This window comes from Mytilus edulis, chromosome 9 (assembly GCF_963676685.1).
Source record: "Mytilus edulis chromosome 9, xbMytEdul2.2, whole genome shotgun sequence".
NCBI classification, from domain to species: domain Eukaryota; kingdom Metazoa; phylum Mollusca; class Bivalvia; order Mytilida; family Mytilidae; genus Mytilus; species Mytilus edulis.
In genome coordinates, this window is record NC_092352.1 from 13,418,027 (window position 1) to 13,706,384 (window position 288,358).

Below are 288,358 nucleotides of genomic sequence, written 5' to 3' on the forward strand. Positions count from 1 at the left end.
ATTAAGATTGGGTGCGAACATGTAGAATGTGAAAGTGAAAGGGGGTGAACATGAGTGGGCGCAAACGTGAATGGAAGCGAACTGACCCGGATTCAGACTGTACCAGTGAGAAATATACAAGCCTTTCTACGGTATTTATTTGTACAATTCAGGTAGTCTTGACCTATTCATTTGTCTTAAAAAACCAGCCAGTTGTCAGCTTCACTTCACACACACACATATACGAATATCAATTATATGCTTACGATACATTTTGCATTGTTAAACTAATTCCGGTATGTGAAAATCAAGACTTGCATAAAACCTATCCCAATATTAGAGACAGTGGCGTCATTTTTCTTCAGAGCTTTCAGCTCTTTGATTAATATAAGTGTGTGTGGGTAGGATTTCACTGTATATATAGAGCAGTGCAACATATTAATTGGTGGAGGCATCACTGTACATAAAAATTGCTGATCACAAGTTCTACATACTAGTGTATGGTTCCCCTACAAAGGGAGTTACAGATACAGAGGTTAGGTAAGGTAAGTCCCCTACTGCTTAAAAAATGCATTGAAACAAAATTCTTACTTGATCTATTTCTTGTCATGCTGTAAACTATATAACAAACATTAAGTCAGTATCTTCAAGCATGACGAAAAAAGTGTTGAAAACTGAGAATACTAGTCCGTAACTCTGCACAAAATCCGAAACAAAATTCGAACTTGATCTGTAACCTGTCATGATAAAACAATACACCAATTGGAGCAAATTTCAAATCAATATCTTAAAGCATGAAGAAAAAGTGTAGAAAACTGATTTGCCGGACAGACAGACGGAGTGCAAACCTATATTCCCCTTAGACTTCGCCAGTAGGGGACTAATAATGAGAATGGGTCTTCATTTACTAGTACTATTGTAAGACTCAAATTAAACCAAACTTGGCCTCAATCATTATTTATTATGATTTTAACCTTATTTTACATGATTTCCAAAAACACCACTTAGATACAGGTGAGCGACATATAGGATCTTGAGAGCCTGTAGTTTTTGTATTCCCAAACTTGTTCTCGTTCATTGAAATCTATAATACGTTGGTTTTTAGGCAGTTAAGCTGCCTTATGCGAGCCACCTTCTGCTTTAGAACTTGGAAACAGTCGTGATCCCCACTCCTCAACCATATTTATTCATGTATGGGACAAAATAACCAATCAAATGCAATACAGGGGGAGTCCCTGGGGGTCACCCCACCCCTCCTGTTGGGGAACTTTGAAACAGTCGAGATCCCCACCCCTAAACCATATATATTCATGTATGGGACAATATAATAAATCGAATGAAATATAGGGGGAGTACCTGTGGGTCATCCCACCCCTCCTATTTGAGAACTTGGAAACGGTCGAGATCCCCACCCCTAAACCATATATATTCATGTATTGAACAGTACAACAAATCATATGAAATATAGGTGGAGTTCGTGGGGCCACTGCACCCTCCTGTTTGAGAACTTGGAAACAGTCGAGATCCTCACCCCTTAACCATATATATTCATGTATTGGACAATATAACAAATCAAATGAATTATAGGGGGAGTCCCTAGGGTCACTGCACCCTCCTGTTTGAGAACTTGGAAACTGTCGAGATCCTCACCCCTTAACCATATATACTCATGTATGGGACTAAATAACAAATCAAATAATCTTGTGTGTGTTTTGAGAACTTGTAAAAGATTGAGATACCAACTCCTAAACCATATTCATTTCATTCCTGTTTGTCATTTCAAAAAGATTGAATGAGATACAAGGTCAATCTCATAGGCGTCACATATGCATATCACTTTGCTAGACCTAACACCTGTCATTTTATTCCAAACTTAGACATCATGGACTTGGAGTGAAGGTGGGAGTCATTTACATTTACTATGGACAGGTCAGTCAGACCTCACCATTGATCCCTGTAGTAGTAAACATTTGTCTGATTTGTGTCTCACAACTTTTGTACTGTAGAACGCAAACTCAGTTTTCTTTCCAGGGAAGCAAGTCCATTCATACTTTTACAAGCTCGTACTAAAGTCAACTTGAACTACAAACAGTCAACTAATACGAACAATTACGATCAACTAGAAGAACTGCAATCATTGCGAATTTGTACCACTGCTGACTCGAGACTCATGACCACGAAAAAAAATATACTTGATAAATGCGTTGCTTTTGAAAACCTTGATAAAATATGAATTATTTGCCTTAATAATTAATTCATTTATATGAACATAAATGTACAATTATATATGAATGTTTAATGTTTGTTCTTTTAAATCTTTAAAAAAAATTGAAGCAACATTGCCACAGTTTTCATAATTATGTTTGCCTTGGTTTTTGGTTAACTGCCTACAGTGCTTACAGCGCTTTGATTTTCTTTTTTTATCAGGTAATTCTAGAACTTTGCAGAACAATATAAACTGGCCATGCCTATAATGGAACAAACATGCAAATAACATCACAGCAGCTACAGCTACACAAAACGGCTCAACTTCATTAATGTGGCTGAGGTGTCTTCATCCATCTTGGATTTTACCCTACAATGGGTGGTCCATTTGGAGTCTTGACTTACTCATCACTCTAACGCCTGTCACGTTTTCTCTAATTGCTATAGTTTTTGAGATAAAAGCCAAAACTGCATTTGACCGCGATGTCAGCCTATTTAAGTAATGGCGGACATGTTTGAAATGTTGATGGATCAAAACTTCGGATACAACTAATTAACACGATACAACAAGCTCAAGGATCATTCAGGTATATGGCCCAGCAGTTTCAGAGCTCCTTAGGGGACAATTGCCAACTTTTTGTAGATCTTATTTTGCTGAACATTTTTTCTGTTTACAGTTTATCTTCATTTTCAATAATATTCAATACAATAACCAACAACTGAAACATGTCCTAAAAGTTTCCAATTTCGTGGCAGCAAATCATTAATGGGTTGTTCGATTCGTCTGAAAATTTCAGGGCCGGCTGATAGATGTTCTATTTTAGCCCTTGTAGCCATGTTTGTTGATGGATCAAAACTTCGGATACAATTTAAAAAAAAAGATACCCACTGGCCAGCGAATATTCAATTAAAGTTTTATTGTATTTGATCCAGTATTGTCATTTTTTTCTACAATTTTTTTTACTATTTCGAAAATTATATAAAAATAATTGACAATCTTTTGTAGCACAAATGGTCAGCAAGACTAGATCTACAACAAATATCTTTGGTCGACACCTTACTAAACGTTTATTGCCCATTAGGATCCTTTAAAGACGTTTTTTCCGATGTTTTTCTCTTTTGCATATCTTGAAAAATATACCGTATATATGAATTAATAACAAAAGTGATAAGCATGACAACATCTACAAATAAATGTGCATTACGGTACCGAAATTGTAAGTCGACTCCTTATTGGGTTATTACTCTTTAAAATAATGACAATTTCCCTATTTTTGGCATTTTTGACTAATATCTTGAAAAATAGATAGATGACATAGCTAGAATCTTTGAATAACAAGAGATAGCAGCCATACAATAGCTACAAAGAAGTCAAGACTAACCGAAATAGTAAGTCAATATCTTAGTCGACTTCCAAGTTTTTGCCCATAAATGCTTTAATGGCATTTTTTTCATTTTATTTCAATTCTGTCTAACTCAGTTCTGTATAAACTTGAAAAATTATGAAAGATAGATCATGGTAGCTTGAAGTAGAAAAGGTGATCATCAAGACAAAATATACAATGAAGTTGACAACATGCACTATCATGGACCACTTTGACCGTAACTCGGGGGTCTCCATATTGTGCGACGAACAAAATGGGTTCAGAACCAAACGCTCATGCGAGTTCCAGCTACTAATAACCATACATGAAATAGCCAAGAACATGGAGGATGGCGATCAGACATATCATCCTGTTAGACGTCGACAAGGCCTTTGATAGGTACCACATAACAGACTGCTCCACAAAATGGACTACTACGGAGTAAGAGGTATCCAACTCGAATGGATAAGACAGTTTCTGTCCAATAGAACCCATTCCATCTAATTTCATGTTTTCTTCTTTAAAATGGCTATCTTTTACCAAAAGAATAAAATACCAACAATCAATTCTAATGTATAAAATTGTAAATGGGCTAACACCTGATTACTTAGCAATACTAAATATTGATGATGTGCAACGCCACAACTTACGATCTGTCTCTAATAATGATCTTTTTGTTCCAAGACCAAATACAAATTTTTATAAAAAATCTTTTCATTATTCTGCAACCAAAGTATGGAATAATTTACCGCTCGAAATAAAAAAATGTCCTAATGTGGAATTATTCAAGAAACATAGTTATAATCATTTTCTTGAAAATTATATGCAAGTCAAATAATTTGTTTTCCTCTAACAAAACTATATCAAATGTTGTCATTTATTACCCTTTGTATATTTCAATGATCGAATTGTGTATATACTAGTAATATATATTGTAATTTAATGTATGAATGTATGAATGTATGAATGTTAACTGTATGCATGTATTTTGTTTGAGGGCCTCAATGAAAATTAGACTATTTCTAATTGAGTTACCCTCTTTAGATAAAGAATTTATTATTATTATTATTATTATTATTATTATTATTAAAAACAGTGGCAAATGTGTTTCCACCCAGAAAAATGTACAGTCATCCGTGTCTCTTAACGACGTCAACAACATCAGTCGTCCTACTCACTCCATGGACACAGATTAGAAAGAATAGACAGTGGGAAATACCTTGGGCTCACCATCAGCAAAGATCTCACCTGGTCAAATCAAATCAACCAGACCATAGGGAAAGCCTCCAAGACACTAGGATTCTTACGGAGAAATCTGGGTAGGTGTACTCCATCAACAAAAGCTACAGCTTACTCCACGTTAGTAAGACCAACCCTGGAATATGCTTCCCCTGTATGGGATCCCCACCAAATTATCATCATACGTGACATAGAGCAGGTACAGAGATGAGCAGCTCGCTTTGTCTACAGTTGCTACCAGGACAACTCTCCAGGATGTGTTACAAAGCTTCTGGACCAACTTCAATGGGAATCACTGCAGCATCATGGAAACAGAGTCTGGTGCTGTGTTACAAGACTCTACACCAGATGATTGCCATTGATCCAGCCAAATACAATGCATCAGATGACAGTAGGACCAGAGGCAACCACAAATTTAGACCAGACAAGAGTGAAGAGGGCTTTCTTCTTTCACTCATTCTTCCCGAGAACAACTAGAGAGTGGAACAAACTCCCAGAATCGGTAGTGGAGTCCGGATCACTAGAGGACTTCAGGGCCAGAGTGAACACCATCCCCTGGACCCAACCAGTCCACATCTTAAATAGACAGCAGGAGAACCAGTTATATAGTTATATATAGTTGTAATTTAGCATATTTATTATTGTAAGTACCATCCAGTTTTTCCTGTACTTTTACTTTTGTCCATAGAGGAGTGGCCTCCTGTCTGTTTGAGATGCACCGAGTCAATTACACTTTAATAGAGTTCTACTCGTAACCGAGAAGAAGAATATGACTAAAATCATGGGAAGGACTATTTTTAGCTCACCTGGCCCACAGGGCCAAGTGAGCTTTTCCCATCACTTTGCGTCCGTCGTCCGTCGTCGTTAAGTTATTGCCCATTTTAGTCAATTTTTAACCATTTTTTGTAAAAAAAATGTTGGGTTGCTTCCCCTGAATCGGTAATTTTAAGGAAATTTTGCTGTTTTTGTTTATTATCTTGAATGTATTATAGATAGAGATTAACTGTAAACAGCAATAATGTTCAGCAAAGTAAGATTTACAAATAAGTCAACGTGACCAAATGGTCAGTTGACCCCTTTAGCAGTTATTGTCATTTTTTGTCAATTTTTAACCATTTTTCGTAAATCTTAGTTATCTTTTACAAAAATCTTCTCTTCTGAAACTACTGGGCCAAATTAATCCAAACTTGGCCGCAATCATCTTTGGGGTATCTAATTTAAAAATGTGTCCGGTGACCCGGCCATCAAATCAAGATGGCCACCACAGCTAAAAATAGAACATAGGGGTAAAATGCAGTTTTTGGCTTATAACTCAAAAACCAAAGCATTTAGAGCAAATCTGACACCTATTTTATCATTCTAAATTGCCTCTTTTGTCCGACTTGAAGGGATTACTATGAAAGGTGATACATTTTAGCTCACCTGACCCGTCGTTAACTTTTACAAACATCTTCTCCTCTGAAACTACTGGGCCAAATTAATCCAAACTTGGCCACAATCATCATTGGGGTATCCAGTTTGAAAAATGTGTCCGGTGACCCCGCTTACCAACCAAGATGGCCACCATGGCTAAAAATAGAACATAGGGGTAAAATGCAGTTTTTGGCTTATAACTCAATAACCAAAGCATTTAGAGCAAATCTGACAGCGGTAAAATTGTTTATCAGGTCAACATCTATCTGCCCTGAAATTTTCAGATGAATCGGACAACCCGTTGTTGGGTTGCTGCCCCTGAATTGGTATTTTAAGGAAATTTTGCTGTTTTTGGTTATCTTGAATATTATTATAGATAGAAATAAACTGTAAACAGCAATAATGTTCAGCAAAGTAAGATTTACAAATAAGTCAATTGACCCCCTAAGGAGTTATTGTCCTTTATAGTCAATTTTTAACAATTTTCATTAAATTTTTAAATTTTTATTAACATTTTCCACTGAAACTACTGGGCCAAGTTCATTATAGATAGAGATAATTGTAAGCAGCAAGACTGTTTAGTAAAGTTAGATGTACAAACACATCACCATCACCAAAACACAATTTTGTCATGAATCCATCTGCTTCCTTTGTTAAATATTCACATAGACCAAGGTGAGCGCCACAGGCTCTTTAGAGCCTCTAGTTAAAGTTTTTTTTAACCATGATCAAGTTGTTTTTTTTATTTTTGCCTATAAATATCTTTAAAATTATGATATCTGGATAGAAACTTTATCTATCGTTATTTTATTAGTGTCTGTACAAAGCGTGTTAGTTTATAGATACAGTTGCAAAGGGGGCCTCGGGCCTTTATCTGGTTTTAAGAAATAAGGGAGCTACCATTTGATGTTTATGGGGGGGCTAGGATGAAAAATTTTGTCGTGCATTTTTTTTTAGCTGTAATCTCTGTCCTGCCTTTTTATTTTTCACTCTGTTCGGTCCTGCCTTTTTTTTTTTAGTTTATCCTGACCTTTTTTTACCTAAATTGTCGTCCTGACTTTTTTTTTTTGCAAGTGTCTCATCCTGCCTTTTTTTTACTCAAAACTCCTGTCCTGCCTATTTTTTTCAAATTTCATCCTAGCCCCCCCCCCCATAAAAATCAAATGGTAGCTCCCTAAACGAAATTAAAAAGCCACTCCCCCTTTTTCATGTAGACCCTTACATAAAGATTTAATAGTGCATGGCGGATTACGTATTTGGTTAACTAATTGAGTTAATTTCTGAAAAATAAACAATCAATTATTATTATCCGACATTGTAAACAAACAAACAAACTTTTTGAAAAACGCGCCTTTTACAGATTTCAGTGGAAACACCCAAAGGTTTCCGAGCAATAAACAACTTCCGGAGAATCGTACGATGGATTGTAGGAGCACGTTGCTTTGTTTTCTCTAGATTAACATCTTATAATATAAGCAAAAAAATGACTTGTTGTGGGGAAACTTTTTCCAATTATGGATGGGACTTTTTCATGTGGTTTTGTAGATTTTGGGGTATTATTACAGCGTTAAGTGAGTATAAAACAGTTGAAACATGCCTGTCGCTAGACAAACTAGATCACGCCACTGTGTTCTATTTTTAGAACACCATGATAATATTTGTTAATTTTTGAGCAAATAATTAATTTTGGCGACAATTTTTTCAGAAGATATATCAGAAATTAAAACTGATTTTTAAATTGTTCCCGTTACTGGTCAAACTCGAAGGTGTGTTCAATGTTGACAACCCATTGGTCCATGAATGACAACATGTGTTTTTTATTTTATTTTAACATTGAATCAAAGTCATGTCAATGACCTATTTTAGGCTATTTACATGGGGTTTTGATTCTTTTCCAAGTATGTCAGTAGATCTATATAATAATAGTGTTTCTGATGCCATCACAGAAAATGTTTTGGCTACAAAAAAAATAGACATTTAGTACCACATTTGGCAGTTACTCAAAACAAGGATTTGTATACATACAAATTACAAATCCTTGCTCAAAATAACGAAGGTCAGATTTTATTTTAATAAATAAAGTTTGATGTAGTGTAATTAGGATCAAAATAAATAATAGTATTCATATTTGTTTTAATGCATCTATCTAGCTTGTCCCCTTGTGGTTTTTTTTATCCAAACTATTTATAGAATGAACAAGTTAACATGACAAGCTACTCACAATTTCATAAACTCAATAGATCATCCAATGGTTATAAAATTCATTTCAACAGACTTTCAAAATATAATGTATAAAAAGGTACATTTTTCCCCCTTAGATGTGAATTCTTAAATCAGGTGATTGTAAATCCATGAAATGGACCATGATTAGACATGTGCAGATCCAATTTACATTGTATGGTTTATTCAAGTTAAAATTATACAACTTTACATGTATATGTATTTAGAAAAACTTTACATACATGCAGCAGTTTCATCTTATGGTACCATCTACATTTGATTAAATTGTGTAATTGCATGATCCTAAATGCTTGTGTGTTATTGTCTCTCACTCCATTTCAAATTGTTAAAAAGCAATTATAATTTATAACCTCACTGATCTCTAGAGCATCAAGTTTTTTTTTTAATCTTATAAGTCTTGTGCCATTTTTATGAAGTTTCAGATGATAAGTTCTTGAATTTTATACAATTTTCATATAGAATAAATCTTAAAATAAACATACCCTGAAGAATGCTAGAAAAAATCTATGAAAATATTTTTGTTGTTGATCATTCTACATGTATAAATGCCTTTAAAATGTTGTTTGTTTGTCTTTCCTTGACCTTGGTTTTTAATGTCCATATTCATCTTCTTACCCGTTATAAATGTTAACATTTTCCATTGAGAAAAAAAAAAAAAAATAACTAGAGGCTTGATCGATCATGCAGTACAAGTATGGTCACCTTAAGTTCTCAAGGCTCTGACCTTTTTAACTGTTAGAATGGTACATTGTGCATGTAATTCTTTGGAAATTTTGGCTGAAAGTTCTTGTTATGCTTTTAAATTTAATGTCTTGTATGGAAGTTGGACCTTAGAGGTTAAATAACAAAAGATTTATCATTTAAGTCATGGATTTGAACCACACAGGTCCACACTATTAAGAGTTTTAATGTATCCTCCTTAATAATAGATGATCATTTGCTTTTCAGGTTTATGGGGAACTGGTGTAGAAGCTATTTATTATGGTCATATCCTTGGATATTATATAACGTAAGTTTATTAGTGTGAATAAATCATATTTCACCCCATTTAACATGTTTAAGACCTTGTCACTTTTTAAAACAATACTTGGATTTAGGTAAGTGAAAATAGTTCATGTGCACAGAATTTACCCCTAAAAAACTTAGGTCCCTGGCCTTGTCAAACCACAGACTTCAGAATGTAAATGTTCTGCTTCTACATTATTGAAGCCTGTCACATACAGAACATTGTACCATTAAGCCAGACACTGGTAAAGTGGTTAACTTGAGAGTTATTTGCCAAGGTGCTACATGTTTTCATCTGGACCTTTAACCTGTTGAGTGTAAGGTAGCACGTCTGTCTAATGTAAAGCAGGTGTCATGTTCATATGATATTTTTTGTCTTGAATATGCAAAGAATATTTACCACTACCTAGACATTAAGAAGATTTTATTTGATATTATTAGAATAAACAAAAATTTAAGCTTTTATATATAGTTTTACAATTCATTTTGGTAGTTTTAAAATTATGCATTGCTATAGGGTTACATGTTCAGATGCACAAAATTTATATCAATCTTTTTTCTGTTTAACTGTTTTATTTATTTGTAGTCTTGCTGGTCTTGCTGTGACTTTCTTTGAGCTGGTATTTGCTATGAACTATATTGTAGCTGTTTGTCGAGGGTTAGTATATATATGATACCATATTCAATTATTGCTTAATCAGGAGATCTACCATGCAGTCTGTTATCTGACAAGTACTATTACATTATTTGGCTTCTGATAGAAATTTTAGTACATCATATAATATTTTAAAAAAATATTAATATCATTATAAAGGCAAAGCACACACATGTTAAATTAAAGTATTACTTAATATTAAATAGGAAAGAACATGTACATATATTATATAATCAGGACTAACAGTAAGCCAGAATCATAGGTAAAGTAATATTCTCCTTTTGAATCTCGCAGAGATAAGGGTCTAGACTTAAGAGAGAAGTGCTACACAAACTTATAATTTACTACATTATTGCTGATTCAGTGCATTTTCCTTCAGTCTTTTCTTAGTAACACATTATTATAAGGTAAACTCTGTCTGTCACTTCATTGTCATGCATTTGTACCATTTAAAAATACATATAAATAGAACATGGTATCAGATTTAAGTGTTATATAATATAAAAAAGAAAAAAATACTGTCCAGAAACTAGATTATATGAAACAATAAGGATAATTCCTATGATTAGACCCAAGGACAAGGGTATAAACAACTATAGTTAATATGATTAGACCCAAGGACAAGGCTATAAACAACTTGGATTGATTGTCATCACTGTAAACATGGTAAAATGACTAATCCAAAATCAAATATATATATAAAAATAATTTACAAATTACCTAACAACACATCAATTCATGAACGCACTACATCTATGTACAGTGTAATCCCCAGAAATTTTGTATAGCATCACATTTGGGGTAAACAAAATAATTGTATTTTTATGTAATTTGTTGCATCGTGGCAATGCTGTATTTCCTTTATGTTATTTACGTTATTGTTTATTACAAAATGTATTATACATGTATTGTTAGTATGCTATAGGCCCTTATTTGGTGAATAAAATATTCTATTCCACCCTATTCTTTGTGTCTATATTGTTGAATTCATAACTGAGAATACAATTAAACTATAACCATGATAACAGTGTTTTCAGTTTATGTTTTTCTTTATTCATTTATAGGTTCAGAATTATTATTTTCCTCTTGGGCCAAATACAAATATATGTGTGGTTCAAGTTACCCTACCTACCCAGCTAAATGAATGAATGGTTTATTATAGTGCAACCTGTATTCTTTGTTTCTTTTTATCAAATGATACATATTTTTAACAAAGTTAACAAATAGTCTGGTCTGTTAATGCTTAGTTTTCTCTTTAGATATCATTGTCTACTGTGCCATTTGTGCATATGTAGTGAGAACACTATGTGTGTATGTAGCTTTAATCGTTTTCATTTATATTTTTCAGTGACGAAGAAAGTTGCTGTAAGAATATATGGAATGCTATAGTTATGGTTGATAATTGGAAGAAAGGAATTTTATATATATTATTTTCTGTGCCATGTTTTATACAGCCTTCTACAGTATGGCTTGGTATAATATCAGGTAAAATTTTGCTTGTCGTCTTCTTAATACTTATAATATGTTAATAATCTGTCTTGGTATTACAGTGACAGAGACACATTAAATTATGACATATCTTGATTCTTTGTTTACACAATACTAACTCATGTAGCTTTCAGTGTTTCTGATGAAAGTACTACCTGAATAACTCTATAAACACCTAAAATTACTAAGGATTTTCTTATCCCAGGCAAAGATAACCTTAGCCGTATTTGGCACAACTTTATGGAATTTTGGATCCTCAATGCTCTTCAACTTTGTACTTGTTTTCTTTATGAATATTTTGATATGAGCGTCACTGATGAGTCTTATGTAGACGAAACACATGTGGGCATACTAAATTATAATCCTGGTACCTTTGATAATTAATTATAATGTCATCTACCCTTTTAATTTATTTTAATATGCTTATATGTAATATCAATATCTTAAGAAAATTTGTGGTACAATGTATAAGGCAGCTATTCATCATCACATGTAAACTTCACTACAGCCAATTAATCTTGTTTGTCATTGATATATTCATCAAGATAGTCTTGATAAGTCAATTAAGAAATTATCACATCTTCTGAGCTTCATACCAGGAAATAGCACTCAGAATATGGGATAGGTTGTTAATAGAGAGACCTTATGGCATAGGAGTTAGCAACTGATAGTAACTCCAAAAAAAATATGGCAAAGCAAGCTATAAAAGGCCCAGAATAGTCAAATGTTAAACAATTCAAATGAGAAAACTAGTGACCCGAATAGTGAACAAAAGAATAAAGGATTAACAAATATGATTTTAATACAGCAAGAATGGACATCCACTGAATTACAGGCACCAGATTTTGAATAGAAAAATACAGAATGATACACGACTCCAGCTCCATTTATGTCTAATTTTAATGATATTAAAAAAAGGGTTCTTTTGAAACATTTCATAATCCATATTTCTTTTTGTTGACAATTGTTGAATAGAAAATGATAAATTTTATTTTCTTTTCAGGTGTTATGTTAATTATAAGTGCCATTTTATATATGATAAAAACCAAAGGTAGTACAGAAGAAAATGAATTAGATAAAATTACACAGAATGCTTCTTATGATCGGTAAGATAGAAATCGTACAATACTGTTAACCAACTTCTTTTTGTGCTAAGCTCTTCATAGCTGGCTTGATGCCATTTATTTTCACTGTGGTTTTTTTTTTTTATGTGGATTTATTTATATAAGGATAATCTGTGTTTTAAACTAAATCAGGATGATATATGTTGTGTTTTTTTTCTGCTAGCGAAAATTAGTTGGTTTAAAGTAATTAGCAATTTTGGTAGCGTCACTTTTACTGTTTGGGCCTGTTTACAAATGGGAAAATATTTTTTGTTTCAGTTCTTTAACTTAAGTTGGCCCCAACCAAATGTTATGAGACTTATACACAATACTTATCACAACCAAACTCAGATCAAGTACAAATTTTGGTAGCGTCACTTTTACTGTTCTCCAGTTATGTCCCTTTAAAACTTTGTATGATATACAGGCAGGAACTTCATCTGTGTCCCATGGACACATTCTCCATTTATAACAAATTGGATTGTAAATTTAATAATCAATAAATTGTTATGTAAATTTGATAATTGACAAATTATGTTGCAAATTTGATAATTGATAAATTCTGTTGTAAATTTAATAATAAATAAATTATGTTTTAGATTTGACGAGTTACAAGAGGACGATATAGAAGATTGTATATTAAATCCAACAGATCAATCGACAGGCATATCATTAGCTGAACAGCAAGAAATTTTAGAATTATGATGTTAAGAATAATTTTGTTTTATAATAATGTTTTACATAGTCAGATCTGTCAGTGCTAAATAGTGCTAAATAGTCATATTCTATATGACAGCTTATGTATCAAGATCGGAAAGAAAAAAATTAGTTTATGCTAATGGACAGCAACCCTTGAACTCAATAAAACAAAGGAGAGATAATTACTTTTCTTTAAACTATTTCATTTGATGATATTTAACATTATCAGCACAATTGTTTTGATTTTAAAACAGATAGTAATTAATTCAAATTGTTTTAGTCATACTTGTATCAAGTCAACTTTGGGGAATTTTTAATGATGAAGGGAGATAATTATTTTGGAAACTTGTGTGATTTACAAATCATAAGAATGGCTGTATAAATTTTATTTTTGTAGACAATATAATGAATTCTTTTTTTAAACTCTGTTGAAAGAGGAAAATCAAAAGAAAATACTTAAATTGAATTGTAAATAGTTGAGTTATCTCCCTTTGTTTGAATTTTTGTAAATTTATAAGTTTGCTAAATTACAGCTGAAGTTTTTCTTTCAAGTTTTAAATATTTCTTATTTAAATCAAATACTTAAGGAATTTTCACTATGTTACACATACTACCTTGTTATACAGGCCATTTATTAGGAGGCGGTACCTGGTACTTTTACCCTTGTATGTTATTGACAAGTACCGCCTAAATATAGAAATTTTTATATAAGATATTCATGGAATAAATTGAAAAGTACCACCTAGACATGTGGAAAGTACCAGTCAACATAAAAGATAATGAAACCCCTGGTTATAGATTGAAGTGGTACTTAATATACCTGTATAGGTCTTGATATTTGCATATATGTGTAATGTTGCTTACAAAAATGATAATCTTCTATTAGTATCTGTTTTATGATGCAGCTGAGTCTGTCAATACAAAACTGATAATTGGATGATGTAATAGGTTTTGTAATGTACATTTAACTGAAGGAAATTAGGATTTGCCGCAGTGGTTATGATATATTGAATTCTTAATGTTATTTAAAAAAATGATAAGGCCAAAAGAAATATAATGTCTGTTTACAGTTACCCGACCAACCCTTTTTTGAGCGCGACCCTAAGCCATTTTTATTTCCGTTGTAAAGTGAAAAAAAAACTGAACTTGTGTTAAAAGTGAAGATAGTGTTGCCTGATACATCCCAATGTTCATAATCATGAATATGATAATCATGATAGCTGTTTTAAGAAAATTCCCAACTTGTGTGATGAAATAAACATTTTGCCGCCATTTTTTGTCTGTCAATAACAAAGGGAAATAATCAAATCATTAAAAATACAGGTTAACTCGGCCCATGGACAACTCGGACCACGGCAAGACAGACCCCACAACTCAAAATCATGGCACAAAAAATAAAATAGAAATACCGACCTACCTACCCTATTTATTTTAATTATATAACCTTAAACAGACATTTTTTTTGGGGGGCCTAATACAAGCATCTCTATAATGAATGATTTCATACACACATATTTAATTATAAAGTAATAATTTACTGTCAATTGTACCTTAAATAAAATACCCAGTTAATTATTGCACACCAACATCTAAAAAAGAAATAAGTTACATTGGGAATTTTGATTGTTTTGTTACGCTTTTATTTTGAAAATAAAATAATGGTGACCTATAACCCACATGGAGATGAGAATCCAGTGATTAAAATCGCATTTCAGTCTAAAATGACAAAATCACAATAATAAATGCACACAATAATTTCTGAATCTACAGTAAGTCATTAATGAATATAATGAAAGTACGCCATATATTACCAAAATTCAATCAGATTTGACTCTGTAAAACACAACCATTTTAAGTGTTCACCTTAAATTGTTTATAATTTATTTTTATATTAAATGTTGTAAGTGAGTGTTTTATTCTTGTGAAGATATCTATAGAGAGTAGGAGGGTATGGGAGAATTTTATAATGAATCTTGGTAAGTGTTTGTATATGTTACTTGTGTTTAACACTTGTTATGTGAATAAATGTATATTGATAACTTGAAAGGCATGTTAAAAGCTGAATGTATCTTCTTTACTTTAGTTTATTTATTGGTTAGTTTTAGGTTGTGATTTTTGATAACTTATTTAGGTCATATGACATTGCCAAGAAAACTAGTAATTGAATCAATTTCTTTTTTTTTTCTATTTTAAATGTTAGAAAATATGATATTGGGATTACCTGCCACTGATCAAACATACCATATATTCTCCCTCCTTTGTAGGGAATTAATAAAGCTTGTTTGCATATATATACATATTTTGATAACTGAATTTAACCCATCTTAAAATTATTCTGTTGTTTCCTTATTTAAGTTGTGTTATAAAAAAGACTGGGTTATCAGTTTGTCACGACGATTATAAGAAGTGAAATAAAGAAACAAATTACCTGCAGATTTCATGCCCATGATTTAAAAATATGACTATGATTAAACAGTATGTGGAATGAGCTCATTAAGAGATCTTTAACTGCTGTTTATTTTGCCTGAAGTTGAGATTATTATAACATATTTTATTAAATGACACCAAATAGTCATTCACAAATAAAAATATATATGTCTTCCTAAGAGATTAAAATACAATAGATCTGAAAAACTAATTTCTTTTTAAACTCCACTATTTTTTGCATAATATTTATTTTTGATTGAAAAACAAAAAATATGATATTCAATGTTATATATCTTTAAGTAAGAAAGTTAATGAATCTCATATGGGATTATAATCAATTTGAACTGATTTATACATAAAATAAGAGACTGTCTTGCAATGTCTTAAAATATCTATTTGATAAAAGATTGTTATACTTCTATGTTCTTGTACATCTTAGTCTGTCTTTTTGACTAATTTGTTAATTTTTTTCATTATACAAATTATACAAATGAATACTTAATATATTGATTAAATTCTTTGTACTTTTGTTTATATCATTTAATTTTTCAGTTTTTTCTTTCAATTCCAATATATGCTGTATCAACTGTTTAATTGAAATTTTACAATAAGCTAAGATTGTGTTTTTTTTCTTTTTTCTTTCATGTTTAATTAGTTGTGATCCATATTAATTTTATATTGTATGCAATTTTTATTAACATATTTGATTTCATTGCTTTACAGTTTTACAACAGTTTTGTTGAATTATTTATTATTATATTTATATAGCTTGTACATTATTGATCAAATTTTCAGAACAATAAATATAACTAAGGTTTATATCCCTTTTGCATGTAAATCCATGTGATTTGTACTATTGTATTCTGACTGATCTCAAGTTAAAATCTTAATGGTACTTTTAGTTTGATACAAACCTGATTTGAATGAAACATCACAGTATTATTATTATTCATCATTATGACATTAGCAACTCTGTGAAAAGTTCCGCAAAAGAAATAGACCACTTTCGAGGTTGTTTCATTTTCGTAAAAAATATTTGGTTTAATTGAAGATTATTTGTCTGTTAGGGGGCATGGTTAATTCCTTTCCATGTTGAGCGATGGGTTGAAAAATATGAAGCTATGTTGCATAAATTATTTGGCAAATTAAATTCTAATAATTGATAATCAGCACTGCTGTCATTGGGGAATTGTGATTAAGTACCTAAACAAGAAATAGTATTTCTAGTTTGTCCTGCATAATGACGATCACGAAGACGCTTGATGAACTTTCCTAGAGAAGGACCTAACTTGAAAGTGGTCTATATAAGTTCATAGAAATCCAATACTGATGCATGACATCAGATATTTCAACTTTTGATAAACTAGAAAACTATTCTGGATACATGTTCATAACACCTACACTAACATATAGTTACCCTCATATTTGACAGTCAATCTGTTATCCTGCTCTGAAGGAGGGGATATACTTGTTAACCTGTGTCCAGCCGTCCGAAGCAACATTCATTTCATTTTCTCAGAAACTACATATCACAATTTCCCTAAATTTAGTAGAAATATTTATATGATCATACCATACTGGCTGATGTGGTTACACATTCATCATTACAAATTCAGTGGCTTTTGTTAAAAGAATACTTTATGGCCATGTGTGAAATTTCATCACATTTTAGTATAGGAACTATGAATCCCAGCCGAAACCATGCTGTATTGTCAGACATGTTGCTTATTAAATTCCTTTCCACTTAAAGTGGGGCATCATTAGTCGGCAATAGCTAATAGTTCAGCTTGTTTTATTGTCTTGATTAGACCTAGAAGATCCACGTATGAATAATTGCAATTAAGAATTTAAAACTTAAGTTGGGCTCATCAGATCATGAATAAATCCTAAATTGGGCCCATTAGATCGTAAATCAATGCATCACTTTACCAAGTAACCTTTTTACATGGTATCCATGTACTTTTATAAAGTAAGATAATGATAAGTACCTTGATTATTATTTAAATTTCTTGAATTATTGTATATCGACAAACATTTTGTCTCTTGTGCTCCTTCCTAGTCTGTTATAAATTTTTATTGTTACAATGTAATTTATGTATATATTTATTAGTGTTTGAAATGATATGTGTGTACAGTTTTGATTTTTTTCTGATTGTATGAATTTTGAAATATCTGAAGAAATAGATTTAACTGTAACTAAGGATATTGTCTCTAATGAGAGAAATTCTATCTCCTTGTATTAACAATTCAAAGTTTCTATTTGAATGTTGTGTGTTAAAATAGCATGTACATTTTAGTACCATTATTTTTACCATAACATTTACCTAAATTAAGATTATGAATTTCATAGTTTTTTTAACATGTGAAATGAGAAAATTCAGAATCTCACCCTTTTTCAGAACTCATTTCCTTGAGATTATCAAACATGTTCTTAAATTATCTGCCCTTTACTTTTTTTTTGCATCAACAAATATGATCTAAAATAGTGGATCATTAATTTCTAAACAAAAGTATGTTGTTCTTTCACAAATTGAGACAATACCAACCATAGAGATAGATGGGTATATGAATAATTTGCATTATTGCATATCAAAGCATCCCCATTTAGATATGTAGAGAAATCTTTAGGTAGACATAATCAACAATCTTAAAATAGAATCTGAAATAGTCACCATGCAAAAACCAATTAAACTAGCATCAAATGGGTTTGGTTTCCTATCATAGTTCTGATTAATTGGGTTAATGAAAATATACAAGCAAGTCTTGGAAATATATTTTTAAGGTTATGCGAGTGTTTTGCCTTTAAATTTTTATAAGAATTTTGGCCTACCATTGAAAAAAAAATATTTGAAGAATTTAATACTGATAAATGACATTCATCTTTCAAATATTGGTAAAAAAAGTATATTTAATTATTGTATACTAGCATTTTTTCCCAGTAGAATGTTACCAAAATTAAGTGTGCAATATCCCTACAAACCAATGTAGGAAAATATGATGTACTTTCAAAAAGTTTTCAATCAAATAAAAGGGTAATTGCATAAATATTATTGAACATTGTTGCTTGTAGAAAATGAATTTCATTTACTTGCAAGGTAGTGCAATGTTATATACTACTCTTGGTGATATTTATTGATTTGAGAGTAATAATATAGATTGAGAAATTATTGGGATGGTTTTATTAATGTGAAGATCAAGTTCACAATTACAAAAACCTCCAGCCATAGTTTCAATACTGAATTTCTTAAACAAATTATTTCAATAGCATTAAGATCTCACATGTTATCAGTATTTTGCAATAATAATTGCTGAATCATTTTCTGAGTTTGCAGTAAAATAAGTATACAATGTTATACATATCCAAGGTATTGAAGTTGAAATTATGTCTTATAATCTTGCATGTGAAAGCATTATAAAAAAAAATTTCAATCATGTTTTTACAATGGCAAAAATTGCAAATGGATAGGCATCTCAAAAAAAATTAAATCTTGCTTTGATTTTTTAAAGCATTCTTTGTTTTATTTTTTTGCATTTCCTGAAATTGTCAATGTTCAACAGTCACAATAATAAATACATTTGTGTACATTCTTTACATATGTCATTAGTGGAGAATCAATTCTATAAATAACTTTTATTTCTATAGGATCGTTTTACTCTTGTTTTTTTACCATAATTAAAGCATCATCATTGTTTTCTACTTCCATCACACAAAATGTTTTTGAGATTGAGTTTTCTAGTTAGATTGTCTTGTGAGTTAAACAATCCTATTTTAGATTTGTAGTTTCAATACAGCCATTCCTGTTTCACATTTCCATGAGTGAAATCATTCTTGTCTTAGACAACTGTACAACTTGATTATAGATCTAGTTGTAAGGTAAAGAAGTTTTTATCCGTAGATTAGTTGAGAAATATTACATTAGAAAGTAAGTCTCAAAAATGAATAAATGGACGTAAATAAATTGTATATATGTAAGTTAGACCATCATACTATTATGGTTATACAGACATTTCAAGTGCTCAAAATAAAATCATATGTCTTAGATATACCAAATTCTTGGTTGTTAATAGAAATTCGAGTATTGTTGCTGAATTTTTATATTGGCAGTTTATATTTACATTATGGTTACTTCCCCTTACTGCATTACTGTTTTGTATATCAATGATATGTTAGCATAATTATATAAGGAAGAGTGCTTGATTGGTTTTGTGTTAGTTATTTTATATGAACTTTGTTTATGCCACTGTATCCTATGTTGATAATGATTAAAGTGCTTCTTTTGAGATTTTATGCTTGATTTATCAACCAAGATTTATAATAAAAAAATGTGTTTATGATAGCAATTAGTAAGGTTTTTTCTGGCCTATGTAGATATTGCCATACTATCTTTATTGTAATTTTGTAATTTATATCTTTACTGATTTCAATGAAACTTGAGCATCATGATTATGTTATAAAGACTTTCTAACCGGATTTCCAAAGGAACATATTAATGGGCAGCTGTCAAACAGTGTCTGTGCATTAACTTGAAAACACTCTAACAAAATCTTGTCAAATTTAGATATGTTGTTTCCTGTGACTGGAGGAAGTTCAAGATCGATTTTCACCATTTGAGCTTTTTTTAACTCTAAAAACTTCTGAAGAATTTTTTTCAAATTTAGAAAGGTTGTTTCCTGTGACAAAATGAAGGTCATGTTCGATTTTCATGATTTTAGATTTTATCGTTGTTGTAGACATTTTAAGCAACAAAAATAGATTATTAGATTGATTTTATGCCTTTCTATTTCTGAATCTAACAAACATTGATTTATGTTTTTTACTTGATCCTAGGTGCTGTTTTCTGTAGCATCAGGGATTTGTTGAAGTTTGTGTGATTGAGTCAGTTTATGAGGGAATAAATAGTGGGAAGTGAATGGTTTTTGTTATGCAGATTTAATAGCATAAGCAAAACTCGTATCTATGTAGATCATTTGGACCTCTGTTATGGTCTATTGATTAAATCTTTTTGAGTGTACATGGTAAAGTTCGATCATGCAATTTTACAGGGAAACACTACTAATAAGTCAGTGGTATTAGGTATGCAGTTATCAAATTATAAATAGAAAATGATTATTTGGCCCCAACACCTTAGTCATGGTCTGTTGAAATTGAAACTTTTGCATGGTTGAGGTATTTGAATAAAAAGAAAAATCACAAAAATACTGAACTGAGGAAAATTCAAAATGGAAACTCCCTAATCAAATGGCAAAATCAAAAGTTCAAACGAGTGGATAACAACTGTCATATTCTGGACTTGGTACAGGCATTTTCTTATGTAGAAAATGGTGGATTGAACCTGGTCTTATAACTAGCTGAACCTCTCACTTGTATGACAGTCTCATCAATTCCATTATATTGACAACGATGTATGAACAAAACAAACAGACATAATAGGTAAAAATGTTAAATTACAGCAGTCAACATTGTGTTATAATCTTAATCACTTTAAAACATACAAATATGTAACAAAGAAGCACAAAATAGCATATAGACCAATCTTATCAAAAATTAAAGTCAAGATTACAAAAATTAGCCTAGTACAATAACACAATGACGGGATGTATAAGTACAGAGCCAGGTCATATATGTCAAAAAGAAACGAAAAGACATATAGGCAAAGCACTTAGCAAAACTGAAAGACAAGAATACGAAAATATGAAAAATAATGACAGGATTTACAGGTACAACAAGTATCTTAATAACAATAAAAATATTTAACAAAAAAGCATATTTCAAATACTCATTCATTGCTTTCTTATTTTTGAATTTTATGTACGTATGTTAAATTCAACACTAACGATTGAAAGATTTTAAGCATTGGGACCGAATGGCCAGATCAACATGGCTCTAACGTAGAATCCCGTGTTTGACGTCAGAATGTAAACGTCACACATGTCATTGATTTCAATTCTCTAAAAAAGTTCATTAACAGTCTTTTATAAGACGTTTTGAATATCTTGTTGTTTTGAAATTTTAATTGATGCTTAATTTGCTCATTGTTGAAGGCCGTACAGTGACCTATAGTTGTTAATGTCTGTGTCATTTGGTCTCTTGTCTCATTGGCAATTATACCAAAACTTCTTTTTTTATATTTGATACTCTGAAAGCCCTTGTTTTCTATTATAGCTTATTGCCTGTTTTTAGGCATAAACATGTGTGATTTTTTCCCCTATTTGTAAAGGCTATCATAGCTGCTCTATATCTCCATTTCTTTATCAATTATGAAGGGTTAGTCTATCGACATTTTCAAGGTCTATATTTTTTTTCAGATTTACCATTCAGTGGTGGGGATTTTTTTTGCAAGCTTAAGTTGAATGTTCATCAAGTGATATTTATGTCTGTGGTCTAAGTGTTTATCTAATGAACATGGAGACAATTGCATGCATTGTCAAATATCTTAACAAAACTTAATAGATATGGTAATCTTACAACGAAAAACGGTTCAGAATGTTAAGATAATAAGATAGATCTGCTTTCTTTCTGCTTCTATCAAAATGATCAGATGACTCCTATAGTCCTCTTATATGAGTTGTTGAGTAAAAAAAAGCCGGTAGATACTAAAGGCCATCCATTAGTCTAAATCAACTTGCAGCGCCATGGGATAAAACAAAAACAGTATACTAAACAGAGCATAGAAAAACAAAAACTTATCAACAAAAACCTGGGTATTATCGTATGTGCTTCGGAAGGGTGAACATATTCTGTTTCTCAAGAGGGGCCTGATGTATTACTCAACCCGGTGATCAGGAATTCGATAGGTCACATTCGAGGGGAAAAGGATGGTAGTGGGTGAATGACAATTAGAACATATAAAAGCTACACTGGTATACCGCTGTTCAATAGTCATAAAACTAATAAGAGAAGATGAATCCGGGTCACAAACCAAAACCGAGGGAAACACATCACATATAAGAGGATAACAACGGAACAACAGAAAAACTGAACTGCTACAAAAACAAACGCCACTATACATAGAGACGAACTATTTCATGTTTCTAACTTGGTACATATCATTGTGAATGGTGGGTCGAACCTGGTTTTATGGCTAGTCAAACTTCCTGCTTATATGGCAATGTTAAAAACACAGTTTATAGGACAACAATACGTGATAGGAATACAGTACAAATAAACGTAAGAACACACAGGACAGATACATACATCAATAAATGATATAATAGTACATTACAACATGTTTACCACAGAATAACAACGGATAGCTCCTATTAATTTACGACTGTACACAAGATCTTTCACTTGAACATGAGAAATAGTAGTGTACATCGTAGAACGATCAAAAGTTTAATGTTGCTGCAAAATTGCAGAGATTGTGATATAAGATTTAACTGTAGGTCTTTAGATTTAAAATGACCTCATCTGATTAACACCACTGGTTGAATATATATCATCACAACAATTTTGAAGGTCATCTTTTACTATAGAAAGAATAGTAGTCAGCAATTTTAAAAGATTGAATATAGCAGAAAGTGAAATTAAAGAACAACGCCATCTTTTTTTATTCACCATAGAGGCTCTTATTTGAGGTCAGACTCATGCGATTAAAAGAAGCAAATCGACAAAAAGAGGAGCACAGTAAATTCGCATAGGAATACATGAATCCCGATTGTTTTTTTAAGACACACGTCCTCCAAACGTTACATATATATGTTGTCAATCAAGAAATCAAGTATTATATGAAGAACTTTTTACAAAAAATTTAGAGTTTGCTTATTGTCTTGAAAAGTATAATATATAATTTAAAACTCAAAAGCAGTACATGCGGTCGCATCAATAAATCAATCACATGGTATCTTACGCGATTGACCACTTGACATACAGCAAAAATATCAAACGTTAGACTGTACTTTAGGGGAAAAAAGATTTCTTCATGAAACCAAACCGAGCTTCATCTCAAACAGCTTAAATAGATGTGACTATAATCTTCAGAGAGCCTGCAAGAGCAAGGACAATCAGTTCGAATATTGATGAAATAAATCTTAATTATCCAACGGTTACAAAGGATGTACTTTTAGTACAAGATACAATTGCTAAACAGTTTTTTATTTACAGTTTGCTAGACTCGGAAATGAGAATCTGCATAAAACATGCCATGTTAATGCAATTATAGAAGCAGTTGAACTCGAAATATTTAACGTGGAAGAAAAACAATTTAGAGAATGGCTGCCCTTACAAACAAATCACAGATCATTGAAAGGAAATCTATATTGACAAATATGAAAACTCTTAACATTGATGAACCGGCAACTACAGGAACTACAGTATGACATGAATAATCATAGGAAAGAGAGAGGAAAGTAGTCGGCAGACCAGAACGCCGAAGCAGTTTACACATAGGTCAAGGCAATTTTTCTTCTTTTGACGATAGAAATGGGTAGAGGAACAGTACACATGATAGGAGGTAAACCGAAGCATGAATATGTGTAAATGGTAACATAATGTCTTGATAGCAACCGATGAAACTGGTTTGTATACTAGTATACAGTATTAGCTAGTTTGTAGATAGACACATGAGAAACGGTAACAAATGTTTCAGAGACCAATGTTTACATTTGAAATATGATACATTTGGCAAAATAGAGTAAGTTCGAAAAAGGAAGTCCTCGCTGCGAATAGGGACAAACTCATGATCGTATGTAAAATTAAGTCATTTTCATATTGTTGTCGATGCTATTGTTAATCATAACTCAATCACAAAGAAGTTGCTAAAAAGAAAAATTAACACAGCTTGATTATCATTAAGGGATATGTGAGCATTCCGAAGTATCAATCTTATAAATGTATTTTTTTTATTTAACTAAATGGCTAATGCTGCCTTTGAGTTTTTGCAAAGTGGAAGAGGTTTAGTTGAATGTTCCTAAGCTAAATCAGATAGAGAGGTTTAAGGTGGATCGGGACTATTCGACTGTGCATAATTTCACGCATGAATTACAATGCACACGAAAAGTATGTGTCGTAAATTCGATATTATTTTTCTAAAATATTTTGATTTATTAGAAATGTTAAATCATTGTAGTTATGTCACTTAAACATATTATCGTTATTATATGTGTATCTATGAATGACAATAACAATCAAAACCAAGGAGTAATTTACAGTTATATCTAGAATTACACTAAGATATATTACAGTGTTGTTCGTTGTCATTGAAATGTAAAACGTCTGATAATTTAACAGTGCATGGTTTTATATTGAATTGACTGTAGTTTTTGTTCGACATATCAAGACCTGAATACTGTGTATGTGTCTCTGTAGAGGTAATAACATTGGTTTGGACACCTACCTGATCTGACGTAAACGTGTCCGGAGCAACGCCAGTTCCTGAGCTTTTTATAGTGGACGACCTCAGAGCCACTGTAGAATTCCTTTTTTGTTTTGATTTCATGTTTGGTAACAAACTACTGGGCGATCGGTATCCTCGGGGACAAATTGTCCACCAGCAGAGATACCAACCCAGTGGGAAAAAGACAATAACAATCAAAACCAAGAAGTAAACAAAGACTCACAAAACCAAAAGACATTTACATCAACAGTTATGAATAATGATTAAGAAACAAAAAGAACTCCACTAAAACCGGGAGTGAAATCAGGTGCTCCGGAAGGGTAAACATTTCCTGCACCGTATACGGCACCCGTCGTGTTATTTCTTTGTTCAGTTCGGTAATGATGGAAGGTAATTATGACTGAGGAAGAATATCAGATATGATTTCTGACACACTTTTGTCATAATGGCCAATCAGCTCATGATGGCGACCGTAAAGTTTCTTGAGTGATGACCTTAATTTGATTGATTCATAGTCCTGTCTTAGCAACTTTTGAGAAAGCAGTATTCCTCGTTCAACAAAATCAACGCACTTTGAGCTAGTTATAGAGTAACGTATCAATTGAGACACATATACTCCATATGCCGGTGCCACTGGGATATATGTTGCTACACAGAAATGGAAAGTTGACTATAGGAAAATTATGAAAGGCTTAAAATGACATTTCACCCAATTTCACCATTTTCCCGCCAAATTTGGGTTTTAAGGCAAAATAAAACAAAATTCTTACCTATGTCCTATGCTTTTTATCTGCCCATCCTTTGAAGGTACATTTCAGCTTTTTATATTAAAGTTTTGAACCAAGTGTCATAGAACGTTTTTTTGATATTCTGATAAAAATATGTCAACACCTCTATTTTCCCTATCATTTCATTGAAAAAATGTCTCTTTTAGATACCTATTTAAAAGTAAAATTTTGAGCTTAAATGGTCCGTGACCCCCTATTTTTTTCCGACCAATTTGATTCACTTTCTGTAAAGAATAAAATAACAAAAAATAAGGCACTTCTGATATGACTTCGAATAGGCCCGAACCACCTTAAGTGCGTTTCACCAATGAATCTGAAGAATAGCAGATCGTATATTGAAGTCATAAGAGGTGAAAATGAGCAAGCAGATCAAATGTGGGAAGATCTTAGATAAGATTTGCAGGATTTCAAAAGGATGAATCAATCAAACATGAATCCCCAAGAATATACTTATATGGGGGTCTTGATACAAAAACTGAAACAGCGTTGTCTAGACTCCTATAGTCTTAGATTTGGATAACACAAATGGCGTAAAACATAGATTAAATTCAGGTATGGCTTTACCGACCTAACAATCACCGTGCAACTCCAAGATATTCTAGCAAAACAAGCTTGTAAAAAGTTCTTTGAATATTGAACAATTGCTTGACCAAATCGTTACAGAGTCACAGTTTTAGTTTTTGTTAGAAAGAAGGACGGAACACTGCACTTTTGTCTAGATTATCGTACATGAAATTGATCAAGTTAATAACGCATGTCCTTTGGCGTACTAAATTAGAATCCTGGTACCTTTGATAACTCTACCATGGAATGCATCTTTTTATTATCATTTGTCTGGATTCACCTGTTTTTCAATATTTGATCTTTCATTTGGATACTGACAGTTAGGATGTGAGCCTAATAATCAGCCTAAACTGCTTTCGCAAAACGTACTGTTTAAGTTTTTGAAAGTAATGACTTTTGGATTGAAGGGTTCTGTGGTAACGTTTTAGATGTTGATGGAGACGGTTATTATTGGTTTACAAAGGAACATGTGTCTCGTACTTATTGACGATATAATAGTGCATGTGCCAACCTTAAACAGTATTTGATCGACTGTTAAGTGTATGATTAAAGCCTAAAAGTGTGAACTGTTCTCAAAACAAGTTATCTATTTGGAACACGCTATCTCTTCGTCAGGGATAGCTTCTAATCTGAAGACATAATAAAAAACAATCGAGACATTACCTACACTAATACATGTTACATATCTTCAATATGCATTGCTCATGTCTTGTCTTGCGATACTTTTTTGATAAATTGACAGAAAGGATAAACACAATTTGAAATTTTGGGTCATCAATGCTCTTTAATTCTATACTTGTTTGGTTTACTGACTATTTTGATCTTAGCGTCACTGATGAGTCTTATATAGATGAAGCGCGCTGATGTGTTTTCCTCGGTTTTAGTTTGTAATCCCCAATCAATTTATGACTTTATAAAAGCGGTATACTATTGTTGCCTTTATTTAACGAAATAAGCAATGTCAGGAGGGAGGCATTTGAATGCTTTATATAAACTACGATTCGTCCTCAAAATAGTATTTTTTCCAGGCTTAACCTGACTTTTCTAAAATCTTCATACTTGATACAGATGCGAGTATTGAAGCTCTGTGAGTAATGATGTTACAAGATAATGATTATAAAGAAAGACCAATAGGTTTTGAGAGTAGGGATTTGACAAAACAAGGACCCAGATAATGTTGGAAACGATCGGAGCAAGATGGCTTCAAATGCATGAGAAAACCCCTCAACGCTTACGGCCTACATGTAAACAATGCTAATTTCAACCAAAAATTAAACAGGATGAAAAGGTACCTCTGATGATAAGAACAACCACTACTTTAGAGAAGTCAAGCGTTTTTGGTTTTGTGGTAAGGAAAAGAAAGGATGAATTAAGAGGCTCCGGAAATGAATAGAGTTGAACAAAAAACCATAATTAAGGAAAATTCTGTTAAGTCGACGATTTGGTAAAGCAATTGTTTAATGTTCAATGAACTTCTTCTAAGCTTGTTTTGCCAGAGTATCTTGGAGTTTGCACGGTGATTGTTCGGTCGGTACAGCTATACCTAAATTTAATCTATGTTTTACACCATTTGTTTTTATCCAAATTTAAGATTCAATTTTAAGTAATATAATTAATATACTAGAAAAGAGCCGAAATTTATTCAACAAGCAAGTGGACCAAAACTAAGAGAAGAACTGTTTTTGTCAGTTTATTTTTCGATTTATGAGTTTGACTGTTCCTCTGGTATCTTTCGCCCCTCTGTTTCTGAGCCTGCAGGATAACGGTACTTTAATCAGTTAATTTAAGTAACAGAAACACTCTAACAAAACCCAGAGATTAATATTACTGGCCAGACGTTATGCTGATATAAAGCAATACATGTCGTCTCTAATTGTCGGTTCCGAATCCGAGCTCTTTAACAGATGTTAGAGTAATGTTTTTTCGATTAACGTTTTGCAACGGGCATTCTTAATTCGTTTCCTATAAGCAGGAGGGAAAACAAACATTATTTCAGAAGGTACATATTTCAAAGTATTTTGCAAATTGGACCGAAGCGTTTCTAATGCGAAAATGGATGAACAACTGTGACTTTTGTTGATGAAGCCTTTGAGGACATACTAGTACATGTATATGTTTGTATCTGCTACTCGTAAAACGATGGGCTAATTAGAGAGTCCACAAGCTTGTCCATTGTTTCACATAAGAAAAGGCCTTATATATACCAGGCAATTCAAGGTCAAAAGAGGCCGAATGATTTTTCCTGTTAACAAAACTTTGAATTTTTCGAAAACTAAGGATTTTCTTATCCCAGGCATAGATTACCTTAGCCGTATTTGGCACAACTTTTTGAAATTTTGGATCCTCCATGCTCTTCAACTTTTTACTTGTTTGGCTTAATAAATATTTTGATATGAGCGTCACTGATGAGTCTTATGTAGACGAAACGCGCGTCTTGCGTACTAAATTATAATCCTGGTACCTTTGATAACTATTGAGACCTATAATTCGACGAGTTACCATTCAATCAATGTCGAAAGATATGACAATTGGAGTAAGGAATGTACATATAGAACACAGACATCTGCATCGACAATTGTCTGTAAGCAATGTTTTACGCACAAAAAAAAAACAACCCACCGCACATTGATAGAAAGGAAAGCGATTGGAACGAAGTAATGCAGACAATCTGGATTATATGTTTCGTTAGTGTCCAAGTTGTTGAAGCAAAGAGTGTTCATTTCACATTTTTGTTCAAATCTCAATGAATGGGATAACAGTGGCTTTAAATATGTATGGTGAACAACGGCAGTCTGTAAATACTCATTATGGCATGGTTTAGGGGCATATATGAAATTGTGTCAAATTGATTATTAAGGCAACAGTAGTATACCGCTGTTCGAAAGTCATAAATCAATTGAGAGAAAACAAATCCGGTTTACAAACTTAAACCAAGGGAAACACATCAACTACAAGAGAAAAACAACGAAACAACAGAAACATTGAAGTGCAACATATACCAGACAATGGACTTAACGTGAAAAGAAGACAACATTTGTTCTTTCCATATGAGATAAGGTAAAGAAAAGGTGTATGGGTCAATGAACACTCATGTCACATCTATTTTCAAACGGACTCAACCCTGAACAATCATATGACTGTTCTATGATACAATAAAGTTTCAATCAAAGATATTTCACTATATTGGATGTCTGATGTCCTTACACACACATTTCAATTGTTTGGTCTAACAAATTTCTACAAACAAAAGAGTTTCAACAAAAAATAGATTGTTGTAATTTGACAATGTTTTTCTATACCTGAAGACCAGTACGTGGCTCATTATATAAAACACATATTTTTTTGTCTGACCAGAACGGAATTTTATTAACTGATTCAGTTCTATTTAATTCCATGAAAGAAATAAATGTGTTTTTGGTTAAATAACATTTATTCGACCATCCGGTTTTTTCACCTGCACTACTTGAAAAGTCCATACTTAGATAACGAACGAGCTGGAATGCTATTCCTGACTTATCTCCCTTAGTATAAATTTTCATCCTATCTGTTAAAAACAAAATTATCAAATAATGAAATAGATTGCATCCCTCGGAAAACTTATGAACAATGAAACATGGTAATCCCAATCCATAATGCTACAGGCCAATTCTTGTTGGCCATACTGAAGGGAAAAAAAAGTCCCCTACATTGATCTATAACAAGTGATATAATAAAAATACCGAACTCAAAGGAAATTTCAAAAGCTCAAACGCATTATATGACTGAAAAACAACTCTCATATTCCTGACTTGGTACATGCATGCATAAAATGATGGTTAAAACATGGTTTTATAGCTAGCTTAGCCTCTCACTTGTATGACAATCGAATACAATTCCAATTACATTGACAACAATGTTTGAACAAAACTAACAGATATCATAGGTATAAATGTCAAAAATAGAGTAACAGCAGTTAATATTGTGTTACAATATTGATCACCATAAAACATTTATGTCAACAAAGAAAAAAAAATGGCATATAGGCAAGACAAAATACAAAAGCAAAATTGATAGACAAGATTACAAAAAGTGAACATAGCACAATAACACAATGGCAAGATGCATAAGTACCGATCCACGCCAAAAGGTCATTACCAAAACGGACTAAACAGTAAAGGCGAATGATTTACAAAGACAAATGATAGAACACTATACACGTAAGCAAGTTGATAAACAACGTCAGTTTCTAGAATCTATACTTCATGACCATTATGTATTATTTGTTAAGTTGAGAATATTTATCAACAAGGAATTGATATCACCCGATGAACTTATTTGGAAAAATATCGAGACGTGCTTTGACATTACCCTATCCATCAACTTTCTACTCAGATACTTGTGACGATTCATAACGCCCAAGTATAGCTTTGAACTTGTTTGGCTTTATAACTATTTTGATATGAGCGTCACTGATAAGTCTTATGTAGACGAAACGCGTCTGGCGTAATAAATAAATAATCCTGGTACATTTGATAACTGTTTATACCACTGGGTCGATGCCACTGCTGGCGGACGTTTCGTCCCCGAGTGTATCACCAGCCCAGTAGTCAGCACTTCGACGTTGACATGAATATCAATTATGTGGTAATTTTTATAAATTTCCTGTTTACAAAACTTTTAACTTTTCGAAAAATTAAGGATTTTCTTATTCCATGCATAGATTACCTTAGTCGTTTTTGGAATTTTGGATCCTCAAACTTTGAACTTGTTTGGATTGGGCGTCACTGATAGAGTCTTATGTAGACGAAACCCGTCTGGCGTACTGAATTATAATCCTGTTACCTTTGATAACTTGGATACAGAATGAGTTGGATAATGTATATCCCATATGCAGATGATAGTGTTGTATTGCTACAAAGGTGAAATTGGAAATTTCAAAATTGAAATCGTTTCGTTTGTCATAGATTCTTGTACTGAGAAGACCGCCTATGTCAAATTCGAGGTATGCATCTAAACATGAGGCGGAGGAAGCAGTTTTTTTGTTGTTTCTTAAATTTCTAAGTCTGGAGGATTTATGGAGGTCTTTGGAACTCCGACACATATAAAAATAAGTAGAGGTCAGCAAGGAGTGTAGTACAGTTCGTTCCCATGGGAAAGTCGACAGTTTATTGAAAAAGTCTACTTCCAAATTCAACAAATATGTTATCAATAAATACTCTAGCATACTGTTCACTTTTTACAAAATATGGAGTATGGTATCCTGAAGTAATACATGTATAGCGTATGCTACTATTTTCATATTGAAAAGCATTGTGGATTATTTCTTTTAGACATTTGTTTTCCAATTTAACATGGAGAATGGTGGTATACGAGGTTGAAAAATAAAGTTTTGAGAGAACTAATTTAAGAGAACGATCGAAATTTAAAATTATCCAGAACTTATAAAGATTGTTTTAGAATCCACATTTGGTTAACGCCACTACGCGAGTAAACAGTTTCACAGTTTTTCTGAAGACCCTCTTTCACTGCGGACAGAATTTTTGTCAATCTAATGGACAATCAATTTGTAGAACATGCAAATGAGCCGGCAATGTACCTTTATTTGTACGGAATTTTGTGAAGCTTAGGTCTTCAATACAAATAAGGTAAGTCTTCAGATTTGCTGTTCAATGTCATGTTCATTGAAGACATGAAGGACTTGTGATTCGCAAAAATCTTAACCTTGTCAAATGATATGTTTTTGTATGTGGGATCACCTGAGGGCCAATTAATTCCTAAGTCTTGTACAAAACACTCGAAGTAGTTCGATTTTCATACAAAGACAATATAATTTGAAGCTTTGTCCGCAGGAACAATAACATATGTATCGTGAAGAGATGATGAGACATTTCAAAGCTTCTTTGACTCTGAAAACAGACTTTTCAATTAAAATTGATGGTCAATATCAGAAAGAAATATACACTGTACAATGACTATACAGTATGTTTCAGATAACCATTGAGATTTTCATTTAATTTTGGAACTGTTGATCGAAGGAACATACAAATGAGGTCGAACCCCATCTTAAAATTATTGTAAACGGACTTATGCTATATCTGACTTATCTCTCCTGATTTACAAAAGATCAAGCCGAACTACAAACATATTTAAAATAAACATTCAACAATGATTGATTGATCGATGGTTGCTTAACTTGCAGCAGCAAATATTTCATGGATGTTTAAAACTATCACATTGAACGACGATAGATAAAGTCAATGTCAGGTTTCAAGGACCAGAAACCAGAACAGTGGTATACTACTGTTGCCTTTATTACAATCATTACTTTATTTCTGGTCAATTAAGTAATTCATACAAATAGCATGTTTTAAGATTGTTAATTAAGCAACTTTCAATGAGTTCAAAGTAGTATCAAAGACCAAATGACGTAGAGGTAAGGAACTATATGTAATTTGACATATACCATAAGGTATCTTTAGAAAGCCTTATCACCAAATCTTAGCATTGTTTTTTTCAAAAAGTTTTTGGCTAGAGAATAATGACGTCAGGATAATCTTGTTATTTTTACGTTTTCTGACATCTGGCATGCAGGAGAAACAGAATAAAATAGAGAAAGGAAATGGGGAATGTGTCAAAGTGACAACAACCCGACCATAGAGCAGGCAACAGCCAACAAGAACTCTTTTTTCAGACTGTCTACCTTTAGAAAGACAAAGTTTTGTACAATTGTTAATATAACAGGTGCAATTTGTTTTGTTGAAAGTCTGTAATATCACGGTTTTACTTCAAGTATCACATAAAGTTTACATTATCAATTATGCATGTAAATCAGAGAAAGGTCAGATGAGACACTGTTAGACAGACTTGAAAACCCTACATTCATACAATAAACAAAACAATGTTAGCCTATTGCCTATAGTATCTAAGAAATAGACATAACATCGACTAAAGAACCATGTAAGTGAGACCAAGTTCAGACGAACCTTGCCAAACAGACATGTTCATCTTACAAACATTCCATAGACCAAATATAGTTGGCCCATTGCAGATAGTATCTGAGAAAGACCAAACCACATAAACTTGACTTTTGACCAATGAACCATGAAAATGAGGTGAGGGCCAGATAAAACATCCCACTTATACATGTACTTACACAAAATCCATTTACCAAATATAGTTGACCTATTGATTATAGCATCTGAGATACAAATTTGACCACAAAACAAATCTTTAAACACTGCTAAATCATATGAGGTCCATGTCTGGGGAACCCTGGTCGATTTATTTGTAGATTTGTTTTCTTCCAAGTATCCCATATACCAAATATAGTTTTCCAGTAACTCAAAATGAATGAGTATTTCACATAATAAACTTAACATTTTTTCAAGCAGCTAATAGGTATAAGAAGAGGTGGTATGAGTGCCAATGAGACAACTCTCCATCCAAGTCACAATTTGTAAAAGTAAACCTTTACAGGTCAAGGTCAATAGAAATTAGGCAGACAGAAACTGTAGCAAATTGCATCTGCATACAAGGTATGAAGCATTTAGGACTTCTTAGTTTTAAAATATAAAGCTTCATACAAAGTTTACACTGCCTGTAAATCATCTCAGTGTCTCGGATTCTACAATTTTTGTGACCAGAAGATAACAACCACCTCAAATTAAATCAATTGAAATCTTTTATACTGTTATCTATTTAGAGTTAATTGTTCACAGTTTTTGGAATGTTTTTCTTTGTATGTCACAGAAGCTATCATCCTAACATTCAACAATGACAATTGCATCATGTACAAATATCAAGAGCTTATTTATACCAAAAATGTCTATCTGGAAGGGTTGAGAATGGCAATCTCGTAAAAGCAGTAAAACTTATTCCATTCGATATCATCACAATGCTAAAACAGGGAGTGCACAATTTCCTGCTGTATTGATAGTTTTTTTTCCTTGTTTAATGTCCAGTGTCAATTATTTCATGCATATTCACAAAGAGAAACAACCAACACAATATAATTGGTAAGTCCAGCAAGGTTGGAAATTTGGACTGCCACTTGTAGCAATGGAATATTTGATAGGGATAGGGATCACGATTTTGCCCGACAACAGGCCACTCAATACCCTTTCATACTGTAGGTTCATGGACCAAAAAAATCGACACATATTAAAATATTTATTACAAAGATTTTATTTCCTTGAGATTTTAACACAATATACAAAAGACATATTTAATCCTAAATGCAACAGGAGTATTACCAAATGTGTTTCCTTTAGGAATGTAATAATGACAACATATAAAGTGGTGACGTACCATCATCAACCTTCTCAAGTGTTATTGCTACACAAATTCTGGTTCGTCGTTTAAATTCTTTATAAAAGAAATAAGGCAAGGCAAGTAAGTTATAATCTATCTTTAACTTCAATTTAGCATAGAAAAGATAATTTTAGTCAAAATATTCAAATTAACAAATATTCACTTTGCAGGAATTTTTTTTTAATGAAATCTCATATGTTCTTATAAAATAGCCGAGATATCCATTGATTGAATAAAAATATCCTTCAGTAACAAAATGTGAGTAGCAATAAAATATTGTCTGCATGAAACTAAGCATCAACTAAATACTGACCAACAGTTCAATGCCATTTATAGTAAGATTGTGAAAAGTACAAATATATAGTTTTAAGTTGTGTGGTAGTAGTGACCTCATAATCTGTACTAGAAAATTTGGAATTTGATTTTATTTATTTCTTTCCTGATATGTGGTAGATATAAATTTTTCATTTTATTGTTTTTTCAGTCTTTTTTCTTCTTCTGATATGTGAAAAACACAAATATCAATAATACACTTTCAATATACTTTCTTTTTTTTTATTATTAAGAAAACAGGTATATGAGGTCACTTGGTGATGTATAATGGAATCAAATGGGTAATACTGCAAAATTAAAAGCACTTCCACACACCAAACATAAAAAGCATGCACAACTCAGATCATAATAAATATGTGTTTAACACAAAACATACAACAATGTACAATAATTCCCTGCTTTGGTTCATTATTTATGAGCTTTGATTCATGATCCATTTTTCTCATAAAATTTTCTTTAATGATGTTTTTCATATGATTCTTTGTTGTTAAAAAAACATACCTCACATATTCACAGAGCATGATTTAATGAAGACTCTCCATATAAACTTAGTGCTAATTATCAATTTTTTCTTTCAAAGAACTTATATTTTATCAGAAGTTGGCCCCGTACATAATAAAACTGAAAAAATTTACCAATCAAGCGAAGCAACAATAATATACACACTATATGATACAAGCTATTGGCCAAACTTCTAAAAAAGGCTTAATTCTCAAAAAAATATTGAATATTTACTAAAACAGGTCAATATATACACAATTATTTTATGATTACCCTTTTCATAAATTTTCATGTCAATTTTGTGTTTTTTTTCCTATTTGGTAATATATAAAAACTCTAAAATATTTAGTTTATGTAAAAATTATCAGCAAGGTTATTTCATGGGTCCAAAATGCCAATCATCTGAAAGTGAAGCTTATACATGATTTCACTTTGACAAAATATATCTTCCAACTGTATAGGACTCACTTTCCTGTATTGCTGTATTTTCGACATACTTTGCTAGTGCCAAAAAATAGTACTTTGTTGTAAACAGAATTAAGCCTTTTAAAAAAATATTTACACCAATACAAACACATGGTTATACATGTACTGAAATTACTTGACAACCAAATTTTAATCACTTCAAACCAACATAATTTAAGTTCACTTTTTCTTTAACTTCAAATTTTATATATATATAGGAACACCCTAAATATGTTGATATATAGATATTACAAACAAATCCTAATCAGTTGGATAAGTTAATATATCTCCTACTGTGAATTCATTTATATTCGTGGATTGAGAAAAACTTGCATTTCCGTGGATAATTGATTTCATGGTTATTGCCAATCTCGACATTCAAAGCTTTTAAAAAAATTGCAATTCGTTGAACATTTTTGAATTCATGGTTTGCCTGTACCCATGAAACCCACGAAAATTGGTATCCAACGAGTAAAAATGAATCCACAGTATTCAGTTTTTGTACAAACCTATTGCTCAAACTAATATGCTTTTCATAGTGACAAATAAAGACATAGTCAAAGCTAAACATATTTCATATCAATACATGCATATTTAATTATTTTCTTTATTGTAATTATTCACATTTGTTAACCATACAACACATTCTAAATCACATAAATCTAACCAGTTTCTTATGCATGTATTAATCAGTAAATATAACTCAGATTTAAAACACCTCAATAAGTTGACATTGATATTTACCCAACAGGTTCAATTTGGTAACAGAAATTTATTAAAACTTATTTTTGTCAAAAGTCGTGAGATAGCACAAGAATGAAAACAGATTAACATGATATCCTTGTGACGAGGGATAGCTGCCCATAATGTGATAACGTTATATGATTAAATGAAGAAACATCTATGTACAATCTTTAGATGGTCAAAAACAACAAATGTGGACCTGCCACCCAGAATAATCTATTTTAAGTTTTTTGGTAATTTTATCTGGTGGTCCTCATGCCTTAAATCAATGGCCCTATCGTAATGTTTTATATTATTCAATATTTATCGTATTTTAAGTTGTTCTAGTTTAAAAATTCCTGTCAATGAATTATGTAATTTACATGATTTCTTTCAAATGTTGAAACAGGATAACAAGGAAATATATGCAAATAATATTAGTGTAAGAATTATCCAACAAACAGAATCTATAATACATCTAATTAAGGCAAATAAGTTTATGTAACAAAATTGAACTCTAATTTCAAGATTTAAAGCAAAAAAATATTCCATAATGGGAAAAATGCTCTCTCTCTCTCTTAAAAATATAACCCCAAGGAAACAAAATTAGGAAAACTTTCCCATAACCCCTAATGCTTCCAAAAATATCACGATCAATCATTTGAGAGAGTAAGAATTATGTTAATACAAAATTAATACATCAATTTACATAGTAAAATTCATTATTACATAACAAAATCCTGTAGTGGCTGGCAGTGATCAAACTGAATTTCAATTTTACAAAGCTGCATTTTTCCTTTTGAAGTTGTAAGAAATGTCATCTCTTGTACTTGATTTTTTTATGAAAATCACCTTGATCTAAATTGTACGGGAAAAGTTGATATAAAAATACCTTTTCTCCTTGTATCTTAACATGATCTCATATAGTACTGTTATGTGAATAACCTGAAGGCTTTATTGGCTCGTAGACTTAAAATTTCTGATCAACTTGATCAACATATCACATTTGTTATAATAATTTCACAAATATGTGATGAAATTTATAAAAAAATTGAGACCAAATAAATTACATAAATAGATTCTTAAAAATTTCTGTACAATTGATTCAGTATGATACAAAAATGTGAAAAAACGTGACTGTTATGAATCAAATTTGGCTAATGATATTGTCAAGTGTTGTTATCTATAGGCACTATCTATGGCTAACTGGACCATTGGCAGTCCTTCCACTTGGAAACGGTAACGACATTTCAATATCCACAAGCAATGAGAAATGATCCGATGGAATATGTGGATGTGGACAGCCTACAACTTTGTTCTGACGAAACCATCCCTCATCTAGTGGACCAAGCATTCCCAATAGATTGAAGTGTTCCCGTGAATAGAAAATATAGTCAATGACACCCTTGAAGTCGTACCTGCAAAACAAATTACCTATTTTAAATAATATCATCATGTTATATCTACTGAGATCAATAATATATCTACAGAAAACTACATTTAGGTGTTAATGTTTCACAAAAAATATTACACATGTAACAATATGTTAACAGTGTTTTCATGTTTCATAATAATAATAAATAATTATTCAACTTTTTTTCAGTTTCAGTTTAGACCCTTAAATGACACAAATTCAGTTCTAAATGCAACATTGACTAGCAATCCTATTTCTAAATGTTTCTCTACAGTTTTTTAATATATGTTTAATTAATTTTTCAACTATCTAAAACGAGGTCTGATATATTTACAAAAGATTCCAATACGTTTGTAATACATTAGAGAAATGAAATAAGCAGAGAGAGGAGGAAAAATATCAAAACAATAGTATCCTATAACTTTAAAACAAACAGCAATATTTATGTGTTTTATCAACAATCATTCTTATAAAAAATAAATGTCAGAGTTATTTGACGTGTCTATAATTTCACAATAATATAAATAAGGAAGTGGTTGGTGTTTGTATTTGTATAAATAAAGGCATTTGACGAATAAACTTAATGATTTATAGTGCTTAGGATATCTTATATTTTATTAAAATTTGATCGTGAATTGTTGACATTCAATGCCACAACCTTATTTCCCAGTTCTCCCATTGGAGAGTACAGAAATCTATATCCTATGTTTATATAACATGAAAAACAATTATCGAATTGGATAAAAAAAAATTATGAATTTTTACAAAGTTGATTTCATAGATTTCCATCTATCTTGTCTTCTGAATGAAGGTTATTAACCTGTATTGCTATCCTACGGAAATAAGTGTTTATTTCAAATAAAGGGTTTAATCAATTTCTGTTTATAAGTTTTGGTATGTTTTTTTTTCTTTTAATGTTTACATTTGAGAATGACTATACTTACGTGTAGTTTGTAAAAGGCATGATATCGTCATAAGCTTTGTTAAGGCGGAAATCATGAGAAAGAATATCTTTTTCATTTTTTACACATATTCTGTGCAGAATTTCCTCATAGCTGATTTCTTTAAAATCGATATGATTGTTTGCCACTTTTCCAGAAACAAGATATTCCACTACCCCTGTAAAATATAATGAATGTATAATGTTAATGTCATAATTAAATACTTAATTCCACATAATATGTTTTCGTCATTTGGTAAATGTACAAAAATTTTGCAACACATTCTGCATTAAAAAAAAATCATATTCACAAATATATATAAGTTTATCATAGAAAGGTGAAGTAAGTGAAATTTAGATTTTTTTTAAATGGTATGTTGTTTTTAAGACGAACTATGAAAATTAAAATGACTTTACTCTCACCAAGTCTAAGCCTGTATCAAAATTATGGGAAAAAGGATTACAACAAAGTTGAGTTTTGTACTGCATTTAAGAAAATGTAAAATTTTCCACAAATCAAAAAAATCATGTAAAAGACTTTCTTCTATCAATTTCTTGTGAATTGCAAAAACTAGAGGCTCTCAAGTGCCTGTGTTGCTCACCTTGGTCTATGTGCATATTAAACAATGGACACAGATAATTTCATGACAAATTGTGTTTTGGTGATGTGTTTGTTTTACTGAACATTTTTGTTGCTACAATTATCTATATCTATAATGAACTTGGTCCAGTAATTACAGTGGAAAATATTTTCTAAAAATTTACAAAAATTTATGAAAATTGTTAAAAATTGACTATAAAGGGCAATAACTCCTTAAGGGGTCATTTGAAAATTTTGTTCATGTTTGACTTTATTGTAGATCTTTCTTGCTTAACATTATTGCTGTTTAAAGTTTATCTCTATCTACAATAATATTCAAGATAATAACCAAAAACTGCAAAATTTTCCTTAAAATTACTAATTTGGTGGCAGCAACCCAACAACGGGTTGTCTGATTTGTCTGAAAATTTCAGGGCAGATAGATCTTCATCTAATACACAATTTTAACCCGTCAGATTTGCTCTAAATGCTTTGGTTTCAGATTTATAAGCCAAAATCTACATTTTACCTCTATGTTCTATTTTTAGCCATGGCGGCAATCTTGATTGGTTGGCCGGGTCACGCCACACATTTTTTAAACCAGATACCCCAATGATGATTGTGGCCAAGTTTAGTTAAATTTGGCCTAGTAGTTTAAGAGGAGAAGATTTTTGTAAAAGTTAACGACGCTGGATGCAAAGTGATGAGAAAAGCTCACCTGGCCCTTTGGGCCAGGTGAGCTAATAATTTTGAGTCATACGAAGTGTGGCCATACAGTTGGAATGACAGATTGACTAATGTGTACCATCATATGTCTTGTCTTAAGACAGGCTTATAACCAGATGCTCCGCAGGGCGTAGCTTTATACGACCGCAGAGGTTGAACCCTGAACAGTTGGGGCAAGTATGGACACAACATTCAAGCTGGATTCAGCTCTAAATTTGGATTGTGATTAAATAGTTGACACAGCATAGGTTTCTGACACAGAATGAATGTGTTCTAATGAACTTAAAATTTTTGTTTTCTCTTAGAGCAATTCACTATGCTGTTGAATATTAATCCTCTCAAAAAAATGTTTGAAGAAATTTTCTTTTTTATTTATGAAATTTCAAATGAGAAAAATTGAACCCAATTTTTTTAATCACATCCCCCTTTCCCTTATTCCAAAACTAATCTCAATTAAAATTTCTAATGGAGTTTGCAACAATAACTACTCATTTAAATACATCATAAAATATTAAGATGTAAAAAAACTGCTTGTTATCACTGAATGGTAAAGATTATTTTAATTTATCAGTTGGTAGTAAAAAGTGAATATACATTGTATATTGTATATAACAAAGATTTAAGTTGATTCTGGACAAAGAAAGATAACTCCAATTAAAAAAAAATCTTGCTATTGCACAATATTTTGCAATTAGATATTTCTTGCTTACTATTCTGGACAAAGAAAGATAACTCTAATTAAAAAAAAAATTGCTATTTCACAATATTGTGCAATTAGATATTTCTTGCCATTGCGCAATACTGTGCAATTGAAAAGACTTGCTATTGCACAATACTTAATATAATAATTTTAGATCCTGATTTGGACCAACTTGAAAACTGGGCCCATAATAAACCAGGTGCTCCGCAGGGCGCAGCTTTATACGACCGCAGAAGTCGAACCCTGAACAGTTGGGGCAAGTATGGACAAAACATTCTAGCGTGATACAGCTCTGAATTTGGATTGTGATCAAATTTTTGACATTACATGGTTTTTTTTTACACAAAACAAATGTCAAGATTTTACAAATTTTACAATTAAAGATTTCTTCTTCAAACTTTTTAAATCTAAAATTAAATAGTTGGCACAGCATAGGTTTCTGACACAGAATGAATGTGGTCTAATGAACTTAAAAGTTTGTTTTTGCCTTTTAGCAATTCACTATGCTGTTGAATATTAATCCTCTCAAAAAAATGTTTGAAGAAATTTTCTTTTTATTTATGAAATCTGAAATGAGAAAAATTTAACCCCCCCCCCCTTTTTTCACATCCCCGTTTCCTTTTTTCCAAAACTGATATCAATTCAAATTTCTAATAGAGTTTGCAACAATAACTACTCTTTTAAATACATCATAAAATATTAAAATGTAAAATAAAGTGCTTGTTATCACTGAATGGTAAAGATTGGTTGGTAGTAAAAGTGAATATACATTGTTTATTGTATAAAACAATAAAAAAAACTTCATCAGCAACATTTTATATTGGCAAATTTCCAATGAAGTTATTTACATAAAGTAATGGGCAAACAAAAATAGAAAATGATATCATAGTCATGTCTGGCAAATGTCCAACATACATTATCTAAAAACATTTTAGATAAGATAAGGAAATAAGATGTAAAAAAACTGCTTGTTATCACTGAATGGTAAAGATTATTTTAATTTATCAGTTGGTAGTAAAAAGTGAATATACATTGCATATTGTATATAACAAAGATTTAAGTTGATTCTGGACAAAGAAAGATAACTCCAATTAAAAAAAAATCTTGCTATTGCACAATATTTTGCAATTAGATATTTCTTGCTTACTATTCTGGACAAAGAAAGATAACTCTAATTAAAAAAAAATTTGCTATTTCACAATATTGTGCAATTAGATATTTCTTGCCATTGCGCAATACTGTGCAATTGAAAAGACTTGCTATTGCACAATACTTAATATAATAATTTTAGATCCTGATTTGGACCAACTTGAAAACTGGGCCCATAATAAAAAATCTAAGTACATTTTTGGATTCAGCATATCAAAGAACCCCAAGATTTCAATTTTTGTTAAAATCAGACTAAGTTTAATTTTGGACCCTTTGGACTTTAGTGTAGACCAATTTGAAAACAGTACCAAAAATGAAGAATCTACATACACAGTTAGATTTGGTATATCAAAGAACCCCATTTATTCAATTTTTGATGAAATCAAACAAAGTTTAATTTTGGACCCCGATTTGGACCAACTTGAAAACTGGGCCAATAATCAAGAATCTAAGTACATTTTTAGATTCAGCATATCAAAGAACCTAACTGATTCATTTTTTGTCAAAATCAAACTAAGTTTAATTTTGGACCCTTTGGACCTTAATGTAGACCAATTTGAAAACAGACCAAAAGTTAAGAATCTACATACACAGTCATGACAGTTAGATTCGGCATATCAAAGAACCCCAATTATTCAATTTTGATGAAATCAAACAAAGTTTAATTTTGGACCCTTTGGGCCCCTTATTCTGTTGGGACCAAAACTCCCAAAATCAAACCCAACCTTCCTTTTATGGTCATAAACCTTGTGTTTAAATTTCATAGATTTCTATTTACTTATACTAACGTTATGGTGCAAAAACCAAGAAAAATGCTTATTTGGGTCCCTTTTTGGCCCCTAATTCCTAAACTGTTGGGACCTAAACTCCCAAAATCAATACCAACCTTCCTTTTGTAGTCATTAACATTGTGTTTAAATTTCATTGATTTCTATTTACTTAAACTAATGTTATTGTGCGAAAACCAAGAATAATGCTTATTTGGGTCCTTTTTTGGCCCCTAATTCCTAAACTGTTGAGACCAAAACTCCCAAAATCAATCCCAACCGTTCTTTTGTGGTCATAAACCTTGTGTCAAAATTTCATAGATTTCTATTAACTTAAACTAAAGTTATAGTGCGAAAACCAAGAAAATGCTTATTTGGGCCCTTTTTGGCCCCTAATTCCTAAAATGTTGGGACCAAAACTCCCAAAATCAATACCAACCTTCCTTTTGTGGTCATAAACCTTGTGTTAAAATTTCATAGATTTCCATTCACTTTTACTAAAGTTAGAGTGCGAAAACTAAAAGTATTCGGACGCCGGACGACGACGCCGACGCCAACGTGATAGCAATATACGACGAAAATTTTTTCAAAATTTGCGGTCGTATAAAAATCTAAGTACATTTTTGGATTCAGCATATCAAAGAACCCCAAGATTTTAATTTTTGTTAAAATCAGACTAAGTTTAATTTTGGACCCTTTGGACTTTAGTGTAGACCAATTTGAAAACAGGACCAAAAATGAAGAATCTACTACACAGTTAGATTTGGTATATCAAAGAACCCCATTTATTCAATTTTTGATGAAATCAAACAAAGTTTAATTTTGGACCCCGATTTGGACCAACTTGAAAACTGGGCCAATAATCAAGAATCTAAGTACATTTTTAGATTCAGCATATCAAAGAACCTAACTGATTCATTTTTTGTCAAAATCAAACTAAGTTTAATTTTGGACCCTTTGGACCTTAATGTAGACCAATTTGGAAACGGGACCAAAAGTTAAGAATCTACATACACAGTCATGACAGTTAGATTCGGCATATCAAAGAACCCCAATTATTCAATTTTGATGAAATCAAACAAAGTTTAATTTTGGACCCTTTGGGCCCCTTATTCTGTTGGGACCAAAACTCCCAAAATCAATACCAACCTTCCTTTTATGGTCATAAACCTTGTGTTTAAATTTCATTGATTTCTATTTACTTACACTAAAGTTATTGTGCGAAAACCAAGAATAATGCTTATTTGGGCCCTTTTTTGGCCCCTAATTCCTAAACTGTTGAAACCAAAACTCCCAAATCAATCCAAACCGTTCTTTTGTGGTCATAAACCTTGTGTCAAAATTTCATAGATTTCTATTAACTTAAACTAAAGTTATAGTGCGAAAACCAAGAAAATGCTTATTTGGGCCCTTTTTGGCCCCTTATTCCTAAAATGTTGGGACCAAAACTCCCAAAATCAATACCAACCTTCCTTTCGTGGTCATAAACCTTGTGTTAAAATTTCATAGATTTCCATTCACTTTTACTAAAGTTAGAGTGCGAAAACTAAAAGTATTCGGACGACGACGACGACGCCAACGACGACGCCAACGTGATAGCAATATACGACGAAAAATTTTCAAATTTTGCGGTCGTATAAAAATAATTCAATTCTTAAATATATTTTGTATAATGTGTACCATCATATGTCTTGTCTTAAGACAGGCTTATAAAAATAATTCAATTCTTAAATATATTTTGTATAGACTATTTAAAAATCAGATAAAAATGTGTCAGTTTTGTTACCAAGTTCAATGTATTATTATGTAAAGGTTGATATCAATACTATTTAAGTACATGTACATGTATTTGTAGTGTCAATAACCTATAAAAAATCTGTTACAAGTACTAGTGGTTTTATAATGCATATAATTTGAAGTTTAAATATTTGTGGTAAAATGACAATGGCTAAGAAATTATATACAAATGACCTACAAACCTGTTTTGTATAATTCAAAATAAAATCTGTTTAACTAAAAAAACTTGACATGATTCAGAATCCTATTTCAAGTGATTTTAAAAATTGTAAAAAAATCAATAACTTTTGAACTCAACCGATAATATCTATGTGAAGCAGTTGGTTTGGATTAAAATAATGAAGCTATCCCGAAGAAGTGGCTTTACCAAAGCAAACATTTTATGGCATCAAAGGAGTTGATAACATAATGTGGGGAGCAATTTAGCATCATCAAACTGTAACTTTGCATATTTTAAGAATGTGATTTATTTCACTTTCACTTTAAAAAACAGGGATCTTTCTCTCTTTTTATGTAGCCATATGCTAATGGTTGAATCCAATCTCTAACATTGTCATAAAGAACTTGAAAATTGACAGACAGATCGACAAGTCCAAAACTGTATATTTAATAGTGTGTGGTATAATCAACAAGTTTTTTTTTAACGACCTTGACTACCCATGAGGGTCTTGCACAGTTGGTTTGTGGTATAATTTGTCTTATGTATACCTGAGTCAGGCAGAGAGTTGAGATCACCACACATGATGAGTGGTATAGAATTGACATCTGTAGTTCCCAGTTTGTAGCTTTGGATTGTTTCTTCTGTAATCTTCTTCAGTTCATTAACTAACATCATTGTCTGTATAAGTTTGACATCGGAGAATTCTGGATCCCAGTGAATATGAGCAGTAGATACCATTACAGACTGACGTATCTGATTCTCTTGAGGGTGTACTGCAATGAAAACAGTTAAAGTTAATATGACAGATCAGATAAATTTTAAAACAAACAATAAGAACATCAATGAAGCGAATCCAGTTTTTAATGAAACAGTTGCAATGTAAGTTGTAAGAGAAACAGATTTACTGTCAAACAATAGGCTAAATTAGTCAACTATGTATATAAGAATAAGTTAATATCTGCTACAATGCAATGCAATGCAACCTTCAAAATTGATGAAGCCAGCCTACTTTAAACATTATTTTCATGTTGACGATGTTGAATACTCAGTAAATGTTTTAATGTAGAAGGAAGTCTAATATTTAGTCAACTATGAAAATCCATTCTATTCAATGTATTGTATAGAGACTAGTAATTTACTCAAACAAGCTCATTTTATAACAAAACGAAGATATTAGCCTTTATTTATACAATAGATCAAAACCTAATTGATCTGAGAGAAACAAACTTTAAAGAGTTTTCTACATAGATGGTTTGTGAAGCGTATGGACTGATTTATAATGTTGTCAGAGATACATTGTTATACTTGAATTGAATTAGACAAAGGCTGTATAGCAATGAGAACTTTTAAGAACATTAGCAGTGGCATAAATATGAAATAGTCATTAGTGCTCATCCCATTGGTATAATTAATTCTCAATGACAATATTCTTTTACAATGACAGTGTTTCTTTCAATAACTTCTTCAGATATTTAAACCATGATGAGGACCTCATCAATATTTATTTTCTTCATAACAAACAGCTGAAGGCAAACAATAGTTTTCTGAATCAATATACCTCGTAGTGAGCCCATGAATATGTTGATTCTCGTTTCATCAATATTTAATCATTGAAAATGCTTAATGATCATAGAAATTGTGTGCCACATGACCTAGTTTCACAACCATTGGTTTTTCCCGTATTCTCTGGAGTAAAACAGATAATTTGCCTTCTCAATTTATTATTTTTAAATGATATATTTGGTTCGCCTTATGCCTTTTAATGGACTAGTATAAATATTTAAAGTTTACAATTAAAAGGTAATTCAATAGAGATATGGGTTTTGTATTACACAAGGGTAAACTATCATAACAACAGTTGTTTATCTATCTCTGACAATAGTGTCAATACGACAGGAAACATTTTTGGAATCCCTTGAAGGAAATGTAAAACTGTTATCAGAGACAATTATATTTAGATTTTTTTTTCATTTTAAGAGTTGAATACTAGGAAATGAATAATTTATGGTCCTTATCAGTGTTTAAACAATTATTTATGAGATAGACCATCAGAGACACTAACTGGTAAAACATAGTCTGCCAAGATTCATTCTATTCCCATTGCAACTAAAAATTTTTTTGCAATTTGTAGAAATAAAATCAAATAGTCACAACCTCATGAAGCAAGTAGGTCTTCAATAGTATTAAATTTTTCAAATGAAAGACCCTACAAAGATCATCATGTTTATGATTGATTCGTTGATTGTTGATAGGTACTTTACACCCCTTTCAGCACTTTTGGCTATATTACAAAAGTCAGTTTTGATTGGTGGAGAAAGCTGAAGTATCGGTCTGAGAAGAGAACTAAGACTATATGCAGGAAAACTGACATTCCTTGTTAATTAAGATCTCAGTAGAAAGCACCTTGCCACAAGCTGGGTTCAAACCCACAACCTCAGTGTTGACAGGCTGGAGATCACTGCAGATGAACTATTTAGAACTATCTGTGACAATGACCCCCAGGTTATGTTCTAACAGTATGCTTCTGACAATAATGTGTTTTCCCCCTCCCCCCTTTCTATAGCATTCAGTCTTATGTTTAGTCAAGTAATAATTGAATTACTGTTGATCTGTTGTCCAATACTACAGAGGCAGTGGTATTTATATATTAATAATACACATGATATTGAAATAGGAGTTATATATAAAATGATACAAGTTTTCTTAACCTATTTGTTCCTGTCCTAAATGTAATATGCATTCCTAATGTCATTTTAATAAAGCACGATGTATGACTGAATATTGTCTTACAGTCTCAATAGAAACTTATAATTTTAGAATCGTGACACGACATATATAGTTTATGGCATAATCCTATACTTTCATTTGGATTTAATATTAGGATGATGACATCTTCTCAAATATCATACAGGCTGGCGTAACATCCAAAGAAAATAGTTGTTTTAATGTCACACAGGGGCAAGAGAGGTTGACAGGTATTTGTGTTCTGTCTGCCTGCTTTGTACCATAATATAATGGGGTTATTTGTAACATTATCATATTACTTAATACATAGGGGAGCCAATATTGACCTTTATGTACTTTTCTCTAAATTCTAGCTGATTTACACTATCCCTAAGCAGTTGATTATTTTTTGTGATCAAGATGTGGTTTGCTTGATCTCAGTTTTTCGTTGGTCAATTTCAATAAGAATGTTTAATTTTCTTGCTTTCCCCAATTTTACTACATGTATTGCGAAATCGGGAAAAAAGGGTGATCATGGCAAAAGCTGCATAAAATATGGTTAAAAATCTTTGTTTAATTTTCTTCTCCAGAAGAATTTAATATGGATTGATACATTGACAGCATGAAATCTCATTTGATTAATAACAAACTGGTGAGTGTTACAACATGTCAAAATGTCAATAAGTAAACCCTACTTTAACGCCCCAGTGTTATAGACTATGTGGGTTTTTAATCAGAGATGCAAACTGTCACACTGAGAAGAACTTGAGGATATTAGCTGCTGTAATAATATGAGGTTTAAAATTACCATTCTCATAAGCTCCTTCCTTGGTTTCTAACAGTGCTGCCAGGCCAATGTTATCCTTTGTCATTACACGATTCAACATGTCATCGGAACCTTCAGCGTTTGCCATTGCTAACTTGTTAAATTCTATCAAATGTTCTTTCACCAGTGTAAATCTGCAAAGAAATGCCAAAACAGTTAATGTGGTGCCTATCTAATTTTTTTATTAAAGGACTATGTATGTTGAAAAAAACCCAAAAAACCCAAGGAAATCCTAGTACATGTATTAGTATAAATTTTAATGAACAAAGTTCTAGTACATTTTCAGATGACTTTTGTGATAAGAGTAATGTTAAGTATGACATTTCATACCTAAATAAGTTAACGCCTTTTTAAACTTTGCTAAATCCTGTTTTAACATTAACATAAATTACAAATATTCTTACTTCTGAAACAAATTGTTTTCCTGAATAACAATATTTCATTTCGTAAAAGTTAGTCTTATCATCTAATTAATGAATTCAGCATGTAATGGATTAAAATAAGAAGTGCTATGTTAGGAAATACAATTTGCCATGCTTATAAAATTCACATGCCAAGTTATCTTGCTTTTCTTCAATCTCATTTCAAAACCTCATTAACTTGCATAATATCATTTGGAATCAGATAGACCAACATACCAATTCATAATAGGTTTCTGACAATTCCTTAAAAAACACTTGGCTACAATTTAATTTGGATTATATTTCAATTACGTGAAATATTGGATGGGTACATGTATTACTAGATCCAATTCTTTTCTATAATTGTTATATCCATTTGTATAATGGTGATTACAGAGAAAATGCAGTTTTCCAATTTCTCCGATTCTATAAAAACAATACTAGACACACTTGACTGATAGTATGTAACAGGTTTAAATTAAAAGATGTAAAAATCCTATTTGTCTTGTCAAAATCAGTAATGAAAATTGTAATTACTTTTGCAATTTTTGATTTCAATTAAATACCATACAAGCACTGATGGCATGGCATTTATTTTACATGTACAGGTAAATTTGTGTTTGTGTTTGTTATTTCAAAGCTTATTTTCATATAATGTGACCCTTATCATGACTTTCCCTTCTACTGGGTTGTTGCTACTTAATGTAAACACTTTTTTGATGTCCTTTCTTATAAGGAGTCAATTTCTTCTGAGGGGAGTACTTATTTCTGTGACCTGTATAAAAGTATTGGCTAAAAATCCATAATTTTTTGTGGATGTCCATGTTAACATCAGACACACATCAGGGGTACTTATCTAAAACCTACTTGTTAGTTCTATAGAATATGGCACATCCATCAACATGTTTTCTCTCTGATTCTGTCATGGTTCTGGCTCTAGATTTAGCTGAGAATATTCCATCATATCCAATGGCTTTGAGATCTGGTAGGAAGAAGTTGTAGAACTGGTCTGTCTCTACTTCCTGGAAAAGAAAGCATAATATTGCTAGACTTTATAACTTTGTGTGCAGCAGTTTTTACTGAAACACACAATCGTAAGACCAAACCTTATAAAACTTTGGAATATGAATGTTATAGCCAACCCAGACAGATGACATAATCTGCACTCTGATAATGCCGGTACATTTCATTATCACCAAAAAACACAGATTTTCTAGACTGAGGGTGATTTAAAGCTAGACTTATAGAAAGGACAACTGTCTATCATTGAAAACCATACATAACCTCAACATGTCTTCTGGTTTTTGAATTGTTAGGTTACTGTCTCATTCTACTCCATATATCCTTTAATTTATATTAAACTATTTAAAGAATGACTGTAATATTTTTTCTGTCTATGAAGAAATAACATAAAAAATTTGGTGCACACTGAATAACACGCGTTATTTCGAATAGACAGAAAAAATATTACAGTCATTTCTTATAATTTAATTCTAAATTCCATTTTAAACCGTAGAAAACCATGAAAAAACGTTGATAACGTCACTGTCACATGACTAAATTATGTCTATGGGCTCATAACAAAATACCGTCAGCCAATCAGAAGACGCGTTACATCCAAAATTAAATTATTTCAATATAAGGATTGGAAAGAGACACAGTATCCACCATATTTGTTGTCCATATATAAAGTGTTACTTTAGAATTCACACCCTTTCTTCTACATTAATAAAGCTAAATTCACAAATTTATGGAATCAACCTTTTTCTGACCTTTCTGAAACATCTGCTTTAAACATATACATGTAATTGTAATATTGTCGTCCAAAATAAAAAAAATCACATCTGCCCAAATGCAGAACAGGTCTAGTGTCAAATCATTGTAAATGAAATGGGTTGACATGTGCTACTGACATATTTATTCTATAATTAGCTATTTTCTATCTGCTACCCTATTCATTTATCTGTTATAGTTTATTTTTTAGCAATCTACCATGGTACGGAATTCAAATTTTTGGTTATAAAATTCAATTCAGACAATTTTAACCATTTATTCCATGAAAAAACTTCCCTTTATTGGAAGGGAGTAAATGGGATCTATAAGGCTTATTTTCCTTTTCTCCCCTGATTGTAAGGCTAGTTTAAGATTAGTGAATCAATTTCCTACCCTAACACCACCCTATATATCTTTATTTTAATACCTGTATGTGTATTCTATCTGAAGGTTATGGGAAAACAACTAATTCTCTTATAGCGTGCATATACCTGGAAGTGACATGTACGTTAACGACCATTTGTCTCACGATATTGCATGTATATTGCATGTACGTTAACAACTAAATACGTTAATGATCTATTACAACAGAAGTTAAATATACATCTAATACAATGTGTGATTCTTTGTCATGAGAATGGAGTAGGAAAAGTCATGCCATGCCACATGTAATCATATTTCTAATTATGTCAAAAATAACACTGCATTAAAAATTTACATGTTCAGTATTAAGGTCCTAGTAAAGTCATTTATTCCCTCAATGAAAAAAAAATATTGATATGAATATTCATCCAAACTCTAAACTAAAAGAACATGAAGAAGATTTGGGCCTTGAAATTATTGAATGTTTGTAAAATGTCTTATTTGTTTATATAAATCTAGACTTGCCATGACCTTTCATAAGAATACTACAAAGGATAGGACTTTGTTGAAGACTTTTGTCTCAGTTGTATAATTTTCCTTTAATGAAACAGTTGTGTACGTTTTACTATAATAATCTAATTTTTACAATTTTTTCGTGATATTTTGATTTTCAGTGAGATTGAATCTACAATGATGGAACATGTGTGACATATCACAACTTATATACAGTAACAGCTTGCCATTCCATGTTTCACAAGAAAAACATTATATGTTATTTCTTAAAATAGGAGAAAATAGTAGGAAGTTTATGTATATGTATGACTTATAACTAAGAAAAAGGTTTCTAGCAATTCTTTAATTATGTAGTCACTTTTAGTTGTAACCAGATACATTAACCATAAAAGACAACTCTAATCGTAATAGAAATAGGTTGAACATCTTGTGAGAATAGTTATTGCTTGATATACTCTAAATATAACAACAAATATTATAAACTGACCTCAGACTTGTTATTATATATAAACTGGGTTGATAATTAGCAAATCCAAATCTCAGTCATTCTGAAGCCTATAAATCTCAATTTTGTGGATATTTCTCACTTCATTCATAATATTTCAATTTATTCATAATATTAAATATTAAAACAGTATGCTCGTCATTTTTATAAGTAATTCTGATCTTTTGACTGTTTGAGTAACAACTAATACTAAAATAGACCCAAACTTCAAAAACAGCACACCATATCTGAGGACAATTAACCATAAATGGTACACATAATCACTGAGAAGTTAGTATTACTTTGCCTTTTACGGTAAATTACCAGAGGTCACCACTTTTTTAGAGAACATGTTATAATATATTCATTACTAAGGAATAATCTACTAGAGGTCACCATTGTCATAAAAGCGAACTTTTAAATAATACTTCTATTAACATAGTAATCCATTGTGTCTGTACTTATCTATATATGTTATCATTATTCAAGGTTTTTTTGCAGACATTTGAACAAAACTTCTTATTTGATATCCTTTGTGACAGTTATGTTTAATTAATCATTAAATATAAAAAGATATAAATTTAAAATAAAGTGGGTTAACGAAGATGTCATCTGGCAAAAGCTTTCTCATCAATATTCCTTTGTCTTTAAACCATTAATTAATGGTCTATTAAATTTATAATGTAAATCAACATGATTTTTCCTATTCTAATGTCATTTTGTCTGGTAAATCAATATTTGTTGGTTAAATTTCTTGAACTGAATAATTTGTCATATCATTTTAGCCATTATTAACAAAGAAGTGATTGTATCATTAAAGCCTACATATAGAGTATTTTATACCATTCAATTTCTTATAAAGTTAGTGACCACTAGGTCAACGAACCCCATAACCAAACCAGGTTACAATATGTTTCTTAAAGACCTGTCTAAGTTAAAAGTGATAACAAACTTCAAATATGGATTGTTTTTAGAATAAACATGATTTGTCATAGCTGAAATTTTTGCTGCACTAGGTCAAAAGTCTGGACTATCAGTCACTAAATAGAATATGTATCAGTTTTACATTCTCTGAATTCTTTAATAAATATATGACAGCTAACAAAGGTACACTACAGACATAGTTTTTGCTTGTCTTTTCCATTTTAGTCCTACTTTCCTTAATTACGACTAAATGTGATTTACCAGTTACCACCTTCAGTCACTAGCAATACAACAGATGCCACACTGAAAAAAACTTCAACTTTCCATAGAACCTTAGCTCACCCAAAGTTTTGATGAAGTTGTACTTTTTAATAATCTATAGTGTAGTGTTTTGTGGTCTGATGTTTGTCTTTTCGTTTTTGTTATGTTGCAATGGTGGTATTAGATTGACAACTTGGTATCTCCAGTTTTTTTTTTAAATATTTATATTGTCTAAGACCAAATAGTGTATATCTAGTAAGCCTATCTGTCTATTTTTTTTAGTCAACCTTTGTTGTTGGGTTGCTCTGACACTGAAAAATTACCTATTTTTAGCATAAGATTTATAGTTACCAAAATAAACGTAATCTTATTTAATATTATGTAATTATCTTCAAAGTTAAATAAATATTCTGCTCATTTTTTTGTGGTTTCCTGTATCTTTCAAGTTTAATTTATTATAAATTAGACATGATTTTCGGCATGCAAATATCTTCTTTTTTTTGTATAATCTGTCTTTCATTTCCTGACTTTCTAATTTTCTAAATGACAAAATAATCATGCTGTCTTTTACTCAATCAATGTGACACTTTTTTGAGGTTGGTCTACAAAAATAGCATTTTACTTGTATCTTAATTTCATTTTACATATCTTTAATATGTCTTTTTAAGCATATCTAAGTTACGAGTTTCATTTTGCTTCCCCCGTCTTTTTTTAGAAGACTACTAAATCAATTTATCTCATTGTTCTTTTATATGAAAAATACAAATTTTCATTAAACAAAGGAAACATGTTGTTCCCCCATCTTTTAAATAAAATTGAGAATGTAAATTAGGAACATGTCAAAGAGACAACAACCTGACTAAAGAGCAGATAACATAAAGAATACATCTAAATCAATTTATCTCTTTCTTCTTTATAAGAAAAATACATTTTTTTTTAATTAAACAATGGAAATGAAAAATACAAATTTTCATTAAACAATGAAAACCTGTTGTATAAATTCATGTCAACTATCCAAACAAAGAAATTTCGTTAAAAGATTTGCATGAACAACTGTTGATCATAAATATCTGTAACAGGTTGTTTTTTTCCTTTGTTTCTTTGTTCTCTCTATTTCTTCCTGATATAGATAATTATTATCCAACTCCAATTGACTTGATAATAAACAAGATCAGGATGTTTTAAGTCCTACTTATATTAATAACTATTTATCCAGGAAGTCAGATCATTTACAGGCTTCACCAAAATACTTTAAAGTGAATACATACATACATACATACACTCAAACAAAAAACTAGAGTTTACATTTCAATAACTTTTGAAGGTCAACTGAGTAACCGAGAAAAATTAAAACCCCCTAAAACTTGTTATATAATGGCTGCAAATATTCAAATATAAGGAGACCTAATAATGTACAATTTCATTATAATATGTTTATTATTTATTGCAGAATAATATTACGTAAAGTATTTATAAGCCTGATAAAGTTGACAGAAAATTTCATCTTGCATATTTAACTGAATGATGAAAGACTTTCAAAAACAGTCTTTACCAGAAGTTCTTCAACCCTGGCCAGTACAAATCTTGAGGGGCCAAGAAAACTTTTCCAGTAAATCATTCCTTAAAGATGTTAAATATGAAATACATGTATATAAAGAGTCTTTATAAGCCTTCAAAATAAAACTGGTGCAAAAAGTGCAGATTTTTAATATCAAGCTCTTATAAACATTAATTTTAACACTATTCACGTTTATTTTAAGATGAAAGTTGACAAGAAAAATGAAAACACATAAAATCCATTATTTCTTTAAAAAAAATATAATTAGAACAATTTAACATTGTACGGTCATCAAAATCAAAGTTATTTTTTACAATCAAACAAGTCTGAATCATGGATAAGTAAAATCACTTATAAAATAAAGCCAGATTATTTTGATCACTTCTGTTAATATGTCAATTCGAACATAGCCATGCTTGAAAACAATGTTTCAACATGTGCTAACTAAAAGTAGAAGCTCTGTGCTTCCATGAAGTCATGTATAAAACCACAGGTTTTAAATCTTCTTATCAATCTAATAAGGATTTATTTACAATTGTAATGCAAATGCACCTGGGTTTCCCCATTTTTTTATATATATTTTTTTCTTTTTTATAATAAAAAATCAATTCTACCTTATTTATCTTTCTTGAAGAAAACTTTATAGAAATCTGATTAGAGAAAATTACAAGGATGATATAACGAGCACAAATCAATAATGATTAGTAGTATTGTTTTTATCATATCATTTTTTCCTTAAGATTCTGAAGTTGTTATGGAAACATCTATATAGTATATAATTTCCAGGAACATTATTGAATCCCATTACCATGTAATGTGAAATCTTAGTGGGACCATCACTACTTGTAACAGCTATCAAATTTAAAAATATAATATCAAAGATTTAAATAGGAAAATGAAAAACTTAATCTTATAGGTTACAATAACATATCTTTTGAAAGATATCTGAAATTCTATATATAATTGGGTTATTTTTCTTATTGATCTTTATAATAGAAGGTCTAATTGTGGAAATACTTTGTTTTGGGTAATACCAATTTTGTAGGCGTATCTTTGTTAAATGTTTTCACAATTTGATTAGAATGTTGATTTTAGAGGTTGGCATATAGACACCTGTTTATGGTTGTAGACTGCAAGTTGGCCATAAAACCTACTTTGGCTATTTATGTTATTGGGTTGCTGTCTAATTGACACACACCCAATATCTTTATTTTATTCATGAAATCTAGGTAAAGACGATATATTTTTTTGTATTGACTTTCATTTACATCCACTATCTAACATAAAGAATATATCATAAGTTAAAATTCATTTGGACAAAGCTTAGTCATTCATGTGTAAAATGTGAGTTAAAGAGACCTATATAGTTATTTTTGTACGAGCCTTTTGGTATTATCAATCACGTGTCTAGTACATTGTACTATGATTTGTAGTAACTTATATCTCATCTTTTCAAGTCTCATTCAGATATAAAACATCACTTAAGGTGACAGGAATCCTAAAAGGCCAAAAAAATAAGTTTTGATTTCTGCCTCCTTGCCTACCCTAAATTTTCAAGCCTTACAAATACATTTTACAGACATTTCTGGTTAAGCACTGTTAAAAATTCAGATATTTTTAGTTAAGCTCTGTTTAAGTCAAGATTATTTCCTTGTTAGCCTTTGTAAAATATTAAAAACATTTTTTTACATCTACCTACTCACGACAAGAATTTTTATTTTTTTATTTTTTGGGCCTTACTTACAATCTACGGGTACTTATTTGTTAACCCTTTGATCTGAACCTCAACAAAAAATTTAACCAGAGTATTATATGGAGGTTAAGTTTTACTATCAAAAATATGTACGCTGGCATAATTATTCTTCAATTTTACTTGGCCTCTACCCAAAACCTGAGTAGTCATACAAGCATCACCCCAGACAATCAAGAATGTGTTCACTGGCAGAATTATTCTAAAATAACTTGCAGTTTCATTTTACTTGGCCTCTACCCATGTAGGTTTTAAGGGTAATTAAAACTTCAGTCAATTGTCAATTTATCTATCCTCTTCTCAACAAATCAAACTGAACCCCTCCTTCATGCATGAAAAGTTAACAGCATTTTTGCTGGAAACTTGTTACTTCTCTAAATGTTTTGGACAAACCAAACATCAGTCCTATATGATTTATAATTACTTTGTTGGAGTAAAAAAATATTAATTTCCCACTTATTCAAAATATACTAAAATCTAAAACCACGCATAAAAACCCTATAAATAATATTTACACAAACTATAAAAATTAAAGACCATGAAAAAAATTGACTTTTCTACCCCAAAAGTAGTACATATAATCAAGTGCAAGCTGCAGGCCTATGAATATGATGTCCCATTAGAATAATATCAACTATAGATACACTATATACAGTGCAAAATATATTTCTTGTATCAACTTATTGACCGGTCTTACTTGTAAATGTATTAATGTTTACCGCCTTCAACTTTGCACTTTTGTTTATCCATATTTAATCTTTAATACCACTTAGAACATCAGTCCTAAAGGGATTACCACAAGATGTGAAGAGCCTTACTGTGGATTCATTTATTTTCGTGGGTACCAATTTTCGTGGATTAAGGAAAACCTGCATGTTCGTGGATATTTAATTTCGTGGTTTTGCAGATGTCTGATTACAAGCCTATATAAAATATGTCATTCGTTGAACATTTAATTTCGTGGTACACTTGTACCCACGAAATCCACGAAAATTAGTATCCAACGAATAATAATGAATCCACAGTATAATCCTTGTTAATCCTGTGTATTATAATCACAGTTAATGTGATTTCATTTCATGCTACTTTACATTTGTCATTATGTAGCTAATTTTTATCAGGGATTTATGTTATTTGATAAGTAGTTACAAGAAAATAATTTCTTTGGACCAGTTTTTCTCTCTCGTTTTAACTGATGGTGGAAAAATATGAATATTATCTATTACTCTCCATTTACCCTCAATAACCATTTGCATTGTCTAACAAGTTCAATTTTCATATTTTCAATTGGTGGCAGAATTTGTAGCCACAAACTTCATCTTATGAACAAATGCTAAAGTCTTGCAATTAAAAAATACGTCAAAAAACAAATGATAGAAAATTTAAATATGTCTTGCAAACTATATATAGTGGTTGTAAGCTATTCCATCATTGTTTGATCCTTTAGATGAAAAATAATAAAATTTGAAGATTTTACAAACTACATGTATGTTCCAACTCCTTAAAAATCTTGCATTGCATTATTTTTGTTTACAACTAATGAACTGCAACCATTAATTCCATATTTTTGTCTCTTATTAAAAAAAATCACAATAATAAATGCACTAACAAAAATTCTGAATTTAGAGTCGACTATTTTGAGATTGTTTGAACCCTCATGGTGCATTTTAAATCTCAGGTATGTTGTGTATGTTTTTTTGTCTTTATTTACCTGTAGACATATGATGTCAGCCCCATAGTGTTTGATCTCATCCATGATGCCTTTCTTACGGAAATCCCAGTTGAGGGCCCATGATGGACAATACCCGTACAGTTGTCTGGTACAATATTTATCACACAAGACATTATAGCACATCACAGTGAATGTAGCTGAAAAAATAAAAACTTATAGTAAATAACATAACTAAAAGCTGATTTCCTAACTTCTTGTTTTAAAAAAAAGTTCCTATTTTGCTTAGTTATTATTTTGAAGGTGACCGTATGGTTTTTTTGGCTGTTATGTTACACCCGTTTTGTTGTTCTGCTCCTTACCATAATACAAACTTTTTGTCTGATGAACTTTATCCCATATGTTTATATGTCTTGCATGCACAGTAACATTTATATTCCACTTATTATTTTATTGTTGATAGTTCTAAATGGGAATATTTTAACTAATTATAACCAAGAACAAATTCAGTATGCATTTCTGATGGTCATCATGTGCAATACTGTGTTTTGACTATGGCTAGAAGTCAGTACAAACATTGACCGATATTTCATTAATAACATGCTACTTAAGAGGGAAAGTACAGTAAAATGTTAAAATTTGTACAAATGACCTAAATAAGCTGAATTCTAATAAATGTTACAAAAAAATCAAATATCAATACATTTGTTAATGACAATTACAAATTATCATCTTGTATGTTCCATGTTTTTGTTTTGGATTTACCTACATGACAATATTCTAACATCATGTTTTACAAGGATGTGGTTGTGGGAAAGAAAAAAATGTTCTCGGACGTCAATTTCTAAGACATAAAACACCTGAAGATCAACAACAAATAAATTCAAGGTCTTTTGCTCTAATTTTCACTTAACATGTGTCCTTATCTTGTTTTCCTCAAAACAACAATTTATACATAATGTTGGATAAAGCATGTAACAAGGATTTCCATGGAAAAAATTATCACATGCTTCTATCCTTTTTCCTTCTTTAAAAGAATTATAGACTTTATTAGTTCTATCCTGGTAATATATTTCTTTTCTTCCCAGTAGCCCCTATATGGTGAGCCTATGGTTATCTATTTTATTATATTCGCTCATGTAAAAAGAGTGTAATCCATGCAATCAATAATGCTGTGGGGTACTATCATAGACCATGTCTGACTGCGGAAACATTCCTCTTAAGACATTGTAGTTCTTTAAATTTTGTATTTTTTTTTAGATTATAATTTTTCTAGTTTTTACTATTAACATATGTGATTAAACACTTGCAGCCAGCAGTCATAAAAGTACAGAGTTTTGTGGGAAAGAGGATGTGTATGTTTTTTACCTTGTATATTCCAAAGCCTAATGTTAAACACAGCAAGTCAATGTTTTATTGTGACCTTTTTATTTCCTCAAAATGTCCATGACAATGTAATTCACAGTTAAAATATAATCAAACATTTTAAATTAATGTCTTTATAGTCGAAACGTGAGAAAAACGCATAATATTTTGTAATTTTGTAATAGTAATGTTTTTGTTTTTTAAGCCTTGTTTTATGATATATTACGTTCAATGATAAATGAAGAAATTATTCATGTAATAACAAGTACCGTAATGACATATAATTATATTAAATTCATACAATTGTATCAATTTACAGTTATGTAACCAATTTTAATTTATGGTCATGTGAAGGCATTTTAGATTGCATTCCAGTCATATGATTAATTTAGGTTAAAAAAATGTTTATGGTACATCTATAGTAGGTCAAAAATATTAAATCTGGTCCATTAAGCTTCTACACAAATAAACAATCCCACATTATTATTTTACAATTGTTAAATGTCCATTGCACAAAATGTTATATAAACCTATGAAAGCAGACTGTTTATGATTATAAGAATATACCCTGCTTTCTGCTAGAAGGAGACAATGCTCACAAGGCAAAAGTTTAAAGAACGATTGGTCAACCTACATTTACTCTGCAACATAATTCTCACTGAGTAAACAGTCTTTGCTCTTGTTCTTGAACACTATAGACTTAACAGAAAATACCAGTCCTTAGCTAGTCTTTGTATTTAACCATGTTTCATATTACTATTTAAACATGAACACAAAAGAAGGAATAAAAATGCATTAATAATAACATGTAAATTTTATAAGGGGATGTCACTTAACATGGCTAACCACATTAATAACCTTTAACACTTCATTACCATGCAGTAAGTCTTCAAGGACACATAAGGTACCCCTACACAACCACATTAAAAGAAAATTGATAAGATATTAACACCCTATTATTGTTACAAAAGATGTTATATGCATTTAATAACCACTCCTACATACATGTACTACTCCCCCATTTACACCACATATGTATATAATTTCTTCACACATATCTCTACATTTCCACCAGTGTATAGTAACACTGTATTTTATAGTCTAATTACATATATACCATGCTTTACACTAAAAACAATTGTTTACAAGTAATAAAACTAATTCTCTTTGTTTACCACTACTTCAAAGTACTTGACAGACTTTCATTGAGGAAAAAACATGAGAAAATTATCTAAACAACAAAAATGTTTTAACTGTGGACAAGATATATGCACATGTATAAAAAAAGCCTGAATTAATATTGCTGACAAAAATAGGACCAAAATTTCTTATATATTTGTGTGCATCAATGTGAAGAGTATTCTGCATGTTTGCTGCAAACAGGATTCAGATATGCCACTGATCCGAGAATGTCAGTAAAAATGACCAATATGATAGACCAGATTAGTACCAAATATCAAGAAGCTTTGAAAGTAAAGCAATAGAAAATGTGTCAACTGGACGGAGGCAAACCTGTGTAACCCCTCATTTGGAACAAGGGTTTAATCAATGTTTATAGACAAAGAGAGTTTGGTGATGTTTGCTAAAACAACTGGATGCAAAGAGGCAACACCTTGAAGCACACCTTAATATTTTATTTTGTCACAGGATATTTTAAGGACACTCCACTTCACGCTAGTTTACACACCCACTTTTTCTATTTCTAGGTATCTACTTTTTGGCAATTAAAAAGCAATCATAACTATATTTGTATCTGCACATTTAACTTTGTAAGTAAACTTGAATAAAAAAAGTAAGGCGTCATCAGACATGGTATACGGTACTTGTATGGTAAAGAGTCATTAAATAAAAGCCACTTTAAGAAAATTGTTGATCAAATTAGTTAAAACCATGAGGCAGAACTTACTAAGTTAAGCAACAATGACTAAATATATATATTTTTTTATCAACACCTGATAATATCTAGCCTTAAAATTTAAGTCTGCCAGTAATTTATGTATTAATAGTAAATTCCTTTTAAAGTACAAAAATGTAAATTTGAGACTAACGAAGATAGTCATGCATCCTTCATTTTGCTATTACTGTAAATAAGGAAAACTTTTCAAATAGTTGCTGAACAGGATAACAAATGATATAACTAATTCTTCCCTCAACAATTAGCCAGATTAAAACATGCATAATACTAAAATGAACTTTGATTATACCCCTGTAACAGAGATGGTAAAAGTACACGGAACTATTCTCGCCTAATGTCTAAATGGAAATAATATGGCGTGTATTTTCTTATCACATGGAATACTGGAACTCTGGTGAAGAGTTGTCTCAATAGCAATCATACCTCATCATCATATTTCTAAAACACATCCTTAAAATACAAAACAACAGATCATCTCCAAATTAAATTCTGAATCTTATTTCTCTACTCTCAATGAAGTCGCAGAATCCACTTGTCTACTTCCTACCATTGCTTTCTAGTGCATTGAACCAATAACACTTTCAGGGACGGGAAAGAACTCCTATAAAAAATAACGAGCCCTGCTTTCAGAAGGGGACATAACCTGTACACTTACCTGTTGCTTTGGTCTTGTCGGGAGGTGACAGGAACATCCATTGCCTTTCTGGTGGGGCTGTGCTATTGACTAAAATAGAAAAACACCAAATAAATTGGTTTATAATTTTATTTTATTACAATTAAGGTAAATATCATTATGCACCTTAAAATCATTAGAAGAAGCAACAAAGAGATGGATTCTGAAGTATAAACTTGAAAGCATATTTAAAGTGTTATCAGAAGTCTTTTTTACCCTCTAAAAACTAGGTGAATGATATTGTCATTCTGACATTTGATCTCTTTGCACTAGGAAACCATGTGACAATGAATTAAATTATAATTTTTTAATAAATGAATGATTCTTTACAAGTGATGTATTTGCTTTTGATCAGCCAACTGGATAAAGGAGGGAGAGTTGAAATACACAAGACTCACTTAAACCTCATATTTCTGATTTTTACAATCTAAAATTTGGAAAACCATTTAAGAATTTAATCTTTTGGCTACACTGTGACTTGAAGATGACAGATGACAGAATAAAGGAGCCATTTCTTTGCTTTGGGTTTTGTTAATTTGTGCAAAATTTAAAGCACTATTAAACCGGCCTGGATGTCACTATTTAAGTTTTCTTTGACGAGGCAAACTTGATTCAAGACTGCAGTTGTCACAATCATTTTTTTTATAAACTTGGTCAAAGAAAAAACTGCAAAATGTGATAAACTCTGCCAAATTTTAAGAAAAATAGAATGTGATTCTATTCCATTCAAGTCCTCAAAGTTTTCTGGAAGTTGTAACTGTAAAAAAATCCATCCCAAACTTTGACCAAGAAAACTTTGATAGTGACAATTGGGATTAGAACTTTTACATTACACATCATTTCTTTTCAAAGTTGATTCAGTTAACTGTATGTTTCTAAACAGTTTACTGAAAGTAAATATAAGTATTGTACTTATTGTAACAGCCTGTTGTAACCGGAACAACAAGACGTTTTTTTCTTTCTCTTTTGGGGACAACAAAGTTGCATATGACAAGCGAAAACCCATTAAAAAAATAAACACAGATTACAACCACAGAAAGACATGCTGGTATTAGCCTATCAATTCCATAGACAGTTCCCGTATTTTTATAGATGCTTTGTCCAAATCAAATCATACCAGTAAAATAAAGCATTGATTTTTGGGTAAAACATATGAAAATTGAAATGTCTCAAGGCTGAGTGACCTAATTCTGTAGTCAACCAATCAATACATCCCATCTTAATGTGAATACTTAAGGTGTACTAACCACAGCAGTTAATACTGTATTGTTCTGTAACAAATCATTAGAATTTAATTACCATTATTGTTCAGTATCAGATCGACCTATTTCATATATATATTATACATGGCATGTGATGTATGATAAAAGATTTAAATTAAGTAAGGTTTTATGTCCTGAAATGTCTTTGATGGTTTATAAGATATATAATTTTGTTTTAATTTGCATTTAACAATTATTTTCACTATCATCTTCAGGGAGATCATAGGAACAATATATACAATCAAGTTTATTAATTCTAATCATTCAACATTTTACAACGCAGCTGTACAAGACAATGTTCCTCCAGGCAGACATCAAATTCAAAGTAACAGAAAAATACGGTTAAGCTTTCATCTTTGATTAAACAATAACACATCCAAGCAAAATTTTACCTAAGCTTATATCATAACTGTAGTAATCCATAACCAGTTAATGAAAATGCATTGTTAATGTTTCTCAGTAACCACATTAGCTTGAAGGTCGTAACATGTTTAGTATTGACACAAAATAGTAACAATGTCCTAAGAATTCAATGAAACATAGTACAATAACAGGAACAATATTTGACAGTGACATTTGTACAACCAACCAGACCTAAACCACCATCATCAGGCATAAATGAGGTCATATAAGTTTTGGAGCACTGTTTTCGTACTCACTCAGAATTACACTAATCAAAATACCAGATTTTTAGGACTAAGCGCCAAGACTCCAAATAAAGTTCATGGAAAACAAACTAAATGCATATCAAAAACACCCAATAGTCAACAAACTATCCAGAGGACTTGAACTGAACTAATTGCCTGTTTGCATATGCATAAAATATTGTGGGGTTTAGTATGAACAGTCCCCCTTTCCAATCCTTATGTATTTAGACCATATGAAAAAGTCATCAAGCATTAAAACAAAATCGAAAATGTTATGATAAAGGCTATAAGTGATTTAGCCCATAACTATACAACTGCCCCAAATATGAACCCAGGCCTTATATACGGCCTCTGAAGATATAACACTATTTTGTTTGTAAACACTTGTATTTAACTCAGTTATAATCCTTCAAGGTAAACTACTACTGTTTATACATTATGGATTTTTGCATAATAATTTTTACTTCAACTTAACTGTCACAAAGAAAAGTAATTACATATATAAAATTATGCAATTTTTCTAAAATGAATAGAATGTTAAAAATCAATAATCCATTAAAACAATTAAAGCTTTGCCTAATAATTCATATCTTCTTATTATTAAAAACTTTTCAGTTAAGTTATATTTGATTTTTGTAGCAATGAGTTATATAATAATTGATAATGCAGATTCAATTTTTTTTCTATTATTATGCCATAAGGAACTTTCAGAAATTTGATTCTAAAGTATCTACAGATTTTCATGGTCCCTTGCATTTGACCCACTTGGTTGACCTATTAATGGACCAAAACTTTGAAAATTGGTGTATTGAAAATGTTAGACAGGAGTTGGTCTCTCCAAAAAAATCACGACTAAGATTGATCGTAAGTAAACTAAATTGTTCATGACTTCAGATCAATCTTAGTCATAAGTTTTTTTTGTGAATTCGACACAAGATCTTCAGAATAACTGGTTCTTACTTTTATGTCATCACTGACTTACAAAATTTCAATCAGTTGACTTCCCATGTTAGATCAGAAATAGTATAGCATAAAATGTTCATTTGAGAGGAACAATTTATGCATTTTACCAGTTGAGACTCAAGGACTTTCTCGTAAAGTCAATATTTTGTTAGTTCAGAAGACAATGACCTGAGAAATATCAGATCAGATGAGTACATTTTACACAAGATACATTGCATGCACTGCTGTTGAGGAATTGCCTACAGAACCCTTTAATTATTATATTCAGAACAGAGTTTTGGAAAGTATTTGTGATATTTTTCCTGAAAAATTAATAAGTCTTTCTGCTGTTCGCTCCTTAACCTTCAGCTGAGTGTTTTTAGTTTGACAAACATAGAAAAATTTCTTCAACTTAGCCATTTTGTTCTCCAGTTGCCAAAAGTTTACAGACAGACTGTTACAAATAAATGCATCATTTTCTCTAGTGTATTTTAAAATATCTCTTTAGGATTTTTGGCAACTTTATATGGAGAAATGACAAAACTGAGTGATACCTATGACATTACGTACTTATCCAAATTGTACCATATGACACAGTCTGCAAAGGTTTCCTATCTATTACACACACTTTTTGTTGGGTAAAGACATGAGAACCCTGACACCCATCTAAACTTAATCTCAAATTGATCTATAATATTACATCTTTGGCCTATTGCTATCTTCAAATTTAAATCATCTGTATTACCTAGGTATACCTATATAAACATTATCCTTCAACCTTTGTCTGACATCTTATATCAATAAATCTACATTCTATCCACATTCATATCACCAAACAATCCCTCCTTGTTATTCAATGGTTCAATGATAACTGTTCACAAAGAAAGCACTTATTTCTTCATCATTAAATTCATTTTGGCCTTATAAAAACAGAATAGTTTTATTTAACATTCTAATGTTTATTTGGACTCAGTTGACCAACGTTTCTCCCTTGGGACATTTGACTATTTCCTGTCTGATGGCCAACAACCATATATAAAAGAAATAGTTGAAATTGTTCATTGTTATCATGAACACACCTTGGTACACAAGTTCAATGATATCATTTAAAAGATATTTAATTGTATAAAAGCACACTTTTCTTTGACAACATCCCCACAAAAAATATGGGTGATCTATCTTTATAAAGTTTGCCTAATTCCCATTCAATGATCAATTTAATGTCACTAAGAATGGGCCAAAAGGTGGCCATTTTCAAATTACAGGACTACTAAGTTTCATTATGGACCATTCCTTACAACATCACAGGTTTACAGTCAAATACTCAGGCGATGGTACACTATATTTGTATATCATGATGATGAAGACAAAATATCATTATATTTATAATTGTTTGCCCTTTGTGGATATACTACAAGTTGAGGAACTAACTTAAAGGACCTCTGAGTGGCAGATCCAGGGAGGAGGGTGTCCAGGGGTTATTTGGATGATCAACGCTTTTGAATAGAGACATGGTTGGAACCCCCTTTCAAAAATGTCTGGATCCGGCCCTGGTTCTTTAGATATTTATTTTGTTGTTGAGTGTGGACCAGTAAGTAATGACCACATCAGCGCAGAGTTGCAGTTTCCTGCAGCTAGATAATACTCCTACATCATAACACAGCCCACATAATACTTCCTTCCATTATAGCTTTCTTACCATCGTACTTCCTTTCACAATAAGGAAATCTTAAAGCATTTTATAACCATAAGTGGCTCTTAAGTATGTCCTTTTTAAACGATTCATTTTAAATACTGAGGTTGCCTTTGAATTGATTTATAAGGATAAAAACTTCCTTAATTCTATGAAGAATACTGTTTTACAAAATACATCATTCAACCATTTTCCAACTGATATAATGCACAGCATTTTCAAACTTTTATCCTACAGGTTGGAACCTGCATGTTTTTTTGTTCATATCTTATAAAATTCAATAAATCCATTTCTGAAGATCTTTTCAAAAATCTATAATTCATAAGGTTTCAATGCATGATAGAAATTTCATCCTTTGAGAAATTATCAATTATGCAAAGCAAGAGACATAAAACATTTTATCATGTCTGGACACACATTATTTATGTTCTTTGACACAGCCTATATTTTACTTCTACCTTCACAGTTTAAACCTGAATTGTCATTTTCTGTATGGAGTTAATATAGGTGTTGTGAGGTCTGCAACCTTGGCAATTGAGGAGGACCTTTTAAATGTATTATAAGTTTGTTGACATTAATCTATCATGGAACCTATTAATGCAAGGTTACTTTGGAAGACTTTTACCAAAAAAAAATTAAACTGACACCTTGCTATACAAAAAGCAGAAAGTTACTAGTGTTACAATTCAATGGCACTTGGCAAATAAGAACGAAAATTGGGATAATTAAATGCAACATGAAAAATTCCATTTCATGACAATGACATTAACCTTTATCCAGCAACTTAACATAGAGCATGACAACATTAGTTTTACATGTTATTTTAGGACCAAACATTCAAATATAAAAGAAAAATGTTTACTTGGAAAGCAGAGGACCCCTAGTAAATGTGGGAGTCAATGTAAAACATGGAAAGCAGAGGACCCCTAGTAAATGTGGGAGTCAATGTAAAACTAATGATGTTACATGGAAAGCAGAGGACCCCTAGTAAATGTGGGAGTCAATGTAAAACTAATGGTCTACCTGGAAAGCAGAGGACCCCTAGTAAATGTGGGAGTCAATGTAAAACATGGAAAGCAGAGGACCCCTAGTAAATGTGGGAGTCAATGTAAAACTAATGGTCTACCTGGAAAGCAGAGGACCCCTAGTAAATGTGGGAGTCAATGTTAAACTAATGGTCTACCTGGAAAGCAGAGGACCCCTAGTAAATGTGGGAGTCAATGCAAAACTAATGGTCTACCTGGAAAGCAGAGGACCCCTAGTAAATGTGGGAGTCAATGTAAAACAAATGGTGTTACATGGAAAGCAGAGAGGACCCCTAGTAAATGTGGGAGTCAATGTAAAACTAATGATGTTATGCTTTCTTTGTTTCTATTTTTTGGCATTTATAAAATTGCTCCCAAGGTTTGATTGCTCTTATTAAAACAACAATTTTGTAAATTTATCATTTATAAAGGGCATAACACAAAAAACAGCCACCCATTTTCAAACTTGATCTGTGTTTGGTGGCACATGTTTTAAAAAGCATTTTCCATAAGTTTTAAAAGATTAGGTAAAGGCTAAGTAAAGGTGCAAAAACAGAAAAATCAGCAATTTCTCCATTAAAAAAGAGACATAACTTGAGAATGCTAAATTGATGCCATCAAAATTTGAACTTGATTTGTGTTTAGTGATAACTAAGCATTGTGTATAAAAATTCATAAAATATGGTTTAGGCAAACTATCGTTGGAGAACAGATATTGGTCTGTACCTACATAGACCAACATGGGTAAACCTTAGGTACCCTACACCTAGTAACAGGGGCATAAAACAAACTACCCTATCCTTTTAAATATGTTTTTTCAATACACATAAACAAGGCACAAGTTTATTTGGTTTCAATGACCTTGACTAATTTTTCAAATAATTTCTACTTCAAAAGATTTTGAACTATAACCATATATTTATTGAACTCAATTATAAATGTTGACACCAAATTTAATGTTTGTTTAAAAGAAATTAACTTTAAAAGTTAAATAAAAGACCAATGAGCCATGCACAGAACATTTCTATCACATGATAATGGTTCACATACATCTAGGTTACCTTACTTGTGATCAAATTATTTCCTGTTAATGCAAACTATGATTACTTAGAATTATCTATTTCCTCCAAGTTCAAACAAAGATTTTATCATGTTTTTTCAGAGAAAGATTTCAACAACCTAGTTACTAAAAATTCCAGTTTTGTCTTCACTCATGTAAAAACTTGTTTTTTAACTTACATTTTCTTGCACGTAATGTGATTAAATAAATTATTGGATACATTCTAACGAACCCTCATTAGTAGGATTAATCAACAGTGTAATGGTAACTGCCCCAAAACAAACTACCCATATCATTAAAGTGATGAAAACCTTTATGTTTAGGAAAGACAATTAAACCTGACAACAGCTTTACTAATTGATCATGGCAGAATCATGTAGGCATGAACCAAACTAAAAGTATACAACTATTATCTGTCTGCTTATTGACAGAAGTAATCATCACAGCACATGCTAGTGATATTGTTTTCTATTTATAGGATTTATGAATACTTCAAGATATTTCAGACCTAAGAACACCAGTTAACACATTTGAAAATTAGTTTTTCCTCCCCCACAGAAAATGCAATTTGTTCTGCAATACATAATAATCTTTTTATTCTCAATTTTCTTTATCCCAAAGTTGACTTAGAAATATTCTGCCAACTGTGTAGTAAAAACCCTTGCCAAAGGGACAGGTCTGTTTGGTTGTGCAGAATCTATAGATTTGCAGCTACGTCAAGTCAGAACGGGGATGTAAAATCTGATGCCTTGTGCAGGAGTCTCGATAGTGCCAGGCTCTCTGCATTTAAGAACCCTTGAAACAACTCTTTGAGGGGGTTCGTGGGTGTCTTGTTGCAAGGCTAAATTTATGTCCCTAACCAATTCACCCTTATTTTCCAGTGTCAGTGGCCTTCATCCTGGTCGAACCCTTGTTGTAAGATATACATATTGTATGATTGTCAATTGTTGTTGTCCTGAATATGTATGAAATATTTGCCAATGGACATGGTGCAACCAACAACCAATCAAATCAATGTTCTATACCTCAAAAATTCATACTAAAAGTATTTACTACTTCAAGAACTCGCGACAGATCTTTGCCAACTCCTTCAGTCTAGATAGACATGATAGATATAGGTATCTATTTATAATACAAACCAAAAATAAAGCTAATGACAAAGTCGATATACTACTATTTCCATATTAATACATTGATCTATAATAAGATAGATACATTAATGTGTAGTTTATCACACCTGTTGCTTAACTGAAACTGAGAATAAACTGAAAAACATGGTGCCATTAAATCACGTGAGAGAACAGTTTGTCAATAATGATGTGGCATTTAACTCGTGAATATTACTTAATTATGATTCATACATGTCACAAAAAAACTTGTATTTTTAGTTTTAACTATAAATACAAATCTTTCTTCTATTTTTTAGGCCAAAGTTTGGTGACCTCTTTCCTTAAACAACTAAGAAATCACGTCAATTTTTTTTAATTTGTGAATTTTTTCAACCGAAAAAACATGTCAAGCAGCATAATAAATATTTACAGACATTCAGGCCCAAAACTGTTCAAAAAAACATTTGAGTATGTTTAATGTACCATCAGTTACTAACAGGCCTTTTTTACTACATATTTCCAACAATGATACCAATGACTAGTATTACTTGAATTAATCAAAGACGATCATTTCCTTCTATTCTTTCTTTTTTTTTTTATGAAAGACTTCCTCACTATAACATTAATTTGTTCTTATCAATACCTTATTATATTATGTAGGTCAAAAATAGGTGGAATATTATTATACAGAAAAAAATTTACAGGATAAAAGTCAATATAATCTCTAAATCATTTGTTATGAGTCTAAACATAACCACATATCAGATGACCGTTTTCAAGCGTTTTCAAGCGTTATAAATATTCATAGTTTTATGAATTATTCATTTATATTTAAAAACTCAGACAAGTTCAGACCTCTGTATGTAGACTTTTGAAGTACTTAAAATTTTAATAATTCAAAAGTTTCTCTACACAACCTTTATTTTTTTAATTAATACTTCCTAATCATGCTAAGAACAGGATTGTATATACTTAATACTGAAGGCCAGTCAGTGCACGAATGCACATGCAAGTTCATTTTTATATGGTATGTAAATTAGTGAAGTGGAAGTGGTTTCAACCCTCAAAAATCAAGTACATCATTTCAATTAAGTATTGCAAAAAATGGCACCTATCCCTTCCTTTGGTGATTAAATTAAAAAGGTGACATCATATTGAATGAAACATTGAACCTACTGACATATGATAGTAAATCCATCACTTTGTATCATGGCATAACAGAAAACAGTAAACAAGAAAACAAATTTTTCCATCAATTATAAACAGATAGTCCCTCGTGATTTGTTTATAAAGTACAGCTGTATATAATGTACATCTTATATAAACTCATTTGTAACAACTTTTGAATAAATGTGTTTTTCAATAAAAACAAGCCTACATATATCCCCTAAAGTACTAATATCATACCCGTAGCCAGGGGGGGTTCGTTCGAACCCCCCCTTGAAATCAAATAAGCACTGTTAAAGTCATTGTTTTGTTCAAATTGTGACTGTTAAAGTTGAGTTCATGAGTCCAACGAACCCCCCCTTGGAAATTTCTGGCTACGGGGCTGAATATTCATTGTAACCTAACATATATTTCATATCCTTCCTCCATTTTTATCGTAAAAATTTAAGGACTTTTAGCTGCTTGTTTTAACCATGCTATTTTAAGATTAGCAGACATGTAGTGTAAATAGTTTAGTCTACATGGTCTAAGGTACATTTCTATAAAATGAACAGTTGTTTAGTGTAACTGGGCCAAGATCTTAAGTTAACTGTAAATTCTTCAAGGTAAAGACAATCTTATCAATTTTGGAAACCAAAACCACGGAAGGTATTGTTGACTTTTGGACCCTAGAATGGAATGATTCAATGCCCAAAAACAGCTCAAGGTGACAAATACCAAGTGACCCAGTCAAAATGAAAAGCCATCATTAGCGTCATTTCAAAATTAGTAACATTTAATCAGCATGCCAAATTACATGAAAAACAAACGTACAAATTTGTCCACATGTCAACATATTTGATTAAGGTATCATTGGTAACCTAAAGGCATAGTCCAATAAGATGACGTAATCCAAGATATCAGGGACAACCTAAGGTCACATTACACAGTTCATAGTACTATATATACACGTGTAATTTATAAATGTTTATGTATGACACATAATTACAACTATGATGTTTTTTGATGTTTAACTTTTGTGAAATTCATAAATACAAAATTTTAAAGATCAACCCCTTTTTTTAAACAAATTTGTCAATTTTTCAATTGAATTTCAAAAAAAGAGAAAGACAATTTAAAAAGAACAAAATTTTCTGTACTTGACAATTGATCCTAATTTTCTTCTACATATAATGTTATACATTAAGTCATATCATAGGTTATCAAGGTTGAAAATGGCATTTTAATATACTCTTGAGACAACTGTCAAAGTTGTTGGATTTTTTATGTTAGGTATATTGACAAAGTAGTAAATTCATAAAATTCATACCATTAAAAATTTGGATCTATACTTTAAAATAGCACCATTAAACATGTTAAACCGTAAAAATTTCATACAGAAAATTATTTACTTTCCATTAATTGTGTATTTCTACTTAAAAACGTTTCAGCTAAAATCCATGAGTTCTCCAATGATCTATTAGAAATCTTTGTTTCCAAGACAAAGAACATTTTCAAAACAAATGGACTGATGTTTTTACAAATTGCTGATTAATTTCAAAGTTTGCATAAAGCTGAATCAAACAATAGGTTCCATATATGCCACGACCGGGTTTAGAAGATAATCAATACTACATACTCCAAATCCATCTCAGTTGAACAATGCAATAATACCATATACAACCAGAACCAATCACCCAAACTAAGATCAATGCTTAATTACAGTAAAAGGCAAGAGAAAATATTTACTCTCATATGAAGTAGTATTAATTAAAGTATAAATATTTGTTTAACCAACAAATACTGCAATAAGCCTATAATTTATGATATTTGTTCAATTTATATTGGATTCATAAGTGCTCAATTTCTGGTACAAAGCTGTGAAAGTGTACATAGTGATATTGTCTATTATTTCAGTCTAATTTTTAATCTATGAATAATTCAGTCAATAAAAGATAAATGGTAAGAATTGGATAATGGGTATTTACTATTATAGGTAATTTCTTCCTTTCTCAGGAGCACTCACTATACATGTAAGAAAAGGTAGACTAAAAAGTCCAAAATAAATAAAACCTTTGCAAAGCCCTGAACATGTGTACAGCAATTGGTTTTTCAACCCCTCTGTTTTCTGTTATTATTCCTGTAGTTAACAAAGGAAAAACAGATATACAGATACTTACATGAACTAAGTTCTTCTGGTGGAATCATCAAAGTTTTAGGAATGGTGCTGGTATCAGTAGCCATGTAGAGCGGTGATGATAGGTTGTACATGGGTGGGTACATGTATGGCCAGTACCAGTATGGCGACATGGCCATGTAGGACATCGTTGTGCTTGAATACGACATTAATGGATATGTAGATTGAGAATTTGCATAGGAAAAATCGTTGGTTTGGTTACCAAATGGATAGTTATGATTGTAATAGACAGTAAAAGTAACATCAGTGTCTGTGAGATCTATGAAAACACTGTCTGGATACAAGTAGGTACCAGACTTGTTTTCTTTCTTAGCAATGTCAATATCAAGAAGTTGTTTCTTGGTTTGTGCATTCTTGTCTTTTGATAAAATGTTATCATTTGGTGGATTTCGCTTGCGAGAGAGGGCACTATAGGTGGAGTTGCCTTGGAATTCCGGAGTACTAGTATTTGAAGAAGTGATTTCGGCACTGCATTCAGCCTGTTCCTGTACATCTTGTGAAATCTCTGATGTCTCAACTTGATGAATCTCCTTAGACTTTGGGTCTTCCTCTAATGTATTACAATAGTACTGTAGCTGGTAGAGATCAGACTGACATTGTGGACAGTCTGCAGGGGGACAATCGTAACGTATCAACGGACAACCTGTTGTATATCTAGCCAGCTGTTCAAGCTCATCTTTTGTAAATTCTGATTCTGTAGTTTCCTGATGAGTACTTGACAAATCAGAGTCAGACTGGATTTCAGAACTAGATACAACAGAGCCATTGTCACTCTCCGATTCCTCAGTAATTGAACTTTTCTCACTTGAATTCAAATCATTGCATATCACGTCAACATTGTCACATTCACCAATACTACGAGGCTTATCATTACTCTCTGGCAATATATACGAATTATTCAACACATAATTCGCAACAAATTTTGAATAGGATTTTTTGGAATTTTTACTTAAATTCGTAGTAGCACTATAAGTGTCTTTCTGATGAGATTTTTCTAAGACTGAGATCAAGGCACTAAGATTTTTAACGTCTTTCTTTGTTTTAATTTCTTTGGGACTAATTATTTCTTCTTGAGCATCACTCTCTGAACTTTTACTGTCAGTATCAGTTGTGTCTTTCTTAGCCCTGAGCAAAGTGTCAGCAAGAGATCGCTGTTTTCTGTTCAGAGCAGCTTTCAAAGTGTCTTTCAAAGGAATAACAATTGGTGTATTTGATTTGTTAAATTTTTCTCTCTTCTTTGGCTTTTGTCTCCATCTATTGTTCCCTTTAGAACGTTCTTTTAAACATCTCTTACAGGAAGAAACTGTTGTAGTATATGAAGGATAAAAATGTTTTAAATCAAAACTTACAGCGTTAGATATGCTAACTACTTCTCTTTTTGCTCCGATGGATTGAACGACTACTTCTTCCTCCATTGTTCACTAAATTAAATTATGCGTCTTTGATATTAACGAGAAAACAAAATGTGTCACGAGCACACCTGAAACAATAGGAAGTGTGGTATTACATAAAAACCACCAATGTGTCCTTCATACGATAAATATAATCCTTCATAAGAAAACAATCTTATTGTTGTAAGTGTGTATAAACAACAACTTATCACGTCAATAATATTAAAATGTCCACCACACCTAATAGACTACTATCTGTGATGCTCCCACATTGGTGTATGATCATGAATGAAATGATTTGATTCTACCTTTTGATTCAAGAGGTATTCACACAGTGATCTGTTCACCTGGTCTTCCTTGAGCACATGTTGTAAGTGTGCAAGCTTGACTTCCTGTCCTTTGTCCTGTGTCCAAACAAAGAATCTTAGATGTAGTCCATTGAATTGACCTCACACTTCTAATCATCTATTTTACTACCTGCAGGTAAAATAGTTGTTCAATAATAAAATTAACTTCACTCCTTTCCCTCTAGGCAAAAATTAACAAGTGAACCATGCTGTGTCTAATGACAAGTCTGTAGGATTGTGTAAAGTAATCTAGACTTTAAAACATATTGATGACAAAGACTGCTTGGGACTTAACTTTATACATAAAGCTAAACCAAACCTATTCAAAGTTAGTCAAGGATAAAAATATAAAGTTCATAGTGTGTATTTAATATTAAGGTTAAATATTAATACAAGAATAGACATGTGATTAAAATCACCGCTTCTTTATAAAAGGATTTTTTTTAAATAGTATAAAATAAGCTAAAATGTCTGAGAGCTTACCGGTACAGTAGTAAAAGAGTTGTAGTAAAATTTATCTTATCTCAATAGGTCAAAATAGTACTGACAAGTTTTGTGAATGAACTTAGAAGTGAAATCTCACTGTTTAAACAAGCCCACCTTATTTTCTTATCTAGGAAATATGCTAAGTATTAACACCTCCTCAAAATACTCACTCAGTAACGATCTTGCATCCAAGAATTTACTATAGTGATAATTCTCCTTCGTTTTGACGATTTATTCCTGATTTGAGGTGTTAACAATAAAATGGTCATCAGTAAACAATTACACAGTAATGAAACATGTCCTGACAATAATTGACAATTTCCTTGACATTTAGGACAGCCTTTATGGACTCTTGTCTTTCTTAAAAAATATCTTCTCTACGAAACAATCAATAACAACGGAAGAAATCCACGAAATATTTACATCTTTTCTTTTTGCCGAGCTGAAGTATATTGAAGAAATCTATGATGACATTCTCCCACCGATTTATTTATGTTGATACACTCATTAAGATATGTTGTTGTATATATATACCTGAGCTATAGATCAATATTCTCTCTCTAACCCTCAGGTAGGATTTGAATGCACACTAATATCCTCATGTTTTTATAGATGGCACTGGACTCTAATCCTAGAAGCTGTCAAACAAGGAATCCACCTGAACTTCTTGACATCATCGATGTTAATAAGGCATCAGTAGTCATGTGACTTCTCAATGAATATTATTGAACTGTAATACTGTTTGATAGACAGGCAGTGAGCCTACTACACACACACAGAGTATCAAGGCTAATTATCTTATCTATACTGCACAATTTATCAATCATTATGTAACAAACAAGTTATGGATTCACAGGTCATAAATGGACATATCAAATAGGATTGTTTTCCACAACAAATGTTGTTCTCATGCTCTACTATGTTACATTGTGTATCTCACTATATCCGTAATATTATGCAAACGTATGTAATATTGCAAAAAAATTAATGAATACTGTCTTTACCAGAATATAAGATAACCTTCAGAAGGACAATACTCCTGATTATGTGACCATAAACCTTATCTTAAATATAGTACCAAATAACTAAATACAATATCATACTATTTCAATACTAATTTTAAGGTTCAATATTTAATTGTTTTTCTAAATGTTAGACATCAAGTAAAAATAATTACAGCTCTGAGGAAATATTTGATACTAATGGATTTTCCCCCCTAAAAAAGTCAAAGGAGGAAATAGGGTTAGGGCAATATTGGTTTTTTAGTATCACATAATTTTTTAGGAATATATCATAGTTGTCAATGTGTGTATTATAGAAATATTATTTGAGTTCTCATGTACTTTTTTTTTCTGTTTTGACCCATATCATATTCTTTATCATTTAGACCCATAAATGACACATATATATGTTATCATCCTCAAAAGAAATTTACATAAAATGGCCAATTAAATGATGAATAATAATAACACATATTATAATTCTTTCAGAATCTACTTTATATATATTTTATAATCATTAACGTTTCTTTTTCCATGTGTTTCAATAAATAATCTGGCTTTGTATACAGGTTCTGTCTGTAGTATATAATGTTCACCTGAAATGACCTCCTAAATGACATGTATGATTAATGTGAACATTTCCAAGATACACATGCTATTTATATTAATAGCTAGACATTTTATCTTGGCAAAGATTTACTTCAATATCTATGAAATATTGACCTCTACAAGATTAACAGACTTAGTGTCTTATAGTCAGGAAGTCAATGGCTCAAGTTATAATGGCCCAATGAAAAGTTTGGATTAAAAAAAACTCCTATATATTGCAATTACAGAAATATGATAATTATAGATTATCGTTGGTTATCTCAACGAGATTGATTTTCTCGCTTGAGCCGGTCACGACAAAAGCGAGAAAAGTAATTGAGTTGAGATGACCAATGATAATCTGTTTATCGCTATTTTACCTATGACGACGTTGTCAATTTCATGTCAATTTCATCAGCAACGCCACATGGCTCCTTAGTTTCTAGCGATAATTGCCCATCTCAAGCCAGTAGCATGATATGAAAAATTATCACAAAAAAAGATCAAAGGAAAAATGCACAAAATAGCGATAATGTATCAAATCACATTCAACGAGACTTAAAGTTCCGGCAGTCCTGGGACTATCTGTTCTCAAACACAACCTTACAAGACAAAGGGGAATAACCCAATTTTGAATATAAACTTATATTTTCTTTACCTTATATGACTCTAATGAACCCAAAATTAACAAGCTTTAGCCATATCATAACTCTAATATAATTTCAAAGTTATTATGAATGAACTTGTCAAATCACAGACAAATATACATTAATGTATGCATGTTTAACATATCTTTTATTACAATTTTGTCAGCATAAGTATTAGATTATAGTATATAGCTCTTGTAAATTTGTATTTAAAAATCAAAAAATCAAAATTAAACAGTTTGCACCTCATGCTTTTCTTGATCTGATCAAAGTGTTTGTAAAAATAGACAAGTAGGTGTAAGAATAACGTGAGATCATTACATCCACTTAAAAAAGTTACATTATATCTTTTATGCCTTCAGGAAATGAATAGTTTAAAATTTGGATTACCATGTAAATTTGTGATCTCTTGTTAGATAGAGTTATATAGAAATTACTGCAGGGATCGAATACTAATGATAAAGAATTTGTGATAAATGTAATTTTTAGATAAGACAAAATCAGCAAGTTGTTACATCACTCTTATACACCCACAACATTCTTTTATTTAATCAACAACACACCAAAAAATCATCATCAAATATCTTTGATGCATTTTTACGTCATCAGTTGGCACGTGCCTTTTAACATACGCAACTCCCAATCATGAAAATGCTAAATATACCGCATGAATGAAAAAGTGCACTGATTTTCTCACACGTTTTTTGGGGTATTTTAATCTCTTAGAAAATATGATTTGTTTGAACTCTTGATTACGCTGCAAAATCTTAAAAAACATTTCCGTCTGGAATGATAGCTATAGGATTGTTTGCCATGCCTTTAAAGTGTGTGCTTTTTATCAGGGCCCCTGCTTGGCAAACATACAAATATACAAATGTAGTAAATGATTAACATTCTTTATAAACCACAAATATGCAATGGTTAATTACTTTGGTTTATACATTTTTACCAAAAAGATTTTTTCATCAACATGAAACCACAAGTGTATCAGTTTACTACAAGTATTCTCATTATTGTAAAGTCAAGAATAATTGAAGCATTGTGATAAATATCATGATATGCAGAAACATTTGAGGTATCCCTCCTTTTTCTTTTCTAGAAGCAATTGAATTTCAATATAAGATAAGATAAGATAAGATAAGATAAGAATTTTATTAATCTACTCAAGAACCCATAAAGGGCATCATTTTACAATGTTTTACAACACAATGATTGGAAAAAGCAAAACAGAAAACTAATACCAATATATATATATATAGAAATAGATACATGATTTAGATGTAGTGTGAGAAACACTCTTAAATGACCCCCAATTTATCCCAAGATACAAATTATTTTAGAAATATACTGTTGTGTTTGTGCTTGACATTCAAATCTAATGAACTATCACTTGCAGACAGGCAATGTAACACACTCTCTGGTGGGTGCTTATAATAATACGTATCATCATTATGCAACAGTTCTGTCAAAAGTCCTGAACAAAGAAAAATTTTCCAGGACAGATGGACACAAAATGATTCTCATATACACCCTATAACTTTATAGTTTACGGTTCATAAAATAAATTAAATATAAGACTGACAGAAGTTCTAATATCAGTAGTATTAAAATTAGGGGTTTAGTGACTAACTGATAAACTACAGTAATTCTTTGTGCATATGTTTCATTTTTTCTTCATGCTTAGGACCACATATAATACATAGAAATTATGACCATTACTAATTTACACATGTGATCAATGATAATACTCCAATTGTTACATATCTACTCAATTTTACAATGAATAACTTGTTTCATAGCTGGTGTCTAAACCACAATATTATTGATAATTAGCAAAATTTCTCAATTAAAATGCACCGAAGAGTGAAAGTCATCAAGTATGGAGATTGAAATTGATTAAAATGTGTAGTACTAATAAAATATGACATTCTGAGGTATCAGAGTACATTTATATTGGCCCACATTTCTTTAGAACAAAGAAATGACAGTTTACCACTGTCATCAATTTTTAATTTTTTTTAAATATTATACAATTACATATATATTACATTTCATATTTTTCTACAGGCAGTCTGAAGAACTTTTTATATTGATTTACTTTAAACTAAAGACAAGCAGGCTGTTCCACATAAAAGTTCATTGCAATGGCACACATTTAACTCATTTCCATATTATTCTACTTTCAAATTTCAAACATATCAATGCTGTAATATTTCTGGATTTACCAATCTTTCATTTTAAAAGTAACAAGATTGCACACACTCTCGCCTTCTTTACTAATCATTGATATTATGTTGATAGTCCTAAGTATAAAGCTTAATTACAACTGTCACATAAACTTAACATTAACCAAGATAGCTAAACAAAGACCAATGAACCATGAAAATGAGGTCAAGGTCAGATGAACCATGCAAGGCAGACATGTACAGCTAACAAAGCTTCCATACAACAAATATAGTTGACCTACTATTTATAGTTTAAGAAAAATAGACCAAACACAAAAACTTAACACTGTGCAATGAACCCTGCAATTGAGGTCGTGGTCAAATAAAACCTGCAGGACTGACATATAGATCATAATATATATCCATACACCAAATATAGTTGACCTTTGGCAATGTTTGGCATATAATATTAGATAAAAAGACCAAAACTTAAAAACTTAACTATGACCACTGAACCATGCAAATGAGGTCAAGGTCAGATGACATCTGTCCGCTAGACATGTACACCTTACAATCATTCCATACAACAAATTTAGTAGACCTTTTGCATAAAGTATGAGAAAAACAGACCAAAACACAAAAACTTAACTATAACCACTGAACCATGAAATTGAGGTCAAGGTCAGATGACACCTGCCAGTTGGACATGTACACCTTCCAGTCCTTCCATACACCAAATATACTAGCCCTATTGCTTATAGTATCTGAGATATGGACTTGACCACCAAAACTTAACCTTGTTCACTGATCCATGAAATGAGGTCGAGGTCAAGTGAAAACTGTCTGACGGGCATGAGGATCTTGCAAGGTTTTTTTTCAAGTGGTCACTGAACCATGAAAATGAGGTCAAGGACATTGGACATGTGACTGACGGAAACTTCGTAACATGAGGCATCTATATACAAAGTATGAAGCATCCAGGTCTTTCACCTTCTAAAATATTAACCTAACGCCACCGCCGCCGGATCACTATCCCTATGTCGAGCTTTCTGCAACAAAAGTTGCAGGCTCTACAAAAACCTTGGACTATTCAAATCTGTAATGCTTACAGCAGCCCTTGACCTGACAAATTTTTATAAATTTAACTCAATTTTTCTTGTTTTCTTGGAGGCTTCTTAGTATAAATGTATGGTAAATACCACAAACTGTTTCTAACACACAGATCTTTTAAAAGTTAAACAGACAAAGTTCTCACATTACTATAAATGCATGTATTTTTGTGGGAACCAATTTTTCGTGGATTATGGAAAAAAGCATTTTCATGGATATCTGATTTCTTGGGTTGGAAAAGTCTCCATTCAAGCCTTCAGAAAAAAATTATTATGGTGAATACAAGCAAAATACACGAAGATTGGTATAAAATTAATAATAATGAATTCAAACTTTTAGTATGGATTTTTTTCGAAATAATTTGTACAAATTTTTTTCAAGGCACTAATAAAAAAGACACAGCATAGTGTCACCAACATTACAATTATTTATTTGTACTGTAAGTACTCATTTCTCCCTTACTGTTTTTCAATTGAAATTTTCTTTTGTGTTTTTAATGTTTGGCTAAAAATTGTTGTTAATTAAGAACCATTTCCGTTAATACACTTTTTCATATTTCCGACTTTTGACTACAGGAGTCAATATTTTTTTCGACAGGTTATCTTCACTATTGTTGGAACGTCCTGGTACTAATGGCCTCAGCCCTATATATTTCACTAACCCTCGATGGATCTGCAGGCCCGTAGCTAGGAATTTCCTAGGGGGGGTTCGTTGGACTCACAAACTCGACTTTAACAGTCAGAATTCGAACAGAACATTGACTTTAACAGTGCTTATTTGTTTTCAAGGAGGGTTCGTCCGAACCCCCCCAAACCCTCCCTGGCTACGGGTATGATCTGTAAGGGGTCAGTAGCAAACCATATAACTTATACATGTAGTATATAAGTTTTGCCCTCTTCTGATAAAGTACTGATTTTAGTGCATATATAAAAAGTGTTGTGTCATTAGTTTTTGGTGCAGTTAGTTTATAAAGCTGTATCTTATTATCATATACAACTCTTAGTAACAGACATATATCCTTTATGATCACTGGAGATATTTCATTTGTAATACATACTAAGTATATGGTATGCAAATAATCTAATGTATTGCATCATTTCCATTTTTTATCCTGTTGATCTAGGCAAAATATATTGTTCTGTGATCCTTCCAATTTTTTGTTACATTAGATTATTCAGTACTGTGGGGAGCTAAACTGTGGTGCAATCTATGCAGAGAAACATGTTACTGGTTGAAAAGGTGCAGAAATTTTTTTTCTCATAAAAAATACGACAAAAAAAATAAAGGTAAAACTAAAAGACCATCATGTTTTGTATCAGCCATTTATTGTGAAGTCTCTGAAACAGAGCGCAGGCCTTGACATTAAACATGAGATGTTTTATTATGACGGATTCCAAGGTTTCAGCATACAGACTTTAATAAAAGACAGAGAGTGTACGGGTCAGGTCAGCATACAGCCTTTATATTTAGCTATGGAAAACTCCCTATAAGCCAAAATTTACAGAATTGAATAATGGAAAAAATGCTGAACCAGTAGTATAATGCCTTTTGTCTAGACAACATGTGAGAACTCAATTTTCCATAAAAAATATTGTTTTTCTTGTACCATAAACCAAATATTTAGAATGGCTTGTAGACAGATGATTTAGATATAAACACATGGTATTATTAGGGTTTATTAATGCCTTATTGGGAACTTTGTATGTGAAAATCAGGGCTTTTGTTATGTTACATGTAAGTAATTATTAGTTAAACTGAACCTTGAGAAATGCTAAACCAGATGCTCCACAGGGCGCAGCTTTATACGACTGCAAAGGTTGAACCCTGAACGATTGGGGCAAGTATGGACACAACATTCAAGCTGAATTCAGCTCTAAATTTGGATTGTGATTAAATAGTTGACACAGCATAGGTTTCTGACACAGAATAAATGTGGTCTAATGAACATAAAATATTTTTTTTGCCTTTGAGCAATTCACTATGCTGTTGAATATTAATCCTCTCAAAAAAATGTTTGAATAAATTTTCTTTTTATTTATGAAATCTGAAATGAGAAAAATTTAACACCCCCCCCCCCCCCCCCATTTTTTTTCACATCCCCCTTTCCCTTTTTCCAAAACTGATCTCAATTTAAATTTCTAATGGAGTTTGCAACAATAACTACTCATTAAAATACATCATAAAATATTAAAATGTAAAATAAAGTGCTTGTTATCACTGAATGGTAAAGATTGTTTTAATTATCAGTTGGTAGTAAAAGTTAATATACATTGTATATTGTATAAAACAATGATTTAAGTTGATTCAACTACTATTCTGGACAAAGAAAGATAACTCCAATTGAGAAAATTTCTTGCTATTGTACAATATTGTGCAATTAGATATTTGTTGCTATTGCGCAATACTGTGCAATTGAAAATATTTGCTATTGCACAATACTGTGCAATTGAAGATTTCTTCCTATTGCTAAATACTGTGCAATTGAAAATTTCTTGCTATTGCACAATACTTAATATAATAATTTTGGATCCTGATTTGAACCAACTTGAAAACTGGGCCCATAATCAAAAATCTAAGTACATGTTTAGATTCAGCATATCAAAAAAGCCCAAGAATTCAATTTTTGTTAAAATCAAACGTAGATTAATTTTGGACCCTTTGGACTTTAATGTAGACCAATTTGAAAACGGGACCAAAAATTAAGAATCTACATACACAGTTAGATTTGGCATATCAAAGAACCCCAATTATTCAATTTTTGATGAAATTTTGGACCCCGATTTGGACCAATTTGAAAACTTGGCCAATAATCAAAAATCTAAGTACATTTTTAGATTCAGCATATCAAAGAACCCCAAGGATTCAATTTTTGTTAAAATCAAACTAAGTTTAATTTTGGACCCTTTGGACCTTAATGTAGACCAATTTGAAAACGGGACCAAAAAATAAGAATCTACATACACAGTTAGATTCGGCATATCAAAGAACCCCTATTATTCAATTTTTGATTCCTAAACTGTTGGGACCAAAACTCCAAAAAATCAAACCCAACCTTCCTTTTGTGGTCATAAACCTTGTGTTTAAATTTCATAGATTTCTATTTTCTTTTACTAAAGTTATAGTGCGAAAACCAAGAATAATGCGTATTTGGGCCCTTTTTTGGCCCCTTATTCCTAAACTGTCGGAACCAAAACTCCCAAAATCAATCCAAACCTTCCTTTGGTGGTCATAAACCTTGTGTCAAAATTTCATAAATTTCTATTTACTTCAACTAAAGTTATAGTGTGAAAACCAAGAAAATGCTTATTTGGGCCCTTTTTGGCCCCCAATTCCTAAAATGTTGGGACCAAAACTCCCAAAATCAATCCCAATCTTCCTTTAGTGGTCATAAACCTTGTGTTAAAATTTCATAGATTCCTTTTCACTTTTACTAAAGTTAGAGTGCGAAAACTAAAAGTATTCCGACGACGACGACGCCAACGTGATACCAATATATGACCAAAATTTTTTTAATTTTTGCGGTAGTAAAAAAACTTCAATGGGACATATTTTACCTTATTCAACATTTTAACCCCAGCTTTTACTTACAATATTTATAATATTTGTGCTGAAATATTTGTACATATATATATTGGTAACCTAGTGAAAAAAAAAACCAACTGAAATGAATTGCTAGCTTATTCATAAGCTGATCAAGTTATTTCCTAGCGAGCCAGTAAGTACAGTCAGCTGATCAAATTAACCTAATTCACAGAAAACGAAATTTAATTCTGATACATTATCTGCTATGAAAGAATCAATTTACTCACAAATATTTAAATTATCATTGAATGTCATAGTATATAAACTTGGTCAATGCCCTTATTTGTTATTTTTCAATTATTTTTTGGAGTCCAGTTTAGGTTATACAAACAACTGTTGTATATGAATACATATCAACATCAAGATTTAGGGGATTTTCAACTGCTGTTCTCATAAGTCAATTTGATTTTAACAATTTTGGTAATTTCAGCATACTACTCCTTTGAACTATCATAGAGGTCTTTTTACTTGGTTGACCTTCAGACTGTTGAGGTCATTTTACTTGGTTGATCTTTTAACTTGGAAGTAATTTTACTCTGTTGAATCTCAACTTCATTAATGAAAAAAATTAATGTTGTATAATGACATGCTAAAAATTACCGTAGGATACATAACATGTATTGCTGGCAACTTTGGAGTTCACAAGAACTTATTTACCATGTAGTCACCGTAGCTAATTATGAAAACATTGACCTAGTAGTAATATATCATAAAAAAAAACAATTTTTGCCTTCATCAAACAAGATGGTGTATTTTACCGTTAGACATATATAAACATGTTAGTACACTGTACTTGAAACAACTCGTAATTCAGATTAGTAGTCAACAGAAAGGACAACAACACTAATACATCTGTTAGCTCACCAAAACTCCAATTTCTGCTTCTCATTTTCATATTCTGTTCCGTTTCTACTTGTCTTTGAAAGGATATAAGCAATAAATGTACTGTGTTTTCAAATACAAATGCTACAAATTATTTCCTAAATTGATTTTGAATTTGTTCTCCCCTCTTTGTGAAATAATGTTTTATTCTGTGCATATTCAAAAGGCTTGTCCTTTCACAGCATCAATCACTAAAATGTTTTTCCCAATTGTACTTTTTATTCATCTCTACAAATTGCTCAACTGGTAAAGTATTTTAGCTCATTGCCTAAGTGAAAGGTTGTTAGTATGAAGCAAGTGCAAAGTAACAAAATATATTCTTACCATCCAATTCTTGAGATTGTGTGTCTGTGTCTTGAGATATGAAAATAGTATGTAAAAGTTCAAAAATTCAATAGACCATAGCTGAGGGGGATGGGCCATATAATCTCCATGGAAAGAGAAGTTAATGATAATGCATAGCATACCCCATATTATTGACTTACCAACAGGACTTCATCTTAAAATTACATAATCAAATAATGTATTATGTAAACTGTGCAAAGCATCCAAAGTCAATCAACCTTGACTGAAAGTGCAGGGCAAAAGTTTTCTTTGTAGCAATGAGAAATGCCAATACTATTTAAATACAATATTAGATGTGCAAATGCTAAAACAACTGCATCCCAAATATCATTGACAAAACCCTTAATTGTTTTTCTTAAACTGATCTTATCACAAACTTGATCATATAAACTGAGCAAAAGTTTTAGTCAATAGAATGGAAATAAGATGTGCCAATGTTGCTATAACTGCATGCCAAAAATCTTGACCAACCATGAGTGGTTCACCTTTAAAATGACTTCAACACAAAGTATACACATTTTTGACACTGCCACCGCTGAAAACAGCATGCATTAGTCTCATCTCTGCATACTCTGAGGTGAGACCATACGGAGCACTGGTTAATAACAGTTTGACTATGTTAACTTTTCATCAAAATGACATTTTATAAATGAATAGTTCTAAACATTGTTTAATTGGCTATTACATTATGGCTTTGTCTGAAGTAACTCTGTCTGATAAGTATAGTCCCATTTCTATGTAAAGTAATTATGTAATGTATAGTCCCATGTCTCTGTAAAGAAATTCTGTCAAGTAGAGTCCCGTGTCTCTTTAAAGTAGTTCTGTCAAGCATAGTCCCATGTCTCTGTAAAGTAATTCTGTTAAGTATAGTCCCATGTCTCTGTAAAGTAATTCTGTTAAGTAGAGTTCCATGTCTCTGTAAAGAAATTCTGTCAAGTAGAGTCCCATGTCTCTGTAAAGTAATTCTGTTAAGTAGAGTTCCATGTCTCTGTAAAGAAATTCTGTCAAGTAGAGTCCCGTGTCTCTGTAAAGTAATTCTGTCAAGTAGAGTCCCATGTCTCTGTAAAGTAATTCTGTTAAGTAGAGTTCCATGTCTCTGTAAAGAAATTCTGTCAAGTATAGTCCCATGTCTCTGTAAAGTAATTCTGTTAAGTATAGTCCCATGTCTCTGTAAAGTAATTCTGTTAAGTAGAGTTCCATGTCTCTGTAAAGAAATTCTGTCAAGTAGAGTCCCGTGTCTCTTTAAAGTAGTTCTGTCAAGCATAGTCCCATGTCTCTGTAAAGTAATTCTGTTAAGTAGAGTCCCGTGTCTCTGTAAAGTAATTCTGTCAAGTAGAGTCCCATGTCTCTGTAAAGTAATTCTGTTAAGTATAGTCCCATGTCTCTGTAAAGTAATTCTGTTAAGTAGAGTTCCATGTCTCTGTAAAGTAATTCTGTCAAGTAGAGTCCCGTGTCTCTTTAAAGTACAGTTAACTCTCGTTGTCTCGAACTCAGTTGACTCGAAATTTCGGATGAGTCGAAGTTTTCACGTGGTCCCGAACTTTATTTTATACAAAAGTATGTAATTCGACTCCTGATGAGTCGAAATTGGATGAGTCGAACTAAATTTACGGTCCCAAGGATAACAAAAGCATTCAAAATTCATTTTTTATCTCGAACTAATACACATATTATGTCAAAACATGACCTCCGGGATTTAACTGGATTGAAGAGTTAATCTGACAATACACGTGTAATTAAATTTCCGGTCACTGACCACTGTATTGATTTATGACATGCTATTTCCATGAGTGTTTACCTAAGATTATCTTTTATAGAATTTTTATAAATAATTAGTGATACATTGTTAATGTTCTTTCTTTCTTTCTTTCTTGTGTATTAGCTTCCTATCTAAGGAACACCCCGCAATGGGTAATCAGGAGTATTTTGTTCATGAAAAAGTATTTCAAATGTTTACAAAACAATTTAGTTTTGATTTACACTAATGAGCTTGGGTGTGTATAAAGTGAGGATTATGGCTTCTGTTGGTGATCACCTAAAAACTTCTCAAACGGCGTCTTTAATCTTGTTATATTTTCTTTTGAAAAAAAAGAGTGAGCCAAAATAAAATGAATAGAAATCAAATTTTTTTTAAATCTCTTGTATCCAAGAATAAACAATTTTGTCAGCTATAATTAACCGACCTGAATAACGAAACTATCGATTGGAAATTACTCTCTTGGAAAAGCCATAGGATTTTTTTTATTTATTGATACAATTGAATAAGTAAAAATAATGTCATTATAATAATAAAAGACTGTGACATACAAATACATCGATCTGATACTAGAATATCGATCCCCTTGCCATATTCAACCGGATTTATTTTAGCTTTACCAAGCTAAGCAAGAGTTGTGTCCCTTAGATTGTCGAACTTCCGGTGTTCGTTTGAGTCGAACTACGTGTATCTCGAAATATTTCTCTGGTCCGGCTGACTTCGACATAACGAGAGTCGACTGTAGTTCTGTCAAGCATAGTCCCATGTCTCTGTAAAGTAATTCTGTTAAGTAGAGTCCCATGTCTCTGTAAAGTAATTCTGTCAAGTAGAGTCCCGTGTCTCCTTAAAGTAGTTCTGTCAAGCATAGTCCCATGTCTCTGTAAAGTAATTCTGTTAAGTAGAGTCCCATGTCTCTGTAAAGAAATTCTGTCAAGTATAGTCCCGTGTCTCTTTAAAGTAGTTCTGTCAAGCATAGTCCCATGTCTCTGTAAAGTAATTCTGTTAAGTAGAGTCCCATGTCTCTGTAAAGAAATTCTGTCAAGTAGAGTCCCGTGTCTCTTTAAAGTAATTCTGTCAAGTATAGTCCCATGTCTCTGTAAAGTAATTCTGTAAAGTATAGCCCCATGTCTCTGTAAAGTAATTATGTCAAGTATAGTCCCATGTCTCTGTAAAGTAATTATGTCAAGTATAGTCCCATGTCTCTGTAAAGTAATTCTGTCAAGCATAGTCCCACTCCTATGTGAAGTAATTCTGTCAAGTATAGTCCCATGTCTTTGTAAAGTAATTCTGTCAAGTATAGTCCCGTGTCTCTTTAAAGTAGTTCTGTCAAGCATAGTCCCATGTCTCTGTAAAGTAATTCTGTTAAGTAGAGTCCCATGTCTCTGTAAAGAAATTCTGTTAAGTAGAGTCCCATGTCTCTGTAAAGAAATTCTGTCAAGCATAGTCCCACTCCTATGTGAAGTAATTCTGTCAAGTATAGTCCCATGTCTCTGTAAAGTAATTCTGTCAAGTATAGTCTCATGTCTCTGTAAAGTAATTATGTCAAGCATAGTCCCACTCCTATGTGAAGTAATTCTGTCAAGTATAGTCCCATGTCTCTGTAAAGTAATTATGTAATGTATAGTCCCATGTCTCTGTAAAGTAATTCTGTCAAGTATAGTTCCATTCCTATGTAAAGTAATTCTGTCAAGCATAGTCCCACTCCTATGTGAAGTAATTCTGTCAAGTATAGTCCCATGTCTCTGTAAAGTAATTCTGTCAAGTATAGTCTCATGTCTCTGTAAAGTAATTATGTCAAGCATAGTCCCACTCCTATGTGAAGTAATTCTGTCAAGTATAGTCCCATGTCTCTGTAAAGCAATTCTATCAAGTATAGTCCCATGTCTCTGTAAAGTAATTATGTCAAGCATAGTCACATGTCTCTGTAAAGTAATTATGTCAAGTATAGTCCCATGTCTCTGTAAAGTAATTATGTCAAGCATAGTCCAGTGTTTCTGTAAAGTAATTATGTCAAGTATAGTCCCATGTCTCTGTAAAGTAATTATGTCAAGCATAGTCCAGTGTTTCTGTAAAGTAATTATGTCAAGTATAGTCCCATGTCTCTGTAAAGTCATTCTGTCAAGTATAGTCCCATGTCTCTGTAAAGTAATTCTGTCAAGTATAGTCCCATGTCTCTGTAAAGTAATTCTGTAAAGTATAGTCTCACTCCTATGTGAAGTTATTCTGTAAAGTATAGTCCTAGTCCTATGTGAAGTAATAATTCTGTAAAGTATAGACCCATTCCTGTGTGAAGTAATTCAGTAAAGTATAGTTCAGGACTATGTGAAGCGATTTTGTAAAGTTATTCCCATTCCTGTGTGAAGTAATTCTGTAAAGTCTAGTCCAAGACTTTGTGAAGTAATTCTGTCAAGAATAGTCCTGTCCCTGTGTAAAGTAATTCTGATAATAGTTCAATTTCTATTAGAAGAAATTATCTCAAATGTAGTCCCTTTTCTATGAAGTAATCCTGTTAAGTATAGACCAATTCCTATGAAAGGTAATTATGTCAGGTTTAGTCCAGTTTCTATGTGAAGTCATTCTGTCAAGTAAAATTACATTCCTATGTGAATTACAGAAGATTTTGCATACAATTTACAAATACAAAGGTTTTATTTTGATTCAATTTAAAAAAAAAATATTATATCAGTACAAACATAAGCTCATGAGAGGTTTTTACAGAATATAATTGGTTGCTATTGGACATTTGACAAAAATAAAAGATGTAATTATCTTTTGGTGATATTTTTAACCCATACAATAATCTACCAATTATACTGAGAAAGGGCATCAACCTTAATGCTAATGTCCTCAAAATGGACTTTCAAAGTTATAACAAGAGAATCTCCTAAAGGGCAACTGAATTAACACTTTATGGAATGAAGCATTTATGTTTTGAGTGCATCTTTATTGATTACATGGATTAAGATGGTCATTAACCCTGCTTAAAGTTTGCCCAACTGATCATGTGTGTTTACACCACTGCTTAATATAGACAATTTTCTTATTACATTTCTCTTACAGCTTGATTCTAAGATGATAGCTAATCAAATGTTCTAATCAAATGTTTTAATCAAATGTTCTAATCTTTTTCTTTTTGTTTTCCACTGTAGGCATAGGACTTAGATACATTGACCTAATATATAATGTCATTGATGACGTCTGCTTTTAATGGTAAGTAGCTGACAGCAATGTCACACGAACTATAGTATAAGCAAAAAAAGAGTATTTCGGCCACTGACATTTCTATGTATACCCAATTCATTTTTTATTGCAACATTATCATTTTACAGTCAATATTGGTTAAAAAAAACAAGTGTTCACAGAAAATAACTAGAGGCTCTAAAGAGCCTGTGTCGCTCACCTTGGTCTATATGAATATTAAACAAAGGACGCAGATGGATTCATGATAAAATTGTGTTTTGGTGATGGTGATATGTTTTTACATCTTACTTTACTGAACATTCTTGCTGCTAACAATTATTTCTATCTATAATGAACTTGGCCCATTAGTTTCAGTGGAAAATGATAGTAAAAATTTACAAATTTTATGAAAATTGTTAAAAAATAAACTATAAAGGACAATAACTACTTAGGGGGTCAATTGACCATTTTGGTCATGTTGACTTATTTGTAGATCTTACTTTGCTGAATATTATTGCTGTTTACAGTTTATCTCTATCTATAATAATATTCAAGATAAGCAAAAACTGCAAAATTTCCTTAAAATTACTAATTCAGGGGCAGTAACCCAACAACGGGTTGACCGATTCATCTGAAAATTTCAGGGCAGATAGATCTTGACCTGATAAACATTTTTACCCCATGTCAGATTTGCTCTAAATGCTTTGGTTTTTGAGTTATAAGCCAAAAACTGCATTTTACCCCTATGTTCTATTTTTAGCCGTGGCGGCCATCTTGGTTGGTTGACCGGGTCACGCCACACATTTTTTAAACTAGATACCCCAATGATGATTGTGGCCAAGTTTGGTTTGATTTGGCCCAGTAGTTTCAGAGGAGAAGATTTTTGTAAAAGTTAACGACGACGGACGACGACGACGGACGACGGACGACGGACGCCAAGTGATGAGAAAAGCTCACTTGGCCCTTCGGGCCAGGTGAGCTAAAAAGTGGACACAGGTTATAATTTCATCAATTAAAGGTCAACCATAATGATATATTACCTAATAATAGTGTCGGTAGATTGATATTTCAAAGGAATGACAAATCATTCAAAGGATTAGTATACAAATTGAAAATATTTTCTTGAAAACTTCAAAAAGAACAAGGTGCTTTGGCATTTACAAAGCATTTGAAATATATAAACACCACAAATATGGCACTTGGAATAGTTTCAAAACAAAAGAATCTAAAAATGAAGTGGATTCCATTTCTGAACTGTTAAAGAACAAGAATATGAGTCCATAGGACTGCTCACACTTACATTTCTATGTTCAGTGAACTGTAAAATCTAGGTCAAGGTCAAAGCCACAATTTAGCATAAAAAATATTTTTAAATTCAGGTCATGAAGAACATATTCACTTAGTTTAAGCTAAGACCAAAACTTTAACTGATATGGGACCAACTGGAAATCAGAATACAATATTCACCTTCTATTGTATGCTTCCCATTAAAAATATTTTACAAATGATCCCTTAAAAAATTTATTGTGGATGGTAAGCATGACATTTCAAATATGATATCAAAGAAATACAGGCAGATAGCATAAAATGTACAAATGCATTTATCATTTGCAAATATTTGATCCTATGAAAAAATAATCTCTATTTGAAACATAAGAAACTAAATTTATCATGACATTTTGCAATTTGAACATCTGTAATTAGATTAACACTAGGTTAAAACTAGGACAGCCCGAATTATGTGAATTCATTAGTATTCAAGACATAATTATACACAAAACATCTTCAGGTTAAAGTGCTGCCAAAGATGCAAGTTGATACGGATGTGTAGTCTGGAATATTTGTGAAACAGTTGTTTGCTAAAAACCAGCTGAATAGTCATATAAATATTTCAAACAGCCATAAAAATTACAATTTGCATGTTATGGGTAAAATTTTGTATCTATTTCAGTAGCAGTCTACGTCATGTTTGAGGAATTTCAGAATATCAACAATGATTCTGAAATAAGATCATAAATGTATCCTTTGTTTGAATTTGATAGAAATTAGCAACAACTACAGTATATTCAACTTCCTAAGGATGATTCAAGTCAAACAATTATATTTTAGAGGAAAAGATTTTTATGTTGATAAATGTTTGCTTCATGTCCAGTGTGAATTATTTCCCATATATATTCAGGATTAGAACAAATAAATAATAAATCTAATAGATAAACGTAGGTCCTGTAAAGTGGGTTGACTATGTGGTAGAATTTTGATTGTGTCTGTGACAGAAGTTAGATGCCATGTGGACTCTTTACTAGGTTCCAACTAGCTTTGGGTAAGGTATGCTAAAATAACCAGATGCTCCGCAGGGCGCAGCTTTATACAACTGCAGAGGTTGAACCCTGAACGGTTGGGGCAAGTATGGACACAACATTCAAGCTGGATTCAGCTCTAAATTTGGATTGTGATTAAATAGTTGACACAGCATAGGTTTCTGACACAGAATGAATGTGGTCTAATGAACTTAAAAAAAAATGTTTGCCTTTGAACAATTCACTATGCTGTTGAATATTAATCCTCTCAAAAAAATGTTTGAAGAAATTTTCTTTTTATTTATGAAATCTGAAATGAAAAAAATTGACCCTCCAATTTTTTTTTCACATCCCCCTTTCCCTTATTTCAAAACTGATCTCAATTCAAATTTCTAATGAAGTTTGCAACAATAACTACTCATTTAAATACATCATAAAATATTAAAATGTAAAAAAAGTGCTTGTTATCACTGAATGGTAAAGATTGTTTTAATCTATCAGTTGGTAGTAAAAGTGAAGATACATTGTATATTGTATAAAACAATGATTTAAGTTGATTCAACTACTATTCTGGACAAAGAAAGATAACTCCAATTGAAATCCAATTGGAATTTCTTGCTATTGCACAATATTGTGCAATTAGATATTTCTTGCTATTGTGCAATACTGTGCAATTGAAAATATTTGCTATTGCACAATACTGTGCAATTGAAGATTTCTTGCTATTGCACAATACTGTGCAATTGAAGATTTCTTGCTATTGCTGAATACTGTGCAATTGAAAATTTCTTGCTATTGCACAATACTTATTATAATAATTTTGGATCCTGATTTGGACCAACTTGAAAACTGGGCCCATAATCAAAAATCTAAGTACATGTTTAGATTCAGCATATCAAAGAGGCCCAAGAATTCAATTTTTGTTAAAATCAAACTTAGTTTAATTTTGGACCCTTTGGACGTTAATGTAAACCAATTTTAAAACGGGACCAAAAATTAAGAATCTACATACACAGTTAGATTTGGCATATCAAAGAACCCCAATTATTCAATTTTTGATGAAATCAAACATTGGACCCCGATTTGGACCAACTTGAAAACTGGGCCAATAATAAAAAATCTAAGTACATTTTTAGATTCAGCATATCAAAGAACCCCAAGGATTCAATTTTTGTTAAAATCAAACTAAGTTTAATTTTGGACCCTTTGGACCTTAATGTAGACCAATTTGAAAATGGGACCAAAAATTAAGAATTTACATACACAGTTAGATTCGGCATATCAAAGAACCCCAATTATTCAATTTTTGATAAAATCAAACAAAGTTTAAATCTGGACCCTTTGGGCCCTTTATTCCTAAACTGTTGGGACCAAAACTCCCAAAATCAATACCAACCTTCCTTTTATGGTCATAAACCTTGTGTTTAAATTTCATAGATTTCTATTTACTAATACTAAAGTTATGGTGCGAAAACCAAGAATAATGCTTATTTGGGTCCCTTTTTGGCCCCTAATTCCTAAACTGTTGGGACCTAAACTCCCAAAATCAATACCAACCTTCCTTTTGTGGTCATAAACATTGTGTTTAAATTTCATTGATTTCTAATAACTTTAACTAAATTATTGTGCGAAAACCAAGAATAATGCTTATTTGGGCCCTTTTTTTGGCCCCTAATTCATAAACTGTTGGAACCAAAACTCCCAAAATCAATCCCAACCTTTCTTTTGTGGTCATAAACCTTATGTCAAAATTTCATAGATTTCTATTTACTTAAACTAAAGTTATTGTGCGAAAACCAAGAAAATGCTTATTTGGGCCCTTTTTGGCCCCTAATTCCTAAAATGTTGGGACTAAAACTCCCAAAATCAATCCCAACCTTCCTTTTGTGGTCATAAACCTTGTGTTAAAATTTCATAGATTTCTATTCACTTTTACTAAAGTTAGAGTGCGAAAACTAAAAGTATTCGGACGACGACGACGACGCCAACGTGATAGCAATATACGACGAAAATTTTTTCAAATTTTGAAGTCGTATAAAAAGTGCTGACAAGTACAATTTTCATTGTTCAAGAATCAAGAGACTAAATTCTGTTTCAAAGTACAAGTTTGATTTGTAACTTGTCAACATGCAAATACAAGAAATTCAGGTAAAAACCTGCAGGTATAACAAACAAGTTTGTGGACAACTGTTTTATTATGTAATATCTGAAAAAAGATATATAAGACCTGTGAAAAGGATGAAACTATATGAAATACGGTCATTGACATTAGTCTAGTATCAAATGCTTAAAATAAAATTTCATACCACTAGACATTTAGTTCCAAGAGTAGGAAAATAACATGAACATGTTAAACATGGGGCCCCTTATATAAATACATCAATAAAACGTATAAACAGTGAAAAAGAAGTTTCCCTTGAATTGGGTTGAAAAGGGCTAAACTTGAATGAAAGAATCAGCAAAAAAAGGGAGTTAGTTTAAACATATTTATTTAAAGTGGATTGGGAAACAAGTTTTGCTACTTATATTAATCCCTTTCCACTTTGCGGGTGCGAGTGCTGCCTTGTAGGGGCATTAGTCTGCTCTTTTTCGAAATCTGAAATTCGAAAAAAGTTACAGTACTTTAAGGATATCAAAAGCATACTGGTACATAGTTGTAACATACTCCCTTAACATGATTTTTTTTAATTGTGTGACCTTGAAATATAACAGAAGTATTGTCCTTAAATCTGGGACAGAAAAAAAATTAAGTTGTTTAAAGATATGATAAAGATTCAAAAAATATCATCTGTAAAATTTTCTTTATATCTTCGTCTTTTCAAGGTGGCCGGTGCCATAACCTAGGACTCTGATGAAATTTCCTAAAAATCAAATGGGGTCTTCCTCTTAACAAGGACAAAGCACATCAAATGAAGAAACTATTTGGAAAGAAGCTCCATCTTACGTGATTTATGACCACAAATAGATGACTTTGACAAAAGGTTGACCTTGACCTAAACAATATTTTTGTAAAGTGAATTGAGGATTTTATATAACTTATCTGTTTTCTGAAGACACTTTTTTCATAAGCTTTTTATGTTTCTTTTGTACAAAGGTATGGTAATGTATATTGAAATAAAATACTCCTTTGCTACACATAAGATCAGGTTCTATTTTACAGTATAATCTGCAAAGGATGTACACGTAAGTTTACAAGGACAAATATAAGGGTTTTACGTTATAGTATAATCTTCCACTGATGTACATGTACATTTACAAGGACAAATATTAGGGTTTTACGTTACAACAAATAACAAAAAACCAAGTACTTACAAAAACCTGTAGACACTGAAATAATATCAAGAACATTATTACCTTTAGAAAAATTTCTGGCACTCTTTTCACAAAGTATAATATCTAAGATTATATAATCTTCAGCAAGATTTCTGGGGCGCTTTAACACAAGTATAATATCAAGGATGATGTTGCCTTAAGCAAGATTTCTGGGGCGCTTTAACACAAGAATAATATTGCCTTTAACAAAATTTCTAAGGCTTTTCAACTCAAGTATAGTATCAAGGATATTCACCATCAGCAAGATTTCTGGGGCTCTATTCACAATACTTATTCCAATAATTTGTTAATAACTGCGATGACATATTAATTGAAATCTATTTGTAAAAAAAAACCTAGCAGACAGTTGATAAATTTTCCTCATGTATCTAATTGAAAACCTTGTTTAATAGATGACATATTTGCAGGTTTTCATGCACAACTAGGAAAACACAAATCAAACCTGGCTTATTCAAAACAAATTCTATGTTTTGATAACAATATGAACGAAGAGATATTGTTTGCCTGCAGTTAGATAAACTTCCATAGTACATGTAGTCTGCATGAATACGGAATTAAATATCCCTTTTTAAGTACTTCAAACACTGAACTAACAAGAAAATTACATTAAACCTCTTTACTGCTTCAAGTTAAGCAGAATTATGACTTAATCAAAGTGCTGGATAGTACCTGTGGAAAGATTGGAAGAGTAGTTTGAATAATTTCATATTTTGTGGGGACAAAAGAACATTAATAAAACAGTATTGCTGAAAATTGCATAAACAGCAGGGTTCTAGATGGAATAAAAGTGCTTTTCCAGTATGAAGATAAAATGAGCTCAAATTAAATGTTTCTACTCCAATATTAGTAAAGAGCTAGACTTTCGTTTAAAGACAAATTTTCACAAAACAATAGTATAAAACCAGCAGCTCTTTTCACAGAAAATCTTCTGAAGAGTGAATTTCCAGTCATCACATATTTCAGTATAACTTAGTCAAATTGATCTTAAGATTTTTTGTGAAAAGAGTCCCTGGTTATTGTCTCCATAACTTTGAAGGGGTTTCTATTGGAGTATTTGATAATTTAATAGCAATTAACCTATTAGTCTTACATGTATGTCTTACTGGATAGGAAAATACTTTTTACATAGTTATGAAATTCTTTTAGAATGTATTAGTGGTTAAACCACAGAAAAGCACTATAAATGTTTGATTTAGTAGATATTTGTTGATTTCACATTCCAGAAAATGGACAGCATGATTGATCATTTAATTTCAACAAATAAATTTAATTACAATTTTGTCTTAATTTAAGACACACTTTCATAATATATATAGTTGATAGGGATTTTTTGTATATACAATACTGTCTAAATCAAAGAAATGACATTTCTTGTAACATATTGCTAACTAATATAAAATGTCTGGGAAAGTCAAGGGCCTGAACTCTGGAAAGGTAAGTCAATCAGACCAAAATTGAACTTCATTGAAGTTAAAAAAAAGTCCATATTATCATAGTCAATTGTTGCTTGTATGTTATTTTGATAGTTAAATGCAACTATTGTAATTAAAATGGCAATACATTTACATGAGTACTATGCAAAACATTCAATCAATGAACAATGAGAAAAGGTGCTGGGCCAAATAGTAAAAAAACACACCATGGAAATGAGATATGCAGATTTTAATACAATGCATACCAAATATCATTAACTCATGAGCTTCCCATAGGTTATATCACCATGCTCAGTAGCTCTGTAATTCTATCGTGGCTCTGACCTTAAGCAGAACTAAGCTATGTCATATGGTCCTAAGGAGACATTAATTAGATGCAACAGGATTCTGAGGGTATATACATGGCATTAATTTAGTAAATACAAGATACCTTTATCAAAAAAGTTTGTGGTTATTGGTCAAGCAAATACCTGACAGGGAGTCAGTCATTTTTTACTAAGGTTACCACTGGTCATAAATTTTATATCTAAAAGGCTAAAGTTGTCTGGTGGCAGATTCTGACATCTAATTTCCTATAAAGGCTAATGGCCAGAGATGTTTTTCTATAACACATCCTACCAAGTTCAATGAAAATAGGTTGTTGGTCACTTAAATGATGTAGCAAAAAGTAATAACTAATCAACCAATGTCTTAAGATATCTACTGGTCATACATTTATATCTTAAAGGTTTAAGTTTTATGGTGATTAACCCTGACGTCTTACTTTCCTAAGGATATGTCCAGAAATGTTTTTACCAAAAAAATCCAGCAAGTTCATTGGGATAAAAATTCAGTTGGTCACTAACATTAAGTTGGAAAATTTATAATCAATCAATCGACCAATGTCTTGTCAGTCAGTCATCTCATACTTGGGTTACTTCTGGTCAAAGGTTTAAGTTGTATGGTGGAGGACCTTGACATCTTAATTCCCTAAGGATAATGTCCAGAACTGTTTTTGCCAAGTTCATCAGGAAAAAAATCAGTTGGTCACTAACATTAAGAAGGGAAAAATGTAACCATCAACCATTGCCTTGACAGTCAGTCATCTTGTACTATGATACCTACTGGTCATACATTTATATTTCAAAAATTACAAGTTTTCTGGTGAATGATCCTGACATCTAATTCCCTAAAGACTTGTGTCAAAAAATGTTGATTGTAAAAATTCACCAAGTTCATTGGAAAATAGGTTTCAGTTGGTCACTAACATTTAGTAGGAATAAAATGTAATCAATCAATCAATGAAATCTTTTGCAGTCAGACATCTTGTACTTAGGTAAACACGGGTCATAAATTTATACTTTAAAGGTTGAGAGTTGTATAATTAAAGATTCTGGTATCTAATTTCCTAAAGGCTAATGTCAAGAAATGTTTTTCTGAAGAAAAAAATAATTCAAAAGTTCATTGGAAAATGGTTTCAGTTGGCCCCAAGCATTATTAGGAAAAATTGTAATCAAGGGTTAAAGTTGTATGGCTGATGATCCTGATTACTTATTTGTTATAAGCTAATTATAACAGAAAAAAAAAAAAGTTGAAAAAAATATTGAAAAAAAAATAGTACTTTGTTTTAATCGCTTTCATGAAGTAGCAAAATGTAAGTGAAAACAGACAAGAAAAACCGTAGATAAAAATGTGAGACAGTAAAAACAGCTGTTATGTTCTATAAAAAAATTTGTCAAACGAATTACACAAGTCCCTTCCAGACATCTAATTACACTCATTTAAATGTTGACAATGAAATGAAACACCCATCATGTGACATTTGCCAGAACTGGCTCATCCAAACTACATATCAATTATACTAAGCAATTGTATAAATGCATCCTTGGTTATCATCAACCATAGCATCCCAATTGACCTTAAGTCTAATGACCAGCGACACATCGTCTGACAGGTAAACAGTATTATACCGCTGGACATTTATATGTACTTATAACTTCAGCCTCAGGAGATAACATAGTCAAGTTCCTACAGTTCAATGTCACATTTTTCATCAATTACAACATCATATTTACAAATCTCTCTGTAATAAACACATAAAAAACAATGTTTCAACTCAATGTGTAAACAACCTTATTTTCTCCATTACTATTTTAACAGATATGCATCATTTTTCTTATTTTTTTCTTGTCCATCTCCAATGACCTTTGCGTCTATCACAGCAAAGCAATTCGGTCAGGTATATGTACATTATAAAAGAAAGTGCCTAGAAAGGGAGCACCATAAATGTTGGATCACCAATTTACCTAATCACAGATAAAGACCAAGGCCATGTCTTAGAGAAAAAAATATAAAGGGAATGTTTCCATGGGGCACAGATGATGCCCCCACCTTGTAATCATGTAAAGTTATAAAGGGACATAACTGAGAAATGGTAGAAGTCATGCTACCAAAATTTGTACTTGATCTGAGTTTGATGGTAAAAAGTATTATGTACAAGTTATTAACATTTGGTTGAAGCAAACTTAAGTTAGAGATTGGAAACCAAAAAATTCCGCAATTTTTCAATTTGTAAAGGAACAGTAAAAGTGACACCACCAAAATACTAACTTGATCTGTATATTATGGTCATAAGCGTTTTGTATGAGTTTCATATCATTTGGTTGAGGCAAACTAAAGTTAGAGAACGGAAACGAAAAAATTATGCAATTTTTTCATTTGTAAAGGGGCATAATTCGAGAAGAGTAAAAGTGACACTACCAAAATTCAAACTTGATCTGTGGTAATTAGCATTGTGTACAAGTTTCATAATATTTGGTTGAGGCAAACTAAAGTAAGAGAACAGAAACCCACTTTAAATCAAGAAGATCCTTTTGATATCCCATAAACTTTGGAAAAGAAATAGGTCATAAAAATCAAATAGTATGTCATATTTGTATTCATAAGTCAATATTTAAAAGGAAATTTATTCTAAAATTATTATAATTGAAAGTTGTTCTTAAGCTACTTATGATTTTATCTTATTTGTAAACAAGCAACATTATGTTTCATCATTTACAAACCTTTTATATAAATAACAAAAAATTAGAAAACGTAAACATCAATATTTAATTTACCGTAGGTAATTTAGTTTTGATTTACAAACTACTGTCACTTTTTAAACTATTAAAGTATCTTAACATCATTATTCTGTGTAATCCTTTTTCAACCAACTATTGTAAAATATAACTAAAGCTAATCTTCTATACCTCTTCAAGGCAACATGAATTATGTCCCTTGCTTGAACTGATTGGAGATCTTCCCATGTACAAAATGTATAATACTACAACATTTGTGTATCCTAATCGATAAATAACCAATGGGACTACAAGCCAAAGGCTCTCATGTCTGTCTGTCTGTTATACATTCTTCAATTATTATATTTAATATGCAATATTTTTTACCAGTTCATAATTAGCATTATAATCAAAAGAACCTTGATACCCAGAGACAGAATGATTTGCAGTAAGAAGTAATATGCATGCAATGGCCCAATGAAGCCTGAAGATATTAATTTAAGGTCTCATTTGAATCTGCAGTCCATTTCTTGAGTTATATACTAGCAAAATGACTAAATGATTTTTGAAATGAAAAGAGATTAATTAATGAAATAACTGTATTATCATGAGCATGTGTATACACTGTACACCATTACACTGGGTTAAAACAAAAGTCTAAAGGAAAATTATGAATGATATGTAACAAACTAATGAAGTTATGAGACTCAGAATATATCTTGAGAGAACTATTATTTGTACTCTCCAGAGATATAATCAGATACAGTTAAACCTGTAGTGAGTGCTATAAAGGTTGTCTCTATTAGGCCAAAAACCTGTCTTATTAGGTCACCCTCATTTTGTCCCACTGAAGTAATTCTTATGCATTTTGAACCTGAATTCAAAAGTCACCTCTCTGACATATCTGATCAGTTTTCTGTTCAAGAGGGTGACCTATATAAATGTTTGACGGAATTTTGTTTTCTTCAACAAAAACCTGTCAATTTCAGTAACAATATTTGGAAGTCAACAATCAACAACATAAAGTATAAATAATTCTAAACTCCTTTGAAACATCTAGTATACAGCTATAATATTCGCTTGGTTTTATAATTTAAATGTGAATTAAAAGACTGCAAACTACAATTCGCCTTTTTAGATTCTAAAGGACTATGGGTAATTTCATTGTTCGTACACCAAAATGAAAATACTGTTATGCCATTGGATGAATTTCCATTGTTTAGAACATTCTAAACCAATCATAACATATTGGTGTACGCTTTTACAAACCAGATGCTCCGCAGGGCGTAGCTTTATACGACCGCAGAGGTTGAACCCTGAACAGTTGGGGCAAGTATGGACACAACATTCAAGCTGGATTCAGCTCTAAATTTGGATTGTGATTAAATAGTTGACACAGCATAGGTTTCTGACACAGAATGAATGTGTTCTAATGAACTTAAAATTTTTGTTTTCTCTTAGAGCAATTCACTATGCTGTTGAATATTAATCCTCTCAAAAAAATGTTTGAAGAAATTTTCTTTTTTATTTATGAAATTTCAAATGAGAAAAATTGAACCCAATTTTTTTAATCACATTCCCCTTTCCCTTATTCCAAAACTAATCTCAATTAAAATTTCTAATGGAGTTTGCAACAATAACTACTCATTTAAATACATCATAAAATATTAAGATGTAAAAAAACTGCTTGTTATCACTGAATGGTAAAGATTATTTTAATTTATCAGTTGGTAGTAAAAAGTGAATATACATTGTATATTGTATATAACAAAGATTTAAGTTGATTCTGGACAAAGAAAGATAACTCCAATTAAAAAAAATCTTGCTATTGCACAATATTTTGCAATTAGATATTTCTTGCTTACTATTCTGGACAAAGAAAGATAACTCTAATTAAAAAAAAATTTGCCATTTCACAATATTGTGCAATTAGATATTTCTTGCCATTGCGCAATACTGTGTAATTGAAAAGACTTGCTATTGCACAATACTTAATATAATAATTTTGGATCCTGATTTGGACCAACTTGAAAACTGGGCCCATAATTAAAAATCTAAGTACATTTTTGGATTCAGCATATCAAAGAACCCCAAGATTTCAATTTTTGTTAAAATCAGACTAAGTTTAATTTTGGACCCTTTGGACTTTAGTGTAGACCAATTTGAAAACAGGACCAAAAAAGAAGAATCTACATACACAGTTAGATTTGGTATATCAAAGAACCCCATTTATTCAATTTTTGATGAAATCAAACAAAGTTTAATTTTGGACCCCGATTTGGACCAACTTGAAAACTGGGCCAATAATCAAGAATCTAAGTACATTTTTAGATTCAGCATATCAAAGAACCTAACTGATTCATTTTTTGTCAAAATCAAAGTTTAATTTTGGACCCTTTGGACCTTAATGTAGACCAATTTGAAAACGGGACCAAAGGTTAAGAATCTACATACACAGTCATGACAGTTAGATTCGGCATATCAAAGAACCCCAATTATTCAATTTTGATGAAATCAAACAAAGTTTAATTTTGGACCCTTTGGGCCCCTTATTCTGTTGGGACCAAAACTCCCAAAATCATTACCAACCTTCCTTTTATGGTCATAAACCTTGTGTTTAAATTTCATAGATTTCTATTTACTTATACTAACGTTATGGTGCGAAAACCAAGAAAAATGCTTATTTGAGTCCCTTTTTGGCCCCTAATTCCTAAACTGTTGGGACCTAAACTCCCAAAATCAATACCAACCTTCCTTTTGTAGTCATTAACATTGTGTTTAAATTTCATTGATTTCTATTTACTTAAACTAAAGTTATTGTGCGAAAACCAAGAATAATGCTTATTTGGGCCCTTTTTTGGCCCCTAATTCCTAAACTGTTGAAACCAAAACTCCCAAAATCAATCCCAACCGTTCTTTTGCGGTCATAAACCTTGTGTCAAAATTTCATAGATTTCTATTAACTTAAACTAAAGTTATAGTGCGAAAACCAAGAAAATGCTTATTTGGGCCCTTTTTGGCCCCTAATTCCTAAAATGTTGGGACCAAAACTCCCAAAATCAATACCAACCTTCCTTTTGTGGTCATAAACCTTGTGTTAAAATTTCATAGATTTCCATTCACTTTTACTAAAGTTAGAGTGCGAAAACTAAAAGTATTCGGACGCAGGACGACGACGACGACGACGACGACGCCGACGCCAACGTGATAGCAATATACGACGAAAAATTTTTCAAATTTTGCGGTCGTATAAAAATATGACCCAGAATGCATTAGATTCTGAAACGGCGAATTGTTTTAATAAATTACTTTTGAAGTGAAACATGTGTGACTACACTAGCAATACCCTGACCCCACATTTCATATTAAACAACATAGATTGGATGTTTGTGAAGTATAAAATAAAATGTATACTCGCTTGCTAATCTGTGACAATGGTTGTACTTACATGATGTGTTGGATACTGTAAGGAAAATGGAAGGAAAATATTGGTATAATGAACATGAAAAATACAAACACTACTCTACAAAACTCTACTAATAGTGTACATACTCACAACCCATAAGAGTTAACTACAACCCAAGACGTTTGCATGTACTATATAGACCACTAATTTCAGCAAAAATCTTCTAAAACAGTATGTCACCACTGTAGTACTGTTTTGTTCTACAGAACGAATAATGATTTTTTTTTTAATATTTAAGAGATACAATATTTTATGTAAGATTTGAACAGATAGATTAACTTTTAATTTGGGTAACAGTATTAGCTGCTGACTATCCTGTTCATAAGGAAAATGAAACATTTACTTGGGAGAAAAGTTTGAAAATTTTATTAGTCCATACAAACATCAAAGGTAAAAGCATACAAATATGAGCTGTGATAGTTATATAATTTCTATTCTTCGCGAATTCTAAAAGACTTCTTTCGTAATTGGTAAACCATTTATTTCTAAAAATTTCAATTTAGTTGGTAAACCATCAATTAAACCGACGAAATGCCTCTTGGCAACACTTAAGTGTTTAAAAGTTTGTTTAAAAAAAATAATGATCGCCCGACATGTAACATGTGTAAGTAAGGGTGTTGTGTAGAGTAGTGTTTAATGAATGAGTAACATTTGTAACATATATCTTTTTACTTTTATGCCTTTCCAGAACAATACTCAGGGGGTAAAATAAAGTAGAAAAATATCCTCAGGAATTGCCACCTTCAATTTGGATGTTAGAGGCACTTTAAAAGAGGCAGATTTATTCAGAAAAAAATGTCAGAATACATGTGCATTCAACAAAACTTCTCCCAAACACAATCAGTGTTCTCCCCAAGGTTTTTTTTTAATACTCTGTGGTAAATATGGGATATAAGACTGATTCACCTTTCACAGTTACGACGTGATGAAAGATTTGTACTGCCTTTTTGGTTATATTAAAATAAATTCAAGGAGAACGGTATCTTATACATATGAATTAACATATTAAAATTGAAATAATTGACATTTTCGTTAAATTTAGAATTGAAAATTAAAATGCATATACATTTCTATTTGTGTAAAAAATGTTATTATGCATTTAATTTACAAATTTATAATTAACTGACACATAGGAGACTTAAATGACAAATTATAATATTTTTTCTTTATTTTTCAATTTTAAATAGATTATTATACATCTTTCAAATTGCAATTTACATGAACAATGAATATTAATTATTTTATGTCAAAGGAAAAATAATTACCCTTTCCATCAAAAATATATGTATGCTATTAGAGACACATTCATATCAATGGTAACAAATAGTCCATGTTTCATCTTAAATAAGTCTATCTTTTTTTTACAGAATAAGGATTCTCCTATTTCATTTCAAGTCATGAAAGTAGGTTATAAATAAAGACTTTTTGTTGCAAATTGAAAATTTAAAAGATAATCATGATTATGTGAGATAACTTGCAATATTATTGAATAATTGCAACCAAAAATATTACATAGATACATGTATGTAAGATTTAACATTATTGGTTTTAGTATATAGATTCCTGTGAAAATTATCTCCCTTCAACTACCTGTATGTATATTTTGACACTATTGCTGTTTCTAAAAATCATTAAATACTATTTAAAATTTGTGCAATCCTATTTTTTTTAGACTTTAAATAATATTTAATTACTGCCTATTGATGTTTGAGACTCATATGTTAGAAAAAATGAAAACCTGCCCAAAAATCTTTCAAAATAATTTCTTGATAAATTTATGTGTTTGGATACATGAAGCCCTGCAGATGTCTGCCCAATAGCACTACAATTAAATGCTATAGCACTGAATAACACTGTGATAAACCAGGATGGGAGAACACTGACATTACTACATCCAATGAAACTTCCTAATAGCTAATTTGAAGATTATAGTTTCAAGAAAGTCTCAGAAAGGCATAAAAATAAATGACCAATACAAAGTACTTTTCAATGGAAATGTTCCTAAAAACTTAATGTGTTAGGATTTTTTTTCTGCATCCTTAGTAATGCATTCATCTGAATTTTGTCAATTTTTCTTTTATTTGAAACTTGAAAAAAAAATTTTTGGAGCATGCCTGAAAATTTAGTCCTACTTTTGAGCTGTTCATGTCAGCATCATTTTTCATGAAAGTGAAGCCTTTGTTAATATTGGAACATAAATGAGCAAATAATAAAAAACATAAAATAAAAGTAAGCCAAAAATTCAATAAACAATTTTGAACACTGAACAAAGAAACCATAAATTCATTACATCTAGCTTGACATTTACAATGGAGACAATCAAATAAAATGTATTCTATTTTATGACTTAAATTGCATGCTTATAAATAAACCATCAAAGCATAATTATTTCTATGGTAATATACTGTATATTTGACTACTCTTAAATCTGCAATACATATCTGTCTTTAAGATAACATTTAGAAATATACATATGGAGAATATGCCCATAGGACAAAGCTGATGCCCCCACTTGCATATAACGTTATAAAGGGGAATGGCTCCAGAACAGTAAAAATTACATTACCCAAATTCTACTTGATCTGAGTTTTGTGGTTATAAGCATTGTGTTTAAGTTTCATAACATTTGGATGATGCAAGCCAAAGTTTGAGATGGGGTAACCAATTTGGGGATTTGTTTACTCCCAGACAGAAGGCCATACAGATATACAAGGGTATATACAGGGACTTAACAGTCATTTAGTCTTATTTAGAGACTTTATTTCACACAAACAGTTGACAAGATTTGTATAAAATTAAACATCAAATTGGTCATGAGACGTTTGTGTTTAATAAAATGAAGAAAAATCAACCCTTGCTGAATGATAAATTTTGTGATGTTTTGGTTTGTGACAGTTTGTTGAAAATATCTTTGATCTGCAATTCATAGTTCAAATTGTGAAGTGGAATCAGGAAATATAGTGTTTCTATGTGATTGTAATGTTAAGGGAAATAATCCATTTTTATAATTAAACAACTCATTATGACAGTTGCCCTACCATTAATATTTCAGATTTAAAACAATTTGGTGTATCATTCAGAGGTTTCACTATCTTTTATATGGACTTAAGTGTATCATTTAGAGGTTTCACTATCTTTTGTATGGACAGATCCTTAATATTCAAAGGAAACATTTTTCTACCTGTCACATTTCAGTGGTACTATTCAGCTGTTTAAAAGGGTGAAAGTACAGGGTTTGTTCCCCTTAGTGAAAGACTTGGAACATTGTATCTAAACATCCTCTTTGATCAAGCACAACTGTAAAAGTAGAAATGTTAGAAAATGGACAAACTGATGACAACAGAACTGTACCATTAAATAACAGATTCATTGTGGCTTTGCAGAGTTTGAATGAAATATGTCAAATATACAGTGTGATCCAAATATTTGTCAAGCTAGATAATGTATGATCATTTATATTATTTACCTGCCAAATTGTCCAACATATAGCTTAGCAATTTCTGTGTGCCATTAGATGAGTTGAAAATACTCATAATCTCTGGTGATAACGGGTTGTAACTCAGTCCTGAAAGTAAACAAACATATCCTACTATAATTTGTCAATTCTACTGAACTATGTCTCTGAAAGTTAACAAGTCAAAACCTTAATTTGCTAAGTCTTAAGTTTTATATGTTGTGTTTTGTGTACTGTTGTTTGTCTACTTGTCATTTTTCTTTTTCAGCCATGGCATTGTCAGTTTAATTTTGACTTATGATCTTGAATGTCCCATTGGCATCTTGCCTCCCCTCTCATTGGCATACTGTAAATTGAGAAATTATTGCAACGTTTTTATTATTGTGAAAAAATGCAAAACAGTTATAGTTGCAATAATTTAAACTTGCATTTTGAAATTTGTTATATGACATAAACAGGATTTTTCTCTATATTGTAAAAATTAAAATCGCATTTGAGTCTAAAATGACAAAATCCCAATTAAAAATGCATGCAATAATTCCTGAATTAACAGTATATGACATTTACACTGTAATGAAACATTTTAAATACATAATAGTAATCTTCTTTAATCCAAATTTCAACCTCAAGTGGACGACCCATAAGACCAGAAAATAATCCTCCTCTCTCTATTATTGAGACGAGGAAACATTTAAACTCACCAAGATTCTGTAAATTGAATAGCTTTCCCAATTCATATGGAAGAACACGCAGTGCATTGTAGTCCAGGAGAAGTTCTCTAAGCATAGTTAAATCTCCCAATTCTGACGGCAGACTGCGTAGCTTGTTGTGTGACAGATCTAGGTAGGCAAGATGGACCAGCTTATTAACCTCACATGGGATCCTAGACAGACTGTTGCCATTGAGGTATAATGATGTCAGATGGCTCAACTTGAACAAGTCTGGACTTAAATTTCTGACTACACCTGAAAAATATGAAGGAAATATATTAAGAAGCATTGTTATGACAGCTGTAATAGATCACAATAGATATGTTTTTATGTGTGTTATGCGGTGTGAGTTTCAAAGATTGTGCAATGATTTTATAACAGAAAGTTGGTATATAAGGTAACTGCACAAGTTTCAAGTTATGGAGGATTAGGTAGTTACTACACCTGCACACGTTTTATACTCAGAAGTTGAATTTTTCTTTTACAGAATAATGATTGCAGTTTTTTTTCCAAATTATTTAAGTATCTTAAACACTTTGTTGCATCAACAATATAAGTTTGTGACTAGTTAAGTTTATGGTAATTATATTAGGTATTGGTATATACAGTTGTCTCATCGGCACTCACACCACATCTTCTTATATCTAACAACTGTATACCAATACCTAATATAATTACCATAAACTTAACTAATCACAAACTTATATTGTTGATGCTGATGCAGGAAACAGCATGCATAAGTCTTGCTATTTCAACCTCCTTGACCAATCTAAAATCTTTTATTGTGTTATGAAAATCCTACCGGTATTTACAATATTTTTCATTATTAATTTAATTTACACTGGTTTTAAAAACCATAACTTACCATTTATCTCTAAGTTCTAACTCAGTATAATAATTTTTACTTCAATTTACAGAGATTTTTAAAACAGTAACTTACCATTTATCTCTAACTCGTACCATACTGACTTTTTACCAGATGCTAAATCCTCAGCTGACATGAATGTATTGGCACGGTTAGGAACTGGTGAGTCATGTTTATCATATTTATCCTTTTTTTGCATTTGAACACCTGAAAACAGAAAAATTACGAACTTTAATACATGTATAAGGCCTAAAAAAAAAGATATGTGTTTCCGGTAACATCATTTTGAAAAATAGGGTCGGTAGGTCGGAATTCTTTTTTTTTTTTTTTTTTTTTTTTGACATCGTAAATGAAATCCGTAAAATTATCATGGTTTTTCCAAGTCCGGATCCGTAATTAGTTTCAAAAACCGGAAGTGTGCCATTTGCAATGTTTTTGAAGCACCTGCTGTGCAAATTTCTTGGATTTTAACCTATTTGGAATACCTTTTGACATTAATAAAATGTTTTACTGGCTTTCTATGCAAGTAGAAGCAAGAGAGAAAAAATATTATGTCATCTATCAGAAGCCTGTGTCAAAAACGGGGTCGGTTGATACAATTTTTTTTTTTTTTTTTGAAGATCCAATAAAAAAGTTAGGGTCGGGGCTAAAAACCAGGGTCGGTCGGGTTACCAGAAACATCGATCTTTTTTTTCTCGGCCTAATATAAAACCAGGTGCTCTGCAGGGCACAGATTTATATTACCCCAGTGGTTGAACCCTGAACAGTTGGGGCAAATTTGGTCACAATTTTCAAGCTTGATTCTGTCTGAATTTGGATTGTGATCAAATTTTTGACATAATATAGGTTTTTGTCACAAAATTAATGTGGTCAAAGATCTAACAAATCTATTGCACAATACATGCAATACTGTGCAATTGGAGATTTATTGAAACTTTTCATTTTTTTCATTCTATTTTGCATTGTCAGGTGTTAAAAAATCAATTCATTTAACTTGGATGTTTGGTGCTTCAGGGCAAAGCGATTAGACAGGGTCGTAAATTTCAACTGATTGAGAAGTTGACTCTAATCAAATAGGTGATTATATACAGGTAACAAGTGTCAACAATTTTAATCTGTTGTCTTAATGAAGTGTGTGTATAAAGAACTCAACAAAATGGCAATGATATGAGGGCGGCGCCCCTCATTTTATGCTACCTGGAACACTGTTAAGTTATACAGATATTGACTGTGGCAGCTCTGGCAAAAAAAAATACTTGGAGCCAGAAAAATCACCAGCTGCTATATTATGTAGGCAGTTTGAAAAACTTAGAGCCAACTTTAGAGCCAGCAAAAGTCTTGACTTCGTCTACCATAATTGAAATTTGGATCAACTTTAATTTAATGCACCGTACTGTTTGGAATACTTTCGTCATTTTTAAAACCGTTTCTTAAAGTATGAAAATGATAAGCGCTAGTAAAATCACTGATTAAGGTGAATGCTGTACAAATGTACGCCAAATCCAAATCAATTTTGTCACTTAAATTTGGAAAGGGAAAAAATATTTTTGTAATAAATTACTATAAATCTACCAGCCTTAATCAGGCCTCGACAATAACGCTTGTCCAATTGCCCGGTACCAGATGGAAAAAATGTCGGACAAGTAAAAGCTGGATCAAGCTTGTCTGTCGGGACAAGCAGACTACGCGAATGAATTTTATTTTTACAGGACATTCGGTCTGGTAAGCATTCTAGCTTTACCAGACCGAATGAAATTTTACCAGACCAATTTTTTTTTTACATCTAGTTGTATATTATCCGACAAAAAACAACAAGCATATGACTTTGTTGTGCCCTACTCCTCCCCAAAATGCACAAATTAAAACAAAATGATGTAACAAGAGGGGATATTGTTATGAAAGTTGTGCACAATTGCTTGAATGCATTTCAGTGAAGATTAATGTCCCATTTTATTGGATTTTGACAATGTTTTGTGAACTAAACATAATTTAGAGTTTCTGTATTAAATATTATTTCCTGTTTCTTCTTTCTTTTTCATATATCTTTTGGTTTTCAATTCTTGTGGTTATATTTTATAGCTAAATTTTGTGATCTGCTTGGATTTTTATTCATTTATTGTATTTAAATCGGCAGACCCGGAATTATCCTTATCCGTTCCCAGAATCTGATCCGGTTTTATTAACATTTCCGGTTGTGCCAATGATGGCATCCATTGTTGTTTTTGACAGTCAGATATGTTTTTACCAGGATTTACACATCACTGGTTGGCGATGTTTGGCATAAAGCTAGCGGTTGAACAAAATAAACATCGCTGTGATGAATAATAAAGATGAAAATGAATTTGAGATCGTTTGGCAATTTTGCTAGAATGTTAGAAAAATCCATGAAAAAAAACACCGGACATTCGGACCGGAATTCAACAAAATTTTACCAGACCGATCCATTATTCACCGGATTTTTCCGACGGTCCGACGTATTTCGTGTAGTCTGGACAAGTACAATTATTCTGCAGAAAATAAATTTAATCCAACTTTGATGAACAAAGTAATTTATTATAAACAAAAACAAGATAACAATTTAACAAATATTAATTTGACATGTTTCTGTATTCTGTTTATTCAAATGCAAAACCTTTTTCTTCATCATGTTTACTTGCAATCGATATTTTTTAACTGGTTTTTTGTCAGGTACTTTTTAACAGGTAAAAGGTATACTATTCTCAGAAAACAGTCTTACTGATCGGAATCAATGATGCGCTTTGTAGATAAGGTAACTTTACAGGACAGTTCGTCACCTCGAAAGATTCAGCTCCAATTGTTTAAGAGACAGTTTGGCACCGTAGGAGACATATTTAGGAGACATGATTGATAGACAGTTTGACAAGGCAGGAGACATTTCAGGACCAAGACAAATCAGTACCTCATTTTGCTACCTTATTCTGTTCCTTATAATAAATACCATACCAGTAATTTTTTCACAAAAATATTTTTTTTATTTACCATAAAATTCACAAAATCATATTTGATCATAAGTAGAAAAAACATTACTTGCAATATGGTGACCTACAAATGTATAGTTGTTAATTTCTGTGTCATTTGGTCTTTTGCAGAGAGTTGTCTCATTGGTAATCAGACCTTATGATGGCTTATCTTCTTTTTATTGATTGCATTTGAATAAACTTTTTTTTTAACTTAAAACCAGGTGCTCCGCAGGGCGCAGCTTTATACGACCGCAGAGGTCGAACCCTGAACAGTTGGGGCAAGTATGGACAAAAATTCTAGCGTGATACAGCTCTGAATTTGGATTGTGATCAAATTTTTGACATTACATATGTTTTTTTTTTACACAAAACAAATGTCAAGATTTTACAAATTTTACAATTAAAGATTTCTTCGTCAAACTTTTTAAATCTAAAATTAAATAGTTGACACAGCATAGGTTTCTGACACAGAATGAATGTGGTCTAATGAACTTAAAAGTTTGTTTTTGCCTTTTAGCAATTCACTATGCTGTTGAATATTAATCCTCTCAAAAAAATGTTTGAAGAAATTTTCTTTTTATTTATGAAATCTGAAATGAGAAAAATTTAACCCCCCCCTCCTTTTTACACATCCCCGTTTCCCTTTTTCCAAAACTGATATCAATTCAAATTTCTAATGGAGTTTGCAACAATAACTACTCTTTTAAATACATCATAAAATATTAAAATGTAAAATAAAGTGCTTGTTATCACTGAATGGTAAAGATTGGTTGGTAGTAAAAGTGAATATACATTGTTTATTGTATAAAACAATAAAAAAAACTTCATCAGCAACATTTTATATTGGCAAATTTCCAATGAAGTTATTTACATAAAGTTATTGGCAAATAAAAAAAGAAAATGACATCATAGTCATGCCTGGCAAATGTCCAACATACATTATCTAAAAACATTTTAGATAAGATAAGGAAATAAGATGTAAAAAAACTGCTTGTTATCACTGAATGGTAAAGATTATTTTAATTTATCAGTTGGTAGTAAAAAGTGAATATACATTGTATATTTTATATAACAAAGATTTAAGTTGATTCTGGACAAAGAAAGATAACTCCAATTAAAAAAAAATCTTGCTATTGCACAATATTTTGCAATTAGATATTTCTTGCTTACTATTCTAGACAAAGAAAGATAACTCTAATTAAAAAAAAATTTGCTATTTCACAATACTGTGCAATTGAAAAGACTTGCTATTGCACAATACTTAATATAATAATTTTAGATCCTGATTTGGACCAACTTGAAAACTGGGCCCATAATAAAAAATCTAAGTACATTTTTGGATTCAGCATATCAAAGAACCCCAAGATTTCAATTTTTGTTAAAATCAGACTAAGTTTAATTTTGGACCCTTTGGACTTTAGTGTAGACCAATTTGAAAACAGGACCAAAAATGAAGAATCTACATACACAGTTAGATTTGGTATATCAAAGAACCCCATTTATTCAATTTTTGATGAAATCAAACAAAGTTTAATTTGGGACCCCGATTTGGACCAACTTGAAAACTGGGCCAATAATCAAGAATCTAAGTACATTTTTAGATTCAGCATATCAAAGAACCTAACTGATTCATTTTTTGTCAAAATCAAACTAAGTTTAATTTTGGACCCTTTGGACCTTAATGTAGACCAATTTGAAAACGGGACCAAAAGTTAAGAATCTACATACACAGTCATGACAGTTAGATTCGGCATATCAAAGAACCCCAATTATTCAATTTTGATGAAATCAAACAAAGTTTAATTTTGGACCCTTTGGGCCCCTTATTCTGTTGGGACTAAAACTCCCAAAATCAATACCAACCTTCCTTTTATGGTCATAAACCTTGTGTTTAAATTTCATAGATTTCTATTTACTTATACTAACGTTATGGTGCGAAAACCAAGAAAAATGCTTATTTGGGTCCCTTTTTGGCCCCTAATTCCTAAACTGTTGGGACCTAAACTCCCAAAATCAATACCAACCTTCCTTTTGTAGTCATTAACATTGTGTTTAAATTTCATTGATTTCTATTTACTTAAACTAAAGTTATTGTGCGAAAACCAAGAATAATGCTTATTTGGGCCCTTTTTTGGCCCCTAATTCCTAAACTGTTCAAACCAAAACTCCCAAAATCAATCCCAACCGTTCTTTTGTGGTCATAAACCTTGTGTCAAAATTACATAGATTTCTATTAACTTAAACTAAAGTTATAGTGCGAAAACCAAGAAAATGCTTATTTGGGCCCTTTTTGGCCCCTAATTCCTAAAATGTTGGGACCAACCTTCCTTTTGTGGTCATAAACCTTGTGTTAAAATTTCATAGATTTCCATTCATTTTTACTAAAGTTAGAGTGCGAAAACTAAAAGTATTCGGACGACGACGACGACGCCAACGTGATAGCAATATACGACGAAAATTTTTTCAAATTTTGCGGTCGTATAAAAACAAACAGAATACAAATCTAATGAGTGTACAGGCCTATCAGATGGTGCCTCATGATTAGAGTCTGATGAGACTAGCTTTGATGGAAACTAGAACCTAATTCCTGTGATATGACTAGTTTCACAGTTGTACTTGACTCATATTTTTGAAAAGTATTTTTTTTAAATTACATCAAATTCTGTTATATTGTTTAAATTCGTTTTGTTCCTTTAATCAACTAAAAATGTAAAAAAGGTTATTTTTAATAGAAAATTTTTGGACAAGTAACAATTTCATTCGGACAAGTAAATTTTGGTATGTGCTTGTCCTACAGGACAAGTTGAAAAAAAGTTATTGTAGAGGCCTGTTAATTTTTCTGACTTGGCTAATTAATGTTTACAAAAGGTGTTAAAAGTTGTGATGACAAGTAATCCACTTATCGCCATCAGATGGGTCACTAATCTGTAAATTTTAAACCTCATAATTGACTATCATAATAATCTATTCCAGTTAAATCAGTCAGTCAGCGTTTCATTTTCAACATTTTTAAAACATTTATTAGGCCAAAATAAATAAATAGTGTGTTTCCTATTTCACCATAAATAATATAGGTAGGGTAGGTAGGTAATACATTTTATCTTATGAAAACTTTTTATTTTTTTCTATTAATAACGATAGAAAAAAATTCCTAATGAAATCATTTGATGTGCCTGCATGCTTCTTTGAAATATAGAATACCGTAGATACTTGCTTATACATGTAAGTCGGAAGTTTGGGAGTAAAATTCAGAATCCAGAGAGGGGTACCGACTTATAAGCGAGATCCAGCGACCAGAGGAAAATACAAGCTCGAGAAAAATGGTCAGAAAGGAGTGAATTTCCTGGTCAAAACTACATGCTACTTACTAGGTGATTGCCAAACCTACATAAATCCCTAAATTAAAAGTTTTTGTTGAAAACAAATGACTACAATACTGTCTTTGTTTTATTTGTTCTCTGTTAACCTTTTTCTGTCAATTTGTTTTTGTGTTTAGATATGATCTTTCTAATTTAATTGCCAAATTAGTTTTTACCCCAATTTCACGGTCTACTGAACATAGAAAATGATAATGCAAGTGGGGCATCCATGTACTATGGACACATTCTTGTTATTTTTGGTTCTTGGCTCTTTCTTTTGGGTTTATGCACAAACCATTTTTATATTTTTGTCAATAAAATGTTTAGGGTCGGGGTCAGAAACGGAGGTAGGGTCAGGAAACTGGAAACACACTATTTATTTATTTTGGCCTTAGATTCATAAAATATCCTGGATTTTTACCACACTTGGACAGAAGCTTCTTACAATCAAGAGAGTGTATCGAGAGGAATATTTCTATTAATTTTTTCCTCATTTTTGTTGAGCCTGCGATTAACAGCAAAAGTAGGCAACACTATAACTAGGTTCCGCGGAACCCTTACAATTTTTTTATATATTTCCCCTTCAAAAAACTCTTTAAAATCTTGTCACAAGTGGTGGATATTTTACACTGGACCTGTATTAAAAACTTTAGTGAATTTATGTTGGTGGGGCCATGGAAAAATAATTCATGGTTTCCCCTAACCCGACCCGGTCATTTAATTTTTCTGGAAAAAACAACAAAAAGTGTTGGAAATATGCAAGATTAAAGTTCCGCTGTAAAAACAAAACATATAGATATAAAATTAGGCATGGTTACAAAAAAAAAAAAAAAAAAGCCTGCCGGGTCTTAAAAATTTTCCCATGTCAGGGGAAACCAACAATTAATTTTCCATGGCCATTCCCGGTCATTACAAGTGTTATTCGGATAATAACAGTGTTATTTGGTCATTCGAGGTACCGCGTCAAACAACAATCACCTTTCCATTGTGGCAGATATTTTGTATTATGACGTCAAAATTTTACCTGAACCTGTGTGATGTCCAGTTATGGCAGACAAATAGTGATAAGGTGTATCAAATCACTGTTACATAAGCACAATTACAATTTCTTTTGAATCATTCTTTGATATGAAAAAAACTTTTTCTTTTAAAAAGATTTAGCAGTTAAAATGTGTTTGAATTAAGAAAGATAATATAATTGATAAGAACATCTTCCCCTTTCAAAATATCCCCTTTTCTACATAATGAGAAGACAGAAAATAAGAATTTGGAATTAAGTGAGTTTAAGATCTTGTCTTGATTAAATATTTGAAGACAGATGATAGGATGACACTCAACTGTGAACTGAATATCTAGTGAAATATCATGTTATTACAGCAATGTTTAGAGTTTTATGTATGAAGAGTATGAATCTTAACATTAGAAAAGAGTATTGACAGTCTATAATTGTCACACCTTCATTGAAACATTCCAGAACTAAAGGGAAAATTGGTTTTCTGTTTCACAGCTGACAAATTTTCTCGAAAATCCAAGCAAGATGGCTTCCGATTTATCCAAACTACATTTGTTACGTCTTTTCTGATTGGTTAATGAATTAAAAAAAATATAAAACTTTTGAATTTTAAGATATTTACCATTTTTGTTAATATTGTTATTAGTGAAATAATTGAAAAACAATTAAAAATATTTTTTTTATTACATTTTTCTTTTAAAAGAAGTAAATATTTACTGTGCAGCGTCAACATGGCTGCGTCCATAAGTAAGACAAAAATAATTTTGACCTATTTACCTTTCAGCAAACTTTCATTCTTTATGCTACACAAATCCTTGATTTAAGTTTGATAAACTTTTTCAAGAATCTTCCATCTATTTGCTAAAAACTAGTTTGTCATAAAGGTGACACCTATGTGGAGAAATACAGCCACCTTTTTATTCAAACAAGCTGAGACTACTACATTTTTAGTCTCAGAAACAAATAAAATACCAAAACTAGTGTTCAGATCCTATGTTTTCCTACTTCATAATATGTGGCAGGCATTAGGGAGGAATCCGGGTCCGTCCGCCCTGATTCTGGTTCGCCCTTGTTTCTGTTCGTCCTAATACCTGTTCGCCCCGAGGCCGTTCGCCCTGATTTTATTTTTTAGTATAGTGTTGCGTTGTGTGTATATAATTGAATGTGTTGAAGTCGGTCTACAATTTGGCCGAATATTAACGATGTACAGGGCCGTAACTAACCTATGAGGCAGGGAATTTTCTGCACCATTTTTTTTTAAAGTAATAAAATGAAATATTGACAATATGTACAAGAAGAACTTGAATTTATATCATAAACAACACAAACCCCTGCCTTCCCTGAATTCGAACCCTAGTTACGGCCCTGATGTATCATGTTGTTTATAGCTAGCTGCTACTAGGTTATAAGTTTCTGTACATTTCAGGACTACAAGATATTGTGACTTCAAGGTATTGGCAGTGGCGGATCCAGAACTTTTCATAAAAGGGGGGGGGGGGGGGGCGCTGACTGACCTAAGAGGGGGCCCTCTCCAGTCATGCAATTTTTCCTGGGTCCCCCTGGATCCGCCTATGATTGAGGACTAAGTTTGTATCCGTATTGTATTACATTACTAGGAAATTTAAGTAATTATAAAATAAAAGAGTAACAATGCAGCCAAGAATTTTATTTAATTAATATAAATTTGGCAAATATTCTGTATTTAACTTTTAATAGATATATATAAATTTCAATAAATTTCAATATATATATATTTATATATCGTTCATTAATGTAACATATACATATCATAAATGAATATAGGGCGAACGAACCCAGGGCGAATGAACTATCAGGGCGAACAAACTCAGTGCGAACGAACCTAGGGCGAACATGTAATCAGGGCGAACGATCCCAATACCATTAGGGAGCTACCATTTGATTTTTCTGGGGGGGGGGGGGGGGGGGGGGGGCTAGGATTTGAAAAAAATAGGCAGGACAGGAATTTTGAGAAGAAAAAAAAAGGCAGGATGAGACACTTGCAAAAAAAAAGTCAGGATGACAATTTAGGTAAAAAAAAGTCAGGATAAACTAAAAAAAAGAAGAAGGCAGGACCGAATAGAGTGAAAAATAAAAAGGCAGGACAGAGATACAACTAAAAAAAATGCAGTACAAAATTTTTCATCCTAGCCCCCCCCCCCCCCATAAGAATCAAATGGTAGCTCCCTTACCTGTGAAAGAAGATGAAGTCTGTATGAATTATTTTTTTAGCTCATCTGGCCCAAAGGGCCAAGTGAACTTTTCCCATCACTCGTCCGTCGTCGTTAACTTTTACAAAAAATTTCTCCTCTGAAACTACTGGGCCAAATTTAACCAAACTTGGCCACAATCATTACTAGGGTATCTAGTTAAAAAACTGTGTCCTGTGAACCAGCCAACCAACCAAGATGGCCGCCACAGCTAAAAAAAAACATACATGTAGTGGTAAAATGTAGATTTTGGCTTATCACTCTGAAACCAAAGCATTTAGAGCAAATCTGACATGGGGTTAAAATGTTGATCAGGTCAAGATCTATCTGCCCTGAAATTTTTAGACGAATCAGACAACTGGGTAATAGTTGTTGGGTTGCTGCCCCTGAATTGGTAATTTTAAGGAAATTGTGCCATTTTTGGTTATTATCTTGAATACTATTATAGATAGAGATAAACTGTAAACAGCTATAATGTTCAGCAAAGTAAGATCGACAAATAAGTCAACATGACCAAAATGGTCAGTTGACCCCTTAAGGAGATATTGCCCTTTATAGTCATTTTTTACCAATTTTTCGTAACTTTTTGTTATCTTTTACAAAATATCTTCTCTGAAACTACTGGGTCAAATTTAACCAAACTTAGCCACAATCATTGTTAGGGTATCTAGTTTTAAAAATGTGTGAGGTGACCCAGCCAACCAATCAAGATGGCTGCCATGGCTAAAAATACATTTAAAACAGGGGGGTAAAATGTAGGTTATGGCTTATAACCCTGAAACCAAAGCATTAAGAGAAAATATGACAAGGGGTTAAATTGTTGATCAAGTCAATATCTACCTGCCCTGAAATTGTCAGATGAATTGGGCATCTGGTTGTTGGGTTGCTGCTCCCCAATTGGTAATTTTTAAAGAAATTTTGCCGTTTTTGGTTATTATCTACAATACTATTATAGATAGAGATAAACTGTAAACATCAATAAAGTTCAGCAAAGTAAGACCTAAAAATAAGTCAACATGACCAAAATGGTCAGTTGATCCCTTAAGGAGTTATTGCCCTTTATAGTCAATTTTTAACAATTTTCGTTAATTTGTTAAATTTTTGTAAATTTTTACAAAATATTTTCCTCTGTTTCTAATGGGCCAAGTTCATTGTAGATAGAAATAATTGTAAGTAGCAAGAACGTTCAGTAAAGTAAGAACTTCAAACACATCACCATCACCAAAACACAATTTTGTCATGAATCCATCTGTGTCCTTTGTTTAATATGCACAAACACCAAGGTGAGTGACACAGGCTCTTTAGAGCCTCTAGTTTAAATGTATCTATGTTTCAACCATTATTTTCAAAGATGAATCTTATACATATGTATAAAAGAATATAAAATCAAGCATACGAAGGTAAAAAATTAAGTTGAACTATTACAGGTACATCTTAAGATTCTCAACATGGTTACATTGTATTTGATTGGCGTTTGGGTAAAAGTTTTGCATATTTTTTTTATAGTTTCATCAAAAATGAATACATTAATGGTTGTTGCAAAATGCATGGAAAGAAGAGGAGTCTTCCCGCTGATGGTTATCCAGAAAAGGTTCAAGGGTAATAAACAGAAACTGAAAATGAAAACAGATGACTCTGGTTCAAAGACAGGGGATCGTTCAGGATCTCAAAAAGTTCTGTTTCCAGAGATTAGCCTGGTTCCAAACATTCAAGGATCTACTACCACTGTTGCAAGTAAAGGAAAAGTAAAAAAGAAGAAACAGTAGGTTTTAAAGTTTATTGAGTGGGTTTCATAATATCATGAATATGATACGTTAATTTCTCTTTGTCACAGTAAATTAATAAATTTAAGATTTGGGTGGAAAATATGACAATCATACTGGTAAGCACTTTATATGCTTGCAAGCTTCAAAATCAATTAACTGACTGTTTTATTTTTTTGCTTTCCAAAGAACAAACTTAATTAACTGACTGTTTATTACTTTTGCTTTCCAAAGAACAAACTTAGTATTATTACCCATTTGTATTTTTTAAGTTGCTAATTTTAAGTATTGCAGCTCCAGTATAAAGAAAATTTTCTTTTTCAGACCAACTATAGTACAAAATTATTATGGTGACAAGCCATTAGATGATGTTTGGATAAGTACACACTATCCAGTACCTGAATATCCATTAGCGGAGATAATCAAAAGACATAAGGAATATGCACAACCTGCTATGTTTAACCAGCTGGATTCCAGAATCTATGCTGATATGGAAATTAGTCTCAGAACAAGTAAAAAGGTAAATATTGCATATTATATCAAAATACATATTCCCCATTTCCATACCCAATTTTAAATTGGCATGATTAATTTCAAATGAATGTAGTCCATGTGTATGCTGAAATGTACATGCTTGCTTTTTTCTTGGCATTAAGATTTTTTATATACACATGTATGTAATGCAATTATAATACCTAACAATATATTGAAGTTTTCTGTGAACTCCTTTTTAGTAACTTGTTTTACGAAGCAAATATGTTTTTTACCTCCACCTGTGTCAGTCGGTCATTTATTTCTCAGAAATTTTTAGCCATTTGTGACTATTATAATTTTTACCTTACCTGGAATTTAAAACAGACTCAGGGCATTTTATAGCTGATTACATGTATGTGGTATGGGTTTTGCTCATTGATAAAGGCCATAAGGTGACCTATTATATAGTTGTTTACTTCTATATCATTTGGTATCTTGTGAAGAGTTGTCTACTGCAAATCTCCTTTTATCCATGGCCATGCTATCTGTAACATAGCAAAAAGTAAGAACACAGTATTCAATGGTTCTGTAAGATAATGTATGCTAACTTTTTTCTGTCACCATGAAAAAGTTCAGTAGTTTGTTATGAATTGGTTTTAATTTAGATGTAAAGAAATATCCGAACAAGTTTGTGTTTTGTTGTGTTGTAATGTCATTACAGATTACTAGTATTTGTGTTTTTACAATATTTAAAGGATTTTTTATGCACTACCATTTAAAATAGTTTTGAATTTTCTACAAACATTAATGATTGTGTTGTACCACTACATCTCAATTTTATTTCTTTTCAGACCAAGTTTATATCCCCTTTTAAATCTACTCTAGTGCCACCACACCTGTTTGACATAGGCGTAAAGAAGAAGATTATTGTTGTTTGTAATGTAAGATTTTATATCATTAATTTTATAAGAAGTATTCAGATTTTTCCCATTTATAAAGGGACATAATTAGAAAACAGTGAAAGGGATTCTACCTAAATTCAAATTTGATCTGTGTTTAGTGTTAATAAACATTGTGTATACCTTTCATAATATTTGGTTGAGGCAAACTAAAGTTAAGAGAACTGAAACCTTTCTTGTGACCTACAGACAAACATACAGATGGACACACAGACAGAAAAAAAAGACAATTACAAGGGTAAACCTAGGCTACCAGCAGGGGTGTGATTGTTGTCTGTCACAGTTTTATCTGATAGAAAAGAAAAATACTATATTTAAGATTTTTTTTAAAAGTTAGTATTTAGGTAAATAAAAATATGAAAATGCTGAAAAAAACAGTTCAAATAATTAAATAGTTTCTGGAAAATCCTAATTTTGAAATCAAACTTGTGACCAACAAACCCTGTCATTGACATTTCACTGGCTAATTTATAGAAGAAAACATAATTAGATCTAGAAGAGTAGAAGTCCAAAATGGTTATATTACTGTTATTGCACAAAAGTGTCTTACTGAAAATGAGGTTTCTGATAAAACTAAAACTGGTTCTTTATCTTCTCAATAATATACAAACAAACTTTTTATTTCAGGAAAAAGACCACATAAATCTTGCTCTGAAACTTGGAGCTTATCAAGCTGGGGGAGATGATATAGTGAAAATGGTAAGTTATATAGTTTATAATAAAAGTTTTCATCTTTTAAATTTCTTTTTATTTGACTCTGTATACATGTTAAATGTAGAGGACTTCACTCATTTTCCAAATTTTGATTCGTTTCATAAAATGTGCTGCTAGCTTTTAACATTATAAACAGAAAGCTGATGCAAGAGGTTATTTCATGAATTTGTTTTCACTTGTCATTGCTAGCATAATTGAAAATATTTAAATAAAAAATATGTATGAAATCTTTTTAATATCCACAACCCCTATATTGGTTCTTGAATTACTTTTGTGGTAACATGAAATTTGTAAAGAAAAAATATCATTCTGCATTTAATTTGTATTCTGCTTCAGCTACTACGAGGTACCATAAAAAGATCTGACTTTGACTATCTATTGTCTGTGCCAGGGTATGAAAAGGAATGGAATCAATTACAAGGCTCGTTTGGGAATGCTGCTCCATCAATCAGCAGAGGTACTGTATACACACATCAATATTGTGCATTTAGATTTTTTTATTTTGGGCCCTGTTTTCAAACAAGTCCCTATAAAGGTTTTAAAATTTGAAGGGTCCAAAATAATCAAACAGTATCTTATAGAACCACTGAATACTTATAACAATTAATTTTTTGTGTTTTTACTTTCTGCTATGCTAAAGATTGAATAGCATGGATAAAAGGAGATTTGTGGTAGACAAATCTATACAAGCTACCATATGATATAGAAGTTAACAACTATAGGTCAGTGTATGACCTTTAACAATGAGCAAAACCCATACCACATAGTCAGATTAAAAAGCCCTGCAGCTGTTTTAAATTCTAAACAAGACAATTTATGATGATGAAGGCAATATTTTAACAGTTACAAATGGCCAAAAATAAAGGAAAAATATTATTTTTGTGGATATTTAATTTCATGGTTATGCAAAAGTATGTATACAAGTCTATAGAAAATTTATAATTCGTTGAATAATGATGACCCCAAAGTACTGTCAAATAATAGTTTTGATTATACCACAATATATCTTTAGTTATGTAGATAAATTTGTTTTACCAGTTGTTTAATTGTATTTTAGGCACAATAAGTAAAGATATAGAACAGATGGTCAAGTTATATTTACATGGACTTACCTATGAAACGGTCAAGACTTCACAATCTCTGGCAAAAGTACAAGTTCCATTTGGTCAGGTAAACAATAGTGTAATCTGTAAATATGGTACAGGAGTAACAGGACCATATCCAGGATGTGTTTAAGGGTGGTTATTTCAGGTTATGAGGCTTTGACTTAATTTTTAAATCTGAATCTCAAGTTTAATAGTCTTCACTTTCACAGGGGTTTGTCCAAATCAGGGTTGGTTGCACTGTCATGAAATTGTTTCAGTTATACCTGTTATGGTCTAAAGGATAGTTACTCGACATCGCATTTCATTCAATTTTATTGTTTCTTGTCGCATGCTGACACTTTATTAAAATAGATAATCAATATCAAATCAAAACATTTTATCAGAGGACATTTTTTTAATTCAAAATTATTCACATAAAGGCATGTGTTATTTACAGTAGTATTGTTTAGAAATTAAGGTCCAAACTCCATCAAACAAAGAAATCTGTAGATCTTTTAAGGTCAATTTTTGTCAAACAATACCTCAAGTATTTATACAGTATTGGCATTCAATGATTGTTTATGAAGGTAAATCTATGAAAGCACTATGGTTGTGTCAAATTTTTAAATTGTTATAGTTCTATACATAACATGCATACTAGAAGTTTCAGAAATAATGTAATTTTTTTTTTTCAGTTGGCTATGACAAATGAGCAGTTGACAGAAAATTTCCTTTTTCTGGTTGATGATATAAATAAGAGGAAACCATCAGGTGCTTCAGGTATTTATTATTTATTTTAAAACTTTTTGAAGTGAAATACACAAATCTCTAGTTGCTTCTTATCTTGCATGGTGTAATATAATAGAGTGTACATAATGAGCATTTATCCAGATGACATACTGTAGAAACATTAATTTTTGCGGGGTTCAAATTTTGTGGTTTTTGTCGAGCCTGCGACGTTTGTCGCAGAAAGCTCGACATCGGGATAGTGATCCGGCAGTGGCGGCGATGTTAGCTAACTTCTTTTAAGCTTTATATTTTAGAAGGTGGAAGACCTGGATGCTTCATACTTTGTATATGGATGCCTCATGTTACGAAGTTTCTGTCAGTCACATGTCCAATGTCCTTGACCTCATTTTCATGGTTCAGTGACTACTTGAAAAAAAAGTTCAAATTTTTTGTAGTGTTAAATTCTCTCTTATTATAAGTAATAGGATAACTATATTTGGTATGCACATACCTTGCAGGGTCCTCATGCCCATCAGACAGTTTTCACTTGACCTCAACCTCATTTCATGGATCAGTGAACAAGGTTAAGTTTTGGTGGTCAAGTCCATATCTCAGATACTATAAGCAATAGGTCTAGTATATTCAGTGTATGGAAGCACTGTAAGGTGTACATGTCCAACTGGCAGGTGTCATCTGACCTTGACCTCATTTTCATTGTTCAGTGGTTATAGTTAAGTTTTTGTGTTTTGGTCTGGGTTTTTTTATACTGTATGCAATAGGTCTACTATATTTGGTGTATGGAATGATTGTAAGGTGTACATGTCTAGCTGGCAGGTGTCATTTTCATGGGTCAGTGGTCAAATTTAAGTTTTTGAGTTTTGGTCTTTTTTTCTAATACTATATGCAATAGGTCAACTATATTTGGTGAATGGAAATATTTTATAATCTATATGTCAGTCGTGCAGGTTTTATTTGACCATGACCTCATTTTCACGGTTCATTGCTTAGTGTTAAGATTTTGTGTTTTGGTCTGTTTTTCTTAAACTATAAGCAATAGGTCAACTATGTTTGTTTTATGGAAGAATTGTTAGCTGTACATGCCTGTCTGGCAGGGTTTATCTGACCTTGACCTCATTTTCATGGTTAATAGGTCAGTGTTTGGTTTTCTTGGTTTATGTTAGGTTTATGTGACAGTTGTAATAAAGCTTTATATTTAGGACTATCAACATAATATCAATTAGTTAAGAAGGCGAGACATTTCAGTGTGTGCACTCTTGTTTCTCTATATAAGATTTCATTTTCGTGATTTCCAGTAAATGAAAGTGATATTATATGTAGGCTAAATTTTAGTGGAGGTTTTAATTTCATGGATATATTCTTTCCACAAAATAAACGAAACTTAATCCTCCACGAAAATTTCTGCTTTTACAGTATACAGTCTGTCAAAATTTCTAGCTTTTTGCAAGATTATGAATATTTATTATTTATTTTTTCTCCACAGGTAAATTCATCTCATACATGACCATAGTAGCACCACCTTCACCTGAACGTTTTATTCTAAACCTTGATGAATATTCAATAGTGAAAAAGAAAATAAAGAAGGAATCACCTATAGACCCCCTACCAGTAGATGATGAGAAAGTTATGCAGACGGCATTATGAAAATTATGAGAGATTGTGTATAAATAAACTTGGAGAAAATCTTTATAGATTATGACAATATTACTGTGATATGGATCGAGTGATTGAAATGTTCCGTAAATTTTTAAACTTAGAATTTTTGATTTACATATAGGGTATTTAGAAATTCAAAAGAAAATACTTTAGTTCAATAATAGAAATGTTCAACTATTTCCTTACACATAGAAAATGAATATGTATTTTTCAATTTACTGTCAAAAGTCTGTCACACATATATGGTTTTTTAAATATTCAGTTCTGAAATAAGAAACCAACTGCGAGATCTTTTTGAGTGTATATGACAATTTTAGTTATAGTTGATAATGATTGTAATGGAGATTTAAATTTCAGTTTTATGAATGTTTGTTGATGAATGGTGTTGATATGCTTGCTATTAAAAGATAACTTGAATGTTTTTTTATTGATTGTTATATATAGATGAATTTACATGTTTAAACATGGGTCTCTAGGTAAAAAAAATTATTCATGTTTGATCAAATTGGAAAGTAATTTGAATCCAAAAATAATTTTCTGTTTGTTATACTTTAGTCATAATTTCTAGACTATTGCTTTTGAATAAGAAATATTTGATTGTATATTTTAATTGGTATGGCTATACTAACCAGATCAATGACCAAAGATGTGAATGAACTAGTACAATTACATATATCACCTATTTAATGAAACAGATGCTTTGCCTTTGTAATGATTTAGTTGAAGAGGGTACACTGAAATCTCTCAAGGTCAAATAAATCCTGTAAGACAGAAATGAACACATTACAACTATTTATACACCAAATATATACCAGGTAGTCGACCTATTGCTTAAAGTAATCGACAAAACAAACCAAAACACAAAACTGAACATTAACCAATAAACCATGAAAATGTGGTAAAGATCAGATGAAACCTACCAGACTGACATATACGTACCCCTTACAATCATTCCATAAACCAAATATAGTTGACCTACTGCCTATAGTATTCAAGAATCCAACCTAGTCACATATCTTTAACCTTGATCACTGATCCATAAAATGAGATCAAGGTCAGGTGAATCCTGTCTGAAGAAGATGTTGACGTTGCAAGAAATTCATATACCAAATATAGTTATCCTATTACTCATATGTGAGAAATTCACATGACAAAAATGTACAACTTTTTTTAAAGCAGTTTATGAATTATAATAAACTGTTATCATAGAGATATGTCTCGCCTTTTAGTAATTTTGATTATGCAAATATTGAAATCCAAATAGCAATACTCTAACATCTTACACAAGTTATGCAAATATTCAAAGTCAATGAACCATGAAAGAGTTATATGGCTAAACAATGTCCATGTAAATGAAATGTGCCAATGCTGAATATAACTGCATACCAAATACCATTAACTTATTATAAGTCGTTCCCAAATCTAAATACAAACATCAACTTGTAAACTATGTAAAAGTTTCAAAAGCAATGAACCATAAAGAGGGGGTGGGGCTATATAATCTCCATGGAAAAAATACTTGCAAATGCCAATAAATTTGCATACCAAATATCATTGACTTAACATAAGCAGTTCATCTTAAACTGATCTAATCACAAACTAATACATGTAAACTAAGATAACATAAAGTTTCAATATTCTCCATGGAAATGAGATGTGTCAATGCTTATACAACTGAATACTAATTAACATTGGCCTACCACTAATGGTTCCCCTTGAACTGACCTAATCACAAACTAATACATAACTTAGAAAAAATTTCAAGTTAATAGACCATGATTAAGGGGGTGGAGCCAAATTAACTCCATGGAAACGAGATATGTCAATGCTTATACAACTGCATACCAAATATCATTGACCTACCACTTGTGGTTCCCCATAAACTGACCTAATCACAAACTAATACATGTAAAAAAGCAAAAGTTTCGAAGTCAATAGACCATGACTGAGGGGGCAGGGTCAAATAATCTCCATGGAAATGAGATGTGCCAATGCTTATACAACTGCATACCAAATATGATTGACCTACCACTTACAAAAATGACGTCAAGGACAATGGACAAATGACAAATAGAAGAAACTATGAACATAAATTAACTGCATACAAGGTATAAAGCATCAAAGTCTTTAACCTTCTGAAATATAAACTTTATACAAATAATTTATATTGACACAAAGCAAATGAAACAATGGTTTGGAACATAATCAACCTTGCTGTATTCTCATATCGACTGATTATTCATGTATTTTTTCTGCACTTGACATCCTGAGTTTGTCATTTTTATTCTCTTTAATTCTCAGATACAATTGACACAAATGGAACAAATCTTAGCAAAAAGTGTTTCTTATTTCCCCTTTCCAGATTTGTATTGACAGGTAACAGTTTCTGGGATTAAAATGCCACTTTATCTGTTCATGCAAACAAACTACTTTCAAATAAGACCTTAAAAGTCTGCTTTTGGACAGGTCACAAATAAAAAATCACTTGAACTTTGCAACATAACAAATAACTTAAACAATGAAATGCAAGTCAAGACAAATTTCCACTGTTAATGTTTGCTACAATAACCATTCCGGGTTAGATTGCCACGAGATATGATCTTTCCAAGTCTATTTTTTGGTGACACTATTATCAACCACTGAATTTCTGCCAAATTGCAATGCAGGTGACTTAGAAAATATGATGAAAGCAGTCTGTACATACAGGGGGTAGGGCTGTCTTGGATGTTCAGACAGAAAAGTCAAAGTTTCTAGTCAAGATCTTTTGAACTCAACATAATGTTTTAACCAATCATAGCTTGATAATGGGCAATGGCTTAAAAAGATCCATTGTTTTGTGGGACAAGTTCAAGTTTAAGGTTGTAGCAGCTGGATAAAATGAAATTTGGTGGGTATCATTTGAAACATGAAAATCTTTGTGAAACCAGGATCATGCCCAACAGGATAAGAAAGACACCTATTGATTTGTTAGTATTGTTTAATTTCCTTACTCTGAGCCCAAACACATTGACACGTCAACTATAAAGACTGGCTGAGGAAAACAACAAATTTACTGATAATACCTTTTATTATAAAAAAAAATGAGGATTGAGGAGTAAACTTTCAGTAAGCTTTATGATAATATGGTGGTTACTTTCACAGTACATGTTATTCTAGGTGTGCATAACTCACTACAAAATTGTGCAAATAAAACTGTCAGATAAACATTTTCTAAATGAATATATATAAATTTTTTACTAACATTCTTAAAAATAAAGTAATGCAAATTCTACATATATTGTGCAAGCAATTCCCTACACTAATACACCACACATTTTTCAATGATATGTGAAACTGGCCTCATTGGAAAAAGGATCTTATATTTAGTCATATTGTGATTACAATGAAGCTAAATTGACAAAAAAAAGTATAACTTCATTATAGCAAACTGTGTACCTTATTTTGATAAGTTTTAACAAATTCATTCTAACATAAAAAGTATTTTTAAAATTATATCAGTCAAGAACCCAAGTAACAAATGGTGAAGTAATCTGACAAAAAATTTTCTATAAATCAGAGCTGTTCAAGCAGTCACTTTTTTTAACACCATACTTCATGTTCTTAAAGATAATAAAAAGAATTGCAAGACATAAAAAATTATTACATGTACAAATAATGACCATTCAAGTTTATTGGTTTTTATAGGTATTCCCTGTCACTTTTGTATAAAAAGTGCAGTGCTTGTTTCTAATTACAAGTGAGCCCTTGGATATTAAAATATATATTAAATTGATGAAAATAGAAATATCATATTAATTTCCTAGGTCTTAACCTCTGAACTTAGTATGACAATTTTATCAGTTACTAATGCCCATATTTAGCTCAGACTGTTGGCAGTTTTCCAAAAATGATTATTGTAATGGAGAAAATTGTAAAAAATAAAACCACAGAGACTCTTAGAGATTACTGAATTCATCAAACTAACTTATGTGGAAGGATTGCTATATAAATTCATAAACATTAACAAGATAAGATGTATACCAGTATTAAAATACAACATAAAAATAAAAATTCATCCATAATTTTCATCACCAAATTCATTTAACAAGGCTTGGAATTATATATAATGTATTCCATACTACATATACAGTATTGAACTACACACTTTTAATTGCTGCAAAATGAGTCCAAGTTATATATGTAAAATTACATTCATACAAACTTTCACACTGTAATATATAAATATAAAAACTAAAAACTTGAATCTAATACATGTAGTTTAACATTGAAAAGAAATTATTTTTTGATTTCATTATATTAGTCCAGATTGCGTACAGATTATTTTATGCAAGTTCTGTTTAATATGTTGTATATTTGTTTTTACTGAATAAATTTTACTTTTACTGATTTTAATTGATAGCAAGTATTTTTGGTCAAGTCATACTTTGTACATATAAGTTACTGGTTCCCCTAAATATTCAATTTCTTGTAAATAGGTTTTATGTTTTCTTGTATAATGACAGAAACAAAATAAGTTTTTTGCTGACAAGTAAAAAATAAGCATCTGTTCTATTCACACTCAATTCAAATCAAAGAAACACTTAATTAACAATTTCCAAACAGACACACCCACCTTACAGAATTCATTACTTAAAATAAACATGCACTCTATATACAAAGTTGACTTAAATTCAAATTATACTTGTATCACACTTTGGTCTATCACAACACCAAATAACAAAAATGACATTTAAAAAAGACGATATTTTAACAAAACTTTAACAATCAGAGGCAGATAAGAATTGTAACAAGAAACAATTTTTGACTGATAAAAACAAATAAAATCATAGCAAAAAAACAAATCACTACAAGGCTATATAGTACTCAAGCTTTTTTAGATGTTTCTTTCAACTGGTCAATTAAATTCTAAATTCGATTTAAAACTATTTCAACTATTTTGTTTCATCTAGACCCCATACTTGATTATAACTACAAAAAAATGTTTCCCTCCTGAGTCCTTAAAAACAGTGCAGTAACATTAGGTCCAAACTAAATTAGTAAATTACGAGACAACTTCCTGTATCTGACTCTTCTCCAAACTTTTTTTTCTAATTTTTTTATCAGTTTATATGTCAAATTCTAATTCCAAAATGAGTATGATGTACAATCTTATTCTAAATAGGGATCATTTTCCTAATAGCTCTATCAAAAGACAGATTTTATGGATAAGGTAAATGCATTTTCATTATATGTAAATTATTGAGGCAGAATATTGAACTAATAAAGATTATACATGTATTGTACAGTCCTATAGATTTTGATTTTTCGTTCTTTTAAAATTACCAGCCTACTAAACATGCTGAAACCTGTTCCAACATTGAATTACAACCTACTTTTTTAAAAAGCTGCTTTTGAATACATCACTGAGATGAGATTCATATACATAAAACATACCTATAATTTTCTCTTTAATAATTATAACTGATTAACTACCAAAAGTATAGAAAAATACGACTTTCTTTGGTTTTATTAAATTTATTTAAAACAATGGTCTATAAAATTGGATTCAATACAATTTTTCTAAACAAAAAAATATTGCATAAAGAACTAAAACCTTCTCATCATATATTGCCCCCAACAATTGACTACATATTTTTAAAAGCTGCTAAAAATTGGTGTTTATGTAAATGTAAGTCCAGCTTCTTCATAAACTTTGAAGATCTTTTCAACGGAGGTAATAAATGCTGCTGTTCGTAGATCTAAACCAAGATTGTAGGTCATTGCTGTCCTCATGATGTTCTGCAAGAAAAAAATATTTATCAATTTTACGCTTTTAAAATATTTCTAGGAAGCAAACATGAGAATGAAGCATGACATTAACAAAACTTATAAACTCTTAGAAGCTCAAACTGTTTTATGTTCTATTGGTAGTATTTGATATGTATTCACATCTGAACCTTAGGAGAGAATCAGTGTGACCTTATTAAATAAATGCAAAATGTGTTAGTTTTTTGCTGTTTTGTTTAAGCTCTATTGGTTTTTATGACCTTGAATGTTATATATTTTTGACCTTCCAGATTGTTTGTCTTAAGCAATCCTGATGAAATTTGCTTAAATTCAGTATCCTACATTCTTTATGCTGACCTGCTCGTTATTTCTGTTAATTTTTTGTTTGTTTAACAACTTACTTGTAACAATGCCAAATCTATTGTCTTGACAACATTTTGAAAATAAACATGAATTTAAGTGTAAAATATAGGTTAAAACAATTAAGTATCAATAAGAATTTTTTATGTTTAATTTTCTTAAATATTACAGCATGAGAATGACAACAGCTTGTGATATGACTGCCCATAATTATTGCTATTCAAATTAAGATATTACAGGTCTTTGAAAAATCATTGGCATGACTAATTTACATTTCTGTTAAGTTGCACTTCTGTTGCTGTGTAGAAATAAATATACCTACAATGCATGCTATAATATATATTTATGACATGTTATAACCTATATATCACTTACCCTGGCAGATCTTTCCATTGAGTATTCTAATCCTGAATGTACTATATCCTTTTCAGAAGCACCCTAAAAAGTAAAGTTTTCAAGATAATAAAAGAGTTATCTTTTCAATAATTAAATTCATTTAAAACTGGTAAAATAATGCATGCATCAACTTTTAAATTATTGAACCTTGCTCATGTTGCTGTAAAAAAAAAATATGGGCATCTGTCTATCTTACTGAATTAAATAAAATTTGATAATTCCATACCTTATAAAGGTAGCTTTACATTTCATATGTACTCTTCGTGGTATAATATCCAGGTATTTTTGGAATTATAAACGATTGAATATAAAAAGACAATCAACATTATGTACAGATAAGATTGAGATAGTGTTGTTACCCTGTAAATATTATTTTTTTGAAAACCTGTATTGTTTGGTTGCTGTCTTAGAAACACAATCTATGCAGTAAATATACTCTGTAGAATGTATTCTTAGTATCAATGCATCAAAATATTAACTTGAATTAATATTGGTCTGATTCACCATATTTTGTTTAAGCATGAAACAGATCTGCTGAATTACATGACTACTTCCAATCAGACATCACTCTTCACGATGTATTTTGTTCTAAATTTATCTTCCAAAACAAGATAACTTACAGATATTCTTTTTTCAAACTCGTCAGATGCCTGGATAGGAATAGTTCCACCTTGTTTACCAAACTTCCTCTCTAGTGATCGCTGTACACTTTCTGTGAAAATAAATCAATTTATTAAAATGAAAAGATACATAAATGTTACTGTAAATATTATGTTGAACCCTGGAAATTATGGTCTTTTGAGAATAATTAAAATTGAAATGCCAACTGATCCATTTTACTGGGAAAAAATTATGAGGTTTATTATTTAACAGATTAGTGACCCATCGGATTGGGGATAGGCTTATTACCTGTAATCACTACTGATAACACCTGAGGTAAATGTTAATTAGGTAAGGGTCAGAAACTTGACAGAAAATTGAAGCATGAATAATTATAGTATTTTCATCAAAATAATATGACAATAAAGGAATGGTGACCTATAGTTGTCATTTGGTCTGTTGTGAAGTGTTGTCTTGTTGGCAATCATACCACATCTTTTTTTATATGGACTGCGAAAGAGGACAGTGTGTCTTAAAAAAGGCAAAGGGCATCAGTCCCCGGAGGGCTGGTGGACAGCCCTGTGAAAACAATCATGCTGGAACACTGTTATGACTTTTTAGGTGGTTTTTTTCTTATTGTTAAATTACTAGTAATTAAAAAAAATACATAAATTTAATTTAGGTGCTTTCAATGGATTTAACCATATACAAAATAAGCAAGCAGACACTCTTAATATATCAATAAATAGAAACAACCAGACCTGTTAGTGCAAATTGTCACAGACTTATTAAAGAATTTAAGTTTATCTAGAAATTCCAATTAGATAGACAAAATATTTTTAAAGGAATTGTACAGCTCCAATAAAGACAATTCCTTGAAGGTACCTTTTCTGAAGGAATGTACTTATTTTTTTTTAATTACTTTTTGCAATATCATCAGCAATGCAGGGTCCAAAAAATGCATCTTGATCAAAGAACTAAATAATCATTATTCATTATCTTACAATAATAAGATAAAGCTACTGAATTTACAAAAAGATTTTTTAAACAACCAAATCAGTCTGCTTGTAATGATCTGTCAGATGATAAACTAAACGTCATTAAACACTGAATAAATCAAGATCTTTTACTTTTCTATGCATAACAGGCAAATAAAGCTTGAGAAAATCTAGCAAGATAAAATATAATCTTACCAAGCAAATAATAATTGGAGTCCTTTTCATATTTAAATGTGAGTCTGCCATAACTGACATGGTTTAAATTCTTGAGCCACTCAAAGTAAGATACAGTGACACCACCAGCATTTATATAGAGATCCTGAAAAATATAATGATTTATTCTGTTAGATTAATTATACGTAGGTCATCTGTAACAGACTCCTGAGATCACCCCCAGTTTTTTGTGGGATTCTTGTTGCTAAGTCTTTATAGTTTCTACGTTGTGTTATGTATACTGTTGTTTGTCTGTTTTTTTTTTGTTTTTTTTTAAGCCATGGCGTTGTCAGATTATTTTCGATATATGAATGTCTCTCAGGTATCTTTCACCCCACTTTTAAAAAGCATCATCCTTGTACTTTCAGGGTATTATACATTATTGCATGTTTCTGAATATGCGTTTGAAAATGATATGACAGTTGAGAAATAAAAAAGTCTTAAATCACATTATGGACAAACATATTTCCAATACATCAAGAATTGTACCAAATAAAGATCTCCTTTAGAATCTGTCCTGTATTTTTACTTTTCCTATTTCATTAATAAAAACTTACAGGAATAACAAGGATATTTCTTTCATGGAAAATCTTGTCTGCTCCCATTGTAGTGGGTCCATTAGCACCTTCAGCAATTATCTGAGAAAAACAATTAGTTTATGTTATAATATTTCAACACTATTACATTTTGTAATTCCTTCATATCTTAAATACAAGACATACAAAACTTGCCTAAAGCATTTAAGCATAGAGTATTTCACAAAAATACCTGAACTCTGAGAAAAATTCAAACCAATAAGTCCTTAATCAAATGACAAAATCAAAAGCTTAAACATGTCAAACGAATGGATAACAACTGGCATATTCCTGTCTTGGTTTCTATGTAGAAATTGCTGGATTAAACCTGGTTTTATAGCTAGATTAACCTCTCACTTGTATGACAGTCACATTAAATTCCATTATACTGACAATGGTTTTAAAATTCCATAAACTATTTATTCAAATGAGTGATTTCTTCAAAATGTTACTTACTTAAGCCTGAACCAGATGAGCATGTTCTTCAATAAGTTTTTAAACCCTGATTCATATGAGCATTTTCTCCAATAGGCTACTTACCTTAGCCTGAATAAGTTGAGAGTGTCTTCAATAAGCTACTTACTTTAGCCTGAACCAGATGGGCATTTTCTTTGGTAAGCTGTCTTTCACTAGCGGCAGGAACAAGTATATCACATTTCTCCAGCAATAAGTCACCATCATATTCTTGAGCACCGGGGAACCCTTTAACTGTACCATTTTCCTATATAAGAACAAAAATGTACCACAATAAGAAACCATCAATAATGTATATAATTATACTAGTGCATATTTTAAAATAATGGCTGAACTTAACTAATCTTAATTATTAAACACAGACTAACAACCCCCCTTTTCCATATCCAAACAAAATAGCTTAAAGAATTATTGATTCTGTTGCAAAAAGGTTTCCATTTTTCATTTTGACTTTGATATTGACAACACATTTTTTTTTGTTCTGAAGTTTTTGGTAGTTAAAAACATCAAAATGACCGTTGTTTTATGTTGAAATGACAATTTCCTTCTAAAATAAGATGACCAATGACTATGTTAGACATGTGGCTGCAGAAATGAGTTAAATTACATAGAAAAATGCTTAGGAGGGTCTGAAAGTGACTGTAAGAAGCAGGTTGGCTGTATACTTACAATTTTGTAATCTTCTAAATCTCTTGGATTAATACCATCTAGGTTATATATACTGCAATCAATTTCTTTAACTCCTACACATTTAGCACCTGCTCTGTGGAGATATCTCATACTATGAAGTCCTACATTTCCAAATCCCTAAAAAAAAAAAAAAAAAATACTTCACCATTGTTCACTGCACATTTTCAATAGAGTAGCTTTAATTCATTTGTTGATTTTGTTCTTTTGGGAAAAGGTTGAATATAGATAAATATAGATTCTACCACTGCATTGAGTATGATAACATATATATCCACTTGAGACAGTTAAATTTCAAATTTAAAATGTGGGACTCGCCTAGGATTTTAAATCTTTAAATTTATCTGGCAAGAGTGGATAAATAATGTATTGAAAGAAATTTGGTGTTGGAATCTGTTTCTCTATTGATTTTTAGACAACTTGTAGACAAGAAAGAATCCTTCTTTCCAAATAATCTGCAAAAAGATGTGTTCTCACCTTTTTTCATGACACCACAATGGGAATTTTAGAGGAGAGCAAGAAAATTTTAAACCATATAGAATTGTGACTACTGAGATCAAACAAATCACATGTAGATAAAATAAAAATAACCAACAGGTCAGTAAAAGTTTGGATAAGAATCAGAGATTAGATACAGTAAACAACTTATTTTAGCAGATACTTTATTTTCGGGTTAAGCTCTTTCTAGCTTATTCATGACGACTTAATTTCACAATTCTCAAATTTACTTGGTGAAAACAAGTAAAGTAAGGTTAAATCAAATTGTAACATATTCGTGACGATTCATATTCACAATATTTTCCTACTTGCGGAAGTCACAAAAACTAGTTGGTTTACAGTATAATCATGAGAGGATAAACATAATATATAAGTCTCTTTCCATTTACAATTTTGTGTCAAATATAAAAGAATTGTAGAAATGATGCTTATCATTGTAATGCAGCTTACCTGTATGATGAAGGTTTTGTCATTGAATCCTGGAGTCAGACCAATCATACTGGTATAACTAGCCTCCATAATAAAGTTCTCAATACCATGGAATACTCCCTGTTAGATGGTATAAATCAAATTTCAAATAAATGAAATATTCAGTCTATTCAAATAAACAGTCTTATTGAAAAAAAGTTGAATCCAATGCTAATAAATAGTCTAAAAATATATATATTTGGGGAATTTTTACATTTGAGCATTCAATTATTCAACCTTATCAAAATTAAGAAACTTTTAATAAATAAAATAAAATTCTGTTACCAAGGATCAATTATAAACAACAGTAAAGATATATAACCTTTTATTATATTAAATAATTTGATACAATTGCCAATATTTCCATCACCTCCCATTACAATTTGGCTCTTCCATTTTGAAATACACCTTATCACTTATTTTTAATACAACCAATGACTATTTCTGGCCATCACTAGACATCACAATGGAATGGTTCCCATAATATCTTAACGTAACAGATTCACAATAGAAGGCTATACAAAGGAAAAACGATTGTTGTATGACCTAAATAGATCAAGTGCTAAATTGTAATAAGCTGACTACTTTATCTAATATAAAATACCGGCATCTTTTTCATAGTGCTATAAATCTTGAAAAAGAACTAATTTTAAATTTTGATTGAGATTATTATCATTTATATTTTCATTCAAAGCAAATTAAAAAAGAATAAAAATTGGTACAGTGCTTAATATGCATAGCAATTTTATGAAGAGGCACATTCCTAATAAAATGTTTTTCACAATCTTGTACATAACACTCTTGAGATTCTGTTGAGACAATTCTATATTTCATCAGTCAATGCAATACTATACAATGTTTCTAAATGTTAGGAAATTAGTTATAGCGCGAGGAATTAGATGAGTCCTTGTAAACTATAATTTGCATTTTATATATTACCAAAATCAAATAATAATGTGAAATCACAATGCAAAAGAATGAGTCCTCTTCATTTCTAAATTATTTTAATAACATATTAATGAAAGTGCAATAGAAAAGGAGAGCACAGAATGGGGAAAATAAGAGTAAAAATTCAACAAATCAAAGAAAATTTATCCAAAAAACAAAACATTGACAAATGAACAATGAAAATGAGGTCATGGTTAGATCAAGGACGTTTGCTGTTCTTTTTTTTAATTTTTTTTTGTCAGATATTCAAAATCCTCTAGTTTTAGTACACATAAAACCAGATGCTATGCAGGGCGCAGCTTTATACAACCACAGAGGTCAAACCCTGAACAGTTGGGGCAAGTATGGACACAACATTCAAGCTTGATACAGGTCTGGATTTGGATTGTGATTAAATAGTTGACACAGCAAAGGTTTCTGACACAGAATGAATGTGGTCTAATGAAATTAAAAATTATTTTTTTGCTTTTCAGCAATACACTATGCTGTTGAATATAAATCCCCTAAAAAAAATCTTTGAAGAAAATTTCTTTTTAATTTCTGAAATCTGAAATGAGAAAAATTTACCCAACCCCTCCTCATTTTTTGTCACCTCCCCCAATCCCTTAATCCAAAAGTAATCTCAATTCAACAGAGCTTCAGAAAAGAATTCACAAATTGGGGTTTTTACCCCTCCATTTTTTATTTAATTGAGTGAAATAGTTTTTCAATTGCATTATTTATTTCAGTTCACCCCTCAAGCAAATATCAAATTGGGTTTTTCACCACCAAGCTCCTTAATGTAATGTTTTTTTTATTCAAATGAAATATATACTCTTGAACTAAAAGTAAACAATGTTTTTGTCAAATTTTATTTACAGAAATCTGGATTTAGTTGTCCCTTATTAGAACTTTTGGTTTCTGATGCTGACTTCATATAAGTAATTTGGCCTTTCGTTTTACAACTGATTTAGTTTGACGAGTTTTTCTACCCCTTTTATTTTTAAGGCACCTAACATGCATTGACTCGCCATTGAACAACCCTGTGCGTTCAAGTGACGCTTCCTGTCAACACTATCTGAGACTTGTTATCATTATAATCCTCTCAAAAAGAAACTCAAATATGCTTTTATTCAATTTTTTTACCGGAAAATTACTTTCGTTTTAATTCATTGCTAAGTGTTATGTTAAATCGAGAGAAGTATGAAAAGAATTATGACGACATGGCTAACGCTAATTGGATAAAGACAGAGAAGATACAAATGTTTTCATCACCATCTGTACCTTTTTTCAACACTGTATTTTAGGAATGAAAGGACATTTCAGATTTTCAATATTACAAAAATAGATTTATGCGACGACTATATAGTACATAAGGATAAATAACACACACGATAGCATCTAAAAGCGTCAAGAACTCATGGTTTTGACAAATTATTGGGTTTTAGAACGCAGCAATGGCCATTTGCATTGGGTTTTCAATTATTGTATTGTATCACGCTAATACGCAGCTTATCTGGAGCTCTTAGTTTAAATTTCTAATTAAGTTGGCAACAATAACTACTCATTTAAAATTTACACTGCTTGAAAATTATGTTAAAGGAAATGATAATTGTCATGAGATGTTTAGCTGTAAATTTATTTATAGAAGTTACTGTTAATTAATATCAATTTTAACCATGACTGTTATTTTATACTTTAATACTTGATGATGTATTTAAATTCCTTTAACATAATTTTCAAGCAGTGTGAGGGAGGTAATCAGGTAATCATATATATATATATATATACAACTCGTCTAAACATCAACCCAACAATGTTAGATCTGTAAATTTGCTTTTGCAAATTTTTGGTTCTTCCCTCGCCGGGATTCGAACCCATGCTACTGTGATATCGTGACACCAAATCGCCTGCACTGCAACCGTCCCGCTAGACCACACGACCACCTGGGCTCTCAAAAAAAAGCTTTCGATGACCGTGTGTTACCTTTCCTCGTCAGTTTTAATCTAGCGGCGTACTACAGTATATATATATATATATATATATAACAGTATTCTTCAAATTTTAATCGGATTACCTATCTTGCACTGCTTTTAAATTGTCTAAATTGTCCTTTAACCAGAAAAACCCTTGTTCCCTCCTTTTTTGCCCCTAATCGCTTAATTATTTGAGTCATAACCCCCTACCATCCCTTTGTAGTATGGAAACTTGTGGGATAATTTCAGAGAGATTTATACACTTAAACACAAGCTATTGACTGAAAACTACAAAAATGCTTATGGGCCCCTTTTTTGACCCCTCACTTATTGAAACACCCCTTGGAGCATTAACCCCAAAACTCAATGCCAGCCTTTCCTTTGTAGTAAAAAACCTTGTAGTATAATTTCAGAGAGATTCATACACTTAAACACAAGTTATTGTCTGTAAAGTAGAAAAATGCTTCTTTTTGGCCCTTTTTTGCCCCTTATTCCTAAATGTTCAGGGATATTAACCCCAAACTAACACCAAGCCTTCCCTTTATAACATGGAACTTTGTGGTACAATGTCAGAGAGATCCATACAGTTAAACATAAGTTTTGTCTGACACTAAAAAATGCTTGTTTTTGGTCCTTAATTCTTAGACAGTTTGCCCCATAACCCTTAAAATAAATCCCAACCTTCTACTTAATGGTATGAACATTATGGTACAATTTCAGAGTAATTGAAATACTTATACACAACTTATTGTCCTGAAACTAGATAAATGTATGTTTTGGGCCCCTTTTTCCTAAACCGATGGGACCATAACCCCCAAAATCAATCCCAACCTGCCTTTTGTGGTTATAAACATTGTGTTAATATTTTATTGATTTCTATTTACTAATACTAAAGTTATTTTCCAGAAACCATCTGTCTTTGGACGCACTGAAGACTACACCGTGATACCAATATGCAACCGCACAAATTTTTGCGGTCGTATAAAAAATCAATTATCTTTCCAGAACAGACCAGAGACCTACTTATGAAATCTTAACATTGACCAATGAACCATGACATGAGGTCTGAACCTTGTCTTACAGACATGTTCACCATACAATCATTTTATACACAAAACAGTTTCCCTATTTCTCATAATAACTGCCTAAAATCCAGACCATAAAGCATCTGTAGACAAGATATAGACAATCTTGAGCTTGAATGCTCTGAAATCTACAGCTTTTTACAAACAATCTTCTTCAAACACTGCTGTTGAATTAGCATCCCCATGTCTTTCATCCTGTGACTTCTAACATTTTTTTTTTTTTTTGAAGTTTAACATTAAAATACTTTTGAAGTAAAGTCTTCTCAATTAGATGATTGCTGTTATTTCATTTATTAACTTTCAATACATGTATCTGTACTTCTCAACCATATTTAAAACATAATGAAGAACACATCCTCAGCTAAGACAGCCTTCACGCTGAACTGCCAAATCTACAGGCCCGCAGCTCAATTTTTGAAAATTTTTAGTTAGATTCTGTTGGCCTGTAGGTCTGAGTTTTACAGGCCTGAGAGCAATTTTACCAGCCTGGGCTGCCACTCGACGTGAAGACTGCTAAGAGATAACTGTAGACAATACATCAATAAGAAAATACCAGAACTACATGTATCATAACAGAAAAAGAAGGCGGTTAAAAGTAAAGGATTTTATTATAAGAAGATATATTTCTATAACTTGAAGCCATGCTGAAAACTCTTTGAATCAATCAAAACCTAAAGTCATAGGAAAAGAGTTTCTTGAAATTTAAGAAGATTTTGATTATAAAAAGGATTTTCTTTTGAAAAAAGTTCATGTTTGTTTCTTTTAGAGAAAAACTTAGCCATTCAAGTATATAAAACATGTTCAACTTTTTTTTTTAATTTGAAGTTTCATATGACTTTAATATAATTGCAACAGTATAATGCTCCTTATATGGTGTTACTATTACTAAATTATGTGACAGTAATTACAGACATGGCAATATCAAGTAATAGTTTATATAGCTTCCTTTTGTTGTATAACAGTGAAAAGCAGGAAAATCAAAGTGACGATTTTAATTTTACAAAAATCAATTTAGCATGACTTTAAGTCTTTATGATGCCTTTACTGGTCCATTAAATTGTTATTTCAACATTTACTATGTTCTTTTACTAATCTTGTTTTAAAAACAGAAAAATACTTTTATAATTTCAATGAATACAAGATGTGGAAAATAAATATAAATCAATGAGACAAGCAACCCAATACATGCAATATAACAAGAAAAATGTTATTTTTTTGGTGTAAATCACAAAATAAAATTATGGTGTGAAAACTTATTTTTGTAATTTAAAATCATCACTTTAACATGATATAATGACAGGCATGCAATACTTTATGAACATCCTACCCTTCCTGTTGCTGAAGTACGGCCGTGTATTCCTCCCTGGGTGATTGGTTTACCTGTTACACATGCTGACGAATTCATATCGTTATAACCTGAAAAACATCAAATATAATATAAACCTACCCTCCCAGTAGCAGAAATCCTACCATGGATTCCTCCTTGAGTGATTGGTTTTCCAGTTACACATGCTCGTGCATTAATATCATTCGAACCTGTAATATGTTAAAGCTATAGATGTATATGAATAAGTTCAAGTAATAATCCTTCTAAGTATACTGTGCAAGCAATCTCAAAAATGTCTAAATGCAACATGTTCTTGAAAGAATCTGTAGCAATAGTGATTCAGTTTATTCAAAAAAAGAAGCAATTTTCACAGTAAACACAACGTTGACAAATATTTTGAAGGGTTAGATTTAACATTTTACCAGTCTGCAACTAAGAAGACCACCACTTAGATTTCTGAATTTTTTTGGTATGTAATTTTCTAAGAAAACAAACATGAAAATCACATGTTTAGACTCAAAAACTTCTTTTTGATAACATTGAAATCATTCCGAAAGCTTATGAAAAATGTTTTTATCGTGTCTGGTCACACTCCGGTGATTATGTTTGACATAGTGAGTATGCATATGGCGTCATTTTGTTTAGAAGCTATAGATGATGCAACTGTTTTCGCTGACCTTTTCTTTTATGTCATTTTAAGCAAATATATTTATTAAATGGAATTTATCTTAATATGATGCATTAAAATGGAGATAACTGTATTGTAATTTATATTTTTAGCTTGGCCTTCTTAAACTTGATTTCAATGTTGCAAATATCCGTTTACCTAGCTCTATACACCATCACTAGGTAAATTCAATTAGCGACAGTAAAATCTAGGTTTTACAAAGGCCAAGCTTAAAATACATTACAGTTATCTTCTGAATTTAAAGCCCATTGCTTTCTATGTTAAATTTTGCAATTTCAAGCATTAATGGCTACTGTGTCTTCAGTTCAAATAAAGAGGCAGTCATATCATGTTAAAACTATACCTTATCCTGACTTATGCTGAAAAATTCGATTTTAATATTAAGACTTATCAACAAAAGACAATTATGGTAATCAATTGGCCATCATAAAACCAACGATTGACATTAAAAGGATGTTTAACTTTACTTTGATATAAAGGAGTAGGTCCGGTAAGACCCCTTTTTGGCCCCAAAATATAGCAGTTTTACAAAATTGTTAAAATGAAAACTTTTATTTATCAATTGAACAGTAGAATGCTTCTGTTACATAAATATGGGCTGTGTTTGACAATACAATGCACATATATCGGGTACAAGCACCATTAAGTCATGCTAAATCATTGAAATCTTCACAATTCTAGCATTTTAGTTAAATTTCAGACGTTTTCGAGTAAAACGAAAGTGGCCGCATTCGTGTTCATCCTTAATATTAAAATGTAAGTTGTATTTTATGATAATACATAACATATATAAAGGTTGAGGATGAACACAGATGCGGCCACTTTCATTTTTGACAAAAACCATCTGAAAAGTGGCTTTTTTTGGCATGTTTGGTAAATTTTTCATATTTGAGCTTGAATCTGATCGTTTTTAATGACAAAATCAGTTAAAATATTTCACATAAACTAATTGAAACAAATAAAATAGACACTTAAGTGTTTAAAAAGTGGTCAAAATCTTTCGTCAGATGAACCTGAAATTTGAGGCCAAAATCGGTCCTTACCGGACCTACTCCTTTGATGTTCTGAGGTTATCTGTTTAGTGTTAGATTGACAGTGCATTATTCGAAGTGTGTAACATCAACATGATTAAAATACTGATATCTGCCTGATATATTAACACTTTCATGGCAAAATGTGAGGTTAGATAATATAGGAGTTTCTTAGAAGAAATTTCATAGAAAACAAGTAGAAAGTAAAAATAGAGCTTCCAGCCTTTGTTAGTCTTGTATTATTTTTAATTTTAGTTTCATTTGTACAATTTGGAGTTTAGTATGGCGTTCATTATCACTGAACTAGTATATATTTGTTTAGGGGACAGCTGAAGGACGCCTCCAGGTGCGGGAATTTCTCGCTGCATTGAAGACCTGTTGGTGACCTTCTGCTGTTGTCTGTTCTATGGTCGGGTTGTTGTCTCTTTGATACATACGACATACCCCATTTCCATTCTAAATTTTAGTTATTTAAAAATATCATGCAAATTTCTTAAATAAGCTAGTAATTTCAATAGTAGATTGGGATAGAAAAACTTCTCTAATTTAAGTAAGACAGCCCCATCAATCAAGGCAAAAGATGGTTTTGTATTAACTGGAATATATACCACATGCCAATAAACTAATATAGAACAAGCCTACATGTATAATCAACCTTCTGGGTATTAAGTATAACATAAACCATAAAAAGAGTGGTTTGAGAAACACTTTACCTGCACATTTCTGTTTTAATTATTACAGTAATTTTATTGAACAAGTTACAAGAGTGCACACACTGAAATGTCTCGCCTTCTTTACTAATCATTGATATTATGTTGATACTCCTAAATATAAAGCTTTATTACGACTGTCACATAAACTAAACATGAACCATGAAAATGAGGTCAAGGTCAGTTGAACCATATGCCAGGCAGACCTGTACAGCTAACAATGCTTCCATACAACAAATATAGTTGACCTATTGCTTATAGTTTAAGAAAATAGACCAAAACACAAAAACTTAACACAGAGCAATGAACCGTGAAAACCAGGTCAAGGTCAAATAAAACCTGCACGACTGACATATAGATCATAAAATATTTCCATACACCAAATATAGTTGACCTATGACATATAGTATAAGATAAAAAGACCAAAACTCAAAAACTTAACCTTGACAACTGAACCATGAAAACAGTCTGCACGGTAAGCCACTAGTCCAATGCCCCAGACTAGCAAAATTTCATTTGGACTAGTAAGTTTTTGCAAAACATTTGTTTGGCCAAATAAGAAAAATGTCAGAATATTGGTCTTCGGACTAGTAGTTGAAAAAGTTTTTGGTGCAGACTGTGAAAATGAGGTCAAGGTCAGATGACATCTGCCCCCTAGACATGTACACCTTACAATCATTCCATACAACAAATATAGTAAACCTATTGCATAAAGTATAAGAAAAACAGATCAAAACACAAAAACTTAACTATAACCACTGAACCATGAAAATGAGGTCAAGGTCAGATGACATCTGCCCGCTAGGCATGTACACCTTACAATCATTCCATACAACAAATATAGTAAACCTATTGCATAAAGTATAAGAAAAACAGACCAAAACACAAAAACTTAACTATAACCACTGAACCATGAAAATGAGGTCAAGGTCAGATGACACCTGCCAATTGGACATGTACACCTTACAGTCCTTCCATACACCAAATATACTAGACCTATTGCTTATAGTATCTGAGATATGGACTTGACCACCAAAACTTAACCTTGTTCACTGATCCATGAAATGAGGTTGAGGTCAAGTGAAAACTGTCTGACGGGCATGAGGACCTCGCAAGGTACAATGTACGCACATACTAAATATAGTTATCCTATTACTTACAGTAAGAGAGAATTTAACATTACAAAAAATCTGAACTTTTTTTAAGTGGTCACTGAACCATGAAAATGAGGTCAAGGACAATGGACATGTGACTAACGGAAACTTCGTAACATGAGGCATCTATATACAATATATGAAGCATCCACGTCTTCCACCTTCTAAAATATAAAGCTTTTAAGAAGTGAGCTAACACCGCCGCCGTAGCCGCCGCCGGATCACTATCCCTATGTGGAGCTTTCAGCAACAAAAGTTGCAGGCTCGACAAAAATCTATTTCATCGAAACTTATTAAAATATTATCCTTATTTGGTAACACAATATTTCGGTCGGAAGTAACAGATATACATTGTCATTGATACACAGAATATTTTTAGGTAAAAACAATTTTCTACAAGCATGACAATATGCATATGGTAGTAAGAATGATAAAAATTCTAAGAAAAGAAAAGACAATAGGTTTTGTTTTGATATTGAATACTAACCTAATGTATTGGAGTAGGTGTCAGCAATCCAACTCATCTCCCGTTCTCCTGTTCCCATGTCTGGTGCAGGTACGTCAATGCCTGGGCCTAAATAATTAAATATCTAGACATGAAAACAATGGATAGATAATATTGTTTTAACCACTGAAAATTGGCATAAATTTCAGTGTTACTCAGGGTAAAACAATCAGAAGATGTTTAACATATATGTATCTAAACATGGCATACAATTAGCACTTTTCTAAAAAAAAAAACGTACAAACTTAAGACATTTTAAAAAGACAATTGTCATGATTGTGAAATTCAATTTGTCAAGTGTCGATAAAATCATTTTGACGAAATTGTAATACTGCACAAGTGCTCTTGTCAATTAAATACATATTTACACTACTGACAACTGAACGCTCAAAATCCTGCTATGCGTATAGTTGAATTTCAAATAAATTTACATTTGCTTCTTTGCTTAAAATGTCTGTCCAGCAATCAAAGCGTGCACATGCTGAAATGGCATGTCTGTTTGACTTTTTATTGAATTCATATTGAAAGTCTGTAAAATGAAGGTTTTACTACAAGTATCACAGCAACTTTTTTTCTTTTTTCCTGTATTACAAAAAAATAATAATAATAATTTATTTTATTAAAGTGTCACATACTTGTCTACAGATTTTTTATACAGATTATATTTATATATATTACATACCTATAAATCCTTTCTTTGCTAGTTCCACAGTCAACCTACGAGTAATCTTTTCCAGCTCTTTCTCAGAATATTCACTTGGATTGATTTTAACTCCTGCTTTAGCACCACCAAAAGGTACATCAACTACAGCACATTTATATGTCATCAATGCAGCTAAGGCCTTCACTTCATCTTCATCTACTAGAGGGCTGTATCTGATACCTTTTGAAAACAAGGAAAAGAAAATACCATGAATTCATTTTGATATCACCTACATGTATTCAAGCTTTCAAATAATTCTAAACTACAATGTGCAAATGTAACCATGGTAACATGTTAAGTTTATCAAGCATGACCATTCTTTCCATCATGTTCTTTTCAATCTAGAAAGTTTGTTTGTAAAGTTCTGAATCTCCTACTACTATCGGTTAGTGACCACCGTCATCAAGTTGACTATTTTGTCACTTGTGAATGGGAAGTGCTGTAAAGAATTTACATTGAAAGTGAACATGGTTAATTTAAAAAATCTGCCAAAAAAAGTTCATTATTAAAATACAGTTCAGTGTAGGCCCTAGCGGCTGCAAGGTAAATTAATACTAATTTATGAAATGTCAGTGCAGTAGTCAATTATTTTTTTGTATCTAGTCCTATATCCATTTCATTTCTGTTTTTAAAACAGATACATGTATTGACCATGATATCGAGTGACTGTTCTGAACTTCAATGACAATGTCAAGCAGGGACTAACATTTTTTTGATACATACATGTACATTTCATATATTTTTAGCATTTAGATGATATTAAAGTAATTTTGGAAAGTTTGGAAGTGGGATGTGTTGGTGGAAAGTCATGTTTCCTTTTGAAAGGTAAATGGTCATATGTTTTTACACAAAAAGATCTCTAAGATCTGTTGTATGTCTGTCTTTTTGTAGTTGGGATGTACAAGTTCCAGGCCACTCTCACTCTGTTTTTGATAAATGTGTATCTGTTTCTATTTGCATCCATCCAAGCTTTTTTCAACTGATTTCGATAGTTTGTTCTTATGTTGTACCATTATACTTGTACCACTGTCCAAGGCTAGGGGAAGGTTGTGTGTAACTCCACTTCATTCTGTATGTATGTGCCTGTCCCAAGTCAGGAGCCTGTAATTCAGTGGTTGTCTTTGTTGCTTAGTTACACTTACATACATGTATTGGATGTTCTTTCATTTTTTTTAACATTAATTAGGCCGATAGTTTTCTCATTTGAATTGGTCATTTTTAGGCCTTTAAAAGGGGACTATGTGGTAAGGGCTTTGCTACTAATTGAAGGCTGTACAGTGACTTATAGTTGTTAATCTGTGTCATTTGGTCACTTGTGAAGAGTTGTCTCATTGGCAATCATACCACATCTTCACTTTTATTTATATTTGTTTGTACCAAACAAGTCCAGCACCATACAAGACTGAATTGAATAAGGTAACGAGTTTTCAGTGGTTATAATTTTGGCATATTCAAAACTTTTATCATTGAATACCTTTGCATGTGCACTTTTAGATTGGCGAAATTTATTCAATAGAAAATAAACACCCCTAACGAAAATAACCCGCTATAAGGTATGACACACATATTACCTCCTTTGCAAGGTGTTCTGTGCTGACTGTGTTGAGCTCTCCAAGCCTCGATCATCTCATATTCACCATTGTCACGGCGAAGAGGGAAACTAATTTCTACCATGTGATTGCAAGGTTTGATAATTTTCAAGATTCCCCTCACTTTCTTTCTTTTATCTTCCTTTGACATTTTGCCTTTCATGTTGTCCACCAGTTTTTCTTCAAGGAGTGTCGCTGCCTTGTCGTAAAACTTGTCAACAGTCTGTGAGAAGGTCAAGTTGTCTCCATCTTGGACTGGTAGTTCTCCAGTTGAAAACGGACGACTTGCTGACAAGATTCCTTTCGACTTCGAAAAAGTTGCTTTCAGGTCAAATCTGGGGACTGTGCGGAGCATTTCTGTTGAGACAGAACGCAGCATCTTGTTATTTTAGTTAAATGTGTGGCTTGACTTCCTCTTAAAAACCTTTCAATCTACAATTTTCGAATTGACTGCTTGTTGTTATCGATATTTTTATGTTAAAAATGACCTTGAATCAAGTTTCCGGAGGTGTGTGCGTCTCGTGATATCGAAGAACCAATCAGAAATAAGTTTACATTGCATCATTGTTTTCATTTGAGATTGATTGATTGATTAATTTGTTGGTTTGGCCAAGGATTTGTATAGTGTATCACTATACAAATCCTTGGTTTGGCAAATAGTTTCACTTAATCTTTCATTCTATTTAAACAATTAATAATAATATATATAAAAAACGAAAAACAAAGGATACATGGTAGATAGTCATCACTGAGATAAATTTAAAAGCAAAAACAAACTATAGAGGCTCTAAAGAGCCTGTGTCGCTCACCTTGGTCTATGTGAATAGTAAAGGAAGCAGATGGATTCGTGACAAAATTGTGTTTTGCTGAGTGTGATGTGTTTGTACATCTTACTTAACTGAACATTCTTGCTGCTTAAAATTATCTCTATCTATAATGAACTTGGCCCATTAGTTCCAGTGGAAAATGTTAGTAAAAATTTTATGAAAATTGTTAAAAATTGACTATAAAGAACAATAACTCCTAAGGGGGTCAATTGGCCATTTCGGTCATGTTGACTTATTTGTAAATCTTACTTTGCTGAACATTATTGTTGTTTATAGTTTATCTCTATCAATAATAATATTCAAGATAATGACAAAAACAGCAAAATTTCCTTAAAACTAACAATTCAGGGTCAGTAACCCAACAACGGGTTGTCCGATTCATCTAAAAATTTCAGAGCAGATAAAGGTTGACCTGATAAACAATTTTACCCCTGTCAGATTTGCTCTAAATGCTTTGGGTTTTGAGTTATAAGCCAAAAACTGCATTTTACCCCATGTTCTATTTTTAGCCATGGCGGCCATCTTGGTTGGATGGCCGGGTCACCGGACACATTTATCAAACTACTAACCCAAAAGATGATTGTGGCCAAGTTTGGATTAATTTTGCCAAGTAGTTTCAGAGGAGAAGATTTTTGTAAAAGATTACTAAGATTTACGAAAAATGGTTAAAAATTGACTATAAAGGGCAATAACTCCTAAAGGGGCCAACTGACCATTTCAGTCATGTTGACTTATTTGTAAATCTTACTTTGCTGAACATTATTGCTGTTTCTAGTTTATCTCTATCTATAATAATATTCAAGATAATAACCAAAAAGAGCAAAATTTCCTTAAAATTACTAATTCAGGGCCAGCAACCCAACAACGGGTTGTCCGATTCATCTGAAAATTTCAGGGCAGATAGTTCTTGAACTGATAAACAATTTTACCCACGTGAGATTTGCTCTAAATGCTCTGGGTTTTGAGTTATAAGCCAAAAACTGCATTTTACCCCATGTTCTATTTTTAGCAATGGCGGCCATCTTGGTTTGATGGCCGGGTCACCTGACACATTTTTCAAACTACTAACCCAAAAGATGATTGTGGCCAAGTTTGGATTTATTTGGCACAGTAGTTTCAGAGGAGATTTTTGTAAAATATTACTAAGATTTACGAAAAATGGTTAAAAATTGACTATAAAGGGCAATAACTCCTAAAGGGGTCAACTGACCATTTCAGTCATGTTGACTTATTTGTAAATCTCACTTTGCTGAACATTATTGCTGTTTACTGTTTATCTCTATCTATAACAATATTCAAGATATTAATAACCAAAAACAGCAAAATTTCCTTAAAATTACTAATTCAGGGGCAGCAACCCAACAACGGGTTATCCGATTCATCTGAAAATTTCAGGGCAGATAGATCTTCACCTGTTTAACAATTCTACCCCATGTCAGATTTGCTCTAAATGATTTGGTTTTTGAGTTATAAGCCAAAAACTGCATTTTACCCCTATGTTCTATTTTTAGCCATGGCGGCCATCTTGGATGGTTGGCCGGGTCACCGGACACATTTTTTAAACTAGATACCCCAATGATGATTGTGACCAAGTTTGGTTTAATTTGGCCCTGTAGTTTCAGAGGAGAAGATTTTTGTAAAAGTTAACGACGACGACGGACGACGGATGACGACGGACGCCGGACGCCAAGTGATGAGAAAAGCTCACTTGGCCTTTTAGGCCAGGTGAGCTAGAAAAAAAAGTAGGAAAGTATATATTTACAAAAAGGGCAACATGAACGGAATAAATGAACAACTAGATAAAGAGCTGAATAATTTTATACAAAAAGCAAATACAAGTACCATACAAGAATGCTGGAATGATTTTTAAAGATATATTGTCCCAGGCTATAATATCAAACATCCCAACTAAAATATTGTCAACCAGATGGAATGTACCTTGGATCAATCGAGATATCAAAACAATGATCAGAAAAAAACAAAGGGTTTACAACAAGGCAAAACGTACCAATAATGAAAAACACTGGGAAGAATTTAAGTTCCTAAGAAAAACAGTAAAAACTAAATTAGAAGAAGCACATCAAAACTACATATCTAAACTATTGAAAGTAGACGAAGAGGGTGAGAAAACACCTGTTGTTGGAAAAAAAGTTTTGGCAATATGTTAAATCAAAGAAAAGAGACTTATGTGGAGTAGCACCACTTATTTCAAACGGAAAACTTATGGAAGACAGCAAAGGGAAAGCAGAAGCACTTAACCATAAATTTGTATCTGTTTTTACTGATGAAAATACATCAAGTCAACCAAAATTAAATGGCAGCCCATCGCCTGATATAGACCATCTAGAGATAACAGTAGAAGGAGTAAGAAAGCTACTTAGTAATGTCAATCCGAAAAAAGCAAATGGACTAGATAACATACCGAACAGAGTCCTAAAGGAATGTGCTACAAGTATATCCCCATACATAACAACATTATTCAAGAAAACATATGATGAAGGGGCTGTCCCAAACGATTGGATTACAGCTATCATCACAGCACTTTTTAAAAAGGGAGACAAAAGTTTGCCAGTAAATTATAGACCTGTTTCATTGACCGTCAGTTACATGCAAAATAATGGAACACATCATTTTCAAACACATTATGCAACATCTTGAAAAAATGACATATTAGTCGATTACCAACACGGCTTCAGACAGAAAAGATCATGCGAATCTCAATTAGTAACAACAATTGAAGATATCGCAAAACATCTAGATAAAAAAGAGCAAGTGGATATGCTAATATTAGATTTCAGCAAAGCATTTGATGTAGTGCCTCACATACGGCTTCTAGAGCACTATGGAATAAATGGCAAAATAATAGAGTGGATAAAGGCCTGGCTCACACAACGACAGCAGTGTGTAGCAGTTGAAGGCGAAACATCTACAAATGCCTTTGTAAAATCAGGAGTACCCCAAGGTACAGTTTTAGGTCCATTGATGTTTCTTTTGTACATCAATGATATTGGGGATGACATCAAGTCAAAGTTGCGTCTCTTTGCAGATGACAGCCTATATTATACCTAGCAATAGACTGCAAAGATGACTGTAACCAACTACAAAAAGATCTAGATAAATTGATTGACTGGGCATCTAAATGGCAGATGAAATTTAATGCTTCAAAATGTTATGTTCTAAGAATAACCAACAAGAAAAAACCTATATTACATAACTATCATATGCATGGCCAAGTTTTAGAAAATGTAAGCCAAAACCCATATTTAGGAGTTCAGTTTACCAACAATCTGAAATGGGATATACACATCAATAACATCACGGCAAAGGCAAATAAATCATTAGGCTTTCTGAGGAGAAACATCGGCAAATTCCCAGAAGAAATTAAGAAAAGAGCATATCAAGCCATTGTCAGACCAAACGTTGAATATGCAAGCAGTGTATGGGATCCATATCAAGAAAACCACATCAAACAGATAGAAATGGTGCAAAGAAGATCAGCACGTTTCATCAAACATCCGGGGTCAGTTACTAGTCTACTGAAGGAGCTAAAACTACCATCATTAGAAATAAGACGGAAAATAAAAAGGCTTTGCTTGTTTCACAAAGCATTACATAAAAAGATAGCCATAAATATACCAGATTATGTAGAACAACAAGGCAGGACAACACGGCAATACCACCGAAGCAAATTTAGAAACCTTCAAACTTCAACAAACACCTACAAATACAGCTTCTTTCCACGTACCATCAAAGACTGGAATACTCTACCGATAAGACTGTTAAATATAGAAGATGCAGAGGCATTCAAGAACAGCTTCACATCTTATTTAACAGAGTAGTCATGCAACAAACATTTGATTTTAATTTCACATGTAAATACGTTTTTAATGAGCACCATATTGAATGACCAAATTAGTACTTGCGTGATGGGTCTTAAGACCCTTTGCATTTCAACTGTAGATGTAGATCATGATAAGATAAGTAATATTTTTTTTACATATTTTTTTGGAAAGGTTATTAAAATCAAAAAGTCGAATAAAGTAACATTTAACCTCATTTTGAACCATCTTGAAAATGCTGAAAATAATTATTTCATTTTTTTTTTTATAAACCTATAGATTCAGAACCTAAAGAATTTAATTTTTGTTATAATATAATTAATTAATTAATAAAAATATGGACCAGTTTAAAAAAAAAAAAAAACATGCTTAAATTAAAAAAAAATCTAAAATGCTGATTAAATAAGGGCAAACATAAGATGACTTTAGGATGATAAATACCACTAATGGACCTCTTTGTTTTCATTATAAAGGTCCATTTTGATCCATTTATGCATCTCATTTCCTCAAAAATTCATAAAGATCCATACAGTATTACTCAAGTTATTGTCTGCTGTTTATTTGGGTATATTTTTGTTGTTGAGCGTTTTCATTTTCTGACGAAATAAACAAACATATAATGATTGTGTTCTTACCAGAGAAAACAAAAACAGCTGACGACAGAACTATGACAATACAATGTACAAACAAATATACTATACAATTCTGTGTCCTTTATCATCTGATTTGTAAAAGTTATTATCCAACAATATAAGCTTAATTATTTTCTTTAAATGTGATTTTTTATGAAATATATATAGCATAAAAACGTAAACAACAAATATTTTGCCTAAACCTCTGTACTGGTTTTCAACACCATACACACAGAATAGTTATGGAAGTGACTGTTAACTAGGTTTAAGTTTGGAGAGTTGTCTCATTGGCACGCATACCAAATCTTCTTATATCTATTAGCAAATTTTTGTTCTGGAAATTGTGTCCATACTCTCTGTACTCACGAGTTTTATAGTGTTTTGTTTTCTATTGGGTTGAATAGTTGAACAAAGTAACTAGTGGTATATCATGCACATCATTGCAACTTTTATAGTAAGTAGTAACTAAACAAGAGTGCACACGCTGAAATGTCTCGCCTTCTATACTAATCATTGATATTATGTTGATAGTCCTAAGTATAAAGCTTTATTACAACTGTCTCATAAACTTAACATTAACCAAGATAACTAAACAAAGACCAATGAACCTTGAAAATGAGGTCAAGGTCGGATGAACCATGCCAGGCATACATGTACAGCGAACAATGCTTCTATACAACCTATATAGTTGACCTATTACTTATAGTTTAAGAAAAATAGACCAAAACACAAAAACTAAACACTGTGCAATGAACCATGAAAATGAGGTCATGGTCAAAAGAAACCTGCGCTACTGACATAAAGATCATAAAATATTTCCATACGCCAAATATAGTTGACCTATGGCATATAGCATTAGATAAAAAAACCAAAACTCAAAAAAGTTAACTTTGACCACTGAACCATGAAAATGAGGTCAAGGTCACATGACATCTGCCCGCTAGACATGTACATCTTACAATCATTCCATACAACAAATATAGTAGACCTATTGCATATAGTATGAAAAAAACAGACCAAAACACAAAAATTTAACTATAACCACTGAACCATGAAAATGAGGTCAAGGTCACATGACATCTGCCCGCTAGACATGTACACCTTACAATCATTCCATACAACAAATATAGTAGGCCTATTGCATATAGTATGAAAAAAACAGACCAAAACACAAAAATTTAACTATAACCACTGAACCATGAAAATGAGGTCAAGGTCAGATGACACCTGCCAGTTGGACATGTACACCTTACAGTCCTTCCATGCACCGAATATACTAGCCCTATTGCTTATAGTATCTGAGATATGGACTTGACCACCAAAACTTAACCTTGTTCACTGATCCATGAAATGAGGTCGAGGTCAAGTGAAAACTGTCTGACAGACATGAGGACCTTGCAAGGTACGCACATATCAAATATAGTTATCCTATTACTTATAATAAGAGAGAATTCAACATTACAAAAAATCTGAACTTTTTTTTCAAGTGGTCACTGAACCATGAAAATGAGGTCAAGGACATTGGACATGTGACTGACGGAAACTTCGTAACATGAGGCATCTATATACAAAGTATGAAGCATCCAGGTCTTCCAACTTCTAAAATATAAAGCTTTTAGGAAGTTAGCAAACGCCGCCGCTGTAGCCGCCGGATCACTATCCCTATGTCGAGCTTTCTGCAACAAAAGTTGCAGGCTCGACAATAAAACTATACAATATATCATTTTATTTGTCATTCAAAAACAATGATTCAGAAATAAAATAAATGCATGTAAAAGCCATTAGATACTGCAAATTCAGAACAACTTTAATGGATAAACTAAGCAGGGACAAAAAATAAGAATGGTTACTTTTAATCAAAGGTAAAAAACATGAACAGGAAAATATCTATCTATAAGTAGGCTTACAGAAATATTTATTCAAACCAAAAGTTATTGTGAACTTAGCATGCAATCCCCAATAGTTACACCTGTCATGTTAAAAATACATTAGTAAACTAGCTTTAAATCTGATAAAAGGGAATGATGCACCATACAAAAAGGGAATAGAAGGACCAATATATTTCTAAATTTATAAACCATTGAATTTTCTAGGAGTGAATTATGAAAGTTTTTTTAAAACAAAGGATAAACAAGATCATCATTTTTGAAAACAAAACAAGCTCAAATGAATGTGATACTTTTAAACATTCTAATTATATGTCTGCAAAAATTAGTTATTTGGTTCATTACAAGTTCAGAGGACATGCAATACATTGTTTCTGTGTATTGTTGGCAAACTAAAAATATCCACAAAATAAAATGAATCCACAGTATCTAACTTAAAAATATATATGAGTATTCTTAATATTATTTATATTGCATGAGGGAAAAAATTAAACAAAAGAATGCTAAAACAATTTTATGTAGGTATGCATTTCAATAAATTTCTAATTTGGAGATTAAATACTCCATCTCCAATCAAATTATAGCTAATCAAATACTTGTAATTCTCCTGAGTAAAAACAAAACAACAATCATGTGCTTAAATAATGTTCTAAATGATGCATTTATAACACACTATAAACAAGATGCTCCACAGGGCGCAGCTTAATATGACTGCAGTGGTCGAACCCTGAACAGTTGGGGCAAGTATGGAAACAACATCCAAGCTTGATACAGCTCTGAATTTGGATTGTGATTAAGTAGTGGACACATCATAGGTTTCTGACACAAATTGAATGTGGTCAAATGAACTTAAAATTTTTTATTTTTTTTGCTATTGAGCAATACACTATGCTGTTGAATATTTATCCCCTCAAAAAAAAATATTTGTAGAAAAATTCTTTTTAATTTCTGAAATCTGAAATGAGAAAAATTTTACACCCCTACCTCCAACATTTTATTCACCTCCCCTGTTTCCTTATTAAAAAAATAATCTCAATTCAAATTTCTAATTGAGTTGGCAACAATAACTACTCATTTAAATATATCATAAAATATTAAAATATTATATGTTATTCAGGTCTCAGACAGGGTATATACTGTGACATTCCCGGCTTAGAGTTTATATCCCCTGAGCCGAGACCTGAATTACACATATATTACGGATTATCCCTGACTTAATGTTATTTTCCAGCGCAGGTATTTGTTGACAACACATATATATTGAAAAACCTGACCTGATATGTTCGGCATACGTGAAGGATTTTTTAATTTGCTGTGAACATAATTTTATCGTGTATGTAATAATTTATAATAACACTTTTAACATTAAATTTAAGTATTAAAAGTGTAAATTGCGTGATTTTGTATCAAAAATGTATTATTGACTGAAGCACGTCATTATTTTCCCTCTGTGAGCCTCTGACAGTCTGATAGCTTTTGACTACGTCACATAGTAACCGGTGTTATGATGACGTTTTTGAGGTTCCAATTGGGGATAAAAACGTCGTATATACCCCGGCAGTTTCCTGAATATATACTGACATCTCTGTGTTGTTATCCAATCACAAACCTCGACACATTTGTAATCCGTAATATAAAATGACATACATTCATGGTTAAAATTTATATTAATAAACAGTAACTTATAAAAATAAATTTACAGCTACACATTTCAAGACAATCATCGTGTCTTAATACATAATTTTCAAGCAGTGTAAGGGAGGTAATCAAACATATATATAACAGCGTTCATTAAATTTTAATTGAATTACCTCCCCTTCACTGCTATTAAATTTTCTAAATTGTCCTGTAACCAGAAAAACCCTTGTTTTCCCCCTTTTATGTCCCTAGTTGCTTGATGATTTGAACCATCCCCCTCCGTCCCCATAACCATCCCTTTGTAGAATGGAAACTTGTGGTATAATTTCAGAGAGATTTATACACTTAAAAACAAGTTATTGACTGAAAACTAAAAAAAAATCTTATTTTGGCCCCAAATTTCTACACATTTGGGACCATAACCCCCAAAATCAATCCAGAGCTTCTACCTGTGGTATTAAAAATTGATGGTACAATTTCAGAGCAATTGAAATGCTTATACACAAGTTGATATCCTGAAAGTAGAAGAATGCATTTTGGGCCCCTAATTCCAAAACAGTAGGGACCATCAGCCCTAAAATCAATCCCAACCTTCCTTTTGAGGTATTGAACCTTTTTATAAAATTTCATAGAGATCTATTTTCTTAAACTAAAGTTATTGTCCGGACACCAAATGTGTCTTCGCAGATGACGCAGAGGACAACATCATACCTTTTTACGAACGCAAAATTTTTTTGCGGTCGTATAAAAAACAGTCTATACATGACTAAAACCTTAGACTGACAAAGAGAGTATTAAAATACAATATTCTTATTTCTAATCTAATACAATGAATACATTTTGTCAGTTAATGCTTCTTAGTTGAGTCAAAACATTGTCTGTGGGAGTATTTAACAATCTGGCAAGTTTAACTTAGTAGATAATAAATTTAATCTCATAAAATTTGACAATGTCAATTAATAAAAAAAAAACAACATTGCATTAAAATCCTTTTTTCCTCTGATTAGTGATTGTTTTAAGGCATTAAATCCATTCATTACTTTGATAATCTTCTGCTCTTGTCAGAAACAGTGTCTAATAAGTTGACTTGAGTACCGGTATATTGTCAAAAGACAAATCTGGCAAAAGTTACCTTATAATGATGATTTTCAAAGTTCAGGACATTTTTAGCTAAAACTGTCTACAGCAATTTGGATCAAATAACTTAACTCTTTAGTTTATCAACCAAATTAATGTAGTATTATTTACAAGATATAGACTAGAATGATGAATACATGTATTTAAAATATAAAATGCAATACTTTTCACATATAAAAAAGCAATAAAAAGGGAACAGGGGTTAAATACAAATACAACTTCAAAATAGCGTAAAGATGAAAAAGATAATTAAAACAGATTCTAAATCCTTTGAGAATTTTGTGTGTAAAATTTTTAATAAGATAAAATAAATCATATGACTTTGGGGCAAATATCTCTAAAGTCCATCAAGCCTCAAATCTTTTCCAACATCTGGAAATTAACTAAATAAATGGTGTTGAATGTATAGAAATATGTCTAATATACAAAATAATCTATCAAGATGTATAAGGTGACATTTTAAAAAGATATTGAAAGTAAATTTTTCAATTTGTTACAAAATATTAAAAAATAAATGTATTCTGAGATAGTGTCGAAATTTAAAAATCACTGTACATTGATATGTACCTGTTTACCTCAGTGAATATGTAGGTTAACATGAATATTAATTTTGATGAAAATTTGAGTTATTGGAAACATGATCCCTTTTGATGTGTTAATTCATTCATCTGTGCATAGTCTATAATAAAGTGTTAACATAGAGATATCTCTCTCTCTTTGACCTAATCTCTAACCTGAATAATTGTTAAGGACACTCAGCTAAAACAGTGAGCCTAAGTTTTGCATCTGAGACTTTCTTCCCAGTTGAAACAGAATGAGTGTTTTTTAAATGATTGGTTATATCCAAGTAAACTGCATGCAAGAAAAAAAATCAACCTAAATTGTGCAAAATTCTATAATATACTATGGCAGGCTTGAAAACAGCAAAATATTGCACTATCTATAATATCAGATACATTTTGTACATGTTTATACAAATATTTATCAATATTTAAACTAATAATAAGACTTGTAAATTTATACAGGAAAACGTCTGAAGCAAAACAGCTTCAAAAATGTGTGATAACTGTATTCAATGCATGGCAGTAATATCTGTCACAAACTATGGTTCCCCCTTCATCAAACAAATTGCATTCTGGTATTTACTATAATTTATGCTGTATTAGTTAAGGCTTTGGGCATGAACAGAACATTATGTTTTTCCACAAATTTGTATTTTAGCTAATTTCATATGGTTTAATACAAAATTATAAAATTTATATGTCCAGATAACAATAGATGAAAAGTTAAATGACTTTGATAATACTCATGTCGAATATTTTTCTAAACAAATATTAAAGAGAGTAAAATCTACAACTTATAATATTCATTCTGAAAATTTCTTTTCATCAAAAATATAAAGTTTCAATCTAATTTTCTTCTGTTATGTATTGACTCATGATGTCATGAAAGTTTTTCTGCAAAATTTTAATACCAAAGGGTGAAATTTTTTTCAACATATATTGACAACATAAAAAATAAAACATATATCAGATGTACATAATTTCAACAACATAAAGTATACATGAAAAAAGAATTACACCTCTATGTAAACATTTTACAATGGTAAGGCATGCCTGTGGTAAATTGTACAAAAAGTCGTTTGTATTACAATCATAGTACAAAATCAAGTTTACATTTTAGCATCAGTAACTAGTTTATAAGACTTGCATTAAACATCAAAATAAGTCCTTGAGGTATCTGCCTTGTGAAATGTAAAATAAAATAAAAACAACCTCAGGAATGTAATCCATAAACATAGACTAAAATATATATTTGAAGAAAAAAAAATACACTTTGCTGACATACATGACATATACATAAATGTTTAAATCAAATCCTCATTTGAAAGGCTAAACACATACTGTACTTCTAAGTCCCAAATCGTAATCTCTATTTTGTTTTGAATGTTTTATCAACAGTAATACTAGACTCTATATCAAACCCTATCAACATGACATGCAAAGGAATTTGTAAAAGTACCTTGTAAATTTGTAAGGTTTACCTCTCCTTTTATTGACAAAATGAAAAAAAAACAATTGAATATTTTGGATAGAAATCTAACCTGTTTTTGGGACTTGAAAAGAATATGATCTTTTTTCAAAAACTGGTAGATTTGTGAAATTGTATTTTGATTAAGTAAATATCACAATCAACAGTTTGCAACCTAATGAGTTAGATAAACATGCAAGTTTTACATTATTTCCATCTGACTTACAAACTAACAAGGGTTTAGCTACATTTGAAAAGGAAAAATATAATATTCATAACAAGACTTACAACATAACAAATCTCATATAACAAAATATAATGCCCAAAGAATAAAATATATCAGTATTTAACTACTGAAAATTCATAAAATAATCTAATGTTTTTATAAATGAGACAGTATGAACATCACAGTTATTTACACTGAGATTTTATAATTTACCAGTAACTGTAAAATTTACTGTAATGGAATTGATAAACTTCATATTGATGTCTTTTGTCAAAATATAGGCACTCATTTAAATCTGAAAAACTGGAAAACCTCTTTCACATCTAAAGAATTACCAAACCTTTAATGTCTGTTATGAATGCCTCGATAAAATTTCAAAATCACCAGCAAAAACACTTACAATCAAATACAATGGTTTGCCATCTTATGCTAAAGCATGACATAATCTCAATCAATAGACCACTTTCGAGTTAATACGTCACTGGAAAAAACTTGTCAATTATATGCGCCTTTATGACGTCATTTACCAGATAGAGGGGGTCGCCTGTATCCCTGCACTATTTACGTTCATCAAGCGTCTTAGTGATTGTCATTGTGCAGGATAAACTAGAAATAATGGTTGTTCTGTAGGTACTTAATGACAATTCCCTAATGACAGCAATGCTGATTGTCAATTTTGAGAATTCAATTTGCCGAATAATTCGTACAATATAGAATTATAGTTTTCCAACCACTCACTCAACATTGGAATGGAAGTGACGACGCCCCTAAACGCACAAATGACGTTCACTAAAACCAGAGTTTTTGATGGAAATGCATCGAACTCGAAAGTTGTCTATTGTATTTAAACTTTGCATCTTATATATTTTAAACACATTTTACTGCAAGTATATATTTCAAGATAGATTTTATATATATTTTCAAATGTAGTATTAAGTCTATCACAAGCCAAGCAAAAAAATCATTGCTGCATTACAAAAGTTATGGTCACAGATTAAAACCCTGCTTAAAATAAAAATGAACGGAAATGCAATTGTTCTATTTTTTTATAATTTCAACTTGAAAAAACAAATATACCTGCAGTTTTACATATTCTTAGGAATAACAGACATAATCAACATCTCGGTTCATTGTTGCTAACATATAGCACATAAAGAAATACACAATACAAACAGATTTTTACATAATTGTCATCTGCTCCTGTGTAAAAAACCTTCTTTTATTCTACACCACTCAAACTTTAGATGATCCCAGAGTGATGTAATATAATAAGATCATCTGTTAAAAGCACTATTCAATAAGAAATACATTTCCTGAGATCAAAGAGCTCCTCGGTTATACCTCCATTTAGCTAATTGTGCTTTTATGTCACTTCGTAAATTGTGTGCAAAACACAGTAAAAGAATCTGAAAGAAATAACAGAGATCAACATTAAATGTTTTGATAGAATTTCATGAATGATAATTTTCATGTAATTATAACATATATATAAGCATTTCAAATTAGACAACAATCCAGCTAGAAACTGCATCAAAGATCTTTGTGTGGTAGAGAATTTTTATTCATATTGCTTGATCAAATTTTTTTTTAGAAAATTATTATAAATAAAAGAAGAATGTCCATATGGCACAGACACACTCAGCTTGTAAACATGCAAATTTAATGTACTAATTCAAACCTATTGACCTTTTGTTTTCTTTGACATTTGAATTGTATGTTGAGTTTGCAAATCAAGAATAGTGAATGTGAGGAAAAGTAAATTTATAGTGCAGAGACAGCACATTCAGCAACTTTTACAATTATAAAGGGTCATAGGTCACTTAGCAGGGGCGGATCCAGCCATTTTAAAAAGGGTGGGTTCCTAACCCAGGACAAAAGGGGGGTTCCAATTACATTTCCCCATTCAAATGCATTGATCGTCCCAAAAAAAGGGGGGTTCCAACCCCCTGAACCCCCCCCACCCTCTGGATTCGTGCCTGCTTAGGTTGAAAGTGATGTAACCAATATTCAAATTTGATCTGTGATTGGTGATAATAAGTATTGTGCATAAGTTCATTACATTTGATTGAGGCAAAGAAGAAATAGAGAGCTGAAATTGCAAATACAGCAATTTTGACATTTATAAAGGGACATAAATTGAGAAAATGTAAGTGATGTTGCCCAAATTCTGAATAGATCTGAGTTTGGTGGTACATTTGTATATGTAATTTAAAGCTTTTTGCATTAGTTTCTTATCATTTGGTTCAGGCAAACTAAATTTAGAAAATGGAAACCATATATACAGACGAAAAAAGGTAAACGTTTCAATAACTATCACATCTGTTCAGAAGTTTGACCTTTCTATGGCTATCACACATTTTCATAAAATGTTTGGCAATATTTTCATTCATTACCTGTACAACTGCAATACCAACAGCTACTGAGGCAACAACTATTAGATTACTTTGCAACCATTTCTGTCCTTCTGGTATACAACCAGTAGTGTATATATATGTTGTTCTATCAAAATCCTGAAAAAAATACCAAATATATTATCAGAAGAATAAAACTAACTTGTATAATTGTAATGTCATTATACAAAAAAAATTTAGAGTATGAAAGATTTTTTTTAGATTTTAACATTTACACATTAATATTTGTATATATCAAATAAATTGCTTTGCTGAGCGCAGCTGGATATGACCGCATTTGTCCAACCCTGAACAGTGGGGACAAAAATGGACACAATATTCATGCTTGATACAGGTCTGAATTTGGATTGTAATTAAATATTTGACACATAATAGGTTTCTGACACAGAATAACTGTAGTCAAAGAACTTAAAATTGGTTATATGATTTGAATTTATATATTTTTTGCAAATCACTATGCTGTTGTGAATTTATTTGAATTATCTCCCTTACACTGCTTTTAAATTGTCTTAATTAACCAGAAAAACCTATCCCCCCCTTTGTTGCCCCTAATTCCTAAATGGTTTCAGCCATAACCCCCCAAAAGTTCATCCTAACCATCCCTTTGTAGTATGGAAACTTGTGGTATAATTTCAGAGAGATTCATACACTAAAACACAAGTTATTATCTGGAAACTACAAAAATGCTTATTTGGGCCCTTTTTTTGGCCCCTAATTCCTATACTGTTTGGACCATAACCCCCAAAATCAATCCCAACTTTCGGAAACTCCTTTAGTGGTATTGAACCTTCTGGTAAAAAATTATAGAGATCCATTCACTTAAACTAAAGTTATTGTCCAGACACTAAATGCGTCTTAGGATGATGACCCAGACAACGCAGCAGATGCAGATGACGACAAAATTTGCGGTCGTATAAAAATCAGTTTTTAAAATATAGTTAATAGTTCTTACTTTAGAGTAAAAGGGTTAGAAGTAAAACCATTTTATACGGATGCCATAAGGAAATTGAAGTCTATTGAATGTATCTATAGAATGAAAGAACTTTTTGGGAGAATTTACTTAGATTAATCACTTTCAGGAAAGAAAAATGAAGATAACTATTCCTGCTTATTTACACATATTAATTTGCTGGTGAATTGTAAGCAGTAAATCACAAATTATTTGGTTAGTAAGTAAGAAAATAACAGTACGGTACAGTCCGGTGTATCCGCGCACCTAAGACTTATTACCTCTGACACTTCATTCAACTGATAAAACCAATAATTGGATAATTTTGTGTGAACAAATTCATTATATACTTTTATTTCATAAAATCTTCTGTTTGTATGGTTCCATCCTCTAGATTTTGTGTAATGTGTGTCCAGAATTAGGGAAACCCCTGTTCTAAGAGTTCCTCCAATGTCCGGTGATTTCGTGCATGCCTTCCAAAAATAGCTTATTTGGAATAAAGGAAAGATTTTATACTACGAAATATAGCTCAGTTTGTACCAAACACACTTCCAAGGATGCAGAGCATAAATTATTTCAATCTGATATTGATTTGACTTAAATAAAACGATTTTTATCTGATGTAATTTTTTTTAATGGAAATTGACCAAATATGGTAATTCACGGGGTTCAGTTATTAATTAATTCTTGAACTTATCAATTTATTCTTTTTTATCCCTTCGAAAGGCTAAAACAATAACAAGAACGATTTTGTATGTGTTACTGTGTTGATATGACGAAATCAGCTAATGCGCAATAACACGGGCCGCGCAGACACCGGGGACTCCACTGTATATATTGCAAAATATGTATTTTGAAGTTTTATCTGTGACTATGTCCCCTTTATGTGTCTTGTTAAAGCCCTGACATGTTACAATGTGTAAATTTGTATTGTTAACTTTAAGATGTTGTTGTGCCATTGGAAACAAAAACAAATTTTATTGATTAAAATAATGAATGTGTTCAATGCCACTAAATATCAAGGGTTCTGTATAAATTAACTCTTAACAGGATGTAGGGTAGTTGTGTTTTGAAATTGTGGTTATTGGAACAATTTTTAAGCTGGAATCAAAATTTCAATGTAATTAAGCTTAAACAAAGGTAAGATAGTGTACTTAAAACATTGTTTTCAAAATTCAACAAAAACATAAAAAGGATGTGTAATACTTACATGTTTCTTCAGCATCATATCATGACCACATTGAGTATTGACAAATGATTTCTGAAACAAAATATCAAATTTCATTAGAAATATGTTTTTGTACTTTGTATATATCTGCTGGGTTAAGCCTTTTTCAACTGATTTTTATGATTTGTTCTGCTGTTACACTGTACCACTGCCCGGGTTAGCTTTGTTTTACTGTTTAACTGTGTAAGATAAGTTTATTTTATGACTTCAACTGAAGTAAAAAAACATCATATTGAAAATATTTTCTAAGTTTGATCAAATAAGTTTCTGTGGTTAATGAGAAAAAAAATTAAGATGCTGAATAAAAAATTATAGCTTATTGAGTGAGGTGTCTAAATTAGGTCTCAAAACTTAACTTGTTAATACCATTACAAGTTATTCTTGCTATAATACAAGCTCTTGACTTATTTTATCATATTTTCTAAATAGTTCAGAATGTATCAATTACTGCAAAGTTTGTTCTGATATTTAAACATCTTTTTGGTTGGTACAACTACCTTATTCACCTACGTCCAGTGTTGTTTCTACCTACCCCATCCTTCTTGATACAACATGACGATGGTACACCACAGGTTTCTATACCAGGAGATGAGCAATTAAAATACATATTTAATTCCCAATCTTTATAGGAATCCACACCACAACAAAATAACTGAAATTAATAAAAACATAATATGAATTATAAAACACTATCAAACCTATAATTAGTATACAAATAATCTACATAAATAAGGCCGTTACTTTACTCATTAGAATTGTTTTACATTTTCATTTCAAGGCCTTTTATAGCTGACTATGTGGTATGGGCTTTGCTCATTGTTGAAGGCCTTACTGTGACCTATAGTTGTCAATTTCTGTGTCATTTTGGTCTCTTGTGGAGAGTTGTCCCATTGGCAATCATACCACATCTTCTTTTTTTTTCTTTTCCATACATTGTGCAATATGGAAGATCTACCATCTACTTATTTCAGGCCTTACTGTCATGAAAATTTCTATATGGTAGTTGTTATCTAATAGTTCATTTCTATGTATGCTGCATTGTCGTTTGTTTTTGTTGTACTTCAGTGAAATAAGTCTTTTTTCATTTATGTAATATAAATTGACCACTAGATGTGCGTTGTGTAGTCTTTGGGTTGCTGTTATATTGATGTATACCCCATATCCATACTTTGATACTATTATCAATTACCCAATCTTCTTGAACCCAATCAATTAAGTTTTGTAGATCTACATCTTCTCTGTAATTAACTATCATATTCTTTACTTGTGTCTGTATTTGGTCTTTTACCTACATTATATAATAAAACTTCTGTATAATATCTTATCGCATTAACATATATTATAAACATTTTATTACATGTACATGTATTTCCATAACTTATCTTCATTAACTATATTTTTCATTACAGAAAGTTTTGTAAATTTCTATGCCTTTGATAACATCATCACACATTTATTGACACTATTTTCAGGTTTTCCTAAAGGTCTATTTGTATTTTAAAATGACATTAGTTTTCTCATTTGAATTGTTTTACATTCAGCATTTCAGGGTCTTTTATAACTTTCTATACATATGGGTTTTGCTCATTATTGAATGCTATAGTAACCTAAAGTTTCTAATTTTATGTCATTTGGTCTTTAGTGGAGTGTCATTTCAATTAGCAATCATACCACATCCTCTTATCACAAAAACATTGTATACCATACATTAAATTGCAACGGGTTAAACTGGCAAAATAAACTAGAGGCTCTAAAGAGCCTGTGTAGCTCAACTTGGTCTATGTGAATAGTAAAGGAAGCAGATGGGTTCATGACAAAATTGTGTTTTGGTGATGGTGATGTGTTTGTACATCTTAATTTACTGAACATTCTTGCTGCTTAAAATTATCTCTATCTATAATGAACTTGGCCCATTAGTTTCAGTGGAAAATGTTAGTAAAAATTTACAAATTTTATGAAAATAGTTAAAAATTGACTATAAAGAACAATAACTCCTAAGGGGGTCAATTGACCATTTCGGTCATGTTGACTTATTTGTAAATCTTACTTTGCTGAACATTATTGTTGTTTAAAGTTTATCTCTATCAATAATAATATTCAAGATAATGACCAAAAACAGAAAAATTTCCTTAAAACTAACAATTCAGGGTCAGCAACCCAACAACAGGTTGTCCGATTCATCTAAAAATTTCAGAGCAGATAAATGTTGACCTGATAAACAATTTTACCCCATGTCAGATTTGCTCTACATGCTTTGGGTTTTGAGTTATAAGCCAAAAACTGCATTTTACCCCATGTTCTATTTTTAGCCATGGCGGCCATCTTGGTTGGATGGCCGGGTCACCGGACACATTCTTCAAACTACTAACCCAAAAGATGATTGTGGCCAAGTTTGGTTTAATTTGGCCCAGTAGTTTCAGAGGAGAAGATTTCTGTAAAATAATACTAAGATTTACAAAAATGGTTAAAAATTGACTATAAAGGGCAATAACTCCTAAAGGGGTCAACTGACCATTTCAGTCATGTTGACTTATTTGTAAATCTTACTTTGCTGAACATTATTGCTGTTAACTGTTTATCTCTATCTATAATAATATTCAAGATAATAACCAAAAACAGCAAAATTTCCTTAAAATTACTAATTCAGGGGCATCAACCCAACAACGGGTTATCTGATTCATCTGAAAATTTCAGGGCAGATAGATCTTCACCTGTTTAACAATTCTACCCCAAGTCAGATTTGCTCTAAATGCTTTGGTTTTTGAGTTATAAGCCAAAAACTGCATTTTACTCCTATGTTCTATTTTTAGCCATGGCGGCCATCTTGGATGGTTGGCCGGGTCACCGGACACATTTTTTAAACTAGATACCCCAATGATGATTGTGGCCAAGTTTGGTTTAATTTGGCCCAGTAGTTTCAGAGGAGAAGATTTTTGTAAAAGTTAACGACGACGATGGATGACGACGGACGACGCGGGACGCCAAGTGATGAGAAAAGCTCACTTGGCCTTTTAGGACAGGTGAGCTAAAAAGGTTATAAAGAATTATAAATATGTATAGTGAATTATTGATTTCTAAAATTTAGTTTTTGTAATTTTCTTACCTAGAGTACAAGTTTAAACTTACCCAATCTTTATAAATAAAGGCTAACACACCAACAATCAGCTGTCCAGCAAATATTAATCCAACTAATAAACAATACTAGAAAGAAAAAAAATAATCTCAGTATTCAAATAGGTGAATATTTTTTTTAAAATAGTATCAAATATTGAAAGCAATGCTAAATAATAAAAAAAAACATACATTTATTGTTTATAAAATATTCCCATAGTTTTTTTCAAAAAATACACAAGTAAAGCATAACCCTGTCTTATTTTAAAGAATAACAGAATTAGCCTAATTCCTTAGACTTTACTACAATGTATCTTCAAGGAGATACGTACTCCAGGAGCATAAAGTAAAATTGAGAATGGATAAAGGAATACTTGGTTGATGAGAGGGATAGTGTATCTCCCACTTCTTCCAGTTCAATGACCCCTTATCAAAGGTAATTATTTTTCCTTAACAATCTTTTATTTCTATTCATTGATACAATGGAACCATTTTATATGAGGTCATTCTTAAAGACTTCTTGTTGTTATTGTTGACCAGGTATATAGCAAATTGAGATATTTATTTTTGTACATCTGATGAGTTAAGCCTTTTTCAACTGATTTTTATAGTTCGTTCTTATGTTGTACTGTTATACCACTGTCCCAGGTTAGGGGAGGGTTGGGATCCTGCTAACATGTTTAACCCCGCCACATTATTTATGTATGTGCCTGTCCCAAGTCAGGAGCCTGTAATTCAGTGGTTGTCGTTTGTTTATGTGTTACATATTTGTTTTTCGTTCATTTTTTTACATAAATAAGGCCGTTAGTTTTCTCGTTTGAATTGTTTTACATTGTTTTATTGGGGCCTTTTATAGCTGACTATGCGTTATGGGCTTTGCTCATTGTTGAAGGCCGTATGGTGACCTATAGTTGTTAATGTCTGTTTCATTTTGGTCTTTTGTGGATATTTGTCTCATTGGCAATCATACCACATCTTCTTTTTAATATTAGATACAATTATTTTTATACTTTCTACTTAAGCAATTTATATAAATCCACTTGCTACAGATATCAATTACATGTGTGAAGAGGAAAAGCTTTTTTTTATAAAAAAAAATATAATTAAAACATTTATTCATCACAAGAGCAATATTTAAAAGTATAATTCCATTGATTATAGCCAGTTTCTACTCATTCCCCTCTCTCCCGATGATGATTCATTCATGTATTCCTAAGATATCCATGTGAGAACCTATATGTGTCATATTGTGTTTTCCAATTACAGTCTGATGTTTTTTATAAGGTTCAATAACTCAATTAAGACTGATTTGAAATACAAACGGCCAGTGTATAGGAAACAATCTGGAAATATGATGCCTCTAAATGACTCACTATCTTTTTATGATATTCGACAAATCATAGACTGCAACTGTTCCTTTAGGAGTTTGTAATAGAATAAAACATTTGAAAACGTTTAGAGAAATGTCAATTATAGTGAATTGAGCTTAGAAAAAAAACAATGAAACAATCATAAGAACTGCACCATAGTTTTGTACTTAAGCTGTAGATGATTGGTTTGCTCTTTGTGGAGGAAGGAAATTTCAAAGATAAAAAAAACTTGCTACATTAAGACAAAACGAACATTCAACATTTCAAGCACCTTCAATATCACACATGTACAGTCATACATGTACATTGTATATATTACCTTCAGGTATATATTTTAATTCATGTCCTTTATACTTGATCAGTTTTAAGAATTCAGTTAAATTATTACTTTTTAAAAAGATGTCCTACAGGTTTAGACAGTACATATGTTACCATATCTGTATTATGCAGTTTATATGTTTATTGACGTTATAAAAGAAATTTAACTGACAGAGTGAAACACTTCTGCAATTATCTAGAATTATTACCAACATGAAATATAAACGTAGGTTTTTTTGTCCAAACGATATGATGTAATCACTCCAAATCTATTCTTAATTGCTTTGATACAATAATAAACTTGGAAATTGGCTCAAGAGATTATAGGTAAATAGCAATCTAATAAATAATAAATGGAATAGAACAGAAAATCATTTTATGTGATCAGCGTGTATCAATAATGGATTTTAATCACCGTATGAAAATGATATTAAAAGATGAAAAATCACATCATTTGAATGGCTGGCTACTTTCATGCACTACAGATACACTGATAACCAGAATCATAATAATGTTTTAAAAAACTTTAAAAAATATATAAAAACAGAACACTCAATCAATAGTTGCCCCTTTTTCACCATGCATGCTTACAGGTGCAATGCCTTTGATCTGGACTTTAAACAGTTTAACTTTTGTTTTTTGAAGATAAATTATCCATACTTCAGTTTTAAGATGTGTTTCCATACATCATGTATATGATTGATTGTTGGTTGCTTAACGTCCAGTGACAAATATTTCATGCATGTTCAGGAAGTACACAAAGTATGTCATCTGTATAAAATGTGTATGGTGTGTTTGTTATTAATAAAAGATTTAAAAAAAAGATTAGTCTTCATTTTGCAATAGCAAAAAGGTTCAGGAAAAGAGATTATGCCATAGAATAATGGTTTATAACTTTAATCCAGGCCATATGATACAATTATGCTTACAACAATTAAATGGGTCATTTTCAAAAAATGTCGAATTTTGAAATTGAAAATATTATTAAAAGTTACTTATTCAAACAACCCTCTACATAAGCAAATCAAAACAAACAGTACTTTAAGAACAACATATTAAAAGATGCAATCTTAATGATGTCATACAAAAATATGTTGAAACATTTTTTGATCGGTGGTACATTATTTTGTCTATCCTGTTACCATTTTCAAAAGAAATTTTGGGTTATTAAGAAAAGGTTTAGATAAAATGTTAAGCTTGTTTTACGTAGACAATTAGATGGTTTTCAAGAGAATAAACTTCTATATATATTCATTCTGTAATATAATAGATTATTTGCCAATTTAACAGGTTGTACTGAAAAATGCCTCTAAAAATTGGTTTTCAAAGGTTGTAAAAATTATCACCAGTAATGCAAGTCTAAGATAGCAATTTATATTGTTCGGCATTTTTTCACCCTTTCAAATAAACCCAACATCAAGTAAATCCCTCATAAGGTAGTTTACTTTTCTCTATATTTCATTGGTAACAGGAACGTACGTTTCTGATATATTACTATATAAAAGTCTATCCTGTTACCTTTCTGTCTATCCTGTTACCGATATCAGTATTGCACCTGCGAATGCTTAATTGGGAAGATTAATACGTTATAACCTTAAGATGACTTCAAACAACGAAATATTTCATTCGTTTTGCACCTATATGTTAAGATAAAAAAATTAACGACGTTTTTGTCTACAATTGTCTATCCTGTTACTGTAACCATAGCAACCATAGTAACAGGATAGACATAACAGGATAGACAAATTTCTTCGTTTTTGATTGCTGTTGTGAAATGACTACTCCCTTTGGTGAAGTGATTATGTTTTTCTATTGTGAATTTGGTTTCCAACACGTTATTGCACTTTTTACAAGTATACTGTTGGTGTATTTAATCAAAATTGGTGGTAACAGCATAGACATGAAAAAAAGTACGCTATATTTTTTTCACTAAATGTCTTGAAATTTCTTTTCTCTACACTGTCGTTCAAGAAACGAGGCGTTTTAAATGTAAAGATTACTTTGCACTTTTGAGATCAACACTGACTGATTCAATATTCATAGGGAGAATAATTTCACGGCTGATTTAAGTAGCGGTAACAGGAAAGACATGAACCTCCTGTACGCAGATTCAATTTAGTTTGTAGATAATATGTTACATACAATGATATAGAAGCTACGATTTTTCGTTAGAGTAATATTAAACGTTCTTAAAAAGTCCCTTTTGCAGATATCAAGGCGATCAGAAAATCGCAAAAAAATCATTTGAAATGTGTTTTTCTGACACTGTACGCAGACAAATACCCCCAAAATGGGTCTTAAATGCAGTTTAATCTTATCAAAATAGATGTAAGGTGTGTTTATTATTAATGTTCTGAATCACAAATCCGACAAGCTTTCATTTAAACCATTACAACTGAAATTTCCATTAGAAATAAAAAAGTTAGCATGGGTGTACTGAAAATTCGACATTTTTTGAAAACGACCCAATTACAAAAGATTACTAATGTACACTTGTAAATGATTAAATGATTTATTTAATTAAGGGTAAATATCAAATTAATGAATAATATATGATATATGGTGCAGAAAATCAATTCATATGGTACACTAGTATAATCACACCACTATTTAACCCAGTCATAAGTATCTTTGGCTTTCCGTAGATTAGTTATACTTAATTGGTTTCTACTTTAGGGCAGGAGTCTTGGCGATTTACAGCTAAACAACATATTTGTATGGTACAGGCACTTGTCTATTGTTAGAAACTATATGTTGACATCTAGATGTCTTTTTGATTTTTTTGTGTTGTATGTTTGCTGTCTCATTAAAGATATAGCCCAAATCTCCCTACATCTCATTAAAGATATAGCCCAAATCTCCCTACATCTCATTAAAGATATAGCCCAAATCTCCCTACATCTCATTAAAAATATAGCCCAAATCTCCCTACATCCATGGAGTCAATAATAAACATGAACACACATATGCATGTTGCCATGCTCATCATACCCAAGTCATAATTTCAAAGTAGTAAAAAGAAAACAACAAGTTACAGTAGCTATAGACTTAAAATGGATCTGAACACACATACATTACAACTCATCACAGTTCAGCTAATGACTAAAGAGGAAGTCATTCTGTAGAGTAAAACTCAGGAGAACTGTGTGACAAAATTTTAAGAAAATTCAAGGATTTGTATATTCTTACTCTACGAAAAAATCCTTGATAAATTCAATATTTTGAAATATTCAAAGCATTGTCAATCAGCGTTCACATGTGAAGTCAGATAGCTGAAAAAAGCCCCCATGTTACAATTCAGCTGGCCAAGTATGAAATTATAAATGTGTTTGGTTTTTAAGAAAAGTGTGATAACAATATTTGTTGGAGAAATGGATAAAGGAACAAGGTGATAAGCACAGCCCCCACTCTTAGATAGGGGTATAACAAGAAATAATAAAAGAAATAAATAATTTCAACTTTTTTTTCTCGTTTGAATGCCAAATGTGATGCACTAAATATCACTCAGAAAACATTATAAAAAATAACCACAATCAATACCAGTCCATCATTAATTTATCACCTTGGTGATTCAATGATTAATTCACATGATCTTCATCAATTCAATTTTACCTATAGTTTATGTAATAATAAAATTTTAATAGGAATTTAACTAAAAAGTCAATTCAAAAAGATGAACTAATCAATTTCCCAATAAGATCATGTATGTCATGGGCAAGTCACACTATGGCCTACATCAACAGTTTTTATATAGAAGTATATAAAGCAGTAGAAATGCTTTCATTGAAAGACATTATTGATTGTATAATGTATAAATATATGTTTTAATTGTCTTTTTTTAGATGGTAAAATGTTTTTATTGCAAATGTTTTCCTAGAATAAAATAAAAATGATTTATCATGTATGTAAATGCCAATAAAGATGAGAATCAGACCTATAATGTAAAACAAGAGTGCACACCCTGAAATGTTTCGCCTTCATTACTAATCATTGATATTATGTTGATAGTCCTAAATATAAAGCTTTATTACAACTGTCACATAAACTTAACATTAACCAAGAAAATTAAACATGGACCAATGAACCATGAAAATTAGGTCATGGTCAGATGAACCATGCCAGGCAGGCATGTACAGCTAACAATTCTTCCATACAACAAATATAGTTGACCCATTGCTAATAGTTTAAGAAAAACAGACCAAAACACAAAAAGTTAACAGAGCAATGAACCGGGGTCAAATAAAACCTGCATGACTGACATATAGATCATAAAATATTTCAATACAGCAAATATAGTTGACCTATTGCATAAAGTATTAGATAAAAAGACCAAAAATAAAAATCTTATCTTTGACCACTGAAACATGAAAATGAGGTCAAAGTCAGATGACACCTGCCAGCTAGACATGTACACCTTACAATCATCCAATACACCAAATATAGTAGACCTATTGCATACAGTATAAGAAAAACAGACCAAAACTCAAAAACTAAACTATAACCACTGAACCATGAAAACGAGGTCAAGGTCAGATGACACCTGCCAGTTGAATATGTACACCTTAAAGGCCTTCAATACAAAGAATATACTAGACCTTCATGTATTGCTTATAGTATCTGAGATATGGACTTGACCACCAAAACTTAACCTTGTTTACTGATCCTTGAAATGAGGTCGAGGTCAAGTGAAAACTGTCTGAAGGGCATGAGGACCTTGCAAGGTACGCACATATCAAATATAGTTATCTTATTACTTATAATAAGAGAGAATTTAACATTACAAAAATCTTAACTTTTTTTTAAGTAGTCAATGAACCATGAAAATGAGGTCAAGGACATTGGACATGTGACTGACCAAAACTTTGTAACATGAGGCATCCATATACAAAGTATGAAGCATGCAAGTCTTCCACCTTCTAAAATATAATGCTTTTAAGAAGTTAGCTAACATCGCTGCAGCGGGATCACTTTCCCTATGTCGAGCTTTCTGCGACAAAAGTTGCAGGCTCGACGATAAAGAACTATCAAGTTGCTGGATCACAAAGTGAGAGGATACAAAGGCATTTTAACAACCACATTTTTCAGTTTGCATTGTAAAATGGCTATTGCATGGTAACAGTCAACCAGCACTTTTATTTAAATTCAAAGTTTTAAATGTAGACCCAATAATTTTTGTAGAAAACAAAATTGAAATTATAGCTACAAATAAAGGCCATTTTAAAATACGTTATCAAACCTGATCATTTGGCAATAGTTTGGCTGATGCATTTATTTGATAAGAAAACTCATGAGGAGAGTTTAATAGCTGAACCAATGTATAAAATAAGATAAATCAAACAATGAAGATTTGGGGAAAAAGATTTTCCTTAAATTATAATTAACAAACAAATTTCTTTTACTAATAATAATAATGCATCAATATTTAGCTTATGAAAGCATATACTTAGTCCAATAACAAATTTTCATTTAAAAGATATGCACATTGAATGTATCAATAAACAGTATTGAATTATGACCATTAACTGTACCAGTTGCACAGTCATACATGTACAAAACAAAAAAAGAACATAAATTAAGACAAAGCAGCTTGAAGGTACATGTATAGTACATATAACTTAAATAAACTTTCAGATGTCTACAGCTGCAGGTGCTTTTCTATAAATAAAATTTATGAGGCCATACTTAATAATTTGGTTTGCCAAAATCCTACCCAAAGGTTGAGACAATAGGTAGGTAGGAACATTGTTGGTAGACATTTTCATTCATTTTTTTGGGGGGAAGGAGTTTGAAGTTTAAGATGTTTTTTAGTCTTCGTGCTAAAAAATGCCTATCAGATTAAAAAAACTTTTTCACATCAGGACTAAAAAATATTTTGAGTCAGCAGCTATTTTCTGGGTAGGCAGGGTTAGGGCAAGCAAACATATTCTTTTTTTTTACCTGAAAAGTACAATTTACAATACATGTGCATTTATACTTACAAATAACAAAAGTCCTGTATTTTCTCTAAGTGCACCAATACACCCAGCAAAACAGATAATAAAAATAACTGCTCCCGTAATGATAAAAAACAATGCAGGATCAAATGATATTTTCGTAAGTTTACCAATATTGTTAAACATATCTTTTTCTGCCCATGCCCATAATCCTATTGCCAAACAAACTGCACCAACAAGCTGAAAATACAAATAAAATAGAATTGCTTTAATCATTTTTCAGAACACTGATACTTTAAGTGTAGACTATAAAACAAATATATAAAGTTGTATGACAATATAATCAATTTACTGAACATTATATCATTGAAGCTACATGTACATGTTATGTACACACAATATCAAAATAGAATAAAATAAAAGTTCATCGATTTGAATCCATGCATGTAAATGTTGTATTTAAAAATAAAAACTTGCTTAAACCCGATTAAATAAAAAACTGAACATTTCATAATCTAATTATACATGGACTATATAACCTAATCTTACATTTGCCTGTCCCAATCCGCTCCTTTTTATATGCATGTCCCAAAGTAATGAGCCAGCACTGGTTGTATTTGGTTTCTGTCTCCATTTACTGGTATTGTGTATCATTCATTGTTTTAGTAAAAATCAGGCAATCGTTTTTCTCTTTTAAATTGTTTGACATTTTGTCATTGTAGAATTTTTATATCTTTTTTCACAGTATGCGCTTTTAACATTGTTGAAGGTTGTATGGTGACCTTCATGTACATGTATAATGTCTGTAGTCATTCACCTTTGATCTTTGTGGAAAGTCGTTCCATTAATACTAGTATATGTTCATGTACATGTGGGCATGCATACCACATCTCATTTTTTTTTTAACTATGTAGAATTCACATATTTGGGGAAACTTTTGGTACATGTACATGTATCTAAAACATTGTATGTTTTTTTTTTATCTTTTAAATTTAAAAATGGAAAATTGTAATATTTTGCTAATACAAGAATTTGAAGTAAAACAAATTGTCATTTAAATAATCAAACACTTACTAGTATTTCAAATTAACCTAAGAATATACAAAAGTATGTGACATTGTGGCTCTTTATTTTTACCTATTTAGATCTCTTGGTGGTGAAAATACTTTGTAAAAATTTGATTATCAATTCTGTAGCTGTGGGCAAGGAATCTTGGTCTTTATAATCTGTATACTTATACACCCATCTTAATATTTTGTGTTGTGTTATGGTTTGATGATATACTTTGCATGGAATAACATTTATTTATAAAAGTTAATAATTTTTATACAGGGTAGTGCTAAAAATGTAGTATAAAATGCAGGGCTTTTAAAAGGCAGTTTTGACAGTTTGTTATTCATCACTATTGCATATCATCACTTAATCATTTGACACATAACAGACAACAGCACTGTCCAATTAATCAAATCACAACCTTACTGCTTCTTTTAAGTTTCAAACTTCCAAAAATGTATGTAAAGTTAACAACACTGAACAGCACAGTTCTTATCACATGATCACCTTCAACCTGATTGACTTGTCTGATATCATTTATTTTATGATGTCAAATATCGGATAAACCATTTCAATGGAGGAAAAAAAATCTCCATCGACATATATATATGATCAATTTAACTGAAAAAAGATTTCTTTCTTTTTGGAGATTTTACTAAAAAGAATAAAAAAGATGCAAATATTTCATGAAATTGGTAAAAGATATCTGAGGAAGTCACTCAACTTCAAGAAATCATGAATGTCCATTAATGTTCATCATTCATGTAATTTTTATCAATTAAAAGGATAATGCTTGCACAGCGCACAGACGATGCTCTTGCTTGCAATTTTAAACTTGATCTGCATTTTTTTTGGTAATATGCATTGTGTTTAAGTTACATAACATTTGGTTGAGGCACACTATAAAAGTTAGAGAAAAACTATTTTGGGGAGTAAGAACCAATGGACAAAGGTGACACTAAGTGACTTAACACCTCTCTGATGACAATTTGACATACAAACTATGACGAACATACAGGTAGGCAGATAGAACGATTCTGAATGAAACTTTGTACATCTGTTGATTAATAAATTCATCATGTATCAAATACCGTAGGAAGCACACCATGCAGAATTAAAGTTATAAATATGTAAATTGTAGCATTTATTGCAACCTTCTACTATGTCAACTCATACTAATAACAGGAGTTTACTTTGAACATGTACATGTACTTACATGTAACATGTGTAACTGCAAACTTTTTTCACAGTTTAATATTCCATTCCCATAAACCTTTCATTTGTACCGGTATATATTTCATAATGAGGCTTACAAGAGTTTGATTACTGTTTACTTATTTCTATTTGTTTTACCAAATGCATTAATCAGGTAGCATCTGGTATAAAGCAGGATATGCTTACCCTTCCAGAGCACCTGTGATCAACCCTGGTTTTTGACAAGGTTAATGTTCATGTTGCTCAGTCTTTAGTTTTCCATGTTCTTCTTCTTCTTCCAGGTAAGGAACCGGAATTCAAAGCTGAATTTTAATGGTTCTGTGCGAAAAACTTTACACAGTGTTGGGCAACACAGAAAGATTTCTCTTGGCTATTTACAAATTACATTTAAAATGTTGTGTTTCAAATACTGTTGATTGTCTTACGTCTATTTTTTAACCATGGCATTGTCAGTGTATTTTTTAACTGTTATGAGCTTGAATGTCCCTTTGGCATCTTTAAGTTTTGTCTCACTTTTAACACACTCTATTGTCATGATATTGTAAACTTTTAAATTAAAACAATGTCAATGATTAACAATAAAAATAGGTTGAATTGGTTGCTGATGTACAAATCATTCTATAATGGACTTGAAAATTGTTTAAGCACTTACTATCTTATGAAATAAAAATGCAAAAGACTAAATAAATGGCAATGAAGAGTTCTTACCCAAAATAGGACATTGAATCCAAACATCAAGTACTTGATAACACAGCTAACTTCTGTCTTATCTTTCCGAATTTTCCTTGACACAACCATGTGTTTGTTGCGTTCCATATTTTTATATGCAAACCAGTATCAACACAAATCCATTTGTTTCTATTTGTTTGATGATAAGGTAAACAAAAGATGAGGATTCATCAGCTGCATTGCAGATTGGTTATTTACATTTTATCCGGAAGTGATGTTTGGTCGTCGTATTCGGGACGCTTGAACAGACGATCTTAGTTTGAAACCATTCAATAACTAGAAAAAATAAATGTCACTTAAATAACTACACAACACAAATTTTAAAAGTTGCTAAATGTTTAAAATTTTATATTACTTTTTCGAAACAAAATCTTTATTGCACAACAAAAGACCACATATCTAAGGTAAACACACAGGATCTTTGTCTCTTCAGTGCTTTATCGAGCACCTGCAATGGAAACTACAGATGATAGCAAGGACACGAAAATGTCCTTGTCCAAAGAAGACATTGCTTTTAAATATTTGCCAATAGCAGGAGCTGTTAGCTATGAAATATTTTCTTTGAATATCATGAACCCTAGAGAATTCTCAAAGTGAGTTGAAAGATGGTTGTAAAAGATCAAGACATAGACTTTCGTTTTGACTTTTGTGTATGAAATGCTTGCCACTGGACTTTAAGAAGAGTAAAGGGTTGCTGCTTTCAATATCTTAGTAGCTACATACATGTAGGGCTACTGATAACTGAATATGTGGCTAGCCTAGCTGCTATCTAGATCTATTTAGCAGCTATGCTAGTGGGTCCGGCTAGCTACACGTTCATTACTGACATTAGTCAAAAATCTACATAGCTCTATGTAAATCTATGTAGCTGCTACAGTATTGAATGCCAATCAGGTAATACATTTTGAAAACTATCCCACTCAAATCCTCCAAAGAGCATTTTTTTAGGAAGGGCCAAGTGAGCTTTTCTCATCACTTTGCGTCCAGTGTCTTTGTCGTCCGTCGTCGTCGTTCGTTGTCGTTAACTTTTACAAAAATCTTCTCCTCTGAAACTACTGGGCCAAATTAAACCAAACTTGGCCACAATCATCATTGAAGTATTTTGTTTAAAAATGTGTGGCGTGACTTGGCCAACCAACCAAGATGGCCGCCATTGCTAAAAATAAAACATAGGGGTAAAATTTAGATTTTGACTTATAACTCTGAAACCAAAGCATTTAGAGCAAATCTGACAAGGTGTTGAATTGTTTATCAACTCTATATCTATCTGCCCTGAAATTTTTAGATGAATTTGACAACTGGTTGTTGTGTTGCAAACATAGCTTTTAATCCTTCTTCAAAACAAAATATTTTCATTATCAGATTTATGTTTTTTGGAGTAATATGTTTTGATTTGATTACCTAAAAATTATGTCACGAAAAGTGCTTTTGTTTTTTTAAAGTGATGTAAAAGTAGATGTGGGGTTGCCAATTTTACTAAAGAGGAAACAGGCTGACCACAAAAAAAGGAACTTAATTATTACTAACATATTATTGAGAACTGATCAGAGATGTATTATATATTGTTTAATCTAAATTTAGACTCAGAGGACCAACAATTTTTAAGGAGAATTAGTTTTGAACAACAATGAAAGAGATTATTAAGGTAGTAAATGGGTTGTATTTACAAAAAATCTTAAAAAGGTTGTATGAAATTTGTATGACACAACATGACATAATACAGTGGATTGCAATATCATGAGAGTCACAATGACATGATGTCTAAGTTCTCAGTTGGAAGAGGCTTCAATAACTCTGGAATTTTACCTAAAAATATTTATGTTTAAATTCATGGATTGATATCTAAAATACATGACATGAAGTACTTAAGGATATTAAGGTTGCTATTGACAGAAAAATGAATTATAAAGAATCTAAAACACTATTTTCAAAAGAACTGTCTTTGAAGCCTAATTCAAATCATGTTCAAATTTTTATTCAATTATGCAAGTTTTCAGGTAAGATTCATCAGCATGATCATGCTAAGAAGTATTTTTTAAAATAAGTGATATCCACTGTAATATGCATTGATAAATATTTCAATCCATCATATTTTACTGCATTAGTATACAGAGGAAAGTCAGATCCCTGTTTTGAAGTTATAATTCTAACTTGCACCATTTTATATTTTCAGTGTGGTTGGTGATAAAGATATTGCATTGGCCAATTCTATTTGGTTTAATGCTCACATAGGACTAGGACTGTACATGTACAACCAGAAACATCTCCAAGCATTATCAAATAGGGATAGAATAATGTATTCTGTATTTGGGACATGCATATTCAACTTTGGATCAGTATTATTATGGGCCACTGCCAAACATGTTGTACCAGATGTACCAGTATTTAGGACTTTATTAGGACTTGCCTCTGGAGCTGGACTGTTATATGTAGGCAAACGATACTTAGAACATCTCAATTCATTATGATGACTAGACCATGCTGGATTTGTTCTGGAGCTGGACTGTTATATGTAGGCAAACGATACTTAGAACATCTCAATTCATTATGATGACTAGACCATGCTGGATTTGTTTGATGATTATTTCCTTGTTGATTGTGGATTAGATAGATTTCTCAAATTTAATGATGGATATTTTTATAGACCGTCTTACATATCATTAACCAGTCAATCTTACTACAGCAGTTTTGTACTAACTATTGTTTGCTACCTAGTGTAGGTCATAAAAACACAAATTTTTAATATGATTTAATCATTTTTATGACTTATTACCATGATTACAACCATTGACAACTGTTAAACAATTGAATGCATCACTTTTCTATAGAATTATAATACATGTACATGTACCACAAAACTATATACTTTTTTCTGAAGGATAATTTCAAACTACTGAAATATGCCATGACATCTTTCTGTGATGGATTTGTTTTGTCATGTCTGTGATATTTTTCTAATAAATGTTTTTGGTTAATTCAATTACTAGTCATGCTCATGTTTATGACCATCAAATTCACTTAATTGAATTGCAGACTTATACATGTATAATTGTTTGATTTTTATAGACATTTATTCTAATAAACATTTGGAAGAAAGAAATTTGATAATTTAGTATACCTGTACCTTTTCTGTTTGCCTACTTAGTCATATTAATGTAGCCTTGTAAAAATTAAAAGATGGATATCATATGACTGCCAATGAGACAACTTTCCACCAGAGATGAAATGATATAAAGATTAGAAACTTTGGGTCACCATTTCCTTCACCAATGAGCAATACCAATTCTGAATTGCAAGCTATAAAAGGCCCCCACATGACAAATGCAAACAATTCAAATGTGAAACATGTTGAACCTCCCTCCTTTATTGTCTTTGATTGTTAAAAAATAAGCAGGTTTAATTTTAATCTGTTAATCCAGAATAGATCAGTAAAAGTATAAATGCTTGATGGTTAATGGATATATATGGAGTCATACATTGGAACCTGTGGATTATCAGAGAATTAGAGAATTACTCGTAAGACCTTGCTGGCTATTCTGTGTTTCCTCTTTAAACATGAAAATTGTGTAATACTCACAATAGAGAGATTCTAGTAAATGCTAAGGGTCTTGTCTCAAAAATCTTCAACTGCACCCTATAACTACAAGGAAAGGTGAATGATTATAGTAGGTTTACCATGCATTATTTCTGCAAACTTTGATTAGATTGGCTTTAATTTCAGAGGGAAGCAGCTGGTATTCAATCTGCTCTTATAATATCTGTGAAATAGACATGTTAAAGAAAACTGAACATATGAAAAATGAATCATGAAAAATGAATCATGAAAATTAGGTCAAGGTCAAATAAATCCTGTCAAAAGGCATATACATGCCACAGGCACTTACCATACCTTATGTGTTACTGATGTGTTATATTAAGGTATATAGGGGGAAAAGTCTGAGACAAGTGCCTGTGGTACATCACCGTACATGCATTTATTCCAAACTCCCAAGTAACCGAGAAAGAGATCTAGCAAAGCAAATAGAACTTTGATCAATGAACCATGAAAATGAGGTCAAGGTCAGATAAAACAATAAAGACAGACATACACATACAATCATTCATACAACAAATATAATTGACCAATAGCTTATAGTCTCTGAAATAGAGATCAACCACAAAATATTAACATTGAACAATTCACCCTGAAAAATTGGGTCAAAGTCAGATCAACAGTCAGACAGAAGTATACACTTTAAAATCATTGCATACATGTATGTCAAATACAGTTGATTTAATGCTTAATAGCATCTGAGAAATGACCAAACAACCATATTAACTTAACATTGACCTATGAACCATGAAAATGAGGTCAAGGTCTGATGAAACTTGCAAGACACACATGTACACCTAACAATCATTCAATACACCATACAGAATGCATACAACTTTAACCTTAATCACTGATCCATGAAGTTGTGGTCCATTTTTTAAAACCCTTAAAGTTGAGTAGCAACAGCTGATCGCTTGTCTTCTTATGGACTTAATCTAAAGCCATCTACTGACCCTATTTGGACACTAATACCTGAAATCAGGAAACATTCTTAAGAAAAATAAGTCATGATTAGACTTATAATAATCAAATATCTCATCTGAAAAATAATTGCACTGCTGCTTACAACACTTAACATTTTAAACCATATGAAAAATCAAAAGCCATTATTGATTGACCATTTTATTCAAACATAACCAAAGAAAGCTACAAATTAGAAAAAGTCATATCTTATCTTAAAGTGTATAAATATACATTTTGTTGGACCAGCCAACTGAAACATATTCCTCCGAAATTAAACTATGCTAAATGGATTTCATATTAAAGTTTAAACACATCTATCATACAGTCAACTGAAAATTAAGCATCAAAACTTATACCTTACTTATTCTTACTTATAATTCTTTTAAATGACCTGTATTAACAGCAATAGTTCTTTTTGGATTAAGATTTTTTTTAATTTGTAAGGGTGAAAATTCACACACAGAAATACTAAAATAATGAAAATTTTAACTTCATTTACAAAAAGGTAAAAAAAAATAATTTTACTTTACAGAAATTTTAAACATAAATCTGCTTTAACTAATATAATATTACTTTTTTCTTTTTTGATTTTCATTTTTCATAATATTTCACCTTTTGTCATGTAAAAGCTGCCATGAAGAACTTATACTATAGATAGATATTTTTTTTGTACGACTTGGTAAATATACATGAAATACAATATATTACAATTTTTAACACCTGCAGTCAACAAACATGCAAATATATACCAACCAGCCTTTATAGGCTTATGATGCACTGTCATTCATGTAAGATATTTCCATATTTACCAATATTCTAGTTAACAATCATGGCTTAGGAATAAAAAAAAAACTAGAAAAATTAAATTGGATCCCCCCCCCCCCCCCCCCCCCCCCAGTTTTTTAAGCCATGAATAATAACTGATAGTCATCATAGTTTAAAAGTCAAACTTGAACTGTATTTTAGTATTGATAGTGGTTTTGCTTAAGAGAAGAAAAAACAACTAAAGTTTAAACAACAACATCTTAAATCACCTACCACTTTTGTAGAAAACATACAAAAGCTAAGACATATGTTATTGATAGAGTTGTTACAAAATAAATATATATAACACTAAAACAATCATTTTTGATTCAATGCACAAAGCTACACAACATTTTGCATTAAAAGCAGTTCACAAATTCTCATTAAAGACTTTCAGATAAAATCATCTTAAACATAATTATCAGTATCACTATTATGCTTAAAAGTATAAATGAAAGATGATAAAAAATTAGTTTACACCTTAATATTAAAGTTTGAAGACTTTCAAATAAAATTATCTAAAACCTATATCATTATTATGCTTTAAAATTAACATTAATACAGTAAAAAAAATAAAAAAAAATACTTATTTTATTTATTTTCTATTTGTAAAGGTTTAAATTTCATAAAATATAAGAGAATTATCTCCCTTTAGTATTGGCATATTTGACAGTTACTGTCCACTAATAATAAGATATAATAGAATTAAAAAATACTTTTGTGAAGCAGTCAACAGTTCAAAAAAATGAAACAGGTTAACATGATATGTATGTTTCATCTCAAAAATTAATACTAAATCATGAAAGTGTGTTTCACTGAAGATAATAAAAGTTTTTTTCTATCTACAGTACACTTACTTGAAATTTCAAGATACAATATAACAATGTCTTTTTATCTTCGGTAAACAAACTTATTTTCATACCTTCCTTCTTATAATTAAGCTTTTTGAAGCAAACTTTGTTTAACTTTGTTAGTGTATTCTTTCAGAGAAGGTCAAAGTTTGATATATTGAAACAACATACAAGTCAGGAAAGTAGTTAATTTACAGTATCTTTTTGTAGAACAAATATTTTTACATATGGACTTAACATTCTACCTAAAACATAAGTTTAGATAACATTTTATGATAGACCCATAGTATTAAAGATAACTTTTTATGATAGACCCATAGTATTAAAGATAATATTTTATGATAGACCCATAGTATTAAAGATAAAATTTTATGATAGACCCATAGTATTAAGATAACATTTAAGTTTGAGTAATTCCTCTTTCCTAGAAGTTTATGAAAGTGGTTGGCATGAAGTATGTATTTACAGATATATTTTTGCTAAGAACTCAGGAAATTTCAATATGATGGAATGTGTTTAAAGTCAATATAATGAGAGATTATTTTTGATAACTATCAGATGGATGGTAAATGTAAAAACAAGAAGGTTTGAAAATGAGAGTTAAATTACTTCTCACTCTTGTCTTTTTCTTTGGTTCTGATATGTTGTTTGGTTGCTGTCTCACTGATATTATGGGTCCCCCATATTTGTTTTTCGTTGTACTTGAGAAAGTAGTTGCTCAATGTAATCATGTCATGGGACGAATTGGCATATCAAAAAATGCCTATAAATGTTCACTTGCTTTTTTGGTTTAAACTATGCAACTATGATTAAGGAAATATCTTTAACTATCTAGCTGAACTATATCTTATAATTCAAAACAGTTCTTAAACTGAATCTAAAATGATTTCTCTAATTTTTTAACACAATAATTATCACAGTTAGTTTCTTGCATAGAAGATCAATAAATTAGAAAGTAGCAAAATGCAAAACACTACACATTTACATATACAAAATGTACACATGATTCAAAATCAAAGCATAAATATTTTAAAATTAATACTGAGAACTTTATAATTACAAAGCTATAATTCAAAAGTATAGTACAAATTCTTCAGTATCACTGTTCCTCACGGTTTGACAAAATATGTCAATCATATAAAAATTGTTTCCCTTATTTACAAATGTGAATCATATAAAAATTGTTTCCCATGTATAAATCTTGGAATGCTATTTTTTATTTACATGATAAAATGCAATAACCTTTATAAATAATTGATAACATTTTATGAATATTGAATACCAGTATCCCATGAACGTAACTTGTATTCTTAATTTTAAAACTCAAATCAATAGATATAGGAAGATGTGGTGTGAGACTGTGAGTGCCAATGAGACAACTCTTCATCCAAATAACAATTTATAAAAGTAAACCAATAACCATTTAATAAAATAATTGTGGTCTAATAATTTATGATACATTGTATTGATATACTATTAACGTTTCCTCACATTTACTGCTTTCGAGTGATCTAAAATAAATCATTTTTATTTTATCAATGGATTCAATTATGAATTGTCAAATGTTTGCCTTTGTTTGTAAACTGGAAATCTTGTGGCTACTCATATCTAAAATATTCAAACTGTCTATCAAAACCTAAAAGTATAATTTAACATCTAATGGTTACTTAGGAGTACTTCTACTTTAATGGACCCCTTAAACAGGATGGTAAACTATAGAAGTACTAGTACTAATATTCTTGTAATGAACATATTCATTTTAGTAAATTTTATTATTTATTAACAAATCATGGATCAAAATCAAAGATTATTTAAAAGAAATCTTTCATCTAACTACCATAAGGATTTCATACATATAAGTAAAACGTTGATGGACATAAAAAGAGAATGTCTGGAAATTGTGTATGGCTAATTTGCAGGGACAAACTTGGGAATTAATGGAGGGTTATTTGAATGAGAAGGTAAAAATCTTCAAAAGAAAATTATCACAGCAGTTCTGTTTTAATATGATTGATGATGTACAATAAAAATATAAAAGAAATAACTTTTTAACAGTATATAATATACAAATCTACAAATAAACAACAGATCGTCACACTTCATTAACATTAAACAATGGTGTAAATAGAACTCAATGTTTTAAACAGAGAGAATTGGATTTCAGGATTTCAAGGATTATAAGTGTAGCTTATAATATATAAATATAAATATATATACATAAAAAATAATATAACAAGTTAAATTACTATACTACACAAAGAAAACAACAAAATTCCCACATAAAACAGAAATATTTAAAACAAAACATAAATAAATAAAATGTTTTTGTAAAACATGTTAAAACCAATCATATCCTCACTTGAATCATGATCAGATAAATAATCTTTTAGATTCAATAATTGTATTTGCATATATATTTTCATTTTCCCTATTATTTCTCTGTAATATCTGATTCTAAAATGAACCTTATACTACAAAAATTGCAGATAAATATTGTTTACCTGTCATGTATATTTGCAAATAATGTTATAATGAGGTTTCTATAATTAGGAATGACTTTACTTGAACACTTAAATGTGAAACTGAGATGAAGCAATATAACATGTTTCTTCCAGACATGTAATCCTAACAATACAACCAATCTTTTTCTTAATTAATTACCAAAATCTGAACTTTTTGCCAATAGATAACACTTCTATGTAAATACTCATACAGTACTATAATCATTACTTAACCAAAATCATAATTCATAAATCTGTCATCATGCTTTAAATATTTAAAAAAAATCAACATAGATGCCCCATTGCATAATTCATATTACATGAACAAAAACCAAAACCGAAAGCTGCTTGACAGAATTTAACGAAATTATTTTAGCTGATATGTATCTTTCCTCATTTAACACCTTCCATAACAACTATTGCCCTTTGACCCCATGTACTGAGTCCACTTTTGTTGACTGAGTGGTAAAATATCAATGTCAGCCATATCTTTATCCTGTGGACTAGGGGTAACAGTAGACTTAATTGTTGCAGGAACCCTGTGATCCATGTCTTTGATGATGCTACTCAAGGTGACCTTTTTAACATACGTCCAGTATACAGAACTTCTATAACTGTATCCACTATCCACTGTTTCTCCAGACATACCAACCAAAGATACAATGTCAAGTAAACCATCACCATCCACATCTCCTACGGCAGCTATATAATTAAATTAGTCATATATTAGCAAAATATCTTATTTAGATCCTGTCAAGTAAGAATTTTTATACTGCAACTAGTTGTGTTTATTTCCTAAATATAGTAACACAGCTATATTTTGTGCAATGTCAATTTCATCATGAAACACTTTTTCCACAGTCAGGGGTTTATTAAGGGATGAAAATCAGTTTGAAAATTGTGTTCCAATTTAAATAGCTATCAATGTATTAATTTAAGTTGCAGTGTAAAACAATATTAGGTCAATGTCATAAAAATATAAACTTTTTTGTAATCGGCAAAAAACTGGGGAACGGCTCGGTATAACTTCACCCTTCCCCAGTTTCTCAGCCTCATACCAAAAAGTTTAAATTTTTCTGACATTGATCTTATATCGTATATAAATACATATTTTTTAATCACAAGTAGAATAAATCAGTTTTTGACAGAAATGCATTGAACTCAAAAGTTGTCTATAACTTTTTTTATGATGTCAAACACCCTTTTCCATACATTAAAATAATTTCAAATGTCAATTTTATTGTATGAGGAAACCTAAGTATACCTTGGTAAGCTTTAAATATTCAATAATCAATACAACAAATTATCCAGAGACTAAAAGACTTAAGAACATCTGAGGTCAGTAAGATGGTATGATTTTGATAACTTGAGAAGAAACAAAATTTATAAAGGTGCCACTTGTGGAGTAGGAACTGTTTTCCATTTCGGTTAACATGAGTCACCTAGTTTTCTATAATAGGAAAACGAAGGACTGTTTTTGTAAACTTGTTTGTCTTTTTGTCATTTTCTTTTTTTGCCATCACTACAGGCGGCAATTTTTCTTCCACTTATGAGGTTTTTTTATGTCCTCTTGGTATCTTCTGCACCTATTACACAATACTTTTACATACCTGTAGTTCTATCTTCTGCACCTATTACACATTACTTTTACATACCTGTTGTTCTGTCATCTGGCATAATTACTATACACATGGTTGTATTAGCTGTATCTGTTTCATTAGCATGTCTTGGTACAGCTGTAAATAAAACACTTGGAATGAATTTTTAAACCAGCTTCTGAATTTCATTTAAGGAGTAACATTTCGCACATGGCCCCCTGCTGCCAGAAATAGCATACCTATGTCTTCATTTTTGACTCTGTCAAGGCGAGACAAAAATAAATTGAAACCATAGTAATGTAGTAAATAATACCAATACAGCTGACAACTACAAATGTTCATCAAAAGCAACTCATCAATGTCTAAGGAATACAGAACCATACAAAGAGAATAAACTTACACCAAGCAGCAACAAAATTATCTTGTAACTTTATATCCAATACAACAAGAAAGAATATAACTTTAACACGCTTATTAATATTTTAAAAAGTTCTATTAGATTTTAAATAGAAGTACGCAATATTTTGCTAAAAACAAATTAACTTCATCAAGCGTGTGCATCTCTCAAGGTGAAATCAGATGCATGACAAAAAAAATAATTTGTAGCTTCAACTACACAAAATTTGAGTAAAAGATTAACATACTGTGGCGTAGTGAATTACATCAAAGAGATGATGGTCAGTTGTTAATCCGTTTAATTTCTATAAATTAATTTGTATGATAAAAAAAAAAGAAAAAAAGAAAGTTGCATTTCACTCTTAATTTACGTTCAATTGTTTTTAAATTTCAAAAAAAGAATTTTAACGTAACTTTTTTTAACAATATTCAATATTTTGTATATCTCAAAGATTTCTTGAGATTGCCATAATGTGATAGCACAAACAAATAACAAAATATTACCATATGACAGTATTTGGTGTATTTACATTTTAATAAAAGAAATACAGGTTGTACTAGAATGGTGAAATTCTAATACTAGTAGCCAAGACGGGTTATATTAAAGGGAAAATTCGCGATTTTTTACTTATGGTTTAAATATGTTCATTATGACAAAATATATATATTCACAATGTTTTATCGCTATATGTTCAGTAATAAAGGAGAAATTCAACAATTAATGAAATTTTTTTAACTACTTCCTGTAGGTCGTGACGTTTTCTCCTGGTTTTTGCATGCCGGGATTTAAAATACAATCAGTAAAAGTCTTGGTTTTTAATGATATTTAAACGTAATCGTAAGCGCGCCGATGACTTATGGTTTATCTAATAAACATCCGATAATAAGAAGATAAGACGCACAGACGTGCAATTGTACACATTCATGAGATAAATTTTCTATGTTAAACGTATATATTCGAATTATTTTAGTAGACAACCAAAAAAGTTATAAATTTATTAATTAATGCATTTTTGGACTGATATATGAGGTGAACAAATTAAAGTACAATAATCTGTAAAGACAATATGTTGGTGTACTCTTATTGACCTTTTACTATCTCTGCTTTGACTAGATTTATACGATGTGTATATTCACGGTTCTGTGGCAAATTGAATACTCTTAGATGGCTTGTTGAAAGGTAAATTGTTATTTGCACTTCGGTATTTAACCACGCCTCTAGGGCACACCTTGCCAGGTGTGACTGTCTATTCGGATCAGTGGATTATAAAACAAGGGAGCATTCAATATACACATCTATAATACTAATTCAAGTTTCAAGTTTGTTACAAATAAAAATAGATCGCCGTGGAATTATTTAATTATATTTGCTGTATCATTTATTTCAATTCAAATAAATTAATTTACTAAGTAATAAAATTTAAACAATTTTCGGTCAAAACGGGAAACTTAATTCATGTGTCAGAATGAAATGATATACACCTCTTGTCCTTGATGTATGTCTTATTAAAAAGGGGGAATTAGAAATAGCTTTACCAAAGCATTTTGATTTTCTTTATTAGGCAAAAAATGTACGAGAACACTTACATTTAGACTTTTGAAAGCCATGTATTAATGTATATCTGAAACTATCTGAAGATAAGTAGATAAATCTACTGAAGCGGAGTATAATATGTACGAACAAAGAAAAATACTTTTGTTTTTAAATCTTTGCACATTCATGATTAATTATTGTTATCTATTACTCATTCAATTACTTAATTGGTACCTAAAATATGTCTACCGCTTGGCATTAAAACTCGGTGTAGTAGGAAGGGTTTTATTACATATACTAGATTATATTATTTGGATGAGGATTTGAGCTATCCTATAAAACACATTTATTAGTTAACTACATTCGAGCCCAAAGCCGATATTAAGTTAAATGATTCAATTAACTTTACTCACATATTACTTATATTTCTATCTTATGATTTTTGCGTGCTTGTTTTTATAGAACAGTTTATATATGGTCCAAAAATTTATCATAAAATCATAAATAAAAATATCTTGTTCGGAGAATGATAGTACTATAACAGTGGTTCCAGTCAGTCAAAAGAGTCAGATTTTGACGAGTATGGTCATATTGGGTACGCACTAGAGCCAGGGTATACCGAAGAAGAGCTCCATAAAATGGAAGCTGCAGAAAGTTCCCGAAATCAAGATATCCTTAGCAACCATCGCTAGTTTTTAAAACACAGATTGGTGTTCGTGTACTAACTGCATACTTATGCCGTTATTAACGGAATGTCTTTGTTGCCACTAATTTACTCTCTTTGATCGTAATATTGAATTGGGTGAATGCATAAGTAACAGCATCGATTTCATAACAGTTTGTCTGAACCCGGTTGTTCTTGAAACTAACTATATAAGTTTTTTTTTAAGTACAATCGTATTCATATTATACATGTAAAATGAATGAACAAATATTAAACCTATCTGTTTATTGTTTTCCGTCCATGTCTGCTCATCGCCAGAAATAAAGTTTGTCGCACGAAAAAATGGTGTTAATTCCAGAGTCAAAATTTAAAGAACTTATTTTCCATGTTTTCTGGTATTGTTCGAAAGAGAATTGACCTAACAGAAGAATTACTATCTTAGGCTGTCAGTAACACATGTAGAGCTAGTAGTGGGTCGTTGTTGGACATGCAAATCTTATAAAGTGTATCATCTGTTAAATTTGCAGGTCACTGAAAGGGGAAGTTCCATACGGAAGTAGGTTTTGAGATTGATTTTTTTTTATATCCAGTGACACATTTTACATGCGTATTCTTGAACGTTTGATACATCATTTACTCTCAAATTGCAAAAAACGAAAACTTCCACTTGTATTTATAGTATTTGTTGAAATAGTCCCCGTCTCACAACGTATAATACTCTATCTATTTGACCAACGATGTTCAAAAACAAAAGACAGCGAATTTTATGTCATCTTTCCCTATTTTTGAATGTAACTTATAAGGCAGTTCAACTGGCAAGAATACCGCCAGAGACATATATACATGTCTCTGATACCGCTAAAGCGAACAAGCAGTTTTTCTTTAAATTGCTATCATATAACGGCAAGAAAGAAAATAAATCCCGAAATTGATTTGAAACTTTAATACTCAATAGTTTTCCTAGAAAATACTCACACCCCTTTGGGATTATTAGTGTACGTCCAGTTGCATATATTTTACATGAATGTCGGAACAATTGTGATGATGACGAATTTCTTCCTTTATTCGAGAACAATCTAATTGATACATAAAACTGGGATTTTACTATGTTCATAACTTCGATGAACCAAAGCAAGATATATATCGACCTGTATTTAAATCAAACTGGTTCTCTTCTTCTTCTTCTTCTTCTTTTGGTATACAATATAGTCTGATACATGTATATATTTTAAATTGCACTATAGTTCCGTAACTTTCTATCCAGGCGTATAAGCCAACATCGACAAGTGCGTACATTTTTTAAATCAATGTTTTTGGTATGTACCAGTCTGTCCTTTACTATAATTGACAAATTACATTTTCCCAAATTAACCCTCGGAAAAAATATGTATATAGATTTTTATTTCTTCAAATCTTTTTTTTTTTTTTGTGGTATTTTTTATATTTTCATAAATAATATTCTTTACACCAGAAATGTTATTTATAAACAAGCGTACGAGTTAAATTATTGGCATCATATCACTTTCGGACACACAAGACAGAGATGTGTATAAATACACCTGATAGTTCAAAATGGAAAGTTATAAGTCTGCCGTGTACACTGATCAATACCTACAGAAGTGAAACGATGCATGAACTTGCAAGCCCGACAGGAAATCGCTTGAATACCTGGACGTGTCACCTGAGTCCTCACACCCCTCACAATACCTTTGGGAGTAATACCTTTAGCCATGCTGGTGATCAGATGAGGAAAGATCCGAATTTATTTGAATAAAGTTTATTACTTTAAAGAATTATGAACGAATTAGATTTTTGAAAACAATTTTCACGGAACACTTATTTATTATTTGAACTGTGACTCTTTAACTAATTCCAATATTAACAGTTTAAAAATAACAGATATATAATAATGGTCATTTAAAAAAAAATAAGAACATTTTCCGTATCAAGTTTATAGTTAGTCAGATAAAACAATCGTACGATTGACAAGATATCGACACGCAATTACGACTACATCGGTTACTGTAGTTTTGGTCCTTTGTGTTTTATAGACATATCGTGATTATAATCGTAGAAGATGACAAGATGGCGGAGCGTAGAAAATTGATACTCAAATTTTAAAATCGATGTTGATCTCTTATCTAGCGGAATAAAACTTTAATATCTATAAATTTGAGCCTTTTTATACAGAATGGACATAATATCAATTTTTGATTTTTTTGCGAAGTTTCCCTTTAACTTACAGTAATTATAGTTTTCCGTTCCTGTTTCTATAATCCTAACTGGATTGTTTATTGTTGTTCTGTCCATCAGTAAGATTTCACTCTTTATATCCACATCATCAGAACAAAGGAAGTGACGACTGCTGTAATCACTGAATACTGCTTTCACTAAAAATAAAATCCTTCATGTCAGGGTTGATTTCATAAATTAACTACTGTGGTTTCATTATATATTTTCTAGGGTACAAACTTTCATGGATTGAGGAAAAATGGTACATTTGTGAATTTTCAAGGATATCTGAATTTTGTGGTTTGCTAAAATTGCATAGTCCTAATTATCTCCCTTAGGGTTAACTATATTTGATATTTAGAAACAAATAAATAAATATGTACATCAATACAATACAAGGACTGGGAAACAAGTGAAAAGTCACTAATATATATTCCTCTCCTTTCTATTCATTACAGGTGTTAGGACTTTTTTTCATACAGTTTCAGCTTGATTTTCAGCTTTCATGTTCCATGTTACTTGGGAGGATTTCAAAATCAATGTTGACCATGAATATTAATGTTATTTTTTATAAACAACTTTGTACTTTGATATTTTTTCTCTGTTTACATTGATTTAACTAGATGTGTCAAATGACACGAATAGCCCTGTCTCAAAAAGTTAAAGAATATGCAATTTCAATTACACATGTGGACACAAACATGATGGTAGTCTCACATACCAAAAATCAGCCCAATATCTGAAAAGCGTTTAGAAAAAAAGTCTGTATAACTGTGATTTTCAACAATTTATCAAAGTTCATAGCCCGTAATTTTTCGGCAAAAATTAGCCGAGCGGAGCAAAACTTAAACTCGATCTGTAGCTCATCTTTGTGAACTCACATGCCAAAAATCTTCCCAATATCTGAAAGAGTTTAGAAAAAAAGTCCGTATAACTGTGATTTTCAACAAGTTATCTAAGTCCAAAGCCCGTTATTTTGGCCAAAAAAAAAGTCGGTATATCTGTTATTTTCAACAATTTATCAAAGTCCAAAAGCCCGTAATTTCTGCAAAAATTAGTGGAGCGGAATGAAAGTTAAACTTGATCTGTAACTCATCATGGTTAACTCACATACCAAAAATGAGCCCAATATCTGAAATCATTTAGAAAAAAGTCCATATAACTGTTATTTTTAACAATTTATGGAAGTCCATAGCCCGTAATTTAGGCAAAAATGAGCCGAGCAGAACAAAACTTAAACTTGATCTGTAACTCATCTTGGTTAACACACATGCCAAAAATCATCCCAATATCTGAAAGCGTTTAAAAAATAGTCTGTATAACTGTGATTTCCAACAATTTATCCAAAGCCCGTTATTTCCTCAAAAATCAACGGAGCCGAATGAAACTTAAACTTGATCTGTAACTCATCATGGTTAACTTACATACCAAAAATCAGCCCAATATCTGAAGGCCTTTAGAAAATCAAAGTGATGGATATCACTCATGGAAAGATTAGAACAGAAGTTTGAATTATTTCATATTAAGGTATGGTGGGGAAAAATGAACATTTATAAAACACTATTGCTGAAAATTGCATTTACAGCAGGTCTTTAGAAGGATACTTGCTTTTCCAGTATGAGGATAAAATGAGCTTAAATTAAATAATATGGGTCTCTTAATATGCAAAATTTTATTTAAACTGCAGTTTATGTCTAATCGAAATTATGTTGCCGGTTCTAAACATGTTTCAAAAAAACAAAAAAATTGCAAAAATTCTTCTAGTAAATGTTACCAAATATCCTTGTAAGACATAAATTTAGACCAACAGCTTAAAGCTTTAAAGTGCCAACAAAAATAATCTAAAAATGTTGTTTTGGGGCATTTTGTAAGTTGAAACAGGTTATATGGCATTGAAAATTAAAGTTTTAGAGTGCCTTTTGATCAAATTTTGATGTATTTTTCAACCAATTTTATTTTTCAACGTAAACTAATTAAAAAACTAATTTTATTGAAATGTGGATTCTCTCTTGATTGCAAAAATATATATTTACTTCTAATGAAAATTCAAATGACTAAAATAGACATAATGATTGACATGATTGAGGGAAATAAACTAATAAACAATGGTTTGTTATAATTAAAAATTTATAAATTTTAAAACTGTTTCAAGCCAATTCCTGATAAAAAAGTGAACTAATCTAAATTGTTAATTAATTACAGATTATTATTGGAAATTTTTCAAGTAAATTATAGGCCATACTTAAATACCTTTTATATATTCATATTTATATTCATATTTCATTTTTTTTTATATCTTGTTAATCCATTAATCATTTATCTTACAGATAGAATTTGCAGAATTACTTTATGTAATGTAGATCAAAAGTTATTGGCAATAAATAAATCTATCATCCTTATAAATATCAAACAAACAATACACACATTTGTGTAATCAATTATGAGGTCAAATACTTGTGTATTAAGAATTAGATGCATATTGTAGTGGTCTGTAATTATGTAAGACTGAGGTTGATAGGTAATGTGGTCAATTTGATTGGCAGTTTAGGAGGTGGGGCATTGTAATTAAAGGTCCACCTTGCCTCTGATTGTTTAGTGATAATGACAGTTGTCAATCATACTAGTTGAATCAATACCCACTTACCTAACCAAATGTTTTTAAAAAAGCCTGCACATCAACACACCTGAATGACATACATTCTTGAATGAACTGCTCCAATAATATACCCCGTTTTTTTCAGTTTATTTGTGTATTGTGTGTACATACATGAGAACTATAGGGAACTATATTTTAGTGTGAATACATTTAGTAACAGTAGCTAACCTGTCCTGTTGTTAGGGAGGGTGGTGCCTAAGTAAAGATTTAGAACAAGTTCTAATCTTTCCAAAAACTCTGTATAATGGTTTGTTGCGGAATGATGGAATGACGGAATTTTGGAATTACAGAATTTTGGAATTACAGAATTTCAAAATTACGGACAAGGGAAAACTATATGGCACCGACAACTTTGTTGCGGGGCAGGGGCCATAAAAATAAGTAAAATTTATGGCCTGAGATACATGTTACTGTTACATAACCTAAAGTTCAACATTGGCTGTTTAAAACTTTCAATCTACATTTGGTAAATATTTTGTCCTGGAATTCCAATTTTTACACCACTAGCAACTAATGATCATGTCACAGTAAAATTTAAAATGCACTAAATGAAAACAAGTTTTAGGCTTACATGCTTTTTCATCTAAATAGTGATGTTCTTCAGGGACTCCGTGTTGCTCTCCTTCAGGTCCATGTCTTTTGATTCTCTATATAAAGTAAAAGTTGTATAAAAACAAGTTCAAACTCAAAGTAAACCAAGTATTACATCATACACAATACTACATTGAAGTTTAGTTTTAATGTCATATTTCTTAAAAATCTAATGTCAATGAATTTCTACATTTTACATGGAGTGCTAATACTAAAGACACGCAATGTTATGTATCAGATAAAATATTTGTTTATTTTCCTGTTTTTTTTTTTTAATAATGAATGAGAATAGATATTGAAAAATGCAAAAATATTAGTACGTTAAATACATTACCCCTGGTCGATCTTTAGGAGGATTTCCTATGGGACCATGGTCCCCATTACCAAGTACATTACTTCCTGACTAAAATGAGAAGAAAAATTAAACCTAAATGATTTGTATATAGGAAATTAACAATTTGCCTGATAAAAATATGTGGAATAGCTATTACTTATAACTAAGTGCATTTTTTTATATTTTTTTCAACTGCAACTCAAAAAGACCAAATTCAGTGCACATAACAATGGCAACATGATGACACATGTTTCTTAAAAAATCTTTATCACGTAAAATACGACATGTTTTTGGGAAGCCAAACATATTTAATTTTTTGAAATCTCAAAAAATATTAGATCCTTAACAGTCAAAAGTTTTGCTCCATTCATTTTTGGATTGTGGTTTATTTAAAAGCCAGAGCAATGGCCTGATAGTAAGTAGTTACACATTTGAGCGTCACTGATGAGTCTTTTGACACGAAACGTGTGTCTGGCGTAAGTGTAAAATTTTAGTCCTGATATATCTATGATCAGTTTATTTGATTGTTGTTACTGTAAAAAAAAATATTTTATAACCTACCTTAGAGTGTGCATCCAGGATATGAGCTGGAGATGGTCCCTGCAAATATATAAAAGAAGACACTCTAAATTACTTCATACAACTTCTGTTTATGGATCCATACATTTTTCAATCAACATTTATCTAATTCTTAACACAAATGTTGATCACTATAATCATATTTTTTTGTGCATGTATTATTTGTATTGTCTGTTGATAGTATAACCACTTGAGTTATTTAGTCACTGACTGCATAAATTTCTACTGTAGGATAATAATATGTGTCTGATGTCAGAATTGCAGGTTTATTAAACCTTTATGTTTCACTTATGTTAAAAAATCAAATTTTTATCAAAAAACTTGCTTCCAGTTTGAAATAGTTGTGAAAATGAAGAAAAAAATAAATATTAAAATAATTTTAGTTTAATAAATTTGTATCAAAAAGATGTGAAAACTTTAACTTAAAGTTCTCATTCTTATAAAATATCAAATTTGACAGTTACCTTATCTATTCTATCCAAACCATGTAAACCACTGTCCCTGTCCATGGTTATGTGGCTCCCTCTACCTCGTACTTTGAAGATAAACAAATCTCTGTTGTTCTGTGTTGTATGTAGAGTGAGGTCAGATGACATCTGGTATTGTGAACTGTTCATAGTCATTATTCTAGATCCATCTCTGCCATCTATAATATAATTCTGAAAAAGAAAACATTCAGTAAAGTTATAATTTTCACCCATGTATCATAAAATAAAGCTTAACAAATTTATCTTAATAGGTATTTTCCCACACCTGAAAACAAACTGATAAACAGATTGATTTTTATCTGAATAAATGGCTACATAAAATATTCACTTTATTCACTAACATAATTATTTTGACATTTCCATTACACCTATGATCTATATTACTTTGAATTGCTGAATTAACTTCTTTCTTTTTATATTTAATTGTATCTCTGATTTCTACAATTTTAACAAATCACTAGAAAACATTTTCTTCATGCTGTTTTCTGACACAAAATTTTATTAACTTCTGTAAAATGAAAGGGGTGGAATAAAGAATAAAGAAAAAGTGTGCCTGAAATACCTGATATGAATAGTGGTTGATTTTAGAGTGGTCATTGTCGGGAACATGTACTCGAGGAGGAATTTGAAGAAAAAAAATGTAATAGAAGTAACAGAAATAAAATTTCCTATATGCTGAGGTGGGTTTGGGGTGGTCTAGTGCTAAAGGTAATACCAAAATCATATCCAGAAATCCATATAGTCTAGAAGACTTACATATTCACCAACAGACAGGACTTAACAGATACTCTTGACTGGAAAGAATAGTGGACTTTAAGAAGTAGATTGCCTGGAGATAACATTTTATCTTATAAGTTTTATAAATGATATCATTTTGTTTATGCAACATTCATATGAAAAAGTTGTCAATAACATCTGTAGCAAGTTTTATACAGGAATATTACCAGTTATTTGTTTGCCTAGTATTGCAAAAGAAGGAAATAACAGTATTGCATTTATTTTGAAAGATATAAATCTGTGTTTTACTGTTTACAAATGTCAATTTTAAGCATGTCCATAATGAAAATAAATTTGTTTTTAACTGTTAAGCAAAATAAATTATAACATTGTTATAATCGTTGAGTCTCAAATCAAAATAAACTTTTGAAAATGGTGAGAAGTAATTGAGTGAGCTATTACTAGGTAATTATTCCTTTTATTACCTGTGTAAGTGTGTACTGAGGCCAAGCACCTACGCTCCAATGAACTATAAAATCTAACGTTTCATCATCATTAAAATATCCAGGGGAAGGTGATCTGTAAATATAATAAGAGAATATCATATCAAATAAAATTTAGTAGAAAGCAAAACTTCTGTGAGTTATGCAGTACATTGTCCACTGATGGCATCAAGATTATTAAACAAAAAAGGATTCATTTCATATTCTTCAGTTGGGAAATTACCTCCCCTCAAACGCTGAAAACTTTATCTTTTCTATACTATAAATTATGAATTTACAAGAAAAAGTTCTGTTTAATAGTACCAAAACAAATTGCATGAGGAGAAAAGGATATTTATAGGTTATAGATTGTTTATCAAATGTGAGGATGTTTCACAGCTACAATCTCATAGAAGAGTGATAACCCCGAGTTGAAATGTGACTGAGGAAGATCATTGAGTTTTAAAGATCATTTTAATAATCTGTTTATTGCTATTTCGTCTATGATAACATTGATGTTAACATTGACAATGGCACATGCACTCCATAGTTTCTTAAAACAATTTTCTTTCTCAAGCCAGTAGCATGATATGAAAAATTATCACAAAAAAAAGATAAAAGGAAAAATACACATAACAGGGGTTAATCTATTTTAACATGGCTTTCCATTTTTCTCTCTACGCATTTTCACTTATCAAAGCTTATCTACAGTATCATTGTTTTTAATTCGAAAAGTAACCAGACATAATTATGTTAAATAATTACGTATAAGACTCCATCCCAGGAAAGTGAGCTGACCATATCTCAGTGAGATCTTGTCCATCAATGAGAGTTATTGTTCCATCATAACCTGATGCTAAAACATCATCTACACCATCTTTGTTCACATCTACAATGACGGGAGGGACCATGTATCCTTTGTTTTTACCTCTGAAATATAAAAATATACATAAATTAATTTCCTGTACCGTAGTTAGAGAGTATGTGGTGAAACAATCCTTAATAGTACATGTACTACTTGGCATTTTATAAAAATGAAATTATAACCTACTGGTAACTCAAAATTTATTTTGAGTAAAAGTGTATTTCTTTGTGAAGAGCAACAAAATGATGATACTTTTATCTTAAGAATCTTCGCTGTCAATGTTTGGTCTATATACTTTAGGGTTTTGATAGAGCTTCTGGATGTTATGGCAGTCTTAAATAATTTCAAAAGTACTAGTATTAGCTATAACTAGAAAAAATGTTAAAATTAACTATTTTTGTGAATTATGAATAAAATCGAACAAAATAAGTCCATGAAGTCTGACCTAACAACTGTGATTAATCCAGTGGCATCATCTTTTATACGATTTTGCCAATAGTCATAACTGCTTTCTCCGTTTATTCCTGGAACTACAGAATTATGGTCTGTATCTGTTACATAATGAAACAAATCTGGTACAGATATCATTAGAAGATCTCCTGAAATAACAAATATTTTAATTACTTCTTTCGTAAGTACAAAAAAATGTTCTGTAATGTAAGACACAAGACAGTGTGTCTGTTCAAATTCTGTAGTACAGTGGTTTTCATTGGTTCATGTCTGTCATGTTTATTTGTTCATACATTGTTTTGTTACAAATTAGAATGTTGGTTTCCACATTTTTCATGTCAGAGCAGACTAAACAGTATGACTTTTTCTCATTATTGAAGGCTGTAAGGTTGCCTGTAATCCCTTTCATCCACTTCATTTGAAAATGATGGATAGTTTTCTCATTGGCAATAGTCCATTCTGTTATTATACACTTTTTAAACAAATTACTTCCCTTTGGTTTTGCCAATGCAAACATGATGAATTGAAAGTGATGTATCGTCGGTTTAACTAATTTTTCATGAAAAATAATTTCTGATATCAACAGTATTTAGCTGAACAACAAATTAATGTAATTAAAACATTTGAAAACCTTAAAGATTACTCACATTACACACAGGTAAGTTTGCTCTTTCTACTAGCTTCCCATTGTAATCAAAAATTAATGTCCCTCATATGGGAGACAACTAAAAGAAGGGATCTCTATTAACGGGGTCAATTACGGGAATAGGCAAATAGCCTATTAAATCAATTCTGCTTATTTTTGCATAAGTGTCAACTCTAAAAATGTTCTAACATAAGATTTTACTCTCATATTAGTTCATCACATTATGAGCCTACTTTTGCATATAAATTATCAATGTTTCAAATGCTTTCACAATCAAAATTCGATGAAACTACTCATTGATGTATCAATGATTAGCTAAGACAACATGTCAGATAAGTCGACTTGGCCACTCTACACTGTCCACATTTAACAATTTTATTCTGCAATTGACCTTTCTACTACACAAAAACAGGTGTACAGATAACACGAAGCAATAAACATGTATGTATACTAGACTTTTAAAGTCTCCATGTAACCTGCTTCTGTTGGGAGCAAATGGTAATGTCAAATTACTGTTTACATCACAGTTCAATTTGGGGTCATGTCAATTTCATTTCAAAATCAAATTCAACTATTCGGATTGAAAAAATGTACAAAATTAATTGCAGGATAAAGAAAATAACTGTTTAGTGTCTTTAAATATCAGCTGTATTTATATTATGCTGGACTTGTACAAATACAGCTGATATTTAAAGACATTAAACAGTTATTGTTTATATATTTTCACACTTAATATAATTAATTTCTTAAACTAAAAAAAAGTTACGGTAACCCAATTGCTGCAGGAGTGTATTTGACTGTGTAAGAGGGTTCCTGTTGAGAAATGTTTTAACACAGTACATTGTTATGCCAACATGAAAAAAAAGATCACCTTTACAATGTTGTCTTATTTCTGTTACAATATGAATAGAGAGTGGTAGTAAAATAAAGATTTGATTCTCTGTTACCTAACAAGTACTACCATGTGATTTGTTTTTCTAATGAAATCATAGGAATCCCCAACAAAGATGTTTTCCCTAGAGTTAATCGACTAAATTACCTGGTATAGTTTCTCCACCAGTGCCAAATAAAATATACTGGGAACCATCTTTAGTTGTATACATAACTGGCGACATGTAGATCTCTTTCTTATTTGGTGCAGCTAAATATCTGATGCCAAAAACTTTCCCAGTAGCACCAGAGAGAACAAGGAGTCGGCCGGAATGACGATTATGTTCCTATAGAAAATAATTCTTGGTTTGAAAATGTATTAGTGACAATAACTTTTCCCAAAAAAATATTCTTAGTTAATTTTACTAAGATTGTAAAACTACAAACATAAAAAAGATTTTCAGAATTTCATTGGCTTATACATTTTTTAAATTGTCACATTCAAATAGTTTTAGCTATTTAATACAAAGGAGTATGTTCGATAAGGTCCTAAAATGGCCCCCTTTTTTTAGCGTAAATTTCAAATTGGAATTTATTGACTAATATCACGATAAATTAAAGCTAATACATTGACTAGATAGGATATAAGCCATTTTGTTGAAAATTTTACGTTTCTGCGTTTCATTATGACGTCACAAGTTGTACTCATATTGATTTTTCACAAAAAAATCAATGAAAATGGGTAAATTTCCAAAGATTATTTGACAGGAAACATAGAGCGCATACGTCGACAACAAAGATCTTTTAAAATAATGTTTGTGAAGACATTTAACATGTCTTATTTGAATATTAAGCTTGTCGACGCATGCGCTCTATGTTTCCTGGTCCTTTATTTGGTTGAAATCCAGCTGATTTTGTCAAATTTCACCAAAATTCCTTATCTTGACCTTTTTGGGATGTAAAAATCAACGTGTTAGAATTAAACTTTGACAAAAACAGCTCTGTTTAACATTCTCACATGTCTTTAAGGCAACTTAAAACAATTATTGTCTTGTAACCATGAACTTTATAATTGGGGCCAAATATGGCACTTACCGAACTTACTCCTTTAAAAACTTGTGTTTGATGTTTTTGACATTGTATTGCTGTCTTGTTGGCATATATATTCCAGATCTCCTTTAACTTATATATTACAGATCTCCTTTAACTTATATATTCCAGATCTCCTTTAACTTATATATTCCAGATCTCCTTAAACTTATATATTCCAGATCTCCTTTAACTTATATATTCCAGATCTCCTTTAACTTATATATTCCAGATCTCCTTTAACTTATATATTCCACATCTCCTTTAACTTATATATTAAGAAGCAAGTACATTAACTCTTGTTAGATGAACATGTACATCAAAAAGTAATCCTACAGACCAAATATAATTGACCTATAACTTATTGTTTCTTAGAAACTAGCATAAACAATGTATCTGATCAATCAACCATAAAAATAAGGTTAAGGTCAGGTGATCTCATCCAGACAAGATTGTAATCCTTATAAGGAAAATATTTTAAGATCAAACATAGTCAAACAAACACAGAGGTCTAATCTGAAACCTTAATCTGAATCAATGAACCATGAAAATTAGGTAAAAGTCAAGTAATCTTTGTCATGAAGGCATGAGCATGTCAAGACAAATAGGTGAATAAATAAAGTTGACATATCACTTAATACAAAAAAGAAACAAACCTAAGAAAGAAAACTTTATATGACTCACTTCTTGGCAAATTAGACAAGGTTAGATATTTCTTCCGGCAGACATGTTGACCTTGCAATGATATATTGACCAAATATAGACAAACTATTCATCTCTATCTGAGAAACTAAACTGATCAGTTTACCTCTGGATCTTTATCTGGATCCCCTCCATTAGTTACCAATACTTCTGGTACCCCGTCCTGATCAAAGTCAGGTAAAGCCAATACTTGGTAAGTATTCCATGTTGGTTTCATTAAATTATTATCACCAAGCCATAATATCTTTCCTGAAATACAAAATAGTACGACCTTTTATTTGCCATAATTTGCTACCTTTCATTATCTACAGCTGTAAATCAAATTAGTTTTGTTGCAATTTATTTTTGTTTGCTTCAAATTCAGCATTTTCTTGTTCATTTTTCAAATTAACATTGGGCAATGGCAGGTTCAGGGCTGATATGCATAAAACCACTTAAGATTTTCAATCGTAGTATGTGTACTAATTTATCGGAAATGTAGAAAAATACATCCGTTCAGAACATTTATATTAAAACAAGTAGTTGTATGCATATCAGCCCAGGACCTATGACCAAAAATACTTAAAGGTCCTCATTTTTTCTTACAAGGTTCCATTTTAATTGAACATTCAATTTATATATATACAGAAAACTGCCATTCTAAAGTACTCAACAAATCGTTTTTTATTTTTGTTGTATCTGTGAAACCTTATGCTGAAGAGCAAAGGGGAAATTCTATTCCATACTGGGCACACAACCAATGAAAGGATAAAGTTAAAAAAAAATTGTCACTGATATTTTGTCTAAAAAACAATTATAGTAAAGAAATAACTAATATATATACTTCTACCAGAACAAATTATTAATAAAAAGTTACTCCAACATACCATTCTTTGGGTTTACTGCCTGAAGAGTTGCCCTCCTTCCAGTAACTATACAGTCTTTTTGCCCATCCTTGTTCACATCAAAATCTTCACAATTTATAAATATAACTGCTGATTTAGTAAATGTTTTCCATAAAACTTCACCGTCAGTACCTCTTATAGCAAACAAATGTCCTAGGCAGGGATAAGACATATCTGTGTAATTGGAAAGAAAGAAAAAAAAAACTTGTAACCTGGTTCTGGTCATACGGATTCAAAAATATATAAAAGCAGTAATTAAAAAATTCGTAATAAGCGAGGCAAAACATAGTTCAACCAGGTGCTCCGCAGGGCGCAGCTTTATACGACCCCAGTGGTCAAACCCTGAACAGTTGGGGCAAATTTGTTCAAGCTTGACACTGTTTGAATTTGGAATGTGATCAATTTTTTTTTACATAATATGGGTTTGTGTCAGAAAATTAATTTGGTCAAAGATCTAACAAATCTATTGCACAATACTGTGCAACTGAAGATTTTTTTCTTGAAACTTTTCAAAATTTGAAATTTGAAAAATTTTGAAAAAATAATATGCCTTAAAAAAATGGTACACAACCCCCCCCAAAAAAAACCTTTTTGAAACCCCCCTTAGAGCAATCAGCCTTAAACTCAATCCCATGCTTTCTTTCGTAGTATTGAACCTTGTAGTACAATTTCAGAGAAATCCATACACTTAAACACAAGTTATTGTCATGATTGTTTGGAAACTAGAAACATGGCCCTTTTTAGGCCCCTAATCCCTACATATTTTGGGCAATTAACCCAAAACTTAATCCCAGCCTCCCCTTTGTTATATGGTACGTTGTGGTACAATTTCAGAGAGATCCATACAATTACACACAAGTTATTGTCTGGAAACTAGAAAAATGCTTGTTTTGGCCCCTTTTTGGCCCTTAATTCCTAAACTTTGGCCCCAAAATGAATCCAAACCTTCTAATTGAGGATTTAAACATTGCGGTATAATTTCAGAGCAATTAAAATACTTGTACACAAGTAATTATCCTGAAACTAGAAAAAAGCTTGTTTTGGGACCCTTTTGGGACCCAATGTGTCTTCGGACGATGCAGACCACGATGACGACATCATATCATTATACGATCCCAAAAATGTTTTAGGGTCCTATAAAAACAACGAAGATTTGTTACATATTTCAAATATATATATACGTCAAAATTTTTTGTTCAAAACAGATGGAAAAAATCCCAAACACAAAATACACATTCTATCAATATGTTTCTGCAAAACCTGCATTGAGTCAATGTATTATTCATGCAAGATTTCATAAAAACTTAATGGGGCAAAAGCTTCCACCTATATACAAAAAATTAAAATAAGATTTTTTTTTTCTTTCAATCATTAATCAATTTGAAATAGTGAAATAACAAGTCGCCTTCAGCAGCCAATTTGCTCCAATTTTGTCAAAAAAGGCAAAGAAACATTGCTAAGCTGATGAATTATTCCCTTGCCAGTGAATAAGTCAACCTGATTGAATAGGTATTCATGTGACCTTCAATCTAATGCCATAGCTGGAGATGGGTTACCCATCACCTTTTATAATTCAAATTGAATTCTAATATTCCTGTTCCTGTGGACTTTACAAAATTTCTTTTTTGTATTTTATTTGATTCATTTATGAAAAGATGCTACAGTTGAATGCCTAGAATCCAAACAACAAGATAAAGAACTTATGTAAACTCAACTTACGTTTCATTTTACAAATTTCCTCAGCAGACGTATGTAGTTTTTGTAAACCTTCACCAATATTCTCTGATAGTGATGCACCAAATATAATGTCTAAGACACCATCATTATCAACATCTATAAGTCTAACACAGGATTCAGACCCTGAAAAAATATTATTCTAAATTCATTATAAAACAACTGTGAAATATGCACCAGTGTTTTCCTTTTTTCACTAAGGTAAGGTGGGTGTTTTCAAAAAATAACTTGCAACCGGGTGTTTTTTTTTTAAATATCCAACGTTTTTTTTAAATTTAATTACTGTGGCATTGTGTGGGGGTCACAAAAATAAAGATTTGTATAATATTCACATTTAATGGAGGTGAAAAAACATAAATACTAGTAGTCATATTAATTGTCAAATATTTTTTGATTTGATTTTTTTCAACAATTTATCTCTTTTCTCTCTTCTTTCATTTACAATTTTATGCATCAGCATGGATTTAACAACAACAGACTTAAGTTCTTTGTTTCTTTGTCCACACTTTTTAATATTATTTATCAAAATATGCCGCGTATTTTTGGCACACAGAACAGTAGTATCCATTTTGATTTTTATTCAATTTCCACAACTTCAACATTACTATTAATTTTATTTAACTTATTTGGTCTGGTATTTTCTTTATCATCATCGTCATCTGTCTTTTCCCCCCGATTGATAAACGAAAACATTGAAATTTGACGATTGGACGCCATCTTTGTCAATGAAAACAAATCAGCGAGGCGCAATTAGTATTCAAATTTTAACGGTACGGAACCGAAAAAAAATCTGGAATTTGAAAAAAAATACCGACCACCTCCTAGAATCGAAAGGTGGTCGGCTTTCAAAAGAAGGTGGTCGGCACACCCGGCTTAAATGCCGAATGGAAAACACTGATGCACTGCTTTCTTTGATAATATTATATATGATAAAATTGAGAATGGAAATGGGGAATGTGTCAAAGAGACAACAACCCGACCATAGAAAAAACAACAGCAGAAGGTCACTAACAGGTCTTCAATGTACATTCTTACAAAAAAATAACATCAACATTTTTCAGATATCTTTTGACAAACATCTTTTTGAGAGCTTTATTAACACAATTTTCCATTTTTAGTCTCACCAGAAATGTTGTAGATTCTTCTGATATTTTAATGTTGATTTTGTTAGTAAAATCTTTTATTAAACCATGACTGTTTACGAAACATTTGAGAGTAAAAAGTGTTTTTAAGCAATCTACATGTTCATTGAATTAATAACTTATTGATATTAAAAGGGAAAAAATCAACACCTACAATGTAGTGCATGTTTGAACCAGGTGCTCCGCAGGGCGCAGCTTTATACGACCGCAGAGGTCGAACCCTGAACAGTTGGAGCAAGTATGGACAAAACATTCAAGCGTGATACAGCTCTGAATTTGGATTGTGATCAAATTTTTGACATTACATGGTTTTTTTTTACACAAAACAAATGTCAAGATTTTACAAATCAATTACAGATTTCTTCTTCAAACTTTTTAAATCTAAAAAATGAATGTGGTCTAATGAACTTAAAAGTTTTTTTTTGCCTTTGAGCAATTCACTATGCTGTTGAATATTAATCCTCTCAAAAAAATGTTTGAAGAAATTTTCTTTTTATTTATGAAATCTGAAATGAGAAAAATTTAAACCCCCCCCCTTTTTTTCACATCCCCGTTTCCCTTTTTCCAAAACTGATATCAATTCAAATTTCTAATGGAGTTTGCAACAATAACTACTCTTTTAATTACATCATAAAATATTAAAATGTAAAATAAAGTGCTTGTTATCACTGAATGGTAAAGATTGGTTGGTAGTAAAAGTGAATATACATTGTTTATTGTATAAAACAATAAAAACAACGTGATAGCAATATACGACGAAAATTTTTTTCAAATTTTGCGGTCGTATAAAAACTTCATCAGCAACATTTTATATTGGCAAATTTCCAATGAAGTTATTTACATAAAGTTATTGGCAAATAAAAATAGAAAATGACATCATAGTCATGTCTGGCAAATGTCCAACATACATTATCTAAAAATATTTTAGATAAGATAAGGAAAAAAAGCTTCATCATCAACATTTTATATTGGCAAATTTCCAATGAAGTTATTTACATAAAGTTATTGGCAAATAAAAATAGAAAATGACATCATAGTCATGTCTGGCAAATGTCCAACATACATTATCTAAAAACATTTTAGATAAGATAAGGAAAAAAAGCTTCATCAGCAACATTTTATATTGGCAAATTTCCAATGAAGTTATTTACATAAAGTTTTTGGCAAATAAAAATAGAAAATGACATCATAGTCATGTCTGGCAAATGTCCAACATACATTATCTAAAAACATTTTAGATAAGATAAGGAAAAAAAGCTTCATCAGCAACATTTTATATTGGCAAATTTCCAATGAAGTTATTTACATAAAGTTTTTGGCAAATAAAAATAGAAAATGACATCATAGTCATGTCTGGCAAATTTCCAACATATATTATCAACTACTATTCTATACAAAGAAAGATAACTCCAATTGAAAATTAATTGCTATTGCACAATATTGTGCAATTAGATTTTTCTTGCTATTGTGCAATACTGTGCAATTGAAAATTTCTTGCTATTGCACAATACTTGATATGGAATCCTGATTTGGACCAACTTGAAAACTGGGCCCATAATCAAAAATCAAAGTATTAGTACATATTTAGATAAAGCATATCAAATAAGCCCAAGAATTTAATTTTTGTTAAAATCAAACTTAGTTTAATTTTGGACCCTTTGGACCTTAATGTAGACCAATTTGAAAACTGGACCAAAAATTAAGAATCTACATACACAGTTAGATTTGGCATATCAAAGAATCCATTTATTCAATTTTTGATGAAATCAAACAAAGTTTAATTTTGGACCCCCATTTGGACCAACTTGAAAACTAGGCCAATAATTAAAAATCTAAGTACATTTTTAAATTCAGCATATCAAAGAACCCCAAGGATTCAATTTTTGTTAAAATCAAACTAAGTTTAATTTTGGACCCTTTGGGCCTTAATGTAGACCAATTTGAAAACGGGACCAAAAATTAAGAATCTACATACATAGTTAGATTCGGCATATCAAAGAACCCCAATTATTCAATTTTTGATGAAATCACACAAAGTTCAATTTTGGACCCTTTGGGCCCATTATTCCTAAACTGTTAGGACCAAAACTCCCAAAATCAAACCCAACCTTCCTTTTATGGTCATAAACCTTGTGTTTAAATTTCATAGATTTCTATTTACTTATACTAAAGTTATGGTGCAAAAACCAAGAATAATGCTTATTTGGGCCCTTTTTTGGCCCTTAATTCCTTAACTGTTGGAACCAAAACTCCCAAAATCAATCCCAACCTTCCTTTTGTGGTCATAAACCTTGTGTCAAAATTTCATAGATTTCTATTCACTTAAACTAAAGTTATAGTGCGAAAACCAAGAAAATGCTTATTTGGGCCCTTTTTGGCCCCTTATTCCTAAAATGTTGGGACCAAAATTCCCAAAATCAATCCCAACCTTTCTATTGTGGTCATAAACCTTGTGTTAAAATTTCATTGATTTCTATTCACTTTTACTAAAGTTGGAGTGCGAAAACTAAAAGTATTTGGACGACGACGACGACGCCAACGTGATAGCAATATACGACCAAAAAATTAAAATTTTGCGGTCGTATAAAAATTGTTAAGATCAAAATGACACATACATGTATGAAAACTCTTTATTGAACTACAATGTACTACTAAGATATACAAATAAAGTCTTATAGTAGATGTTTAAATGGATTTTCTTAAAATCATTAATGTTTATTCTTAAACGATCAAGTACCTTATAAAAAATAGTATAACAGCTTGATTGCAATTGTCTGAAATAATTTTACATATATGGTTTATGTACATGACTACATGTATAACCAATAAATAATATTTTATACCAAGAAGTGTTGTCTGTACTTTTAAGTATGATTAAACATAGAAGTCGCTAAAAAAGGGTGAATTTGTTGTAAATCTGCTCAAAAATTTTGACCACTAAATCTTGATTGTTTTTTTTTTAAACCCAATTAATAAGTGATCAGGAATTTTGAATAGGTACTAACAGAACATATATCAATTCAAAACTTTCCTGAGAAAAAACTGAACACACACCTGCATTAAGAAATTAACAGTCCAAAATTATACAGGGAAATAACATAAAAGTAGCCAGATGCTCCACAGGGCGCAGCTTTATACAACCGCAGAGGTCGAACCCTGAACAGTTGGAGCAAGTATGGACACAACATTCAAGCTTGATACAGCTCTGAATTTGGATTGTGATTGAATAGTTGACACAGCATAGGTTTCTGACACGGAAACCATGTGTCTTCGGACAACAACGCAGACGACAACAACATGATAGCTTTATACGACGCAAAAAAAATTTGCAGTCGTATAAAAACTACAAACAAGAGGAATTTTTAAATGATGAAAAGGGGTGATAGCTTACTCTTAAATTCAATACTGCTTTTTTAACTTACCATAATTTTCCATTTTTTTCTTCCAATCTTTGCCAATTGGATGTTTTATATTTCCTTTTGCTGGTGGTTTAATCACAGATATTATGTTTGGTTTAGATTGCTGAGGAGATATCACATGGTTTGTATGATTATTCAAGATCCCAGTTGAATTAACATTTTTATTGTCAGTATTATTATAATAAGCTGATAACTTAAGTGCTCCAACTGCTGCTATTACTATACATGTTATCAATATACAAGTCACCCAACAAAATACAGTCCAGTTTTTAGGATCTGGTTGTATAACTTTTTGTTGGTGTTTTGGCCTATTTACTGGTGGTTTCCCATTTTGAGGAGGAATCAGTTGAAGTTCTATTTTCCCACTGTCCACTTTATGTCCATAAATAACATCCTCATCATCAGAGTCATCACTTAGAGATGTTAAAGGAACTTTGGAATATTGATCCAATTCATAAGAATAATTTCCTGAAAAAAGAGTTACGGTATACTTAAATGCAAAGTGTGAAAAACTCAGGTTATTTGTTTATACTACATTTCTAATTTATATACTCATGATACTAAATAAAAACAATGAAAAGCCATCATTTATTGATGTAAATGTGAAGGTAATTGTTAGTGACAGGCTTAGCAGCATTTCATTCAAACTAAAACAAGAGTGTACACTCTGAGGTTGATAGCACAGGCTTTATAGGTCTCGTTCAAAAACTTTACTCAGGCCTTTGAAAATTTAAAGCTGGTTTCCCCAAACACAGGAAAATAGTAAAGGGTAGGTACTCATCGTAGGCAGGAAAAACTTTTAATCTTATTTAATTTGTTTTTAAAACATCAAACGAGATAGGTGCAGTTTCCCTCTACCATGTCTACAGAGAATTTTTTCTTAAATCATTGACAGGAAATTCAAAAAAAAAACCTGTTTGACATTAAGTTGATTTATTTTGTGATAGATAAGCTATTTAAAACTTTAAGAATGACATATGAAACTTTAAAAAAAAACCAATCAAATGTGTATGATAATCATTGAACGGCTCTCAAAATTTTGATGAACACAAAGCCTGATCATGAATGAATTTTATGATGAGAGTCTTAAAGATCACCGTTTTATTACAGATGTCCAAAACTTAACACTTTGAAGATTGAAATCATGATAATAAGGTCAAGAGACTCAAGACCATATGAACTCAGCCAAATGAACATGTACACCTTAAATGATTGCATACCCCAAATATACATGTAGTTAACCTATTGCTAATTACTGTATTAGAAACAGAAACAAATCAAGAACCTGTAATTCAGTACTGTGTTGTTGGCTGCAGTGCAGTCTATCATATTTGTTTTTCTCCTATTGTTTTGTAATAATTCAGGCCATTTATTCTTTTTTTTAAATTGTTCAACATGTTGTCATGGCTAGGCCTTCTATAGCTGACTTAATGAAATGGTTTTACTTAATTATTGTTGAAGGCAGATCATTTATATCTGCTTAAATCCACATACAAATGTAAGTCCGACTTTGGTGGATAGTGTCTCATCATGCTCATTGGCAATTATAACAGCTTATTATTTTAAAATAATAACTAAAACTAAATGCTGACCACTGAACCTAAAAAAGAGGTCAGATGAACCATGTCAGATTGACATGTACAATGTACACTTACATGTAACAATCTTTCAGTACATTTTTTTTGTACACCAAATAGAGTTGAAATATACTGTATTGCTTGTACGAGTAGAATCTGAGAAATAGACCTTTTAAATGGCTTATTACAATAACAGAACATTGACCTATAGCTATGAACTACCAAATTTCGGTCAAGATAAGGGTGCGTCTAAACACTGCTAAGGGGTCCTTAGTGCACTAAGAACTCATGATATGCCACTAAGGACTAGTTGAGGTGCTGTTACATGCAAGGTTGGGCGGTAAATACCACCCCCGGTATTTACCGGTATTTACCGCCCTGGACAATACTCCCCTTGGAAGTGGTCAATACTGGCAAATACTGGTCGATTGAAATTTTCATGGTTATTTTTACTATTAATTGAAGTAAAAACATAATAAAAAGTCAAATAAATTTAAACTTTTAATCTTTATGCAAATGTCAGCTTATATAACTTAATGAATTTGATATGTTTTATTCATTTATAACACTTATTCCTACTGATTTAAAATTAAGTTATTATGAATTATGATAGTACATACTTTAGATGGTTTATTCCCGATTGTCCCACTTTTTAAAATTTTAGAGTTCTGATTGTCCCCAGGGGCGGATGCAGGAATTTTCGAAAGGGGGGGTGCTAACCCAGGGCACCCAGGGCAAAGGGGGGGTGCAAAACATATGTCCCGATACAAATGCAAAGATCGGCAAAAATAAAGGGGGGGTGCGCACCCCCGGAACCCCCCCCCTGGATTCGCCACTGGTCCCACATGAAAAGTTCTAATTGTCCCACATTATTTTATGGTGTGAAATGTTCTTAAATAAACAATAGACTTGATGTTTGTTGTGTTAAAATAACAAGAATTAGTTATTAACTGTTCAAAGTATTAGATTATATCAATTTTATTTATGTATACAATATGATTTGTTTTTTAAATTATGAAATTAATGCACTTTTCAATGATAAAAATATAATATTTCTGAGTGATTAAAACATCAGATTTCTGTTCTTTTCATTAAATAAGATAATATTTCTTATTTATAATATATAACTAAAATGTTTATCATCAGCGAGAGTACCTTATACCACATCTATCATAATCTCTACTGAATTTCATATTGCACGAGCTTGTCATTGTGTTTTAAAATGCTTGATTGAAACCCACTATCATTCTTTAATGAAGAAATAAAATTATGTAAATATCAATTTATTTTCTTGTTTTTTTCATATTTTACAAGAAAAACGATTAGTTACCTGTAATTTCCTACTGCAGTTTATAAAAACAGATTAATCACAATCAAAACAATTCCCGATTGTCCCACAATTAAACTTCCCAATTGTCCCACACAACTCTTCCCGATTGTCCCACAAAATTTTACTACCTTTTTACCTGTAATTTCAAAAAGTGGGACAATCGGGAAGACACCCTTTAGATATATAAAAATATTATGAATTATGATATTACATACTTCATGTACTTTAGATATATAAAAATTTACATATTATTTCAACATTTATAAATCAATATATAATTTTTAATTCAAAATGTATGATTTTACAGGTAATTAAAAGTAAAGGTAAATTAAAGTACAGGTAAATGAAGTTACATGCATCTTTTTACCTTTTACCTGGCATTTCTAGGTGTGAAAAATTAATTACTAAAACAACAGCCCCCAATAAATGTTGACAATACATGGGTTGAAAGTAATAAAAGTGATATTTGAAGACTTCCTTAAACAAAAAAATATTTCCTGTCTCTTTAACTGTGAGAAAATGGAAAGTTTGAAGCTGCTGAGGGACAAAACAGTTTTTATCTTTTACTATAATATTATTTACTCATATAATCAATGTAGATCACTGTTTATTCAAAGAATTTACATGAGAAATAGAAATGAAAGCCATTAAAAATGATTTGAACACTTAATTAATAGTAATTGACCAGGTAGAGAGTTACACAGGTTTCTGTAGTAATGACCATTTTTTTGTTTTCTGTTATGTTCCATTATTTTCGCGTTTCTGTATACTTTAACCCCGCCACATTATTTATGTATGTGCCTGTCCCAAGTCAGGAGCCTGTAATTCAGTGGTTGTCGTTAGTTTATGTGTTACACATTTGTTTTTCGTTCATTTTTTTATATAAATAAGGCTGTTAGTTTTCTCGTTTGAATTGTTTTACATTGTCATATCAGACCTTTTATAGCTGACGATGTGGTATGGGCTTTGCTCATTGTTGAAAGCCGTACGGTGACCTATAGTTGTTAATTTCTGTGTCATTTTGGTCTCTTGTGGATATTTGTCTCATTGGCAATCATACCACATCTTCTTTTTTTGTATATATGAACAAAGACATATAATAATACAATATATGTCTCTGCGTACATATATAATATTATAAATAAAGTGTATTTGCTATTAAGAAAGTTTGCAACTCAGTTTCAAAATAACAAGCTTTTCATAACACTAGTACATGTATATATCAAAAGAGGATTGATAAAGGAACAAAAACAGCCAAATAAATATATAGGTCAAAGTGCTTGTTTTCGAGATAATAGCCATTGAAATTTAGGCAGGGAAATTTTCCCTCTTGATTATTCATAGCTTTAATTTATCATTGACGGGATTATGTTCTCAAAAACTGTTAAAAAATAGCAAGGATTTTATAAGACTTTAACAGATGGCTTATAATTATACATGTAAAAGATTTATAAAAAAAAAAGTGGGGGTCAATGGGCAATTTTTTTAAGGCATTCAAATGGATAAAACCAGAGGATTCTGAAAATCTGACAAAAATCCGAAAACATGACAAGCAAACATCCTTAAGTTCTAAGTTTCTTCCCCACCGTGATCACTGCTATATTATATAGAATCTCTATATATTATAGTAGTTTAATCATAGTATGCATGCAGATAAACGTGAAAATAGTTGTCCTGTTCCATCTAGTATTTATGAAAATATGTGTATTAAAGTTAAAACCAGTAGTCATGTCTGATTTAAAAGTCGGTCTGATGACGGAAACAATATCTGGACGTCTTTATTTTAGTTTTTCTCCCAAAATAATCATAACTGAATAATCATAATAATGGATGACAAATCTGACTATGCATGGTACATGTATCTATAGGACACAAAGGCATGATGATTAGGTTATTGCATAAGGAAGAAAAGCAACACACAAAATGAGGTCTTCTCGTTTAAAATTAAAGTATACATGTAGATATACATTATATATGTAGGACTCTAAAGTGCAATGGGGACGCTAAAGTGCGATGGTCACGCTAAAGTGCGATGGTATACGCTTAAGTGTGATGGTGTCAGACGCTAAAGTGCGTTTTCCGCTAATGCATGTTTGCTTGCGAAAGTGTGGACGTTTGCATTATGACTCTTCAAGCCGTTTGAACATACGAAAATTGACATGCCGGTAAACGAGAATATTTGTGGAGATGAAGGTTTTTTACAAGACAAGAAAAGCGATACAAATGAAACAAAACTTTTTTAGTCTGGGATATAGAAGACTTTGTATACGGTGGAGTTTTTTTCCAACAAAATCACACACAGTACAAAACCTTTGAACTCCACTGTGTCAGTGCGGACAAACGTTTTTCTGTCAGGGTAGTGGATAAAAGGACTTCTCATCAACATAGAAAACTGATGACAGTAAGGGGAAGGTGCATACCGTAAAAGAGAGCGAAAAAGTCAAAATACACCAAGTGTCGATGTATTTCAATTCGTCCAAATTTAATTTAGAAACTCCTTCTATGATTTTAATCAAATGTTATTTACTTGCTTGAAATAAAAGCTACTTTTTAACTTTCTAATTGAGTTATTCTATAACCTGAATATTTTTGTACAATACGTATTGTCATGTCTATGAAAGAGATTGATATTCGTCAACAAGTTAGTGACATACCAAGCAGTTGTGTAGTATCATCATATGATTGCCGATTAGACAAGTCTCGATCTAAGACTGTAACCTATAGTTTATCGTATGGCTAACCCAGCAGATAGTAGTTTTGTGAATAGAGGTTATCAAAACGACCATTGCAAAACAATTGATACGAGAAAAATAACGGAGTCAATGAAACAATTTTAGAGTCCTACATATATACAGTTATTTACATTACATTTCATATATACATTGTAGCAATAATCAGACATACAAATATTTAAAATCACAGCTGTGTTCAAGCAACCCTTGGTCATGTGTTGGTCTTTTTGTTTGACATGGTTTCTTGTGTAAATAAGTCTATTTCGCTGACCTAAGATGGCTTGCATGCACAGGCACTTTCCAGTTAGAACTTATGCACATGTACATGCATGTATTGCTGTTCATTTATACATTTATGTGCCCAACCTGTTCTTCTTCTCTTCTTTTATTGATGACTATGTGCCGTGCATGCGTGGGTAAAATTTACAATTTTATATTTAAATTAAAAAATTTAATAAAGAAATAATAACTTGTTTATAAGGATCTTTCCCAAACTGTATATATATATATATGAAGAGTTGATTATAAATCTTATAAAAAATCGGCAAAACCATATTAAAATATACAAACAAACAGTCATGATCAAATATTACAATTTACATCAAGGACGTATAACTAACATAATATACGTCCTTGTTTACATTTATAAAATTTGACTGTGAATTGATAATAAATCAAAGTAAATTACCTTTTCTCAGAGTGTTTCCCATACTATTACAATACTGGAAAATGTTGATTAATTAAAGACTAATACAGTTTACGTTGAGGTAGCCAAAACTGAAACATTAAAACCACTGGGAAGTTAATAGTTTTACTACTTGTTGTATTTGTGTTTTATTATCTCCTCCAAAACGAAGGAGGTTACGAACGACAACCCAATGTCGTAAATCTGGGTCCTTTCGCCCTAATCTATTTACGCCCCTATTCATGTTCGAAAAACATTCTAAAAGTAAGTTTAAATGTGTTTGTTTTTATTTTTTATTGATGATTTTCTATAACGTTTTTGGTTCTTCATTATATGTCCGCTTCGAAGAATAAAAGTTCAAAATATTCCTATCAAAATCGAAATAATTCTATCATGCAATGCTCTACTGTATGCTCATTTTAACATGGATATGCATTATATTTGTCAACATTTAATACCTCGCAAACTCTCGGTATTAAATGTAATGCCTACATATGTTAAAATCAGCATAGAACATGGCATGAAAGAATTTATTAATTAATATATTGATTTAATTCTTACATGCCATGCCCTATGATTTTAACTTGGATAGGCATTATATTTGTCAACATCTTAACACTGAGCGTTAGCCAATTTTAAAAATTACTTGTAGAATGTTTTTATTGAATTTGCTAGCGTGCAACACCAACAAAACTGTCCATTTTTATCTCCGTTGTTGTTCAATTGGAATAAGAACATGGCTTTGTATTCAAAGCTTAAGAATAACGTCATATTAAAATTATTGTTAGTTCATACCTTTCTATCGGTTTTGGTCTTTTTTAACTCAATTATTTGTTATGATGGTAAACGGACAGAAAGTCACAAGACATAAAGTCACATTTAACAGGAAAAAAATCACAATTTATTTGTTCACAATTGCTTGAATATATAAGAGAAAGATCTTTAAATATTTTATTTTTATTGCATATTTTCAATTTTAAGTTTAGGTAATTGTTCATCAGCCAAATATAAATGAAAATTATTAAATTTTATCATGCAAAGGATATTTTTCTTGGCACAACAAAGCCATTAAAGTACTAAGCCACTTTGGCAGTTAAAGGTTTCTATGCAAAGTGCGTTTCCTGCCCTCACAACTCTCCTTCTGCACAATAAATACATGTATCCCCAAGTTTGGTTGATCTATGATGGTGTAAACATCATTCTGCCATCTGTCGGCTATCTTGTGTTTACCATCTCAGGCTTCAACCTTGACAAGTACGGGGTTGTCCTTTTTAAAATGTAGAACCTCTTTGTCTTCCAATCATAACCAGCCTTCTGCTTTATCCTGGCTCTTTCAGCTGCCTTGTCCCAGATGCAAGTTCATAGGCTTTGGCTAATCTTTGTCCCAGTTCCTGAACATAATTAGACTTTGGCTGTTGAGTGGCCTCAGATGTAAGTCCAAAAGCAATATCAATAAGTAGGTTGGGTTCTCTGCCAAACATCAAAAAGTATGGAGACTGCCCAGTTCCTTCATGTCTAGTGCAATTATATGCATGGACTAGTGGTGCAACATGTGCCTTCCAGTTGATCTTTTGATGTGGCTGTAATGTACCAAGCATTCCCAATATAGTTCTGTTGAATCGCTCTGTCATTCCATTTTCCATAGGGTGGTATAGCGTTGTTCTGGATGTCTGTGTTCCCAGGATTTGACATAGCTCCTTTATCACCTCACTTTTTCAGTAGTCAGTACTTCGGCACTGACATTATTTAACAAACTTTTTCTAAAATTATCCGTTTATAAATTTTGAAATTATTAAGAAACTAATTTTTATGGTTCCAACTCCCTCGGGCAAAGTTGACTTTCGATAAATTTGGCTATTTATTTTATGTTTTGTTTTGTCATACAGCTCTTCAACAGGTTTGGTACCTATACATCTTCGGATTTCAAATGTTTGGCTTTGAGCGTTCCTGATGAAGGTAAATCCAGAAAAGAGTTACGACGCATGCAATTATTAAACGTGTTGTTATCCATTTTTTTTTCAAAATTAGCACCTTGGTCTTAGTCTACTCTACTTGGTATTCTATAATGTACCACACATCTTTTGACCGATGCCTCTGCTGTTGTTCTGGTTGTTTGGTTCCTTGTAGACACTGCTTATGCATAGTGAGTGAAATGGTCTGTCAACACCAGGATATTCTGTATTCCTTTTTTGATGGTTCCAAGGTAAGAAAATCCAGGCATATACTAGTTGCATAGGTTGCTACAAAGTGAGGTTCTTTATAGGAGTTCTAAGTGGTTCCTTCTTTCTTTTAAGACACCGGCCGCAATGTTGTATCCACTAGTTAGATATTGATGGCCAATAAAATCTGTCGCGCACTAAAGAGCTAGCGCGATCACGTCCAGGATGACCCATCTCATCATGAATTGCTTCTTGGACCATATGAACATGTGTTGCTGGTAAAACAAGTTATCTGATTTTTCTGTCATCTATAGTCAGCTTTCTGTATAGAACATCATCTATAACTGTCAGCTGATCAAAGTGTCTTTTCAATGGACTAGGTGGTAGATGTTCTTTCTTTGGTTTCAAACCAGACTTTACAAATTCAATACATGGTTGCAGTTGATAATCTGACTGTTGTCAGTGTGACCAAACAATGTTGTCCTCTATCTGCATGTACATATCTATATTGACTGTATCCAAAACATCAGGTGTTACTGCTAATGTATCAACATAAAGTGTTGTTGATATGACTCCACAGATAGCCTTGATGGAATCCTTGGATATAACTGATCCCTCATCTAGTTTTAGTAAACTTAATAATGTATCTGCATCTGCATTGTTCTTTCTTGTGCGATATGTGATGTCAAAATCATATGCAGCTAACGATGATAACCATCTATGTCCTGTTGAATCTAACTTTGGGGTGGTCAATACATATGTTAGCGGGTTGTTATATGTAACTACACGGAAAGGATGTCCATAGAGGTAATCGTGAAACTTGTCCGTGACTGCCAACGTCAAAGCTAGAAATTTCATCTTGTTGGTCGGGCAACGTCTCTCGGCTTTAGTCAACCCTCGACTAGCATATGCAATGACTTGTTGAGGACCTTCATGTTCCTGATATAACACGGCGCCTAATCCTAGACCACTAGCATCTGTATGCAACTGAAATGAATTCTGGTGATCTGCATAACCAAGTATGTGAGCTGATTCAATTCTTCCCTGCAATTCCTTGTATGCTTTTTCTTCCTTTTCTCCCCAAATCCAAGATTTTTGTTCCTTCTTTTTTTTCCGCTTCTTTGCTTTTGGTGTTGTCATCAAATCAGTAAGTGGTTTTAACCTGGCTGAAAAGGTGGATAAACCTTCTATAATATCCTGCGAAACAAATAAACCTCCCGGTGTTGTTGGAGTTGGCCAAGTGCGTATACGATCTATCTTTGCTGTATCTGCCTCAACATCTTTCTCTGAAACTATATGACCTACGCATTTCACTCGTGATTGACAGAATGCAATCTTTCCTGGCGATAAATTCAAATACGCTTCTCTAATTCTTTCGAAGACTTGATTCAAACGTTGTAGATGTTTTTCATATGTCTTTGAAAAAATTATGACATCATCTATAAATATACAGCAGATGTTCATGTGTAAATCACAGAGACAGTCTTGCATCAACCGTTGGTAGTTTGCTGGAGACTTGATGAGAACGAATGACATGCGGTTATACTCAAATAATCCTAATGAATCAAATGTAAAGGCTGTCCTCTCCTTGTGTTGATCTAATATCTCAATCTGATGATATCATGTCGATGACTATAAGTTATCGGTTTCCTGCCAAACAATCCAATATATCTTCTATGCGAGGCAAAGCGTAGGCATTTTTTTTCGTCTTAATGTTGAGAGCAAAAATCCACACATAGTCTCAGAGAGTTGTCCTCTTTGCGTACTAATGCCAAATTAGATGAGTATGGACTTAGTGATTTCCTAATGATACCAGCGCTTAGAAGTTGATGGATGTCACTTCCTCATACATAGATGGCGGGATGCTTCTGTAGCGTTAGTTAAATTGTGTTGATTCATCAAGATCTCTTCAGGTGTTTAACCCTGTGAGTGTGGCCAACATCAATGTCGCTTTTCGAGAAGATATCACTATAAAACGTAATGAAATTTCACCTCTCTGTAGTTCATCAGTTGACAAGTAATGGTCAGCAATGTTAACTTGATCTAACAATGGTGTTGTGAAGTCATCTATATCACTAGTCCTTTACTGGCTGATCTTGAAAGTAACGGGTTGTATTTCAGCAATGATGTATGTAGGTGGCATTGTGACGGTTCTAGTAGTTACGTTACTGATGTTGACATCTATACGGTTGTAAATTCCATGATGATACTTTACTAAAAATGGAGTGATATCTAAAACTGATGGCATGACAGAATGTGAAGTTTGTTGTACTATGGCTGCTGATGTATGGTAAGGTAATCCTTTGTCGACATAACCTAATACTCGTATGTTGCTGTTGGATGGTATGGTGATAGTCTTTGTCTCGGCACTTTTGATTACAGCTAATCTGTTATCACTCCTGTTTAATTCCTTTTCTCGTAATGTTATACATCTAAATGAGGTGTACCATGGTGTGTGTTGTAATTTCAAATTTCAAATATGACGTCACTTGGCGTTGAGATTTAAACTTATTCAGATGTGTCTACATTTTGTGTTGCAAATGTCTGGTTATGTAATGTTTTTCAGTTGTTTCCTGTAATTAGTTAATACTTCATTTTTATCATGTACATCTTTTGTATAGTAATTTTATAAATTTACTGTTTGCAAAAGTATAAATTATTCTAAATAATAGGGATGTTCTGGTAACTAACAGAAAACCCTGGCCGTTTTTGGCACAACTTTTTTGATCGTTGGTCCACGATGCTGTTCGACTTTGTGCTTGTTTCGGCTTTCAAACTTTTGTATCTGGGCGTCACTAGTAGATCTTGTGTGGACAAAATGCACTTCTGGCGTATTGAAATTTTGAACTTGTTGCCTTTTTTTGGCTGTTGTTCTTGTGTTTCTTTGTCAATTGTGTTCTCCAATTTATTTATATTGTAGTCCTGTGGTGTTGAGTTGTCATTTTAATGTTATATTTCACATGGCTATAAAAGAGGGAGGTTTGGCATGCCACAAAACCAGGTTCAACCCACCATTTTTTCCTTTAAAAATGTCCTGTACCAATTCAGGAATATGGCCATTGTTATATTATAGTTCGTTTTTGTGTGTGTTACATTTTAACGTTGCGTCGTTTGTTTTCTCTTATTTTTGAGTGTAAATTCACATTGCGATAAGACGTGTCACGGTACTTGTCTATCCCAAATTCATGTATTTGGTTTTGATGTTATATTTGTTATTCTCGTAGGATTTTGTCTGATGCTTGGTCCGTTTCCTTGTGTGTTACATTGTAGTGTTGTGTCACTGTTCTTCTCTTATATTTAATGCGTTTCCCTCAGTTTTAGTTTGTTACCCCGATTTTGTTTTTTGTCCATGAATTTATGAGTTTGAACAGCGGTATACTACTGTTGCCTTTATGTAAGCCTGGCTAATCAAATATACTTGCATCCATGTTGTTCTTTACAAAGTTCAATGCTGTGACTAAGGGTGTTAGCTCCTAACAAGAGTGATACGTTGTTGTTGTAAACGCTGTCTGGTACGATAAGTAATATGCATGGTATATCCTGATGTAATTCTAGTATATGCAACTCTGTCTTTAATAGTTATCCCATAAGGACGCGGTGTGTCAGTGTAAGATCACCCCGATGGCCGGAGGCCAGAGGGTGATCTAACACTGACACACCAAGTCCGACTGGGATAACTATTTTACATCCCAGCTGTTTTATATTAGACTAAAAACCATTTACAATTCATAAAATCTAGTTTAGAACGTCACACAACCATAACAATATACTTTATATAATACTATATGATGTATACCCTTTTTGACCCCCAAACACGATGAGTAGATATCAAATAATGTCAACTCGTCCCACTTGCCAATCGGCCCACACTATATCGCCACTTTATTAAAATATCGTCCCACTCTTGTTTACCGACTTGCTCACTTTGAAAAAGTGTAAAATCAAATTGAACAATCAGTCTGAAAACTCATTAATTAACGAAAAAGGTTAAAACCCCACTGAATAAAGGTCTGACAACTCGCCACTTATAAAAAGATCTTAATTGCTTCCTTTAAGTATATCAAATTACTATTATTCGTATCCAGTCGTCCTGGTGTAGTGGTATGTGTCGCGGCTTGATATGCTAAAGGTCTTGAGTTCGAATCCCAGCATATACACTGGATTTTTTCTACGTGAATTTTGATAGATAGTCTTTTCCGTATAATTAATTATAAGTTTTATAGTGGATTTGACATTCCCGCCAAAATGTTACAGAACAAAGGAAAGCATGCATAACAAAGAAACTCAAACTGGGGTGATCTGGTAGGTATGATCCGGCTCAGATCACCCCTGTTAGAACAAAGGAGCTGGGATGTAACTATGTATCCAATGTATGGTAAAGCTTTCCCATCTGCACATTCAATCTTTACAAGTTGGTCAAGTTCTATCATGGGTAAGTTTGATAAATACTGCTGATAAAAAATGGTACTGATTGATATTACAGTTGATCCAGTATCTAAGAGAGCTGTTTTTCAATTCCTTCAATTCTTACTTTGGCTTCTGTTGGTGTTCCACAAAGTCCAGCAGATATTTTTATTTTATGTTATGTTGTTGCATATTTGTTGATGTTCCGAAGGACTACTGTCTTTACTCTCGTCTACGACCCGCTCCGTGAAGTAGACTGGTTGGTGTTTAAAGCCTTGTATTGGTCTGGCATATTCACACATCCTCTAACCATAGTAAACTAAATAGTTCTACTTGGCTCATTTGTGTTCTGGTTACCAGTATAACATCTATTTCCACCTTGATACACCGTATATACTAGGTTGCTGTTCTTATTGCTTATGTTGATTTGCTGATGTTGATTTCCGCTTTATTCAAGTTTATTCAATATAGTAATCATGATCATCTTGGCAAACATCAATATCCTCAATGTATCAAAAGTGGTGTATTTTTCCTTTTCGTAATGACTGATGGCTTTTAAATCATATCAGAGATCTTTATATAAGCGTTGGATTTTACATATTTTGGCCACGAGCATCACTGAAGAGACATGTATTGTCGAAATGCGCATCTGGTGCAGAAAAATTGGTACCGTTAATGTTATTACTACCACTGGGTCGATGCCTCTGCTGGTGGACTGTTAGTCCCCGAGGGTATCACCAGCCCAGTAGCCAGTACTCCGGTACTGGCATGAAAATACGGATTTTTTTGTGTTGTTAAATTTGCTGTTACAAAATATTAAAAATTATTATAAATTAAGGAATGTATCTCCCTCATGCAAAGCTCTGATTCCTTTCACGGATTTGGCTATACTTTTTGGAACTTTTGGATTATAGCTCTTCATCTTTTATACAAGCTTTGGATTTTACATATTTGGCCACGAGCATCACTGAAGAGACATGTATTGTCGAAATGCGCATCTGGTGCAGAAAAATTGGTACCGTTAATGTTATTCCACAGCATGTCGTGCAACATTCCATCTGCAATTACTAAAGTATCCTCATCTGAACTTTCATAAATGGATGACTCTTTTTGAACTTAATTCCAAAGAACTAACGAACGATTGTACAAACGAGCGATTGAACGAAGAACGCACAAGCGAACGAACGAATGAATGCATGAATGAATGATTGAATTATTTCCTCATATTTTAATTTTTCATTACCATCTCATATCAAATAAACAAAATGAACACTTAACACAATAGACAGATAACTTTCCTTAATATTTGTTACTCACATAATCAACATCTAAAAGTTATATAGCGGAATTTGAAGGAGCATATACCATATGTTTTGATACTTTTTTCCTCAAATTAACAATTCTTTAAAACCGAGACGGTATTTAATAATTTGGAACCTTCTCAATCTGTGTCGTGAATACTATATTATTTTCTCACTTTAAAACTTTGTCGCAATTTCTGAATGATATGCTTTCTAAATAAAAAAAAGAATATCATTGAACTGTTCTATAGTTTTCCTATTTTATTTTTACAATTGCTGTCTTTGATTTGATTGATTTATGCTTTAGTGAGACGATGTCTGTGGAGCATAGTCATGACCAAATTCGCCTCGGCAAGACAAACATCATAAGAGTTTTTTTGTGTCCATGTCCTGCGAACTTTTCACCATTGTTATTTCCATTTCGAAATATGAATATGATGAACTAAGAGTCAAAATCGATACAATACGGTATGAATTTTGAACGGTATACGTTTTTCGTACGCTGGAGTTCGTAAGGAGGCTGTTCTGGTCCCAAAAATTAGTTAAACTAATATCTTAAGTAAATCATAAAAGCCTGGAATGAAAAGTTCATTCGATATATAAAAAAAAGGTAGGAATAAGAAGAAAATAGTATAATTATAAAATTATTGATTAAAGTATAACAACAAAAATATATTAGCTAATGTAAAACGATTACACATCATAGCTCCCAAAAGTTTCTCTCCTGAATGTGTATGTTGAAGAACGCCCTCTTAGTTAGTCGAAATAAAATCTAAAATTTCACTGTAATATAGATATGTTGTCTTCAATGGAACCAGGAAGCTATGCTATAGTTTAACCAGAGTTGTATTCATACATGATATAAAACAATTTTATCTCAAGAATCAAATTTTAAATAGTTTACTAGTAGTTTTTACAATGAATGACGTACGATAACCTTTAATTTGTATTCATATTTATGTATCTTTTTAACATAACGTTGTCAATCTGATGGCAGATTACAAATCATTCAATAAATTAAAACAACACTTAACTGGTAAGGATCCAGTGGTTTTCACCATTGCTTTATTAAACTTTAAAACAATTACAAGATTGCTTTCGTCATTCTGTGGATTTATAGGTACTGCATTAACCTGGAGTTTATTCTTAAATATGCAAATACAACATGGATGAGAATTATATCGTTGTAGGGATATTTTTTTAGCATACTCTTACGAAATTATTCAAATAATGTTTATTCATTTGTAATGATAACTTTACATGAAATTTATTTGCATGGACAGGTACATATCAAATTGATCGCGGGTTTAAACATGTATATGAGATTTCAATCCTTGCCAAACCTAGAATAGTGGTGTAAGGGCACTAAAAGAGGACTATACAAATAATATATATATATGACTTGACTCGTTAAATTGACATTAACACAAACAACATCTAACACCTATATCCTGCAAAAACAACCCTCCTTTTATAGCTGAATATTTTATTTTTCTATTTTATAGAAACAACGCACCTTGCAGGTTTTAAGAAGACTCTTCATAAAAAAAATTAAATCACTCAAAATCTACAAGTGGGAATGTCGCCCGTCTGCTGCTTGTCTTATATGACCTGTCTGTCGTTTGTTCTGCGAATGAGGAGAACAAAATCAAAGTATGCGAGACAATACACATTACGGTTTCGCGGATTAAAAATAAAATAAAATGAATGAATCATTGCCTTTTATAATTTGAGGTAGGGCCCATTCCCCTTGTAATCTTATTCATTCAGCACTTTTTGAAATTGGTCCTACCTCAATAACCACTTATGGGTGGACCATGAAACTTAACCAATTGTTCACCCATAAACAAGTTGTAAGTACAATAACAAGATGGACTTAATCATTCATCAGAAAAATAAAGTCCTGCAATTTTGATGGATATAATTTCCAGAAATTTTTATTAACTTTCTGATTTTTATTCTGTGAGTGAAACAAATACAGAGCACCTGATTCTACCCTTTTTGGTAATAAACACAAATAAACAATTATTATACCGATTTAAAAGACAACACATTGAAAAATATACAATGAATACCCGATTTGATATTGAATTGTTGATAAACCTGATCTGGTAATAACAGATAAACAATTCAAACTGAATTAAGAAGGGTTTTCCCATAGCTACGGTGGTAAGTTAGTAAGTATCAATATATATAAGCGGTTCCTCATACATGACAAACTTTATACAAGTTAAATATGTGCACTAAATCTTATATAATATTTATATTTCTTATCGTTAGACCTGCGGAAAACGTTTTAAAAATACAAAAAGACACTCCTCTGGAATATCAAGGCAAATAAAACATCTTTAATCAAATTCATTGTTAAACCATCTGAGGTATTTTGATATTCTCTCAGATAGTATTGCTTACAATTGGAAAAACTTGCGAAAAAATAACGCAAGGAAAAAGAAATCTTGAAACGCTTAAAAGCTTTAACATATGTTTATTATTTTAAAAAAAAGAGCATTAAAACCATTTCTATAAATTTGACTATGTTTTATTTTTCTGTTTGCTCATTATCGCAATAATTGTTCAACTTTATTGGCAATGACATTTTTTGTTTATCTATCATCATGTAACGCTCACCGATGCTACATTTCATTCACATTCTTCACTTCAGTGGACATATCTTGGCTTAATAAACAAACTTTGGTGGATTGGTTTGTATAATGATTCCAAGGAAATACTAGTAGATAGGTATAAGAAGATGTGGTATGAGTACCAATGAGACAACTCTCCATCCAAGTCATAATCCACCATTTTCTACATTTGAAAATGCCTGTACCAAGTCAGGAATATGACAGTTCTTGTCCATTCGTTTTTGATGCGTTTTGTTTTTTGATTTTGCCATGTGATTATGGACTTTCCAAATTGATTTTCCTCTGAGTTTAGTATTTTTATTATTTTACTTTTTTGTAAACCATTTTAGGTCCAAGTATAGTTTTCCAAAGCCCCTAAAAATGACTAGTTTAAAACCATTCAAAGGGGAAACCCAACGGTTCATATGTATAGAAAACGACAAACGATAACTTCTAAATATCAGCTTCCTGACTTAGGACGGATGCAAATAAATGCAACGGGTTTAAACGTTTTAATAGGTACCAGCCTGCACTCTTAGCCGAAACAATAGTGTAACACCTCAACATAGAAAACACACTATAAAATATCAATTGAAATGGCTTAACTCAATCAAAAGACACATTAACACAAGTGAACTTACACTGAACGAAATAAATTTGATCTATGACACAATGTAAATACAAAATCAATAAAATAAGGGGGGAATACATAAAGGCAACGGAAGTATACTAATGTATGCTCATATATCAACACAAAATTCATAAGAGTAACATCATTTATCAAAACTATCTCAAAATAATATCACCATAGTCCTAGTTCTTAACGTTAAATGCAATACAAACTTTTTGGGATAATTTTAATTTAAAATTATATCTTTAGGACACTCATCCATTCTAAAACGTTTTCCTTATAATCAACGACACACATATAAGAGATTTTGGGTAGGAACAGACTAAAGTAGCAACCATCGACACTTTCGATTCTGCGAGACTTACCAAACTCGGTTATTGCAAGAAAAAGTTACAAACACTTCTTTATTGTGTGTGCTTGTATCAAACACCGGACATTATGGGAAGAACAATTAAATCCCTTCAGTCAAAACCATTTGAGTTATCTTCTTTCAAAAATGTATATTCAATCTAATGATTTCAACAAAAATCAATTCAACCCTAAGTAAGCTGAAATGTAAGCGATGAACGCGGACTTGTTCCTTTTTTTCATGTCATTTGATGATTATTATCATTTAAAAAATATTTTACATAGTCAGTATTATAAATAATTTTTACATTGGTTGCAATGAATTATATAGATTTACAAGTGAAGTAAAAAACCGATAATTTCAAATTGGTTATTTCACTCATCTGACGTCATACAACAATAGGCGTTGTAAATAAAGGCAACAGTAGTAAACCGATGTTCGAAATTCATAAATCGACAGAGAAAAAAAATCCGGGTTACAAACTTAAACTGAGGCAAACGCATCAAATATAAGAGAACTACGACACAACAGAAACACAACATTAAAATGTAACACACACAGAAACTGACTATAGTATAACAATGGCCATTTTCCTGACTTTGTACAGGACATATTAAGAAAAAAAAATGGGTTGAACCTGGTTTTGTGGCATGCCAAACCTCCCGCTTTTATGGTAATGTTAAATATAACATCAAAATGACAACATTACATGACAGAACTACAATACAAATAAATGGAAGAAAATATAGGACCAAAAAAAAACACGAATAATACGCCAGACTTGCGTTTCGCACACACAAGATTAGCCAGTGACGCTCAGATGAAAAAAGTTTGAAAGCCAAAATGTTTTATTTTCTATTTGAATTCTCCAATTAGTTATTCTATAAGTATCGGTTGAGCGATTAAAGCTTTTTAAGGAATATTAAAATATGTAATATTTTTTCTGTCTTTGAAGAAATAACATAAAAAATGTGGTGCACTCCGAGTAACCCGCGAAGCGCGTTAATTTAAAGTATGACAGCATTTTTATGCTATTTCAAATAGACCAACAAAAATTATTACAGATTCCTTATGATTTAATTCTAAATTGCATTTTAAACTGGAGTAAATTATGAAAAACCTTTTATGGTGTCACGGGTACATGACAAAATAATGTCTTTGATTTGATAGACAAAACACTGTTAGCCAATCAGAAGACGTGTTTTATCCAAAATCAAATTATTGAATCTTTAATTATTGACGATTTAACACACCTGTCCACATATTCTTTCAGAAACGACCGAAGTAGAGGTAGAGGTATCCTCTGGTAGAAATGCCAAAGCCACTGGCGATTTGGATTATCCAAGCTCATACGGAATGAAATTAACAACTTTAAACACTACATTAGAGTTGAACTTCCACAGAAATGCCAGATTTGACCTAGAATCAGTGCCAGTTTTGAGCTTAAAGAATTCGAAGCTGAAGCAAATGAAATCTTAGAACCAATGAGTAAGTAATCTTTTCTAGTGTTGGAAACGAAAGTATTTTTATGTTATTTTCAAACTATTTAATATGAGCAGAAAGTGAGCTATTACTAAGTTTTTTTTACGTGATCACCATTTGAAAGATACACCTACACTAGCAGAACAATCGGTTCTGCAATGAAAACCGTGCGATTTCCAGCTATGTTTGATTGGAGTCATTGTCATCGCTTCGAAAGGTATGTACATTTGTAAATCGCATTTTCTAAATCAATATATCAAACATTGAAAATCGGAGAATGCTCAAATGCTGTGGTGAATTTTTATCATTTACTGTTGTGCATTGAGTTAAAACTCCTGCAAAATCAATCGCCCCATGAGAAATTGCCGAAAAAAGTGACAATGAAATTTTGAAATATTTCTATTTACAGACTTGCAAGTTACAATTTAGTTTATTTTTCTGTCCAATAAATTTCATGTCGATTTTGGTGGCATGTACTCTGTCAGAAATTGATAGACGTCTAAATAAATCTAAAAACTGGCAATTTCATCATTTCATGCGTGAGGGGATCGGTTCTTGTTGGGAACATCATGAATGCTTGAAGAGAAGTGCAAATATATCTTATAGAAAGCTGGTGACTATCACAATCTAGTATTGATTACTTAGAATATATAATGGTCTGCCTTTTGATCGTCTTCGTGGTCTTCCTTGAGATTCTCATGGCTGTTATCGATGCTCATGAATGATACGTTATGTAGATTTGCCTTTGGTGTTTTGAAAGAATTTTCTGAAATATATTTGGTGACCTCAATGACATATATTTGAAGACGGAAGTTCTCTCAAAGGTTTTGTTCGTTTCATGGGCGGGGATATCAGAAACTTGTATCTGAACGGCGTTTTTCAAATTTACATTGCAGACAAATATTACAAAGGCTGCATCAGCACCTCCCTCTATACAAGGGAAACAAATATTAACATAGCATACAGTACAAAGACTGCATCAGCATCTCCCACTATACAAGGGAAACAAATATTAACACAGCATACAGTACAAAGAGTGCATCAGCATCTCCCACTATACAAAGGAAACAAATATTAACATAGCATGTAGTACAAAGGCTGCATCAGCATCTCCCACTAAACAAGGGAAACAAATATTAACATAGCATGTAGTACAAAGGCTGCATCAGCATCTCCCACTATACAAGGGAAACAAATACTAACATAGCATGTAGTACAAAAGCTGCATCAGCATCTCCCACTAAACAACGGAAACAAATATTAACATAGCATGTAGTACAAAGGCTGCATCAGCATCTCCCACTATACAAGGGAAACAAATACTAACATAGCATGTAGTACAAAGGCTGCATCAGCATCTCCCACTAATCAAGGGAAACAAATATTAACATAGCATATGTAGTACAAAGGCTGCATCAGCATCTCCCACTAATCAAGGGAAACAAATATTAACATAGCATGTAGTACAAAGGCTGCATCAGCATCTCCCACTATACAAGGGAAACAAATACTAACATAGCATGTATAGTACAAAGGCTGCATCAGAATATACATAGCATACAGTACAAAGGCTGCATCAGCATCTCCCACTATACAAGGGAAACACATATTAACATAGCATGTAGTACAAAGGCTGCATCAGCATCTCCCACTATACAAGGGAAACAAATATTAACATAGCATGTAGTACAACGGCTGCATCAGCATCTCCCACTATACAAGGGAAACAAATATTAATTAGCATGTAGTACAAAGGCTGCATCAGCATCTCCCACTATACAAGGGAAACAAATACTAACATAGCATGTATAGTACAAAGGCTGCATCAGCATCTCCCACTATACAAGGGAAACAAATATTAACATAGCATGTAGTACAAAGGCTGCATCAGCATCTCCCACTAAACAAGGGAAACAAATATTAACATAGCATACAGTACAAAGGCTGCATCAGCATCTCCCACTATACAAGGGAAACAAATACTAACATAGCATGTAGTACAAAGGCTGCATCAGCATCTCCCACTAAACAAGGGAAACAAATATTAACATAGCATATGTAGTACAAAGGCTGCATCAGCATCTCCCACTATACAAGGGAAACAAATACTAACATAGCATGTATAGTACAAAGGCTGCATCAGCATCTCCCACTATACAAGGGAAACAAATATTAACATAGCATGTAGTACAAAGGCTGCATCAGCATCTCCCACTATACAAGGGAAACAAATATTAACATAGCATACAGTACAAAGGCTGCATCAGCATCTCCCACTATACAAGGGAAACACATATTAACAAAGCATGTAGTACAAAGGCTGCATCAGCATCTCCCACTAAACAAGGGAAACAAATATTAACATAGCATACAGTACAAAGGCTGCATCAGCATCTCCCACTATACAAGGGAAACAAATACTAACATAGCATGTAGTACAAAGGCTGCATCAGCATCTCCCACTAAACAAGGGAAACAAATATTAACATAGCATATGTAGTACAAAGGCTGCATCAGCATCTCCCACTATACAAGGGAAACAAATACTAACATAGCATGTAGTACAAAGGCTGCATCAGCATCTCCCACTATACAAGGGAAACAAATACTAACATAGCATGTATAGTACAAAGGCTGCATCAGCATCTCCCACTATACAAGGGAAACAAATATTAACATAGCATGTAGTACAAAGGCTGCATCAGCATCTCCCACTATACAAGGGAAACAAATACTAACATAGCATGTATAGGACAAAGGCTGCATCAGAATATACATAGCATACAGTACAAAGGCTGCATCAGCATCTCCCACTATACAAGGGAAACAAATATTAACATAGCATGTAGTACAAAGGCTGCATCAGCATCTCCCACTATACAAGGGAAACAAATATTAACATAGCATACAGTACAAAGGCTGCATCAGCATCTCCCACTATACAAGGGAAACACATATTAACATAGCATACAGAACAAAGGCTGCATCAGCATCTCCCACTAACACTGGGGTAAAGCTGATGACCGTAACTGCATTCACGGTCATCCCAAAATGTCGGATGAAAAATTAGGTCAGTTTCTGTACCGTCTGTTAAAGTGTTTCTATATCATTTTCTTTACGAATCATACATTGAAACGATGAAAATTTATAAAAGATTCACACGGAAATCACTAATTACTACAGAGAAATGTGCATGAAACAGGAATTTCGATTTGAAAATATGGTGAAGATGACCGTAAATCACAATCGAGATGACCGTAACAGAAACAGCGATTCATAACAAGGGTGACCGTAATTCGTTTTAAGATGACCGTAATTTGTAAATGATGACCGTAACTTTTAAAGGATGACCCTCAATTCTAAGAAATATCCGTATTTATATAACTACCTTTTTGTATCAAATGATAAATCGTGTTGGTATAAAAACATATTAATATGAGAGTATTATCCTATAGGTAGAAGAAAATAAGACGTGCTTCAAATGCAAAGTTTACCAGAGGGTTTAATTTTTAAAATGAATTTGCAAAAAGACATGCAAATAAACAGGTAGGGAAAACATGCTACAAAAGCGCGATAAAATGACAACTTACAAGTATAATGAAAAAAATTAGGTGCACAGCCTCCAACTGCACGACAAAAGATTTTTTTTTATTTCTGGGATTCCTTTTAATGCATTATAATAAATACACATTTTTAAAAATGCCAATGCATGTACACCCATTGATATTATATCGTCTTCCATTTTGTCGTGCAAATAAAATCACAGAAAATATTTTGAAAATATCATACGACTAAACTAGTGAAGGTGAGCTCCAGCAAAGTAGATCCTTAAAATAGTCTTGTACGAATAGCGTATCACAAGGCGGAACGTTATCAATTTGTATATATACAGAAATGTTATTCATACAGTCAGGAATATACTTCGTCAAAATTATCTCCCCATTACGCCAGTTCATGCTCACAATCGTAGAAATGGAAGCCATTGTAGGGATGACGCTCTGCCAATTTTGCTCTTGAAAACTGACAAATTTATCCACATAGCACCATTATGATCCTTATATGTTAGTTGTATTTTAAAAGACAAATGTATCTACTAGCTAATGAGCATCAGTTAATGATCTTGTCTGCATTGATTCAACTTAAAAATATTGTCTGATCGGATGTCAGGTGGAATTTTCAAAATTTCTTAAAAAAATCTAATTAAATATTTCGTGGAAGGGCAGACTAAATATTTTCAGTGGTTGAAGATTATAAATCCTAGTTATCACACAAGAAAATCATATTTTTTCGAAGATATTCATTTTCATCATCCAAATTAAAAGACTGTCGTCAAGAACTTTTAGAAAAAATAGCTATTCGAACACACCTACTGTTTTTGTGATTCATTAGATAGGTATTTCACTTGACCCATATATTCAATGTTCATCTTTTCGTACTGTCATTTGTTTACGTTATAAAGTCAACCAGTAGCTTTGATATATAAAAATGATAGAATCTGAAGCGAGATGCTATATCAAATACTCTTGCTTTGTAAGTTTTAAAGACAAAATATATACCTCAAACATGCCCTAACATAAAAAGGTGCACTTGATTTTCTCTTTTCGATACAATCGTTACCTATTTTGGGGATTTTTTTCTTGATTCACATAATGGAAGGGCAGACACGAAAATTTCTGAACTAAAAGATTGATATGTTCTCCGTCCCTCGTTAAAAAATAAAAATAAATCGGAGGTTAAGCATTTTCTACATCCAACTTGTAGATACCCATGTCGTCGACTTGATATCTTATTGTTTTGCATTACTATGTAATAGATAAATTGAAAACTTATGCAAATGGTGTTTTTAAAATAAAACACTTCGTAATTGAGAAGAAAATTGTCGTTGTATTTGTTTCTATTAACTTTTTAAAAATTTTCTCACTATGGTGAACATTGCAGTAAACATTTATCGCCTTCTCTAACAAAGAGCTTCGATTCTTTTGTTCTATTTCAAGAGTGTTTCCGCCTGCATATATCAAGACAAATTAAGATTTTAATCTGCTTGCTCTGGAACCATACACATGGGCTCAATTACCGTATCCATATGTATTATTTATGTTTTTTATGCTCCATTAATTGGCATAATGTTTTTCTGGTCTGTGCGTACGTTCGTACGTTCGTCTGTTTTTTTGTACGTTTGTCCAGCTTCAAGTTAAATCAACTTGAAACTTAGTACACATTTTCCCTATGGTATGATCTTTTTAATTCTAATGCCAAATAACAGTTTTATCCCATTTTCTCAGTCCACTAAACATAGAAAATGATAGTGTAGATGAGGCATCCGTGTACCAGGGACACATTTATGTTTCTTCAAATTTTCGTCGTATCGCTGTCAATTTGTGTTAAAATTTTAACGTCGTTATCAATAAATATTTCATTGTTTACGAGAAATATGCAGTTTACTATCATTGTCATAAATCCCAAATACGGCAAATTATATTATAGTTTAAAAAAAGAAATTTATGAACATATTTATATTCGCCAACCGAGCCCCTATTGAGATCGACAAACTCAACAAGAAGCTTTCAATACAAATACGGATATTTCTTAGAATTGACGGTCATCCTATAAAAGTTACGGTCGTCCTATATAAATTACAGTCAGTCTTTACAAATTACGGTCATCCTTTACAAGTTACGGTCATCTTTTTACCAATCACGGTCATCCTTGTTATATGTTACGGTCATCTTGAAAATATTTTGATTATGATTTACGGTCATCTTCACGATTTTTTCAAATCGAATTTCCCGTTTCATGCACATTTCTGGGAAGTAATTAGTGATTTTCGAGTGATTCTTTTATCAATTTTCATCGTTTCAATGTATGATTTGTAAAGAAAATGATATAGAAACACTTTAACAGACAATACAGAAACTGACCTAATTTTTCATCCGACATCTTGGGATGACCGTGAATGCAGTTACGGTCATCAGCTTGACCCCAGTGACTAAACAAGGGAAACAAATATTAACATAGCATACAGTACAAAGGCTGCATCAGCATCTCCCACTAAACAAGGGAAACAAATATTAACATAGCATACAGTACAAAGGCTGCATCAGCATCTCCCACTATATAAGTGAACCAAACATTTACATACTAGCATAAAGTACAAAACCTTAAAACAAAATAACTATTATTCATTTATGTATTTCTCTGTCCTGGGTGTTCTTGTATTTATTTGAACTGCACTCCTGTCATGTAATGTTATTTTAGCGGTATATTTAACATTGGCATAAATTGCGAGGTTTGGCTAGCCACAAAAACCAGGTTCAACCCACATTTTTGTCTTCTTAAAATGTCCTGTACCAAGTCAGGAATATGGCAGTTGTTATTTAATAGTCCGTATCTATGTATGTTGCATTGTCATTTGTTTTTGTTGCACTTCAGTGGTTCTGTTATTTCGTTGTTTTCCTCTTATAGTTGAGGTGTTTCTCTCGGTTTTATTTAAATAGTTTGTAACCCGGATTTGTTCTCTCTCAATTGATTTTTGACTTTTGAACATGGTATACTACTGTTGCCTTTATTTATTGATTAAATCTTATATTATCGTGTGTAACTTACTTGTGACATTCAAATTTCTTTTCCAAGAATGTTTTTCTTTGACTGATTGTCCTGAAGCGGCTGATGTTGTTTTGTTAAACTCCTGTGTCCCGAGAACTCTGACCACTATGACAAAGACCACAATGCCCATATAAGGTATTATAATTCGAGTTCGCCTGCTGCAGCACTGGTTCTTGTGTTGATTGTATGACACACGTTTGGTACTGACGTTCCCATTGTTTGAATTACTTGCATACAGAACATCGTCGTCCGAATCTGTTTCAGTAGACAGAGGAACGGAAGAATAGTCCACTTTAACATCATTGAGGCCATCTATTTTTATTGCGGGGTTTCACATATTTAAATATAGAATGCTGTTAGCAGAATGAAAACAGAAAATAATTAACACTTCAACATTTTCAGCAAAACATAAATAGGATGGAGGATCTGTGTATTCACATTATTTGTAAAATTCTCCTTATTCCTGTGAAGCGTGTGCTTTAAATCGAGGCTGGCTATGCTTATCATCGGCGCCACTGTACTTCAACCAACCAGACAATGTTTATTTGGGGCATTCGACCTAATTAACTCAGAGTTTTGAACTGATATTTTAACCGAAAGTTTAGAAAAATGGAATGATGTTAGTACATATAAAATAAAAAAAGATGAATACTTTTAGCTAAAGATGATTTGGATGGGGGTTCTGTGTATTCACATTATTTGTACATCTCTCCGTACTGATGCCATATTTTGGAATTTCCGTGACCTAAATGGTTCGCGAAAATTAATATTTTTATATATAGTATAGTATGTTGAAGTGTAAATAATTGGATGTGCTCAATTATTTTCACATATGTTCAAAATAGTTGGAGCATTTTAGCACATAAATACTTTATGTTTGGTTAAACAACGTGCATTAAAACATAACGATATTTATCGATATTTACATTAATTTTTTTTTTAATTGAATGAACTGTTATGAGAACTCATGATTCTAAATTCTGGTTATACTGTTTATTTATATTTTGGCATTGCAAAACCGGTCAGGCGTTTCTTAGACTTTTTTTTTGTCTTTGTCTTTGTATTAAATCCATTGGATATGTGATCATATGTGTACTGATCAGTGATACTTTAGCATTTGAGAACATACTAATATACTTATTAGTAGTAATTGCTCTGAAACTAACTTTCAGTAACTGTGAGTACAATTATTTCGATGCATTGTGTCCTAGTTGTGTTTGTGCTTCATTCCAATAAAGTCATTAACAACTGTTTTTAACAGTTTTGTTATGTTATGCTGGTACACCATTGTACAAGAGAATGGAAAGATTGAGTTCAGCTCACAAACATGTTTAACCATGTCAAGTTATTCACTTGTCTTAAACCATGTTATTTAGACTCAATTGGATAGATGTCTCAATGGCTTTCAGATCACATCTTCTTATGTAATTTCCTGCTGTATATAAGATAGGCAATTATATAAAACACAGTAAATTTCAATATTTTGAAAAACATGAGTTGTCTTTCATTTTATAACTTTCAATTAAGGAAGACTGTATTAACACAAAGCTTACGATTTTCAAAAGCTGTCGTGTCTGATGGAGTTGGACTTCCAAGATCCTTAAAAAAATCAAAATCCTTTAAAGGACAACACCTACAGCCTGTAAGTTTTGTTGCTGGTCCATGATTCTTTCAAAAGTAATTCATTCAGTAAGAAAGGCTAGTTTCAATACAAGCGTATATACAATAGTTACCAAAGGTATATACAAACAAGAATGTGTCCCTAGTACACACTATCATTTTCTATGTTCAGTGGACCGTAAAAATGGGGGAAAATCTCTAATTTGGTATTAAAATTAGAAAGATCATATCATAAGGAACATGTGGATTATGTTTCAAGTTGATTGGACCTCAACTTCATCAAAAACTACCTCGACCAAAAACTTTAATCTGAAGCGAGACGGAAGAACGGACAAACGGACGAACGAATGGACGGACGACGAACGAACGCAAAGACCAGAAAACATAATGCCCATAAATGGGGCAAAAAAATCATCACACAAAACTTTTAACTACATGTAATAACTATTTGTTAGCTGTTGATTAAACTTCCTTAAATTGTGTAAAAGGTGTAAGACAGCTGCTGATATTATTCACTGAGTCTTAATAAGTTATTGATGTATATATGTATTCTTGCTTTGCAAGAAACATTTGGTATATGTGTATGATAATGTTTGCTTTGCTAAAATGTACTATCTACCAGTGCCAAAAAGTATGTAATGATATTTTAAAAACTTGTCTCCAACTCGTTTTAATTTGAGCGCCACTGAGTCTTGTGAAGATAAAACCAGTGTATGCATACCAAATTATAAATTATACCTGATATCTGTGATGACTTTTTATAAAAGTAAATAGTTTCGTGAATAATATGTGTTGTGACATGTAACTTTTTTGCCATCAATATTAATTTGTTTATCCTCTCAACATCTTTTTACAGAAACTGTTTCCTGATTGATATTGTTGTTAATTATCAATGAAAGGTTTCGTCTCAGAAAAAAAAAATCATATTTCTAATTTCTAATGTTAAGACACGCCATAAAGAAAAAATGTGGTCAAAATATATGGATGCCCCACTCGCACTGTCTTTTTCTATGTTCAACGGACCGTGAAAACTCTTATTTGGCATTAAAATTAGAAAGATCATATCATAGGGAACATGTGTACTAAGTTTCAAGTTGTTCGGATTTCATCTTCATCAAAAACAGTCTACCTTGACCAAAAACTATAACCTGAAGCTGGTAGACGGACGAACGGACTGACGAACGGACGAACGAACGGACGGACAAACGAACAAACGGACGAACGAACGAACGGACACACATACCAGAAAACATAATGCCCCTCTACTATCGTAGGTGGGGTATTCAAAGAAGATGAAGGTATCATTGCCAGTGCGACAGCTTTTCACACGATATCAAAAGACGACAACATCTAAAGGCCGTAGCTTAGCCTTCTACAATGAGCAAAATCAATACAGTAAATAATTTAAAAAAGAAAATAGTACAATTAGAATGATAGTTTCAGTTTTATTGAAATACAATGAAATCTGCAACAGTAACATTAGCTGATGTAAAATGATTACCCCTCCTAACCCCAAATTTTTATCTCCTAAATGTATATGTTGTACAATGCCCTTTGTCCAAATAATTTTAAGATATAATTTATAAAGATATTTTGTTCTCAGTGGAACCAGGAAGTTCTGTGAATAAGTATTCTATTCAAATATGCAAACATGTTATCGTAAGAATCAAAGTTAAATAGTTAAGTTACAATCAATGACGTGCGTTTTTTATAATTTGTATTCATATTCATATATCTTTGTTGTATGTCAATGTTAATCTGGTATCGTAATACAAGTCTTTTATTTAGTCAAAACAAAAACTTTAGTGTTATGGGCCTAGTGATTCACAATTACTTTTGTGATGATTAAAACAATTGGAGTTTGCCTTCGTCATATTGTGTGTGGATCGAGGACTGCGTGAACCTGAGATTCCTATCTTTGTAGGGATTGTTGTAACATGCTATTCATACTTGTAAAATTATTTTGGTATTGATTTTTTTAATGATTACTTTGTGCAAATTATATTTTAAGATTGTTTTAGATGAATTATTGCGTTAAATATTGCAGTTACCCCCTTTTTCTCTCATTTTTATACATCAGAGATAAGGCAGGATACATAAAAAGAAAATGTGCAGTGTTACCTAGATATGCTGGACACTAAGACAATTCAAAATACCTTACAAACTTCAAACACCAGCCGCCCTTTTCAAAAAAATTGATGAAAAAAACAGAAAACGAAACAAGTCCTAACAGTCTGATGGAATAGGCACAAATTATGGTGGAATTGATATGAAATATGTAGATGTTGGCTGTCAATAAGACAATATCTAACAGAGGCCAAATGATTAAGAAAACAACTATAGTCATCGTACGGCTTTCAACAGCAAGCTAAATGCATACCGTATAGTAAGTTCTACTAGTGAGGCGTGGTCAATTACATCAAAGAGTTGATGGTCAGTTCTTAATCAGTTTAATGATCTTTCATCTTGATTAATGTGACACTTTATACGGTACAAATCATATCAAATCATTTCATTGGTGTAAAATCCAAATATTGGATTGTTACTAAGACAAACATGACAATCATTACAAACATATAATATCTAAATTTAAACAACATTCATATTCTTTTAAGACTATTATATTTAAATGTTTTGGAGGAGGTGATACCTTTGCAAATTTGAAAGTACAAGTACAAATTCATATTAATGCAATTGTTATAAAATATATCACTACAAATACTATAAGAAAATATAAAATAGTCATAATTTTTTTTTACATCCACTTACAAAAACCCTTTTCGGTGTGGTCACGTTTCTCCAACATTAGGGATTATGGGGTCCTCTTAAGGACTGGATCTTGATATCTACCTGTAATTCACCTGATCTTGACCAAAATATTGTTAAAAAGGTATATATTTTTTAAAGATATATATTTTATAATAGTCTCCCAAAATTGTAAAAGTCCATAAAGTCTAACACAGTGATGTAATTTTTTATTTTATATAAAAAAAGATGTGCATGGTTTGATAGACAATGAGACAACTCTCTACAAGAGACCAAATGAAACAGAAGTTAACAATTATACATAAAAAAAGAAGATGTGGCATGATTGCCAATGAGACAACTATTCACAAGAGACCAAATGACACAGACATTAACAAATATAGATCACCGTACGGCCTTCAACAATGAGCAAAGACATACCGCATAGTCAGTTTTAAAAGGACCCGAGAAAACAAATGTTTAACAATTCAAACGAGAAAACTAACGGCCTAATTTATGTACAATATAATGAACGAAGACATTGGTGCAACAGAACTATAAAACTAGTAGTGCACAATATTCACCAAGCCAATTCCCACAGATAAACACTATAATAGATCACGACGCGACGTGGAAAAAATGGACAGATATACGACTGACTATTTCATCTGCTAAGACAGCATACCACGAAAACTGGCTTCGGCTCTAGTGATATACAGACAGAACGACAAGGTAGATATATGGTTCTTCGCTCTAGAAGATAATCGCTTTTGGTGACTTTTTACATAAATAAAACTTGACTGTTTTGCATCGGTTTAGATTTTAACACCTACATGTAACACAAATACAAAAATATATCAAGTAATAGAATAAATTACTAAAATGAGGTACAGTCAGTGAACATTTCGATTTTTCATGTTACTTTTAATAAAAAAAATCTTTAAAAAAAAATAATTTCGAGATTATTTCTTCATAATTTTTTATGAGATTTTCAGTTTGATTAGAATTTCCCTTGTTTATTTAAGGAATTTTTTGTTGAATAACCTTTTTTATTTTGTAAATCAAATACGGCGGATGAAAATAATTACGTAACCGTTTCTGGTTATACTCGACCAAAAATATATGGTTTGTTAATGTTTTGATATAAATATTTTTTAACAATATTTCTATGGAAAAAAGCGGAAATACATAATATAAAGGAAGATCTACAAAACTTTATAACTACCTTCAAAAACATCAAAGATAGAAGCGTTGAGTCTTTATGGCAGGCATTTAAAACAGCTGTACAAACCACCATAGAGAAAAGAGTACCAACGAAAATGACCCTTGGAAGAAACACTCATCCATGGATCAATACAACCATTAGACGCAAAATAAACCAAAAGCAGAAAGCACACAAGAAGGCGAGAAAAACTAAAAAGAAAAGAGACAAGGATAGGTATAAAAGACTACAACAAGAAGTGCAGTGGGAGGTCCGTCAAGCCAACAAGAAGTATATGGAAGAGGTCAGTTCAGACTATAGAGATAATGCAAAGAAATTCTGGTCTTATATCAAGAGCAAAGGTCAGGAATGGACAGGAGTGGCACCGCTAAAAAACAAAATGGGATTTCTGCAAAGTGATAACAAGAGTAAAGCTGACATTTTAAACGACCAATTCCAGTCAGTATTTACCAAAGAAAACCTAAATAACTTTCCAGATAAAGGTAAAAGTCCATACTCCACCATGAAGGACATAAAAATTAGTACCAACGGAGTCCACAAATTATTAAAAAACCTGAAACCGCATAAAGCTACTGGTCCCGATTCAATACCAGCCTTTATACTGAAAGCAGCAGCAGAACAACTTGCTCCTATACTCACAGACCTATATCAAACATCATTGAACACTGGTGAAGTCCCGCAAGATTGGAGAGATGCCAATGTAGTTCCACTTTTTAAAAAAGACGAAAGGCACCTAGCATCTAACTACAGACCAGTATCTCTAACTTCCATCACATGTAAGGTCTTAGAACATATTGTACATAGCAACATCATGGACCACTTTGACAAAAATAAAATACTAACTGATGCACAACACGGATTCCGCAAAAGACGATCATGCGAATCCCAACTAATCGTAACCATCAACGACATTGCATCGAAATTAAAAAGTAGCGGCCAAGTAGACATCATCCTGCTTGACTTTGCAAAAGCATTTGACAAGGTACCACATCACCGCCTCCTACACAAGTTGGAATACTACGGCGTCAACCCCAAAACCAATAAATGGATTCGCTCCTTCCTACATAACAGAAAACAGAGCGTGATATTAGAGGGTGCCGTCTCTTCACAAGTACCAGTACTATCTGGTGTACCCCAAGGCACAGTCCTTGGTCCATTACTGTTCCTGGCCTACATTAATGACATGCCAGAAACAGCATCTACATCAGAGACCAAATTGTTCGCGGATGACAGCCTTCTCTTTCGTACCATCACCAACCAAGCTGACAGTGAACTTCTACAAAAGGACTTAACAGCATTGGAAGACTGGGAAAACAAATGGCAGATGAGTTTTAATGCCAAAAAATGCCTTGTCATTAGAATATCCCCCAAAAATAGACCAGTGATACAAACATCGTACCATCTTCACGGTCATACTCTAGACACAGAGGAAGCAAGTAAATATCTTGGAGTAACCATCAGCAACAACCTAACATGGGATAAACACATAGACAATACAGTAGGCAAAGGAAACAGAACGTTGGGGTTTATACGTAGAAACCTCAAAGGCTGTACAAAACCTGTAAAAGCAGCTGCATATGTGTCCATGGTAAGACCTGCAGTGGAATATGCAAGCACAGTATGGGACCCAACCGCCCAAAATAAAATCAAGGCAATTGAACAGGTGCAGAAAAGAGCAGCACGATTTGTGAATAACAACTACACAGACCGAACACCTGGCTGTGTCACAAATATGGTTAAAAATCTAAAGTGGGAAAGCCTCGAAGAACGGAGGAAAACAAATAGATTGTGCATGCTATTCAAGATCCAGCATGAACTTATAGATATAGACCGTCACCAATATTTGACCCCGAATGATAACCGGACCAGAGGTAAAAACCGCTTCTTCCAAGAAAGAACAAGTACAGACACCTATGGCCAATCTTTCTTCCCGAGGACAATCAGGGACTGGAACAACCTACCAACAACAGTTACAGCGACCAACACCGTTGAGGGATTCAGAGCTGCCCTGAAGGCATACTCTGAAAGGAAGTAGGAAAACCAGTTGTAAATAATTTTAATTGTATATTTTTTTGCGAACGTTTTAAATGTAATTTGTAAATAGCCAAGAGAAATCTTTCTGTGTTGCCCGACACTGCGTAAAGTTTTCGCGCGGAACCATTAACATTCAGCAATGAATCCGGTTCCTTACCTGGAAGAAGAAGAAGAAGAACAATATCCCTTTTTACAATATTTTAGTTAAGACCTGATATAGGTGAATTACAGGTAATCATCACGATGCCAGTCCTTATGAGGCCCCCTTATGAGGACCCCCTAATCCCTTATGTTGTTTTAGTCTAATTATTAAATGTTGGAGAAACGTGACTAAACCTGCTTTTCTTATCAGCTAGGCTGTTTCTTAATACATATAAATCATTAACTCCCTTTTTAGTTACGTCATACTCATTAAAAGTAAACATAATACAATTTTTCCTCATCAGACATTTTTGGTGAAATCTGGAACTATATTCTCTACTTCTTGAAAAAGATTTTGCCTACATTTTTCTAAAATTTGACATTTTAAAGCAAAATGATATTCATCTTCTACATCTTTTTTACAGAGAGGACATAATCTTTTTTCCAACGGTAATTTTCGGTGTCTACCCTGTTCAATATTTAGATAACTATTACTCATTCTTATTTTTATAAAATTTTATATCATGTATCGATCTAAATCTATTAATAAAAACAATTCTAATTTGTATTCTTTTTTTAATGTTCTGTATGTTCTTAATTTGTTTCCATTAGGGTTATTCTGGTCGTTAAAAAGACTGTCTTTTCCAGAAATCTGTATACCTTTCAGCTAATTTTTTACCTACAGCATTTATAAGGCATTTTTTAGAGAACGTACTTTGATTTTCCCATACATGATTAAACCCTATTTTTGAAAGAGCATTTTTTAATTTGACTGCATCACCATTATTTAAATTTAAACTACATTTATTGGTACACGAGTTGCACAGTAGTACAGCAATAACATTTACAAGTTTATCAAAATAATCTAATACCATTAAGCAATGTTTAATCTAAATTAAGAACAGATGTGTGGCGCGGAATCAGGGTCAAAAATACTTATTTACGTATAAACATAATTATTTCTGTAAATACGGAATTCGATTTATGTATATAGGTAAATCGAATTCCGTATATACGTTAATCGAATTATGTATATACAGAAATAATTATGTGTATACGTAAATCGAATTCTGTATATACATAAATCGAATTCCGTATATACAGAAATAATAATGAATATACGTAAATGATTATGTATATACGAGATTCGATTTACGTATATACGAAATTCAATTTACGTATATACGTAATTATGTATGTATATACAGAATTCGATTTACGTATATACGTAAATCGAATTCCGTATATACAGAAATACTATCTTTCTGTCTTTATATATTATATTTCTGTATATACGGAATTATTTCTGTATATACGTTATTCGATTTCTGTGTATACGGAATTAATTTTGTATATACGTAATTCTATTTCTGTGTATATATACGGAATTATTTCTGTATATACATAATTGGATTAACGTATATACGTATTTTTTTTTTGTATATACGTAAATCGAATTATGTATATACACAAAGAAATATTTTTGACCCTGATTCCGCGCCATACAGATTTATAGCTCGATCTTGTGAGAAACTTTATATTGGTCAGTCGTTTTAAAGAGTTTGAAGTAACAAGTTGCATTATATTTCAGAATGAAATAATATGTAAAAAGAAAAACTGGTGTTATAGAAACAATAAACAGTCCCAAAACATATACAGAATAAAGTCCCGTTAGGACACAAAATAACAAAACGTGAAACACTTCAAACAAACAAAAAACGACCTGAATACATGACAAAACAATAAAAGGAAAACATATTATACTAGTATAAAAAACGACCACAATATTTCAGGCTCCCGACATTCGACATGCTCAAATAGAATGTCGCAGGATAAAACATGTTTGTGAGCCTTCCCTAATAATTTTGCTAGATTCGATCTGACAAAATGATTTTTGTGACAAAAGACGAAAATGTTATGACAAATTATGATGATGATCATAATGATATCAGTCCTTGTAATCACGAGTAAGCAGACACAAGGATATTTGTTCATATCATATGTACGACAGAACTACAACAACATTTTCACACAAACAAAGACAGTAAGTCACAATTCCACCCACCAGAGATGCACTGCTTGAGCATACCAAACGAGCTGCATACCAAGGTAGCCATGCATGGGAACAGGCAATCACAGATGAACAACATCTACCTAGCTCTGGTTATTGGGAATGGATTAAGGAGAACGCAGATGGGTTGTGGATTCCTCATTGGACACAATTATCAGCATTTGCTGCATCATGCCAGGAGTTACATAAATGAGACTGCAAGAAAACTTGTTCTGGTAGATGTAAGTGTTATAAAGCTGGCTTGACATACACAACATTGTGTTCCTGTAGCTGTTAACACGGAATACATCGAAAAATATGGTAGATAATTACATAACTACCAATATATCAAACGGACATTTTTATCGCATATCCTTTCCACTAATATTTCACTCGAGTGTATGAATTTTTACGACCCTAACCTGAAGTGGTGATTTATTTTTACAATTGCTGTCTGTTTGACATATTTTCATGTCATTTTATTGTATTTCAAATAGTTGCCAGGACTTATATCACGTTGAAAATGGTAAGGATATTTTTTCAATATCCACTATTCAGCAAAATGATGTCAATTTTTAATTCAAGATGGCCGCCGTAAAAATAAATCAAAAACATATTGGCTACCCTTCTAATATGATAAAATACACCTTAAAGAACGTCTGTGCCAAATACTATGCTTGTATCACCATTTGCATGATTTTGTCAAATTTCGGTATACCAGACTGATTAAATTTAATCATATAATTATAACCAGACTGATTAAATTAAATCATATAATTATAACCAGACTGATTAAATTAAATCATATAATTAGTTTAATCACAAGTTGAACAACAGAACCCTGTAATATTGGTGTTACAGAACATACCCAGAAAACTGTCAAATTCAGTTGGGAATGACACAAACGCTAAAACAAAATCACAGTAATGAAAAAACACGAAAACGATCCCAGAGTACCTGCAGTTTCTGGAAGCTATTTCAAAGGCATTGACAACTAAAATGATGTTCTATACCAGACTTAAGTATCAATCAGTATAGTACACATTCAACAGATTGAGAATAATGACACCAATGCTATACTTCATCTATACTCTACATTTAATAATATTTTGAATTTAAGGGAATACTTTGAATTACTTGGTGACAAAAGATTATAAAATTATAACAATTATGTTTATCAATATAAACTCTTGAACATTTAAATTTCGGTAAAATTTACCGTCCTTCTGTTTTTCGGTAGTGGACCTACCCCTTTTGGCAATAGAGATATGCACTCTATTATACTGATTTAAATTACAACAAAGTTATACAATAAAATGAATCCTCGATCAGATATTGATTTCTAAGTAAACCTTTGGTAAAGTTTCAAAAATATTCAAATTGAAACAGGAAGTTTTATTTTTACCATAGCTACGAGCGCATTATATATAGAGTCATATTTTCGATACCAAACATAATACAATATTAATGCAAAGATGTGCACTAAATTTTATCTAACATTATTTCTATTGCTTATGGTTGGACCTGTTCAGAACTTTTTAAGAATACAAAAAGACACACCTTTGGAATATCAAGGTAAATACTAAGCTTTTAATCAAATACTTTCATGAACAATCTGGGTTTTTTGCCGCTTTCTCAGAGGTGTTTTTTTTCTAAATTTCAAACTCTAACTTTGTTATATGTTATTTTAAACATATTGCGAATACATAAGCACTTAAAAAGTTAAACAAATATTTTAACATGTTCATAATTGTTTGAAATACGCTTAAAAGAACATAAAATAAAATCATTTACATATATTTTTTGTTTGCTCATTTTCGCAATGTTTGTTTAACTAAGATCAAGGGCAGTGTGAGCATGTGTCAACACTTAACGCCTACCATGGAAGTACCATTCAATATTACTTCCATGCGCCTATCAATGCCGCACTTTATTCACATTCTTCACTTCATTGGAAGATTCTTGGTAAGTTTTAAACAAACTTTGATGCAACGAACTATCTAGATAATCAAACTGGCTATTTCATACAAATTATGTCAAACTTGGTTATTTTTTGTTGTTGAAAAGTCCTAGTTGCGAGATCATAAAATGTATAAACCAAGAAGCATAAAGACCATTTTAATTGTAGGCTCATTTATTTAATGCAAGGTACACTGAAAGTACCCGATTTAGTAAAGAAACATTATTTAACAAAACTATCGCAAAATAATGTTAGTATGCCTAGTACTAGGCTCTTGGATGATTTTAGTTCAAAACTCTCTTGAGAACATCCATCAATACTGAAACGTTTTCCTGAAAATCAGTCATATAAATTAATAAAAAAAACGGCACTCAACTTTGCTGGATTGCTTTTCTGATGGCCCTTGAACCACTGGTGGTAAGCGGATGGTCGTAACTAAAAGTTACGACCATCCGAAGATGGGAGACAACTCTAGGTATAAGTTTTTCTTTTCCGATTTTCGTGCACTAAAAGGTTCATTTGAACCAAACCGCTTGTCTCGTACATACTAGTCGGCAGTCCGGTGATATTAAAACCAAATTTGATGCCTTAAAACATTCCAATTTTCGTAAAATAGTCATTCAAAAATTCAAGCATGATGGTCGTAACTTTAAATGTGTGATGGTCGTAACTTCAACTATAACATTTTGGATGATGGTCGTAACCGACACAAGATGGTCGTAACTTTGAAAGATGACCGTAACTCGAGTATTTAGACAAACTTTTATTAATGTATTTTAATTGTAAAGGTGATAGACTCAGATGTAATATATGATTTGCTACAAACAATCTTATTTGTTACTCTGGTAATGATATGCAGAAATTAAGCGAGAGAATTATTAAACATACACATTTCTGATGGATTTCAAACGCTCATCATTTAGGAGCAACAGTGAAAACTAATCAACTCGCATTAAGCCAAACAGTATGTTAGGGTTGAGAATTAATTTTTTTTTCTGTACGTTAAGGCATGAAATTATTAAATGCACGTCTACTCCCTTATATTTGTTTTTAGTGTTTTTTTTATTTACGACTTTTTTTTTTATCTCCAATCATGTCGGCAGATGAAATTATTAAACGCACAATTCTGAACAATCATCTTTAAATCATCTATTGCAGCTCTTATAAGTCTTTGAGTCTTTGAGTCTTTTTTACTCCTTGACTTTAAATTGTTATTGTCTTATAAACTATTGGCCTTCAAATATTCGTCTTTTGATCGTTCATGAGGAAATAGAATCCACAAATGCACTTCTGAGTCAGGGTTGAGTTCAATATCGTAGCTGCTACGTAGTGCTACGTAGATTTTGACTTTTGAGCATGTAGCTATAGACTAGTTGTTACATAGACATTGATAGCGGCTACGTAGCTGCTACGATTTTGAACTCAACCCAGGAATATTGTTGATATATACTTTACACTGCTACATGCACTGAATTTAAGAGTAAAATAAAATACTAGTTTGTAGCCAGGCTTAAACTTGTAGCCAGGATAATGTTACAAGGACTTAGGTCAAACTAAATGTACTGCGGCAACTATTACATACAAATCCCGGTATGCAGGTTGAAAATCATGTGTAAGTTATATGTTTACATGGTATGAATGGCTACAAGCTACTCATGGACTTCGTCATTGGACATTACTGTGCACCTGATTATCAGCTTGATTTCACCAACAACAATATGACGTCTAGGCATCCAGGCTAAAAATAAAGCGTATGTTCTTTAACTCAGGTACGGACCTGCGAATTCGCGGGTATGCTCTAGTCTCGATAACGACCTTCATAACCTATCAATATTTTAAGCTTATTTTGACTCCTTATTAATGCTCTTTCGACTTAATGTATCATTCTTAAATTGAAGATTTTAAAAAATCAACTAGTAGGTACATCCTCAACGTTTATATTTTCAATAGATGCGAATTCCAAACGAAAAAAACTTTCGTGCTTTTTATTTCTAACTAAGAATTATCATAACCAGAGCTGTGTTTCTTTTTTTAAAATGAATTCTCCACTTTTGAGAAATTTACATTGTGAATAAATTTAACCGTTTACATTAATTCAACTATTTGCCTCTTTGTTGATTTTATACATAATTTTCAGAATATATAACTGTTCATTTCATTTTTTATTGTTTCGTTCGATTCGTTCCAATTTTTTTTTTACAGGTATCCCTCTCTCCATTTAGATTTTATTATTTGGTGAAAACAACTTCACAAATATATAATATGATATAATATATTCATATAACAAAAGACACGTTTAGAACTCTTGAATGGTTCGGTACAAGACATTTGAAAAATTTGGAATTTCAAATCGAACTTTAATCAAAATTCCCCCAAAACTAATATTTGAAAACTTTTAAAATTTTTGATTTGATAAGTGTTACACGCATTGAAATTGCTTTATTTTGCATTGTATGTAAAAAAAGAAAAAAATTCTTCAGAAATACATCATATAAAATACTGGTATTCATATAGTAAAAGAAACGTTTAAAACTCTTGACTTGCCTTATTCGGTCTTATTTATCTTAGTTACGACCATCACAAATTTACGTTACGACCATCCTCAATATTTTTGTTTTTGTAGTTACGACCATCATGCTTGAATTTTTGAATGACTATTTTACGAAAATTGGAATCAAATATGGTTTTAATATCACCGGACTGTCGAATAGTATGTACGAGACAAGCGGTTTGGTTCAAATGAACCTTTTAGTGCACGAAAATCGGAAAAGAAAAACTTATCCCTAGAGTTGTCTCCCATCTCCGGATGGTCGTAACTTTTAGTTACGACCATCCGCTTACCACCAGTGTTGAACAAAAGGAGTGAGGTGATTCAATGCTAGTAACTTATGTCCGATGGAGCATCTGCTGAGTCAAACGTCATCTTTCATTTTCTGAATGCATCATATAAGAAAAGGTAGCAATGATCCTTGTGTTGTCCAATTGTAGAATAATTTCTATTGATACCACCTGACAATAATGATATCCATCATTGCTAAAATGAGAAAGATTGCTTGATTGATTAATTTGTTTTCTCAAGGTCAAATGTCAAATAAATGTGAATTTTTGTATTAGTTGTTATTGGCTTTTAGTAACTTTGTTTTTTTGCTTTGTATCGATATGATGAGCTAAGCCTTTTTCGCTCGATTTTTATATTTTGTTCTCATGACGTGCTGTTACACCACTGTCCCAGGTCAGGGGAGGGTTGGGCGCTCATAAACATGTTTAAACCCGCAAAATTTGTTATGTACCGGTCCCTAGTCGGGGGCCTGTAAATCAGTAGTTGCCTTTGTTGAAGTCGGTCTTTTTTGGTTTTCGTCATAAAAATTTATTAGTAAGGCCTCTAGTTTTCTCATCTATCTGAATTATTTCATGATTTTAATGTCGGTCCTTTTATAATCAACTATACGGTATGGGGTTTTCTTACTGTTGAAGACAGAACAGTTTCTTTAATTGCTTACATCCACTTCTTTTGAGTGTAGGTCGATAGTTGTATCATTGGCTATCATACAACATCTTCTTATTTTGATATATAGACATTTTCTGACTGACATCACTTAATCTACTTCAAATATAGATTTGTGATATAGAATCTATGAACCTTACCTTTCCTTGAACAAAGAAGGTGGAAACACCAGGACAAAAAGACAAATGACGAAGCAAGAGTAGAGTGAACAAATAACAGGATACAAATCTTCAGATTGGGTAACACGAACCCCACCAAAATCGGGATAACGTATATATAATGCGGGAGATTATGCACCCACCAACACTTTCGACGTCTGCAAACTTGAAATGCGAAAATTTTCCTTTTTTTACACCAATGTGAAACTCTATTTTGGTAGGAAAAGTTGCGAAACACATTTATGGTGTCTTCTTATATGGCTATCAAATTATGTCTACAAAATACAAACCTAAGTAACATGGAATCTAAGCGCAAATTGTGCCTGTTCGTATTGCCATTTGATCAAGATGAGTACCACCCTTTCAAACTAATTTTATGTAGTCAGTATTATGAATTTAAGTACCAGGTGAGCTATACAAGCTGATCGAACTTGTAACATTTACTTTTAAACACACCGGTTTGGATATTTTTCCAGACACTGTTGAAGTAGAGGTAGAGGTATCCCTTGGTAAAAATACTAAAACAACTGGTGATCTGAATTATCCAATATCATATGGGATGAAAGTAACAACTGCCAACAATACAATTGAGTTGAATTTCCAGAAAAATAACAAATTTGACCTGGAATCAGTGCCAGTTTTGGGTTTGAAGAACTCGAAGCTGAATCAAAGGAAATCTCAGAATCAAGAAGTAAGTAATCGTTTCTTATTTAGGAAATGAGATAAGCTATTGTATTATGCCTTACAACTATTTAGTATCAGCACAATAAGAGTCTTGCCAAAAAAATTGTTTTCGTTTTTGTACGTGACCACCATGAGATAGGAAACTTCTTATTTTTTTGTTTATCTGTTGAAATTAGTGTCAACATAACGGATGTCAGGTATAGTTATTAACATTGCACATATTCATTTGTCCGCATTACGTTTGCGCGCATTTGGGGATTATTTTGTTTTCGTTTGCGCGCAACATTTGATTACATTTACGCGCATTTCTTTTACAGATTCAGATTCAGATTCAATATTTTATTTGAGTCTCACCACTTGTAAGACATATAATACAATCATCATGATATATACATTGAATAAAACAATAATTTTATAAATTAAAATACAGGTGCCATTCTATAAAAAATTATGAGAGACTATAGAAATCAACATAAATTATAACTATATATTTATCATGTCTATAAAAACATTTTTGTTATGTAAAACCATATAACTACAATTATCATGTCTGTAAAATATTTCAAGTTTATAAAAACATAACCATCAATCAAGCATATAAAAAACTATTTCTTCTACTTAAAATGTAAAAGCAGGTCTTGGCAACCACATCAAAACAATCAGTATTTTAAAAAAGATATATAAACTTATCATCATCAGATAAAATATTAAAATCACCATTACTTCTTTCAACTTCATAAAATAAACTTTCACGTAAATCTGCATATAAAGGGCAATCTAAAATGACATGTTTCTCATCTTCAATTTTATCATTGCACACAAAGCAAACTCTTTCATTTACAGTTTTATTTTCATAGCACTTCTGTAACGTATTGAAATATTCTTCCTCAAATACATCTCTGTTTCAAAAACATCTTTAAACAATTTATAAGTGCGTAATTTTTTTCCAACATTTTGTGACAATATTCTTTTATTCCAATTTATCTTATAATTTTCAAATAAAAATCTTCTAACTATGTAATAACATTTTTATGCAACACATTATCTAAATTAGTGTATAAATCTACATTACATTCTCTAAATTTTGTCATAATTCTATAACACCAGTTTTTCTTTTTATTAATGGCATTTCTAAATTACATGTAAACTCAGGTAAAAATAAAGGTAACATAAATAAAAATAATATAAAAATATGCATATGACTATAATTTGTTAATTTTCCTAATAAATGTGACTATGAATTATTAATTTTGAAAATATTTGTTAATTCAAATTATATGTTGTTCATATTGAATTCTAAAACAAATTATAAAGTGATGATGATAAATCCCGTTCTAGCGTAAAGCATTACATGTTACTTCATTGCGAATATTTCAGAGTGAATAGTGTTTCACCGAATAGTGATTGCTTTTAAATAACTAAATAATTTTAGCTAGTTTGTAAAGTTGTGTCAAGGCACAAGCATAGAGTCCATATTTTCCCCAAGTCTTTGGGCATCACTACCATCAGCAAAATCCAGGCGTACTACAAAAATTGGCCCGGAATCACACAGCCTACTATAATGAGCAGTTTTATTTTGCACATCCTTGACATAGAGGTTAACATCTGTAGGTCATCACACGGCCTTTGACAATGAGCAAAACTCAAACCGCATAGTTAGCTTTATGAGACCCTGAAATGACAAATGGTTCTGTTTTAGGGCTATTTAAGAGTCAATTACCAATCCGCTATTGTGAGATGCATAATTGCTTGATTTTACTAGACCTGGATCTATTTATCCCGTAGTAACTGAGATCATTCTCTGTTTTTGGTGTGGTTTATGTTGCAATGTCTTTGGTTTTCTATGTTTTGTGTACTTTTGTTTGTCTCGGTGTTGTTTTTCTTTTGTTTTGCATTGTCAGTTTGTTTTGGACTTGTAAGTTTGAAAATCCCTTTTGTATCTGTCGCGTCTGTTTTAAAAGTGCTTAGAACAAACATGCACTTTTACCATTTACTTTTTACAAATTACATAGTATTCAACCGAGCAAGTATGATTTTAATTACATACTAACCTATATTTTTAGCACTATGCCTTCTATCAAGATATTACAAAATCTGCTGTATTAATGTTTCAAACTGACAAGGGAAGCGGAAACAGCATGGTATGTATTAATTTTTAAGTTCAACATTATGATTCTTTTTTATTTGATATGGTTGCAAATTTAAATTGAACTTCAAGTCATATTGTCAGTTCTAAAAATATTAAATCTTGTGTCAACGAAAAACATAATAAACAACGATTTTACACTGAATACAATTGCATTTGAAACTTGAATTCTGTACATGTACATCGCATTTTTATTTTTTGTATTCAACAATTTCACAGATAGGAATATTCCAAGGGGGAAATGATAGATATATTATGCAGTCTGTAGATACAAAAAACGAAGATATTGCAGTTAGCAGAAATAAGACATTTGAGATTTATAAACAAGAGAAAGAGGAAATTACTGATGGAATTATTGACCCCCGTATGTTTTTATCTTCATAATGTTATTATAGTATTAATTTTAGATGTCTGTATGTTTTTAGATCTTTGTGTCCTTCCGTCCATCCTCCCGTCCCGTTTCATTTTTTTTTAATTAAGGTTCCAAAATTTCACAGTTTACTGAAATTGGAAAAGTAATAGTGCGAGCAGGGCATGGTGTCATCTGGACATATGATGATTGTTCTTACTTTTCACCAATTATGTTATTTAGTTTTATTTTTCCATTTAAAGATACATCATCTAAACTGCAAATCTATAACAAATTAGTCAATTTTTCTTCTTTCTTGCCATATTTCTTGAAACTTTATCATTCTGAATATATATGTATCAGACATTTGAATTGAAATGATAAACAAGAAGGCGTCAAATATTCAAATAGCCGAATTACAATAATATATAGTTTGTACTCTGATAGGGCAATGGTAACGACAAAAGTGTTTGTTTGTCATGCTTTATTTGAAGACTTTCTTAGAAAAGTTTTAGTTACTGATTTCTCCAATAAAATGAAACTATTATATTGGTATATGAAATTAGTTTTATACCTACAGGAGAGATAAAAGCTAGCACAAGCACTGAAGATATCACATTTCTAGTTCTAAATATTTTCAGATTATAGTCAAACATTTTTGAATAAAAAGTCTACAAAGAGAAGAAAAAGGGCAACGGATGAACACAATGTTGAATTACTATTTGTCACAGATTCCAGTATATTTAATTAGTAGGTTGGCTTAGCAGTATGAATTTCTTTTTTTCTCTCGCTTTGAAATTTTATTATTTATAAAGAGACCCAACTTTGTTTATGTAGGATAACTCACGATAAAGAAACGCAGATTACGCATGATTATTGGACGAATCAGGTCTTACAATAATTAGATATGGACATACATGGAATTTTGGTCGCATTTATTATTTTAGAATTTGAAAATCCGCAACGTTAAGTTTAGAAGGTATGTTTTAAACACAAACCTTTTTTTCCTTACAAGTTAAGGTGCTTTTATGATGAGCCTAAATAACAATCGCAACATATTCAAATTGGTAATTCATTATAACATTATTTGTTTAAATAGTCGCTAATGAAGAGGGAGCGAGCTTTATTGATTCAGCAAACTTTGCTAAAAATATGCTTTTATTTCTTTTTTCTAATCTCAAAGTCGCAGCAAGGTCTTCAACACGGTACAACATTTCACTTGACACTGCAAGTTCAAGAAGCCATTAGTATCGGTTTCAGTGGGAATCTTAGGTGGGGTTCGTGATGCTTAGTCTTTAGTTTTATTTGTTGTGTCTTGTGTACTATTATTTGTCTTTTTCTTTTTTAGCCATGGTGTTGTTATTTTATTTTCGATCTATGAGTTTGAATGTTCCTCTGGGTGTTTTTTTCGCCCCTCTTTTACTTGATGTCGACAGTGTATGTTTAAGTGATTTTGTCTGATGACCAGTGTTTTGTAGAAACATAGTGAAACAATAAGTTTTCATATATACTTATAATACTGTTAAGGCTAAAATTCTACCAATTTTGCAAATTCATTGCTAATACATTATATTAATCCTTGGTTATTCCTCCTTCATGCAAAAAATACTCTCTATGTTTGTGTATTCGAAATGTTGGTATAACATGATTATAGACACTTGAAATATTTTTTTTTTTGACTGGCTTAATATTTTTCAAAGCAGAATTTCAAACACAAGACCATGAAGGAATTAGGTGAACGAACGTTCGGATGCAGCCCTTTGATACAATTATAAAACAATGAACAACCTAAATTTAAAAGTGATTATGACTCGGTTTGTTTCTATAGAATATATTTTTGTTTATGTAGCTGGAAATTAAAAAGTACGAAAACAACAGATGACGAAAAAGAAGAAGACGCAATTGAATCAGTAAAACAGTATTATTCTTTTCTCCTAAATGGGGTAAGTTGTGTCAGAGCAATGTTTAGGTAATTATATAATTCCTTGGTCAGAGGCGAAAGTTCACAAATGGTTTATATTTACCATATAATTTCATTTAATTTAACTTTACAGATATCGGATTCTACCATATACATACAGTTTTCAGTACTGTATTACTGTCATGTAATGGTGTCATTTTAGTTTTATATTTAACATTATAGTTCGTTTATGTGTGTGTTACATTTTAGTGTTGTGTTTCTGTTGTGTCGTAGTTCTCCTCTTATATTTGATGTGTTTCCCTCAGTTTTAGTTTGTAACCCGGATTTGGTTTTTTTCTCAATCGATTTATGAATTTCGAACAGCGGTATACTACTGTTTTAGAATTAATTGCCACTTTGAACTGTCCGTTTGAAAACTTATTAATAAATACAGAATTAAGATTATAAACTATTTTCAGATGGATGCAGTTTACAAGAATATTCAGACAACGGACTATACCATAAACATAAAGTTTTCAGCAATTATTATTACACAGGTAGGAAACAACAGAACACAGACTAGTAAATATGACCAAAATCGCCAATTTTATAACTCTAATACATAAAGATTGTCCAGTCGATTTGTGAAACAATTGTTCAGATGATGATAAAAGCGTCAAATTTTGTAGAGTTTTAGTTTGATCGAAAACAAACATTTATAGCTATGAATACTCAAGATTATTGTGATGAACACGAAGGATTTAAAGTTTCATTTCCTCCCTATTTAGTATTGTCATTTTATTTATCCCTTTTTTCCCCAGACTGTTGGCGACTCACCGTGGACAGAAGCAATTGTCGATTCCGAAGGTGAAGTAAACTCACTAATATCACTGAGTAACTTCTCTACTTGGATAAACACATCACCGGGACTACCAAGCCATGATCATGCTATGCTAATGACTAAGTATGTTACATTTTCCATCACATATATGAAATTACAATTGAACCCAAACTGACTATATTTGTTTAAAAACCAATAATGTATATATTAAAAGCAGCATTAAGCATTTTATCTATTTACTTGCAAAGATAACCCCTTTTCTGAACACCAGTTTTATTTTTCAAGATGTTCAATTTCTAACCGTGAACAATTTACTAATCGAGGAGGATAGATTTATGGGAAAGACAAACCTAAGTAATACAGAAAGAAAAAGAAGGATAATGGTCTATCAATTCTAGAAACAACATCACTATGTGAACATAAAATCAAATCAAAGTCAAACGAATAACTCTTTTTATTTCTGTCTTACTAGTATTAGTTTAAACAATATTTATTCAGATAAATCATCATTAAACATATTATACAATGAAATAATATTAAGGATTCAGAAACAAGCAATTTGCTTTTACAAATCTGTCTCCTTTTACAAAAATAATACACTTATTGAACAATACATAAATATAAATACTGGAATGCTCTGTAATAAATATATGAATATGAAAAAGGTGAAAAAAGAAGAAAGAAAAAAATTAATGAGAAAAATAAAATAAAAATAATAATAAATAAACGTAAATTATTGTAATGTATACAGTGTGAAATGCTTTGGTTCCTATTGAGTGATGAGGCATTAACATCAAGGGTTAAAACGTTTACTTTTAATAATATATTTTTGCACCAAACTAAATAAAATACTATTTTGCTCATCTGAGAGTACCGTTGATCCAAAAGGCAAAGTTTGTGTGTTTACTTGGACAGGAAGAACTGAAATAGAATCCAATAGTTCATGTCTTAAATTAGTGTATATAGGACAAGATAACAGAAAGTGAGTATTTGTTTCTACATCACCACAACGACAATTTGGAGAGTCTACTAAATTACGAACGAAAAGGTGAGAATTCAATGAACTTGAATCCATTCTTAAACGAGCATGAAGAATTTGACTAAAACGATGTCCTATATAATAATACGTTGGGACCTTACTATTTTGGGTACTAATTTGTTTTTTGAATAATGATAGAGATTCACATTTCTTATGTTTAAGTTAAGAGTGTTCCATAGTTTTGTTGTTGCAGGGATGAAGTATTCAGAATATAAACGGGTCCTTGTGTTGACTTGTGTAATATTATTTCTTTGTCTTGTATTATGATCATGCCTACTTCCTACTGAATCAGGCAATACGTCTCTTAAATACTCTGGAGTTTTGTTATTCAAAATTTTGTGATAATGAATAAGTCTATGATTGCGTCGTCTTTCAGATAATTTTTCCCATCGAGTTTCAAGATATAAATGGTTTATACTGGTAAGTTTAGTACCCCCGTGACGATACGCGCTGCGTCAAGCTGAATATTTTCAAGTTTAGCAAGTTCTGTCTTATTAGTTATCAAAGGTACCAGGATTATAATTTAATACACCAGACGCGCGTTTCATCTACATAAGACTCACCAGTGACGCTCAGATCAAAATAATTATAAAGCCAAGCAAGTTCAAAGTTGAAGAGCATTGAGGACCCAAAATTCCCAAAAGTTGTGCCATATACGACAAAGGTAATCTATTCCTGGGATAAGAAAATTCTTAGTTTTTCGAAAAATTCAAAGTTTTGCAACAGGAAATTTATAAAAATGCCCATATAATTGATATTCATGTCAACACCGAAGTGCTGACTACTGGGCTGGTGATACCCTCGGGGACGAAACGTCCACCAGCAGTGACATCGACCGAAACAGTGAGTATATAAAAAATAGAAGATCTGGTATGATTGCCAATGGGAAAACTCTACACAAGAAACCAAATGACACAGAAATTAACAGCGGTAGGTCACCATACGGCATTCAACAATGAACACAGCCCATATCGCATAGTAAGCTATTAAGACCCCAAAATCACATACGTAAAACAATTCAAACGAGAAAACTGACGGGCTGAATAATGTACAAAAAAAAAAATATACAAAAAACAAATAGAAGATGTTTTTTTTCATTAAATGGGCTCAAAATGAGCGTCGTACAATATAGGACATAAATAAGACCCCAAAAAAATCCAAAAATAGTCTAGTTTACATACTGTTTGAATTACACAATACATAAATATATGTATTCTCTCTTTGTCAGTCACACCTCAACATGAAATAAAAAGTGTTTTTCATCATCAATTTCATTTAAGGTGCACCTGAGACATATTTTCAGTTTCTACCTTGTTCAATTCTAAGTTTTTGTAAGGAAATAAGAAATCGAGTAAAATTTCTCCAAGACCAAAATCGGTATTGAAAGTGCTATAGCTACAGAGCTTTCCATCAGAACAGGTGTGCATTTGGAGTCTCCACTGATCTTCATTGTACTGGTACAGAATTTTTTTTGTATAATAATTTAAAACAAATAGAAATATATGACAGCTAGTTCAAAGCCAATAAAAAACTAATAAAATAAATCATGCATCTAAGACTAAAGTATCAATCAGTATACACATCTATCATCCAATAGGTTTAGTGTAAAGACGTCATAAACAGTCAGAGAAAAACATGACCTTGTGCAATGCCAAGACAGATTGTAGATACATGAATGTGTATATGTATATAACATAACAATAACATTTAGTTTGCTTTTAATTTACTGATAGCATAAAAAATATTAATATCAATGAAAACCATATTCAAAGATCTCATTACCGTGTTGAATTGGTAACCTTTTCGAATAAGTTAATTCAAAGGATCGATACATATAGGTTTACCAGGATCGTTATAAAAAGGCCTTCAACATGGCCGTGCAAAAACTCTCACCTTACTGACATTTAAGAAGACACTCCCTAATTTTGGTTCGAGCGGAATTTTTTGTTTAAAGTTGATTGCTCTTCATATTTTCGATATAAAACATGATGGGTTCCTATAAATATCTAGTGTCAGTTGCTCACGATCATATTTACAACAGAGACGTTTTAATGAAGTATACCGATAAAGGTAATACATTAGAAATGATTTCTCAGCCTTGAAACAGTTTTGGTCATTTTTGGTCACAGCGTGAAACAGTATGGTCGTTTTTATAAATTTCCTGTTTACAAGACTTTGAATTTTTCGAAAGACTAAGGATTTCCTTATGCCATGAATATATTACCTTAGCCGTATTTGGCACAATATTTTGGAATTTTGGGTCCTCAATGCTCATCCAACTTTGCACTTGTTTGGCTTCATTGCTATTTTGATCTGAGCGTCACTGATGAGTCTTGTGTAGACGAAACGCGCGTCTTGCGTATTAAATTATAATCCTGGTACCTTTGATAACTATTCGATAAAAAACGTCATATATCGATCCAAAGAAACCCGATTTAATGTTTTAGTCTAGTGTCACTTACGTTTTTAGGTATTCTCTGGCATATGGTTCTTCGAACGCATGGGGTAAGTTGCATTCTTCTTAAACAGTTAATCTTGAAATATATGAGGGATTGTGATTAAAATATTTAAGTTTGCTTTATTGTTGTCGAACATGTTCTCTACCATTTCTGATTTTTTTTTTCATTTTGTTCATTCAGTACCAATTAATTTAATTCTTCAATCCACTAAACAGTATATAATTAGAGAAATATGGGTGCTTTACAGTTACGTATTTATCAAATTATGATTTGATTACAGGTGTTGCATATATGTCAACTATGTGTAAAACAAAAAGCCAGTCAATTGTTCGAGACGTATTTGCCTTTGACAGAATAGTTACAGCAGCACATGAAGTAGCTCACAGGTATTATATCTTTTGAGCTCAATCATAATAACGTTAAAATTTTCAATTCCTTCAAGAATAAATTCAATCCCAAAGACCATTATTGCGTTAGTACTTTAAAAAAGTACACGGCTTGTCTGATTTTTTTTATAAGCTCTTAGTCTTTTCTCATCACTAGGCGTCCGTCGTCGTCTCTTAACAATTATAAAAATATTCTCCTCTGCAACTAATGGACCAAATTTAACCAAACTTGGCAACCACCTTCATTAGGATATCTAGTTTTAAAAAAATGTGTCCGATGACCCGACTTGCCAACCAATATGGTCGACACATCTAAACATAGAGCATATATCTCTAAAACTAAAGCATTACGGACATAACTAAAAACGTTCAACAGGTCAAGAAATATCTGCCTTGAAATTTTTAGACTCATCAGACAACCCGTTGTGGGTTGCTGCCTCTGAATTGGTGATTTTAAAGAAATTTTGCAGTTTTTTGGTATTTTGAATATTATAATAGATGGAGATAAACTGTAAACAGCAAAATTGTTCAGCAAAGTAAGATTACAAATAAGTTAACAAGATAAAATGTGGAATTGACCCTTTCAGGAGTTATTGCCCTTAAAAATCAGTTTTTCACTTTTTTTTACAAAGGAGTAGTAGGTCCGAATTCAGTTGATTCAATTAGTTTATGTGAAATAATTTAACTGATTTAGTCATTAAAAACGCTCCGATTCAAGCTTAGATATGAACAAACTATCAAATATGCCAAGAAATTTCACTTTATAGATGGTTTTTGTCAAAAATGAAAGTGGCCGCATCCGAGTTCATCCTCAACATTTATATATGTTATGTTTTATCATCAAATAAAACTTATATTTCAATATTAAGAATGAACACAAATGCGGCCACTTTCATTTAAGACGGAAACCGTCTAAAATTTAGCTAAAATGCTTAAATTGTGAAGATTTCAGTAATTTAGCATGACTTACTGATGCTAGTACCAGATATATGTGCATTGTATTGTTGAAAACAGCCCATATTTATGTAGCAGAAGCATACTACTTTCCAATATATAACTAAAAGTTTACGTGTTAACAATTTTGTAAAATTCTTATATTTAGGGCCAAAAAGGGGTCTTACTGAACCCACCCCTTTTGTAACCCTTTTTTAAAAATCCTTTCCTCTAAAACTACTGGAACAAGTTCATTATAGATAGAGATATCTGTAAACACCAATAATTTTCAGATATGTAAGATCTACAAACAAATCACCATCACCGAAACAGAGAATTTTGTCATGAATTCCATTCTTGTCTTTTATGTTATAGAGTAAACTTTCTTTAATATGCACTACATCACATAGACCAAGGTTAGCGACACAGGCTCTTTGGAGCCTCTAGCTTTATATTTTTATTCTAAAAACTAAAGATTGGAATGTTTCTTTTTCATATTCAACAACAATAATCTTAGATAAACATTATTTTATCAAAAGTAGATCGATGGAAATATGAGAAACAAGATACACTCCTGAACCATCGATTATTATATTAAAATAATGATACCTGATCGTAAATTATCGATTTGCTTTTGTCCAACTAAACTGTCGATTAACCAAATAATTGCATATCTTGTCACAACGACCTCAATTTATTAATAAAATATACTGACCGACTTTAGAAACGCAATACAAGATTATTCTTATTAATTCCCATTGTCAAATATGCATTTTTTTGTAAACAAAATTATGAACAGCAAGTTCTTTCATTACTTCAATGTTTAAAAAAATGCCAGTTCGAATGTTGAATTGATTACGTCATTTTTAATGTTCAAATATTGTGGTATACACTGAAACCCTGGTTTTCCCCTTACCAATGAACGCGCTACCGTCAAAAGCAATGTCTGCCTGTAACAAACGCCAAAATGATTATCAGAAATGTCAATTAATTCTGTTCGGCACGTTTTGAGTTCTGTTTTGCACCTTCTGATTTTGCTGTTGTTCCACCCATTACAATGAGTTTTGGCAATTATGCGGTTGAAACTTTAAGGCTTTAAATGTTTTTCTACAGTCAATTCATTGGCAGTTCAGTTGATGGGAAACATTTTTGGCATAAATCTGTTCAAAATGGCATTCAGCAATTTGATTAGCAGTTAACGTTGCGGCCGTAGACCTGTCTCGCAAATGATATTGCGTTATCAAATTCTATTGACATTGCATTTACACTATATATGTTGATCTGATTATTGATGGTCTTCAACAAATCCCGTCTACCGATATCATTGTCGGAAGGACAGTAAGACGAGTTTCTAACGTCAAATTGTCTGGTTGCAGCACTTTCACGTTTTCCTGTTTGCAATATTCTAATGGGTTAATTCAGTTTTTTATTCCCCAGTCTTAGCCATATGTAGATGCAACATTTTGTTGCTGACTTAAGTGTGGCCAAGGATTGTAAGAACTGTTTCACAAAGAAAAAAAAGAGAAAAAAATCTGTTATTGGTTCCAAATTTTGCTTTCTGAAGTTCATGCGATCTCAATAATCCGGTATGTTCAATAACCATAGGTAAGTCAGGTGTTGATTTTCTCGAAAGAGAAAGAAGTATAATAAGCATGAATAATAGTTGTATGAGGATCACACATGATTTTGTAAAAAGAATCTACAAAATGAGTGTTGCGTTTTTAAAGTCAGTCAGCATATGAAGAATATATTTCTTCGATTTTGTATCAGGATCATTAGTTTCTTATTCAAGTATTCTAGTGTAAGAGCTGCACAATGTCTTCATTATAAATTCATAGCATCTTATTTTAAAAGTATATCATATAAGTCGTTTTTGTTAAGGCTTTATTTTAAATATATATTGAGGAATTAGTAATTGATGATGATAAAACATTTACAATCACCAAAAAATATGTTTCTTTATATAGCCTTGGAGCGGAACACGATGGAACCGAAAACGACTGTTTAAGTGAAAATCATAATGCAATGGGTGTTGGAAGGTTCCCCAAATTTAATATAACCCTATCAACAAATTCTTGGAAGTTTTCTGTGTGTTCTACCAACTACTTTACTGAATATATAGACTCCCTTGACAGGTAATATATATAGTGTTAGTTGTCGAAGATCTGTTAGAATATGTACATTCTAAGCCTCCTCCCTATTGCTGTAGTATTAAACATTTGACATTTCTACACTTTACACAAATATTTCCAATTTCGTACTAAAAGACAAATTAACAGAATTTGCCCTTCTTTGATTCTTAAAAAAGAATTGCCAACATAAACGGAAAGTATCCGGATGCTTTATTTCTTGATTGACAGCATATTTGTTGCGTATATATGATGAACGCGTTTTTAACAAGCAATCGGCATTCCCACATGAAACAAATATTTTCTCTTTTTCCGACTTTTCTTTTATTCACACGAGGCTGACTCATACATATATCCTTTAACTTCACGTTCCGCTTGACAGATGATGTCCTTTCACGAAATAATTTAAAGTTTGATGATTGTTGTACGCATCTATCTCATCGAACTTGAAATAAAGTATACAACAGATACAGTAAAATTGCCTAATTTCTTGATTTACATCTTTAGAAAAAAGTCTTGATTTACATCTTGGAATTGACAATGGTGGTTGGTTAAGAACAAAACTTTTCGACAGAAGAGGTGATATATCTGCTTCCCATTCCTGAACTTTCTATTTCTATGATAGAATTTTGCATTTATTTACCATAAAATATTGCAAAAAGGGGGGTGGACATGTCACATATCCCCCCAAAATTTGGATCAAACTAGAATTTCAATGCCTTTGAGTGATACCTTTTTAGAAACTGTTTTCATAAATCTTCCTAATGATCAAATAAAAAATGGGGGTCTTTCGCCTCATTTTTTCGTAAAATCCAATCACAAAGTTCGTGCAATAAAAAGTTGGAAAAAAAACATTACAATAATTGCCGGACCAATGTATGGTAGGGACATGCAAATACGGACTGTCATACAGAAAACAGCCTATATTACATACATTACATAATCTTGATGTTCATATAAACCCAATACAAAGGCTATTTTAATACTCAGCTATCCAAAAATGAATTTTATTGCACACAAGCTCTCCTATTTGAAAAATCCACAGGGGCCAAAATGCGAAACTACACACCTAACTGTGGAGTGCTACCTTAAGGTGAAATTTTTCCCCTCCTGCCTCAATTTTTATTATATTTTCTATGTTCTACTAGCTATTACGATGAAAATGGTACCTTACTTTTTGAAATTGGTTTTGTAATAAAGATTTTATGAAGGTTAGCAGTTGATGTTGAAACGCGACAAAAAGTGATTTAAAAATAAATACTGGATCATAGTGAAAAACTTTAAGTCTGTCTCATTTTTGGGGTAAATTTCTAAAACTTTTTCCATTATCTTATTTAAAATCATAAAATTACCTTAAAAGAGGACAAATTGTACAATTTTTAGGTATTTGAAAGCACTTATAGGTCAATTTTGCTGTAAATAGCATACCTAACCTTGGTTTAGAAGCTCTCAAGCAGGGTATAAATTTCTAGCAGTACTGACATCATTAAATTTAATTAATGCCAAATTATAATATAAAATCCTGCTAAAAATGTTTATTTGACTTATTCGCATTCAAAAATATAAAGCGATACATTCTGAGGATATCATATAAAGCGCAATCTTTGGTTACATTGGCGAAGCTAATGGAGTACAAATTTAAGACCGCAACATGTCTAAGTGTCAAAATGTGTATATTTGGTTGCTAAGGACAGTAAACAATAAAATAAACATAAATTGCATTCCTAGCAGATTTTTTACCTTCAGAACTAAAACAAGAACATAAAAGACTAAAGATTTGTGGTAAATTTTATCTTAAAAAGTGCATTTCTGTGCTTTCTGATGTGCCATAAGGTAGCACTCCACAGTTAGAAAATAAAATTAAAAATGAGCCACAAAATGTTTTATCATCTCCTATTCCTGGATTTCTAATACATTAACCTTACTGTTTGTGTTGTACATGTGCATATGTATGTAATCAGTATATTCCATAGATTTGATTTTCAAAAGTTAAAAGAGTGAAAATTAATTCCTTTTATGTGTATCCATGGCAACATTCTGCATTTATTTACCATAAAATATTGCAAAAAGGGGGGTGGACATGTCACATATCCCCCCAAAATTTGGATCAAACTAGAATTTCAATGCCTTTGAGTGATACCTTTTTAGAAACTGTTTTCATAAATCTTCCTAATGATCAAATAAAAAATGGGGGTCTTTCGCCTCATTTTTTCGTAAAATCCAATCACAAAGTTCGTGCAATAAAAAGTTGGAAAAAAAACATTACAATAATTGCCGGACCAATGTATGGTAGGGACATGCAAATACGGACTGTCATACAGAAAACAGCCTATATTACATACATTACATAATCTTGATGTTCATATAAACCCAATACAAAGGCTATTTTAATACTCAGCTATCCAAAAATGAATTTTATTGCACACAAGCTCTCCTATTTGAAAAATCCACAGGGGCCAAAATGCGAAACTACACACCTAACTGTGGAGTGCTACCTTAAGGTGAAATTTTTCCCCTCCTGCCTCAATTTTTATTATATTTTCTATGTTCTACTAGCTATTACGATGAAAATGGTACCTTACTTTTTAAAATTGGTTTTGTAATAAAGATTTTATGAAGGTTAGCAGTTGATGTTGAAACGCGACAAAAAATAAATGCTGGATCATAGTGAAAAACTTTAAGTCTGTCTCATTTTTGGGGTAAATTTCTAAAACTTTTTCCATTATCTTATTTAAAATCATAAAATTACCTTAAAAGAGGACAAATTGTACAATTTTTAGGTATTTGAAAGCACTTATAGGTCAATTTTGCTGTAAATAGCATACCTAACCTTGGTTTAGAAGCTCTCAAGCAGGGTATAAATTTCTAGCAGTACTGACATCATTAAATTTAATTAATGCCAAATTATAATATAAAATCCTGCTAAAAATGTTTATTTGACTTATTCGCATTCAAAAATATAAAGCGATACATTCTGAGGATATCATATAAAGCGCAATCTTTGGTTACATTGACGAAGCTAATGGAGTACAAATTTAAGACCGCAACATGTCTAAGTGTCAAAATGTGTATATTTGGTTGCTAAGGACAGTAAACAATAAAATAAACATAAATTGCATTCCTAGCAGATTTTTTACCTTCAGAACTAAAACAAGAACATAAAAGACTAAAGATTTGTGGTAAATTTTATCTTAAAAAGTGCATTTCTGTGCTTTCTGATGTGCCATAAGGTAGCACTCCACAGTTAGAAAATAAAATTAAAAATGAGCCACAAAATGTTTTATCATCTCCTATTCCTGGATTTCTAATACATTAACCTTACTGTTTGTGTTGTACATGTGCATATGTATGTAATCAGTATATTCCATAGATTTGATTTTCAAAAGTTAAAAGAGTGAAAATTAATTCCTTTTATGTGTATCCATGGCAACATTCTGCATTTATTTACCATAAAATATTGCAAAAAGGGGGGTGGACATGTCACATATCCCCCCAAAATTTGGATCAAACTAGAATTTCAATGCCTTTGAGTGATACCTTTTTAGAAACTGTTTTCATAAATCTTCCTAATGATCAAATAAAAAATGGGGGTCTTTCGCCTCATTTTTTCGTAAAATCCAATCACAAAGTTCGTGCAATAAAAAGTTGGAAAAAAAACATTACAATAATTGCCGGACCAATGTATGGTAGGGACATGCAAATACGGACTGTCATACAGAAAACAGCCTATATTACATACATTACATAATCTTGATGTTCATATAAACCCAATACAAAGGCTATTTTAATACTCAGCTATCCAAAAATGAATTTTATTGCACACAAGCTCTCCTATTTGAAAAATCCACAGGGGCCAAAATGCGAAACTACACACCTAACTGTGGAGTGCTACCTTAAGGTGAAATTTTTCCCCTCCTGCCTCAATTTTTATTATATTTTCTATGTTCTACTAGCTATTACGATGAAAATGGTACCTTACTTTTTGAAATTGGTTTTGTAATAAAGATTTTATGAAGGTTAGCAGTTGATGTTGAAACGCGACAAAAAGTGATTTAAAAATAAATACTGGATCATAGTGAAAAACTTTAAGTCTGTCTCATTTTTGGGGTAAATTTCTAAAACTTTTTCCATTATCTTATTTAAAATCATAAAATTACCTTAAAAGAGGACAAATTGTACAATTTTTAGGTATTTGAAAGCACTTATAGGTCAATTTTGCTGTAAATAGCATACCTAACCTTGGTTTAGAAGCTCTCAAGCAGGGTATAAATTTCTAGCAGTACTGACATCATTAAATTTAATTAATGCCAAATTATAATATAAAATCCTGCTAAAAATGTTTATTTGACTTATTCGCATTCAAAAATATAAAGCGATACATTCTGAGGATATCATATAAAGCGCAATCTTTGGTTACATTGGCGAAGCTAATGGAGTACAAATTTAAGACCGCAACATGTCTAAGTGTCAAAATGTGTATATTTGGTTGCTAAGGACAGTAAACAATAAAATAAACATAAATTGCATTCCTAGCAGATTTTTTACCTTCAGAACTAAAACAAGAACATAAAAGACTAAAGATTTGTGGTAAATTTTATCTTAAAAAGTGCATTTCTGTGCTTTCTGATGTGCCATAAGGTAGCACTCCACAGTTAGAAAATAAAATTAAAAATGAGCCACAAAATGTTTTATCATCTCCTATTCCTGGATTTCTAATACATTAACCTTACTGTTTGTGTTGTACATGTGCATATGTATGTAATCAGTATATTCCATAGATTTGATTTTCAAAAGTTAAAAGAGTGAAAATTAATTCCTTTTATGTGTATCCATGGCAACATTCTGCATTTATTTACCATAAAATATTGCAAAAAGGGGGGTGGACATGTCACATATCCCCCCAAAATTTGGATCAAACTAGAATTTCAATGCCTTTGAGTGATACCTTTTTAGAAACTGTTTTCATAAATCTTCCTAATGATCAAATAAAAAATGGGGGTCTTTCGCCTCATTTTTTCGTAAAATCCAATCACAAAGTTCGTGCAATAAAAAGTTGGAAAAAAAACATTACAATAATTGCCGGACCAATGTATGGTAGGGACATGCAAATACGGACTGTCATACAGAAAACAGCCTATATTACATACATTACATAATCTTGATGTTCATATAAACCCAATACAAAGGCTATTTTAATACTCAGCTATCCAAAAATGAATTTTATTGCACACAAGCTCTCCTATTTGAAAAATCCACAGGGGCCAAAATGCGAAACTACACACCTAACTGTGGAGTGCTACCTTAAGGTGAAATTTTTCCCCTCCTGCCTCAATTTTTATTATATTTTCTATGTTCTACTAGCTATTACGATGAAAATGGTACCTTACTTTTTAAAATTGGTTTTGTAATAAAGATTTTATGAAGGTTAGCAGTTGATGTTGAAACGCGACAAAAAATAAATGCTGGATCATAGTGAAAAACTTTAAGTCTGTCTCATTTTTGGGGTAAATTTCTAAAACTTTTTCCATTATCTTATTTAAAATCATAAAATTACCTTAAAAGAGGACAAATTGTACAATTTTTAGGTATTTGAAAGCACTTATAGGTCAATTTTGCTGTAAATAGCATACCTAACCTTGGTTTAGAAGCTCTCAAGCAGGGTATAAATTTCTAGCAGTACTGACATCATTAAATTTAATTAATGCCAAATTATAATATAAAATCCTGCTAAAAATGTTTATTTGACTTATTCGCATTCAAAAATATAAAGCGATACATTCTGAGGATATCATATAAAGCGCAATCTTTGGTTACATTGACGAAGCTAATGGAGTACAAATTTAAGACCGCAACATGTCTAAGTGTCAAAATGTGTATATTTGGTTGCTAAGGACAGTAAACAATAAAATAAACATAAATTGCATTCCTAGCAGATTTTTTACCTTCAGAACTAAAACAAGAACATAAAAGACTAAAGATTTGTGGTAAATTTTATCTTAAAAAGTGCATTTCTGTGCTTTCTGATGTGCCATAAGGTAGCACTCCACAGTTAGAAAATAAAATTAAAAATGAGCCACAAAATGTTTTATCATCTCCTATTCCTGGATTTCTAATACATTAACCTTACTGTTTGTGTTGTACATGTGCATATGTATGTAATCAGTATATTCCATAGATTTGATTTTCAAAAGTTAAAAGAGTGAAAATTAATTCCTTTTATGTGTATCCATGGCAACATTCTGCATTTATTTACCATAAAATATTGCAAAAAGGGGGGTGGACATGTCACATATCCCCCCAAAATTTGGATCAAACTAGAATTTCAATGCCTTTGAGTGATACCTTTTTAGAAACTGTTTTCATAAATCTTCCTAATGATCAAATAAAAAATGGGGGTCTTTCGCCTCATTTTTTCGTAAAATCCAATCACAAAGTTCGTGCAATAAAAAGTTGGAAAAAAAACATTACAATAATTGCCGGACCAATGTATGGTAGGGACATGCAAATACGGACTGTCATACAGAAAACAGCCTATATTACATACATTACATAATCTTGATGTTCATATAAACCCAATACAAAGGCTATTTTAATACTCAGCTATCCAAAAATGAATTTTATTGCACACAAGCTCTCCTATTTGAAAAATCCACAGGGGCCAAAATGCGAAACTACACACCTAACTGTGGAGTGCTACCTTATCATATTGTTTATATTTACATGAACATCGGGTGCCACATATGGAGCAGGAACTGTATACCTTTCCGGAGCAACAGAGATCACATAATGATTGTAAGGGATACATGCATGACTGTCTAACAGATTTCCTCAAATTTAGACAGCGTTTTCTTTTTTTTTTCATTAAAGTTTCATGATAAGGTCATTTTAACAGACACTGGGAATAACATATCCAATATATACGATATACTAAAAAGTTACGAAGGGATGGGCCTTTTTATTATATGGTTCATATTACCTCGACTTCATTTTCATAGTTCAGTGATCAATCACAAGTCTTCATGGTAAGGTCTGTTGCTTAGATGCAATAAGTCATAGGTCAACTAAGTATGGTGTATTTTAAATGATTTTAAGGTTTGCATGTCAAATTAGGAGCATCTCACTTTAAACTTCGTTTTCGTAATTCACTTGTCAACGTACGTGTTCATGACCATATATAAATGGTAAATTATATTTAGTGTGTTTAAGTAGTACATGTTCTAATGCTACGAATTGTCTGATCTATATATAAAGGGGATTGAGGATTCTAAATAAATTGGTGTTGTACTATATTTTTGTACTTCTGACATATGTGGGTGATGTTCTTTCATAGAGCTGTGATATAATGTTTAACACATATCTCTCAGTAAGAACACAAAGTGGATAATTGTAGATTGATTATTCAAAATTCTGTGATAATACATTTTTTTTTGTCTTCACTGAATTTCCAATGAGATTATGTATTGTAAAGTTTGAATTACAGTTTACGTTTTTTCATAGCGACGGAGACAACTGCTTAAAGACATTTGGTCCAGATTACAATGCAACCGCATTAAATCAGTTCAACAATATACTTCCGGGACAGTTCTATGGTGTTGATGAACAGTGCATCAACATAAAGGGTAGCGGATCAGCTTTATGCAGGGTATAACTTTATCTTAAAATATAATTAAGAGTGCGTGTCGAGTGAATTTTCTTTTTTTTTAATATAAAACTTTCGTTTGTTTATGTGTTATAGAATTTACATGTATTGGTATGACTTTTTAACGCAGTTTAAAAGAGACAACAAAGATGGTGTCACTAGTTTAGCCTACAAAAATGGGTTCCCATGTGTTCGCTTTTAATCAATGATATTCCAAGTAGTGTAAAAGAGTTAATTCCAGGTTTCTTAATGGGGTACGTGTAGTTAACCTTAAATATTGACCTGAGACATTTTGGTATTTTGACCGCCATTGTATATTTCGATTTAGATTACAGATTGTATGTTGTTTATTTTCGATGAATATCCTTTGGTAAGGTTGGTGTCTGTTTTTTTCTCCACTTATGTTTTTGATTTCCCTCCATGTTATTGTTTTGGACGCTCAAAGTCGAAAATAACGGAGTAGATACATTCTGTCAGTAATAACCCATAATATATGATACCTTTAGATAAGGTATATAAAATATTTTCTACCTAAAAATATCGTCGCACATAAGGAAGTTATCATTAATCCAAAATTTCGAGATTATTGTCATCATTTTCTGTACCAATCTAAGCAAAGTTGATCATATATAATTTTTGTTCCCATTTTTTAGTCCGTGTTGGAATTTCAAGTTAGATACTTGACTCTCAAGAAAGAACTATTCAAGTGTTCAGATGGTCAGACGATCGTCCGTTTGTTCAATCTGATAATGTTGTAAAAGGTTTTACGAAAAAATATCATTTCCAAAATTAGAAATTTAAAAAGAATTATCGTTAAGACATTTAAATGATTGATCTATATAACCTCAGTCGACGGAATATATTAAACAGTTAATATATTGATGATATTACAGGGTCTTTATGAAGGGAATTACAGTCAGATATGTAATGTTATGTATTGTTTGAAACCTGAGGATCCAAGGTATTGCAGTCGATTTACACCTGGGGATGGAACACCTTGTGGTGATGGAAAGGTGAGCTGTTTGAAACTTTGTTTCTCTAATTCTTACACAGTTTATCCTTTTCCTGACATGTTGATTGATTTATTTAATCAACGTGTGGTTCGCTTGATCTCAGTTCTGCATTGGTCAAAATTCGATGATGATGTCGAGTTTTCTTGCTTTCCTCTAAATAATCTTAGTATTGTGACTGCATGAAATAATGCAACCATGTCTGATGATGTCAAATAGAAAGAACAGCAGATCATTTGCTAAGAAGGAATAAGTTTGCCTGCATATTGTTTCAAAATTATTAGAGAAACAGATGCCACCACCAAGCCTCGTGTAATACGATATGTATCCACTTTCGACAGTTAAATTTTAGATATCTAAATCGCTTGGGGAGCCTCGCGTCATAAATTTCAAAATTTAACTGTCTCGATTAGATAAATATCGTACCACCCTCGATGCAGTGGTAGAATCTATATATATCTTATTGAAAGTAGATCCAGAAAACATGATATTATGCTCAATATTGATATGCTAATTAAAAAAATAATATGATTAAAATTACTTGTGAATGGTCTAAATGGGCGATTGAAAGCTCTTCTGTCTTGAATTTTTTTATGCTACAAAAGTTTCGACCAAACAACAATAAGATATTAGAATGGCGAAGTATGATGTTCCAAATTCAAAAATAACTACCACAACAAATAAGTATAAACGACGCTCAACTTTTAGTCCTGAAAAAGAATCTACAGGTTTGATGGAATTTCAAGAAATGTTCAATGAGTTTCTACACATATAGAATGTTCATTTCATATTTTGTCGTATGGAAAACTTTAAATGTGCATTCAAATAAAAAAGTAAAAGAATTATGCGCACGTTCTTGTCCTGTAGGTTCTCCTTGTCCTGTTCAAATTGGACGGGATTCTGTAAAGCAGTTTTTAAGTTGAAGTTGAGTAGAAGATTAACTGTTTTGGAAAACCTAAAAAGTCATCCAAAAAGTATAAAGCATGCAGTGTGAAAATATATACAAGTTTAATTGAATGCTGTTGAATATATAAAAATAACTAAATTGCGACATCGACGATGCGAATGGTAAAGTAACCGCAACAGAACGCTATGATGCGACTTATAAATCAGAATTTACCAAATGATTTAATTTTTCAACTTTGATCACACTTTTTATCTGATGACAATTTTGTCTTTTTATTCATGCAAAATTTCATATAGAATCCATTTTCATAATTGTGTAAACAACCGCAATACTTATGTTGGTAAAAAGCTGAATCATTTACCTTTAACTTGTTTGTCATTGGCTATCGATAACAGTGATTTTACGCTCACTCTGTCTATCAAAGGCCTTCTAGTGGGGGATTTAAATTGAACAAAAGAACACGAAAACAATTTTTCAAGATTTTAATCAACACATAATGTTTAGTCCTCTGCTAGGTATCGTATAGTTTGTTTTAGGCTTAATAACCTTCGGCGACCCCACAGTTGAAATGTCTATAACACTGTTAAGAATTGAATATGAGGTGTTCCCGCTACCGCTCTCTATTGTACACGACGTCACTGGTGTTATCTATTCAGAGTTCCAATACAAGTATCATTGCAAGCAGACGTTCTATTACTAAGCCTTAATTTGTGTCCTATACAACCACTCTACGATATTGGTGCCAAGTGACCAAGATGAATTTGAAGCTGAAATCGATACGTGCAGGACATAGAAGCGCCGTTTCAAGAATATTCAAGAAATTCGACGATGAACTTTTGAACATTTTAGACACTTTGAAAAGTAAACAAGAATTGTTAAGGAAATTAGATAAGGATATAATTCAGAATTTGGATCAAGAGGACATTGAAACAGAAATCGTCGATTCAGATGAGTATTCCTTTAATTTAGAAACAAAAGTACGTCAAATAGCAAAATATATCAAAGTACAAACATCAACGCTAGATACAAATGCAACAAGCTTTACAAATTCTAGAAGCGACGTTCCGCCGTCAGATCCTACATGTAGTAATCTCCCAAGCACAGAAAATCAGCACAATACACATTTCCGTTCAGATTATCGCTCATACTCCTCAATTGCTACAAAAAGCTCCCTAAACTCAACCTACCAACTTTCGATAGCGACATTCTACAATGGCAATCATTTTGGGACTCGTATGAAGCAGCCGTACATACACTGAGCAACGTCCAGAGGTTCAATTACTTGAAATCATTCTTACATGATGAAGCATTCCAAACCGTAAATGGCTTTGCGCTTACAAACCTTAATTACGAAAGAGCAGTTTCGTTATAACAACAGAGGTACGGGCAAGTTCGTAAAATCACACAAAAGTACATGAATGCATTACTTGAAATACCGTCACCTAAGAATACCCTACAAAGCTTACATAATTATTATGACAAAATAGAAACATATGTACTTGGTTTGGAATCCCTTGGTCAGACAGAGGATACCTATGGCTTATTATTGGTCCCTATCATATTGAAAAAGTTACCGGGAGAAGTACGCATACATTTAACAAGACACCATGGTTCGACCAGTTGGCAATTATCTGACCTACGACAAGTGATATTTCACGAACTCAATATTATGGAGGAAGGCAATTCCGCTGATTTTACGGAAACTCATACCGCTACTGCAGCATTTCACACCAATGTAAAGGTACATACAAAACAAGCCATCAGACAAATTCACGTAAAGTAATGTGTATTTTGTAAAGAATCACACGCCTCGGTAATTGTACCAAAGTTACTGAATATAAAGACCGCATGTCAATAGTAAAAAGAGACCGCCTATGCTTCAACTGTTTAGGACATCACAATTTGGTTGATTGTAAGTCAATCAAGTCATGCAGAAAGTGTGACAAGCGTCAGCACACGAGTTTATGTAAAGAGAATACACATAATGATTATCTAGACAGTGTAAACGTAAGTACCATACAACACAACAAGAAGGAACCGGACACAATTTCACATTCACAGGCAACCAAAAATGTTTTGCTAAAAACTGCAATTAATCCTGTAAGATCGGGACGACACTGTTCAGATGCCAACATTCTTTTTGATGAAGGAGCACAGAGGTCGTTCATCACATAAGACCTAGCGGCTAAATTACAGTTATTAATAACTGGCACAGAGACTTTAAACTTATCCGGATTTGGGGACAGTGTAGAAAGTACAAGAATTAGACACTTAAAAAACTAGTATTATTTATTTGCTTACCGATGAAGGACAATTGCCAATCAGAGTACTGATTGTACCAGAAATCGCCGCACCGCTCAAAACTTACATCCGCAAAGCTGCTAAATTATCGTACTTATCCGGGATAAACCTCGCACATCCAGTTACCGCGAACGACAATTTTCAAGTCTCAGTACTCGTAGGAGCCGACTTCTATTGGTCAATTGTAGAAAACCATATCATTAGAGGCGAGGGACCTACTGCCGTGAAGTCAAGAATTGGATATGTATTATCAGGACCACTTCACGGTACGCCAAGCTACAATAACCAACAAACATCTACAATGAATGTAAGGATATCACAAAAGACAGAAGAATGCAACCCGGAGAAGTTATGGAAGACAGAATCATTTGGTATTAAACATATTGACGAGAGGACAGGGATAAAGAAAGTATTTCAAGTATTAGATTCGTATCAGAAAACATGTATAAGTAACCATGACAACAGACATTTCGATACTTTATCCCGGAAAGTTGGTCACACACCTTCACCAGTGAAAAAAGAGATTTCAAAATGGAGAAAAAAAAATGTTATCAAAAGACTTAAAAAGGAACCGCAATTATTATATCCGCTAGAACTGACAACTGAAGAATATATAGGACCAAGATGAAATACTGCCCACAGGACGACCGAAGACAGATGCAAAAGAAAAGATAAAAATGTGACCCAAATGAGACTATCGTATAATTTTATGGACTGTTAACTGATCGTGCTTTATTACAGACTGTGAAATAATTTTATTTTATTCGTGCTCATTATCAAAGACAGTTAAAGATATTCAAAGTTATATATCTTTTATCAGAGACAGTAATTCAAAGTGAAATTTTAATAATTTATTTTCATTGTATTCTATTTAAATTCATTTGCGGGCCCCCAGAATGCTAAGAATGGCACATAAGGTGTTCCCGCTACCGCTCTCTATTGTACACGACGTCACCGTTGTTGTGACGTTATCTATTCAGAGTTCCAATACAAGTATCATTGCAAGCAGACGTTCCTATTACTAAGCCTTAATTTATGTCCGATACAACCACTCTACGATAAACACGTACAAAATGAAAAGTGGGCGTTACAGACGAACGTTAACCTAATCTGACGCAATCAATTGATAACCTGCGCGTGAAACAAATAGTCTTGTCCACGCTGTTATGAAAATGATTTAACAAAAATTTACTTTAACAGACGGTTCCAAATTGTATTTGTAAAAGATTTAGGAAGTTAATGCATACTAAACACTTGAGTGAGAATTGACATCCAAGTACTTTTTTTTGAGATAGAAAGCAAATCATCTAATCATGTACAAATTCAATGAGCACTTTTTTTACATATTGAAATCTTCATCTCTAAAAACAATAAAAATAGACCGTGCTAATCAGTATGCTTAATTGAACTTTCGACTAATGTTTAAGAGATTCAAGAGTGAATTTATTTACATTTTTCCAGTGGTGTATCAGAGGAATATGTACTACAAACGAACTGGCACCAAAAGTTGATAACGGTAAATATGAATACTTATGTTATAATTTCAATTTAAGATATTGATTACTAAAACAAAGAACATAAATAATAAACTAGAAAAGAACATCAAAACATCAACAAAAATACTGGAATTTCGTCTCTGGATGTAAAAGAATATAAAAGGTCATTTTTTAAGTATTGAGTTAAATAGAAAGACTAGATACCAACTGAAGAACGTATACATATACTTGATTCTTATGATATTTGCCTATTTATCGTTGTTCACTACTGTTTAAATTTAACTGCTGCCACAGAAATTTACAGGCGAATCTTATACACAGAAAAAGAACCCACATAAAGAACAAAAGTTGTGATGTTTATGGCGATAGGCTATATAAGGATATCATTCTTTAGCTGTATTTGGGAAAACTTTAAGGAATTGTTTGTCCTCAATGTTCTCCAACTTCGTAATTTATTTGGCCCTTTTAACTTTTTTTTATTCGAGCGTCACTGATGGGTCTTTTGTAGACGAAACGCACATCTGGAGCAAATTCAAATTTCGATCCTGTTATCTATGATGAGTTTATTTACAACCACTGGGTCGATGCCACTGCTGTTGGAGATTTTATCCCCCAGGGTATCACCAGCCAAGTAGTCAGCACTTCTGTGTTGACATGAATTATTATTGACATGGTCCTAAATATAAATTAACTGCTTACAAAACATTGAATTGTTTTGAACTACTGAGGCTTTTCTACCTCAGGAATAGATTACCTGAGATCACCCCTAGTTTTTTTGGTGGGGTTCGTGTTGTTTATTCTTTAGTTTTCTATGTTGTGTCGTGTGTGCTGTTGTTTGTTTGTCTTTTTCATTTTTAGCCATGGCGTTGTCAGTTTGTTTTAGATTTATGAGTTTGACTGTCCCTTTAGTATCTTTCGTCCCTCTTTTACATTAGCAGTATTTTGCAAAACTTTTAGGATTTCTTGGTCCTCGATGCTCTCCAAATGCGTACTTTATTTGGCCTTTTCATCTTTTTGTTTATTCAAGCGTCACTAATGAGCCTTTTGTATACGATATGCGCGTCTGGCGCAAATACAAAATCAAATTCTAGTATCGAACTCTGTCTGTTATATAAGATGAGTTAATTGACAAGCACTGGGTCGAGGCCAGTGCTGGTTGAGATTTTCTACCCGAGGGTATCAACAGCCCACTAGTCAGAACATCTGTGTTGACAGTATAAATTAACTATTTACAAAACTGCTTTTCGTAATCCTATAGAAATAAATTACTTCAGCTGAATTGTCAAATCCTTTCGGAATTTTAAGTCTTTAATGTTCATCAACTTTGTTATTAAATTTGACCGTTTCAACTTTTATATATCGAATGTAGAATAGTGAGTCTTTTAAGGACGAAACGCGCGTCTGGCGTACACAAGTTTGGTATCTATATATGATGAGTTCATTCCATATAATTGTTTTTTTCAGACACTTGTTTATTTGGCGACTTGCAAGTTCAAGTATATTCTGACGAGACATGGAATTGCACTGAAGTCATAAAACGATACCCACACCGGTGCTTGAATAGCTCCTGGGTACAGAATTCGTGCTGTGAAATGTGTGAAAGTACAATGAATACAGCCACATCAACTCTAGGATCGTCAACCACAGTCCAGACGACTCTTTCATCTACCACTACAACTATGCAATCAACATCAGAGACCACGTTATCATCAACTACAATACGCACTACAACTACTACTACAATGATGAAAACCACAACAAAAGAACTGGAAGATAACCTTGGTAAGAGTGTATGTCTACTCTATAATACATGTCATAAAATTCAGAGTCAAGCTAACGATCAAAATATGGTAAATCTATCTAGCAAATTATTGCATTGTTTCATAATAACAGGTTATATACATCTAGTTTGCTTCTTGTAATTGCGACATTTTTTTAATATGACAGAGACATGTGCAGTTAATAGGTCTTTGATTATTTTTATCTTTTCTATCATTATTTTAAATTATTGAATTGATTGATTTTGGTGAAAAATATTGAATTCTTTTGACAATTATTGCACCCAAGAACGAAATGCGTTAGATTGTTTCAAGGCATTATGATTTTATGCATTAACACAAATATCACACCTTAAGAACAGTAAGAACAACAAAAACGCTAAACATTCTGAAAAGTCTAATAATAATAATAAACTCATCATCGATACCAGACTTAAAATTTAATAGACCATATACATTTACAAAAGACTCATCAGTGACGCATACATTTTTGTTTTGCCTTGATTTTTATCTTTTAAATGGGTTTATGACTTTGAACATCGGTAAATTGCTGTTGTCTTAAACTAGATACACATAGAATGTACTTTTTCTGTTGAAAATATTGCTAATAATTGAACCCAGAGACATATTTTATATTATTTGTATGTATCTGAAGACAGACAGATATATTTAAAAAAAGCGTGGAATTGAGCAATAACCATGATAGATGCAAAAATAGTTGCTGCGCAGTTACAAAAACACATCTCGCACACAGAAAAATAAAGACCGAATGACACGATTATCAAGATGTGTTTCACTCCGTTTTAGTTGTAACCCTGAATTGTTTTTTTTTAAATCGATTTATGACTTTTAAATAACGGTATATTACTATTGCCTTTTATTTACCACCCATAAATCAGACAAGAATTCATGATTTTTTTAAAAGTAAAGATTTTCAACTTTCTGTTGACATCGAGCCATCGTCCTTCTTGATACAGGTAAAAGTATTTTTTATATTTTTTTTCCACACAATTTTTACTCAATGAGTTGTTATGATACAAATGCAAGTCACACTTAAGCGTAACATGTAAATCAAGATCATAAATAAAACAAACAAATCAGCTTTGTATTGGATAAATACAAGTAATAACAAAAGATACGTTTTCAGATCACATAAAAATATTTGTTTTCCTTTCGACTTTGGATCATCAAATTTATCATTTCATTTTAGGTTCTACGGCCAGTTCCTTGTGGAAAAGCAAATTCGCTACAGTATTTCTCTCTGTGTGGATATTATTCATATAAATGAGGAAAACAATTATGCAACAGAAAGATACCTCAATGGATCCCTACATAAAGACAATTACAGAACTGGTGATACTTTGTTATCAAAATACTAAACATACAATTATAAATATATACGTGTATGGCAATAAGGTGTGTACCAAAATTGTTTTTGAATTAATGTCAAAGCTTGAAATTGGCCATTTCCTCTTTTGAATTCTTTCTTATTGATTTTTTTTCGGGACCTTTTATAACTTACTTTATGACCATAGTTGTTTTTCATTGTTGAAATACGCAACGTTTACATGTTAACATCATTGTACTCTGGAATGTAACGGATCAAAGTTGTCTTATTTGTGTTAAGCTGCATCTACTCTTTTTCTTTTTTTTTAATCTGGGGTATTTTAATTCTTTCATCAGCAATCAGTTTTTTGTTGTTGCTTTTTACGGCCTCTTATAGACATGAGTAAACAACGACATTATATTAAATATAGTCGGACAGTAGCTACAAAGCAACCAAAACAATGCCTATCATGTTTCTTTTCAATGTTTTTTTTTTCTAAGAGGGTACGATAAGGGCTCTATTCGTGTCTCTTGAATTTGAAATTCAAAGATTATTATAAATATACAAAATGATATCGTTCAGATGTTCAGAAAACTTATGATTAGTCTGTAGAACATGAGTTTTGATATTTTTGAATTTTGTTTTACCAATTGTCACAAGAGCTTTATTTTCTTATGGATTGTATAAAATAATAAAAAAAATGCTTGATTTTGATATTTTGTTATTAATTTTTTGAATGACCAACATTTTTACCCGAAAGATGTTTATGTGTGTTAAATGTCTTTTTTTTTATCGGTTAAGCTGTTGTTCATATATATTTTCATAAAATATACGTAAAACTTTAGGTAACTTTTGACATGTTCAAAGTGACACCACAAGTTAATTTACACTCAAGTTATCCCCTTATTAAAACTACAAGGCAAACCTGTACAATATTAGGTTCTCTATAATAAAAGCATATTCTTATTAGTGTCGACATATAATTTGACTGTGTATACCATTCATATCCAATCACAATGGACAACTGAATACATTAGTTCACAATGTATCATTCGTCTATCAAAAATGGATTTCTGACTTAATATGTTACGAAGAAGCCTATGCAAATATGTTTTATCTTTTATTTATGTCTTTACCAATTACATGATAAACTGAAAACTCGATTTTCCACCTGAAATGTTTATAACACACAAACCAAACAGGTTAATTTCCCACTTTGTCTACATAGTTACGCCATGTCATAATATCCATTTCCCTTTTTCCCCATATAGCTTGTCCATATCTGCTGACCTGATGGCAATAGATCTACGTCTATCAAGTTTTTCTCTAAATGCTGTTCCTTAAATGTATGCGCTGCATCAACATTAACTCTTGTTTTGCTTTGCCTTAAATATTCATGCAAACTGATTTTTACTACAGTGCTAGAACTTATTGTAGAAAACATGCGTTTTTTTCGATTAAATTTGTCTCCAGACTTGTCAATCCTTGCGATCAAATCTAAGACGCCATCACCATCAACATCTCCAATGGATGCTGAAATATACAAAAACTTAAATTAAAAGGGAACAGAAAACACGAAAATCGTCTTTTTTGAAACGGCAAATGAAATTGCATGTTCCTCGTAGACTCAATTTAAAACAAACTGGAAGTCAACAGGATTATACATGAAGTATTTATATATTTGTATATATTTGTCATTATTCATCCAGGAAAACTCAAGTTAACTTTACGAATGATAGTATGCCAATCTCATACCTAACGAATATTGTTAAATTTCAGTGTCATAATAAAAGTATTATTTTTTATATAATTGCTTATCGTAAAGTTGTGTTTTGTTAAATATGACACTTATAACGTTACCTTTTGTTATGCATACACAGCTACTTTTGCATAGGTACTATTTCAGCAGAAAAAAATCTGTAGTACTGGAAATCTATATTTAATATTCAGTACTATTTTGTTACTTTAAAATTATTGAAATATTAGGTATCTTTATTTTACAGTACTTGATTTGTACTTGAAATTTTAAGTACTACATATTTTTGGTTACATCGTTATATTTTCAGCATTTTGAAAGTTTGTCTATTTCAAATTTCTTATAGTTATGATGTTCAAACATGGATTACTGTGATCATTGTTAGTATTATTTCTGTACCAATACTTTAAGTACAAATCAAGTACTGTAAATATTACAATAATTTTAAAGTAAAGAAAAAATACTTAATATCAAAAGTAAATTTCCAGTACTACATAATTCAAGTACAGAAACACCGGAAGTAGCTATGCAAAAGTAGCAGTATACGTGTTTATAATATTGTTTGTATATTTGTTTTTCACTGATTAAATTTGATAAAAAAATCATATTTTTATTACACGTAACCCTTTGAAAGCTTAATGATAGAAACGCTTTATTAAGGCATACATCAGTTCGTGACACAGAATTTATACGTGTTTGAAGTACTGATTTTTGTGAACAAGCAATATCATGGTAGTCAAAACAACTAGTATAAAGTTTGTCAAACATGCCGTAACGATTGCTAACCGTTCAGATCCTTTTGATCTAACTTAAATAAAAACAGTCTATTTACTAGGTTTTCCAAACTTTTGATCTACATAGTACCTAATTAAAGTTATTCAAGCAACACTTGTCATGCGCACTGAAATCGATATGATATGCCTTGGCCAAACGATTTTTTTTTACTATTTCGCTGTAGAGCATCCCATATTGTTAATATAATATTAATTTATATAAGTAACAGATAAGCTTCCATAATAACAAGTATTGTTTTTTTAAAGTAAAATCTGCAGATTCTCGTTTAAAGCATACCTGTTGCAAGAACTGTGGACACTAACATAGTACATATGTCTTTGGACGGTAATGACGCGTCGTCTTCATTTGGCACACCTTAAACATAATCATTACATATTTCAGTAAATGTTTTTGAACACAAATGTTAAACATAATCTAAAATACATTGACATCATATCCTACTTATTAGTAGTGATCGTAAAACATGTTTACTTGTATTATGTAAATCAGGTTGTACATTTAAAATCATTCCAGCAGTGCCTTCATATGGCATAAATTTCTCTCAGTTGATTCAAAAATCGAGGGCTTCCGTTTCCTATAATTATTTTCTTGATAGAGGGTTATAACTTACAAGTAAGATATTACACCAAGTGTTCCAAGTGGAACAAAGTAAAATCACAAAAATACTTAATTCCAAAAAGAATTCAAAACGGAATGTCCAAAATCAAAAGGCAAACTCAAAAGCTTTAACACATCAAACGAATGGATAACAACTGTCATATTTCTGACTTGGTATAGGCGTTTTCTTATGTAGAAAAAGGTGGATTGAACCTGGTTTAATAGCGATAATCCTCTCACTTGTATGACAGTCGCATCAAATTCCATTATATTGACAACGATGCGTGAACAAAACAGACATAATGGGTAAAAATGTCAAATAACATTAACGGTACCAATTTTCTTGCACCAGATGCGCATTTCGACAATACATGTCTCTTCAGTGATGCTCGTGGTCAAAATATTTGAAATCCAAAGCTTATATAAAAGATGAAGAGCTATAATTCAAAAGGTCCAAAAAGTATAGCAAAATTAGGGGTACAGCAGTCAACATTGTGTTATAATCTTAATCACAACAAAAAAAAATAATTAAAAAGATGTGTAATCCCTCCGAAAGTTTAACGGACACCATCATGGTTTATTTGACGGTGTCACACATGCCTACGGAAATGATTTACTTAAATAAGTAACCTCAATCCCATCTTCCTGTTCTCAATTGTGACATTATTGAACACTACTTATTACCTTACTTAAGCAACACGACGGGTACCTAATATAGAGCAAGAACTGCTTATCCTTTGTGAACACCTTTGTTCACTACAAGTTTTGGGTAGGTTTGATGTAGCTTTAAGTTTTCTATGTAATGTTTTGTTAATGTTATTTGACATTTCGTCGTTTTTATTTTACGCCATAACTTTGGCCTTTTTATTGGACTCATGATGTTCGAATGATCTTTCGTATCTACTATCTCTTTTAAATACACTTTCCTAAAAAGTAAAATCACAAAAATACTGAACTTAGAGGAAAATCTAATCGGAAAGTCCATAATCACATGGCAAAATAAAATAACAAAACACATCAAAAACGAATGGACGAGAACTGTCATATTCCTGACTTGGAACAGGCATTTTCAAATGTAGAAAATGGTGGATTAAACCTGGTTAACAGTGATAGTTTTCTTCTTATTGAAGGATTTTGGTTATTGACACTTTTTAGCTGTCTTCGGGTAGGTTGAAATCAACAAGTTGCCTTAGTACAGAATGTGCATAATTGTTTTAAATAAATTGACAATAACGCTAACAGCTCTATCGATATCAAACTCACTATACATAAAGGCTTCCAGTCCATAGTTTAAAAGTCGAACTGGGTTGTTAAATGTTGTTCTATCAAGTATAAACACTTCCGCTCGCAATTCAGCTTCGTCCGTACACATAAAATGTCGATTATCATACATAGCTTGCATAACTTCATCTACAAAACAAGATGTTCGATAATATAAATGTGGCTAGGGCATCTTAATTAAAATTGATAGAGTTTCTTGATAACTTGTCAAAATGAAGTTTTTATCATGCTTTATCAAAAATATATTAAAAAGTATGGGTCACCGGACTTTTTTTACGCTTCAAGTTGTGCAAAATTGTCAGATTTTGTATAGAGTATGCATTGAAAATCAATTACATGGTGAATTTCTTTGGCAGAGCATGTTCGATTCTAAATTAAATTTTTTAATGGTTTTGCCTCTTCCAAATAATCTGAAATAATAAAGATGCATAGTAAATTTGAAAAAAGCTGTACTATTGGGAACTTAAATTACATGTATTATAATTTAAATACCGTTATATTCACATGAAATGTTTTGCGACGTAGACAGTGGTATTGTTTTGCGTTTTCTTATCTGAAAAATGAAAAGAAGTTATGCATATAGGTAAACATGAGGGATATCTAATGAAAAAGCAAAGCAATATTATCATTTATCATGATCAATTTTGATGTTAGAATAAATGTTAAAGTTGTCGATGAATCAGGGACAAGATATGCAGACATTTTTATTTATATTTAGTAAAAACATATTTGGATTATCATTATTTGGGAGTTACTTAACACAATCCTATGACATAATTATAATGAAAATATCAAAATTTTACACTTATACTAACGGCCTAGCCACAATCAGATGTACATTTTGTGTTTCACATGAAGTCAAAAATGAAT

General features: G+C 31.7%; 10 protein-coding genes across 19 annotated transcripts in view; 5 read left to right on the plus strand and 5 right to left on the minus strand.

Moving 5' to 3' along the window:
- Positions 1-7,586: 7,586 nt before the first annotated feature.
- Positions 7,587-13,844, plus strand: LOC139487659 (transmembrane protein 72-like). The gene is made up of 6 exons (XM_071272611.1): positions 7,587-7,771; positions 9,390-9,450; positions 10,033-10,104; positions 11,450-11,586; positions 12,593-12,695; positions 13,292-13,844. The coding sequence occupies exons 1-6, from the start codon at positions 7,684-7,686 to the stop codon at positions 13,395-13,397; spliced, it is 567 nt and encodes a 188-aa protein (XP_071128712.1). The 5' UTR covers positions 7,587-7,683; the 3' UTR covers positions 13,398-13,844.
- A 20,800-nt stretch (positions 13,845-34,644) lies between these two features.
- Positions 34,645-117,313, minus strand: LOC139489532 (CCR4-NOT transcription complex subunit 6-like). Of its 7 annotated transcripts, XM_071276036.1 has the most exons (13): positions 117,198-117,309; positions 109,478-109,609; positions 108,529-108,792; positions 107,840-107,938; positions 104,356-104,370; positions 85,853-85,882; positions 62,231-62,299; positions 58,338-58,495; positions 49,868-50,022; positions 48,582-48,733; positions 45,598-45,822; positions 39,175-39,349; positions 34,645-38,234 (listed from the first exon to the last, which is right to left on the minus strand). In XM_071276036.1, exons 2-13 carry the CDS (start codon positions 109,599-109,601, stop codon positions 38,009-38,011), a joined length of 1,692 nt encoding a protein of 563 aa, XP_071132137.1. In that variant the 5' UTR covers positions 109,602-109,609; positions 117,198-117,309; the 3' UTR covers positions 34,645-38,008. The 7 variants fall into 7 exon arrangements, 6 of the variants coding, with proteins under 6 accessions (XP_071132137.1, XP_071132138.1, XP_071132139.1 ...); XM_071276037.1 differs by lacking the exon at positions 104,356-104,370; XM_071276038.1 differs by lacking the exon at positions 85,853-85,882.
- Positions 117,107-126,797, plus strand: LOC139489533 (large ribosomal subunit protein uL1-like). 3 transcript variants are annotated; one of them, XM_071276041.1, is made up of 9 exons: positions 117,107-117,137; positions 120,489-120,744; positions 121,070-121,265; positions 122,071-122,160; positions 122,806-122,877; positions 123,229-123,349; positions 123,950-124,062; positions 124,673-124,757; positions 126,208-126,797. In XM_071276041.1, exons 1-9 carry the CDS (start codon positions 117,122-117,124, stop codon positions 126,366-126,368), a joined length of 1,110 nt encoding a protein of 369 aa, XP_071132142.1. In that variant the 5' UTR covers positions 117,107-117,121; the 3' UTR covers positions 126,369-126,797. The 3 variants fall into 3 exon arrangements, with proteins under 3 accessions (XP_071132142.1, XP_071132141.1, XP_071132143.1); XM_071276040.1 differs by lacking the exon at positions 117,107-117,137 and adding an exon at positions 117,468-117,501; XM_071276042.1 differs by lacking the exon at positions 117,107-117,137 and adding an exon at positions 117,473-117,638.
- Positions 126,798-129,428: 2,631 nt separating this feature from the next.
- On the minus strand, positions 129,429-149,717 carry LOC139487660 (glutamate dehydrogenase, mitochondrial-like). 2 transcript variants are annotated; one of them, XM_071272612.1, is made up of 12 exons: positions 149,093-149,717; positions 147,501-147,701; positions 146,801-146,887; positions 142,731-142,819; positions 137,398-137,496; positions 136,432-136,569; positions 135,872-136,009; positions 135,271-135,351; positions 134,696-134,819; positions 133,523-133,614; positions 132,882-132,944; positions 129,429-132,158 (listed from the first exon to the last, which is right to left on the minus strand). In XM_071272612.1, the coding sequence occupies exons 1-12, from the start codon at positions 149,487-149,489 to the stop codon at positions 132,039-132,041; spliced, it is 1,629 nt and encodes a 542-aa protein (XP_071128713.1). In that variant the 5' UTR covers positions 149,490-149,717; the 3' UTR covers positions 129,429-132,038. The 2 variants fall into 2 exon arrangements, with proteins under 2 accessions (XP_071128713.1, XP_071128714.1); XM_071272613.1 differs by lacking the exon at positions 142,731-142,819 and adding an exon at positions 142,851-142,939 and having other exon boundaries at positions 149,093-149,629.
- Positions 149,718-152,160: 2,443 nt separating this feature from the next.
- LOC139489827 (uncharacterized) lies at positions 152,161-153,776 on the plus strand. Its single transcript, XM_071276672.1, has 2 exons — positions 152,161-152,500; positions 153,007-153,776. The coding sequence occupies exons 1-2, from the start codon at positions 152,161-152,163 to the stop codon at positions 153,774-153,776; spliced, it is 1,110 nt and encodes a 369-aa protein (XP_071132773.1).
- Positions 153,777-158,661: 4,885 nt separating this feature from the next.
- LOC139489534 (tetraspanin-5-like) lies at positions 158,662-179,867 on the minus strand. Its single transcript, XM_071276044.1, has 8 exons — positions 179,623-179,867; positions 176,692-176,886; positions 169,041-169,115; positions 167,104-167,202; positions 166,447-166,566; positions 165,897-165,947; positions 163,720-163,836; positions 158,662-162,732 (listed from the first exon to the last, which is right to left on the minus strand). The coding sequence occupies exons 1-8, from the start codon at positions 179,728-179,730 to the stop codon at positions 162,646-162,648; spliced, it is 852 nt and encodes a 283-aa protein (XP_071132145.1). The 5' UTR covers positions 179,731-179,867; the 3' UTR covers positions 158,662-162,645.
- Positions 179,868-180,066: 199 nt separating this feature from the next.
- LOC139489535 (uncharacterized) lies at positions 180,067-182,130 on the plus strand. The gene is made up of 2 exons (XM_071276045.1): positions 180,067-180,236; positions 181,817-182,130. The coding sequence occupies exons 1-2, from the start codon at positions 180,097-180,099 to the stop codon at positions 182,109-182,111; spliced, it is 435 nt and encodes a 144-aa protein (XP_071132146.1). The 5' UTR covers positions 180,067-180,096; the 3' UTR covers positions 182,112-182,130.
- A 6,240-nt stretch (positions 182,131-188,370) lies between these two features.
- On the minus strand, positions 188,371-218,913 carry LOC139489536 (uncharacterized). The gene is made up of 16 exons (XM_071276046.1): positions 218,754-218,913; positions 212,430-212,894; positions 207,851-207,991; positions 206,114-206,305; positions 205,354-205,496; positions 203,626-203,803; positions 201,936-202,089; positions 201,391-201,555; positions 200,629-200,722; positions 199,403-199,597; positions 198,921-198,959; positions 198,360-198,428; positions 198,006-198,081; positions 194,790-194,936; positions 190,010-190,090; positions 188,371-189,056 (listed from the first exon to the last, which is right to left on the minus strand). Exons 1-16 carry the CDS (start codon positions 218,773-218,775, stop codon positions 188,752-188,754), a joined length of 2,466 nt encoding a protein of 821 aa, XP_071132147.1. The 5' UTR covers positions 218,776-218,913; the 3' UTR covers positions 188,371-188,751.
- A 30,617-nt stretch (positions 218,914-249,530) lies between these two features.
- On the plus strand, positions 249,531-285,420 carry LOC139487662 (A disintegrin and metalloproteinase with thrombospondin motifs 3-like). Its single transcript, XM_071272615.1, has 16 exons — positions 249,531-249,687; positions 254,212-254,426; positions 256,483-256,560; positions 256,785-256,929; positions 257,556-257,664; positions 258,764-258,857; positions 259,294-259,371; positions 259,636-259,778; positions 263,165-263,199; positions 263,434-263,539; positions 266,440-266,607; positions 274,099-274,243; positions 275,134-275,253; positions 279,920-279,974; positions 281,419-281,736; positions 282,943-285,420. The coding sequence occupies exons 1-16, from the start codon at positions 249,588-249,590 to the stop codon at positions 283,014-283,016; spliced, it is 1,983 nt and encodes a 660-aa protein (XP_071128716.1). The 5' UTR covers positions 249,531-249,587; the 3' UTR covers positions 283,017-285,420.
- Positions 284,288-288,358, minus strand: part of LOC139487661 (uncharacterized) — a gene marked incomplete in the record, with an annotated part of 21,943 nt that continues 17,872 nt past the window's right edge. The window contains 4 exon segments of the mRNA XM_071272614.1: positions 284,288-284,592; positions 285,887-285,964; positions 287,471-287,617; positions 287,981-288,041. Of these exon segments, the coding sequence (XP_071128715.1) occupies positions 284,288-284,592; positions 285,887-285,964; positions 287,471-287,617; positions 287,981-288,041 (591 nt within the window).

Coding starts and splice junctions, on each gene's coding strand:
- LOC139487659 (XM_071272611.1), top strand. CDS start 7,684: ATGACTTGTTGTGGGGAAACTTTTTCCAATTATGGATGGGACTTTTTC. Junction 9,451..10,032: donor ATCCTTGGATATTATATAAC/GTAAGTTTATTA, acceptor ATTTATTTGTAG/TCTTGCTGGTCTTGCTGTGA. Junction 11,587..12,592: donor ATGGCTTGGTATAATATCAG/GTAAAATTTTGC, acceptor TTTTCTTTTCAG/GTGTTATGTTAATTATAAGT.
- LOC139489532 (XM_071276034.1), bottom strand. CDS start 74,744: ATGGAGGAAGAAGTAGTCGTTCAATCCATCGGAGCAAAAAGAGAAGTA. Junction 50,023..58,337: donor CTGACATCATATGTCTACAG/GTAAATAAAGAC, acceptor TTTCTTTTCCAG/GAAGTAGAGACAGACCAGTT. Junction 39,350..45,597: donor CAACTCTCTGCCTGACTCAG/GTATACATAAGA, acceptor TATATTTTACAG/GGGTAGTGGAATATCTTGTT.
- LOC139489533 (XM_071276041.1), top strand. Junction 121,266..122,070: donor GTCTCAGAACAAGTAAAAAG/GTAAATATTGCA, acceptor ATTTCTTTTCAG/ACCAAGTTTATATCCCCTTT. Junction 122,878..123,228: donor GAGATGATATAGTGAAAATG/GTAAGTTATATA, acceptor ATTCTGCTTCAG/CTACTACGAGGTACCATAAA.
- LOC139487660 (XM_071272612.1), bottom strand. CDS start 149,489: ATGCTGCGTTCTGTCTCAACAGAAATGCTCCGCACAGTCCCCAGATTT. Junction 146,888..147,500: donor AGCAAAGAAAGGATTTATAG/GTATGTAATATA, acceptor TTAATTATTTAG/GCCCAGGCATTGACGTACCT. Junction 137,497..142,730: donor GTACTTCAGCAACAGGAAGG/GTAGGATGTTCA, acceptor ACCATCTAACAG/GGAGTATTCCATGGTATTGA.
- LOC139489827 (XM_071276672.1), top strand. CDS start 152,161: ATGGAAGACAGCAAAGGGAAAGCAGAAGCACTTAACCATAAATTTGTA. Junction 152,501..153,006: donor TTTTAAAAAGGGAGACAAAA/GTTTGCCAGTAA, acceptor TATTATACCTAG/CAATAGACTGCAAAGATGAC.
- LOC139489534 (XM_071276044.1), bottom strand. CDS start 179,730: ATGGAACGCAACAAACACATGGTTGTGTCAAGGAAAATTCGGAAAGAT. Junction 166,567..167,103: donor ATTGGGTTCAAGAAGATTGG/GTAATTGATAAT, acceptor TATTAATTTCAG/TTATTTTGTTGTGGTGTGGA. Junction 163,837..165,896: donor ATATGATGCTGAAGAAACAT/GTAAGTATTACA, acceptor TATTTTTTTCAG/GATTTTGATAGAACAACATA.
- LOC139489535 (XM_071276045.1), top strand. CDS start 180,097: ATGGAAACTACAGATGATAGCAAGGACACGAAAATGTCCTTGTCCAAA. Junction 180,237..181,816: donor AACCCTAGAGAATTCTCAAA/GTGAGTTGAAAG, acceptor TTATATTTTCAG/TGTGGTTGGTGATAAAGATA.
- LOC139489536 (XM_071276046.1), bottom strand. CDS start 218,775: ATGGGAAACACTCTGAGAAAAG. Junction 206,306..207,850: donor GGAAATTTGTAAAATGAAAC/GTAAGTTGAGTT, acceptor CCAATTACACAG/ATATGTCTTATCCCTGCCTA. Junction 200,723..201,390: donor CCTGGGATGGAGTCTTATAC/GTAATTATTTAA, acceptor TTATATTTACAG/ATCACCTTCCCCTGGATATT.
- LOC139487662 (XM_071272615.1), top strand. CDS start 249,588: ATGTGCACTAAATTTTATCTAACATTATTTCTATTGCTTATGGTTGGA. Junction 256,561..256,784: donor AGGGAAGCGGAAACAGCATG/GTATGTATTAAT, acceptor ACAATTTCACAG/ATAGGAATATTCCAAGGGGG. Junction 279,975..281,418: donor GGCACCAAAAGTTGATAACG/GTAAATATGAAT, acceptor TGTTTTTTTCAG/ACACTTGTTTATTTGGCGAC.